The sequence below is a fragment of the Spea bombifrons genome, chromosome 4 (assembly GCF_027358695.1).
Source record: "Spea bombifrons isolate aSpeBom1 chromosome 4, aSpeBom1.2.pri, whole genome shotgun sequence".
Taxonomy (NCBI): Eukaryota; Metazoa; Chordata; class Amphibia; order Anura; family Pelobatidae; genus Spea; species Spea bombifrons.
In genome coordinates this window covers 54,589,034-54,832,826 of record NC_071090.1, presented here as the reverse complement: position 1 = coordinate 54,832,826, position 243,793 = coordinate 54,589,034, and the positions used below count along the sequence as shown (strand labels likewise).

The 243,793-nt window shown below is 38.6% G+C and overlaps 1 protein-coding gene and 1 non-coding gene across 4 annotated transcripts; both read right to left on the bottom strand.

Annotated features, from left to right (window-relative positions):
- Nucleotides 1-1,928: 1,928 nt before the first annotated feature.
- Nucleotides 1,929-134,963, bottom strand: KCND2 (potassium voltage-gated channel subfamily D member 2). Of its 3 annotated transcripts, XM_053464328.1 has the most exons (8): nucleotides 133,779-134,963; nucleotides 14,518-14,680; nucleotides 13,541-13,636; nucleotides 11,760-11,765; nucleotides 11,273-11,368; nucleotides 10,178-10,237; nucleotides 3,949-4,199; nucleotides 1,929-3,253 (listed from the first exon to the last, which is right to left on the bottom strand). In XM_053464328.1, the coding sequence occupies exons 1-8, from the start codon at nucleotides 134,891-134,893 to the stop codon at nucleotides 3,076-3,078; spliced, it is 1,965 nt and encodes a 654-aa protein (XP_053320303.1). In that variant the 5' UTR covers nucleotides 134,894-134,963; the 3' UTR covers nucleotides 1,929-3,075. The 3 variants fall into 3 exon arrangements, with proteins under 3 accessions (XP_053320303.1, XP_053320305.1, XP_053320304.1); XM_053464330.1 differs by lacking the exon at nucleotides 10,178-10,237; XM_053464329.1 differs by lacking the exons at nucleotides 10,178-10,237; nucleotides 11,760-11,765 and having other exon boundaries at nucleotides 11,273-11,360; nucleotides 13,536-13,636.
- Nucleotides 134,964-217,538: 82,575 nt separating this feature from the next.
- Nucleotides 217,539-217,631, bottom strand: TRNAI-UAU (transfer RNA isoleucine (anticodon UAU)). Its single transcript is given in 2 exon segments — nucleotides 217,539-217,574; nucleotides 217,594-217,631. It is a non-coding gene; the product is annotated as a tRNA-Ile (tRNA).
- Between the last annotated feature and the right edge of the window lie 26,162 nt (nucleotides 217,632-243,793).

Here is a 243,793-nt window from a genome sequence, read left to right as displayed (position 1 = left end):
GACCTAGATTACACACAAACACAGGACTTGCCCAGATTGCATCCACAGGATTTGCCCACCACCCATATTGCACCCTCCTTTCAGAGTCTCATGTCTCCTCTCAGTCAGGGTCATGTGCATGGTTTATTCATTCTATACCTTTTAGGCCCAAAACAGGAACAGTACTGGATAGACTGTCAGAATATACACAAATGCACTACCCTTACAAATGCCTCCCCATGAACACATGCACATTCAATCTTGCCCCTACACAGAAACATCCTTTCACTTGCGATTGCAGCCTCACTTGTTTGCCTTTAGACAAACGTGCTCCAACATACACTGTCAAAACACACACTCTCTCTCCCCCTTTCTCATTATGTTACCCTTTTCTCATTATCTATACCCTTTCTACCCATCTCTCCCCTTTCACATTACCCTCCCTTTCTCTTTATCTCTACACTTCTTTGTTCCTTCCCTTTCTCTTTCTTTCTCCTTCTCTTTCTAGTTACTGCTCCATTTGTTCCTATTGCTTCCCTTTCTCTTTATTTCCCCTTCTATTCTCCCATTATCTTCTTTTTTGTTTTTTAAATATCCCCTTTTTATCTCTTTGTTCTCTTTATCTCCCCACCCTTCTCTTTATTTATCTCCCTTTTCTCCTCTTTCTCCTTATTTGTCCTTCTTTATCTTTACCTCACCCTGCTTCCAAGTCTCTCCTATGTCTATCTCCGGTCTCCTTTTTGTTTATCTCTCCTTTATCATTCTCTTTCTTTTTTTATATCTCATCCCTCCTATTTCACCATGTTTCTCCACCTCTCCTTATTCATTATTAATCCCCCTTTTTCAATATTGCTTCCTCCCTCTCTCTATCTCTCCCATATATATTTCTCTTTATCTCTCTCCATCACTTACCTTTCACCATTCTGAAGTCCTTCTTCCTACAGACCTCCATTATGGTGTGCTCAACCTCACCGCAGAGTGACAGAATATGACATCATATACTGGTGCTCTGCAGTGAGGCGCATCATGATTACTTGTTGGCAGCATTCCAAGTGAGCAATGAAAGGCAAAAAAAAATGTCTCAACGCTGCTAGGGAGTAATGCTGAGCCCCGGGATATGACAGCAGTGATGTTAAGCGCACTGACGGTTAGAGGGAGATAAATGATCTGCCCAGCAGGCACTGTTCCTCCAGCAGCTGATGGACCAGCCTGCTGCAAAGGCGGCACAAGCTATCTGCACTCTAGGCTGGCATCTACCTTGTCTATAGGTAGGGTTGTATCTGATGTTAAATTGGACATTTCTTTAGTCTGTTGTTTCAAAGCACAGCATTGTGACTGATGGCAATAAATGTGTTGTTCACAGGACAGAGCCACAATGATTTACTTGGAAATCCATGTCTTATAACAGGGAAACAGCTTGTGGAGGGCTAGCACCTTCTGGCAAGTTAAGCCAAGCATAATTGACATATCATAGATCATATTACAAAAAGTAAGGAAAATTATCAGTTTCTAATACCATACCTACAAGCACATACTTTACATAAATCTGAGACTTTAGGACTGTAGTGTAGCTAAAGAACAAAAGCTCACCTGATGTGTCACAATACCTCATAGTATGTGACGGAAAAGCAGCAGTATGACTGAACAAAAAGAACACGGTTGGGTATCTAGCCCAATTTAGCATGGTTATACTGAGGATGCAGGCTTTGTATTTATTTATTGGGACTGCTAGCACATTTGCACACCCACAATTCCTGAATCAGGCACTGCAAAAAGGGATGGAAGGGAGGAAGGAGGCCTTGCAACGTCTCATGCTTGTGCATATAATATGACAGGGTGACACAAAGAAGACTAAGGAAGTTGGTAATTCGGGCCCTAGGGAAACAATGCATTGTTTTGCTCTGCAGCCCTATCTACACATTCGTTATTGATATTGTCAGTTTGAGATTTGCCCTTTTATTTGACGTTTGACTTGGTGGAGTCACATATACACACATATATACACAACAAAACTGACACTATTAGCACTACAAAATAATTAACAATGAAACAAAGCATTTTTTGCAAGCATTCAGGACCGATCACAAACAATTGTCATGCAGTTTTCCAAAAAAAGAAAGAAAAAACAAAGACCCCGAGTAGTTTAAAATTCTTTCATGTAAAAATACCAGGCAGCTAATATAGCTCTCATCTTTGCTCAAATGACTGTTTTCCTTTTAATAAACGCAAAAGACCTGAAAAAGTAAAAAAGTAAACCCTAGGCAATTTTTCATTGCAGTTTTCTGTAACGCGTGTGGAGTATATGTAAATAAATATTGAATGTCCTGATGAAGCCAACATACAATTCATTATTGCAGCTGTTACAGAAACAAGGTAGCTCAACAACAGCAACAAAAAAAAAATCTATGTTATGTACAATATATAATCTAACTCACGGGTGATACACTAATAAATATTGTTCCATTCCCAAAATGATTTTTTTTTTTTTGTCTTCGTTTAGCTAGTGTAAACATTATTCATCCAGTTGCTGTTAATGAGCCCGAAAAGCCTTCCTGTAAAATAATGCTTCATGGAAACAGTTTCAATTATTTCGGATGTCTGCTCCAAACAATATCTGCATGCGTTACAGCTGTCATTTAAATAAGTACAAATATACTGGCAATGCCTGTACTTTCATATTCATTACTTTGTGTAATGTTCATTGTATCCTCTCGGGATATGGTAATCAAAATGTTTCCATTGCTGTAATGCTTTTTCTAATGTTCGGAAAAGTGTTCCACTTTATTTATCATTTTTTTTTTTTATTTGTTGATTTCCCTTTCCTTATAAAAATTTTGCATTGAAGGAAAAAAGTCATCAATGGGAGATCTTTCATTGTGCTCATGTATGTAGTCCCACAATTACCCTGTTGTATGGTTTGGAAGATCTGATGTATCGCCCCATTGTGTTGTTCCAACATGTTTATGTTATTAATATTCAAATCAGTTGCTGCTTGAAAACATCAGACGGGTAGGGAAGTTTTCATCATTTCCCTTTGAGCTATCTGCAGATGTCATGGTATTTATTTATTTAAAAAAAAGACTTTTGTGGAGTGAGTTATAGAGCAGACACTCGTACAATGTTCCGTTGTGTGTAGTCAGGAGTTCCTGATCTTCCATCCTCCTCTCTCGTTGTCCCTTGTGGCGTTGGGATACTTATTATTGCTGTGGTGACATAAGGCGGCTCACAGTTGAGTTTAACATTCTCTTCCACTTTGGCATTTAAACTGGATCTGCTGTTCATGAAAAACGACAAGTGAAGGTTAGATGTGACTAGCAGGTATCCCGTGCAATGTGTGTAGTTGTACCATCATAGAAAATTCATTTTTGACTAACCCTCCTCAGTACACAAATTTTTTTGTAAACAATTTTTTTTCTACAAATGCAACTATATCCAACTTAATTTTATATGTTCCCTTTAATTCGTTTTAATTTACATTAGGATCATTAGAATATTTTAATTTACATTTTAGCAGTCAATCTAACTCATCTGCTAGAGGTGTGTCAGTAAGGCAATTTTCTATGATACCAGAACTTTCTAGGGTTTTCCCTAAATGCTCTAGGTTTAGCAGGTCCCAAGTCCCTTATTCACCATCTGACATTTTATAAAGTATGACCTACTCCTAGACTGAAATTCAAACCTATTCATTGCCTACTTAGCACATACACCTCTCATATCTTATTGTAAATATGCTTTCTTAGCCTGTGTTCTACTGCATACAGAAAAACAAGCGTGAAAGACCACTTACCAATCTACAGTAGTGAATGTTTTAAGGGTTCCACAGGTCCACTAGTATGTTATGTGTTTGTTGATTTTAGTATTTTACTTATTATTACACGTAACAGCATGCCAACGTTTCACAAAAAGGGGACATCAGAAATATATTTAACCATTCTATAATTTTATCACTAATAAAATAAAATACTGTACCTGTTCGACAACGGGGCTCTTTCCATACATTGGATCTGTATGGCGCTGAGCTCCTGAAGACTCTCATGGTGACTGCATTTTTGAACATTTGCATTTGGGATCCTTGTGTTCTTTTTAGTCCGTCGAGAACAGCAGAAATGGCTAACACTGTGTTGTGATGACAGAGAAGGACTATGGTTTGTAGGTTTGTTTATTGTAGATACTTCCATACAGCTGTCTTCATATGTTTGTTCATCTACAAACTCATGATTCTGGGCCACAAGTGAAATTAATAAAAGACAAAAACAAACAACAACACACATGTTATTCAGAATTGACAGACGAGTTATTAATTTGTTATCATGAATTGTGTAACAAAGTTAGATTATGTTTATAGTGAAGTCCTTTCTTCCTCCATTGGACTGTACAGCGTCAGTGACTGGGATGCACTATAGTGGGATACAGGAAGAAATCAAGCTCTCGAGCTTTCATAGTAACTGGTGATCTCTGACTTGTGAATGCTAGAAAACATCGCTATTTAAAGAAATCCATACCATTTGCCTACTGTTCCATACATGTAACCCCACCAACCAAGTATGGCATTATATTTACAATTCATTTACCATTAGCTACAGGACAGTCTGTAGCAAGTGATACCCAGAAGTATTTAAATTCACCCACTAGCATAAAAAAGTTAAATGCGTGTATAAATTCTACCTACCGCTGCCCTGCAGCATGCAGAACTCACAGGTGTCCAACTTTAAATGCTAATATGGCAACCCTTCTCAACTTTTCTACCTGATTTCCTCTGCTTTGTCCTATATAGTGATATAAATAGCAGTTTCTTTCTAGACTATTGCAACTAAATGACTGCAAGACAGAGATCCCGCTGGTTTAAACTCCAACATAAAGTCACTGGGCACTAAAGTTTCAATTATAAAGAACCCAGTAGACTCACAAAAAGTCAGCAGAGTTTTCTACCAAGCAATAGTATAAACAGTATAGGTTACAGCAGTATACCCAATATGAAACATCTAAATAAGGGGATGAAATAAAAAATAATACTTCCATTTGTCTGATTTCATAATAAAAATATACTATGCTATGCCTTGTCTCTTTACACTTAAAAATTATGGTTGCTTTCTTAAAGTCTGTCTAGGCCAAGACATCTTCTTGGTATTTACATGGTTTTCAATGTCTTTTTAATGGCACTTTGAAATTAGTAGTCACCTTTCTCATTTTACATCATAACCATGAGCATTATTAATATTCTTTAATGTAGTAAGATAGTTACAAAGCTCTCAGGGACTGTTTTCTTCTAGCTTGTAATACTTACATCCTTGACATCAACATTAATCTTACAAAATAAAAAAAACTGAATGTAATCTTAGAACATTCAGCTTCTTTTTCCGAATAGAAAGCATGGGCAGAAACATATTAAGCTGGTTTAAACTCCATTTAGAGCATCATCATATACTTCTTGTCCAATTGGTTTTAAAGTACATATATAACTCATGCTGCAAATATGTTGGAAGCCAAACTACATGAGAACATTATGGCATTGTGAAAACCTTTATCTAAATCATCAGCAGAAACCATGGCATTTGCAAGTCTTTATTTCTGAGCACATAAGTGCCCACAACAAATGTAATTTCATATACAAAGTGATTTTTATCAAAGTAAAAATTATATCGACTCCATGCTCCATTTAGTGCCATTTGATGGCTGTGAGCGCATTTGTCAGCAGTGCGTAAGACAGAGACATCAGAATCATTATAATACTACAGCACGCTAATAAACTGGGGGTAAAACATATATATATAGCCTCTGGTGTGCTGTTGGGTACAACAAAAATCTACCAACAGCTGTGAATGCACTGCCATCAACTGAGACAAATGCCATTAGACGTAATTACAAAACGGCGGCACGAAAAAAAAAGGGCAGAAAAATATGCCTGTAAAAAAGTAAATTGGTTTTAAAGCATAAGGGTGTCACACATGTGTAATGGTAATGACAGCATAAGTACGCACACAGCACACTGAAAATTTTTAGGTACTTTTTAATTTGTTTGTAATAATTATGTTGATAATCATTTCCGTCTCAGTTTTCAAAAAAAACACAGTCAATTGAAAAATTAAGTGACTACCAAGGGAATACGTTTAATTTTCTCTTTCTCAGTTTAATATTATGTAAGACTGATATAAAAAGTGTTGCATTTCTAACAGAGACTGGTCACATTTTCATTCTACTGTATTAAAACCACATCCAGACAACAGCACATCCTTCAGTTAAATTCATGATATATTTCAAGGGAAACTGCCAACAATATGTATGTAGATAAACACAAGATTTTAGCATTTTGACCAAATCAGAACAAATAAGAGGTGAGAAAAAAATTGCGTTACTAAGTTAACATCAAATGGTTGGACTTTTTGACCAAGTGAATATGGACTACCTTGACATGGCAGGTGATGTGTGATTGCATCCTGCTTAGGCCCAGATTGGCCATCTGGCACACTGGCCGGCATTCTACAAGAACAGAAAAAAGTAGCGTGTTGCCAAGCATAACCACCTGTTGGCCGCATTTATGTCATCAGACAAGCGCCAGCTTAAATCACTAGGGTTGCCTGGCCATTGCCGGTCCGGTCCTGATCTTACTTGTTTTGAATTATGAATGTAACAATCCTGTTCAATGTCAAAGAGTAGCTTGTGTCAGCTGTCTGCAACATGGAAGCTTTAAAGTCAATACACTGCTATGGCTTACATGCCATGCTGTTTTATTGTCCCTTTAAACTAATGCTTGTTATCATAACTACATTTATATATTAAATACCTATACTTTTGTTTGCCAATCAGTGTAACTGTTTAGAGATATTTAGTATAAAAGTTTGCATCATGGAGATTGATGACAGGCTATGTTACAGCTAGCATTTTGTAACCAATTTCATGACATTACATTTCTTTTTATTACCCTCGCAGAGGCTGTCCAAATTAAACAATGAATCAACAACTTAATAGTGCAAAGAGTAATGTAATGGAGAATAAAAATAATAACACAGATACTGATATTAAGATGAGAGTTCCATAGTATACATGTAAGGTAGGTTTCTCATACATATATTGTTTAGTTTAACCTATAAATACCATTACATAGGTTTAGTTAATGTCCTGAACTGTACATTCTGGGCATTGTCAGATCTATTGGAAATCCTCAGAGGTATTTGTACAGCTAGTACAGGCACTAAGAAATCTAGAGAGCTCCAAGATCTATCTATCGTAATTAGGTTTGGTCGGAGAAATAAACAATATGGGCAATGAATCAATATGCAGCTCTGTGTTAATTAAACTTTTTGTATGTATTATAAATTCATTGTAATATGACTATGTAACTGGTTCCAAACTAATTTCCTGAATTATAGAGCAGATCTGGAAACTGTAGTTAATTGAGATTGAAATTAGTTTATAAACCCATTTCCAGCCAATACTGGGTAAAATGAATGATGCACTAAAAGCTGCACAATGAAGGCTGGTCGTATGCTATAGTTATAGAAAAACATGTTAAAATGCCCTTTATTGTCACTTATAATACGTAAACGCATATTAACGTTCATTTTGTCTTCAGCATTCTATTTTAACGTCATTATATTTAGGGAATGAAAAAAGGCTTTCGAGCTCCATAGGCAAGGATGTCTATGTTACCCTCATTGCAGCCCAAACTGCCACACATGTGCCTCATTAATGGTGTCCAGAGAAGGCTTAACTTGCAAGAGGGTCTCATTGGGTTAAAATGCAATGCACTCCTACTGATTCAGCTCCTTTGTCAGCAATATAGCTATAATAAATTAGACGGGACAAAATTGGGGTACTTTGACGTAGTGGTTGGCTAAGCAATTTATGGCCACATAGTGTGACAGAATCCCCAATACTTATGCCACTTTAATGCCAATGGTCATGCATTACATTTATACTCATGCAGCATATGGCCACGTGTATCTAGCCAGTGGCCCTACATCGCTGGACCCAATCTGCTGCTAGAGCAGCAGTAAGGGTAACTATGTGGTCCTATCAGCCACTGGCCCACTGGGCATTTCACTGGTGTTCCAAATAGCCTGCCCAGATCATTGGTCATTCTTCCACAGTGAGTCATACACAATATACAGTATTACTCTGTAAAGATTATGCGTTTAAAATCCGATTCTTATGCAAGGAACACGTAGTTAGCTTAAAAAAATGGTTAAGTGTAGCATTACCAAACATCTAATGGTAAATGAATGAAATGACTGACAGCTTCCCTTTAAAACTAATGAGATCTAATGACTGACTCAATTATTTAGAGTGATTAGAAATCATAAACTGATACTAATTTTAACAAGACTGATTAAAAGATCATGAACGTATGGATAATTGCAAACGGAAAAGAGATTTAGTGGTAAGCGTTAGAGTCCGTACTCCATGCATGTAAAATGAATAATGTAGTTTAAAACATGTGAAAGGTTTGGTGATTTATGGAATACAGTAATAATAAAGAGGGTTGTTGCAGAGGTCCAGGACATCAACGTGTTGCTCCATTTATACCTGTATTGAACCTCTTAATCAATACTCTCCACGGAACTGTTCTTCCCATCTACAACCCATGACTACCCATAAAATGTGAATTTATAGGAACACTCCTGCCATCATATGCAACAATGCATATGATAGCTGAGCGTTATCTGTAAATTAACCGTTTCTTTCAGGCAAACGCATGGAAATAGATGTTTGGCTTACATTTAATTTAGTTTTGACATAACATTTACACTTACACATAGAGACTCTGAGAATCTAATGATGTAACTTTTTCAAATAACAAAAATGCCACAGATAGCAAATCATGCCATCTGTGTCATGGAACAGATATTTCTAATAATTAAAATGATGCATTGCTTGTATTAGTTTATAGTTACTTCCTTGTCCTTAACCCCTGTGTGTGATCTTTTTAGCAATAATTATTGATACGACTACTTGTCAATGATTTCCAGTCAGGCCCCGACTAGCCATCAGGCACCCATGGCAAATGCCCGGTGGGCCACTGTCTGACAGTGCCACACACTCAGCAGCAGATCAGGTGCTGCAGTGTCCAGCCACCGGCTGCATATGCCCGGCCGCACGCTTTTTACCTTTTGCGCTGCCCTAGGCCCGACCTAGCGCAGCTCCACCAACTGCCCTCTCCTCGGTCAGCGTCTGCACCGCATTTAAAAGTACGCTGTACCTTTAAGAATGCAGCACTGCGGTAAGACGTCATTTCTCAGCACTCCATGTCTTAAAGGCACACATCTCCTACTAATATAGTCTATGGAGGCTGTACCAAGTCAGCACAGCCTCTATAGAGTAAATGGGCCAGTTGGGGACCCCGGCAACCAGCCCATTGAGCAGTGGCACATTGAGGGTGCTGCCACCCCCTGGACCTGCTGTCTTAGGCAGGGTACATTACTGGCTGTTGGCTGCCATTAAAAAGTCAGCGCTGCCTCAGTGTGATAAAATATTGGTTTTACCTATTTTGTCTCATTAATATCCCTAACAGTATGGCCAGTAAGGCCTTGTTTCCAGTTTAAGTTTTGGCAATGTAAATCAGGCTCTCCAGGGTCTCTGGGTTACTCTGGCCGGTGTTAATTGATCGGTTTGGGAGATCGTTGATCTCCCTATTAGCTGAACAATAGAACATTGCCACTGTTATGCAGCAGCATAACTAGGCCAGGAGCAGTAGTCTAGGGCAGAATATGCCACTGATAACAAGGATCCCACAAAAAAAGGCTTTTCTTTGGCCACCTAAAATGTTGAGAGTTGTGAACCTGTTATTATAAAAGTCTATTTCTCACTGCATAATGGTGCTATTTGACCTTCAATGCACATTAGACACCAAATTTAATATATATATATATATATTTTATCTGCTATGTTGACCTTTTAGTGAGATCATCCAATTAATAATGAAAGTAAGTATTAATAATGAAAAAAACATAACAGCAGTGATAATATGCAACTGTGATATGGAATACAATGTTAAAACAAGTGAAACAAACATTTTCACATGCACACAAAATGACTGATTTTTTCAGACATAGATCACCTTCAAAATATCAGCAACTTAAACACATTTGAATGTCTTGTTCCATTAATCAGCGAGATACTTTGTTGATTACAGATATTGGGGTCACACTGAAGGAAGGTGAATCTAAATCTTCCAAAATCACAAGCAAAGTTGAAATGGTACCTTAATGATTGGTGAACTGCTTATTGGTAAGATGGGATCATCCAAAACATGAGATAACCCCTATATGGTAATGCAGTGACAAGGAAAATAAGGGAACAGGGATTATATAGATGACAGACAAAGAGAAAACAAAGACAAAAGAAAGATAATTACACACTTGAGAATAAAAGGAATTTGAGCCATCTTAAAAGTACAGTTAAAATGTACCTCCATCTCATTGATTATTCTTGGAAATAATAATTGACGAATATAAATGGAGTAACACACACTCCTGTTTTTTTGTATTTATTTAATGTTTAACACATATTGTGCTCTATTTAAATTTATGGTAAGGACGACATCTAAAAAGGTGTCAGAGAGTCATATATTTAGCATTTTGGGAACCACCGTCGCCTGTTAACTCTGTCAATTTATCTGGTGGTTTACTGCCTATGTTGGCATTTTGATCTACTTAGGTTTGATGGTTCCTTGGGGCTGCACAGATTTATATAGAATTTAGGAGCCAGGTTCTTTTATAGAAGCCAGGAAATAATATTTTCCACAGAGAGATAATAGAACATGTAGGTGCCAGGAGTTACATTTGAGTAGCAAGTGGCCAGTTTGCTCCTGGGATTTACCTAGCCCAGCTTAAAATAATTCAGGTTAGAAGTGTGCCTCATTACGCTTGTGTCTGCATTTTACTTGTATAGTTTTAATGCCAATCATCAAAAAAATATCTGGGCCCCCCGAGGACCTGTAATGTAAGAAAATGATTATGCACGTAGCTTTTTAATCACCGGTCCTTTCTTCCTGCAGTTCAGTGAATAAACACATAGAGATTTATTGGCTCAATCACTTTTGTGTATATCGATAAACAAGCATATGCTTTTTTTTTTTTTTTTTTTTTTTTTTTAAACTAAGTGAATTTATATTTTAAGTAAAAGTATCAGAGTGCATTCTTAATACCCTAAACATGGCCTTGGAAAGATAAACCCCCCCTTCATTTCACAGTATAAGAAAATACAAACACGTGATTAAGGCATATCACAAAAACAAACACTTTTAAATATCATACAAGAATAATAAATAAAATGTGATCTCCCAGTTTGTCCTTACCGTGGTTTTTTCAAGGCAATGAAGCAAGTGATAGTGCTGTGTGGCAAATGTAGAGCCACATTTGTTAACAATTGCTTGCTCCTCTTCTCTGGAACCCTACAAATCAAAATAATGCATGATTTTCATTAAGCAGTTTAAACATATTAAAACAGATACACTAATTGCATGCTCATTGCCCTACAAATTGGCCCTAACATTTAAAAATAACAGAATATGAGCCCTGTTTTAGCTTGACCTGGTGTATACAAATGTTATATCCTCTGGCATGTCTTTCATATTGAATCTTATTAAAATAAATAATTTTATTTGGTAAGTGTACAGTAGTGCATTGAAAAGATACTTTCTAGAGGAATTATGATCCATGTAATACGGCCAGACACAAGAGCTTTCTGAAATGTCACTCATTTGCATATATATATATATATATATATATATATATATATATATATATATATAAATATATATATATATATATAAAACTGCACACAGATAACTTTAAAAGGCTACTGCAACTAAAATGCTTTATTACAAGTATTACGTTAATTTTTTTTTTTTTCAAACCTGAAAATCGACTACACTACATTCGCAGCTTCAACCAAATTTTTTAATCAAAGTTTGTTTTTTTTAAAAAATAAGAAAAAAAATGTACATCATTCAAATTTTGAACCACAATGTGCTTCCATATAGAAAAGTTAATTACGTTACACTGTGTAGCCAGGCAGAATAGATACGCAGGTGTGCTATGGACAGATGTTGGCAACCTGGGATGAGGTAGTCACAGAACATACAATTCTCTTCTCGGTCTGACTATCTGCTCCGCAGGAAAAAATCTCACAAGCAGTGGCAGCTTTGAGTTGTCAAAAGACATTCTCCAGAGCTAAACATGCAGGTGTGATAGATACAGCATTTCAGCGCACACACTTACTGTGACTTTATTCTTGCAATGACAACGTCTCCTACTGTTTGAGAGGGGTATGCAACTCAAGATACTGTTTTGAGTACTTAGTGTCTGAAATGTACAGTACTCTCATATGTAAGACATTTAGATGTCACAAACTACAGGGAACAGTTTTTTAACTGAGTAACTTTACCTTGCATTACAAGGGGCCAAGGTTAGTACATTTCACCTGCATAAAAAGCTGGGGCGGCCTATGCAAAATCCATGGTTTAAACGCGAATGTAACTTTGGGTTTGTGTATAATATTGATTGGACCCCCGTCATCACCCCCAGAGTCCCTTTTTCCAATACATGGAAACACAGCATTATAGGTATAAATCAATTGTATAAGCCCTGTATTTGATTCAGCACCAAGATTGCATCCACAGGACAGCATGTCTGTCCCATCTTTGCCCCCAAACAGCATGTATGTGCCATGCTTTCAAGAAAACAGTGCCTGTGGCATTGTTGCACCCAAATAACCTGCCTGTGCCATCTTTGCACCCAAGCATCCTGTCTGTGCCATTGTTGTACCCAAACATCCTGTCTGTGCCATTGTTGTACCCAAACATCCTGTCTGTGCCAGTGTTTTACCCAAACAGCCTGCCTGTGCCAGCATTGCCCCCAAACAGCCTGTCTGTGCCAGCATTGCCCCCAAACAGCCTGCCCACACCATCTTTGCACCAAAACAGCATGACTGTGCCATCGTTGACCCCAAACAGAATGTCTGTGGCCCCTAATAGCCTGCCTGAGCCATCTTTGCCCCAAACACTTATAAATTCACATCTATTCTAACACACACTTATATATACTCATTCACACATACTCATTCATTCACACATAATCATTCATACATAGTGATTCACAAAGTCATTAATTTATTTGTTCATTCATTTTCTGTTCTATTACCCTTGCCTCATCTGTAGCTTTCTACTTGCGACAACATTGGCACGCACTGGTCCACTGGGCTGTGCACAACCTCTCTTTTACCGCCCAGGGGAAACAAGAACACAGCGGGGTCACATGGCATATGTGCATTTATTCTCCCCCCAGAACACTATCGAGTAAGCCCCTACTTGGCACATACAAATCTGGAAGGCCCTCACCCCCAGCACATAATACTAGCCGGTTTCAGCAAACACATAGCAAAGGTTCAAGGTACACAGATATACACATACTCACATAATATTTTATTATTATTAAATAAAGTGGTTAGAAAAAAAAAACCGTTTCACTAGAATTCTTCAGATATTAATAAGAAAGCTTCTTTTGATGTTCTAGAAAGCTGGCAAATGCTATACAGAATCAAAAGTATGAACACGATACTTTACCTGCACCATTTTGCTTAATAAACCATTGCGTTTACTCTGTAAAAAGGCATTTGCACTTCCACTCTTTGCCACACGAATCCTTGCAAGCCTTGCTTTCTGCAAAAATAAAGAAATAACACATATAAATATAACAAAAAGCGTCTTGGTGTAACACATTTATCACGCACATGTCTAAAAGGAAAATACATGTACACGTGGGATGTTCAATAAGAAAATTCTACACTGCTCTAATATTTCATTTGGATTTTATTCTAGGGACGTGTTGTTTCTGTAAAATAAATTGATTTTTTTAAATTAATTATCAAGGTATTCCCATGAAAATTTGAGTTAATGCAATGTCTACTTGATGTTCAATTCTTTACCTATGTCTTTAATTTAAACTGAGACTGCCTTGCTACCATTTTGACATCTGGTTTAGCAGAAAGGCAAATTGCTATGTTCGTAAATAATTCCTTTGTGGCTTATACGGCTGATGTATTAGCTCAATGTTGGGCTACATAGTTAAAAATGAGAAAGTAATTGTTAATTTTATAATAGTTACAGTCAAATCTTAGCACTATATCAATACTATATGCACAAGAATCTATGCAGTTTTTGCCAAACCTATCCCTGTAGTAAACTAGTTTCCACAAAATGCCAGGTGGCAATGTCCTACTGCAATTTTTGGAATACAAAATCCACCAAAATTGCACAAATAAGAGTATAAAAAAATTGAACTGTTGGTTTATATTTAGAATATAAAGGCAGACACTATTGGGGGTGGGGTACTTTATCTCTTAAGAGGTGAATAATATATTATAGGAAATACTGTAATATGATGCTTATGTTCTAATGTGTTTTTTACCATTATTTTTTTTCTGCAGCAATCTGATTTTGTAAAAGATTACTAAATTACCGTATTAAAACTGACAGGACACAGGGATATAAATCTTTCTTACAAACTGTGGCATCGGATGTATGCAATTAATATGTATTACCTTTTGCGCTCGTCTTTTATCTGCTCGTTGATTCTGGTGGTAAATCCGACTGAAGTTGGAAACGATTACAGGGACGGGCAAGGCAATGACCAACACTCCACTCAGGGAACATATGGAACCAAAAATCTTTCCAGCAATGGTCTTTGGAACCATATCACCATACCTGTGGGGGAAGGAATGGGCACATTAAACCAATTCACCGTATACATAGGTTTAGCCACTTCATTATTTACTAACATTAAAACAAGACCCTACATATAACATAGAGAAATTGTAAACGGAAACACATTTTCAGAAATGGATATATTTTTATTTCAAGTGAATGCTATTATAGTAGGTTTTGCAGGTGGAAAGCTTGATAACAGGAATTTTTTACCACTACCAAACACATGAATTAATTAAAATTAAATGTTCAATTTTAGTTCTTTTTTCCCCCAAGTATAAGTCACTTTTATCTTAACTTTATATTGAATCTGTAACATTGCATTGATTATTGTGCTTTACCCCAATAACTGTGCATGATTCAGTTCTTTCCAGATAAGTACATTCAAAGCATTATCCTATATCAAATCTTCCCAGCCAATAGAGTAAAAAGTTATTTCCTTTGGACTCATTTTACTAAAAAGTAATGTAATGTCTCATATAACAAAAATGCAAGACAGCATTTTGTTAATATAATATTTCTTTATAATATACCGATAATATTTCATATTGAGATCATTTTTTTAATTTTTGTTATAAGTATGGAAAAAATATTCAAAAAAAATAAATAAATCCACCAGGTGGCACAAGGCACCAATGTTTTAAGCATAAAATACCCTTAGAGTGGTAATTACTACTTTGAATTGTACTCTCTTTTATATTTAAATTATATCTACCAGTCAGACTAGGGAACCCAGATTTTAATTTCTATATTACAATGGATAAAGTTTACAAGAATAATTAAATTATGAAAAAGAAGCAGTGTATTTGAAAAGACATTTCTACTTTTAAATTAGTATCACAATTTTAATTCACCTTAGAATCTAATTTTAACACAGCGTAATAAAACACAAAGTGCGCATTGTAATTTCTGTGGATCCTGATTCATGCATGTTCAAATTAAACACTCTTTTCCTTAGAGAGAACTTTTTGTCAGTGGTGAGATTACCTAAATGATAATTCCCTTATCTCTTCAAGCAGATTGATAGCAATAATTAATGAAGTGTGCTTAAAAAGATGAACAAATTAAAGCCACTAATCTAGATTTTTTTTCTTAAGGGCATAATGGGTATAACACGTGTCTTGTTTATTTGTATTTTGAATGGTATCGATAAGCTAAAACTGTTTAATAAATAGCCATAATGCACTACAACTGTAGTAGAGGCTAAGAGGAATTCTGTATAAATATGCACCAGGGAAAAGGAAAATAAAGAAGAGAAATAAATCAAAGAAACTGAATATTGTATAAGTACAATAGCTGCTACCAACTCCAAAGAGCAATTCTCGAATGCTAAGAAAGAATGTGCAATATTGATGTGTTGGAGTGAGCAAATATATATAAAAAAAGAACATTATATAATAAAAAAGCAAGTATATAAAATAAAAAATTGTACAATTTTGTTAAAATGTGTGACACTTTCTTTAGATCTGCATTTATGGATTATCACCAAAAAAAAACCTGCTTTTTAGTTTTAACTAATTAAGAGGTATTACTTCTTAATTAATTGAGCTCTTGGTATGCATTATTTTCTATTGGCTATTTAGAAAATTGGCCTTAGCCTAGTTAGCACAATTTGCATCTGTGACTAATGGTGTATACAGGTTAGGCACTGCCTTAGGCCTAAACCAAGGCGGTGGCTCGAGTCGCTCCTTAGCACATACCTAAGAAGCATCGGCCTTCTCTGCTGAGCAACAGGATATGATATAATATCCTGCCACTTTGCCTCATAAAGTCTTAAAGAGTTCAACGTACTAGGGAGGCCTAGTCAGCCAACTTTGAGGGAAGATAATCATGTTATATGACTAAAATCACTATAAAATAACAACATAACATAAGAGAAACTTGCAATATGTTAAGTGGTTAAATAATGCCTAAGGCACATTTTTTTATGTTAAAAGGAACACTAGAACAAGTATATGTAAATGATTGTCATAACTTCCCATGGTAGAATGCTAGACTACAAGTTTATATGGGAAAGTATTAGTACTACAAAATGATTAGGAAGAATTTTGAGAATGTTTAGGCTTTTCATAAATTATGATTAACATATCAGTAAAACAATTGAAAGGTTTATAACTGGGCAATTTTCATGGTCCATTTGCATTCTACATTTAAAAATGTCATTAGTGGTAGAAAACAAAAAGTTAATCCTTGTTCCTTTTTTCCCCAACAATAAATGCAAGACCTGGTCTACTATGCATTCATTACACTGGCCCTAAACAAGCAAACCAAAAAAATAGAAAAACAATAAATAGGAATCCTTCATCAGGGAATAATAGGTTTAAATAGTTGAAATAGATACAATTATACACGAATGCCTAAACAAAGTAAAGCATTTCTCAATACATTATAAAATGTGCGCTAGTAATTTTTACATGGCTACAGGATCGTGGACACGGATATGTTTAATTCAAGGGTGCAAACACATTTCCAGCACCAATGTTTCCATGTAGGACAATAAAACCACATTCAATCCTGAGGAAGTCTTAATGGTAACAAGGGAGTTGGCTCATTGGTAAGAAACCTTTTCTTATGAAGTGATATAGCACACAATTTGATCTTCAGTCCTTGATACTTTTATTGCTAGCAAACAGAAAATGCTGGTAGTCTAGTCATTAAAATGGGTATTCATTGAAAAACACCCACAGATGGGTTTTCTATATATTTTATTGTGTTCTCTTATGTCAAATAAAAGAATATTCATCTTCTGACCAGTTTTATAATGTTACACGAGAGGCACTTAAACTATAAAATGACTTCCGCTTTCCCGTTATGAAACAAACTCTATAAAGGTTTCAGTCAGGTGGTGATTAAGTGCCTTCAACAACATATCTAAACACTTGCAACAAGAAAGTTTCTTCGAAATCTTCAATATCACTGTGTATTACCACATATAAAAATCTTGAAGAAGTTAATATTAATTAAGAAAACTCACGAAAGGCTCTTTTCCATAGAATGTCTTACTTTCAGGCATGCTATTTTATTTTGTTTTTTGTAAAAAAGTAGGCTGAATGGGATTTAATGAAAGGCTCTTTTTTGTTACTCTTTCCTCAATTAATCTTGAAAGTTCAGTTGTTTTAATTAACACCATTCATTGACACAAATACATTTATGAGTGGGTGTTGTGCGCGGTACAAAACATAAAGTCCCTGCACCCATCTCTTCTAGAAGCATTGTACCTTGACTGAAAAGAGATCATAAACAAAACGTCACATAAGGCTAATAGATGGCCCTTTTACCTAGGGAAGATACACTAACTATAATATACAGCCATAATAAAATCATCATGCAGGGCAACAATAACATCGCCTGTAAACATTTATGACTTAAGACAAGCTTATAAGGACATTTACTTGGGGTTTGTAGTTGTTTTCGCCAATTGCTACAGTAAGGTAAACTGCATGAGAAAGAAAGGATACTAATTGTAAACACGAAACCCATTTCTAACAATCATATCTATCATGGGTGTCAGAGAGATAGTCGTACACAAACTATAATATTGCCTTATTTACCCCAATGCCAAAAGCACCATTGGTAATGGTTTATACCAACTCCAACAGCTCATCTGAATCTTGTACAGAGTGTTTATTCACTAGAGTTTATCAAAGAGCTATAGTTTCATCTGACTGGCTTTATTTAACATTATGAAGTAGCAACTCCAAGAATAGCTTTGGCCCTGTGCAAAGCATATTTAAATCAGCAGGATTTCTTGAAAGTCACCTCACCGACTGAACTTTGCATTGTGCAGGGATACTGTAGTTCAGTTTTTCTGCAGTGAAATTTCACAGGTTATGGTCCTTTATAATACAGAGAGCTGAAACTACAGCTCCCCTGCTAGCTCCAACTCTTGTACATTAACTGTCAAACCTAGCTGACAATATGGGTTCAAAATGTAAACTATCACATGTGTCCCTTTGCTGTAAACCAATACAAAAATAAAGAAAGAAGACTACTCAGACGCACAATTGTATATTAATAAGTGTATTTTTACATCCATAACTACAAAGTTATATCATTTTATATGTGTTTGACACACACTTTAGTAATACTCAATTGGTTTTACTTTGTGCTCTGTTTTGTAATACTGCATACTGTAATTATTCTCATCACTTAGACAAAATGATTACCCAAGTGGCATCTTGTGTGGGATTGCAAAAAATGCAATAGATTAAAGGTAAATATTTAACCCATTATTAAATTCAGTGATACTGATAACTATTTAAATAGGTACAGTAAAAGTGATATTAAAAAAGTGTTCTCATGCTACATTCTGCCTGTAGAATTATGTATTACATACATATTTTACAAAAAGTAAAAAAAAGTGGGTTGGGTATTTTTGATGCATCAAAATATGAAGTAGACAGCAGTGTGGCTCCACTTGTAGATAACAAATGCGCTTGGAAGCAACATTTAAAATCGGGCTGAGAAATAAAGAGTTCCTATTAGATTTGGAAGCAGTGTTTCAGAGTGATGGTAGGTGCCTGATAAGTGTTCCCAAATGGAGCTTGGTTGAAATGGATACCTGCTGAACAACCTGTCAGAAAGACACACTGCTTTACACAAGCCAGGGCCGTCTACCCAACTAAGTTTCATATAAGATAACACAAAAAGTAGCTTTTAAATGATGTTTTCATTTATTGAAGGTAAAGAGTTTATCAAAACCTTTATCACCCATGTGAAAATGCTGTTGCCCCATTAATCGTAATCACACCCTTGGCGGCAACAACTGCAATCAAATGGTTACGATGTCGAGTTAATTTGGTCCACACTTTACCAAATTTAATATAGGAATGAATAGAAGTGCAGAACTCATTTGACATATGTTTTTACTTCACAAAAAATGAGAATATACATTGTCTGACTTAATTTGGTTATTTACTACTAACATTGGGTCAGCCATTCTAATGCTGGTGTTTCCTCAAGCAGTTTAACCACATGCAACTTTGATTGAAGGCCTAGGAAGTTAGAATTGGGAGAGGGGAGTTCCACGAATGTTCTCTAGAGATGTATAAATAGAGTTTTGCAATATCTACGATGCAAATCTTTAGACAGCCTAGTCATGTAGAACATAGCCTAGGGCCTGGCTGGATCCTAACCCTATGTTCCTGGCTGGTACAAGGTGCAGTAGGCTCCCAGCTAAATCTCAATGAATTCTGTGCCACCACGAGGACAAGTAAACTTAATTTTTTGTGTTTAAGAGATCTCCTGTTGTTTAATGCTCTTTCTCCTTAAACCCTCATGCATGAACATTATCTAAAACCTAGAAGGTTTTAATGGAATCTCAGAGTGAGAGGGAAAAATCTCCCCTGGTTAGCGTAAAAAGCTGAAGCCTGATGAGGATCCATACTACCTGGCATAAATCCTGGCCTAACATTGCTCTGGGGGATTAAACTGTTATACTATGCATGTGTACCCTAATTTCTTTCACATAATGAGTCATACTAGTCTCCCAACTGGGAAATGATGTGTCCCAACAATGAAGGCAAATAATTAATTTCCTAATGTTTTATTACAATTCTTAGTATAACTAAAACTAAGCATCAATTATGGAATGTTACACTTGCAGCTTCCACAGCTACATGTATATGGCAATCATAAGGAAATCAGAAGAAAAGCAGCTACACTTATATCACCCTGGGTATTAGTAGTACTAAGTCATAAAATAACCTTAGTTGTATTCACATTGCGCTGGGGTTTTGTGAAACATGCAGCCCAATATGTTTTAACACTATGTGTTAACATATCATTGTGGACAATTTGCTTTTAAATTAGATACTCAACTAAAAAATCCGATGAGGAAAAGTCTTGCTATTACCAGTCTTCTTACCATGTAGTGCTTCTACTGAACACACTATAAAATTGCTTGCAGTGTAACAATTTCTGAATGTTCATCTTTCTTAAACCAACTGTATAACAAGGTACAATGTTGCCATGCAACATTTAGCATTTAATTTGAGCCGCAGTGTTTTTCCAAGTCCTAAAATGCAACTGCTTACTTGTGTTTTGGTGGTCTTGATAAATAAGCCCTAATGACAAAGACTGAATCTAAACTGCTGACAAAAACAACAAGAATCTACAAGCAATTAAGCAAGTATTAGCTTCTGTGCTTCACATGGATGGCAGAAGTTCTATATCAACTTAAATGCTGATGTCAACAGGCAACACATAAGCATCTACTTGCAGCTCACAATGCAAACACTGTCAGACATATGTCAATCCACCCAAATGTCACTTTCATTGGAGAGACAAGCAAATGTTTAAAGTTAAGGCTAGAACCCTGTGTGTTAAGGGTAGTGAAGTTGCACACACACACACACACACACACTACTCTCAGCCACACAAACCAAGGTCAACCACACAGATCACATTCAGCCAAACACACCACTCCAACAGTGTGTACTGTGTTAATGGGCAGTGAAATTACACACACACACAAACCACTCTCAAGACACACAAATCACTCTCAACCACAGACACCACTTATGCCTCTCAGCCACACAGATCACACTGTCATACACAGTCCACATAGATCACACTGTCATACACAGTCCACATAGATCACACTGTCATACACAGTCCACATAGATCACACTGTCATACACAGTCCACATAGATCACACTGTCATACACAGTCCACACAGATCACACTGTCATACACAGTCCACATAGATCACACTGTCATACACAGTCCACACAGATCACAATCTAGCTGCATGACCTTAATCCATGTACCTTGCATACAAAATAACAGGGTTAACAGTATGTTTAAAATTAAGTAGTATGCAAATCATCTCCAGTGTCACATAAATTGGCAAATAATCTTTACTGCTGGGGAGTTACTTAAATATCAGAAAGCTTCAGAAAATTGACACTGTTTTATCAAGGAGTTTCCTTCAAGGTGATAAACATGCTAACAGTCACAAGTTACCAGTGATTAAAAAAATAGTGTGTTTGTTTTTTATACACCCATAGCTATAAGTAGTCCATTGGTCCAACACTGATTTTATGTGTAATGTTGCCAAGTAGTTACTATTGGGAGAATAACTTTCAAAATAAAAGTGACAAAAGTCATACGAGGCAGCTCATAACACTGTGGTATATTGGCAATGAGAATGACCCAAATAAACAATGTATAGAAGCTGGGAAGATATAACAGCCAACATGTAAGTAAAAGATACATATTGTTTAGAATATACTTTAGAAGTAATATTTATATTGTTAGATGAACGTCTTTCACAAGCAATTATTTCCACCATTCTGCAGACAAAAGTGTCAACCCAGATCAAAAGATGAGTTATTCCAGAGAATGAGAAAAAGCAACAATCAGAGAAAAATTAGAGTGCACATTATGGTTTAATTTGTGTGCGTTAAATGCAGGCCATCATTTAAGCCAGAGATGGGTTGTAAAAAGTAATTTAAACAGTGACACCCCATTCTCAATTGTCCTGGATGCAATGTGAGAAGAAGACATAGAGCTGCCTAAGTCTGAGACATTAGAGGTGCTGTTCTTTCCACTACACTAGGATAGGTAGGATACAAAATAAGTATGCAAAATGCCTCAGATGCTTTGAAAAGAAAGCACCTTCTGGGAACATTCCAGAAGCTTTATTGACAGGGAATGCTCTATAAAGAAATCAAAGAGCAGGGCTCAAGACTGCATAAAACAAGGGATTAATAGGTGACACACCTTTGCAGGTCAATAGATAAGATTAAAATAATGGTCTACAGGGTAAAACCAGATTACCATTTTCTTTCCATTTATATTACATTTTAAGTCCAATATTGCAAAAGTTAAAACTTTCACAAAAATGTTTAGCGCCATTTGGATGATTATGTAATTTTTCATGCTTCTTCGGTGCTCTGTTACTATAAAAAAAGTCATTATTTTGAGTGTCGAGAGACCAAGAGGTATATGTTCATGCATTTTGTTATATCATAGTGATTTTCTTATTTTAACAGAAGCGCATATTTAAATAAACATCCGAAAAATACAGATAGCAGAAAATTACATATACAGCAATTTTAAAAGTGTAAGGGATTATCACAATCATAAATACAATCCCAATGAATACCGCACAATTACTTTAAAGTTAGATGAGGCACAATTTGCGATCATTAAAAATATTTTGTAACCAAAGTGTAAGTGCTGATGTTTTGGACGGCTCACTGATGTTTTGTGTTATGAACACAAGGCAGGGGAGTGTATTAAAATGTCCAAGTGTTATTTGGTGCAATATTTATCAGCCAAGGGGGGCAGAGACGCCTGTAAGTCTAGGAATGTTTAGGACAGCTACCTAGGAGATGGAAGTAATATGACCACCAGGAACCAATCGGGATTGAGAACTCAACTCCTTCCATCAGCGTTTGTGTTTTTCAAACAGTGACACATACCAGGAGCTGTAAATGCATACCTACAGTAGAATGTGTGTGAAAACACAAAAAAGACTACTGCAAATTTTGACAAAGAGTAGAGGTAAAAGTTGTGCATGAAAAGAGTTTAAATACTAGCATTTGACATACCCCGGGGTGTCTAGTTTTCAAACATATATGATTTGATGAGGGTAAACAGAACTGATGGGCTTCAAAGATGGCTCAAATAGGACATGTGGGCAGAATGACCAGATTTACTTTTTTTTTTAAATAGTAATTTGCTATGCCTATACTTTTTGCAGTATAACTTGCATAAAAACAAAAACATTGGCTATTTTAAACTCAGGGCAAATATTAATATTTAGAAGTTTTGAATCAGCTTTTGAAGGTGGGTAAAAAAAAATTCCAAATAACATTTTGATTTTTTTCACCATATTTAATTTCTTTATAGCAAATTAGATGATCAAAATAACAGTATCTAAATAAATCCCTTCTTGTCCTAAAAATATATATCATTTGTGTGGGTATAGTAAATGAGAAAATTGCAGCTAAACTGCAACACAATAGTAGTAGCAATAATTGTATTTATAGATCAATATACAGTATGTCTAAGGGCAACTATTTAGCTATATATGAATCCATCAAATATCAAGTACACTGACATTAATTTTAAACTTCTCCCCAATTCCACTATAGTATCTATGAATAAAGGGTATAATATATAACTATTAAGGTTAATATACAATAATACAAACACGACCAGACTTGGTTTCATTTTTTTTTTATTATACGTACCAAAGCACCATAAATATATCTTTTGCTTTTTTTATCACAGATTATCCCACAACATTTGATGGTAGTTTTAATAAAGGTTACGTTTTAAACAAGGAAGGAATAACATATTTTCCTCTGACATAATATAACATTTTTGGGTTATATTCCTTAATTGCTGAAGCTCTAAATATACTTACCATATTTGCTTGATTATAAGACAACCCTGATTATAAGACGACCCCCCAAAATTTGAATATTAATTTAGAAAAAAAGAAAAAGCCTGAATATAAGACTACCCTATAAGAAAAAAGTTTTACTAGTAAATATTAATTCACATGTAAACTATTTTTTTCATATTTAATAAAAACTATATTTGAAAAAAATGCATTTTTGTTTTTATTTCCTTTTATTTGCCAACCTTCCCCCAGTTATGCACATCTGCCTCCCAGATATGCCTTATACTCCCTTAGATGCTACTCTGCTCCCCAGAAATGCCTTATACCCCCTATATGCCACTCTGCTTTCCTGATATGCCACTCTGCTGCTAGATATGCCTTATACCCCCTATATGCCACTCTGCCTCCTAGATATGCCTCGTGACACCCATTTTGCCACTCTGCCCCCCAGATATGCCTTATACCCTCTATATGCCACTCTGCCTCCCAGATATGCCTTTTAACCCCCTATATGCCACTCTGCCTCCAGAAAGCCCTTATACCCCCCGTATGCCACTCTTACCCTCCCTTGACTTACCAGTGCATCCCTAGACTTGTTCCCCATGCTTCAGATTCCTTGGTGTCTAGTGGGGCAGCCAGTGGAGTTCTGCAAGATGCGCGCAGACATCCTCCGCTGCTGCCAGCACTGCTACCGGGGCTTCTATGAATGAGCACCGGAAGGTCATGTGATGCCGGTGCTCCATCACAGAAGCCCCAGAGGAAGTGCCGGCAGCAGCGGAGGCTGTCTGCATGCATTGCACAGACGTCTACCGGCTGCCAGAGAGAGGAATTCAGGTCCCCTTCGGCGCTGGGGGGGATCAGGATCTTAGTCCTATAGTCAGACCTCTATTTGAGGTCTGATTACAAGACAACCTTGAATATAAGACTATGGTTATTTTTAAGAACATGTCCTCTGAAAAAAACCTTGTCTAATAATCAAGAAAATACGGTAATAACATATGTAGCCGAAATCTTAAACAAAAAATGATTGCGTTACCAAGTGTCCATTTTGGGACTTATGCTTAGAGCAAGCTGGCATGAGAATTATTATGAGAAGTTTACCCGAAGCAAAGTTTACATGGAAATGCATGTCTAATTTCATTGTGGCATGTACTTTGAAAACAGCATATTTCCCTGTGGATACTGTTAAGTGCTAATTATGGTTTGCCACTGTTGATGTGCACCTATTAAACTCATGCTTGAAAAACTTGCCGGTTTGATTTGTTCATTAACCATATAAGGCATCCACAGTACAATGGAACAACTATGGATATAACCGAGCATTCAATAAAAGTGACTGGACACCATTATTAATTGCACGTACTCTGGAAATAAGAAAATAACATTACAGCTTAGAACCTGAGTTTATTTGGCACCTTGCTGGAATGCCTCTCTGTCTGATGAAGGTATAAGGGAATGCACAATGGATATTGTAGAATATGCTTAAGAGCAGTACAAGGAACATGGTATTTGTATTAGTAAGGACCTGTATCAGCATTCAGTGGTGATAAATAAAGCTTCAGGATATATTTTGATATTTACAAAGATTATATCACTGATTCAAGAAATGTCTGATTTTTTTGGGGGGGTAATTCATTAACTATACCATTAAGTAGTGATGGGCACACACAATCTGACCTGTTCCAAAAGTCCTAATGATCCAGGTTAGTCTTTTGCTTACTACCAGCCATTTTGAACTTGCGCACTGCAGCCTCAAGTTCTCTCCATTTCAGCAATGTTGGAGAGGTGGTGGAATCCTAGATGTTGAAATCTGCTTCTGCAAGTGAGCAAGTTTTTTTACTAGGTACGTGTAAGAGGTTTTGGCCTGGAGGGTTACATAGTTACATGGTTCATAGGGTTGAAAAAAGACCTAAGCCCATCAAGTTCAACCCTTCTACCTAACCTTCCTATTCTTGATCCAAAAGAAGGCAAAAAAACCTAAATAAGCTACTAAGAATTCTGCCATCAGAGGACAAAAATTCCTTCTTAACTCCAAGAGGCAATCGGATTTCTCCTTGGATCAAGAAGCTCTAAAATATTAATGTTACTCTATTTATAGCCTTGTATGCCTTTCTAAAAAAAATATCCAGACCCCTTTTGAAGGCTTCTAAAGTATTTGATAACACCACCTCCCTTGGCATTTTAACTTTTTTAGTTTCTCTTCATAACTAGTATCTCCCAATCCCCTTGGGGAGCCCTCCTTTGCACTTTTTCTAGGTGCCAAGGAGGAAAGACATCAGTGATGATCATAGAGAAGCAATTGTTGCTACCCATCAATCTGGGAAGGGTAATAAGGCCACAGTCCCAAGACCTGGGAACCTTGCCGTCATTGAGTCCACCATAAACTCCTCTGTATACCAAATTATTATAGAGTCCAATGTGAGGCCGACATCTGTCTGACAGCTTTCTATTGGGTCATGCAAAAGGAAAATGATTCCAAGCACATGAGCAAATCTACAATAGAATGGCTGATGAAGAAACAAATCAAGGTTTTGCGATGGTCCAGTCAAAGTCCAGACCTCAACCCGATTGAAATGCTGTAGCTGGACCTTAACAGAACTGTGCATTTACAAATGACCACAAACCTCAATAAACTGAGGCAACATTGTTAAGAAGAGCGGGTCAAAATTCCTACACAATGATGTGAGTCTCATACAGAAAACAGAGCGATTGTTACCGCAAATGCCACCATGTTGTCCGAGTTCAAGTGAGGGCAAAATGATGGTGCTTTATGTGACGTCCTCTCCCCCGATTTTGTTCCTGCTAGGTATGAAAATTCTGAGCTTTTTGCTTCATTTTCATCCAATTTGCATTTTCGGGCTTCGTATGTATCACCAAATTTACCAAAATTCTGTAAATTTGCAATTCATACTAAACCGAATGCAAGTCTAGTAAATATTGCTTTAACTTTGCAGTGCCTGACAAAGTAATATTACACTACAGTATATTCATAGGGCACTAGCATGTTCCGTAGCACTATTACCATAGTAGAGAATAAAAAATAATAATATAATTAATAATATAAAAAAGGCAATATAAGAAATTGCCAACAACATTAACATTTGTTTAAGAAATACAGAAGAAGAGGGCCCTGACCTTGAAAGCTTACAACCTATTTTCATATGCAAAATACATAATATATTTTACAATAAAAACATCTGTGCTTCAGTACAGACACAATATGGCAAAATGATTCTACTCTTTTAATTTACTGATTTATTTGTCACAATAGAAATATATGGATTTAAAAAGATTTCAATATGAATTTTTGCTCAGCGTTGAAACACAAGGGATAAGTAAAGAATTGCTCCATGCCTGTCTATCTTAGTAAAAATGTTATATTGCTATTCTATGAATAATTATTTACAATAACAATTGATTAATCCACACATTGTAATTATATTCACAGTTTCAGCAACAACCATATGTAGATTACATGTGTAGGAGACAGTTACAATTGAATCAGTGTACAATAGATCCCTTAACACAGTATTCTCTCCCTTTTATATTAAAGTGGCTCCACCAGCAACAGTGGCAAACACTTATACCAGGGACCAGTGCTTACAGTTTCAAGTGGCATTAAAGAATGATGAATAATGTTCCTGTTGCCATGGGTTTCACCAAGCTGAAATAATTGCTACTTCTTTACAATTGAAGTGCATGAAAGCTTAGGCAGCTATTCAACAGTTGTAAAACATCAGTGTACTCCACCTCAATGTTAACAAATACAGTAGCATTCATATAATAGCCATTAACTTTAATGTTAATAAATAATTTATTTTTAGTTAACAATAATATATGCCTATTTATTGATAACAACTTTTGTGAGACTATTGTAAATTATGTTACAAGGTGAGATGTTTTTTGATTTGGGGTGGCAGGTGGAGGCAGGGAGCAGAGGAGACAGAGGGGCGCCGAGCGGTTGCTGAAAACGACTGCTCGGCACCCCTTGGGCCCCCATGACTGGCAGAACTCCAGGGCCCGGTCGCAGTCGCGACCCCTGCCACCCTGGATGTTTCGCCACTAGACATAGCCATTTGTTAAGAGCCTCCTTTATTGCACCAAATGGGGAAAAAAGCCACTGTAAGACACGACATGAATAAATAAAATCACAAGTAGACAGAAAAGTATATGGGTTTGTAACAGAGCCTCAGTAATACGAGTCAAAAGTCCCCAAAATAGGTGGGTTACTAGGAAGTGTTGCTAAGATTACAAAAGAGGTACACACTGGGATCCTTTAGGGAATCGTTATCAAAATTGAAAAAAGATATCCCTGTTATAATTTTAGTACATCTATTTCATAGTATATTTAAACAAAATCATTTCTATAATTAACACTAAATGTCACAGGATATGTACAACATATTAACTGGTAGATTTCAAGACTGAATGAATAAGCCTGCAGTTTTGGGGCATTGACTTTATTACCCACGCTTCCCTCTCCAACAACATTTCTGCAGCAACTTCTTGTTAAGACTCTGACCTGGAAGTGACGTTGCGGCAAACCATGACATGAAATATACACATAAAAATGTATCTATTCAGGAAGGGCTGGTCCTAATTGCCTTGGAGGCAGGTGCTCAGTGAAGTTATAGCTGCTTGAAAAGTGTGTGAGCAACTATGAGGATAGTTCACAGACAATATTAATATGTGTGTTAGAGTGTTAGGATGTGTTGCTACTTGCCCCCTGGACTAGAAGGTGCTGGCCCAGACCTGTGTCTATTTAAGTCACGCTATAACTCTGCACACTTTATTGAATCAATTAGCAGACGTTGTTTTCTGTTAAATTCAGTGTAGCTTTTTTTAGTGCCTAGAATCCACAACTGCTATTTGTGCTTTAGTGAACGAGATTGAAAACTATGCATTTTCAACCACCGTTTGTACAAATTAAGGTTAAAATGGGTCACTGAATTAAGATCATTTTATTTAAAATATATGCCGTTAATTTCCACCAAACTAGCAAGATGTATGAATAATACATAAATAATTTAGAAAAATGCTTAGTTTTCAAATTCAGCTTCCATAGCTTTATCTTGCAGAATTAGAATAAAGAAAAGAACAATAAAGAAAAGAGAAACAGGTTACTATGCAGGTGATTTATGGCATACAGGGGAATGTTTACCAAAATCGTGTTATGATGCTGCATGATATAATATAACTTAAGTAGGGTAAAAATGTTAGAAATAGAATAAAGTGGATCAGAGACATTTTGGATTTAACTCCTGCTAAGCCCAAAGGTACTTTAGATACAGTTGAAATAGTGAATCCTGCAGAGATATGGATAATTATTGTTTTGTATGATAGGATAGCTCTGTGCTTTTATTTGGCAGGTTTTCCCCCTTTCTTGGCGAGTGATCAGGTAACAGTGTGTGTTTTAGCTGCATCTGGATTAATGATACAGAAGCTTACTTGCCCTGAAAGGAGATTGCTGGTGTCACAACGATTATGTTCAAGGAGAATACTCCAGTACAATAAAAGGAAAAAACACTATTGGCAAATAGATTTTATAGATCTTTGAATATGCTATAAAGTACAGTGTACATAGAAAACCAATGCATTCGTGCTCACTTTGAATAAAGAAGTTGACACCATAAAATCTATTTACATATGAAATCTAGATAACCAACTTACAGCTTTTAGAAATAGCCCCAGATTTATACTACTATATAGTTTTTGCTTCCACGCCATTATTAACTTTACTACTTCTTCTTGTCTCTTAATGGATTTGCACATCTTCTTCTTACTCATCTATCTAACAAACTTTCTTCCCACATGCAATCAGATGTTTCCCTTACAATCATAGTAAATACCTAAAACCCCTTTGCCTTCCATGACTTCTCCATACTTTATTCTCATTCTTCACTCAATGCACCTCTCCTTACTTCAGCTCTTCTACTATATGTGTGTGTATATATATATATATATATATATATATATATATATATATATGTATATATATATTATTTCAGACTATAAGCTATATGGAGCAAGGACCTCCTCTCCTACTGTATTCATACCTATTATGCCCCAATCAAAATGTATACCTCTGTACTTATATTCTGAACTTATTGTACCACCATTTTATTACACAGTCTACTGTTAAGTGTTAAGAACATTTGTTAGAGCTTAATAAATAAAAAAACTGTGCATAAGGTTTCACTTTCTCATCTCCCCATATCATTATTTGCCTTGTCACTTAGACATATATTTGCTCCTCATTCCTCAATAACCATTACTGATCTTCCAAATTCCATCTTTTTCATTTTATAATTATTATTACCATTATCATCATGCTATTCTGTGGCATCAGAAGGCGCAATGCAACCTGATTGTCCAACTAGATATCTAAACTAAGAGTATATCAATTACATGTATGTATCATTATATGTACTTTTCATTATCCTTTCCTTTTCTTTTTACCTCTCCTGCTCCTGTTCTTTATCTCTGCATTTTCTCCCCATCTCTCCCTTTACTCATTGTTTCTCTTCTGTTTCATTATCTATACCATTTCTCTTTATCTCTCCTCTTTATTGTGTTGCACGCTTTCTCACTCCCTCTTTTCTTTCTCTTTGTCTCTCCTTTCCATCTCTCTTCCTTCTCATTATCTCTTCCAATGTCTTCCTCTCCCTCCTTATTTCCCATGTCCCCTTTTTCTCACTATTTCTCCTTATCTCTACCCTTTCACTTTATCTTTACACTTTCTCACTATTCCTCCCTCGCTCACTCTTTCTTTATCTCCATCTCTACCCTTTCTCAGTCTCAATCTCTCCCCATATCTTACCATTGTCCCTCTCCTTTTCTTTCTTCTAAATGTAGCAGTCCTTTGGTGGAAGTGCTAAGTGCTACTTAGTGCACAGCTTCGGTGCTGACATCATATCCCGGTGGTCAGCATCAATTGGTAGCAGGCATTGCTAGGGAGCTCACTTTATTTTGGGCCAGTTAGAGGGAGATCCATGATCTCCCCAACCCGCCCTGCTGCTCCAGCGTTGGGATGTCCAGTCTGCCTCTGGAGAGAGCCAGCAGGGTGGTGGACACCACCAATTGTGGTGGCAGACACTGGGTTGGCTTACTGACACCTTGCCAACATCTGTATTGAAGTTATATATCCACGTAATTAAAGTCATGTAATATAATTCTACCAACTGAAAAACTATTTCAATCCACATTATCTCCATGTGCACCTGTACTTGCTGATATCAGTGAGTTTATCTACAAAGTACTCAAAGAATTGAGTCCTGCATTAGGTTAATAAAAAGCTCTAAATATTGTTTTTATGCTGCTTACATTAGTAGTGTAAAAACAAGTAAAGTACCTAACATAACTCATTAAAGATACCATTCAGGCATTATTCATTACACTTAAATGCATCCAGTTGAAGCCTGACATTCACATTTTCAGAAGCCTAGAGAATAAGTGGCTGAAATAGATTGATGTTGCTGTTTGATACATATTCACTTGCTTTTAGCTTGCATTGTTCATTGTTGACACAACACATTTAAGTGCACTTTATATATAATGATGTGAAATATTTTGTTCTTCTGCACAAAATGACCCCAAAGTGTTGGTATCATATTAAGGACACGGAGTGTAAATAATGCGTTTAGATGGTATATATTATACATAGTGCACTTTTGTTCTGCCACTAAATGATTTTATCAAAAATATTTTCTCATCTCCATCTAGCTAAATGGACTATATTTATGCCAGTTGATACGACAGAGAGAAATCAATGCCTCATCAGCAACAAATCTTCAATATGAGTTAGTACATCTCAAACCCAGGGAAGGAATGTAATTGCTACAATGAAGTATAACTAAAACGAGAAAATGGTAAATATGGCTTACATGCTCAGGGGAGTGATGGGCCCTCAAGGAGATGACATTCTAGACATCTACTTGAAGGCAGCTTCAGGTAGTGATTGGCCCTCAAGAAGGTGCTTGGGTACATCAACCCCCTGAGCTGCTGTCACCCCCTGTAGATTTACCCCTTCACTGCAGACTGAGTCCCCAAGGGGGTGATGGCAGCTTAGGGCAGGGATGGGCCTTTAAGGGGGTGTCTGGATTGAAACCTGCTGGCGCTGAGACTGCTTGTTCACTGTCTTATGTTCAATTTTCTCAGTCCTGAGTCCAGGGCCTTCATCCAGATGAGTTTGCCTTACCAGTGCTTCCCTGCTTGTCACAAGTAGGAGGAGATTGTGTGAGGGAAGTGCCTAGTAGCAGAAAGCCCACGTGACTGTTGGCCACCTATGCAGTGTAGTGGTGGAACATATGCCACTTGTGCACGCTGTGTAAGAGTATGGGTATATACTGAGCCTGCATAACTCACATCACTTTATACTAAGCCAGGCACTGACCGTGGTACAGCATAACTCCAATCACTATGTACTGAGCCAGGCACCGATGGTGGTACACATAATGCCCATCACTTAAAACCGTGCCAAACAATGATTGTGACATAACATAATTCTCATCACTTTATACTGAGCCAGGCACTGATGGTGGTACACCATAACGCAAATGATACTCACACTTTTTCACACACTTACTCATGCTTTCTCACATTCTCACAATGTCTCCCTGTGACATCATATCCCAGCACTCAGCATCAGTAGCCAGTGTGCATCGCAAGACCTCCTGCTTCCTTGATTTTGGGCTGGTTAGAAGGAAGATGTTCTCTGGCCCTCAGTCAGTGCCTTAGTGCCTATCAGACTACAGGACATTCCAAACAATAATGTAATCTGAAGGAACTCTAACATCCAGAATGTATCTGATGAAGTTGTTTACTGATGGTCATGTAGTGCCTCTACAAACTTCCCAAAGAAGTCTAAGTTGTGGCTGCCCAAGAAGGACAAATTGCCTTTGTTCAATGAGCTTTGAGACCTCCTGGAAATGGAATAGCTATGGGCTGATATACTTTAGAGATGTCAGTTAAAATCTATTTATTAAAAGTCAGTACAACTGTAGCCTGACTTTTACAAGATCCTGTAAAAGCACAAGTAGCTTATAGGAAGGCCACAAGGTTGCCATAGAGATAAACAATGAAAAGCACTGACTAACGTCTACATTGTGCTAATGCGTGTATTTCTCTGAAAGGAAAAATAAATGCCCCACCAACTCCCAATTCCAATTAAAAAGCTATTTTAGGAAACCACTTATGGACTGATCAAAGCATCATTTTTGTATAATAAATCTTTTAGTCATCTGAAGTTAAGGCCAACCAAAGCTAAGTTCTACAACATAAGAGAAGCTTAGATATTTCATCAAAGGGCACAAACGGAGATGTCCTACAAAAGTGCAAATGACTTAACCCTCCTAACTGCTGACAAAAAAACATGCCAACATTGGATCCAAGAACCACCAACCTCCTGGGAAAGACTAACAGGCCGAAATGTAAACTTCCAGACTGCACAGCATCTCAAATCCTAGTGAGAGTCTCTGTGACCAATCCTAAGGCTGCAACAACAAAGAGTTACCAAGGCATTAAGTTCTTCTTTTGTCTAATTCAGAGCGCATGTTACAGTAGAAACCTTTAGAGACTAGAGATTGGTACTCATTTTGCATTAAACAGAGCCAATGAGGACCTAGGTGACACATTGGGCCTTGATAACTAAAAGATGGGACTTAAGGCAACTCCTAAGGGGGCTCCTTGAAGCGGACAAGAAGCAGAGCAAAACATTATCTCTTGCCCCAGGATGGAAGGGTGGCAATTACCTCTACTGTTTCCTTCCATATATTATTTAATTCTGCCACTATGAATGTAATTGGGGGAATATGTAGATCATGAAAACATTCCATAGGCTAGACAGAGCATTTAATGTCAGAACACGTGAACAGAATGTAGATATACTCTTAATAGATCTAACACACCAAAGTAAGTTGTCAACATGATTAAAGAAAAGTATAGTAAATCTTGACAAAGAATTATTATGAATAAACATTTCAGCTACTTGCTTACAAGTAATGTACTGAAGCTACTTTTTCTCAGTAAATGTTATCTATTTCACCAACTCCAAACCCTGGGGTGTCAAGGCAGGCCAGATCTTAAGTGCATCACTGCATGAGCCCAATTCAAATACACTCAAAGTCTAATTATGTTTAAACTGAAGTAATTTGATTTGGTTGTCCTGAAATCTGTCCTGTAGGGAGGCCGTGAGGACATGAGTTTAAAATGCTGTTCTAAATAGAAGGAGAAGGTAATGATTTTAGATTTTTGATTTAATGGATCATTAGAAGAGTTCAAAGAAAAGTTGATATGCAGATTAAGCATTAAAGGATTACTTATTTAGGTTAACTCCAAAGTATAGGTGATAAGACAAGAATATTTAATTGTTTCCAACCTTTAATAATAACTGGAAGCAAAATGTATTTAAAATGGTAATTTCTTGTAGGACCTGTGCAGAAAGGGCACAGACAAACTGTATGTAGTACAGAGTTAAAACATAAGAAAGAAAAGCCTTATTTGCCTTATGCAAATCCATTTATTAAACTACCACCACCACCACCACCACCACAAAAATGTAACGTAATTTACAAAATGCGCTAGTATCGCATTAAAATTTATATCAAGATTTACATATATAAACATTTTAGGAGCTGATTTCTATGTTTTAGTCTGCGGTAATGCTCTTTCATTTTTGGAGAGAATCCTGTTCATTCTCGTAAAACGAAATGATGTATTTTAAGAGCACAAATGTGCAAGTAATGATGCATTCCTTGTCTCTTAACATGGAGTAATGTGAAAGCAGCCTCAACCTCCATATTTCTTTAGTGGAACATTCTAGCTCATTATGATTTTTATTGGTACTGTCTTAAATTGTTGCATTTGCTACAATATTTTATTAATTACTTAGGCTCTCTAAATAAAACACGAGAGTAGAATTAAGAATGATAGAAATATCAATATGTCAAGATGTAATCATTATAAAACATATTATTTAGAAATACATGCACAAGCAATAAACAACCGGTGTACAGGTCTCTACCATTAAAACATGCACAATAAAATATTATATGAAATTAAAGATTGTTAAAATATCAGCGAGTCAAATTTTAATAAATCTCGAGTAATATTTGTAGAATGTGGACTGGGATATAGTATAAGGAAATAAAACTGCAAGAGTCAGAAAGAAGAAAAGGGAAAAAGACCTTGATAAAGGCAGGAAATCCAGAGAAGTGGTCCTTCCTGTATAATTTCGCAATCTAGCCTTGGCAATTAAAATCAGAGCCGTAGGTAGCTCCTTTTGCGCCTAAGGCAAGGATGGAAAATTGTGCCCCCAGCTATTGCATTTATACACACCTGTCCATAAACACACATACACACTGCCTTTACACACATCTGCCCATTTACACACGTATACACATACACTGCCCTTACACCCTGCCTTTACACACATATACACACACCAGTTTACAAACATACAAATACCTACACTGCTTTTTCACACACACTGCCCATACACACACCAGCTTACACACATGTATACACATACACTGCCCTTACACACTGCCCTTACACACACCTGCCCATACATACTGTCAGGCCCGGACTGGGACAAAAAATAGGCCCGGGCATTTAAGACTGAGCAGCCCATTTTTATTTTTTTTTATTTATTGTTAAAGCCCACCCTTCATGTACCATCTTTGCATTTCCCCAAATCACTTAAACATTCATGATAGACGCAAACACTTACTCACTCATTCACACAAATCATTAACACATATTCATTAATGCAGTCTCACAAATCATTCAAGCAATTCATCCACACATGAATTCATTCATTCTCATACGCATTCACACACTTCATCCACACATTTATTCATTCTAGTACACATTCACACTACCCCCTCTCCCCATCTACCCCTCCCCTTCTCACTATGTTCCCCCTTATCACTATGTACCCCCTTCCCCTAACCCCTCTCTCCCCTCTGCCCCTTCTCACTGCACCCCCTTCCCTCACCCTACTTACCTTGTTGCCGGAGTAAGCAGCAACTGCGACTGGGTCCGCCACTCTAGGAGGCCGGGCAGCCCCCACCAGGGACGGCCTTAGGGGTGTGCGGCCGCACAGGGTTTAAATTAAAACATCGGGGGGGTTTTGTTGTTTTTTTTTAACTTTATTTAACATCCTCCATGTTAAATAAAGTTAAAAAAACTTTATTTAACATGGAGGATGTTAAATAAAGTAAAAAAAAAACAAAAAAAACCAGATGTTTTAATTTAAGCCCGCACACCCCTAAGGCCGGCCCTGGTGGGGGCTGCCCGGCCTCCTAGAGTGGTGGACCCGGTCGCAGTTGCTGCGGGCTTAAGGGGCAGCTGCCCCTTATGCCCTTCGTTAATGAGGCCGTAGAGGCCGCATAGGCCCAGTCAGTCCGGTCCTGACTGGGCCTATTTTAAGGTAGGTGCCCGGAGCTGCAGCTCCATCAGCCCCTACGTCAATCCGGCCCTGGGCTGCCCGGCCCACCGGGTGCTCGATGGCCAGTCCGGGGCTGCATACTGTCCTTACACAAGCCTTTCCATACACATGTGCATACACACACACTGCCCTCACACTCCCCTGCCTTTACACACACATATACACACACACCAGCTTACAACAGCCAAATACCTACACTGCTCTTACACACACACACACACACACACACACACACATACATGACCTGGAGGAATTTTGTCATGAAAAATGGGCAGCTATACCACCTGCAAGAATTAGACAATTATTATAAAGGAGTGCATGCTGTAATTGATGCTAAAGGGGGAAATACATAGTATTAAGAACTAATGGTATGCAGACTTTTGAACAGGGGTCATTTAATTATTTTCGTTGCCATGTTTTTTTTTATGATTTTGTCATTATAACCTACAGTTCAATATGAATCCCATAAGAAATAAAAGAAATGTGTTTTGCCTGCTCACTTTTTTTTCTTTAAAAAGGGTACATATATTAAGAATTCTCCAAGGGTATGCAAACTTTTCAGCACAACTGTATAATAAAAGCTTAACATACTTTTTTAATGAAAAAGGACCCCCACAGACACTTTATTTTAAATTGCTAAAAATATTTATTTATTTATTTATTTATTTGAATTTTGTCAAGTAGGTTATTCCGTTTATGGGAACATATTAAGTATGGCCCTTATGGTAAAAACTGAAAATCTAAAGTATTGAAGTCATTTTAAAATTAATTATTTCCAGCTACAATTTTAAGTTAAATATGGCAATTGTCATTCTAAGCATTATTTCCTCAGCTAACATCAATACCAATAAATCTTTCTTGCTTGGATTGCAATTTTGTACACCGTCTCCTTCTGGCACTGCATTGGATGCGCTCTCAAAGTCTAATCTCCAAAACAGCAGACAGAGAAAAAAGGCCACAATTTGCTTCTAATTAGTTACTTCTTAGAAGGTCTCCAGGCATTTTGTGCTGGGAACACGCATACATAATTACCACAAGATATTCACCCATATTCAGTTGTTTCTTAGTTAAAAAAGAAACTAAATCAATGTACAGTACACTAATCAATGGGGCAAACATTTTTTTTATATACAAGTTCACTGCAATGTTCACCTTTTAATTCAGCTTTTCTGAAAAAACATGTTTGACCAAATATACAGTATTTCAAAAAATAAGCAAAAATACATACTTTTTACTAGTGGCATCTGAGTGGAGTACTTCTTAGGCAACCGCAGGGGAGGGCTGGTACCTTCTGGCTCAAGGGGCAGGTAAAGCCAAGTGGCCCCATCGGCCTCCCCCAGGTAACTAACATACACAATGGAACACATATTAACACACGCACACGTGTACACACTCATACTACACACACTAATGAACTCACGGGCAAGTGGACCCAGGGCCGCTCAGGCCCCTTAGAGTGGCGGCCCCGGCCGCACCTAGCTGCAGGTCTGTGCCAGTGTGGAATCCACCTAAAAAGTGGCAACCAAGGTGGACCTTCCCCTTCAAGTACACCACTGTGCGGAAGGCATTTTTCCATCCTTAACTACCAGCATTCAAGACCAGACTGGGGATAAAAAGTGGCCCTATAACCGTATGTACGGTAGGATGGATACACACAGCCACACATTATGTTTGTATGTTTTCACAGTGTTTGTCTGTGTGTATCGAGCCAGTAGCTACACACTGTAGGACCTGATCTGCTGCTGGAACAGCAGTAAAGGTATGTATGGGGTAATATAAATAACTGGTCTGTTTTATTATCCTTTTCATCAGAATTTTTGCAAATAACCAGTAGCACTAAAGTTCTATGCTAAAATATAAATGTCAGTTTGAAGAGGGATGTTTTGTAGTCAACAAAAAAAATCATCCATCTACTCCAGTTAAACAATATTACAGCCATTAGTCAATATCTCAAATTTTTCTTTAATTATTTTTATTGATTTTTCATAGTATCTCTGTCAGTAATATTCATCGTACTGCAGATTCACATAATTTATTGAGCGTTTTGGCCATTATCGAGAAAAATGAAGGAAATCAAAGGAACATTTATTCAGAAAAAGCAAAACTGTGTATGTTAAATGTGCAGACAGCATGGAGGCTAGTTTTAATAAAGAATAATGACCTTTCCTTTTCTAATCAACAATTTAATATTTAAAAGAATTTGTGGTTTTTCATCAACAAATGGTTGAGAACCCCAATGACTAATCACTGTCATTAGCTCCAACAAAAACTCTACTGGTAGATAAATATTCATGTTATTTCAATGTTTTTCTACGATAATCAATTTTTCCACTTAAGATGCAAAAATTATATTTTTTCTTTGCTTTTGAATTGAAAAAAAATAATAAATACCAAGTCAGTAATCCTGAAATATTATTATTCTATATGATAAAAAATACTTATCCTTGTATTTTCTTACCTGCTAAGTATTTATAACCAAATTGTAATCATAACCTTTTCTTTTTTTTTTTTTAATTAAATGTGATTGTCTTCAGATAAATAAAAGCCTGTCAACTTATCACGGTTAATATAATAAAACATAAGAATAAAACGGGGGTTAAAGTGGAAATCTAGCTTCTGTTTCATTTATCTTTTTTTTTAACTGTGCTGTTTAGTTAATAGTTTGAAGATTAATAGTTGAAGGTAAACTATCCATTGTCACAGACCCGTATCTCTCAACATTTCTATGAACCAATTAATGCCTAGTTATGTACTTGAGTAAGTAATTTAGAAAAATTAGTGTAGTTTATTTACACGTAATGCTGCTATTTCAATATTCATCAACATGACTTAGGGCTGTAGTACACTGATACACTCATTAACAGCAAACATTTTGAGCTCCTACAAAAGAGGAATGGGAGGAAAGAGATACAGAGGGATTTGGGCCCAAAAGAGTTACTGTCCTGCAAAAAAAGGGACACTTGGGATATTTACAGATCAAATGCCCATCACTCTCTCCTGAGACCATATTTAATGACCTTACTAAAACAATGAACAGTTAATGATGATTTTTAACCTTTTCAACTTTAACCAGATACTCAATGGCTGCCAGTTGGAAGAGTTACCATGTGGGAAGTAAACACAAGGGGTTTTCTTCACTAAAGAGGGAATCTGGATGACAATTGCCATTTTATCACACTTACTTCCCCTTACATTATGAGGGACCAACCCCAGTGAACTTCGGCTCCAATAGCAGCCATCCAAGGATGGTCCTGTACAATGTATAGCTAAACTACATAGTTCATAAGGTTGAAAAAAGTCCTAAGTCCAACAAGTTCAACCTTTCTACCTAACCTTCCTATTCTTGATCAAAAAGAAGGCAAAAAAGCCCAATGAAGCTACTTCAAATTCTGCCATCAGGGAGAAAAAATTCCTTCTTGCATCCAAGAGGCCTTGGAATAAGAAGCTCTAAAATATTAATGTTATTCTATTTATAGCCCTGTATGTCATGCCTTTCTAAAACAAATATCCAGACCCCTTTTGAAGGCATCTAGTGTATTTGATAACACCACCTCCCTTGGCAGTGAATTCCATAACTTTATTGTCTTCACTGTAAAGAATCCCTTCCTTTGACATCTATGAAACCTGCGCTCTTCCAGTCTCATAGGGTGACCTCTTGTTCTTTGTATATTTCTGTTAATGAACAGGTCACTGAAAAGCTCTTTATATTGGCCCTACATATATTTAAATAATGTTATCATATCCCCTCTGAGACAATGTTTTTCTAGCGTATATAATTTTCACTTTTTTAGTCTCTCTTCATAACTAGTATCTCCCAATCCCCTTATTAATTTCATAGCCCTCCTTTGCACTTTTTCTAATTCTATTACGGGTTACCTCAGTGAGTGAACTATGCATTAGTGGGGGGCCAGTTCATCCCTTCCTGCAAACTCTCTTGCTGATGCCTACTTTAGTGAATAAACCCAAGGGAACATGCAAATCATTAATGGAGGATTCACTCCTCTGGAAGAGAATCTATCAACCCTATATATCTCTATTAAAATCAACACAACTCCTAACATAGAGTACTATTTATGCATTTGCAAGCTACCTAAATACATGATGTCCAGTGCACTGGGACAGCAATGTAAGACATATGGGGGTGCAGTGTTGATGGTGGCATAATACTTAGGGGGAGCTTCTCTACCCATACAAAAAAGTAAACTGTGTAAAGTTACTTTCTACACCTAAGATATCACTTGCAAACATATAAAGGTAAGTAAAGCATTAATATATTCTGCTTTGTCAATGCAGCAATGTAATGTAATTGATATTTGACATACGACATAAGTGACATATAATTGTGCATGTTATAATTTACCGGAACACCAGGGGTGCATATCTGGTTGCAAAGCGTTTCAGCCCAAAAAAAGAGCTGTTCTATTCATGTACCACAAGGCAGTTAAATAAAACTAAGTGAGTTAAAGTGATTTTGATTCTAATATGTGTGAATCATTATAAAATATACAGTAAAATGCATTACACACATACTTTGCACATCAATTGTTTTATGAAGAGTCTAATTATTTTGACAAGTGATTCTATCTTTGAAACATATATTCATTTTTCATAAAAGTAATTTGCCATCATTACCTTCATTTTCTGCCTAATTTGTTTTATAGTGATTTACAACATTGATACAAGATTCTGGCAGTTTTTTACTTAATACATTCACAACAGTTCACATAGATTAGTTTGTAGACCCTAACTATAATGTGAATATATATAGAGATACAGTAAAATAATTTTTTATTGTATGGGATAGGAATATTCCTATCCTGAATTTAATGTAAGACCAAAGACTGATTCAGTTTTTAGTCTTTGCCACAAGACAAACATGGGAAAACTAGATGGGTTAAATGGTTCTTATCTGTCATCACATTCTATGTTTCTACACTGATCTCATATTTATTTAGGAATACATATTTCCTAAGTGTCTTGTTTTTCTCAGGAAGTCCAGTTTCTCAGACACTGTCCAAAAGAGTTGACTCACTGCCCACAAGGCAGTGTGGAACATGGGCTGGTCCAAACAGCTATACAATCAGAAACATCTGCAAATTCTGCAGTGCTATCAAGAAATCACAATTTATACTGTCCAGACATAATGGTACCATTCAAGACATCCACCTACAACACAGAGCTGTTAGTAGCACAATTTTGGGTATTTCACCCTAGACTTTTATTGAGCTGACATAAACATTCCACTTTGCTTGTTTCAAGCCAACAGGGATCTCCACAAGCATGTCCACCCATTCCATGCTGGTGCATCCCTACCTTCTCAGCTGGTCAGCCACCCTTGATTAACAGGAGGTCTGTACCATCTGTGAGATGTTTCAAACACAACAGCATCAATTAAGAAAGAACACAATCCATTGTGTCTATAGGAGTCTTTAAATACAACTCCTGAGAACATCTAAATGTAAATACATTAGTAAAACATTGCTCATCGTGGTTATTACATCAACTGCAAGTTTGATATTAAAATAAATTCAGTTGTTTTATTGCTATGTTACCTGGTGTCCAGAAAAAAAGGTAATGCTTAGAATACTAGAAAAGAATTCTTAAGATGTGCCATCTCACAAGCATTTACAGCCCAATTAGACTCCATTATATTCTATAAAATATAAACCAACATAAAAAGGTATATTCATTATTACTGTGTTTATTTGTATTAAAATTTGAATTTCAAATTAGTTTCTGGCCTTTTCAAAAAAGATAAGGCTGGTATAAGAAACAGGAAAAATGTGTTAAAAATATTTATAGGTTAGCTATGATTATAAGCAGGGTAGCTGCGACTGTGAAGAATGATGCATCCATACTTTTGATCACGTTTAGGGTTAGCAGGTTGCATAATGGAAGCTAGCATAAATGTATCCTTGGTAACAGTTTCTATTCTCACATAGATGGCAAAAGAAAAAAATAGTGATAAAAAACTTTCATAAAGTTTGTCAGGAATTAGACTGAAAGCCAAGGATGCAGCTTTTTGGGGCGTTGGAGGAAGTAATGATTACAATGTAATAGTAGCAAGATCTACCATCCCTATTGACTATATTTTCCACAGTTTTGTCTACTCACGTTTTAGTCTCCACCGTGCTTGGGAACTTTCCAGGATAGGCTCCCCTGAGCTCTCCTTCTTCTGAGGGAATGGCATGCTAGCCATGAAATGGCTGGGGGTGGAAGAGGATTTGAGCAGTGAGTCTGCATGGTCACAGCACCCCCTGCCCCACGGAAAGAGGATAGTGACCCAAAGACACAGACAAGAAGCATTTCAGTTGGAGACTTCGGGTCAGACCAAGAGAGTTGCCAGGTATACACACACACCCTGCCTACAAATCATATATATGATGAGGTGTTTGTGATGGAAGGTGCCTGTGGATCCCTGTAAATGAACTGTTACTTGATAAATCCAAAACCACCAACATCCAAACAAATCACAATATTGATCCAACTATTAGAGACCAACAGAAAATAGTACGACACTCCTCAGGCAAAATACATATAAAATAAAAGAGTTGTATTTAACCCCTTCAAGTTTGATATTAAAATAAATTCAGTTGTTTTATTGCTATGTTACCTGGTGTCCAGAAAAAAAGGTAATGCTTAGAATACTAGAAAAGAATTCTTAAGATGTGCCATCTCACAAGCATTTACAGCCCAATTAGACTCCATTATATTCTATAAAATATAAACCAACATAAAAAGGTATATTCATTATTACTGTGTTTATTTGTATTAAAATTTGAATTTCAAATTAGTTTCTGGCCTTTTCAAAAAAGCCAGACGTACCGGGACGTCCAAAAAACGCCCACAAAGAAACCCATATGGACGTCCCGGTACGTCCAGCCCTTCGTACAGCCTCAGGGACACATCCCTGCGGCTGCACGGGAGACCAGGTTATCGTTTGACAGCCTGGACTCCCCACTGACAGCAGAAGCCGGCTTTGCCGGCTTTCTGCTGTCCGATCGCCTGTAACAGCTTCCGGCATGAAAGCCGGTAAGCTGTTACCGGTAAACTGCCCGATTGCGCGATCGCGCAGTTTCAAACGCGCGATCGGGCATTCCCTTCCGGGTTGTGTCACTGCTGACGTAACCCGGAAGGTCATCGGAGGACAGGATATCCCCTGCGGGGATATCCTGCCCTCCGATGAGGCACAGAGACGCTGCGATCTCTATGCAGGTCACAGTGTGATCGGTGCAGGGGGATCGCGGGAAGGGGAGTGAGAAACCATGTCTCTCACTCCCCCTCCCGTCCTGTAACAGAAAAGCTGAAAAAAAAAAAAACGTTAGTCATTTAAAAATAATATTAAATAAATCATTAAAATAATAATATAAATAATACTAAAAAAAATTATAATGTGAGCTGTGATGTCACTGTGACATCACTGGCATGTTCAGGAGGTCCCTAGGAGGACCTCTAACCATTACTGTGTAAAAAAAAAATATAAAAAATACAAAAAATGTAAAAAAAATTAAAATAAAAATATATAAAAAAAGATAATAAAAAAATTCTTAAAAAAACCTTACATCCCATTGCCCTAGCATAACATCTAGCCAGTATAACCCTCCTGCCTCCGTTCACAACCCCCAAACCCGTTAAGCCATAGGCATAAAAATTATACAAAATTGTACACCTTATAGTATGCTCCCTGGTGCTGGGAAAGTCTGGAAAATCTATATAAATAAGGTATTTCTGAAATCAGGAAACCTGAATTGATAAACTTGGAGGGGATTTTCCATCAATTTAGCTAATTTTGTGAGGATTCAGAGGGAAAATGTAAAAAAAAATTAGTTTATTTTTCTAATCTTCGCTAGTTTTTACTAAATTTCTCATTCTAAATTTTTAGCTAATCATCCAACTATGGTATCAAACGAAAGCTCTATCTCTCCTTGAAAAAACAATATATAGTTTACATGAGTACACTATTCACAGGAAAAGAGAATCATCGCTAAACCGACATACCCCAAAAATGCCAAAATTGCTCTGGGCTTTGAGGTACCAAAAACCCCTGGGATTGAAGGGGTTAAAAGGGTTTCCAAAATAATAAGAACAATTATTAGGGTGATATGTTTACCCTACAATATGTCAAGCTGATGATACAAGTATACCTAGAAGAATCCTAAATTAGTAGCTGAGTTTAAAATATGAACTTTTTCATAGACCACCACAGTTATTTTACTGACGTGTCTCACTACTAATAATGGTCCTTATGACAACCAGTACTTCTTAGTTTGTAATAATGTTTTGAATTATGTTGCATGCATTCAGGGTAGAGTTTCAATTGTAATATATCAATAATGAAGGCTCCAACTATGTTTCTCAGATATCATTATATGAAATAATACGAAATAATTTCATCCAGACTATGATAATTATGGTATATTACGCTGTATGTATCAATAATAAATGGGATATTGTGTACAACCACAGCAACACTTGGACATATTGATGCATTCTTAACACTTGAACCACTGGAAGATGAGCTAACTCACTCTCCTACTAAACTTGTTGTATAGGAACAATAGTAAATTAGGTACAGCTGTATGTTGCCTGTTTATCTAAAACCCAACCTCTGAGGCAAGCGACAGAACGTTGAACCCATCAAGCCAACAATATACAAACCATTGGCATGGTTTAAATAGTTTGAAGTCGAACCAAGCTATAAGGTGCAGTAAATATTTTTTTAGCTGTTAGAAGCAGGGCTTAGATCTAACTTTACAGATAAACAATATGCATACATATTCAAATATAATAAAACATCTGGCAACATATATCATTCTCTTTATTCCCACATGTAATTTAAGGAAAGAAGTAATATTATATGTTTAACTAAAAAAATTCTAAGCACAATGGAGTATAACGATTTACACATAAACCAGATTACCCTTTGTGGAAAAAAATGCTGACTTGAGACTTTTTACTAGACTTGGGCACCAGGGGGCTCTTCGTGTTCGTCTTCGTGCTCGTCTTCGGCAAAAAAAAAAACTTCGTATTCCGCGAATATTCGCCTGGTCCTGTCTTCTCTTCGGGCGAATATTCGCGGACATTCTTCGTGCTCGGGTTTTCTTCGTTTTCCCCGGTTAAGGGGTTAAAACGGAGTTAAAGCCGCTCTGGCGCCAGGAGTTTAAATGTCCGTATGAGCAACTCTATTGGTCGTCAGCAGGGGGCTCGTCTGCCATTGGTTGATGGCAGACGAGCCCCCTGCTGGCGACCAATAGGGTCGCTCGTACAGACTGTTATACTCCTGGTGCCGTAATTGTTCGGCAGATCCCGCTGGTCTCCCTGTTCTATCATTTATTAACTGATAGAACAGGGAGACCAGCGGGATCTGCTGGGTAAGTTGCAGCATTGGGATTTTAAAAGTCTGCACGAGCGACTCTGTTGGTCGCTCGTGCAGACTTTTAAAACCCCAATGCTACAATTTACCCGGCACATCCCACTGGTCTCCCTCCCTGTTCAATTAATTAAATGTCCGTACGAGCGACCAATAAAGTCCCCCGTACGGACATTTAACTATCTGAACAGGGAGGGAGACCAGTGGCATCGGCGTGGTAAGTTGCAGCATTGAGGTTTTAAAACCCCAATGCTGCAACTTGCCCTGCCGATGCCACTGGTCTTTAACTAATTGAACAGGGAGGGAGACCGATGCCACTGGTCTCCCTCCCTGTTCAATTAGTTAGTCCGTGCGGGGTTAAATGTCCGTACGAGCGACCAATAAAGTCGCTCGTACGGACATTTAACTCTGTACAGGGAGGGAGACCAGTGGCATCGGCAGGGTAAGTTGCAGCTGCAACTTGCCCTGCCGATGCCACTGGTCTTTAACTAATTGAACAGGGAGGGAGACCGATGCCACTGGTCTCCCTCCCTGTTCAATTAGTTAGTCCGTGCGGGGTTAAATGTCCGTACGAGCGACCAATAAAGTCGCTCGTACGGACATTTAACTCTGTACAGGGAGGGAGACCAGTGGCATCGGCAGGGTGAGTTGCAGCTGCAACTTGCCCTGCCGATGCCACTGGTCTTTAACTAATTGAACAGGGAGGGAGACCGATGTCACTGGTCTCCCTCCCTGTTCAATTAGTTAGTCCGTGCGGGGTTAAATGTCCGTACGAGCGACCAATAAAGTCGCTCGTACGGACATTTAACTCTGTACAGAGAGGGAGACCAGTGGCATCGGCAGGGTGAGTTGCAGCTGCAACTTACCCTGCCGATGCCACTGGTCTTTAACTAATTGAACAGGGAGGGAGACCGATGTCACTGGTCTCCCTCCCTGTTCAATTAGTTAGTCCGTGCGGGGTTAAATGTCCGTACGAGCGACCAATAAAGTCGCTCGTACGGACATTTAACTAATTGAACAGGGAGGGAGACCAGTGACATCGGCACTGCCGATGCCACTGGTCTCCCTCCCTGTTCAATTAGTTAGGGGTTAACTTTATTTTAAAGGGTTAAAGGGCCGTGCAAGTGAGCCTATTGGTCGCTTGCACGGCCCTTTAACCTATGGATTTCCGCTCCCGTTAACCCCTTCGATGCTGTGTTAGATAACGCAGCATCGAAGGGGTTAACGGGAGCGGAAATCCATAGGTTCGCTGTCAGGGGCTAGAAAGACCGTGCGAGTGAGCCTATTGGTCACCTGCAGGGTCTTTCTCTGGCATCAACCAATTGGTTGATGCCAGAGGAGGTCCCTGTAGGCGACCAATAGGCTCATTCGCACTGCCCTGTAACCCGTGACGGCGAACCTGCGGATTTCCACTTCCGGGAACTGCCGCGATGCCGCGAAGCCGCGATGCCGCCAAGACAAGGTAAGATGAAGGGGGGGAATGGTAGACGAAGACGAAGACAATCACGAAGATCTTCGTGGTGTGTGTCTTCGTCTTCGCCTACGTTTTACCGCCGCCGTCTTCTCTTCGGCGTGTCTTCGGAACGAACACGAAAACGCACTCTTCGTGTTCGTTTCCATGTTCGCCCGAAGACGAATGCACAAGTCTACTTTTTACCATGTAACCTTAAATGATAGTGTCTGACAGCCAGTTATGATGTATTCTGAAAGCACTTCATGAAAAGCATTATACAGAATTGAGGGCCACTACCTGGAATAAAACACTATAAACAACTTGTACTCAAGCAATTGGTTGTGATATGTGATTTCTTGGTTTTGAAGAAGTAAGAAGTGTAGCTGAGAACCAAGTGTTATATATTGCTTACGATAAAAGATAAAAACAACTTAACCAATAAAACATAGACACTATGTAGGTCTTAAATCATTTGGAACAAAGCAATAAAGGTGATGGAAGTGTGCACACGAAATGTAAGGTTCAAAAAAAGAGAACTAAATGCATCAACAAAGTATATACTAAACTAAGTAGAAAAGAAAAATATCCTGGTACTATTTGAAATATAGCTGATAAAAGATTTATATCCAATGTTATTTAGTTTTCTTTTTTTTTAATAATTCTTTATCAATGTATGGAGAACATAGAATGTAAACTATACTACTAACAACTGCATGTGAATTTCTCTGTGCTGGTTTGTTTTTCATTTATTGGCATAATAGAGGAAGAACAACAAAGACAATTTGAACAGGGAGCAAGTGAATGTTTGTTCAAGCAAAATAATAAAAAAAGAAAACAGCAATGGTGCCCTTGAGCTAGTTATGGAGACCAGGGGATCTCCTATGATTGGCCCACCAATCGGAATCAATAAAAGGTTGTTGATCACAGCTCCCACATGATTGGCTTTCAACACGTTAACAATATAGCATCACATCCTGGCATTCTGCTTCAACATTTCACAGGGCCGCTATATGGGTAAAGTAGGAAGATTTTCCTGCACTGGCCCGCCTTTAACTACAACCACCATTGCGTGACATCTAAAACGTTGAGGGGTAAACAACAGTAGCATATATATGTGTAGGGTTTAAATAAGTCAAGGTAATCATGCTTGTATTTTGGGTTATGTTGAAATAACATTTACTTTAGATTTCTGAAACAGAAAACCCTTCTCATGTCAACAAATCTTGATATATAAATGACTCGGATGGTTGGTAATGCCATTATGTATCCTGATTCTGATTAGTGGCTTCATTGCATGAACTTGAATTTAACGTTATTTAAATTTATTGTTAAACATATTATTTCATTAGGTAGTTTTAATACTTAATGAATTTCGGTACTTTTTTGGATTTATTGTTTTTACAAAACTGTGTGTAGAATGATTTTAGTTGTGATGGTTCTATGTAGCACCTAGCCTAATTTGACCATTATGGCTCTCCATAACTCTAAGGATCTATACATATATCATATCCATATCATATGAGTAAGTGGCTCATACTCATACGGACATGCAAGTGCCTCCATATTTTTGTTTTGCCGATATAAACCACTAGCTGATTTCTTATGAAAGATGTATACTAATTTAGATTTTGAATCTTTGAATTCTTTTGTGAAGCCTACTACTTTGTTCATGGTGTCTCCAAAATAGCCAAATCCTTCTCAACAATTTTAAAAAAAACATTTGACATCAGTATATAAATACAGTGAATTTTCTATGTTTTCAACATTAATACACATGGCTCCATTTATTAAACACATTCAACACAACCTATAACATTTCATATGTTCCTTTTTACAGTGAACTAAAACCTTTTACATTTTTAAAGGAAACTGTCAAAAAAAACATAACCTAGATAACACTTGCAAGCATTTGTCATTATAGCTTATTCATCCGGTTTGTGTCACTATTAAAAAAAAGTTCACCCTACATTTAATTTCTTTTTCAATTATATTTCTGTGTGACTTATGTGAGTAAAATGTCACTTTTAAGTAGTAGATAGGGGTTATAATTTTCTAAAACATTAATGTGGTCATAAAAACCTAACTTGCTGTTCCAACATCTATTACGATGAATACGCTGATGGCAAGAACACTTTGCATGTTAACATGCCACAAGATTAAAATATCATTTAAAGGCTGCAGTGTTGAATTTAAAATTAATTTTCTTTTATCATTGTAAGTTGTTACTTGACATATATTACTTGACAGTTTGAAAACAGGATTTCCAGGGTGAGGTTCCATCAGCCTCATAACACCCTCTTTTACCATTCACCATCCTATCCTTCCATCGTCCCACCTTCTCCCCAGAACACACCAGACAAGTCCTTCTTTGGACAGAATGGCCGCAACCTTATTCAGGATCTGTAAAGTAAGCATTGATAATTACAAGGAGCCTGCCGAACCTACAACCTTACGCACCCAGCCACTAGCCGCAAAACACCAGCTCAGTGGCCACACACTGTGTCCAAGCAATCAATCCTTTTGAGCAGAACACTAACCACTCATCACTATTACAGCTTTATTTTATTAACCTTAACTACTTAATTGTCATGGCTGCCATGACCCAGGAGTGTTCACCGCAGGATTTCTTCACCCTGAAACACATAGCAAAGGGTTGAGTCCAAGATCCAGGGACTTCGATGATCCCAACTGTAAAGAGGCTCAGGTAAAGACAGGTATAGATAGGCATGGGTAGCAAAGCACTGCTGGAATTGCCAGATACCTGTACTGATAATGCAGCAGGTAGATGTCGAGACAGATGCTACGTGATACCAGATCAGGTAGTAGCCAATGTCTTGTTCGGTTGACCAAAGTGGTCATTTTCAAACAGTAAAGAGCTAACCTCAATGGCATTTTGTCCACAAAAATATGGTTTAATCACTAGAATAATATATATCGACTTTATAGTGTGCCAGAATTTGTGACCAAGTTTTGTTGACAGGATTGTGGAGTAGGCAAAATATGCAGAACCTACAGTATATTTGTTGCTCATAATTCTCTCTAAAAAGAGCATTAAAAAACTTTGTGGAGAAAGAAATTAAGCAGAGAGTGATGAGGTAATTTATGAAAAAGAATATATTTAGGAAAAATACTTTCATATTAAAGAAAGTGCTAAGCAGAGACATTCTAACTTTCCCCCTAAGCACTACTGAGTTCCATAGGGGACTGTAAACATGATGTGCTTGGCATCAATCAGGAAACAGCTTAGTATTTTCATAGGCTTTATGACAGGAAAATAACCAAAGCTAGGAGAGCAGAGCAGGTGCAGGGAAGGGATGGCTGAGCAACTATTGCCGACTTAGGAAAGAGTTAATATATTTATTAAATTTGTGCAACACTACAGTCTGCCTTGATTAACCCATGTTGGCACAATTAGGTCTTTCTAAATATCTTCGAATTTCATTGTTCTGGCTACTTTTGACATATTTCATCATAAAATATACAAAAACATAGGTGCAAAAGTTGCATTTTTTAGTGGAGTTTTCACTTTATTTTTTCCAAAGCCATTCTACTATTTTCCTTAAGCCTTTTGTTGCAATAGATTTCACCAACCTACGTTATTACTGGAGTGTCACCTGTCCTGACAGATAACCCTGAAATAATACTGAAATCAAAGGCTTTTGATCCAAATCACATTTCAGAATTTTGCGGGGTCTTATTAGGAATCGTAAAATAAAGTGATGGGACTGATTCCCATTACTTCAAGAAGATGAAATGACAGTCATTTTCAAAGTGGTAAATGCTACTCAATTTACAAGCCCATATCACAGGACTGAAAATAGAAGGTAAAGAATCATATTTTCACTTTAACATTAGAGTCTTCCGACAAGGTTTCAAAAATAAATAGGGAAAAAGTAATTTGAAATCTTTCATTATCTATGTGAATGTAATGCATAACAACAATTAAATAAATCAAACCTGCATAAAATACAAGATAGCATTACCAAACAAAATCTACCTCTGGAACAACAGTCAGTCTATGTTCTGTTCACGACATCAGCCAGTAATGGTATAAAAATGTATGATGTAGACCGAGGTCAGCAGATAGAGTTGTTAAGGATCCACTATCTTGTTGAATCTATAATTGAGGCCATCTGCTAGTCAGCAACATTGATCAATGGTTGGAGACTTTCATTGCTGCGGAACAGTAGCTGAGCCTTAACCATTTCAGCAACAGGGGAAAGCGACAGTTTGCAGTATTTGAAACAGATTAGTGAAAAGAAAAAAGCGTTCTCAAATATATATATATATATATATATATATATATATATATATATATACACTTTTTATGTTATTGATCTGATGGCTGTACAGATCCATGCTAGTTTTATATTATGATTTTTGATCATTTTCAATTATTTGAGGACAAAGAGATTTCCTGTAATCTTGCAGCCAAACAGTCAGCTATTGGATACCAGATGAGATTATATTATTTCTCAGAAAACGATCATAAAATAGTGTTTGGTTTTTTGAAGAAAAAAAAAAAGCTACCTTGTTTGTTAAGGGATAATTAGAGTCATGACTGCTACTCACCTTTAAGCACATTGGATTTCATGAATCTTCATGGGATTAAATGTAAAACCCTTTAGTGTCAATGGGGTAAAGTGTATTCCTCGAGCATATATCGCCCAGTAAAACTCATTAACAGGAACTGAGGTTGCCTTGTGAGCTCTGGATGATGCATAAGCATGGTTTTCCCCTTTTTCAAATAACTCACGTAGTGATCTAACAGCAGTCAAGCCCTTTATCCATCGAAAGAAAGTCAACACAAGATAAAAGCTCACTTAACCCTGTTTTTAGCAAGTGAAGTGTTGATCTTATTAACTATATTTTTATTTTGTTTTATATTTTTGTGTTTTTTTTTACTGTACCTTTATATTATCAATTTAAAGCAGCATACACATATTACCAATGTGTCTTTAGTGTTCCAGTGCCAAAAAATAGCACAAAAAGCAAGTCTGCAATATACAATATGCTAATTTGTATATAGCTAGTGTTAAAAGTATGCTTAATTTTGTATTCTCCTTTCATTGGAATAGAGCTACGGAATCTGCTGGCACTCTATAGTGTAAGTGTAATAATGGTAAAAATAAAATGCGTTAATAACTGCATCCAGTGTTCACTGTCTAGAACCAATTGTTGGGTGTGATATGTGGGGTTATTGCTTCTATGTACAGATATTATTATTATTATGATTTGTTTTATATAGCGCCAAATTCTGTAGCGCTGTACAATGGGTTGACAGGACACAACAAGTAGTATGTAACATAAAAATTTGACTTACAGATACAACAGGTGAGGAGGGCCCTGCTCAAACAAGCTTATAAACCAAATGATGTATGTTTCTTTAAAATATGTCAGTCTCCTGGCATCTAGCAATTAAGATTTGGGAGTACACAGTGAGGGGAAAAATTATACTTGGGTCCCATAAATGTCCCAGGCTGTATCACTAAAGAAGAATGCACTTCATAAGTACTTTGTATTTTAGAAATGATACGGCAGATCCTTTTCACTTATATATTTTAAATGCATCTCATCTATTTGCAATCCAAATGTTTATTATTGTATTTGATCACTGGTTTTGGACTGAGAACAGCTCATCACACTCAATGAGCTCCAGGGTTATCATGAGCATGGTGAAGTTGGGCTTCCTAAAACAGTGGTTGTACCCTTATTAATTTGCTTTTGTAAGTTAATTCCATATGTCACCATGCTGGGTCAATATCCTCTAAATACTCTATTACTTGAATATTTGGCAAACTACTAAATGTTCGTTATTACCTGATCCAGAGAGGTATCTTTACTTGTTGGTGCCTCTACTAATTGAGACATGAAGTGGCCATTTAGCAGGTTCAAAACATGCCCCTTTGCTGAACTACTTGCGCTATTTCAATCAATGTTTGTGTAATTAAGATCCCCCATGATCACGACCTGACTGAGCTTTATCAGTTTATGTTAAAAGCTATTCTTTTGTAGGTTTGCATCATATGCCTACAATTAATGTACTGCCCATCTTACCACCTTATGCCCTTTCACAGCCCAACTGTGTAATGACCTTGGACTGTTTTTGGTTATATGTTGTACGAGAAGGCCTGGCTTGCAATCTCTGTTCCAGTTATTCACAAAGATATTTGATGGCATTGAGGTCAGGGCTCGGTTTGGGCCGGTCAAGTCCTTCCATACCAAACTCATCCGACCGTGTCTTTATGGACCTTGCTTTGTGCACCACTATACGAACAAAATTATTGGGACACATCTCTTAATTATTGAAATCATGTTTGGACTAGGTCCAGTGAAGGGAACTCTTAATGGTTCAGCATACCAAGACATTTTGGACAATGCTATGCTTTCAACTTTGTGGGAACAGTTTGGGGAAGGCCCTTTTCTATTCCAGCATACCTGTGCCCCAGTGCACAAAGCAAGGTCCAAAAAGATGACAAAAGTATTGGGACACCTGACCATTACAACACCAGGGACTTTGATGACATCGCCTTCTAAATACATTTGCTCGCAATCTCAGTTCCAGTTCATCCCATAACAAGGTCTATAAAGACATGGTTGGATGAGTTTAGTAAGGAAGAACTTGACTGGCCCGCACAGAGCCCTGACCTCAACCCCATCGAACAGCTTTTGGATGAACTGGAACAGAGATGTATATAATTCCACTAGGCCATATCCATCTTTGGTAACCCAGAATCCACCTTTTTATCTACTTATCAACTACATTGTGCATTTTAATTTACTTTAGACTCAGACATTAGATGAGTGACTTGGTAACCATATATAGTCTGTATAGTCCCTAGAAATACAGTTGTACCAGTCATACATTATCCTCTTTACTATAAATATGGCAAGTTACTACCTCCATCTACCTATTTTTAAATAAAATTAGATTTAACAATATGTCGTATTGTCATCTGTAGGGTTGTGAATACATTATATTTTATAAAGGATATGCATAATGGTAAAAGAAAAAAGCAGATCAATAAGGAATTTTGTACATAAAAATTTGGTATGTTAAAAATTCTGTCTATATCCTGTTACACATTTTAATAACACACATACACAATATATGACAGACATGTAGTTATTCCTCTCAAACTTTGTTACAAAGCATTTTTGCATTTTTTCCACTACATTAAAAAAATCACTTTGTTACTTTCTTTGAGTAATTATACCGTGGCCATTTCTTTTATCTAAATGTGTTGACATAAATCTGAAGTATGATGGAATAAACAGACAAAAGCCAATGTAGTCTAAACATTACAAGATCTTAGGTTACTATGGAAGCATAATATATTAACAATAACTTATGTCAGTGTGGAATTTCTTCCAAAGGCATTAACAATAAAGTGTGACAACATACAATGCGTCTAGCATTTTTAAACAAATTCACTTTTAGTGAAACTGGCATCTGTAGTAGATAAAATAATGGAGGTTCTGCCAAGCAAAAGATTTGTCATCCATTAATAATTCATATAATTTAGACAGATTCTGAAAATAAAATCCGAAAGAAGTTTATCTGACTTCGTGTTCTACGTTCACTAAAGTTTTAGACCAAGCAGTATTCTGGATAGGCCAAGGAGGTGCATAAAAAGGTGACAGCACTGTTGTGAACGGTAGACAATGATGGCTGATGACCAAGAAAATAGTTAAAAAATACTGCTTGTCAAAATCAAGAACAGCTACAAGTGTCTCAAAATTCAACTTTTATAATTCTTCAATTTTCCAGCTCAGTATGGCGACTAGAAACCACTTCTTGGCACACAGGGGTTTGCAGGGCTGCCATCATGAATCTGATGTAGAGGATGCCGTGAAATGCCCAGCAGGGCATGTTTGTATGTATGTTTCCATAGTATTAGAGTGTATATTTGTATATTTGAGTATTTGAGTATTAACCAGTGTGCGTGTGTGTGCATGTATAACAGTGTGGTGCTAGAGTCTTGTTTATGTTACAGTATAACATTAGCATGGGTGTATATGTCAGCATAAGATGTTAACCTGTGTCTGTTATTGTATGGCAAGGCTCGACAAACCTCGGGTGACAGGTTGGGCAATATATAAAAACCTGGCTCGCAACTTTGTTGGTTGGCTCCTAGATAGAAACCAGTATACATATATATATATATATATATATATATATATATATATATATATATATATATATGTCACAAATACTTTTTATGTAAATGGGAACTGGGAGTTTTGGGTCACTTAGACTTAGTGATCGATCAAACTACACTGAGATTGCATGTGCTTGCATGCTAACACTTGCAAATCAACTCGCTGATCCATTAATATGCACTTGTAGTTTCTTACCTGAAAATAGAAGCAGGGGACCCTCTATGAACCAAGGGGAGGCAAGGTTGACACCCCCACCCTATGCATGGTTGGATTATAAAAGAAACCTTGGGCATATATTGCTATATATACTGCCCTCTCACTCATCTCATGCTTAAGGATTCCAAGCTCCTCACACCACACCCCATTCCCAGTGGGACTGGTGGTTTAAAATAATGAAATATCCTTGGGTACTGGTCAGCATAGTCCGCCATAGTCAGCATCTGGTGGAACGCAAAGTATAGTTCATACGGATTTCTCTGACTACAAAATTACTTTTCTGACCAGTATTATTTGCCCACTTGTTGCAAACTCCTGAATGTAGGGTAGTGTAGGTTAATGTAGGGTAGTGTAGGTTAATGTAGGGTAGTGGGGTAATGTAGGGTAGTGATCATTCCTTGCAAAAGCTCTTTACCAGTCTTTAGCTACCCTCAGGTAATGATTAGACTCCAGTACAAGATAAAAAAGCAACTTTGTATGCTTTGTGGACTGATGACCGAGCAACCAGCAACAGAAAACTTAGGAGAAAAAAAACAAGACACTTCACTTTTATATATGAACTAATGTCTCTAAGCATTATTTCGCGACAATGCATTGATTTGGTAACCTCCATGATTTAAGTGCATGTCGTACCATGATATGGCTTCCAGTTTGTTTTCTGGAATTGAGAATTAAGATTGAATACAGGCTGTTATTTTGTGCTACAGTCATAATAACATTATCAATAAAGACAAAGGAAATTCAAGGGAGATGAACACTCTGCGTGAATGGATACCTCAAATCTCTTTTATTTCTGGCATTGACCTCGGAGCGACCTCAAATGAAAAAGCAGATACCTTCAATCATCAGAATACAGCTATTCTGCAGTACAAGAAGAATAGCCTACCAAGATCAAGTAAAAATATCTTAACATTATGAAAAGCGTCAACAAGTCCACAAAAACATAACAGAGAGACTAGATTAATCTAATACATTTTACTTTATATTTTTAGGGTAAGCGCTGGTGCAAATCTGCCCATATCAATTGTTATAAGGTCAATCTGTTTCTCCACTTTACAGGTGAACAGGTACATTCCATAATATACCCAAGCCCATTTCTAAAAGTTATATGCAACATATAAATCATTTTTTAATTTCCATTTAAAAGGCTACAATGTTGCTGCTGTATCACATATAATTTGACAGGAGATAAGAACCATTCAGCCTGTTTTTCCTGCTGTAAAAAACTCAAACCTTAACCCATTCAGTTTTTGGTAACTTATACCCCAGAGCTGTTGTGCCATGTTTCCTCTTTTCTGTGTTTCATGTACCCACATACATTATACATCCTTTATTTTCAGAACAAATAGGGCTTTAATTTCAAACCATAGAAACATGCAAAAAATAATAGTTGTAAGTGCTAGTATATATAAAAAACTAAGTGCTAGTATAAAATACATTTTCTTAGAATTTCTCCCTGACTTTAAACATTTTTACCAGACAATGCTCCTCCTAAGGATAGTGGAGTGGTTGCTGAACCAAATTTCGGTCCTGACAGTGAGGCACTGGCTCTCCAAGGTGGAAGAAATTAGACAATTAGAGAATTTATCATCCACTTCATCAAAGGGCAAGGAGAGATACACAAACCCATCGTACCACTGGCTGGAGTTCACGACTAAACATACCCCATAAGGACCCACTAAATGCCTTGACAGGATTTACCGAAAGGCACTTACAACCCTCTTTACTTTGCGCCCCATGCACACCTACTTTCAGATGCCCAGTCTCTTTGATCTACCTTTATATATCTAATTTATGTACCAATGCTTTATGAAAGTGATGTCTTTCTTTTATAAATGCAGATATGTGTTGATATTCCCTCAGGTTTCGCATTCCGAACCTTTTCTGTACGCTAAGACTATATAAATTTGGAGTCCTTGACCTGTTGTTACAGCAAATTACCATAATGTCTGTAATGATTAGAGTTGTCCTTCCCTCTTTCCCCACTTTAATATGCCTAAAATAAAATAAAAATCTTTGATTCTGAAAAAAGAAACATGAACAGCCCATGAGCTCACCAAAAACATTATAAGAAAGTTCCATATTGTGTTAAATGCTTTATAACAATATTTATAAAGTGATTTTTTTTGCTCTATTGATTTTTTTCTTCTAGAACATTCGCTGCTTAGCTATAACTGATCCCACACTAATTAACTAAGAAAACTGCCTTTTAACTTCTCTGCTAATCTTAGGAAAAAAACACAATTGGCAAATTACTACCACACAGTCTTTTAGTTTTGTTTGAGTGTACATTTATGGGATTATCTAAAATTAAAACAGCTAATAATGTTCACGGGCCATAAAGAAATTACTAACGTTCAAACGGTAGATGTTTGGTTACTAATGTGAAAATGTTCCAGATGAAAGAGAATTTACAATTAAATTGCAACGCGTTTTCTTAGGCCGTGTAGCAGCCCCAGATTAGAGATCTATCATTTACACAGCTGCCAGAGAATTATGTACATTACTCTAAGGAAAAGCCATGCTGTGTTCTGTGTGGATCAGGTGAATGCTTAGAAGAAATAAATCAAGTTAACATTATAACTCTTTCTGATAAGGTTAAGAATTTCCTGGAAATACATGGATTTCTGTGTTTGTTCAGTTAAGAAATAATCATTATATTAAATGATTTATATGACTGCTGCATAAACCATTTATGTATTTTTTTCTCTTTTGGATCTCCCTCTTCCAAAAAGGATTAGAATACCCACAGGACAACATGGGGAGATGCCTGGGACAAACAGAAGCCCAATTTGTCAACTATGCTCATAAACATGGACTGGGCATCATCACTTGGGCACAGTGGCGTCGCTAAAGGGGGGCAATGGGGGGGCAATTGGGTGTCATTGGCAGAGCCTGTCCTGGAGGGTGTGTGTGTTTGGGGTGTTGGTGTGGCAGAGCCTGTCTTGGTGTGTGTGTTTGGGTGTCAGTGTGGCAGAGCCTGTCCTAGTGTGTGTGTTTGGTTGTCAGTGTGGCAGAGCCTGTCCTGGCGTGTGTTTGGTTTGTCAGTGTGGCAGAGCCTGTCCTGGTGAGTGTGTCTGGGTGTCAGTGTGGCAGAGGCTGTCCTGATGTGTGTGTCTGGGTGTCGGTGTGGCAGAGCCTGTCCTGGTGTGTGTGCTTGCGTGTCAGTGTGGCAAAGCATGTCCTAGCATGTGTGTGTTTGGGTGTTGGTGTGGCAGAGCCTGTCCTGGTGTGTGTTTGGTCATCTGTTTCCTGGCAATTAACTTACAGTAGGAACTATTTCATTTTTACTTATCCAGAGATAAAACACCCTCCTGAATTTGTAGTGACTTCAGGGGACAAAACTTTCAAAGCCCATAAATCATTTAGTGGAAAAGTTAAGGTATTGTGTTATTTACTCTATAATATTTATTTCAAGGATTAGTAGCACTAAATTGTGGATTCAGGCTTCCCATGTTGAATGACCAAGTATTACGTTAGTAATAACAAAACACATTACCTTTGACAATATATATGCTGCATATGTATGTGTGTGTATATATATGTATATATATCTATATATATATATATATATATATATATAGATATATATACATATATACACACATATATATATATATACATATATACACACACACATATACATATATACACCGTATATATGTTTTTTTTCAGTGGTATGATTTAATGGTGGAAATTATTAATGCTCCCCCAGTTTTGACTGTGGTATCTAATGTGCCCCCCTATATATTGTTTCTAGAGTCGCCACTGCTTGGGCATCCTTTCCACACAACATGGGCTAATTCTCAGTCCATGATCTATAGAAGACCATTTACTATATTAAAAGCAAATACTAATATAAATCTACTGTGTATTTTTTCGGATAGAGTTATGGTAAATATTTACAAATAATGATAATTTATAGTAACAATACTAATGTTAGTTTGTTAATTTGTAGCCACTATTTGTAGTTTTACATACACAATATAGTGCATATAATGACTAAATACACCTTTAGGGGGCAGAAATGCCTAGTACTATTAAAAATAGAAAGACACTCACGATGAAGTAAATTATTCTCAAAGAGTATTGATCCTTTGACCCCCGCAGAGACACAAGTACGTTTCTACTTGTTATTTCTTTCTTGCTTCCTTTCTACAAATGAAAGCACCAAATGTTATTGATTGATGTACAAAGCAGTCACTGGAATATTTTAAATTACACTGTCTAATTTGATGTCCGATGGAATTCTGCAAGCGCTAGACAATGTCACCTCTTAGCCAACACTTCAGCTCTAGTAACATGCATTGAATACATCTGACATGTAGGGATGGCTGAATGTTTACTACAGCTGATTAATTTATGTTCAATTAAACCAATCTTTCAGTATATTTGTCTGTGCATGGAGCAATATGTCACTGGAAAATTTGAAATGTGAATTATTTATGAAAGGCTTCTTGGCTGTTAATAAATTCCAACCAACATCTTATTTTGTTTTTAATGTAAAGCTCTTTAACAATGAAAAAAACACATTTTCATTATTTTTTTTAATATTCAATGTAACTTACTGAAGTAGGAGGCCATGATTTAAAGTTTGATAGACACTCATTGTTGATTTTATTTTTTTACTGTGCAAAAGGAACAAAATGTTTTTTTTGCCATTTAGCAGAAGATATTCTGCTACCATACCTACTAAATTGGAAGAAACAATGATGAATAGGTTGTAGGCTCACAAAAGCAGGTCCCTCTTTTCCTTCTGTACAATTATGTCTTAATGTGTGTTAATTATTATGGGCAACTTTAATGTTATTGTAAAATTTTACTCTCCCTTATTGTAACAGAGCTTCACAATCAGCTGGTGCTATTTAAGTATAATGTAATGCCCGAAATAATAATAATAGCTGAGTTCTGCTATTCTGCTAACTATGACTGTTTGTGCACTTAAAGTTTATCACCATGAGAAAAAAGCCTTTGTTTCTCCTCTATAATGGTTAACAGAATTCTTTGTTAAATGTTCATAATTGGGTCAAACACTTCCTCAGGTAAGGAGTTAAAAGTAATACTATACATATTTTTAGAAATGAATAAGCACAGTAAATATATATATATATATATATATTTCTTGTCTTTTATACATGTCGTTTCTCTTGGGCAAGGAAAATATTAAAATTAGCTTACAACTTTTTAGGGACATTTGTTATAATGATAAATGCTGGAAAGCTTTCAAAAACTAAAAAGCTATTCCAACTGTTTAGAACAGCTACAGGGGAAACATTTGAGAGATTTATGGTGCTAGTTACAAAAGATGAGCAGGTATATCTGACCATACATTTTCCAATATGTATAACTGCTGTTGGCTTTGCAGCATATGGCTACGATATGTCTGTCTACACAGTCCTAGCTCTGCTGAGAGACTGGCTTTGCTAATTGTAAAAGCCAGAGGTTCTCAAAACTGTGGTCAATGAACCACATGTCACAGATGACAATTCAAATGAGTCCTTGGAATAATACCACAATTTGGATAGAAGGTATAAATCTTTAAAATAAAACTTGCACCCTCAGGAAAGACATTGGGAGCTGAGGAAACCGGTTGGAATCTAGAACTTTATTAATTTATAGTTCTGTTCTTCTTCAGATAAATGAAATATTTGCACATCCATCTATAAATGTTTATATAGTTTATGTCATGATCAACTAGATATAGTCTAACTAAAATGACAGTACCATAGATGTAAATTTTACAGTTCTATTCGCTAAGTAAAGATAATAGTTTTATGCAATTATACGTTTACAGACATACACATTGAACGATACTCCTTCTCAAGCACGCACTCATGTGAAGGAGCAGACCTTGGTTGATTCTGAGAGTCAAACAAAGAGATGCAATCCTAGATAAGCTAAAAAAAACTAGCATAACGTACAGTGTTGTACCTCATGCTATTCTCCAAATCAAATATACTCCAAATCAAATATACTCTTTTAAAACTGAATCGTAGATCTGGCAAAAAAATCCAATATCTTGCAAAGAGCTGTAAATTTAAAATTCAAAAATGTCAACTGTAGACAGAATAACACTGCATGGCTTAAGGATTGTATGCACATATGTTAGAAAGATTTCCAGAAAAATGTATTTCAATAGATACATATTTTTCCTAAACAAAAGGAGACTTAAATAAAGCCATAAAGTAAATCCACCAAAAACCACAAAGAACACAATAACCATTTATCCAAAAATCCTATGAGATTTTACATTGTGACTGCATCCTGGTTTTTAAACACCTCTGGGAATTCCTATAATTATTCCACGGATTTAGCTCTTTGCCAAGGAAAAAAGTAAGAATCAATAAAACCTTAGCTATGGAATGTTCAGTCAGCTTAACCTCATGATTGGAAGTACTGCACTGGAAGTTTATGTGCATGCACACACTTGATTATTTACTTACTGAACCAAATCAGATTGGGCGAGTGGAGATAATTTAGAGGTATTAGGTATGATTTACTGAACAGGGAGTTCTAGGTAACATATATATATATATATATATATATATATATATATATATATATATATATCTTATAAAAAGCCAGCCTGGCTCATATTGCAGGTTGTTTCTTCTTCATACTTTATTTGATACTTTTTCAGCTAAAGTTAAATTATTAGTATCACTTATCCACTTGAAAACGAGGTAATATCCTGCAAAGATTTAACTTCTTAAACCTCAAAGCAAAACTGTCACCTTCAAAGCTTTTATCAAGGGAAATGATTTGAGTAAAAGTAGCTATAGCTTATACCTTTTGTATTGTAAACTAAGTAATAGTTTCGTAGGTATTTTGTTTAAAAAAAAACGGAGATTATTTTATTTTATAAAAACTGAGATCTATGGTAAAAGGAAACAACCTTAATTTATTAATTGGTTTCGTGTTCTGAAATACTCTCTTTACCCCCCACTTACCTCTTGGAAAGACTCTTGAACCAGCCACCACCAGCAGTTTACTTTACAACTGGAATAACTTAATGGGACAAAATCATGTAGATTCTGCTGCCATGGCGTACACTTATAGTGAGCTTTAAATACATATATACTTCTTATTTAATCTGAGAAAAAAATATTACAATAATTTGTGCATTGAACTATAATATGTAGGATTTATCCAGGGCAAACATCAAGTTATTTCAGTTAACAGAATAACACACAGTCTCAAAAAATTTATTAAAAGAGGCCAGATACAAATTATAAAGGAATAGGCAAACCACGCATTCTAAACCATCACCGTGTCCAAAGAGGATATCTGAAAAAGACAAAATAATTCTGCTCTGTATCCGGAAGACGTCCATCAACTAAAGCTTAAGTCTAACTGGGTCATGCAGCAAGACAATGATCCAAAATATGCAAGCCATTCTGCACCAGAAGAGGTAAAGATGTTGCATACCTCAAACTGGTTGATAGCATTATATGCTAGAAACATTATATGCTATAAACAGAGAATTACCAAACTGGGTTGCGTTCTGTAATAACTCCTGTCCAATAATATGTCATCATGCATCACTTATATTTAATAATCCATACTCTTGGTGAATTCAACACATTTCAAACTAATTCCATTGATTATTCTGTAGTAACAAAAGCACATATATCTTTCCAGCATTTGCATCAATACCCTAAGTGTATCGACAGTTGCTGTTGACCTAAGATTCATAAAGCATGTTTCAAGGTGCTGTACATGAAGAATACAACTAACGTGTAGTAACAATGTTACAGGGATCACTCGTACAGAAGCAATATCTGAATTATTTATGCTCTAGGGGGACACTGGTCTGGTCGATATGAAAGAATAAGCTATTTCAAACCTTTAGATGGAAAGGTTGTTTGATAATTTTAAAAGAATATCATGGCAACCATAGACCAGATTTTCTATCAAACATTTATTTTTCATATTAATGACTTTTTACTTTAATCTGCCCTTTTACTGGGCAGAAATACTCATAGAGGTGTCGAATGGTTGTAAGGATTGAAGACACCAGAAGTTCCACCTTCATCTGTAATATTGTAGCCGGTTTAGCATTTCCCAGCTATTTATCACTTTTATGCATGTATTTTTACGTAGCTACAACCACTTTATAATAGCAAGTCAAATCCTTAAGAGATATTTAAATAATGTTGGCATAGTTCATGCTGCCGAAAAAGCTTTTTGTATGACCTTTAAAAATTAATGTAAGGTGAAATTTAATCCTCATTTTTATTCTGCTGAACTTATACGGAATCTGAAATCATTTATTTTTTTCTGATACATTCAACCTATAAAGTGCACTTCAAATATGAATGCTTTCCTTAGAACATAATCCTGCCATTGTTGAAGATCAAAGGCTTGTCATTTACAAACACAAACAGCATCAATTCTAAAGCACCTTGTGTTTCTGTGATACATATGGGAGGCCCGGAAGATTCCAACATTTTGTGCTAAAATGTCACCATTTCATATTTTGTCAGTAACCTTTTATGCCGACTGCAGATTGTATTTAAATGACCAGATATTGATTGTACCATGAAGAAAGGTTACTCGCGTTTTCCAAGTTTCATAATTCAAAATGCACTGTATGTAGATAAAAGCTGAATATCAGAAACAAATTGAATTTAACCAGTGACTCATTGGGCTTAATGATCCTGAATGTTACCATGCATAAATCCCTGTTAAAGTGTAAAAGAAATGTTATATATATATATATATATATATATATATATATATATATATATATATATATATATATATATAGAAAGGTCATGATCAAAATAATGATGTGATGGAAACAACAATTTAAAGGTATACTCACACAAGACAAAGGTTGACTCATTAAAGCAGTCCTGTTACTAAAGGGTTGTGTGAAGTACCAAATGTCAACTGCTGTCTTGATCTAAGACTGAAGGCACCTTACAGTTATTATTTCAGAGAACGAAAGTCATGTCACATACTATTAATGAACAAGCTAAAGTTTCCGACTGTTCATGTTGATGCTGAGAACCTACAGCATGACTTGCATAAGAGCTTTGCTAATTTGTCAATCGACTTTCAAACCTCACATTGTATTTGATCCTTGTCCTTGTTTTATGTTTAGATTGGCCTTATGCCTATCTCTTGCACATATGCATAAATACTAATCTAAAAGTGGGGCAATTAAAACACCGAACACACTTTTGAGAAGTCAGTATTGTGGAAGGGCTTGTAACATGACAGGAAACAGAATGACAGGAAACAGAATGACAGGAAACAGAATGAAACTGCAGATGTCTTGGACACCCTCAAAAAAACCAACACAGGCAGGTGATCTGTGTCTTTGATCATCGTGACCTTGCACCCTAAGTGTAGGTTTCAAATTATAAGAAAATGGAGAAACAACGTGTCTGTATCTTACATACTGAATAATCACCATGCTGTAAGGAGCTGTGTAAATCCCAACAATATGCTGGTGGAATGTGCAGACATTTAATGGATGACTTGTTATATAAACATTTGAACTGATTCACTAAAGTGGGAGCTGGTAGAAAAATCTGCTGGAAAGTGGTGGTCCCCGCATTCACTTTGTATTATAGAGGGCAAACCCAGCTAATTTCTTTCCTAAAGCTGAGCCTGCATAATAATGCATAATTTGATCTTTGGCGTGCTTTCAGGAATTCTCACTTATTTTAATATGCTGGATACTTGGTGCAGCGACTGAATGACGTTGACCCTTCATACTGTAAAGGGAAGCCAGTGAGATGAAACTGCAATGCTTATGTCCCTTTTTCAGAGAAACTTCACTGAACTGGTAGTTTTGATAGCAGACATTTATACAAATCATATTTTACTATGGTTTGGAGCTGATGGTGAAGGTACAACAAAATATGGCTGCCACCAGGGGCTTTAGCCAGCCAATCATGTACCAAGCAAGCGCTGGAGCCGATTGGTGATTTGTATGTAACATGCATGGACATGTGCTTTTCTGAACACATATTCTGCATAGAAAATAGCTGGAGGGTGGGAAAAGGGGCAAATAAATGAGGGGACATTTGTAGAAGTCTCTGATGCATTTGCAAGGGGGACACCCTTAAAATTTAAAGTGACCATTTTAATGCATGTGATCGCTGGATTATCCCTTTAAGTTACAAATGAAGCCAAATTATGGTTTACTTTTTATTATTTATTGACATGCTGTAAAAGGTGGCTGAAGACAGAATATGTAAGATAGAGGCAGATATGCTTTAGCTACTTGTTTGTTTGATTATATTTATTATGTATAATCAGATTGAGTGGCCATTGGGATGCTCCACAGATGTAAGTCTTAAAGTGCCAAGGCCACCTTTTTCTTCAAGGCCAACCCTGTGTTTTTTCCAGTGAATTGTATATCCGTTCTAAACAATCTGATACCTGAGCATATGGATGAGATGAGAAGGAAAAACAGAGTATAAAAGGACACACACGGTAAAGAATAGGCAATGAATGAATGATTCACCCAGAAATAACATCTAAAAGCCAATGTAGTAATTTTCCCATCACTCTCTTGGACATCACCCACCGTGAGTTTAATGGAAAAATGTCAAAGAATGAGCACAAGAGAGTAATAAAGTGCAGTTACAGAGAGTCACTTTCCAAAAGCCGCTGACACCGATATAGTGATGTACTGCTCTGGAGTTTAGTAAACTTTAGCGCTGTAGAAAACACAGTATAAAAGATTATTCCTCTAGAAATATAGTGATAAGCTGGTGGTGTTATTAATGCTTACGGTTGCTTTGAGTATAGTTTTTATGGTACTCAGATGGATAAAATTAGCACCTAAGGGTTTGTCAGTGCCTAGTAAAGCCACTGTTTTTAAACGCTGCCTGGACTGGTGTGTAATGAGGCTTTCATGAGGAACGGAAGGGGGAATAATATGTTATCAATATTAGGCATCAAAAAGAACCATTTAATCTGTCTCTACAGATGTTTGTATGTAGAGAACGTATTAAATAAACAAAAAGAAAACCTACCAGCATGATACCAAACCTACAGATTAATAAATATGAGGTTTTAATATTGTATTACACTACAAAGTATAAAAAACTAAAAACTATAGCTTTGAGCCCTCATAGTATAGTTGCTTAAATGCACAAAAGTAAAATGTATCAACAGAATGAGACATCCTTTCATTCCCTAAATGGGCTCAAAGGAAATAACCAATCCACAGTATTTAGGGCACATACCTTTTTGTACTGCTCACTAGCAGATGTGAGCATAATGCAGTTCTGGCTAATACATTAATATATACAATAAAAAAGAGACAGGTTTTCCTATGTATGATATGAAACTAGTTGCTTTTTTATACTTTCAATTGTAGCTAATCTGTATATATAATTATAAGATTAAATGCTAATCTGTATATAAAATATAACATTAAATGCATGTATGTGCACACAAATGCACCTTAACAAGTATACAAGTAATTATCTTTATGAATATTATAGTGAAAGTCTGATTTAGCAGGAGAATGTTACTAGACGTGTTAAAACAACTGGCTTTAAGTATTTACCTAATTACTGTATTTGCTCGATTATAAGACAAGGTTTTGTTCAGAGTAAATATTCAGAAAAATACCCATTGTCTTATATTTGAGGCCGTTTTATAATCTGACCTCAAATAGAGGTCTGACTATAAGACTAAGATCCAGATCCCCCCGCAGCGCAGCAGGGGACCTGGATCTTCCTCTCTGGCAACATCCGCTGCTGTCGGCACTTCCTCTGGGGCTTTTAAGACAGAGTGCTAGCATCACATGACCTTCCGGTGTTCTATCATAGAAGCCCCGGTGGAAGTGCCGACAGCAGCGGAGGTTGTCTGCGCAGGTTTTCACCGGCTGCCAGAGAGGGGGTCCTCCGCAGCGCTGCAGAGAACCACAGAGGACAAGCCTAGGGATGCACTGGTAAGTCGAGTGGGGGCAAAGTGGCATATGTGGGGTATAAGGCATATCAGGGGGTCAGAGTGAAATATATGGCGGGGCAGAGTGACATATCAGGGAGGCAGAGTGGCATATAGCGAGGAATAAGGCATTTCTTGGGGCAGAGTGGCATATAAGGGGGTATTAGGCATTTCTGGGGGGTAGAGTGGCAAGCCTGGGGGCAGATGTGCATAACTGGGGGCAGGTTGGCAAATAAAAGAAAATAAAAACAAAAACATCATTTTTCTCAATTGTCATTTTTATTAAATATGAAAAAATTATGTAAAAAGCTCTTATTAGTCGTTTTTGCTGACTGACTATATTAGTATACAGTATATAAATGACGATTATGACGATAATGTGTGATGTACAAGCACCAGTGTGTTTTACATTGATAATATACACAGACAATACCCTAAAGCACATGCATAGCATGATATTTTTTGTTTAGAAATTGCATTTTCTTTTAGACCACAGCTAGAATGGTAAGGGATGTCTAGCCATGTGTCAGCAGCTGCTTGCAGGGGCAGTATCCCACAGGGTTAATGCACTTATCTAGATACTGGCAGTATTTAGCTTAAAGCTTCAAGCTCCTTGGTGAACACTTTTCACTTGATTCTGTATTCCCCTGCAAAGGAAACCAACTTATTTTTTTTTACTTAAACTATTATGTCTCCACTCTGCACAGCTTCTTCACTGCTCAGTCCCCTGCTCCCTGCAGCCCACTCTCCTCACCACCTTCCTGGCTCGCACAAACACACTCTAACACCACACTAAAACCCACACAATAGCAACCCTTCAGTCTAACACCACACGGTAATACACACTCAATCTAATATTTACTTGTAACGCTTTTTTTCCTATAGGGTAGTCTTATATTCAGGCTTTTTCTATATAAAACAATAAATAATAATAAAATAATCAGGGTTGTCTTATAAATGAGCAAATACAGTACTTAGTTGTGGGGGAAAAAAAATCAAACAATACCAGGATATATAGTATCTCCAGAAAGTAGGGAACGTTTCAGATGTGTAAAGTATGAAGCCACATTCTATGTCCTTACCTATTTAAAATTATTGTTAGAATCACCCTATTTTTAATTGCAGTAGTATCAAATGTACTTTGGTGTGGCACGATGCCTGGAAACTGTTTCAGTAAATTACACAACAAGATGATCCAATCTCTGGAACTTCTCCAGAACAAAGGCTGTGATGTATAATTAAAACCAACCAACAATTAATTCCAATCAAAGTGTAACATGATAAACAAGCACTGTAAATTCCTTAATCTACATTGACCCTTCCAAATGAAATTTAAATAATGTTTACCATATATCATATAGGTACAGACATAATACATAATTTATATAATAGTCACAAGAAACACGATTACTACTAATAAAAGAAACTTCCCTATTTCTCTGTAGCTATGTCAGCATGTGAAATGAATTTCTAAATGATGCTCCTCATTTTATAGGTTTACTGTAGACAGTTCATTTTAAATGCTCAATCCTAGATAATATTAATATTTGAACACACATTTAAAATGTATACAAGGGCAATCTTTATTTATAGTACTATACATATTTAAACATACTTATAATGAGATTCATATCATAGTATCACAACAGCAAACACAAAATATAAATATTCATTGAAAAACAAACACAGATTATTCAAAATCCAGAATATGAAATAGCTTTTCCTTGAAGAAAAAACTAATTCCATTCATGGTGTAAATTAGTAGCAACAAAATGTATGTAATCAATTATGCAAGTGTTATAATAACACAAATCTTCAGATCCCAGGAAAAGATGAGTTTTATAACTGTTTATTTTATTATGGAAACATATTATTTATATTAAGGTACCTCATGTAGCTGAATTAATTTTTACCTTTGGTTGTTTTGTTAGAATTCTTTATGAAGTTGTGTTGGTTTATGAAGAGGGGGAGCAAAATACTAGCCAAGTTCAAGGGGTAGAGCACAAGCAGAATGCAGAACCTGATATAATACCCAACACATTATATAGGAAATACATGCCAAAGCAGTTTTTTGTTTTCAGCAAAAAATCAAATAGCGGCTACACATTAAGTCACTACACCTAGCAAAACAAAATCCACGTGAGAATAATCTAATGGCAGTCAATGCCTGCTACCCAAGCTCCATTACATTTGCAAGTATGCATACACACATGTACATACACATATATCATACATCAAAACACTCTGTTAACATTTGCGGTATAACCTCTTTAACTTGAGGGTAGCTCTAGAAAATATGATATACAATAGTCCATGACAAGTACAGGTTCCAAGTTACCATACATTAAATCGGGGCAGGACAGTATCCAAGTCCAGAATAAGGCAGGTGCCCCTTTAGGTGCAGGGTCACGTGGCTCCATGCATGTTACGTAGTGTGTGTTTGTCAGTGTGCATGGTGTTAGAGTGAGCGTGTTAGTATACAGCATTGGTCAAGGTATGGTCCTGGCATGTGTGTGGTAACCATACCTGGTAACTCTCGGGTCAACATCCAAATCCTCCAGGTTGCAGGAGAGGGGTCTTGACATGCCCCGCTCGCCGCCCATTTCCCCTTTAAATTAGGGTGTTTCCCACTATGTCAGCAGGAACACCCACTAACATCAGTGAGAACGCCACCAGTGTCAGCAGGGCCGCCTACCGTCAGCAGGGCCATCCACTGATGTCAGTGGACAGTCTTGGCCACGTCCCGCAGGGGTAGGCTCAGGTAACATACGGCATTAGGTTGAGTGTGTATTACCGTATGGTGTTAGACTGAAGGGGTGCTATTGTGTGGGTTTTAGTGTGGTGTTAGAGTGTGTTTGTGCGAGCCAGGAAGGTGGTGAGGAGAGTGGGCTGCAGGGAGCAGAGGACTGAGCAGTGAAGAAGCTGTGCAGAGTGGAGACATAATAGTTTGTTAAGTAAAAAAATAAGTTGGTTTCCTTTGCAGGGGAATACAGAATCAAGTGAAAAGTGTTCACCAAGGAGCTTGAAGCTTTAAGCTAAATACTGCCAGTATCTAGGTAAGTGCATTAACCCTGTGGGATACTGCCCCTGCAAGCAGCTGCTGCCACAAGGCTAGACATCCCTTTCCTTAGCATTCTAGCTGTGGTCTAAAAGAAAAATGCAATTGCTAGACAAAAAAATCTCTTGCTATGCATGTGCTTTAGGGTATTGTCTGTGTATATTATCAATGTAAAACACACTGGTGCTTGTACATCACACATTATATTCATACTCAGAAAGGGGAGTTTCATAATCATTTATATACTGTATCCTTCTATAGTCAGTCAGCAAAAACGACTAATAAGAGCTTTTTCAGAACTTCCGTTGTAAGGTCACAGTGAATAAGATGAATAGTACCTCAGCATCCCATGCTCCTAAGAATTTCCACATTTACTAACTACCTTAAGAGCACACAATGAAGAGGCACAAGGGGGGTGGGATATAATTCTACAGATGCATAAACTGGACCCCAGAAATAAATGGAACTTTATACATTTTCCAGCTTAGTCATACTTTTAGGATAAACTCGGCAGTAACACAATTCACTGTTTAGTAAAACACTCAATACCCTTTTTATTTGCACTATTACTTTGTATTGCTGAAGAAAAGCTATTCAAAATAAAGATGTAAAGTGTTGAATTGTTGAGTTTAATGTTTAAAATTACGCAAATATTATTTATGGATACAATGTTTGTTATCTTCCCCAAGGCCATCTTCTCACTTCCCCTAATTCCAATCTATTTGCATACACACCATATGCTGCGTGGTATATATTTCTATGGTTACATTTGCTTTGGTCAAAGCAAGATATAATGTATACATAGTATATATATATATATATATATATATATATATATATATATATATATATATATTATCTTGAGTTTGATTTCTGTTTCCCTATAAGTATGCAGAAATAACAAAAAAAAAACAGTTCTATGCAATATTACAGATTTATATAGACTTGCAAAAAATATTAATAGTATCATATGAAGCCGTCAGGAGTGAGATAATAGCTGGAAGGAAAAATTCATGAACAGGTGTTTGAAGTCTGTTAAATTAATACAACATATGCGTCTGGTTGCCAATAGAAATGTATAATTGGAAATTGTGTTCTATTTCCATAATCCTATTTTCTCACCTTCTTTTATGGTTATATTTCTGCAAAAAAAAATGCCAGAAGTAAAACAGAAAGAAATGCTAATAATGCAGTTTCTACAACTAGCACTATTAAAACGACAGTAACCGTGCGCAGAAGGTATCCATTAAGAAAGCAATGACAAAATATATTGTAAAGCAATTTTATATTTTCGCAGCTTAGTATCTTATGGTTTCTTAGCACCGCAGCTACGCTGGTCTTCAAGCACATACCCAGTGGGCCAGAGGCTCACATCACAAACTTTTGAGGACTCAGGAACAGCAGATATAATACTGTTACCTGCTAATGTTACCTCCTATTACGAATTAAATGTGTGATGACTGCCCACTTTCTTATAAAAAATATCTGGTGGAGAAGCCTATCCATTTTGGTGTTTATTTGCTAAAGGAAAAGGTGGAAGGAAGGTTGTTGTTTTTACTACCTGACATAATTATTTTTTTGCGAAGAGCCAACGCTAATGGTTCCTCCAAGCAGGAATAGCTGAGCTGGGCCTGCATAATTCAATAAGTACGCAGACTTAGAAGAAATCTCCCTGATTTAACCATATACTGTATTATACAGGGCCAGCAAAGATCTTCCTACAACAGGAGCTCCCAATGGTAAACCCACAATGCTTAGTGAAACATGACTTTCCCTCTAACTCTCCTGTCAACTCTCCTTTTAGTGAATAAACCCTGTTGTGTTTGTTTAGTAGAACTCACCTGCCATAGGGTGCCTTGATGTCACAGCTGAGCTTATGTACTTTGGCCAAAATGCAGTTCCAAAGCCTCATGTTTATTGAATCTATTTTGTAAGTTTGTTTTTTAGCAGAAGCAATTTGTTATTCTTTGGTCATAAAAACGGGCCTGTCAGAGTACATATTAGTTATGATGAAAAGTGAGTAAATGTGATGCCTAGACACAAAAGCCAATAAAACCAGAGCAGGCCAGCTGCATCACTTCAAATTGGTTTGTTAATTAAAGTAGTGCCCCTAACTGTGTACATCTTACTACTGCCTAAAAGTAGAAATTGCTTGTCCAGCCAAGCAGAAAACAGCACATTCCACATAAAATACCACGTTATCCTGTTACTTTATCTGTAATATGAAAATCATTTTAAAAAGGAATTTATGCATTTCAGTCTCCATGTTGTGCATAAGCATGTTTAAGCTTGTTACAGACCTTGGTATCTTCTACAAAGAGTTAGACCTACCTTTTAAAGGCATTTAGTAATACAAATATTAAAAATAATGGTTCCCAGTACAGTTTGAAGGTACACTAGAAACAAAATTCCTCTGATTATTCCACACTAACTGCGGTCTTCTGTCTCTTTTCATTGTCTCGTCTCTTTTCTTAAAAGCAGTTCTCAATGTCGTTTACTCACTAAAGGGTTTTACATGTAGCAAGTAGTTATAGATTTAAGTTCTATGTGGCCAAGTGATTTTTTTCCGCCACACTGTTAATCCAGACACTTAATAATTGGAGGGACATAGTTAATAAAATAATGTATGCCTATTTTCAGTACACAGAGACAATTCTTTCTATAATTCCCCACTCCTACATGCAATAAAAAAAAATCTCACCAGTTTGGCACCCTAGGCAGCTGCATGGATCATCAATATCGTAACCCTGATCCGATACTAATACTATGCTATCCAATTTTGTTTTTATTAAACTTTATCAGGTTCCCTTTTTTTTTGTCTAAAGAAAATTTGCTGTTGTGGATGCTGTAACCAAATTCACCGCTTCTAGCTTATTAAACGTCCCACACTTTTTTTGCATTACACAGAAGAGAAACGTTTAAATTTGATTAGCATTTACTAGCGGGTAGAAGTATTTACAATATACACAGTGCCAACAGTAAACACTAATACACATTTGGAAAACATTCAGCCTATGAATGGTATATTGCAGGGCTATCTGACTCAGTGTTCAAGAGTCATTATCCTGCAGGAGTTTAAGAATTCCTCTAATTGCCACGTAATTGACCAATTAACTTTAAGCGTCAATAAGCACCGTGTTAAGTGTTTTAATGCATCCTGCTTAATAGGAAATCAGGCCACTACTGTAACCAGGTCCAAATTTTCCACTAAGTATTGTAGGAATTTAGCCATATGGCTTATACTGCCTGCAGCCAAACTTTAGTAACGCATCATTGTTATTCAAACTTGCTTAAATACATATTTGCTGGTTTTAATTCCATAAATAATGAGGATTTTACTTAGCTTAGTATGTTTTACTTCAATGCACAAAGCACTGACAATGGATAAGAAGACGTAGTATAAGATGGAGGTTTCCTGGAAGCATGCTCATTGAGGTACATTTAATGTCCATACTGCAACTTTAAATACAGTTATGGAAGCTGGGACAGTCAATTGATCTACAAGTGGTTCTTCAATTGCCCAACTGGATGAGTCTCTTTCGCCACTCACCTGCAGATAGACCGACCATTGACTCCTACATTTGAGAGCCATACTACTAACTAAAATATACAGTATAAATCAGTTTTGTGCTCTAGGGCATTGACAATTTAGTAAAAGTGTGTGAACAATTGATGTAATAATCACATTTAAAAAAAATTTATAATATGGATACAAAAACATCACCACCAAAACATTCGGTAGATTTTTCTTTAAATTGTATAATACTCTCCTGCTTATGCTTTTCAAATCCATGTTTAAATTTCCTAACTGTATTAACCTCTACCACTGATGTAAGGCTATTCCATTTATACAGTATACTACCGTCTTACTTTGAGACTATGACACAGTCCCCATAAAATATACCTCCTTTTGTAATTTGCTCAACCCCTGTGTGTATTCTATCCTATCTCTTCTCTCTTTTATCTCCAAGCTATTCATGTTGAGATCCTTTAGCCTTTCCCTATAAGCTTTATCCTGCAAAGTATTCACCATTTTAGTAGACCTTCTATGAATTCTCTACAGAATATCTCTATCCTTGACAATCCCTTACAACTAGGGTTGCAGCATTTCCTACTTTGGTCAAATCATCCTATTAAGCAATCGGGCTTCCTAGATAACAGTAGCTCTTAACCGGTCAGTTAATGGGAATGTCTATCTCTTTCCTCATCGCAGAAATCTTTCACTGGAGGATGAAGTCAGGAACACATGGGGAGTGGGACAGCAAGGTGGGTCTTAAGGGTGCTGCCCTTCTCTCGTGTATGGGGTTTCCAGATTTGACCATCTCCAAATACTTCTAAATTCCTAACTTGGTGCAAACCTCGGTATTGTCTACAAAAAGCTACACATTCCTTTTGCGACATTTAGTAATACAATTATTAAAAATAATAGGTCCCAGTACATTTTGTAGGGTACAAAAATTCACTCAACAAAATTTCCTTACTGTGTAAATATTTTGCGTGGTACCTTTAAAGTTATTTGGGTTTATACTTACAAGATGAGTATTTCAAACTTCATCCAATTCATTTTGCTGTACCACAATGTTTTATCAATTGAACTCTTCTAAGTTATCGTATACATGTAAATTAAAAGATTTGGTGTTAACTTTCGTCCTAAAACAGTAAATAGGTTGAATAAAGAAACCATTGTGGAAAAAAAATGAATAAAAAGGAGTAGGTACATAAACATGCAAATAAGTATAAAATGCTAAGCGCCACTGGTGAAATCACCGTTAAAGTGCAGAAAGCCTATAAGCCTATAGTCCATATAGCCAAACATTTCATTTCCCATTTGAATTCTCCTCTTTGAGGAATATTGATTTATTTTTTTTAAATAATTAACTCTATCTCTGTGTTATGGAGATTTCCACAGTATTCAACACCAAACACCTAGTTATCTAATATAATACATGTTCTATTGTTTTGTATTTCAAACCGACATGTTTGATAATGTTTCTTGTACACAGTTTCCTAAAGGCATTATTCTACATGCACAATATTAAATAAGCAGCAAGATATAAAAAAGATAAAAAGGTATTTGTGTTCTTGTGGGTTACAAAAGTAATTTATAGTAATCCTTCCAAGTGCAGGCTGTTAAAATAATATATTACTAAAATAAAAGTAAGCTTAATACAAAGTTCTTTGATTAACATAACTGCACTGATCATCAAAATCCTGAAATATGGTTTATGTTTCAAGAGGGATGGCTTATTTTCTCTAAATCCATCACAGATATTTCTGCTGATGGATTAAAAAAAAAATGAGAATAATGAGGAAAAAGCACTTGAAACACTTGATTTTTTGTGTGTGTAGTATTTACAAATGAATGGAACATGATATTGGTTTAGTAGGCGTTACTGCCTTTATAAACCATTTTGGAAATTCCTCTAGTCCAAGAAAAAGGAATGCAGAGCTAATCCGATTCAAATTAGTACGAAATTCCTTTTCCAACTACCTATAGCAAGTGTATAGCATGTTGTCTCACAATCTCTATATTTACTTGGATATGATTAGTTTACATGTTATTATGGATGCTGACAATTGTAGCAGGGCCAGCATTTTCTAATCAATATCCTATCCTTATGTGTCCCCCTTCTTCACCCCTTCACTGTTACAAAGGCTGGCCTAAACAAATGAACATCAATCAGTAACCTTACAATATACGAGAGATAAGATGAAAATATAATTGGGAGGCATAATAAGATACCTTTCCAATGGTATACACATTTGGGTACACTTTCTCCAAATTAAAACTGTATCTTCATTTTAAACAAAAAAAATGCCAAAATAATTACATTGATTGACAAACAAAAAGAAAAATCTATGAGTAATGTTAGTAAATGATTTTAGGTATACTAAAACCTATAAAGCTAACAGTTTCATCTAAAATAAAGCGTTACATATGCCGTAATATGTACTAAAAACATGACAAAATGCTCTCTACGTTTGAGTGGTATTGAAACCTCATTGGAATTGTTTTTTCACAAATATGGTTTAGAGTATAAATGTAATATAAATGATTATTATTTACAAATAGTAACAGTATTCTTATTTTAAGTATTATATAGATCTATATTGTATTCTCTATAAAAGCACTGGGAACTTTTGGACATGCAATCTATTTTACACTTCAAGAAAAGTCATAGGATGTGCAATGAAACAATAACTCTATAAAATAAGGTACTCATTAGATATTATTATGCATTTCATAGTGTATCCTTTTGTCTCTACCGCAGCAATCACACAAATTCTGTTTTTAATGGTCAAACTATAAACTTTTATTATTTTTTCCAAGTAATACAAGACCTACATTTTGCCTAAACACAATCCATTTGATTAGAATGAAAAGTCAATTACTAATGGCTTGTTTTATAATCAGATCCCATTCAAATTCATTAACTCAAAATTTTGCTAAGTACATTACATGCAATATAAAAAAACTTTGGTATATTCTATGATGTTTTTTAAAGGCATTGTAGAGTTAGCCTTAGATTCATATTTTTATTAAACAAGATGCAACCTTTCAAGGACTATACATGTTATTACTAGCCTTAAACTTAATATTTAAAAGAGGATAAAGAACAGAATAAAACAGAAAGATAATTATATATGTATATTTGAATAGAAGTGCAGGGAAAGGTAGTACAAGTAGATTTAGCAATGCTCTGGTTGTCAAAGTACTATAGCCACATGACTATTGGTCAGATAAAAATAGAAGTCTGAAATATATGTTATGAAATGTAAATACACTATATGGACAAAAGTATTGGGACACCTGACCATTACACCAACCGGGACTTTTATGACATTGTATTCTAAATTCATAATCATTAATATCTAGTCGGTCCCCCCTTCGCAGCTATAACACACTCCCACTTTTCTGGGAAGGCTTTCTCTAAGATGTTGGAGTATTTATGTGGGGGTTTTTGCCCATTCATCCAGTAGCACATTTGTGAGGTCAGGCACGGATGTTGGACCAGAAGGGCTGGCCCACAATCTCCGTTCCAGTTCATCTCAAAGGTGTTCGATGGGGTTGAGGTCAGGACTTGGTGTCCCAATACTTTTGTCACTATAATCTAATTTTTATGGATGTACTAGACAGGTTGTTAAAGTTTATTTTACTTGGTAATACAGTACATTTGTGCTCTTGCCTCTGTACTCTGTGTATACTGTTAACTGGCAGTTTATGGGCTCAGATTGAAAATGCTTATTTAAATCTATATTATTTCACCCAGTTGTTGTGGCTTCTTAAGAGTTCCACTAAAGATTCAGTGTATTTACGAGAGTCTTACTTGATACAAATTTTTATGATTGCAAACACAAGAATATTCAACTTACTTCAAAATCACTCTGTTAAACAGTTCCCAGAATTGCTGAGTTCTTGAAGCCGTCAAGTGTCTGATATTTTTAGTTAAGAGTAAAGCATGTTCTATAATCCCTTTTATCTGAGGTATCCTCCAATGAGCAATGCAATCCATTACTGTGCTGATATGAGGCATTGGTATCCACCAAAGGATTGAAGTCTAAAACGTTTAGGCTATTATTACAAAGTGAAGACAACTCTCCAAATTATTCCATGTGTTACAACAGCATATGTATTTACTAGCTACTATAAATAACTGAATAAGTTATCAATGGTACAGAAGTACAGTATATATACATTATCTGCATAGGAGGTGCAAGATGGTCTTTTGTTTGACTTTATGAATACTAAAAAGCAAAGGTATTTTCTCTCTTCTCATATTTACCCCAAAGCATTTTTTCTCAGCTGTTTTAGCGCAGCCCCACTGGTAGACTACAGTAATCACATTACACTTGACTAGATGGATACTCATTAATGGCATAATTTTGTGTAAAACGTCAGTAGGAACTTTCACAAGATTTGTGAAAGATGGCAAATGCAACATTAGTCTGGCAGATTGTAATGTTCTCCTGGTAACTATGTTAATTTAATTTTTAGACAGGTTGGCTGACACTTTCTCTACTCAGAATTCACAGCCATCTTCTAATCATTCATGCTGATGTCTATTGAAATAAATAGGACAATTAGCCTGTTTTCATTTGGTGCTAATGAAACGTGATTATGTTTTGTAATTTGATTGTGAATTTGGAAATTAATACAAAATAGCAGCCAATTTCCGTTTTCATTTGAGATGAACGAAACAGCTAAAATATGGCTGCCAGCTATTTCACCTTTTTAATGAACGGTCCTCAATTTATCCAAAAAGAGTTCTTCTGCTTTAAGTAGTTTCCAGCCAACATGATAAATGGAGATCAGTGGATCTCATAATTCATGGTTCATTACTCCCTTTACCCATACAACTCACATTAAGATTTTGCATTGGCGCAGGCAACAGTTTCCAATGTGCCCTTATTTCCATGAAACAATGAAACTTTGCACTACCTACAAATCATAGGCTAAGCAATTAGATCATAGAAGGAATCATGCAAAATGGACAGTGTTTTCACAGCTCTTCCTCTGTGACTTAAAATATTGTGACATACATTTAATGATTTGGTAACATTTCATATAATGCCTGTCACGATGCTCTTTTCTGTGTAACAAATGGGAATGGTAATGAAAAATGAGTCAATTTATTGCTTTGTGGCTTCCGAGATGTTTTAGATTTACTGTTGGACATCATGGCGCAAAAACAGGAAGCTGGCGATTTCTAGTACTCAATTCCGCAAGTATACATTAGTGGGAGAGATAGGCATTTATTATATATCACACGACCTTCATTCATCTTCTATAGTTAAATGCATTTATATTTGCAAAGTAAATATTAGCTGTTAATAAAGCACTTAAAGCAAAATATAAGATTTTGTCCCATTTCCCATTCCTTTAGGAACATTACAAAAATTGTATTTATTCAATACTGTGTATATACATATTTTTTTTTTCTCTTCATAAAGAAGGAGCTGATATATCCTGTACCACTTCAGCAGGAGAGTGGAGATAGGTATAGTGCTATAAGAGGCTGTGCTAAAGGAGGCTATATAGGATGTCTGCATAGCACTGGCACAACCGTACCCAGTACTTTGAAATGATCTCCTTTAGTGAATTTCCACCCAATTAACATTAAATGTGGAAAATTACACGTAAAGCTTTCTTCTTGTTTGTCTTGCATGGTTCTGTTATCCTAATAACTAATTACAGCAAATGTTATGTTTGTATGATTTATAAACACATTCACAACACCATTATCCTTCATTGTTACCAGTAAGTGAAAGATTCATAGCCTGACTATGAGAATCTCCATCTGCATGGAGGTGTCCTATATTAGAATACTTTGCCTCTAACATGAGACATAGATAGTAGGAATGGATTGAGCTCATCCTGAAACCATTATTGTCCATTATATTTGAGCAGATACCTGCTATTATACATGAATATGGGTTATTATGTTGATAAAAAGCCTATAACATTCAAAATGAACATGCATCTGTATAACATATACAGAATGTAAGTGATAATGGAATACAAAATGTACTTCTGAGATCATAATGTTTTGCCTGCACTACAGGCAGGTTCCTACACTTGGATCGGTCTTGCCAGTCTTGGTTTATTTGTTGTTTGAGCCCCAGGGGCACTACCAGGCATATACACAGGATGCACCATGCCAGATGTTAAAGCATCCTTATTATGTCTTAAAGACTACTAATAAAATGGTATAACTTGCTCTGCTACCAGGTTCTATGGTAACCTACTCTGGTTCATGGCATTACAACTAGAAAACACAGTGTTTGCTCAGCTATGAGCCTTATTCAAATACATATTTTAATTATATTAGCCTGGAAACAAATTTACGTAGATTCAGTGTAAAATGAATCCAAACAAGCACTGAATCCTTTCATCCATAAAGTAAAGAAAATGTGATCAATATATCATTAATTATGTCAACTGATAATTCTGTTTGAAACGCTGTACTGAGTTGCTATCTTTCCTGCCATCCTGTCACACATCCCACCAAGCCCTACTTTGTTATTTTCATTTTATGTTTATTTAGAAACTGTTAAATGTTTTATTAGTTGTCAAAGCTACTGGAACAAAAAAAGCAGGCTATATATTCCCTGGTGTTACAGGCCTGTCACAATATCCTCTCCACAGCATAGGACCGATTTATTAATGGAGAATAACAAGGCAGGTGTTCAAAGTATTCTTAAAAAAAATAACTATGCTGTTTAAAGACAATTCATTTATTTTACAAAACTGAAACTAAAACAGTACAAACAATACAGTAATCTGTTTGCAAGACATTATTACCCTTTGCATATTTTCAGCTTTTGGATATCTGAATGACTTACTGTTGTGCTATGAATACCAAGCAGCATATAACCTTCTCATAGACCCAAGAAGATTCCCATACCGGACAGATCTATGCACAATGTAATTAGGACATGTTGCCCTATGTCAAATCGTTTGTTCTTTAGTTTTGTACTTGGCAGGAAATTATTGATATATAAATTCAACTGTTGAAATGTCACTATATGCAAGAATTAAATCAAATCTAAGTAGGAAATAAGGCATTTTCCCAAACCAATTAAAATAGAATACCCAGTTTTTATAGTAATTTCAAGTATATAGATGTATATTCAGGGGTCATACATTAACACATTTTACATTGTATCAACTATGCTACTTCTCCTTTTCAAAGATGACATATGCTTTGGCGTATTTAATTTGAAGTGTTGTAAAAAGAGATTAAACTTCTACTGTTAATAACATTTTCTGCAGTATTACCTAAATGACCATCCTGGGAATAATGAACATGACATGTTAATCAGACCATCTCGTGCATGCATTATAATTAATGTCAAGGTTCTAGGGCAAAGTAATGACCAGTGGCACAGGTAAAATTCTATCACCATAATTCCTCACACATTAGTTTACCAAATCTAAATATAGAAGAGTAAAAGGTATTATTTAAAACTGAAAAGTTAATTTTTGTAACCCAAGTTACTTTTTGTAACCCAAAGTGCATGCGACATGTACACTATACGGACAAAAGTATTGAGACACCTGACCATTACACCAACAGGGACATTTATGACATTGCATTCTCATGACATTAATATGAAGTTGGTCTCCCTTATGCAGCTATAAGCTTCAGGGCTTCTGGGCAGGTTTTTCCCAAGATTTTGGAGTGTTTATGGATGAATTTTGTCCATTCATCCAGAAGAGCATTTGTGAGGTTAGGCACTTATGTTGAACCAGAAGGTGTGCCTTGCAGTCTCCATTCCAGTTCCTCCCAAAGATGTTTGATGGGGTTGAAGTCAGGGCTCTGTGCGGACCAGTCAAACTCATCCGACAATGGACCTTGCTTTGTGCACCACTATATGGACAAAAGTATTGGGGGACACTTCTTGATTATTGGGCAAGGCTCAGTGAAGGAAAATCTTCAGCATACCAAGACATTTTGGACAATACTATGCTTCCAACTTTGTGGGAAGGGTTTCGGGAAGACCCTTTTCTATTCCTGCATGACTGTGCAGGATGAATGGGCAAAATTTTCCACAGAAACACCCCAAAATCTTGTGGAAAAAAGAATAAAGCTATATACCTGCAAAGGGGGCGGGGCAACTTCATATTAATGTCTGTCGATTTAGAATGCAATGTCATCAAATTCTCTGTTGGTCACAATACTTTTGTCCATACAGTATATCTATTTAACAAGTAAACAAAAAAAGATCTATGCTGTATGTGTGCTGGTTGGATTTACGTCATCCCTCTCTACAAGGGGCACTTGTGAGATGAGACACGTGTGAAAGTTAAAATGGCACTCTGATCAGCATTTGTGATTCCACAACTAAATTAAGTGTGAGTGTAACACCTAATGGATAAAGAGGCATTGACAATATTACACATATATGTTTTTCTTATTTTCTTTATTGTCACAAGCACTGAAATATTACAAAAACGTAATAATCACAATTCTCTTATTTATTATAAATTTACAAATGCCTTAAATAACTTGATTTGGTTCATAAATTCATGTATAAAAATAAAGCATTTAGGTAACATTTCTATGCTGATGAAATGGCACACTCTGCATGAAACCTAGTTCACTCATTTTAATTACAAATTTATTGGACGAAGAGGCAACAATGCCTTTTTCAGCAAAGCTGGCATGCTTCCGCACATGCACTGCAATCACAGGACACAAAGTCCTTAATTGTAACATTTAACATGCCAATTGATTTGCATTCTTCAGAAGACTCATGGTATCAATCGCGATGAATGTTATTTTCACTATAAATAAACATTTAAAAAAATAGTACGCAGTCGACAGTTATCAATTCAGAATTTTATTTTGTTCACTAAAGATTACGTTTAATGGCTGGTAAAGTTATACATTTGAAAGTTCATAAAATCATATTTATTTATTATTTGTGCCATGGATGTAAACTTACATACAGTATATCAGGGGAGTCCAACCTGCGGCCCTCTAGCTGCTGCAGGACTACATCTCTGATAATGCTCTTTCAGCTAAGGGGTTGGCTGAGGAGGATGGGAGATATAGTCCTGCAGCAGCTGGATGGCCGCAGGTTGGACTCCCCTTATATATATATCTATTGTGACCGAAAGCAGGGCATTGTTATTGATGATGATATATTTCACCAAAAGTGCTGCAGTGCCATTGATGGTGTGATGGCCCCAGGGAGAATGTTTTGTTTCAGGCAAACCAAAGTAAATTCTGTAATTTAATTTGGGTCCCTGGGCTGGAGCATTTGGAGAGAAGGGAGGAGGATCACTCAGGTTTCTCACCTGTTAGCAATGAGCAGCATGTGGCTTTTTCTAAATTTCCCTGTGAGAGGACACAAGCAGTGAATGAGACTGCTGAGAAGAAAAGGGACTGCGCTTTTGTTTGCTTTGGTTTTGTTTGCAGCGGATATGCCGAACTCAAGTTAGTGCTCAAAACGAGCAAGACTTTTTTCTTTATTTAAAATGCTTTGTTTGCCAGACCTATTAATAAAAGATGAGTTCATCAGCAATACAAACTTGTGTGGTGTTTCAAACATAAGATTATGGGGTTATATAGCCCCAGATCACAATATATAATAGAAGTTAAACAACCTGCTATCCAGCCAGCTATTAATCTAACAGCATATGTCGTATTCCATGGTGAAGAACACACTCCATGGAATTGCTCAGACAACAATGAATAACAAATCAGCAGGCATGACAATTTAGACTATAGAATACATTCTGTAGACAAAGTATTCCCAGCACAGGGAACAAGGTGATGTTACAATTCTAATTATGTAATTTGTAAGTTTATAGTCTCGTGTACAGTTTCTTATGACCCTGTTTACTCGTATATAGGGATAATGAAACTGGGTAGAGCATATGTTAGGAGCCTTCTCATGTGACAATACAAATAATGTGAATTTTCTGAAACCAATGCAAGTTTTGCTACACTTAAACAGTTGTAAATGTATGAAGAAATATTCCTAGTGGATGTAATATATCTGATAAATTTAAGACAATCTGTGGCTTGACACTTGGGAAGCACAACCATGCTTAAAATGTAAATGATCACGACTGATTTCTGTTTGCTGTTCTTTTGTAAGAGGAAATCTAATTCTGGTAAATCATTTAGTGGTGTCTTGTACTGTAACCAACAGTTCAGAAAATAAAAAATTTCAATTATTGTATTAAATAATGTCCAAATATAAAACCTCCAGCTCATGCTTGGAGCAACTGGAAATCATTACTGTTTTGCATAGAAAACATTCTTACAATCCACCCAAGCAAAAATACATAAATAAAAATATAAAATTCTTTTTTTTTAAGACAACCCTGATATTATCCTCAATATTTAAGAAACGTTAATACACCTTTACGGTGGAGAGGTTCTGCCAATAATTTGGGGGGCATTTCACTCTTACTCACTCTCTCACACTGTCATTCTTGTTCACTCTCACGCTCCCTAAATGTTTCCCTACCTTCTCTGCCGACGACTTCCGCTTCTGCTTCTTCTTCATCTTCCTTCTTCTATCTTTTCCCTTCTATTCTTCTATTCTATCTTCTTTTTTCGTCTCCATCTCCGCAAACGTAGCCCGGTAACTTCCGCCAAACTGATGGTTCTTTCAGTGACGTCTTCTTCCTCAATTGCAGGCAACACCAAATTGCCCTCAGTTGACCTGAGGCCCAAATGACGGTGCTTGAAGTGACATCCTCTTCCCCGGAAAATGTAAAAAAAATTAGTAAATTTGCAGTTTGTACGAATCATAATCAAATCCTGCTTGCTCAAGCACTCTCTCGCCTTCTGCCTCATTCCCACTCAATCTCCTAATAAGTTGTAAGTTTACAAAAGCAAGGTCCTCTTTTATATCGATATGTCTCATTTTTTAATATCTTCAGTTTTTATGGTAAGTTTTAGTATTCCCTATTGTAATATCGCTGAGGAATCGTTTGGCTCTCTATCCATAAAATGTAATGTAATTTCCTACTGGATGATTTGGCCATGTCTACCTTTCAAAGTGGATCATGTCTGGTGACAAATAAGAAGGGGGCCCCTGAAAACAAGAGCATTCATCTATAACTATAATTAGTCATGTTAAATTATGTTTTAAAATATTAAATGTAGTTATCAAAAATTTGAGGATTTTAATTTGCATTGTAGTTCAGTAACATCAACCAAGATCTGTAAAATGCAGGATGAATTCTATATTACCAGTAAGTATATCTAAATGATAGGTATTTACTTGTAAGCCACTTCACTTAACAAACCTCTGAACAAGTAAAATATACCTGTGAATAAAACTGATCAAATTTAGCAATTAACTTTTCAGAATCTGCATGTCATTTATTAAATTAGCAAACCTGAGTATTGAGTAGCCATTTTGTTCATTTTAATAATTAAGAATATCGTTTTGATTAATGATAAAGAGTAAGAAGGGGACAGACAAAGAGATTTTCCAACATATTTTGTAATTGTTCTATTGAACCACGTCGCTGCTAAACGAGAAAACCATTAGAGATTAGCTGTAAAAGGCATTTAGATTATTCAAGGTTGCACATTGCAGCCTATGAAATGTTGGAAACAGTGCATGAGGTCAATGAGGAGGTATGCACATACTGTACATTTACACAAACAATCAGTAACTTTCTGACAAACGCAGCACTACAATCAAAATGCTAACAGGATATTCGGGGTTAGATATACTTCTGCATATTGATCTTTACTGGTTATGTATATTAGCTGGATTTCCTGGCTACATCTCTGCTTTTTAATTCTATGCAGAAGAAAAATAGTCTTCATATCAGCCTCAGCTGTGTATTTTGGCCAAAGCCAGCTAGGGACAGGGGCAGTCTCTCTGTTTCAAATTGTGGGGCAGATCCCTCTTAACAACTAATTTACACTATGGAGGACTGTTGAGTTGGTACAGGTTACGTAATATGCAGCTGGGAGGGCTCCTCTGAGCTAGTTCTGGTGCGGCTAATATATGATTGATTAGCCCAGCAAGATTTGTTTTTCCTGTGTCACCATGATAATATTTAATCACGTGTAAACAATTTCACCTGATTTGTTATTTATGCAATCGTTTATACCATGGGAATTGCACTCATTATATCTATACATAGGTAATAATCATGCCTGTGATAGGTGGTAGGGTTCCACCTACCTGGAGCCTACCCTTGCGGGAAGCGGCCAGGACTGACGTTGATGGGCGGTCCCACTGATGGCGGTCCTGCCAACAATGCAGGAAACACCCCCATTTAAAGGGGAAATTGGTGGGACGTGCCTAGACCTCGCTTCCGCAACCTGGAGGATTCAGGTGGTGACCCAGAGGAGCGATGCTCCACAGGTATGGCAATAATGAACAGAAAATGTGGCTATAAATTTAACCAGATAGTATACAAAAGTGCTTTTATAATTGTCAAGCAGCCTCTCAGTTTGTATACATAATCAGTGCACACTTATTGTACATACTGCAAATCCTATTATCAAAATTACATATGTGGCTATAATGTATCCCAAGGTGGTTTTTATTTATGCTGTACCCTGTTAATGCCTGGCATAGTACATAGTGATGGCAGTTATGTCATAGTAAACATATTTACTTTTAAAGAAGGGGCATGACCACAGGGGTGTTGCCCGGGGCCCTGGATGGTCTCAGTCCACTCCTGGACCCAGAAGGCCATACTGGCGGCGGCACAGACTGCAATTGTTTGCAAATCATACTGATGGTCTGATGCAGGAAGATTTTAGATCTCCTCAAAGGGGTCTAGGCACTAAAAGCAGAGATGGCAGGAGAGTTTGCATTTCAACGCTCTCAGCTAGACAAATAAGGCATACATCTAGAGACACCATTATTTTTCCATGTTGCTGTGCCATGGAAGGCAAAATACGTGCGGCTTAACAGTAGCCATACATATCTAATCCAAGCCCCAACTCTTTAGCAAAACTCTATCTTCTATCTACATTCTCCCACCCTGAACAGGATGAATGGAATGTAAGTAGGGCTCTGAATCTCACACCATGTGTACTTTTTATCGTCAATTCTGAAATTGCATTACGCACAATATTCATTTTTCAGCATGAAAGAAAAGTGTCTGTTTCGCCACTATACAGAATCCAGATCATTGCAGGGCATAAGTAATTAATTGACTGGAACAATCTATTTTAAGAGCACTCAGAGAGGTATCTCAGCTTTGAACGCAAGATTTTTTATTCCCAGTCTTGTCCTGTATATATCTCTGAAATATATTTTTCATATTGTAAAATGTTCATTAATATTTGAAAATTGATTGTAAGCAAGATTATGCAGACCTGGATTCCTGATCACAGTATGTTTGATCAGATGGCAGTGGGGTCATCAGAGTCTCCAGCATGGTGTACAGAGTGTCACAGGGGTCCCTACTCCAGGCACCAATGTTTCCACCAGGGTCAGCACTAACACCTCCAGAAGGGAATGCCCAAACCTCTCTTTGGGCATTCAAACACTTTAAGAGTACTGCTGCTGTAATCTATAACCCTTGTGTATTAGCAGATCTCCTGTTTTTAACTACATAGCTACCTGAAGACCCCTTGCGGGATGAAGGTGGGACGTTTATGGGTTGTCCCGTTGATGTTGCGAGCGGTTCCACTAACACACCATTGTTGGAGGGGAAGCGGGCAGGGAGTGGGACGTGCGGCAATGCCGCTCCCACAACCCAGAGTTTCCCCATACTGATTTGGAGAAGCGGGGCTTAAAAAGGAGTCTCCAAGTGAAACCTGGAGACTTCTGAGGTATGGTTTAGACCCACATTCCTTTTTCTCATCTTTTCTCCAATGTTTCCGGTCACTTAACTAACATCATTTAGGAAAATGATTCCTATCTTGTGCCTTTTCATTTTCAGTATAAATCTGTTTATATTATTGTGGTTTCAAAATAAACTGTTAACTGTCTCTGCAGATTTTGGTTTTGTGGTATTTCTGAAAAACATATGCAGAACTTCTTCCGTGTTCTGAACTCTGATACCTTGACATACAGCTCCCACCAAAAGGGAGGCATAATTGTTCAAACAGAGAAACACATAGATGGCTGGTAACACACAGTGTGTATAGCAACTACTATTGCTTTTATTGAAGTATATACAGTGATTAAAGTACCTTTACAAATGAACAACAATGTAAAAAATGTTATTATATTTTGTTTGCAGATTTTAGTAGATTGGAAACAATATTCCCTTTCCTTACCTTCGCTTAAGGTTCTGAAGGAAGCCAGGGAAAAAAAAGTATAACCTTTAGGAGCTTGTTTCTGAATAACATTCACAGAAGTGTATTTTCCTCCTAAATGTCCTATGTTTCATAGCTGCAAAATTACAAAAATAATACACCTCTACGCAAGGTTACACACCTAGCGTCATACTGATTTTCTGCCAAATGCAAATCATTAATTTAACATTTCTTGGATCTAGAGGCAGATAGCCAAATGATAAGCACCCCTACACAAAACTGTTTGCAAGGGGTGGTGAAAATGTAACAGTTCACATACAATCACCAAACACACCTACTTAAGCTTGTGTTTAAAGATAAATAGCTTTATACATTTTTAATGATAGATTCTCATCAATATTTAAGTACTGTTTATGTGTGCCGTGAACTGAGTATGTATCTAATATTTTCACATACAAAGCAGTCAAACTAGAAAATTTGTCCTCAACCATTTCAAATAATGCGTTTCTTCTGACCATCTTTACAATAATTAAATCTAGCATTTTTTTTAACTGAATAGGGGTTCTGCTTGAAAACTGCTTGTCATCATTTTGTAATACAGAAATGATTAAAAGTCAATTTCATGGTAATTCATTTGTTTTTCAATTGCCTGCTACCTTACACCGTTAGCTTCAATTTTTTTGTGCAGTGGTATGAAAAAACTATTATTTACATTAAACCATTTCAAGACTAAATGTCTGGTCTGCAATAATATATACTGTATATTTATATATATATAATATAATGTGTGTGTGATATATATATATATACACACATTATATTAAAATACATAAAAAATTATATGTGACCAAGTACCAGACCTCTATGGGTTAAAAAATTGAAGACAGCACCTGTCAACTAAGCATATTCTGTGGAAACATGTCATTGTACTATTCATAAAAGCTGATCCTCTGCTGAACTTGTTTTACGTTTCATATTCTATTCTTCTATTCCAGCATATATACTATATTATTTGTAATTGTTTCTTTTTGTTTGCTTTTTTCATAGGACTGAGCAATATATTTTCCAATAAGCACATTAGCCTCTGTATTTTGTTGCACCTGTCCATTGCTTCTAATGAGAAAATATCATATGAGATTCTTTTTAAGTTCACATTTTCAAAGATAAACTACCTTTGTACTTTTAATGAGAGGGTAGGGAGAGGAAGGGTAGATAATGAGTGTGTGTGGGGGGGCGGCATTTCAAACTGCAGTCCCAGGCTGAATTATGTCTTGGGCCGGACCTGGCTGTTGAGGGTAACAATCAGGTAAGTTCACAGTGGCAGTCTATGGGGACAATTATTACTGAAGACAAGCTGGATTTACATTCCAGATATGTGTAAACCAGTGGACATAACACTGGACATAGACATAAAATAGGTGGGACAAAGGTAGAAAATGGGTAGAAAATGGGTAGGAGTTTGGTGACGATCAGTCAAAGTGAGCAGAGTGTCAGTATAGCAATAAACCCAACTGCTTTTGTTCCAGCAGAGGCCCTAAAGAACATTGGACACTTAGGCTCAGTGGGAAATCCAGCACTGAATGGAGGAGTGATATGCCACTATAACTATAGAATATGTTGCTTTTCATCAAATGAGGCCAAATAAGGATTTTGTTTTCATTTAAATAAAAACATATTTTTAAGAAAAAGAAAGCCTTGGCATCCATAACATTGGCAGAAATCTTTCACTGCAAGGTTATTTCCGTCTCTCTCTCTCTCTCTTCTAGTTATAGTATGATGATAGACGAAAGTGAAAACCAATAGTTATATGTTATCTTTTGGTAGTTTTGTCTTTAAACGTCACAATTCAGGAATAAGAGTTGTTATCAAGAATAAACAAGCCCAATACAAAAGAGCTACCTTCACAGAGGCAAATCTGTTTTAAAAAAAAAAAAAAAAAAAAAACGTTCAGCCTGATCAGTCTCCATAGGGGTTTCTTCTTTCATTTCCCCACTTGGTAAAACTATTGATTTTCCAATCATCTCTTTTTGGAATATTTTTTCACGAGACTTCAAATTCTGTATCGCTTTTAGAAACCAGTTACGGTGACTGCCCTAGTTTTACACCAAAGAGACATTGTGAGCACACATCTGGGTTCTTTTCAAATGCAAATAAATGCAGATTAATATGTTATAGATAGTGTATTTTCTAAAGTTGAAAAGAAAAAAAAATTATACAATGCCTGAAATAATGAATACTTCTAACAGCGCTAGAGGTCGTGTAGGAACCATGAATAGAGGCTTAAACAATCACAGAAAATAAAGAAGTATTTCAAAGTAATTAACGACTAGGAAGTTTCAATTTCTTCTTTAGGTTAAAATAATGAATTATTTAATTGAATATCTTTTCAGGGATGCCGAGATTAAACTCATTTGATGGATTCACATGTTTATTAACTATAGGGACAGGGAAAACAGACATAGGGAGACCTTTATAAAATTTGATGTGTAGGTGAAAGTGACATCTGGGTTTAATTGTGGTTTGTTAGGTACATGGGAGTATGGCTGCTGTACGTTGGAGGAACGTATATATGTTTCATATGCTGCTGACCAGCACATATTAAGTGCTGACCTTCAATATGTTGGATGTATAAACACACTGAAAAGATCAGTGATTGGGTTTTTTTGTTTTTTTTTGACAGGGAACGCTTGAAGGCTGAAAGTGAGATGGAGGATTATGTAAAATACAGTTGGGTTGTGCAAACCCTAGTACTAGCAGGGCTTTGTACGAGAGGGGTATGGGGGACATAATATCCTTTGGTTACCCGGGTGGTGTATGTCTAACTCTTTATAGCAGATCCTTTGCACCATGCCTAGTGTGATGCATTGTGGCATAACAAAGCCAGGATCTGTGATGGATAGGGTCATGTTTAGGAGGCCTCCTTAGTTCTGCTGCTTATCACTCTTGGACCCTATAGTTTTGAGTGATGCACAGTGCTATGTGGTATTGTATCCTAGCATGCCGCTTCTTTTAGACCCGCGCAGACTATGAGCAGGAGCCGAACATACTCCTTCCTAAGGGAAAACGGGCCACCAAATCCCAAAGCAGAAGCTTTGGAGGGAGCTGTTATGTGGATGGTTGTCCTAGCAGAAGCATAGGCAATCACTGGATCAGATATAACAACAACTCATGGAAACAGAGTTAAGCACTTTAGCCTTAAAATGTGAGGGTAATTATATCTGAGGGGTATTTTTCCAGTAAATATAAAAGACTAAGCAATAACTATTTAAGGTTACCAGAAGCACATAACCTTCGGTGCTTGTATGTTTCACTTATCTCTGAAATGCAAATGATGGGTATGACTACCTCTTTCATGTTAAATACAACACTAAATATCAGTTTTATTTTTCACAATTTACCACTCTTTAAATAATAACATTCAATAATACAATTGCATGTTTACCTAACAATTACTTATACCACCCATATTTAGTGGATCTTCATCTGCATATAATTTCACATCACTAACAATATAGGATGAATGATGTTGGAGGACCCAGGATTAACAGCTTTGAGCAACTAATCAGTGTTTACCAGCCTTAGTGCTGCCATTAAAGTGCTGCCATGCACCTGCACTCAACAGTAGTTCAGTTCTTTAAAGGAAATATTAAAATGATGATAGTCACTCATGCTGGGACCATTATATGTCCTGGGATGAAATTGGGCTAAAACAAGCTCCACAGCTTGTGTGGGGTATAAGGGCCAGGGTAGAGCTAACAAGCTGTGAAATAAGTCGATAATTACAGCGACCACTTCTGTCAGGGCCAGCACTTTAATAAATTGGTGAACTGCTACAAAGAGATAGCAACCAGCTTAGAGTCTCCAGGAGTGGAGCTGCCATTTAAATATATGGGGAAGGGAGGCACAATTTTGTGGGCTGATGTGAGAGTAATACCATTACACATCTTGCTTCACACAACTCAGCTTTTCTTCTCTGTACAGTCTTCGAAAATGCCTCCCCCTCTATATCCCACACAAAATTACAATACTGAGCTAGAGCTCATCTCGCTTTTTTAGAGCAGGTTTTTAGAGTCTGTCACTGCCCAGTCAGCTTCAGTTTGGGGAATAGTCAATAAATCCATTTAAACTAACATAAATAAACTCACAGGCTTCAAGCACTCAGTTTAATACAGTACTGAGCCACCTGCTTCTCCATATGCTGGATATTTATAAGAGCCAGCTGAGAACTAATATTGTTAAATAGGGTGCTGGAATTAATGGCCTTAGGTTGTATGTTATAAGGACTCTGTGCTAGATGACCTATATGACGAAACAGTACATCCTAAAGACCCCTTTGAATCTCCCCTGTCAACAGGAGCCAGAATCACTGGCTCCATGCAAACCGATTAGGTGCAATGGCTAGATGAGTGTAACAGTTACACTGAATTAACAATTGGAAACAATTTTGTGAGTGAGCTCCCATATGGTTTATCCAGAACCTTCTAGGTCCTCTGATGGCCCCAACAGACTGATCACCGGGGTGGGGGGTGACTGGTCACTGTGGAAGCTGGCTGCTTGAAAGCTGAGCTCCTTCACCTTCCCTTTCAATCTACAGCAATCCTGCACAATTGCTCACCATGGGCAGAAATAAAAGAACAGCTTTTCCCAACTCCAGGAAGCAAGAGAACACTAATCTTGTCCTTCCTACAAGAGTTTTTTGAAACTCCAGTGGACCTGGCATCACAGCCAGAGAAAAATCACAAGGCCTATTGCCAGCTAGCTCCCAATCAGCAGATATCAATCTTGAGACAACGCGATCACAGCACCTTTCCAGGCGACCATACAATAAATATTCTTGTCGACCCCAATGGCGTAAAGTCCTTGGTAAACATATCATAAGCTGAGGCTAATGGTACACAAAGAGATAGCTACACTAAGGTCAGATGTAGCAAAATTGGAGCACTGTGTAGTTTGAAATATCTTGCCACATGCCCTGTACCTGGCCAAGTACAACTGCCATCTGGAGGATCTGGAGAGAGGCACAATGTGAGGGGACTCTCGGAGCCTCAACCACCAGCAGGTGATACCAGCTTTTCTATGGATACAGCACACACTTTGTGCCCTATGGGTCCCACACTGGCCACCTACAGACATCATATGTTGTATCACAGACTTCCTGCTTGTGGAAGAAATTATGAAACAAAAGTCATCCCTCAAGCTCTCAACTATTCAAATTCAATACTCCCTGAGTCTTCCCAACGCCGGGCAGGGAATCAGGCAGCTTCACCCCAACGCTCTACGTCTAGACCTGGCTTGCACAAGCAGGGATCTATGGGTCACTCCTTGCCAACAGAGCATTTAACACAAGACAGAATTCATCGTCGAGGTGGATAAATAACTCTCACTACAAAGTGTGGTCACTTTGTGTAGCCCCTCTCTGGGGCTATTAAAATCACACTGTACCATAACAGTGTTTCCCATGACTGAAAGGCCGCATCAACTGTTCCTACTCATGTGGCAACAGGAGAAGATTCCCCAGTTCATGCCTTCAGCGTACACTTGAGCAAGAGAAAAGGGAATCGGAAGGCCTGAGACAACCACAGAGGTATGTCCATACTCCATCACAGGAAAGATATTTGCTAGGATCCTGCTGAACTACTTAATAGCACACCTTGAGCAGGGACTTACAAAGAGCATAGGACCATTGACATGGTGTTTGCTGTAAGACAACTGCAAGAGAAGTGTCAGAAGCGGAACTCTGACCCGTTTTCCATCTTTGTTGACCTAACCAACATAGGTATTGGATGTGATCTATCATACCCTGTTGTGTAAAACTTTACCGTCTTTTGCCTTCTGCTCCCTCCAATTACTTTGTACTCAAAAATTGTATAACTGATTTAAGGAAAATAAATACATGTAGTACAGAACTTTTTCGTCTCCAAAGAAATTAAAACAAAATATAAGTAAATGTCAATAATATTAAAAATAATAAAACAGATGCTAGGGATTTATCTATAAAGGCCCTAAATGGATCTCCACAGTATAAAGGGTAAAATAATAATAACAACAAGGTGAAGAAAGGTTAGAAATAATTAGAAAATGTAAAGATACAGAAACTCATCTTACCATTCATATTAAAATAGTTAAAAAAAAGCCTTCATGGTGCCCCAACCCAAATAACAAAAAATAGTGGATTATGTAGGGAAGCATTTTGCAGAACATAATTCAGTGGGGGTTTTTGCACCTAACTTGTGGAGCAAAAATTAAATTCCATTTTTTTTTCTCCTATTTTAACCAAGGCCTCTCTGGGATTAAGGCCAGAATTCAATGAATAACATAAGATATAATTCTACCTCTGTACAGGAACAGCAAAGAAAGCAGAACTGTTCATGTGGGAGGTTCCTTATATGGTCTATTCTGAGTTCGAAACATCAACCCTCTGTTTATATAATAAGGGCATGGAATAACAAAGAGTCATAAAATGAATCATTGAGTACATAATAAACAACAAGAATAGCTGTAATCTATTAACACATAAGAATGTGCGTCCTACACCTACATTTTTTTAATCTGTTTTATAAATGTTGTGCTGTATATAGTGTGACAAAGATCCATATTCCGGCTGAATAGCTCCGCCGTAGAGATCTACCTTTTTGGGCCACTACAGAAAAAATGATTTTGTATTTGCAATTCAAAAAGTTTGATATCTAATATAACTAAGTTTAAACAGCATTTACACCATGACTGGATTTTTTTGGTGTATTTCTTCTGATGAAGATGTGGCAATTAATATTTTGTCTACCAAATCTGTCTGGCCCACATGGATGATTTGCCACCCAGGCTAAATTTTGCCAACCCTCCCCAAATAAAGAAGTGCAATGGTTAAGGGAAAAAAAGCAAATGTATTCAAAACTGGCACTAATATGAGACAGAAAATGTTATTACTCTACTTAACGGTTTGTTAAAACATATCCATGGTTATAGAAAATGGTGATGATAGATTCCTTTCCACACATAATAAGTGGATGGGGCTAAGTGGGATACTACTACCAGTATTGCTGAGAGACAACATACTAGCAAACAGCTGGTAAATTCAATTTGATTCACCTTCAATGAAAGGATGGATGTTATGATTTCAAATGACAACAAAGGTTGATATAGCAACATCTTATGTAGCATAATGAATTCAAGGAATGGAAAATTAAAATGTAACATTGCTGACATAATAGATTTGCTTTTTTCCATATAATACTGTAGTATAAACAAAAGGCAATAGATTGATAGCAGGACACTGCAAAATATGACTGACTTTATTTAAATATAGCATGGAGTAATAATATTTACTTAAATGGATGTAGATAAATAGAATGACATATAAACACAAAATACACACCCATTTTTTTATAATATTAAATATAATAATAAAATTGTAGAAAAGCAACAGTAACAATATTATTATTACTATTGTTGTTATTGTTCTAATAACACTTATATAGTGGATCTGAATGCCAAAGAAGTGAACTACAAAGCAGTATGTAAAGTTAGGGTGTCTGTCTTAGTGGCTTTGGCTAACAAAAGAGGTCCACAGCTCACAAACAGTACTACTATATGGCAGTATATGAACATTATTATTATGAACAGTTTTGTGCTTTACAAAGTAGAAAACATCTAACAAAGAAAACAAAAATGGAAAACCTCCATGTCGCACAGTGCTGCTTTAAATCTTTACTTGGAAGTGATGATGTCTAATAAAAAAAAACTGTTGTAGCCACAAGGTGGGGGACTCCATATGAATTCCCATGGTTTTAGAATGGGATGTCCAACAAGCTCATGGTCAGGTGATGGTCAGGTGTTCACATATGTTTGGTCATAGAGAGTGCACATGGGTCTACATCCACTGTGGCTTAGTAGACAAAATATATGCAAAAGAAAGATAGAAGCACTTTGTGAGCTAAATATATCACTTCATATATCAATCTCTCATTTATATTATGTTTATATATTTGTTGCCAACTTTATTAGGGTAAGAATGTTTTTTGTATACATTTTAAGCCAATACACTGTTTTGCTGCATGCTTACACCTGTTTGGTAGGCCTCATATTATACATTTGTATTATTTGAGCCTGTGACTGGCTTAGCGCACCGACATTTTTTCTTTTCTCTAAATATATCACTGTCTATAAAACATTTTTTGTGACGCACACTAAAACATTTTGCCTAATTTTCTCAAAATGTATTGTAATGGTCACATCTGCTGACAAGTACTTATTGCAGAAGTTCTTCAGCCCTAAAACAACTAACAAGGGTTTGAGCTCAGGTGTAGGGAGGTAAAGTTCGGCACTGAGTGTATAGTCAAAGCACATACGGAGAAGGATACCTGTACATGTAAACTGCAGGAGGAGTTTCTAAGTAGGTGACACAGGATGTTAGGTCTTAATGCAGGATGGATGGTCAGACACAACCAGATATAGTTCATGGAGCAGGTAGTCAGACAAGCCAGGCACCTTACACAGATAGGGCAATACAGGAATAGAATCACTAGACAGAAGAGTAGTCAGGCAAACCAATGGTCCATGACAGCAAAACACAATCTGCAACTCAGAAAACGCGATAGCAGGGCCAGAACAGGGTAACACAACTGGGAGTTTCCAGGTTTTTAACTGCACGTCATGGGTCTTGCTGTGCATCATAGGCGGGCCCCCAGTGTTCCCTTGATGGCGGGATCACACAGCCGACAGGGAACGGGTAAGTATCCTCATTTATACAAATAGTGTGATATTTCTATAACTGTAATGATTATTGTTTTAAAAATAGGACTTATTATGACACTATTTTCAATACTGTTTATACTGTAAATTTTGTAAACACACTGTGGCCCAGTAGACTGCATATGTCTTAAGAAGTATGGCGTGTCTTGAATTCCTCATTTACAAGAACTGCCTCGACTCTTGTGATATACGTATCTCCCTCCCGTATCCTAATTCCACTGGCCACTCCAATTGATTATGTCTCTTATTTTATATTGGCTATGCTGGGAAATATTTGAGAATTCTCTTTTATGTTTATGATTATATAGCCAATCTGGCCTTTACACACATTAGCTTTTTTGGAAATGTGATCACATTTTATTTGACCTTCACCAAGCTAATGCGGTTTTATCAAAGCTTAAGGTGATTGTCATTCTTCTAATTTATAATTAAGTCTTCACACTAATTTGTCTTCTTGTAATACATTTATTCAGAGGAAAATATATTATTTGAATATTTGAACTGCAATTATTTAAAGCTGTAGAAAATATGTAATAAGTTTGCTTCCCAGGCACTGTGGGTACATTAGTTTCCCTTTGTAGCAGTTGTGATGTTCCAGGTACAATGTTCACAAATGTCCCTTCATATGGGCAAGCCAGGGACACTAACAAAAAATACCACTGTTTTTATGACACTTTAACTGCAGATTTATGTTAACTAAACAGAAAGCAGAATTATGAGTCATTTTATTGTTTTAATTTTTTACTGAATGGAAATATTCTACTGGTCAATAATGAAACTCTATGAAAAGGGGGGGGGATTTGCTGAACATCTCCTGTTTAACGGAATGGCCATTCCTACATTTACAGCATTGACACTTAATGTTGATGACGCTTTCATTTTTTGTCTCATTTGTATAGTTTTTATGTTGCTCCACTGAAAGCACAGAAAGGGAATGGCTGTCTCACACGGAGAACAGACAAATTTAATTGTCTCTATGCTATCAGTCCTTTTGGGAGGAAAGGTGTAAATATAAATATATGGGTCACACATTATTATATGGTCTGCCTTTTACATTACATTTATTTATACAGCGTTAGCAGATTACAAACTATTTGGGCGATGAGGGGGTAGTGAAACTGTAGGAGAGGACTGCTTGGATAGGGATGAGTTGATTGAGTCAGGATGATTTGTAGAGGCTGTTGATCATTCAGATGAGTTTCCAAAGAGCTTTTCAGGAGGGAGGGAGAAAGTCTGATGGAAGAGGGTAGGGAATTACAGAAGAGTACAGCACCTGTGAAATCCTAAATATGGGAGTGGGAAGAGGTAATGACAGTAGAGGAGAGAAGCAAGAGGGCAGTTCGGGGTTATGTGGATAAGAGGGTAAAGATGCAGGGGGTACAGAGTTATTAAAGGCTCTGTAGGACAGGGTCAGAAGTTTGCATTTGCCACAGTGTTGATGATGATGATGATGGATTGAAGTGGGGGAAGATGGGTTAAGGGGAGACCAATTAGTAGGATATCTCAAGAGAGTGAATTAACATTTGGGTTGTGTCTTGTGGGAGGAATGGACAGATATGTTGGGATATGTTTTTCAGTCAAGTTACCAAACAAAGATACCAGTTGTAACGGCCAGGGTAACGGCCTAATAGCTGAGTCCGGAGGAACACTGACAGATAGCAGTAGGGGAAAGGATCAATTTCCAGCAAAGGAGACACTAAAGGTATGGTCAGATAGGTATGACTTGAGTCAGGAAAGAACAATGTCACGGATTACATGAGCATGAATGGTTTGTATAAGGAGGGGATGGTCGACTGTGTCAGGGGAAAGGTTCAAGAATATTAGCACCAAGAAGTGACCCCTGGATTTGGAATTTGGATGGTAGCTTGATGGGAATGTGGGATTAAGGGAAAGTTTCTTAAATGATGATGGGAATACACCAATGCAATGAGACAGACTAAATAGATTGGTTATGTTTAGGGTAAGGGAAGAGGTGATAGGAAATGTGAGAGTGCATGGTCGAGGGGGCAGGGGGTGAGGTGAGAGGATGTGAAAACATCAGAAACCTCGGTAAGGGTGACTGGACTGAAGCAGTTGAGGGTGGCTTGTGGCAAGGAAGGGGGTTGATGTACCATATGATAAACACTTTGAGGTAATATCCCTGATATTGTCTATTTTGTTTGTAAAATTGGTAGCAAGGTCTTGGTAAGAGACTTTAGAAGGTGAGTGAAAAGGGTGTTAAAAGTTGAAAACAGACTTTAGGTTTAATGAAGAGGAAAGAAATAAAATGAAATAAAATAGATTTATTTGGCGAGATTGGAGGGTCAATGAAAAGGAATGGAGCATGAGTCTGTAATGTGTAAGGTAGAGATCTTTGAGTGAAGTGACAGAAGTGTTCTTATAAGCTGTAGAGTGTTGAGGTCAGTTTGTTGTGTTTTTGTGGGGGCTAGAGGAGGTGAGGGATTAAATGTTTACAGTCTGTGCTAAAACAGTTAGGTGGGACAAATCATCAATTTGGTGGCAATCACAGTGCATGGGAGAGGTGGTCCATTGTGACAGACCAAAAGAGCAGGAGAATAAAAGTAGTTTAGAAGTAGTAGCTAAGGATTGGTGTATTTTCAAAATGAGTTCAATATTGGGCCATCAGGCTTAGTTAGGACATTGAAACTCTGCCCTTGTTGTTGCTTTGTGTGCTTCACGTATACAATGGCAGCCATCACATTTAATAGCATGTAAACTTTGTATCTTGACACTGAAAACATTATGTAAATAATTACTGCATCAGTGTTATTCATATGCATTCCAAGCACAAAGTCCCACTGTTTACTCTTAAATTAGTAGCCGGGTAACAGGAAAGTGAAAAAATAATCTGTGTGACACTTGGTCACTACAAAAAGGTTAATCTGAATTTATTTGATAACATCTTGTCTTAAAGAAGCATATTTTTTTAAATATATCTGGGAAGCTTTAAAAGTGAATATACTAGTAGCAAAATGTTAAACAATGACAGTTTGACCATGTCTACTTCCTGTTTCCCGTCCTACTAATTAAGGCTATCTGGGCATAGCCCCTCCTCCACTAGCATGGCTAGACCTGCCTCTATGTATTGCTAGCCCTGCCTCTATGTATTGCTAGCCCTGTTCCTCATGCGGCCATTTCAAAGAGCTCCAGGTTAGTTCGCATGTATGATGATACGGTATTATTCTCATTACTCAGATATTCACTTGGCCTCGGTTTCTAGTCATATGTCCTCGCTAACATATTTTTCCTCATCCTATTTAGGGTGTATCTGATATGGAATGTTCAGCCAAAAACCCCATCAGATCACCATATCATCTAGTAGTTTTAGTAACAGTTATATTTCCAATGTCTTTCCATTTCATTACTTTTTAGTTATTACAGTCCCAGAATGTCTTAATGTTTTCTTATGTTAATTGTTTTGTATGTTGTGAATGCTGATTACCGGTTACTTTTTTATTATGTCCTATTGTCATAGTGCCAAGTAAAATTAGTGTTAACATGGTAAAGCACCTTTTTGGTCTTGAGTAGATTACGAAAGCTGATTTAGCTAGCAAAAATATAGGGCCTTTAATGAGATCTTTGCATCATCTATATTGTTTTCAACGTAATTTTCAACTACACGCACCCATATAAAAAGCCTATAGATTCCAACGTGAATCAATATGTGAAACAATATTTTTAGTAGTTTGAATTCTAAGCTATTAGTACATTTAGTGATGATTTGGGGTTATAAGTCCCATGCTAATTTAACTCCACATCATGTTCTTTGTTGTAAAAACAAAAACAAGGGTTACATACTTTATAATAATGACAAATAAACATTGCTTTACTATGCTTTCAGTTGGAAACAAGCATTTTTTGAAAGCACGGTTGGATGTAAAATTCGATTTTTGTACATTTGTATTCTTATGCATTGTATTTCATAGCTTTTCCCTGCTGCTTAAGTGGAACCTTTTCTGAAAGTGTAAAAGCAATGAAAAGGTTTTATTTGTCATTTCTAGCAGGATACAGTACTTAAGATAGATTTCATTCTTTCTTTTTTTAGTCATACTACCAAAAATAAATTGGTCAGGAAAAGCAGTCATTTAAAAATCTATTGTAGATGGAAAAAGTTACATTCTATTTTTATGCAGGGCTGTTTTCGCATATGTAAGCATTTTTCTTTCTACTTTTATTAGTAATGCTAATCCATGCAACAGATGTACATTTAAAATGTGTGTATATATAAATTATATGGACAAAAGTATTGGGGTACCTCATAATTACACAAACTGGGACGTTGCTGACATCACATTCTAAATATATAGACATTAATACGTAGTTGCTCTCCCTTTTGCAGCTTCCACTCTTCTGAGAAGGCTTTCCACAAGATTGTGGAGTGTATCTGTGGGAATTTTCACCAATTCATCCAGTAGCGCATTTGTGAGGTCAGGCACTGATGTTGGATGAGAAGGCCTGGCTCCCAACCTTCATTCCAGTTAATCTCAAAGGTGTTCGATGGGGTTGAGGACAGGGTTCTGTGCGGACCAGTCAAGTTCTTTCACACCAAGCTCATCCAACCATGTCTTTATGGACCTTGCTTTGTGTGCAGGGGCACAGTCATGCTGGAATAGAAAAGGGCCTTCCCCAAACAGTTACAACAAAGTTGGAAGCATAGCATTGTCCAAAATGTCTTGGTATGCTGAAGCATTAAGATTTTTGTTCACCGGAATTAACACGGCCTAGCCCAACCCCCGAAAAGCAGCCCAATACCATTATTCCTCCTCCACCAAACTTTACAGTTGGCACAATGCAGTCAATCAGATAACACTTGCCCATCACTTGGTCACTCCACAGGACATGTTTTCACTGCTCCTTGCATGCAGTTGCTTGGCCATGAAAATCCATTTCATTAAGCTCCCACTGCACAGTTTTTGTGCTGATATTAATGCTAGTTTGGAACTTTTTAGCTTTGGAATCAGCAGAGTGCTGGTGACTTTTGCGCACCATGCGTCTCAGCATTCGTTGACCCTGCTCTGTGACTTTATGTGGTCTTAAGCTACATGGCTGAGTTACTGCTGTTCATAAACGCTTCAGCTTTCCAATAGTACGACTTACATGAACTGACATATTGGAAAGGTGTCATCCCATCACAGTACCACACTCACTTTCACTGAGCTCTTCAGAATGACCCATTTTTTCACAAATGTTTGTAAATATAACACACATTACGCTTAATAAAGGGTGAAAGAGTACAATAACCTAATTTTTTAATTATTAATTATGCATTTTTTCCTTTTAAACAAATTTAGATTTACAAATGCACATACTGAACTACATTTGACCCCAGTCTGATCCCTTTTATTATACAAATATTATAAATATATATTTTTAAGAATTAATAAGTACACTATATATATTGCACAGTAGCAGGAAGCTATAACTCTTTAAAGACTTAATCAGCATATGAACTTTAAAATATTTTGTCTTATATGTGACACACTGTTTTTTAGCAACATTAATGGAAACAAATTAAATAATGTCATTAAATGTTATGTTTGTCAAAGCAGAATAAAGTGCCCATGCATGAAAAATGAAAGTTTAAACTAGAATGGTCCATTTGAAACAATCTACACTGAATATGGGTTTTGGGAGTATTGATTTGTAGAGCAACATGAACAATGCCAAAATGTTAATAAGGTCTTGTTGGGATGTTAACAAGGTCTTGTTGGGGATTTAATTCAGTAAGACCTCGATGTCAGACGGTCAATATTCTGGAGTAAAGAAAGAACACAGAATCATTATACAAGTATCTGGAATGTGAACAGCATCTTCTCTATAGCAAAGTAGCATATAAATATCACATATAATTGCCATTATCAAGATTAAATATAGTGGATGGCGGTAACTGTCCACTTGAGCTTGGGTATAAAGAACAGACTTACTTTTCTTATTACAGCCTTACTTTCATGTGAAATAGCCAGCACCCATTTTATGGGTGCCATATCAGACAGTGTCATAATTTCCTTCTGCGTCAAGACTGTTTTTTTAATTAAGCAGGCAATCTTCTCCCCAGTTTTGTACCACGGGGACTGCAACCCCCCTTGGCCTATCAACCTAGGTCTAGTTGGCAAAGACCAAGATAAGTCACAGGTTCTTGTGCTATTTCCCTCACATTAAACAGACATGCAAAATGTAATAATCGAATTTGATTCATTTTATTTTTGTTTTGTACCTTTACCTTTTTTACTGGCAACTTAGTGCACATAACTGAGTTTGTAGCAACTCTAAATACATCACATGAATAATAGAATAGACATTCATCCTATGTTTCATATTTGCAATACTTCAAATAAATGTTATTCTAATTAATAAAAGCATCTAAAGTGTCTCACTGTTCAGTGACATCTCTCTGGTATCGTCTCTCATGTGAGACAAACATGGGCCGTTGAATAGACCCCATCTAATGGTTGTTTTGTAATAGATTATATGTAATTGTTACAATATTGAGAGCTGAATGATATGTTAAAATCTGTTTGAGGAAGTGGAGTGTAGTGATATAATATATTCTGTTCGCTTGCTTCAATTATCCCACAATGAAAGCAAATAATTGTGCTTGCAGAACAATTTGTCTTTATATAGAATGTTCTGAACCACATATGGGAAGGTTTTGTGCCGAATAATATTCCCTGTTACCAAGGTAACAGGGAATGGTGTACACTCTTGGAGATCTTTCGTGGATGGTTCGTATCAATTTATTAAATGCTAAGACACTTAAAATAAATATCTATTTAATAAAAACTCATATAAAAGTAACAAAGAAAACCATCTCAATTTCCTTAAAGATTTATCAATAGTATGAAGAGCCATTATAATCCCTTGTCATAACATGTTTCGTTTGATATAGATCATAATGGACCTATCAGTATTAGTAGATATTATGTATGGGAAAATAACACATAGATAATATTATATAAACATTTGTAAACATTTCTATATGCATCAAGACTTGTACTCCAACTTTATAGTTACATGTAAAAAGATGTATATCAAGTTCAGCCTTTCCTACATCTGTTAATTGCTGTTGACCCCAAAGAAGGCAAAAACAACTCCAGTTTGTAGGTCTTTCCAATTTTGCAACAAACTAGGAAAAAAATTCCTCCTTGACCCCAGAATGGCAGTCAGATCTCTCCTTGGATCAAGAAGCTGTTCCCCATAATTTAACAATTATATCCCTGAATCAGTGGTGAAACTACCGCTCGGCGCCCTTCTGCCTCCTCTGCTACCTGCCACTGCCTCAGCGCTGCCCCGACTGCAACGGTGGGAGCATGAGGCGTCTGTCTCGGGTGCCGGCGCTTTACGCTGAGTGCCGGCATATGACGTCATATGCCGGCACTCAGCAGTGAAGCCATGCGCACCGCGGCATGGAATCAAGACAGAGGCCTCGCGCCCCCACGATAGGACAGTACGGTAAGTGACCTACAAAGGGGGACAGGGTAGATAGTGAGAAGGGGGGTAGGGAGAGGGTAGATAGTGAGAAGGGGGTAGGGTGAGGGTAGATAGTGAAACAAGAGGGTTGATAGTGAGAAGGGGGGAGGGTAGATAGTGAGAATGGGGGGTAAGGAGAGGGTAGATAGCCTGAGAAGGGGGTATATAGTGTGAGAAGGGGGTAGATTGGGTTGGGGTGGTACCCGTTTTATTTTATGTCGCCTGCAGAAAAAAAAAAAAAAAAAAGATTGGGTTGGGGTGGTGCCTTAACCTATTCTCGCACCGGGGCCCTGAGGCTTCTCGTTACGCTATGTACTATGCTATGAAACATGTAAAAATATTTAAAATAATACTGGTTGCATTTGGCCCAGTTAAAAAGCAGCCTAAGACATATTTTTCAGACCACACACTATATACATACCTGCAGTGGTGATTCTAGGAACAATATATAGGGGAGGGGGCACATAAGATACCACAGTCAAAACTGGGGGGGCACTAATAAGTTCCACCACAAAATCATGCCACTGAAAAAACTAAATATATATAAATAAGATGCCAAAATGCCAGAGTATTGCAGTATGCAATGATACATTTTTATGGGATTAACATAATACTTAAAAAAAACACAAGCTTTCAAAAGTTTCCCACTCTTCCTCAGGTATTGCTTCAGACCAAAGAAAGAGAGGAAAACTCTCAAAAGCTTTTCTTTATAGTTTACAAATAAGTGCACTCGCGCTGCCTAATTGTTGTGAGGAGAACTGTAGCTCCTTTTATGCCCGAGGCAAGAATGGAATATTGTGCCTCAGCTACTGTGTTACAGAGGCCTTTCACGTAACTGTCCATACATGCTGCTTTTACACATACATATACACTGGCCTTACACACACACACACTACCTTTACACACACATGCCCATAAACACACATATACACATAATTTTCCCTTACACGCACCTGTCCACACACACATATACACAATCACTGTCCTTATACAAGCCTGTCCATACACACACACACACCCCTGCCTTACACACAGACACACTGCTCTTTCTTCCCATCTCTTACTTTTTTCATCTTCCATCATATTTCATCTTCCGTCTTCTATCCAGTTGTGGGAGCATGAGGTCTGTCACACCAGGCCCCTGCTTTAGTGCTCCCTAATCATTACAAGCCGGCTATTGATGCAGATCACCGAAATTAGACATCATATCCCGACGCTTGGCATCAATTGTCGTCGTCTAGTGATTAGGGAGCATGGAAGCCAAGGTCTGGAGTGACAGGCCTTGCTCTCCGTAATGTTGGGCCTGTTAGAGTGGGGATTGTGAGCTCTGCAACCAGCCCTTCTCATCGGACACCCGCTGAGCAGGGCTGGTTAGGGAGATCACACTCTTGCAGCTGCCTCGGCGCAGCCCTGAAGACCGGCCCAGGGGAGGCAGCTTCTCCCCCTATAGATATGCTACTATTTTAGAGGCTTCATGGTGAATCACTTTGCTGGCAGCAATGTGATGTTCCCCTAAATTTAGATGGCACTGTACCATTTGGTGCTGCAGCTGAAGGAGGGTTTTCCAAATTCAATAGGGGGGCAAGAAATAATCTAGGGGGGCCCCTGTAGCGAAACCTATGCATACCAGGCACATGCCACACCCGCCCACTTCCCCATTAACAATAACATGTGTCCCGCAACATCAGCAGGACCGCCCACTGATGTCAGTGGAGCCACCCGCAACGTTAGCAGGATCAGGCTCTGGGTGTGTATGTATGTATGTGTGTGTGTATGTGTAAACTACACCCTCTGTGAATTCTATGTTTTTACATCAAGTCCTGCCTGGCTCTTTGTACTACTTGTGGGGGCACAATACTCACAGGATCCACTTCCTCTGGAGCACACTGCTGAGCATGGTCAAAGAGTTCTCATTAGGCCTGCTCCAGGACCCATTCTTGGTAAACCAAATAATCCAAATCAGCCCACAGATCAGACAGGTAACAGGGTACATCTGCAAGAATCCCTTCCCTGAACTCACGGACCTCCTCGCACTGAAACTTCCATGGGCTCCCAAATTCTCGGTCCTCCTGTAGGCTTTCCATTATTAATCCCATAGCGCCCATAGAGAGTGAATAAGCATTTTAGACAGAACGTGGGAGTGGATGAGGGTGAGTGAAAAAAACAACAAAATTCAGAGCTCTTCGCTTTGTTTTCGGTTGTTTCTGTGGAGGTCCCTCCTTTTCAAAGATTTGTGCAAATTGTCAAATTTTGTTAAAACTGAGAATGCACAAGTCTAATGGTTAGTTCTCCAAGATTTTTTGGTACAACCTACCTGCTGAGTTCTTAAAAAAAAAACTGTGTGCATGTGTACCTATAAGAATTGATGCTGTTTTGGAGCCAAAGAGTGGTCACAACAAGTATCATGTTGATTTAGATTTTCCTTCTTTTCACCCACGTTTGTTAAATGATAAAAATTAAACTATTAAAAACATGCAATATATTTATATTTCAACACTCCTTTTAAGATACAGATGCATTTGAATGGTTTTGTGTTTTTTACACAACTGACTAAATATAGATGTCAATAAAAAGGAAAATTATTTTTATATAATAAGGCCAGGTATGTACAAAATTAAGCAAAAGCAATTCCACAAATCCATTGCACATTGTCAAAGTCCATTAGCTCGGTAATTGTGTACTGAAATTTTGCAGACATTGAGATCATACCAGTTGGCCTTAGAGCTACCAGATAATATTTACATCACAGAAAATACAGATTTAGTGTTCCCAGTGCAATTCTCTTGACAATGTTTATTACAAATTGTTTATAAATGTATAAATTGTTTATAAATTTGAAGTCCATTAAAAATTATAAGGAAACTATGGTGAAGTGTCATGCCATTTATAAGGACAAATGCAGTCTCTACCTGCAAGATACAAGGACCATTGCTGAATCATTTTTTAAATGTACATTATTTAAAGAAGCAGTTAATCTAAATGAGCTTTTTTTGAACTCATGATCTCATTTGAACTTTATACATTAATATATAAAGAAAGCTGTGATTATCCCATTTCTTATTCTTATTACATTCTTCTTATTGATACATCATTGTGTTTGGTGTGCTGTCTTTTCTCTTATTTTTGATGGTATTAAGCATGACAGCTGTGTCATGTGCTAGAGGTCTTCTGCCTGGAGATATTATGTACAATTGAGTTTCAACTCATGTATACTATCATGTTTACAGGTCATAAAACATCTTTGAATGTTTGCCAAAGAGTATTAACCCATTACTATGAGGCAGATGCAGAAAATGTATATGAATTGCAGTATAACATTTTAGGAGAAACTGAAATGAAATAATGGCACACAAACTTCTTATTATTTGCTATTACTAAAATGTATCTTTCAGTGACTTATATTACCATATGCCCATGGTCTAAGAATGAAGAAATGGCATTGAATAGTAGCCAGTTGGAATAACAGAGATTGGATCACTGACATCTGCATGTCACAGCTAGAAGAGAAAAACATACGAGAATGACAAATGAAGCTTCACATCTTTCAGCTCATCTTTGCCTCAACAAGATATCTAAGCTGCGACTAAGGAATAAAAAAATCTTATTACTCTTAGCATAACGTTGCTGTTATTCAGTCAGTTCAATATTTGCTAATCTATCCTTTGGAAAGATGCTGTGACTGGAAGTACGTTTAATTCATTGGCACTTAAGCAGAGCACTGTTATGCATATATGATCAGGAATTTTTAATCAAACAAGTGTCTTCTGCAACCTAGATAATGTATTCATTGTATAATTCTGGTAGTGAAAGAAAATCATATTTATTTTCTGTAATATGAGGATGGGAAAATGACAATATATTAAAAAATGTAGAAGAAAAAAAAAAAAGATAGGCCTACTGTCTTAAGAATCACTATAAATAATAACTCCCCATACTCCCTAGCAGCATAGATGGATGGACAAGGCTTGCTTGCTTGCACATGGTATGTAACTGATCACCCAAGCGTGTGCCACTTGCTCAACCAAACTTCTGAAGGCAAGTATTTATGTGATATTAAAACATTATGAGACTGGGAGCACTGTATGTATGACGGGGGCGCACAAGGCAGAGGTCACATGTATTTGCCGCATTGATTCTACATATTAGGAGGAGACTATCTTCCCAGCTCCTGACCCTAGCTTGATTCTACATGAGATGCCCACACATGAGTGGGGCAGGGGAGGAGCACCATATACTAAATGACTGATGCAAGTGACCCAAAATGCAAATGCAAGACATTGCGCTGCCAGGGTCCGAGGATAAAAGTAAATATGTAATCATCAAAGTCATGCAAATAAACAGTTTTTTAAATCTAATTTCCCCTCTTTATCTCTCTATTTTCTCCCTGTTTCTCCCTCTTCTCCATATTTCTTCCCTTTCTCTCCAGCTCTCTAATTTCTTTCGATCTTATCTTTCCATTTTCTCTTAATCTCTCTCCTCTCTCTCTCTATCTCTCCTCCTCTGTATCTTTATCTCAATCTCTTATTTCTCTTTAACTCTCCTCTTTCTCTCTCTTTTATTCATTATCTTCCTCCTTTCTTCCTCTGGTAATGTCATGGAGCATGAAAGAGAAAAATCCCCAACACATTTTACCATAAGCCGTTTTATCTGTACACCATGTTCAATTAATCTTATTTTCTCTGTCTCTCTTTTTATCGTTTTTGGATATTACCTTCACCGACAGGTCGATATGGATAATGAAATCTTTAATTTCTCTTTTCACCACAAAGTTTATTTTTGTATTGATCTTTTTATCACATATAGTAAATCATTCTTAATTGTACTGATTTTAAAAATCTTCATACCATTTAGACCATGTATTTCTGTGTAGTAGGCCCCTTTCTATACCATTATGGGGAAAATCAACATTCATAGCTTTTCATGCAAATATTGTTATTATGAAAAGTACAGAAAGTTAAATTTTCTAACCCCGCCAGATATTTAAGTAGGTATCAAAAAATAGATTTTCAAAAAGTGATAGCTTAACCCAAAATTATTAATTTACTACCCATAGCCAATGAGCATTAAGACCAATCAGGAAGATCCTCAATTTATGTGCAGGAGGATGACTGCTTTATTTGAGACTGATGAAGCTGTGGAAACAGTGGTGATATAGTAACACAGAGGGCTGTTCGGGATCGGAGCCCAAAATGAAAAAAAAAAAAAAAAAAAAAAAGCAAAAAAAGTATGCTGTACCAAGGGGCAAAACAAAATGGTAGTCAGAAAGGCAATGGGTCAGGGCTGGCAGCAAGGTTTGTAAACGGTTAGAGAGCAGAATATAGGTGATCAATCTACCTGAATGTTTAGATACACACAGCTACAATGTTACTCTACAAATGAGCAAGGAGTTGGAGGCAAGCTGCTTTTCATAGTGGAGGTCCTTTTAGAACATCATGTGATTATGCAGAGGCCCCTCCCACAGCGGAAACAACTAGGATGGAACTGTCTGAAAGGCGGTGTGACTGTTACTTGTGCATTCCCTAAAGTAAGTGTGAGCAGCATGTCACAAGATGCCAGGTGCGTGAGGTGGAAAGAGATGCTGTCAGTGTGTAGTGCAAGCTATATAGAGTTAGGTGAGTCTGACTTGTGCATTCAGACTAGACTTGGGCACCAGGGGGCTCTTCGTGTTCGTCTTCGTGCTCGTCTTCGGCAAAAAAAAAAACTTCGTATTCCGTGAATATTCGCCTGGTCCTGTCTTCTCTTCGGGCGAATATTCGCGGACATTCTTCGTGCTTGGGTTTTCTTCGTTTTCCCCGGTTAAGGGGTTAAAACGGAGTTAAAGCCGCTCTGGCGCCAGGAGTTTAAATGTCCGTATGAGCAACTCTATTGGTCATCAGCAGGGGGCTCGTCTGCCATTGGTTGATGGCAGACGAGCCCCCTGCTGGCGACCAATAGGGTCGCTCGTACAGACTGTTATACTCCTGGTGCCGTAATTGTTCGGCAGATCCCGCTGGTCTCCCTGTTCTATCATTTATTAACTGATAGAACAGGGAGACCAGCGGGATCTGCCGGGTAAGTTGCAGCATTGGGATTTTAAAAGTCTGCACGAGCGACTCTGTTGGTCGCTCGTGCAGACTTTTAAAACCCCAATGCTAGAACTTACCCGGCACGTCCCACTGGTTTCCCTCCCTGTTCAATTAATTAAATGTCCGTACGAGCGACCAATAAAGTCGCCTGTACGGACATTTAACTATCTGAACAGGGAGGGAGACCAGTGGCATCGGCAGGGTAAGTTGCAGCATTGGGGTTTTAAAACCCCAATGCTGCAACTTGCCCTGCCGATGCCACTGGTCTTTAACTAATTGAACAGGGAGGGAGACCGATGCCACTGGTCTCCCTCCCTGTTCAATTAGTTAGTCCGTACCGGGTTAAATGTCCGTACAAGCGACCAATAAAGTCGCTCGTACGGACATTTAAATCTGTACAGGGAGGGAGACCAGTGGCATCGGCAGGGTAAGTTGCAGCTGCAACTTGCCCTGCCGATGCCACTGGTCTTTAACTAATTGAACAGGGAGGGAGACCGATGCCACTGGTCTCCCTCCCTGTTCAATTAGTTAGTCTGTGCGGGGTTAAATGTCCGTACGAGCGACCAATAAAGTGCCGATGCCACTGGTCTCCCTCCCTGTTCAATTAGTTAGGGGTTAACTTTATTTTAAAGGGTTAAGGGGCCGTGCAAGTGAGCCTATTGGTCGCTTGCACGGCCCTTTAACCTATGGATTTCCGCTCCCGTTAACCCCTTCGATGCTGTGTTAGATAACGCAGCATCGAAGGGGTTAACGGGAGCGGAAATCCATAGGTTCGCTGTCAGGGGCTACAAAGACCGTGCGAGTGAGCCTATTGGTCACCTGCAGGGTCTTTCTCTGGCATCAACCAATTGGCGACCAATAGGCGACCAATAGGCTCATTCGCACTGCCCTGTAACCCGTGACGGCAAACCTGCGGATTTCCACTTCCGGGAACTGCCGCGATGCCGCGAAGACAAGGTAAGATGAAGGGGGGGAATGGTAGACGAAGACGAAGACAATCACGAAGATCTTCGTGGTGTGTGTCTTCGTCTTCGCCTACGTTTTACCGCCGCCGTCTTCTCTTCGGCGTGTCTTCGGAACGAACACGAAAACGCACTCTTCGTGTTCGTTTCCATGTTCGCCCGAAGACGAATGCACAAGTCTAATTCAGACTCATATGAATTTAATAAATGTATGCATTTGTACAAATCTCCAAAAAAAGAGAAGACACCCTCACGAAAATGAGTGAGAATCACTTGGAACCTGGACCAGATTTTCTGGGATCTCATCCAACAGTTAATTACTTCTTGTTACATTTTATTTGAGTCATAACCAGTTGTATTTGACTGTTGGATGAACCCCAGAAAATAAGAGTCAGAAATGATTAAGTTAAGGAAAGGAACGGTGAAATTAGGAAAATACATTACCTACATCCCTCTAATAATGTACGTTGTATAGTTTCATGTGAATAGGGTACATTGACAATAGGTAGTGTACATAGTAGTATGCTCATATATAAGGTAGGGTCATTTTGCATTGCTTAGTATGCTTGTGCCTACAGTAGTATGATTGCATTGTGTAGTTTTCATATGAAAATGAAAATAGGGTAGGGTAATTTAATATGGTTTAGAATGCATTTGCACAAGGTATTGTGACTTTTTATTGCATAATATGTATGTGTATAGCGTGCTGTGATTTTATACTGTGTAGCATGCATAGTGTCACTGTGAATTGTTTGTGATGCATTTGTAAGGTAGTGTGACTGTATATATAATGTAATATGCATGTGTATAAGGTAGGGTAGGGTCATTGTATTGTTTAGTATGCATGTGTATGAGATAGAGAGACATGAATCTCTTTTTGAAACCTTTCGAATTTTAACCTCTTAAGGACCAGGCTGTTATTTTTCAAATTTTGTGTACCTTTTGTGACGACGGCTGTTTTAACACTAAACACAAGTGCTTGTGTTTAGCTGTAATTTTCTTCTCTCCCATTTAGTACCCACACGCTATATATTGTTTTTTTCAATATACCACTTTTGACCATATCATCTAATCTCCTATGAAAAAAAGAACAAAATCATAAAAAAAGTACTCTCATTTTTTTTCAAAAATCTTTTACTCACCTAAAAAAGGTAAAAAAAACCTGCTAAATAGAATCTACTATTTGCCCTGAGTTTAGAAATGCCCAATGTTTTTATTGTAAGTTATAGGGCAATAAGTACAAGTCACTTTTTGCTGTTTTAAAACCTTTTTGTTCCCAAATCTTACCATTCTGCCCCCATGTGCTCTTTAGGACGTCTTTGAAGTCAACCAATGCAATTTACTCAAATCACATATTTTTGAAAATTAGACACACCAAGGTATTTCAAACGCTGGTATTTTAACCCTTTCCACTACTACCACCCTTTGTCAAACATAGTGGTAGATATTTTATTTTGTGTTTTTTTTAATCACACATATTGTACTTCAGGTATGAATTGACAGCTCCTGGTATAAGTCACTGCCAAACAACACTCCAATATATGTTCAGCAACATCTCCTGAGTAGAGTGATACCCCATAAGCATGGGTTTGTCGGGTTGTTTGGGAGGTAAAATGCCACATTTGGGAAGTGCACATTTTTCAACTTGGAACATTAACATCTGGTCCTACTGCCCCATATCCTAATTGGGCCATCTTTAAAGCCGGCTAATTCAATTTACCCCATAAAACCATATATTTTGAAAACTAGACACCCCAAGTTATTGCTGCAATTTTAACCCTTTCCATGCATGAGATTCTGGCACAGTCGAAAGTTTGTGGTAGTAGCTTGTTTTGTATTTTTTATGAATTTATGGCTCCTGGTATACATCACTGTCAAACAACACCCGATATGTGTTCAGCAACATATCTTGCGTACAGTGATACCGCCCATGCATGGGTTTGACAGGTTGTTTGGGAGGTAAAACGCCACATTTGGGAAGTGTGCATTTTTTTACTTGGAACTGGTCCCTCTGCCACCATGTCCTATTTGGGACATCTTTGAAGCTAGTCAGTTCAAGTTAGCCCATCAAATCATATATTTTTGAAAACTAGACACCCCAGGGTATTTCAAATGTCTGTGTTTTAACCATTTCCATGCACAAGATTCTACCATCAGCCTTTGCCAAAGTGTGTGGTAGTAATTGTTTTTACACACATATGTAACTGTCAAACAGCACCCCAATAGTGTTCAACAACATCTCTATGTTGTATCTCTCAGTGATACCACCGATGCATGGGGGCTAAAAAGCCACATTTCTGTAGTGCACTTTTTTACCCATTCTGGTCAGTCTGTGCCTATGCCCTATTTGGGATATCTTTGAACCCGGTCACTCCAATTTACCCCTTGGGTATTTGAAATGCTAGTATTTTAACCTTTTCCACGTCAGGATGTTTGTGAAGATACAGCACTAATTTTAGTACTTGCTTATAAATAATATTTTTTATATTTGTTTACATTTTGTTAGAACTGGATGGTTCCCCTGATGGTGATGACATCATTGCATAATTATTTTTAAATTTTACCATATTTTTATTTTATTTTTGTGGCTATTTTTAGTTTTTCCATTTTTTTAAGTTAGTTTTTTTTAAATATTTTACTAATCACATTGTGATTAGAAAGCTCTATTGACTTTAATGGGCAGTCACAATGAGTCCTGGGGTTAGTTTTTGGTGTCGCTGAATGCCTTGCTATCGATTGTAGATTGATTTCTAAATGTGTTTAATATGCCATGACATGCCAGGCATGTCAGTGGTCATTAACTGACTGTTTTTGTATGACGTGCGTGGCACTGTTGGTTAAGGGGTTAAATGTGATATAATAGAATCAGCCTACATCTTGCTATGTTTTTTCCTTTTGTTGAATAGAGATAAATGTTTTTAAAACATTACATGTGAACTCAATTTTACAATCAAAGGACTATTTCTGTACACCGTTTATGCATAAGATTTATGATCTATTTTCCTTCTTTTTAAAAACCTGATGAAAACGTCTGAAAGACTAAAAGAGAGATAATGTACATACCAGAGTTATAAGATAAATATCTAGAATGTACCTGGAACCAACTCTACAAAGAGACTTCATTAGAAGTTGACTGTTAGCGCATATGGATATTTTGGCAACCAAAAGAACAATAATTTATCATCTCTTCTCTCCCTTCTTTCCCCAAAGCTATACATATAGAGTCCTCCTAGTCTATCCTGATCATTTGTATCATGCAAACCATTCACCATTTTATTAGCCATCCTTTGAACACTCCAGAACGCCAGCACTCTTCTAAAGAGGGGTCTCCAGAAATATACACAATACTCTCAATGAGCACTGACCAAAGATCTATACTTAATGTCCTCAGTGACTAAAGAAGAGGGGGAATTGAGCGCAATTATTTCCCACAGAACAGTGTCCAAATGTGTTATACTTTCTATGAGGGAACATATCATATGCCTTACTAACATCTAGATAGGCTAGATCAACAGCTCCTCTCTGGTCTATTATTTGTTACCCAGTGACAAAAAACGTTAGTTTGACATGATTTCTCTGCAGTAAACCTGTGCTGAGTCCGTCTGATCTTCCAAACCATTTACATCCAGATATTTAACAATCATTTTCTTTAGCAAGGATTCATTTGATTTTCCAACTACTGGCTTAAGGGTCTGTAGTTTTTTTCTGCTACTCTTCTTTGTAATTATTAGCCAAAATAATATAATCGTGATTCACTTACCATATAAGCACAACTGTGAATGTTTTTTGCAGAGATGAGACAAATATGTTGTTTGAAAAGTAACTAGGATTGTCATATTATTGGTTGATTTTTATTGCTCATTTAAAATTAACCATTATTATTGTTGGTTTTGCAAGCAGGAAGGTCAACTGTTAGCTTTCCTATTTATCAAGTGGATAAATGTTGCTGGCTCCGGTAAAAGTCTCAGTCCAATGCATTATAAATGATCGCACTTAACAAAAAAAATCACACTTATTTAACAAAAGCAACTCAATGATGCTTTTAATCAGCTTGAGCTTTCATTTTATGACATTAGCTTTAAGTATAGGGTTGCAGTAGTTAAATTAAAACTCTGTTTTTGAAAGAGACAGTTCTACCTTCTACGTTCAAGGCTTCGGAAAAAGAGCTACACATTGCTTTTTTTCTCACAATTTAATTGTATATTTCTATTGACAACTCTCCAATACTGTTTATTAGTTTAAAGATCAGAACAACGCTCATAAAAGTGCTATTTAATTAAAGTTCCAACTAAAGAGCTTGAATTTAAAGACCAAGTGAATAAAAGTCTTCATTTTCCATGAAGGTTGAATTAATATGATGTCTAACAGCATCAATGTGCAATGATGTGCCAGGTGTCCACAAGCACAGCAGTATTTTTAACTGTGACATAAGCCAATGAAACATTAATTAATGATACTGCATTTCAAAGGCCATATTCAATTTGGAAGAGTGCTCTTTTCAGGTATCAGGTGAGGAAGCCTAAGTGACACCTGGGAGCAGGTGCTGCAGTCAAAACAAACTGCAGTTTCAAGTGGAAACTTTGCACCACGGAATATGCAGACAGATGAAGCAACATTCATTATGTCAAATGTTACTGTTTGACAAATCTGTAATATATTTGCAACATTTCTAGGAATACTAAAGATCTCTGTTCAACACAAACTTATATTTTTATCAACATCTATTTATTATGAATACCGTATTGGCTCGAATATAGGCCGCACTTTTTTCCCCCACTTTAAGTTTTTAAAGTGGGGGTGCGGCCTATATTCGGGCTCTAGCGCCCGACGCCCGGGACATGCAGTCCCGGGCGCCGGGCAGGCAGCGGGGTTAAGATACAGATCCCCCGCAGCGGTGCAGGGGACCTGCATCCTTCTCCCCGATACGCTCAGACAGCCTCCCCTGCCAGCACTTCCCACGGGGGGGGGGGTGCCGGCACGGGAGGTTATCTAAGCGTTTTACCTCTGCCCACCCCCGACTTACCGGAGCAGACTCCCGGGTGTCTTGCGGGGCCGGCGGGAGACATTTACGCAATACGCGCATGCAACTTCCGGTACCGGAAGTTGCATACGCGTATTGCGTAGATGTCCCTCGCCGGCCCCGCAAGACACCCGGGAGTCTGCTCCGGTAAGTCGAGGAGGGGGGGGCAGAGGAGGACAGCGGCAGCGGATCGCGGGGAGGGAGGACAGCGGCAGCGGATCGCGGGGAGGGAGGACAGCGGCAGCGGATCGCGGGGAGGGAGGACAGTGGCAGCGGATCGCGGGGAGGGAGGACAGCGGCAGCGGATCTCGGGGAGGGAGGACAGCGGCAGCGGATCTCGGGGAGGGAGGACAGCGGCAGCGGATCTCGGGGAGGGAGGACAGCGGCAGCGGATCTCGGGGAGGGAGGACAGCGGCAGCGTATCTCGGGGAGGGAGGACAGTGGCAGCGTATCTCGGGGAGGGAGGACAGTGGCAGCATATCTCGGGGGGGGGACAGAGTGGCAGCATGTTTTTTTTGGTGCTTTTTTAAAGAAAAAAAACTTTTTCTTTAAAAAAGCACCAAACTTTTAGGGTGCGGCCTATATACGGGGGCGGCCTATATCCGAGCCAATACGGTATTTGGCTGTTATCTTATTCAAACATTTTTTGATGTAAAAAGGCATGAAACTTCATTGTTGGAGGGTGATCACTTATCCTCATTTAGTTACAGCGCCAGACAATGACATTATAGGAGAAATCAGAGTATTACTAAATTTGAATATTTATAGTTCTTCCACAGGTGGTGAAAAACCAAAGATTCCCGATTTGAGTGAATGTATCTAGGGGAGAGCGCATTCATCTGTTGATGTGAGTATTTCCATTTCAACAGTTAAAAATGAGGATTATCCTGATTTGTAGCATGCTGCAATGCTGTATCGAGCTGAAGCACAGATGTGCTAAGCTTCTAGTGCCCCACTGCAACCACAGAACTATACATTAGAAGTGCCAAAGTAAATTTGAGACAGCCTGTGATTTTTTTTCATAGAATTAATTTAGACAATTCTTTTTAGTATAAATAATCTTTAGTAGGGCTGCAACAACTAATCAATAAAGTCGATAATAATTGATAATGAAAATCGTTGACAACGATTTTCATTATCGATTAGTCGAATCGATTTTTATCGATTATAAAAAGAGGTTTTTTTCCAGAAAACCTCCAATGTTTATATAATCCGACCTCAAACAGAGATCGGATTATAACACTAGAATCCAGATCCCCCGCAACACTGCAGGGGACCTGGATTCCCCTTACTGTCAGCCGGTGGGTGTCCGTGCGATGTGCAAAGACATCTTCCGCCTCTCCCCTCCACTTCCGCTGGGGCTCCTATGATGCAGCGGCAGCATCACATGATGTAGAAGCCCCAGCGTAAGTGAAGGGGAGTAACGGAGGCTGTCTGTACATATTGTGCAGACCCCCCACTGGCTGACAGAGAATCGAGGTCTCCTGCAGAGGATCATCCTCTCTGTCAGCTGGTGGGGTCTGCGCGATGCGCACAGATCGCCTCCGTTACTCCCCTTCATTTACGCTGAGGCTTCTATGACAGTGCCTGTCAGCAACGGAGGTTCACAAGACACCAGGGAGTCGGGAGAGAGGCAGATCGGGGTATGGGAGGGGGAGGAGGCAGAGTGGTGTATGGGAGGGGGAGGAGGCAGAGTGGTGTATGGGTGAGTTATAGTGGTGTATGGGGGGGTATTATGAATTTCAGGGCATATAGGGGGTACAAGGCATATCGATATTAGGCATATCAGGGGGGCATAAGACATATCTGGGGGTAAAAGGTATATCAGGGGGCTCAGCTGCATATCACTGGCATATAAGGAGTATAAGGCATATCGGGGGCACAGTGGCATATCAGGGGGCACAGTGGAATCTCTGACATATAGGAGGTATAAGGCATATTTGGGGGCACAGTGGCAAGCTGGGGTTCAGATGTGCATAACTGGGGGCAGTTTGGTAAATGAAAGAAAATATAAACAAGGCTTTTTTCTCATAGTTTTTATTAAATATGAAAAATAGTTAACATATGAATTAATATTTACTAATAACTTTGTATTAAAACCTAGTTTGAGAAACACTGGGTTTGGGTTCTTGTAGCTTTTATTATAATGTCAGTAAAATAAGGGGAATAGAGAATAAATAGGGAATAAATGCCATTGTGATAAAGAGATGAAAGTGTAAATTGTAAGTTTATTACATTATTTTAGAATAAAAAAATTGCATTTTTTTATCCGATTAATCGAAAAAATAATCGGCCAACTAATCGATTATTAAAATAATCGTTAGTTGCAGCCCTAATCTTTAGCATTACAATTATTTGAATTAAAACAAATGATATATACATTACATATAGTTATTAATCATAATTACTGCACTTTAAAGGTCAAAGGGACATCCTATTCCAAAAATTTATTTTTTAAGGGAACGCTCTAATATTATTTTGACTTAACTTTTAATTGTCTCCAAAATCCTTTCAGTCCTGCTATAATTACTAGACTTAGAAAATGTGACTCAGTGACTCATTTAACTCCTCCATCCGCTGTCTCTACTAGGACCATGGACCATACCTTAGTATCCTTCTTGCTAAATCTGTGAAGAAGTCATGTTGTAGTCAACAGGAGTCCTTCGGTGGTAGTGAAAATGCAGCCTATCAGTTTCAGATCAATCAGTGGTTTATAAACTAAATCAAACTAATAATGTAAAATTATGTCCATGGAGCAGGCAGCCTAATATGGAGACACTAAACAAACATTGGAGGGGTGGAGGAAATCAGCTGGCTGGTATGGTTGTATAAAAGCTGATCCCTGCTACATGGTAAAATAAAAACTCAAAAGCTTAAAATGTTTTAATAAAAAAGGGATCAATGACCACTTTTACTACAACTCACATTACTCTCAGCCAGAGTTATCATGAAGATGATGCACACAAAAGTAGGCGAACCAACCACAAACACAGTGCCATACCAATGGACTTTGGTATTGGTATTTATCATACTTTTGTCATTTAACCTCTTGTAATGTCTTTACCCTGCAAAAAACCGTTGCAATATTATATGCATTGGCTCCATGTGTAATCTACATATTTGCACTACTATCCAATAGGGGGCGAGGACATCACTGGACATGCTGCCATATTGCCCTCAGTTCATGTAAGGGCAAAATGACGGCGTTTTGGTGATGTCCTCTTCCCGATTGGAGGGTCGGGGAGAGGATGTCACCACAAGCTCTGCCATTTTGGTGGAAGTTCCTGACTATTTATTTCCACAGAGATGCAGATGAAGATAGAAGATTGAGGAGAGAAGAGAAGTGAGAAGATGAAGAAGATGCAGGGAAGGTAGGAAAACATTTAGAGAGCGTGAGCGAATGAAAGTGTGAGAGAGTGTGAGTAAATATGGGATCACAAATTTCCAGATGAGAATTCTGAACTATTTGCTTTATCATCCAAAATTAGGTAAATTTGCAATTTATACAATTAATTTTTACACACCTATATATCATGCATCTGTATATGTTTGCCTTGAACTAGGTATAGCTTAACTTTTAACTTCTCTTACATTATAAAAAATATTTAGATTTTCCTTGGTGAAGTATAAACTGTTTATATTGCTGCCACTAAAATCTATATATATAATAAAACTATACCAAAATTAAGTAAAATGGACCAGTCTCCTACAAGTAAAATTGTCCCTTGACCTTCAAAGGGTTCGCATGGGCCCAAATTAATTTTACTGCATGCAAACTGATGCATACATTTTTCAGTTATTGGCATTAGAAAATGACTCTTCTGTCCTCCTCTAGCTGCCTCTACCGAAGCCAGGAAGCATTATTATGTAAACTTCTTATATATGTCCACTAACACTCCACTGAAGTAAGTAAAACAACAATTAATTGTATGTATGGTACCAAACATCAGTATTGAGATAACATACATGTGATTAGTATACCTGGGAACATCCTGGGAAGTTGCAGCATTAACTGCTGCAACTTCCATTGATTTCAGTGAAAATTTGACTAGAATGGGAGTTGTAATGAGCATGTCCATGAAACTTACTATGGTATACTCCTTGCGATCAGCATAGACAGCCAGGGCAAGAATTACATGAGACAGAGGTAAATAACTAAAGACTGCTTAAAAACTTAAAATGCAGGATTACATGGGAAGAGGTGTACACAATGTGAATATCTCAATTCACACTCGTCGGAATACAGTGACATTCAGTTTCTTTTAAAATGGAACTTTCTTTTCTCTAATCATAACCTGCTTTCTCTAAATTTGCAATTACAGATCAGACAGTGAGCATGTAAAACAAACACCTGAGGCTAAGCGCATCATAACGTTTCACTACTCTCATCTCTAATGGATAATGGCTTGGAAACAACATTTGCCAAAACATATTTCTGTAAAGTAACGCATTGCATGCAGACCACAGAAACTTTAATTTTCTTTATCTCTGTATGCACAAGTGATGGGAGAAGTGATGGGAAACCCCACAAATCTAAAAAAAAACAAAAAAAAAACCACAAATCTCATAATTTCACAGTAGATTGCAGGAATAGGAATCAACGCCAATGGGTTCTAGTGTAATACCAAAAAGGCAGAAAGCCATCTTATCTCAGGCCTTTTTACAAAAAAAACCCTCTAGGTTCAGTCAATTATGATAAATAACTTGTTTAATTTAATTAAATAATTGATCTTCAAACCAAAACTCCATGGCATTAAATGTTGTGTATCTAGTTTTGATCATTGTTCATCATAAACTCAGCCTTCATTTGAGGTTGTGCACTTTCTTGTACAAGTAGGACCATTTAAAATAGCCATTGCCAAATTGCCACCTCACAATGCTAGTGTCACAACGAAGCTTCGTGAAACCTACAATGGTGGTCTTTAATCACAAAGTCACAAAAAAAGTATCTTAGACACACGTCCTGCTCCCCGCCCATTGCTTTTTTTAAATGGGGGTGTTTCCTGCGATGTCAGTGGGAACGCCCACTGACATCAGCAGGAACGCCCCCAACATCAGGGGCCAGTCTTGGCTGCATCCCGCAAGGGAAGGCTCCAGGTAGCAGGAGCTCAGAAGTTCCCAGGTATGGGCCTATGTTTCATTTGGCCTGGTTTAGTTTTTTTGTTTTTTTATTACCAAACGTTCAGTGTTTCTAAGATTGTTTGCATATGCAAGTGCCGAGAAATACACAAAAAATGTATTCAACTGCATCCTGGTTATGGAAATTCATGCAAAAAAAATTTCATATAGAATTTTTGGAAGTTACCGGGCTCAAAATGGAATATCACATACCCTTTTCTGTTAATTTTTCAAATTTTATTTTGTGAGGCATATGTCTCTTTTGGAGCTTCTTAGCAGCAAGTATATATTTTTGGATAGAAGATTGTCCAGGGCATTTCACTAGTAGCATTGGAACACTTTGGCAACCATTTGGTCACAATCCCTGGGAGCCATAATGTTAATTTCATTGCTTTTTTCTCCAACCTTTTTGTGTTTCTTAGGGTTGTTTGCACAGATTACACGAAACTGCAGATAAACACACTAAAATGTATTTAGTTGCATCTTCAGATAACAGAAATCCCCACGTGCATATTTTTTTGCATTACTTCTAAAATCGACAGAGCACACTCATTTCACTGCACAGAATAGGCCAGGATAGGCACACAGAAAATATTTACAAAACATATTTAGATAAAAATGACTCCTTGGATGTGGGTGATAGGAGTTGTAATGTAGAAATCAGCCCATTTCTAAAAAATTTAACTATTTATAAAATGTGAGTGTAGGGTGTTGTGATCTATTATATTGGGGGTTTTTTGCAGGTCGGTTGTGTGGCTTAATGTCTGCTCCCCTGCTGCATGACAGCGGGGATCAGATTATTTCTCCTGTGTACCAGCTATCTGATCAATCTATAGAATATATATATATATATATATATATATATATATATATATATATATATAATCAACTGGCAATCTGTTGTTTTAACGTTTTATTATTTCTTTTTTACTTTTTTATGGCGGGTACTTTATTCAAGATGTTATGTCGTCAATATAGTTGGGTTAAATATTACAGCGTATGATCATATGTTTTGTATATATGTAATTTGGGTGGCAACACTACAGCCAGAAATTTCACTTTATGGACACAAGGGCAGAAAACAGTTCCACTGGGTCCTAAAACTACCTACAAATGCTTTCATGTGTTAGCATTATACTGTGCAACCCAGTATAATATTTTGTTTATAGTAACAAGGCACCCTCATATAACATCATATGTCAGCACTCCACACTAGTAGATGATGTGAGCACAAGGAAATATGCATTTGAGGAGACATCTGTACCAGTAATCTATGGGAAAATATAGTCCAACCACAAAAGTTATGTGTGTATATATATATATATATATATATATATATATATATATATATATATATATATATATATATATATATATATATATATATATATACATACACACACACATATACACACAGAGTCAACACCATGTGTTGTTAACAATATTATTTGCATTTCAGTCTCCCATGCTTGAAGTAGGCTGAATCAGTAAGAATACTAATTATGCACAGCTGTGCATTACATGGTAAACTACAAAGCCAAAAATACATTTTGGTGCAATTAATGTTTTACTTTAACATAATTAGTTCATATATTTAGCATGTATTAAAACAACTTTGGAGAGATAAACACAAAACATGCTAATTTGATCAAGCTAGAATTAAATTGTAATTTCAGTATATGATTCATTCAGGACCAGGGTTTTTTTTATATACCTTAAACCCAAGAGTCTTTTTGTGATTTTTAATGTATGTTTGCTAAATCACGATTCTCCTTTTAAAAATGTGATGTACCAAAACAAATTATTTATCGCTTTGCTCAGGACAGGTAGAGTATTCTTTTAGAATAAAAATACATAAATGTAGTTATTATATTTTTTATATGTTCAACAGGGCCACCCCCATACTTTACATTGTACCCCATAATATACATTCATTAATCACTCCTGTGTTGCAATGGCACGGTGTTGGCTAATCCAAGTTTACATTTAAAACTCTTTTGCAGTTATGTAAGCACATCTAGAAATGTCCTTGATTTCCATGAAAACAGCTAAATGACCCCAAACTGTTGAACGGTAGTAAATTTATTATCTTGATAAAGGACTATGGTATCATCTGTATCATACCGTATTTGCTCTGAAAAATACCCCTCGTCTTATAATCGGGGTCGTCTTATAACTCAACTAGGTCTCACTATGAGACTAAGATTCACATCCCCCGCAGCGATGCAGGGGACCCGGATCCTCCTGCCCCCCCCCTAATTTACTGGTACTTCTGAGACCCCGGTGCTTAGTCCGGGAAGCGTGTAGAGCTCTTCTCGATTCGTGTAGAGCTCTACACGTTGCCCGGTGCTTAGAGCTCTACGCGATTCGCGTACACAACTTCCGCTGCAGCCGGGAGGAGGTGTGGTTAGCAACGGGAGTTGTCTGCGTCCATCGTACAGACCTTCCCCGGCTGTCAGAGATATTCCTTGTAGTGGTAAGGCTGAGGGATGTCGGGGCACATTTTTGGGGATCTTGCTTATACATTTTGGATGCCAGTGATACATCACCGGGCTCCGTATGAATTTTTAAATATTTACTTTATTCTATCAAAATGTTCCCTTACATTTTTTATGGGCTCCGTACGAATTTTTTTATATTTACTTTATTCTATCAAAATTTTCCCTTACATTTTTTATTTTTATTTCATGTTTTTTTCTCCCTCTCCCTGATCTGTCTATACTGATCAGGTCTCTATTGCCCTGAATTGCTAATCGCAATATGTGCGATCAGCCAGCAGGGGGAATTTCTCATGTAGCAGAAGGGAGATGTCCCTGCCGCTAACAAATTCAGGGGATTCAAAGATATGCTAATATGGCACAAAAGCTCATGCCACTTAGGGGGTAAACCCCCTGTCAATAAGGGGTTAATATACAGGGCTGTATAGGACATTAGGTTGCCCCTTTAACTTAAAGAGATTACATTTTTCATCACACAGTTTAGTAAATTTACTGGGAATCAAGCTGTAAAACAAGGCAATTGTACTCAACTATATAGCTACAATTTCCCTACAGTACTAATAAAACAATTAGTAGAAACACTGGATGAAAGCATAGGTTAACTAAATAACTAAAGAAAAAAAAACAGAACCCGAAGAGCATAATTAAAATCGTATTTGTACAGCTCATTTGATTATTTTGTATACTGATTTATTTCTGGTTCATTTTTCTAAACAGCATATATTTAGTGGATGATGTATCATAGGGTAATACTTATAATGCCTCATTTGCTAAATTATATCAATAAACCAATCTTCCCTCTGCAAACATTTTCACTAACCCTAGCCACGTCTACAAAATCCTGCATTCACATACATTTACATGTAAGCATTTCACGAAGAATACAAATTTCAATCATGAAGCACCAAACCCCATAAGTTTTAACTTTCCTTTCACATCTCAGTAGATTTAATATCCTCTTGCCCTATTATTTATGAGTTCACAAAGAAACCTGTTATTTCCTGTTATCTCCTCAATAAATAAGTGAAGCAGTGCATGATGCAAAGCTACAAGTCATTAATGAAATGGCCTACGAAATGGTCACAGTGTCTAGTCCTTGGAGCTTGCACAGCAGCTATTTGATGGAAGCTGCATCAGCACAGAAGAGTAATTGCATTCTGCATATTGATATATCCCACTTTCCTACACACACTACATGGTTTTTGAAGTGGTTTACATAAAACATGAGTAATCATGAAGAAAGCAGAAACACATAAAAAATGGAAAAAAAAGCCAACAAAGTAAATACCCAAGATTGATATTTTTATTAGCGGAAATAATGCAGCTTCTTCCAGATGGATACAAATTTAATTATTTAAAGAATATTATGCCTTCTATTGGCTACTTACTAAAGCAGACGTGTTGCCACTTTTTATTTTATACATATTGAGAAGTACAAAAGGCTAAGCATGGTTAGGTTTCCAGGTGAATTGAAGTTTTCAACCAGTATAAACCTCTCATGCAAGCAGAGGTAAGTTTAACCCTTAGATTGGCCCTTTATAGTGAAACGATCAAAAGTCAACTACAAACTTCCTTTTTTGGCAAATGCATCTGAAAGAAACAGATACCACAGATCCCAATCTAAAACCATGAAAAGACAAAGTCTTAACATTTTTTCATAATTTAACTTAATGCTTGGATTCTTACAGACATCCAAACCATGCAAGCACAAAAATGTTAGGATGGCATTTTTTTTTTAATTGAGATACAGTGCCATGAAAACAATCTGAGTTAATTATGGCTAAAATATTAGCAGAAATTAAGTTTACTAACATGACTTTTCTAAAGCTATATTATTGTATACACTCCTGAAAAGCTATTTCCTAACCTGAATTGAAAGGAGAAAAAAAAAAAACGAGCTAAATATGTTAGTATATATCAAAGCTTTAATAAATTAGACATCACTGACGAGAACATGTCAATTTCACATCTGTTTTTAACGCAAGTAGTTAATTAGTATACAGTGGAACTGCTACACTAGGCTAAAAAAATTACTCACGGCAGCTCAATTTATGGAAGCACAATTCTAGTGAATTTGATCTTAACTCAGCAGATATAACTCTGATAGTTTATTATACGCCAAGCTGCTCAAAGCTCCCATGATTTCTTGCCGACTTCAGTGAACTCGGTGTTAAATTGCTGCAAACTGATTCACGGCTATGTGTGATAAAAGCCCTTAACCTTACAACAACCAAAAAGTGAAAATAAAAGATGAACCTTTGTAATATTAGACTTTCGTTCTACGTTTATGAATATACATTATCATCCACACTAGCAGAGATTATTTTAAATTCTTCTGAACAATTAATTAAACAACAGTCATATCTTGGGAGCCATAATTAACATGAATACTGTTCAGCAGTGATTAATATATTTTAATATCAAATGCCTGCATGAATAGGACCTCTTTTCGTGTATATATATATATATATAGGCTTTTCACAAGATTTCTGTGTTTCTGTGGGAATTCTGCCAATCAATCCAGTAGAATTGAGCAGAGCATATGTAAGGTCAGGCATTGATGTTGGACAAGAAGCTGGAAGCATGGCATAGTCCAAAATATCTTGGTATGCTCGTATGGGAACGTACCAAGACATTTTGGACAATGCTATGCTTCCAACTTTATGGGAACCATTTGGGGTCTATTCCAGTATCACTGTGCTCCAGTCCACAAAGCAAGGTCCATAAAGCCATGGTTGGATGAGTTTGTTGTTGAAGATCTTGACTGGCCCACCGAGAGCCCTGACCTCAACCCCATCAAACACCTTTGGGATGAACTGAAGCAGAGATTGTGAGCCAAACCTTCTCATCCAACATCAGTGCCTGACCTCATAAATGCTGTACTGGATAAATGGGCAAAAACGTCCACAGAAATTCACCAAAATCTTCCCAGAAGAGTCAAAGCTGTTCTAAGGTGGGGGCAACTTCATATTAATGTCTATGTATTTAGAATGCAATGTCATTAGAATGCAGTGTCGCCAGCCTGTTGGTATAATGGTCAGGTGTCTGAACACTTTTGTCCATATAGTGTATATAATATTGAGGACTTATGAGTTAAATGTAACACATATTAGTGTGTATACCAATTTATTTCTTCCGGTACTGGAGCTTATTTTTAGCTCTGGTTTATAATAATATGAACATTTTCAGTAAAGTGAAAGTTTAAAGTTTGTTTTTTTATAGTGTCAAGTGTTGGAGTCCTGCCAAGAATCTTGGTCATGACAAACTGTCACCACATACACAGTAATACGTCGGTAAAAGAGCTTGCAGACAGATGCTGACTTGCATTGTGAGACATATCATTTTCTTCAACGGATTGTTCTAATATGGGATATAATTGGCTCTTAAGATGATACATGTGCAAAACGTGTGGTTTTGCTTTTGGGGTTTTAGATCCTAAAAATTTAGAAAATGCCAGAAAGTACTAGAGAAAATACTTAAAGATTAATACTGCAGAATAGACCTCTGTTTTTGTTTTTTGTTTTTTAAATAAACAAATACTTACAAGTTAAGTATTCAATAAAATCATGTAAATGTATTATTTGAACTACCTAAAATACCTTTTCAGACACTTGGGGCTAAATGTAGGTTTAGACATTTCCATCCCAATGTGCAATGTTGAAACATGTCCCAAAAATAATTAATCATATAAAAACTTGGTTCACTTGTAATGTTTCAGGGATTGAATAGCCCAGTGACACAAAAGTAGACACTAATTGGCTGTTGCCATAGAAATTAAAAAATGTTCTCTTTTGTCTTTATGTCTGTAAACATTCACAGAAAAGAATACAATGACAAAGGCTTACTTGCTTAATATGCTGCATAAGGAAAGTAATGTTTTTCTTAATGGAACAGCACCTTTAACGTGGAACTCCTATGGATGTACCTCTTCTGTGAATATTAGAAAGTCTGATTGCTGGCTGGATAAATCTGTACTGAACCTAAATGATTAAAGAACTTTCATACCTAGGAACCAAGTATTGGTTGCTCAAAGTTCATTCTTTTCTATTCCTCAAAGGAGGTAAGAAGGTTGTGTGGTTATCACAAAGGAGCAGGGCTAGCCATGGATATTGGTGGGACGATCTCTGGTTAGACCTTAAAGGAGTGGGAAGTGAGGGGACAGTAATGACGACAGGGTAGAAGGGCTCATTGCCCAGGTGGCACTAGGAAAATGGATGGGCACAGCCAAACAGCCTTTTCCTGCCTCAAGATTGAAGACGATAAGCCAGGCCCTCATGGAAGCAGTGTTTCACCAACAAACTGCAGTTTTCATCTCTTGTCAACTAAATGGTTATGTAGAGCCTTGATATAAGCCTAGGTTACAAAGAAATAAAGAGTCCCTGAGCTGGACTGTCATAAGAGACAAGTGTGTGAGCTATAAATAATAATATATAATACATCAGTTAAATTCAAAAAAAGGAAATTATCTGTACTAAATCATTAAATCAAACTATATATTTAGACATAGTAAAACTATGTGTTTTAAGTCAACACTCCACAACTGCTAAGATCACCACTGGCAATGTCAGTGGAAGAATAAAGTATTACATGGTGTTTGCATGTGCCAAACATCATTTAAGGTGCCCTACGAGTACTATAATACTCATTCTTCCAGAATGAAAATAGATAAATAAATAAAGCCCCTATGTGACATAAAAGCTGCAATTCCTCATCTGTGATCCAGATATACTTGCCTTTGATTGGCTACTTATTTTCAATGTGATATTGTCCATGCTTGTGCACAAGGGTCTAAACAGCGCTGGTGCGGTAAGTATATCACATGCAAGTGTGAACACTTCTCATACACCGAAACTAGCTGGGAGGTAGGCGAAGGGGCAAATACATTTGGTGGGGTTCTCTAGAACCCCCCCATACATATGCAAGGGGGGAAACCACATAAAAATTAAAGGGACCATGCAGCTATCATAGTAAAGTGTATATGATGGCAGGAGTGTCAAGTTGATCTGTTACTTTTATCTATTACCTATGTGTTGACTAGTATTCCTTACACTAACACCTAAATACTATTATTTTTTTTCTTACCATAAGCAGGTGTTAATCACAATTATCATGAACAGGCCAGTCAATTACACATTAAAACAAAAGAAATTCAGAGCTGTACCTCTCATAACACAGTTTCTTTTGAATAACAGTAATCAATGTATGGATTGGCTTGAGTTTCTGTAGATTGGACACATCTAAGCACTTCTTGTTATAAGCTTGCACAATAATTGTCAGATACAGTGAGCCAAAAGAGCAAGAGTATACACTCTGGAAATAATGTCAAGCACTGTATAAAATATTTTTATACCCACCCAAAGTCTTTTATTCTCTAGATTTAATTATATATTAAGCATTACTGATAATTTACAATATTTTTGATTAGAGCTGTCATTTATTTCTACTGGGCACCTACATTACACAAGACACGTTATTTCTAGCAGTTTAAGTTAAATAGGAATAATTAGTGTCAATAGATACTCAAGCATATAGGTACCCCTTGCAGCCTGAAGCCCTGATAGGGGCTGCTACAAAAATTCCTGGAGCCATATTGTCATTTTGTCTGCGCAAGTCACGGAGTTAATTTTCACTTGTATCAGAGGATACTGATGCTGGGAACAGAGCCGGCCTTAGGCGTTGTGGCGCCCTGTGCGGACTACTCCTCTGGCGCCCCCCCTCACTACCCCCCCTCTCTGCCCCTTCAAACTACCCGCCCTCTCTGCCCCTTTAAACTACCCCCCCTCAAACTACCCCTCCCCTCTGCCCCTTCAAACTACCCCTCCCCTCTGCCCCTTCAAACTACCCCCCCCCTCTGCCCCTTCAAACTACCCCCCCTCTGCCCCTTCAAACTACCCCCCCCCCACACTTACCTTGTTGCCGGAGTCCTGCGGTAAGAGTGGGAGGCATCCGTCTTCTCGCTCTGCCGGCATTTCATGTTGAGCGCCGGTATAGTCCGGCGCTCAACATGAGATGCTGGCACCGCGACGGAGTCACGGAGAGTAAGGGGCGCCGAGCGGTTGCCGAGAACTTCACGAGCAACCGCTCGGCGCCCCTGACCGGGACTTAGATTAAAGCATCGTTTTTTTTTTTAAACTTTATTTAACATCAATGATGTTAAATAAAGTTTAAAAAAACAAACAAAAAAAAAAAAACGATGCTTTAATCTAAGTCCCGGTCAGGCGCCCCTGCAACCATGGCGCCCTGTGCGGTCGCACAGGTCGCACACCCCTAAGGCCGGCCCTGGCTGGGAATAACTATTGGTCCCTTAGTAGTAGTTCCTGGACAGCTGACTTGAATGATGCTTGAAGGTTGCTGAACTTAGGCACTTTTAAGGGGAAAAAAAAACTGAACAACATTTACACGTGCTATGTTTAAAAATAAAATCTAACAACTTTGATCAACTAACTTTTTACATACAAAAGGGACATTTAAAAATAGGAGAAATTAATACCCCCACCGCAATGGCAAGTAATGTTTTTATATACTTACCTTTCAAACCTTAAGTTGTGTTCAGTAACAAAAAACACACAGGGCTCACAAACTTTTTACCCATAGATGTATTTCATACTATAGGCTTGCCTAAACAACACGCCTATATAGTCTTACACATTCTCTAAATTAATCTATTAAGGCACTTACAATTTCATATTAAAGCACCATCAAGCACCTACTCTGTCAACATAAAAAAAATCTGTATATCTGAATCAAGGTCTTGGAACCATTAATAACAGTACAATTACAAGCCTATTTTCTTGTGAAACCTTCATGAACATTGCATTTGTGTTAGTGTCACTGGTCACCACTTGGGAATTAATTTTGAGCAGAATGTAATACAGACAAGGTAGCGGTTGGCTTCAATGACACAGAAGCCAACAATAAATACCTGATCACGGCTTCCTCGTCCCAACAGTGCGTGACTGTTCTGGCATGTATCCTCTGAGGGATAAACTAGCTCTATAGGTGGTAAACTGAGATAAGTAACTTTAAAATTCTTTTTGCAGAAGCTTTATTGCACTAAATCTGTATGCTACTAAAAAAAAAAAAAATCAAAGAAATGTGATTGTGGGTTTTGTTCATCCTAAGTGCATTAATTTACCCAATATCTACTCTCTATCCTATAACTATTTTCTAAAAGCATGGCCTAAGTGCATTGCTATGTTCACAACAATTGTATTATTTAAGCGTACATCATATAAATTTTGAGCCCAACAAACAACTGTGTTTATGTAAAAGGATCAATTAAAAAACATAACAGTATTACTTTATAATCAAAAACCAGAAACAACAGTAAACCATGTTTTGTCTTTTTTTTTTAAGATTCAGCACCATGGATAGAGCCTATGTACATTACAACAAAAAAGCGTATGACCCGTGAAACCAACATGATTGTTACGGTAACCACAAAGGTTTGTAACTTATCCGACTTAGTTGTGTATAATGCATAACATGACATTTGAGAAACGGGAGAATTAGTGACCCATCTCTTACTTAATTTTCATCAGCTTCTATGCTTTGGCTTCAAGTTCATGATGACACAATGAGATACCTATCTTCTGGAATGTGGTAAATGCTTAAAGCTGTTACTACTTGAATACTAATGAATAGAAGATATAAATAACATTAATGGCACATATATCATTAAAGTTCAATTACTTTAAAATATAAACTTTTAATCTCAATACAAAAAACACATCTAAAAAAATATAAAAACTAAAGCTACATCTAGTCTCTTAAAATATTATTTGTAAACTATTTCAGTGGGAATCGAAACACAAATTTGCAAAAAATAAAATAAAGAAACAATAAAGAAGGCTGCTGCATTTATTTTTTAAGACTTTTAAAGGGCTGCAGACTGTCTGGATATAATAAATGCCTATTGGGTTCAACTGGGTATTTAGCCTTATCTAATCGATCTCTCCAACCGGGTCTGTTACTGTTACCTTAACAAGGAATATGGTTTGCATCTTCTGCTATATTTAAACACACTCATATGATTCACATAATCTGATTTCCTTATTTAAGGTTTGAATTCTGAAGCTAACTGGATCAGTTGCAAAAGGACTCCTTGGAAATTAGAGCTGTAAAACCATTCCCCCAATCACAAAACAACATTCTGGTTTACTATTAATATATCTTTGACAGTGGAACACCAAATAGCAGAGATGCAATGCATCCCAGTGGAATAAAGTTGTGGAGATTACAGTCTTAGATCTGAAAAATTCCCAATGTGTGCTGCAAAGTTAAAGTGAATTTCCAATCATGGAAAATATATGTTTTGTGCACACATTGCATTCAATACCTACATCATAAGTCACTGAAAAATCACACAAACGGATACAAGGATCAATATTGTGCTCTATAAAATGGAACTACAGGTTTTAATTATTATGAATATTGTTGTTTAAACAGGAACAGTTATAAATCATGGCACTTAAAGGTTAAAATATAATGCATACTGTAGTATCATATATTAAATAAATAAGCCAGCTAAAAATCACCAGGAGAGTTTGGTAACTGCTCTGCAATGAGGACGGGCATCCATGAAGCAATGAACTCAGTCAACCTTTGCCTCTGGACCACTATTGCAAAGAACAAAGCAACAGAGGTGACAATCTTATAGAGCATAAGCTCTGATTTGGAGACAAACCCTCATGCAAAATTCTCAGCAGACATATCCTTATCAATAACCACACTGTAAAAGATAAAAATATTTATATTGTAGATTTAACTTACTTTGATGAGTTACTTGAAAGGCAACCTGGTCAACAATCTGAACTAATGCTGCATCGGAATTCTCCTACAACCATCACCACCATTGAAGCATAAATTGATTGCCCAATATTGTACACACAGTTTGAATAAATGTTGATTGACAGATGCCTAAAAACCCCTCTTCAATTGGCATTAGGCCTTCCCAATTAAAGTGCCACTTACTGTGCCACCAAATTTCAAAACTGATACTTCACAATGACGTTTAACCACTGTATCTTCCATGGCATCATTGTTTCACAACTAATACTAACTAGTTGTTATACGTTGTATGTAAGGATTCTGGTTTTTTTTTTTTTTTGTTCTCTAAGTAACATTTAAACAATCAATGTTGTGCATCACTGAACACAAATGTGTCTATCTTCCAACTGGTAGATCAGATTAATTAAGACAAAGTCTCTCTGTTTTAAAGGCCTATGTGCATAAGAGCAAAGAACACAGCATTTAGACCTAACTCAGTTCACAAGTTTTGCAACCATTATAAAAACTAAATAATGAAAACTAAAGTTTCATTTGAAAACTGCTTTTAAGTGATTTAAGGAGATTTTGTTCCAGGATACTACACAAGCACTTGCCACAGGAAATCGAATGTTTATGTGTCACACTTCAGTCAAGCTTGAAGGACACACATTATTGATAGCCATCAGCTAAGGACTGTTGCATATTATTTTCAACTGTCTCCTTGTAGCCATTTTTCACTTACTACACAGACATGACTTACCCCAGGGTTGTCATGGTAACTATGGTGTACCAGAATGCGGCGGGAATGCTAGTGAACTTGCTGTTCATTGATCCTTTTTCTGCGTAAAACATGACGGTGGCAAAGATGATGATGGCCATGGTTAGAGAGAAAAGCAGAAAGCCCAGCTCAGAAGCACAGCTCTTTAGGGTGTAACCTAAAATCCGAAGGCCCTGGGAGTGGCGAGAGAACTTAAAGATCCGGAAAACTCTGAATACCCTCAATGTGACAAATGCGCCACTAACGTCCTCGTTGTTTGTCATCACCAGGGCAATGTAATATGGCATAATGGCCACCACATCAATGATACTCATCACACTTCGTACAAAGCGATATCGGCTCGGAGCTGCCACTAAACGTAACAGGTACTCTACGGTAAAGATCATTACACATGCTGTATCCAAGCAGAAGAAGGCCATGACATAACGCTCCCCACAGGGCAATTCACGCATGGAACCAGGCATTGTGCCACATGGTACTGTCTCCACTACGTTGGCGATAACAGAGACTGCAATAAAGAATCCAGTTACGTAGTAAAAGACCAAGGCTAATGTACTTGTGTGTGGATTCTCAAAGGCTCGCCACATTTTCTGGCGAACTGACATTGGGGGTAGTGGTCCCTCTGCCTTATTGTCATTTTCCGCATCATCTAATATTCTCTCTGCATTTTCCCTCCGGCGGTCCTTATACTCCTCATAGCAGCAGTCACCAACAATCTCAGGTATAATGCCAAAAAAGGAAAGTTCCTCATCATATGCTGCAATGCATTCATGGCGTGGATAATGCAATCGACCTGTGCGATAAAAGTTAAGAATGTGGCGAAAAATGTCTGGGTCCCTATCAAAGAAATATTCTCCCGTATCCTGATTGAGAAAGAAATCACGCTCAGTGCTGCCGAGCAAAGTGTCCGGGTAACGCTCTAGTGTGTTTCGCCATGTCTGAAAGCGGGTGCCGCTCACGTTTAGCACGATCAAGGTGTCCTGGGACCTCTTTCTCTCCCCATGGGGAGGAGGTGGCATAGGACCTGTGGCCACCGGCATCCAACCAATGGCAGCTGCCCTGGCGAAGGGAAGCCATGCTGCTACTCCAGCTGCCATACTCACAGTCCTGAGTTTTATTCCTTTGTCTGGAAAGTAGCAGAATAAACCAGCCTACCGAACAGGTCCTGGTTTGGAATTTCAGCTTTACTATTACAAAAATATATGAATCATTGAAAAAGACAGAATTAAAAAACAAGCAGCTGGCTCTTGCAGATGCTCTCAGTTGAGTGTTGTTGTGTCTCCAGGTCACAAATCCACATGTCCCAACCAGGAGCTGTCCATAGCAGTGTTCACTCTGGGTAGTTCATGGAGGATCCCATGTGTTGCCGGTTTACTTGTAGCCCGTTTGGAGCTTTCTCAGCAGCAGGGAAACACCAGCTCTATCTCTTTCCCGTTTTCATTCCTCTGTCTCCTGTCTCCCCGTCTGACACCGTCAGTCACACCAGATGCCTTTTTTCTTTGCTGTACTACAGCTGATCCATCAAATCCTTGCATGTCTCGCGGAATCACCACCGGCTTTTTCCCTTGAAACGGTTCCCTTTCGCACAATGTTCATGAATTAAAACAAAATCCTGACTTTGTCAGGAGCCATGTGCGCGTTACACACAGGCACCAGATCCATCCCCTACCTCCGCGTTCCTTTCGGGAAAGCGTCCTCACATACCTTTTCAGCGTGGCTGCGGTGGGCTGTCGGTGTCACGGAACCGGGGCAGAGAATCGCTACTCCGATAAATAACCTCCGCAACCCGTGCGAGCGGCATACGGGCGCAGCAACAAGTCCGAATAATCCGCAGCAGGTGCACAGCTCCAAGCAAGTTAGCAGCAGCGCCTCTTTCTAAGAAGAGACAGCGCGGGGAGGCGCTCTGCTCCGGGGATAAGCAGTTTAGTGCACTCGGAAGGGATCAGCTCCTGGAAGAGGCTGCGGGCGCAGACGGACTTCTCGCTCCTTCCACTTCACCATAAGGAGCAGGGAGAGCTGGGGGAGTCCGCCTCCCGGCACCCGTAACAGAATACGGCGTTAGGTTATTCACTAATAGAGTGAGCCTTCTACGAACGGAACGCGTGAAGTATTAAAGCCCGTTGTTTTAGCGCGTGCAGAGGCAGGTTACTTTCACTCCAGCATGACTATCACAAAGTTGGTTCAACAAGTCCAATAAAAAAAAGCTACAAGCAGGACAGAACAAAGGTCTGGGTTTCCCGTAGCAGACCGGATTGTTTATGCTGCCTATGCGGGTTCAAGCGTTGCGTTTCCCACCAAATCGTGTCTCAAAACACAGAATGCTAACGCGGAATCCGTGCGCTGGGAAAACCCGCCGCTAGATGGCGCAAGGAGGCAAAATAACGAAGACTACAGCAATCGACTGCTTTCCATTGACCCCCCCGCCTCTGTAGTAACTGGTGGTGAATGAGAGAAGGGGATATAACTATTGTATTAATATTCTGCGCTGCAGGGCCTTAATTCTATTCATTTATTGCATGTGAATGATCAATAATCTTATCAATTTGTCAACCACACTAAGTCAAAATAAATTATGAATTAATCATTATGTTGTGTGTCAACTCATATTTTAATGATATTTATGCAAGGCATTACATGTAAACAATTATTTACACATGCCTGCTTGATATGACAATGTGACGAGTACCCCATTCTCTGTGCAACGCGCTCATGTATTTCTATAGGGATAATTTTATTTTATGGTAATGGTATATGAGTTCTACCACTGTATAATTTATAAATATAAAAAAAAATTATGGTGAAGTAAACCAAAGACAACTTTTAGAGTAAACTCACGCAATTTACATTTTATGTTATTCATCATTGCTCTATTAGAAATCATTTACAGTACTATCTTAAATTCAAAAGGCAACTACTGAAAGATAAAAAAAGGGTAATTGACCATTTAAATTGGGGGAAAATAATACCCTAAACTTGATGAATACCTAAAAATGAACTTTACCACAGTCAATCATTTTGGAAATTTTTGGAGACTTTAGTTTAGTAAACTTTTCAAGCAAAGATCATTTAGATGTCCCCATCTGGAACTGGATTTGTACAGCATTTATGTGATAACTGTTCTTGTACCAGATCCATCTTGGGTAGATGTGTCATATGACATATAATGCAGAGAATGTTAGTGCTAATAGAAGAGAACACAACAATAAAACACAAAGGTTTTGAAAATATATGTACATATAGAAAATGACCGGATAAGACATTAAAATGTGTGCACTTATTGGCAATCCAGATGTTTAATATTTGAACATAGACAAACAAATGTACCTTGGTAGATGAGCATCAGATATTGTTTTTTTAAATAAACCCCGATTCAGCGGGGGCTCCAGCAAAAAAACAAAAACATGCAGTACTTTAAAGAGAAGGTACCATGAAAAAGAAATATTTTTCTCTTTGATCATAAAATGCAGTGCTGTATACGTTAATGTAGGTTAACATTAACAAAAACATCTCATTTTGTTCTGATAAACATCCTTTAACTGCACACCTGGAGGCTGCCATTGCTGTCAGTCATATGATATTTTGGATGACTCCTCCTACTCAAACGTCAAACTAAGCTTTACGGCCATGTTAATGAAGTCCACTTCTCCATAGTCTTTCCGTGTCCAGTTGGATGAGCCACTGTATTGTTTACAACAGACAGTATGATAAAGAGCCGGGATGTTTGTCTAGTAGATTGAACACATACTATAACAAAGCTAGTACACAAATGGCTAATATACAGGTGCCTGAAAAGATCATATTATGCAAAAACTGGAAGTGTTTAAAAAAAAAGAGAGAGAACAGCACAATATTCTTGAAACCATATTGTATACTGACACTAGTAATAAGGAAAATGATGGTAGTTCCCCTAGTTTTACTACAAGAAGTAGTTAAAAATGCCATTACTCAATGTTTTAATCAATGTAAATGTGTAACCTGCATTGTATTTTTGGAGGACTTGTATCAAGGCATGTACCCTTTCGTATAAGTACAGATTTTCCAAGTAAATAAAAAACAGCAGTGTTAAAACAAACATGAAAATGAATTACTGGTACGAAATAATCAACATATACAGCAGATTTACTTTACTATGTTAAAGGAAGGGTCTACTGAAATGAAGTCCTTCCTTTGTGCACTTCTTCAAGTATTTACTTTTATTGAAATAAAAAATAGTAAAAATTTTAGACACAGAGGGATCCTTGGTGATCTGCCATCTTGTGAAATACAAAGATTCTTTATAACAGGGCAGCGAAAAGCCCATTAGGGCAAACTGGAACAAATTCAAGCCTGTGCAAAAGAACTAATGAGCTTTGGTTGTTCGCAGATTGGAGTGTCACTCTCAGCTGAATCATGGTGAGCCCTGGAAAGCTTCCAGGCAAGCACGATGGGGTTGTTATGAGTAAACTTTAATTAAGTCATTTGCTGTTTTGAAATATTTTGTTTGTTCAGATTAAATATGTCACTCGGTTCCCAATAAGAGTGTATGAGTTGGTCGCATGCCACCTGATTATATAATTTGGTACTTCAGACCAGATGTCATTAAAGATGCTGAGCCCCCTATTACTAATAAAACAGTTTCATAAGTATATGTAGCTTTAGGAACATCATTCCAATTAGGGCCGGATATAGCCACTGCTTATCATGTTAGTTTATGTACTTAAGTGTAGGCACTTAAGTTGGGCACGGCAGTATCTAGAAAGGGACACTTCCACTAATTTAATTCCAAGGAGTAATAAAGCAAATAGAGTTTACGTTTCCCTGTCTTTCAACTAAATAAGCGGTTAATTTATTTTACAGGAGGCTGCACAGGTATTAGAAACAACCCTTTGAGTATCAGGAGTCCTGGGACATTTTCCCTTTGTTTGCAGTTTCGTGCTTCAAATAATAAAACTATAAAAGAATAAACTAAATCTTTCTCTGGAAAACCCTGACCTTCTTTAGTAAATTTATCAAATAGATGTGCTCTGCACGCGGATTGCTTACAAAGTCCATGTAGGTGACAATGCACAACATATTGCACTGTAGTACATACATAATAGGGGTTATAAACCATTGTTTTATGAATCCTTTCATCACTGAGGGTTTTTCTACTCAAAAGGGTTTTTTTTTCCCTTTTTTCCATATGTTTGCTATACCACGATGTTTGAAGTACTCACACAAGTGATAAATAGTATTTTTAGGGCAAATAGGGCTTCTTTGAAACCATAGAAATGCATATAATGCGATAATTGTTAAAAAAAAACCCACAAGAAACACCCCCATTCTAAAATATAAAACACATTGTTAGCCATTGTGCCAGGACTTGCTAGGGCTTATACAGAGAAGGTTTCATTGCTGAGCATTACAATAACTTAATTCACGTTCGGCAACATTTCTGTTTTGTAGTAATAACTCACATACAGTACATATGTTTTGTGTTTTGGAGGGCCATTGGGATCCCTTACATATATTCTATCCTTTTATACTAATGTGTTTGAGGGTAGCCAATTCGGTTACTACTTCTAGTACAGGATATTGTGGTAAATTTGTATTGATTTCCTAAACCTTCAAGAATTAGCCTTCATCCTTTTTCTTTCTGTGTCTGTGTTTAAACATGCAAGATTTTAGAATGGTGTAAGGGTGATCAGCTTAGTAGTCAGTTGGTGTCCCTACCACATAGAAAACGCCTTAAAAGCAATCGTGGATTGGGTCCTTAGACTGGTACTATGTATGGTACAGTATATGTGACCAACTTGGCCAACCATGTATCCCATACGTTGATGGCATTTAAATGGTTAATAATTTTTAATACAATAATGTATTCACATTCAAATCTGAATCTTGAGAAACGTATGTTTAATTTAAGTGATGGCCGAGATATAGTCCATTTTTCCATTTTTTTGCATTTGTTGACGAGTCGCAGAAATTGCAGCAAACTTTGTTAAAGAAGCATCTGGGTTTTTTAACATCCCTATGTGACAGACAAATGCTACACTAGCCTCGAGCACTAAATGAATCGTGATATGCCCATCATAATAAAATGCAAAACAAAGATACAATGCACTAAAAATATACAGTAAGCTACTTATAATGCTTCAGTTTTAGATTGCTGGTTAGCGAGGATACCAGGTGCAGCTTTCAAGTTGTACGTTCCATTGTGTGCAGGGAAAACGTAATATAAATGAAGATTGTAACAATGAAATTAATGGTTTTATCTACTGCTACACATACACATATTTCACGTTATATGGCCTGGTTTTGCAATTTGCAGAACACAGAATATGCCATATTGCATATTAGAGTATATAGAGTAGAGTTGGTTGTTAAAAGAACATATACCTTGTATACAATGTTTTTATTCAGTGTAGAGGTAGAAGTGGAGGATGTCTCAATTATGTTTCTGACATAGCTATGGTGACTTGCATGTAGCAGGAGTCCCAATTTAATTTACCTTGGAAAAATACAGCTTTCATCCAGAGAAGCCAGAAATCCCAGCCAAGAAGAGTGGGTTTAATCCTACCAACATCTGCTCCTCTCTTAAAGGGTGCCCCAGCTATTATTCACTTAAACGCTTTTGACAGCTTGGAGGTCCTTTACATTTACATGTTACCCCTCGCAGGTGCATTGGGAGATTCTGCAGAATTCCCCTACATACACTTTCGTCTTTCTCTGCCCTACTATTTTCTGCCAGACACATCTTGCTGCACATGACATATTTACCTCCAGTCGGCTCCACCACTGACTCAGTGAACAGTGCAAGTGAGGATCTGTACACTCGTCCTTACGCATGTGTGGAAATCACTACCATTGTTTTCAGTGGGAGAACTTTCCTGCCACTGATTGGCTGCCTCAAGAAACCAATCAGTGGTCATAACGGCCGCACCAAGGGGAAGGCAGGGAGCTGCAGCTACAGAGTGTCTTCTTTTATTGCTTTAACCTTACCAAACTTACAAAGTACTTTAATATGCATTTTTAGGTCTACTCGGGCTTACCCTGACTTTTAAATTGGTCACAGACCTTCTTCCCTCTCGTAAGAAACAGATGAGGGAGATGTTTGGTTGACCAATATTATAGTGAAGCACGATACTTGTTTTGAATGTTCAGCAAAAGTATAGTACACTGTGGAGACTATCACCAATATTTACGTACTGTGTTTGGTATTGTACCTTGGATGTAATAGGGCAGTGATATCGCTAAGTTATCATATAGCTGAGATAAGGCATGGTTCTGGGTATTCAATGAATGCGGCACCATAGAAACATAGTGTGGCATTTCCATGCTAGATAGAAAAATGTACTTTCAAAGTCAAAAATAGTTTATTAGATGCTTTTGACATTCTCTTTACTACTATACAAACATGTTCACTTCAAATGCTGTGGATAATACTAAGCCATACTGGCGAATCTGGTATGATAGAGGTATTTTGTCTGTAGATAAGACTGTGTGAAATGTTTAAAGAAACATGACAAATATGAAAGTTGAAGTATAACAGTGCATAGTTATTACTATACTTTATTACTGGGAGTGGATTTTGTCCTCTGTGCTCTACTATGAAGGTTATTGGCAATAGTGATCTCAACAGAATTTATTCTCGCTGATTTATGCATCTTCTTTTAATATATTTCTTATTATAGTTTTATTTTGACACATATAGGATACATTTCCCTTTTTATCTGCACAAAATGAAATCATCTGGTATTATAAATTATACCAAATGGTCCCAGAATGACTTTTGCTCCAGTAAAACCCAGTTATGATCATTACTTTGGAAGACATGTAGGGAAATATCATCATAGCTACTAGATTAATTATATTTATAAGTGACTTTAAGTCGGTTTTTTGTAGAGTGTCTGAATTGTTGGAGAATAAATCCCTAAACCTTTAAAATCTTAAATGAAGAAGATCGGGTAGCATAAGTGGACCAGCAATGCATCTCCATAGCAACGTACTGTATTCCTATAAATAAGTCTGAAGGGGGTGAGCGCACAGTCCATCCTTATCCCTGCAAAAGGGAAATGCTAACTTACTTTCTTAAAGTTCTCCATCCCTTTTGGATAATTATATATGTCCAACAAGCATGCAGAACAGAGCTTTATCTACCTAAAATAATATAGGGCTAGAAAGAGAAAATGAACAACTGAATGACTTATATGTTGTTATTTCCACTAGTACTCAGTGGGTTAAAATACTAGTATTGTGGTTGTGAATGTGGTTTAAGAGAAATTGCATCAGTCTGAAAGTATTAAAATATTCTGGATTATGCTGAGCTTTTTGACAGGGCTTCAGTTTAAAACCGCAACGCGTGTAGTCTACTGATGAGCTAGAAGCAGACACTGAATGGTCTTTTGATGCTGCAATAGGTATAGAAGTGTTTATCACTGAATTCTTAGATCAGCATTGTATTCTATTATGTGCAATACAGGCTAAAAAATATTACACATATTAAAATTCAAGGATTTGAGGTACAAAGTTCACTGACATAGTAAAGTGAGTTTTATTATTAGTGGGCACAAGGAGAAATCCAGCATAGGTCTCTGAGGTGGGGCTCTCCCACACTTGATATGTTTCTTAGTCCTATCAACTAACATATTTCTCAGGGGTGTAGACCTTTTTACAAAATCTACTTGTGCAAGGAACTAAAATGTTAGCCCAATCTACGTGTCCCTCATGACAATCTATTTGTCCTGAGCCAGAAACAAACAGGGCTGCGTTGAGGGCTTGGACATCGCGTCGGACCTAAAATGACATTGTATCCGGCGCAACCATAACACAGCGTGGGGGAAGAGGCTTTAGTGGCGACCTGACACAAATTGGAGGATATCCGTAGGGCTGCCACTAACGATTATTTTCATAATCGATTAGTTGGCCAATTGTTTTTTTTTATTCATCGATTAATTCGATAAAAAATAATATGAAAATTATTTGTTTATTTAATGAACAAACTGGTTAAAAACAAACAGCAGAAAAAAATGTTAAATTTACATTAACACATGTCATTGTACTCTGTCCACACAGCACTTTTATCTCTTTATCGCAATGGTATTACTCTAATTGCCTTCTTATTTTACTATTAAATAATAATAAAAGCTATATTTTAAAAGTACAAGAATCCAAACACAATATTTCTCAAACTAGGTTTTAATGCCTAAAAAAGTTTCACTTGTAAATATTAATTCACAACTATTTTTTCATATTTAATAAAAACCATGATTGAGAAAAATGCATTTCTTGTTTTTATTTCCTTTTATTTGCCAACCTGCCCCCAGTTATGTACATCTGAACCCAGGCTTGCCACTCTGCCCACAGATATGCCTTATACCCCCCTAGATGCCATTCTGCCCCCCCCCAAATATGCCTTATACCCACCCATTGGCTCCAAGCAACATATTAAATGCAATTGTGAATGCTTAATTTAAGGTTATCATCACTATAGTTAGAATTTACCAGATCTTTGTACATTTTGTGTCTAATAATTACCTAGATTCTTTATTGTACTAGATAATTTGCCAACTGGCATACAGATCTAAATATTAGAAGCATGCTATATGCCAAAATGCTGAATCAAAACTGATTCACGAAGGAAAAGAACAAAATGCAATAACATAATTTAACGTAGGTGTTTGCTATTTTTAATATGATTTTAGCCCTAGGCAATGCACTAATGTCCTGCTGTTTTCTCTGTAGTATAATAGCCTAAGAATTAACCTATTGTCTGAATGAAACAACCGTGAAATACAGTTCTGTCTAACTTGCTCAAGAAATCTGAAACATTGAGATTGATATTTGAGCTCATCAAATCATTTTAAAACTGAATCATCTCACGGTGCATACACACAAACACACACTGCCCTCACACATACCTGCCCATACACACACATAGACACTATATACTGTCCTTACAAATGCCTGTCCATACACACACATATACACTGCCCTTACACAGGCCTGCCCATACACATACATATACACTTTTAAACATACACTGCCTTAACAAATGCCTGCCCACACACACATCTGCCCATGCACACAAACATACTGGCTCACACTTACCCTTACTCCCCATCTCCTAGTCCCCTTTTGTCCCTATCTCTTTCTTTTCTCCTCTCCTCTTTCATTTTCTATCTTCCATCCTAGGATAAGGATTGTGAGATCGGTCACTCCAGACCACTGCTTTAGTGCTCCCTAATCACTATGCTCTGGCAATTGATGCAAAGTGCCAGGATACAATGTCATATGCCAGAACTCTACATCAATTGCCGGCACATAGTGATAAGGGCGCACGGAAGCCGAGGTCCGAAGTGACAGACCTCGCGCTCCCTTAATGTTGGAGCAGGTCGTCTTTCTCGGAGCAGCCCCATCGCTCGCCCCCCATATACATATGCTACTGCTCCATGGTGAATTACATTGCTGGCCAATTCAATGGGGATACTCAATATCTGAGACCCTATGATGGTTCTGAACCTATTGTGCACCTGTGTCAGACTCCATTTCATTAACAGTGAATTCAACAAGCATGCTGATCTGGGTTGAATCTGGGTATACTTGGCAGTGCTCTTGGCTTCCACCGTATTTACAATACTTAACCTTAAAAGTTGAGCCTACAAATAGAAATTGGCCCTCCCCTGTATACACACCGCCACACAATGCTTATGAAGCCAGTATGTAATTTGATGGCCAATATTTATATTGGCAATATAAATGTTATAAAGGCAATCTTTAAAATAAATTGTAGAAGCATTATTATACACTCATCTACAGATACCAGACAAGCCAGAAGGCTTGTTTTCCCCTCAGAAATCTCATGGTGCTGCCACAACCACCAGGGATTCTGGGTAGGCACATGCAAATTAATTTTAAGTGGAAGGGTTTCCCATCACCTTTACCCACCATAACTTATGTAATGGTTTAAAATAATAATAATCAGAATAATAGGAAATACGAGTAGAATGCATAGAGTATTATTATGTCTAGCAGAGCGCACATTACAAGAGCAGTCTCAATAAAGTTAGGGTGAAGAGAAAATTAGGATACTAATTTCAATTTAATTAAAAGTAATTTAGTACATATTTCATCATGTATTATGCATGCTTCTACAACAGTAAATGTGTTTAGTACTTTTCTAATGTACAACTTACCAATACCTCTTGCGGTCTTGCAAGTTGTCTGTTTTGTTCAAAAGCAGTGTATGTAACCCCTTTTTCTTATTTTTTTTATAATTGCTTCCATTTTTCTAATCTATTCTCGCTCGTACTCACACTTGCAGCCAATGACTTGGCTGGCTGGCTGGCTGGTCTGGAACATGTTACTTTAATTAAAACCGTGTATGTTTCTTTTCGCCATGAGGTATATACTTGTATTAGAAATATTAACTTCATTATCAAGAGAAAGGAAAAAATATATACATAACGGTTTATTAACCTGCTATAGCAATTATATATATATATATATATCTATATATATATATATATATATCTATATATATATATATATATATAGATATATATATATATATATAGATATATATATATATATATATATATAGATATATATATCCAAGTAACCAGTCAATATTGATTCATCTTAAATTACAACATTGCTTTGATGAGATTTATGGGTGAACATTACTGTTCAGCTCTGCCCTGAGGAGTTAGCTCTATCAGTGTGGCATTTACAGAGAATGGTGAAAATTATATTTAAAAAATGATTGTACAAATTTATGGTTTTTAAAAAATACCTACAGGGCAAAACAGAAGATGCATCAAGGGTACATTAAATCAATGTACATATAATACCAACTGTACATGTGCAAAAAAAAAAGTCAAGAACAAAAAATGCAAAGGCATGTCTCATATGAATTAAATCCGTGCAAAATAGTGAATAGGCGCTTTTTTGAGAAAATACCTCAAAACAAGCTTATTCACAATACTAGTACATATACGTTTAAGGCACAAAAAGGGGCATGCAGCAAACACCCAATTCTGTGTCACTTCCCTAATACCACTGAACATATACAATATCAATGTGCAATATCAGCAATATTATAATATATGCTTACAATGGCTCTCTATGTCTTTCAGTGTACCCCTACAATGCATAACATAGTGTGACAACTTAAATGAAGTAAAAGTTTATTTGAACAACAATAATTTCGGTATATGCCTTAATAATGTACAAATTAAAAAAAGAGAATTTTTTTTCAGATCTTGAAATATATATATATACAGATAAGACTATACAGACCAGAACACCCTTTAAAAGTGTGAATTTGAAAAAGTACGTACACGTTAAGAGTGAACACTTTAGCCCCTGGCTAAATAACATCCAGTATGGACAATTCCTTAAAATTCAACATAATTGTACACATTTTTGTGAATATAAGGAACAAGGAGAAAAGCAAGTAAAAGATTTAAAGCAAAAGGAATATCCTGTCGATAGAGTAAAGGAGTCACCAAATAGGACATGAATGGTTGAAAGAGAGATATTGTTAAATCCGAGAGAAGGAGAATGGTGATAAGATCCCCTTTATACCCAACTACAGAAATAGTATAGGTAAACATTGGTCACTATTACGGAAAGACCCCCTCAACTGAGTGAAGTTATCTTTAGGGTAGCACCAAACTCAAAATGTCAATAAAATCAGAAGCCACTAAACATTTTAAAATCAATGCAAAGGGTTCTATAAATGTAATCTTTGCCCAGCCTGCAAAGCCACCAAAGTGACTATAACCAAAAAAGTGGAATGCTTCCAGTCTACTTAAATATGTTTTAAAAGTTTTACTAAAGATCTAGTTACCTGCCACACAAAAAATGTGATATACGTTAGAATGTCTGTGTAAATTGCAAGGTAAAGGTAGGACCACTTGATCCCTCCAAAAATGGATTTGAAGCCCATAGTATGTCAGCTCATTTTAAAATTCATCATAATTGGGATCCAACAAGACTAAAACAAAATTTAGGTATAATAAAAATGGGAAAAAACTGCAGAGGAGGTGGAAATGCAGCAGACACATACATTATAGACCATTGAACCAATAGGATGTTGATTTATTTAACCCCTTCACGACATGTACAGCGTAACGATGCACCGCATTGGTGACAAAGCCCGTAATAGCTGCAATGCCGCGATCGCAGCCAAAAAGGCTGCTTTGCTGGATCCACAGAGGCTGGCTTTGATGATCAGTTTGGCGGCGGCCATTTTTTTGGGGGGAGGGCTTTCCTCCCATGATCCACGGCTGGCTAAACAGTGCTTAGGAATCGGGGTGTTATAACCCAAATAACCCAACAAACCCATGCATGGGTATCACTGTACTCAGGAGATGTTGCTGAACACATGTTGGGGTGTTGCATGACAGTGACATATACCAGGAGCAGTAAATTCACACCAAAAGTACAATGTTTGTGAATTAAAAAAAAAAAAAAAATACTATCAGAAAGTTTGACAAAGGCTGATGGTAGAAGAAGTTTGTTAAAAGTATTCACACTATTGAATACATTGTATATTTTTTTGGTAGGGGTACACTGAAATACATTAAAGCCCTGTGAGCATATATAATAATAATGGGTGTTGCTTTTGTGAAGACACTTCTTTGGAGTTTTTTTGTATGTGCCAAATTAATCACTTATTTTTATACTTCATTTATTTTGATTTTTTTTATGTAATATAACCAGGAAACCATATCATAGCAGACAACATATTCGTATGGAATAAATACAAGATAATCTATTAAGGCATCCAAGGCAACTAGTACAACTAGATATTAAACTATAGCATAGTGGATAAAAATGACATAAGTAAGAAATAAAAGTCAAGGTTGTGTCCCAACATGCATGTCATCATCCAGATAGGTCAAGGGAAGCAAGAAGCAAATGAAGAACCATTCAATTTTTATGGATGCATACACCATGGAGAATATACAGATTATTTTTGGCATACAATAAAGAGTTAACAAGTGATACAAGTATGGGCTATAAATAAACCATGGCGAGAAGTTTCTATAGCCTAAGGGCTTATTTTTTCTTCTAAGACAATGCTTTATTTGCATTTAGATAAAATCATCTAGAATACCAGAAGCAGCAGCAAAAGAAAACAAATAATGGAAACTTTATATATAGTTTCTTTTTATTTCCTTATGATAAGGTTATGATTTAATTTAAAATTGCAATGATTTTGAAACTATACGATTATATTTCATTTTCTTTCAATAATTTACCTTTTGCAAGCACCCATTTTACTATGTATTAAATCACCCCTTTTCTTCTCCTAGTACTGAGATTTTGGGGTATGGTTAACAAGCATTTCCGGGGGAAAAATAAGCAATCTGGGGAGCATATCATTGATTTCTATGGTGATTCCAGCATAAGCCCTAATTGGCAAATGTCAGGTGGGCCATTGGCTGACAGCACCCCTTTCTTACCAGATCTGTTGCTCCAGTGTTAAATCTGGTGGTAAAGTGTGTGACCACTGGATGGATATGCATGGTGGCACACTCTATAAAAACCTAAAATGCAGCCCTGCGTATCCAGCCGGCACCTGCATGTACATCATTTGGCGGCCACTGGTCGTTCTCCACTAATCTTCATTGACTGGACGTACTTAGCCTTGAAAAGTTTAAGGCGTATGATTAAAACTGGTACGTTGCTGTCTTTACAGTATTTCAAAAATTAAATCTACAAAAGAACAAGGCAAATAAAATAAATCCCGCATGCTTTGGTTTTAATAATTACTTCAATTTGCTCTGGGTATCAGATTGATTCTCTTCATAGCCCTTTTGTAAACTCAATAAGTCACTTTGAATTTCCTAATTAAAATTGAAATTGGTAATTCTTATGCACAGAAGGGACATATCCAATATACAAAATATATTTGATTTCTCCTTTGCTGTTCCTCATCTGAAATATTTAACAGGTTTTGCCTAATTTAATAAAAAAAATTAGCTGCGTGTGCAGTTCACTCAAAGTAACTCAAAAGTAACTTGTTAAACTCAAAAGATAAAAAAAGAAGAATTCAATACTGGGGGATTCAAAGGTAAATAGAACTTCAAATGTTACACAGTACTACACACTCAACAACATCATATACATGTGTATGGCTGTACATACACAGACTCAGAATGCTCACGGTGCAAAGAAATTGACAAAAACTCTAATAACAAGTACAGCTGTTCAACGATCAACGATCGCCTCCTAAACTTAAATGGTGTCGCTGGAATGCCTCGATCAGGAGGCATCCAGCGACACCAAACACTTACCTTGGGATGGACTGTGACCGCTCCGGAGAGCGGTCACAGCCGCCGCTGCAGGTGATCTTCGCCATCAAGCAAGATGGCGGCCGCCCTGTAAAAAAAACAATAAAGACTAAAAAGTTCGCTAGACGGTCTCCAGACCCTCTAGAGAACTCTGGCTCCACTTGCAGGTTGAATACAAGTACTGCATTCAACCATGCAAGTCAATGGAGCTCAGCTTTCTAATCACAGTGTGATTAGTAAAAATAAATTAAAAATAAAATAAAATTAATAATAATTAGAAAAAATTTGGAAAGGATGGCCACACATCTAATTTCCAATTTAAAAAAATGCACACGTACCAAATGTGGCCTTTTAGTTCCCCAATAAAATGACAAACCCATGCATGTGGGGTATCACTGTACTCAGGAGATGTTGCTGAACACATATTGGGGTGTCGTGTGACAGTGGCATATACCAGGAGCTGTAAATTCATACATAAAGTAGGTGTGTGTGGGAAAAATACACACATAAGAATACTACTGCAAACTTTGAAACAATGCTGGTGGTAAAATGTGTGCATGCAAAGAGTTAAAATACCAGCATTTAAAATACACTGTGGTGTGTAATTTTCAAAAATATATGGTTTTGTTGGGCACACTGAAATGGCCCAGCTCAAAGATGTACCAAATAGGGCATGGGCAGTGGATCCATTGAAAAATGTGCATGCCCCAAATGTGGCCCTTTTGCCCCCAAACAGCCAAGCAAAATCATTCATGTGGGGTATCGCTGCGCTCAGGAGATGTTGCTGAACACATATTGGGGTGTTTTGTGACATATACCAGAACCTGTTTATTCATACCTGAAGTAAAATGTGTGTGAAAAAACAAATGCAAAAAAATGACTACCATAAAGTTTGACAAAGGCTGATGGTAGAATAAGTGCTTGGAAAGAGTTAAAATACTAGCATTTGGAATACCCTGGGCTGTCTAGTTTTCAAAAATATATGACTTGATGGGGTAAATTGCATTGGCCGGCTTCAAAGATACCCGAAATGGCACATGGGGGAAGAATTACCAGATTTGGAAAAAATGGCTTTGAAATAGCAAAACGCTACCTGTACTTATTGCCCCATAATGTGTAGAAAAAAGCAAAAAAACATAAAAACATTGGGTATTTCTAAACTCAGGACAAATAGTAGAATCTATTTAGCAGGTTTTTTTATTACCTTTTAAAGATGAGTAAAAGATTTTTCAACTAAAAGTTAGAAACAGTCATTTTTTTCTAAATGTTTCACCATATTTTATACTTTTTTTAATAGTAAATAATACGATACAATCAAAACAATGTCATCTAAAGAAAGCCCTTCTTGTCCTGAAAAAAACAATATATAATGTGTGTGGGTTCAGTAAACGGGAAAGAAGAAAATTACAGCTAAACACGAGCAGCGCAGAAATGTTAAAACGGCCATTGTCACGAAGGGGAGCATAAGGCATTCTAGTACAAATGTGGGAAAATTTTGGATTCAGAACATGGCATGTATGTATTTCACTTTGCTGGTTACACATACATATATATACATGCTTAAGAGCGTCCCAGAGGTGGCTTTGTGAGGGAGTGGCCAAGCTTGGGATAGTGCTAGTCTATCGTAGCGTAACTTAAATAAAACATAATAACTTGGAAACTTATATAACCTAAATACCTCGGCTTTTGAGTAGCTTAATTGTGCCACACATATATTTCAATTTGTTTTGGATACACCTGTGTCGTGTTTGCAATGGTTTGATATCCACGAGAGCAGAGTATTTTTGTATATTTTTTCAAGAAAATATAGACGGGTTAAACAGTAAAGATAATATTTCACAGTCTGCTTTGCTCATATTTATCAAGGCTGCCAATATTAGCGGAGGGCACTGTAACAATATGTACAAAATGTCATACATATTGGTGAACATATGTATGTTTTTTATTTCTTTGCTGAAGTAGCTGTCTTTTTTTTATTTAACCATTTTAAACTAATTTATGGCCTTGTTAACCTTAAGCAGACTTTGAGGAATTTCTCCTTAAGTGTTGTGCGTTGCATGTCAGAGTAAGGGATTTTTATCTTGCAATCATGATCACACTGACTGGACTAAGACTGCTGACATATAAGCAAGTCATTGTTCATTCCACAGGAAGTTCAATGGTAACATCTGCCTGCTCTGTAATGAAAATACAGTGTCACTGGCTGTTTGTTTATCTGCACAGACATCATTTGGAATGATTGATGAAACACGCCAGGAATGCTAACTTACCAAAGGCTATACCCAATCAAGTTCCCATAAATACTTTAGCACTTCATTATGTACATTAAATACACTTAACTCTTTTTTTTAAATCAAATTATGAATCAATACATCAATATTTAATAAAGAAAAAGCTGAAATAAAAAGCAATAATGAAAGTAAGTAATTATTCCATAGGAACTGGCATTTCATTTACCATCAGGAGTATTTTATCTAACCAAATAAATCTAGGAATCAAGGGACTTGATTCTGTGAATCATTTAAACCTTAATTAATGCTATGTTTTCTACTAGACTTGTGCACGGCGAGCAAGTTTGATGTGGCAGAATTATTCGTTTTTGGTACAGTTTTTTGCCTGTCCTTTCAGTTCTGACAAATAAATGGATAACAAATATTCCAAGGTTTTGCTTCATTTTTGTTTGTTTTGTTGTCTGCATCCCTCCATGTTTTCAGACATTCCTATGACTGCAAGAATTATGCAAAATCCATTAAAAAATAAGGATGTCTAGTGTCTACATTAACCACAACCTCTAAAAGCAAGCTAATTTTAAAATAAAAAAAATAATTTAGTGGTGTGCTAACAGCATTAACATTCCTTAAACATATTTTGCATGCACATTCCATATCTTCAGAATATGACACATGCCACCTCAGGGGTAACTATGATATGGTTTCCCACCTGACCATAAGCTACAAAACAATATACCGGTATGTCCATTCTTGCTTACTTGAGCAGGCTGTGTCATGACACCCAGGCATGTCATGTGGTGGGCATCTACATTGCAAGTTGTGGTTTAGATGTCTGATGGTGTCTGATGGTGGTATGGCCATCCAACTGCAATGTAGCTCTTTTCTGGCAGATGTGAATTCCTTAGAAAAGAAATTTCTGATTCCTGATTTTTTGTAAAAAAAATTAAAATATAGCTCAAAGACAAAAATAAGTGGCTCTCCATTAGTGTAAAATTACAAAGATAAGGCATAGAAAAAAGGCTTGGAATGACTAGGCGGAGCTAAGAATGGGAATGTTCTACCTAATGGGAAATCTAGTTGTGTACAATGTTTCCTCTAATTTTTAGTAGTTGTGTGCAAAAAATGCATTTTGTGAATTGTGGGCACTATATTTGCAGGTATAGATTAAATAAACAACCCATGGAAACACAGCATTTCATGAATAGAGCTACTTAATAACACATAAACCCAGCCTTGCAGGTATAGATCAACTGCAGAATTGCATGTAAACTCAGCATTGAAAGTACAGATCAAATAAATAATGCATGGAAACCCTACATTTCAGACATGGATCACATGTCGCATGTCCCAAAGGCCAGCCCATGTACCCAGATTGCACCCACAGGACTTGCCTCAGCACCCAGACTACATCCATAGGATTTAACCCAGCACCCAGAACGCACCAACAGGACTTTTCCGCAGCACCCAGATTGCACCAACAAGACTTGCACCAGCACCTAAAGTGCACCCACAGGGCTTGCCCCAGCACCGGGATTGTAATCATAGTGGACTTCTCTTAGAGTTTCTGGTCTTCTCTTAGTCTAGACTAGGCACACCCTAGACCCTAAATGCTTAACGTTTATTTTTCCTCCTCTTTCTCTTTCCTCCTAACCCTACTCTTTCTCTTTTATCTCTTCTCCTCATTATCTTTCTTATTTTGCTTTTTCTCATCTCTCCAATTTCTCTTTATCCCTCCTCTTATTTCACTTTATATCTCTTTAGCTCTCCCTTTTCTCCCTACCACTCATAACATTACATACATTACATTATATTTATTTATAAAGTGCCGGCCAGTTCCACAGCGTTGTTACATTAATTGGAACAAATTTTATAGCAAGACAGGAGGCTTCGTATTTTGCATTAACCTTCTTTACTGTTAACCTCCAGCAGCAAAACAGTTAACAGAGAAACAATAAAACAACCAATAGGAACACAGGAAACAGTCTATAAAAGTCTGCAGCACTAGAAACTCCTCCTCTTTCTTTGCTGCTTAACCTCCAGGTGAGAACATTCCATTATATTCTATATAGTGTCTCTAGGTACTATTTGATATTTGACATTTAATTTATTTTCATTGTAAAGAGTGTATTTTATTTTGGTACCTGTGCAGCTGTGGGTTACCTTTTCCCCCTCTGCTGCCTTTCCCTTCCCTGCGGGTATCTCGGTGCCCTCTCTTGTTTTTTCCCCCTTACCCCGGGTCTGCCTGTCTGTCAGGCCTTGTGGGCTCCCCCCCTTTGGGGTTTTCCTCGGCCGTCATCTGGCGATTATTTTTCGTTTCCCTTCCTTTACGCGGCGGCTTTGCCGCGTGTTTTCCGTTCAGCGGATGCGCGGTGGTTTGCCGCGTTGATGCACGGCGGCCTGCCGTTTTAACGTGCGGCGACCCACCGCGTGTTTACTTTCTCTGCCGCGTTCGCTCGCGGCGGCCTGCCGTCTTCCGAGCGGCGGTCTCCCTCGGCCCGTCTCCCTCGGCCCGTTTTTTCCCGCGCGGCGGTTGGGTCCGCGTCCACGTGGCGCCTGTGTTTGTGGCCGCGTTGCGGCCTGTATCTTACCGCTCGACGGCCCGTTTGTTGCCTTGTCCGCAGGGTTTCGTTTCTCGTCGTCCGCGGCGTGGTGGTGGTCCCGGCCTTTTTCCGGCGGCCTTCACCACGCGGCGCACCGTCATTCGTGGTTTTGGGCCTTATCGGCCGAATTGCTTGTTTTTTCCTTTAGGTTGTTTTCTTTGTTTTTAGGTGACTTTGCCTCTATATGTCTAGAATTCGCCAGGCTCTGCATATGAGTTTCTGTTTCCCCATTCACACAAAGGCTAACAAAACATTGTGCATATGTGCTCACCTCATCAAGTTGGGATCTGATTCCAGGGTAACCCCCTGCTGCCCTCCCCATGGGTGAACCCCTACTGCCTATCACTGTTATGGCCTTGCCTCTGAGTGCCTCTGGATGAACCCCTTTCAGTCCTTTTCTCTGGGGTGACCCCCTTGCTAAGTTTGGCTCACAGGGTGACCCCTTCTTATCTCTGCTCGGGTAGCCCCCCTGCAGTTATCAGGCGTGGTAACCCCACTCCTCCGGGCACGTTATTGGGGATACGGCACCTACCTTGCGTTGCATTTTACCGTACGGGTGAACCCCGGTTATTTGGCCTGTGTCTGGATTTTGCCCCTACTCACTATGGCTGAAGATTTGCAAAACCAACTTCCGGCGGCCGTTCAGGCCTGGCTCCGTTCCGCACTGGCTGCGTCGCTACCTGCCGCCCTCGAGGAGCTCCAATCTGCGCGCCCAGCTCCCCCTATCGTTTCCCCTACCGGGGTTGAGGAGTCAGACGCGGGCGGTTCATTTTCCCCCGCGGGCACTGCGGCTTCACAGAAGCATACCTGGAGCGAGTTGCCTTCAACATCGGCTAAAGGGAAGGCTCCTTTGAAAAAGATCCGCAGTTCGGTCCTTCCCATGATTTCCCCAACTGAGGACCTCACAGACTATGAGGTTTTGGATGAGTACTGCGCTGGCTCTTCTGGTGGCCTCCCCTGCCCGGGAACAGGACTTCGCTCCCGATCCTCCCAAGATTCCGCTCAACCCGTCCAGCGCTCCCGACCAACCGTTTGAAGTTACGGATGACCTCGGCACTCCGTTGTTTGATCCCAGAGCCCTTCGCCACCCTCGTTCTTCAGAGTGGACTCCTTCGGCGCACATTGCCGAGTTCTTGCGGTTCTGGATCCGCCGTCCTCTAGACAAGGACGTACGTCAACGACTCCGCTCAGAGTTCCCTCGTCCTACCGTCAAGGATAAGGTCCTTAATACCCCCGAGTTCGACCAGACTTTCGTGACTTTCCTTACAAAGAACGGTAAAGACCCTCGTAAGGGCATTGAGCTGGGTTTGCGCTCAGCACAAGACAAACTTTTAGACGTCTCGGGCCCTTTGACGCAAGTCTTCCAAATGGCTGACGAAGCCATAACTGACGGCACTCCTCTGGACCCCCAGTTGGTTCGCGACTGGACTCAGCGAGCCTTACGTCTTCTGGACAACGCCAATTGCGCTATCTCCTCCGAACGACGCAAGGCGGCGTTATTTAACTGGACGCCAAGTTGGCCGAATTAGTCCCTAAGGAGCTGGGGGCTGAAGCCAAAGGTCTACTCTTTGGCGAGAAATTTATTAAAGATTTGAGCCAACACATGAACTTGTTCACCTCCCTCACCAAGGCCCAGACTAACATGAGGCGTGTTTTCCAGTCAGGGAATCGTTTTTTCCTCCAGAGCTGGCCGGCAGAGGGGTCGTGCCGCCAGCAGAACAGCCTCATTTGGCTCAAGACCCCGGTTTCCGGACGCCTCCACCGCCTACCGCTCCCACTTCCGGCTTCCTTTCTCCAGAGGTGGTCCCAGGGGCAGAAGATTTTCATCCACCAGGGGAAGATCGGCCTCAGGTAAGACTGTTTCCTATTCTTCCTCACATTCCTGTCGGGGGTCGGCTCGCCCGTTTTTTCCAGGTTTGGTCTCGCCTTACGTCCGATCCTTGGGTCCTTCAGACTGTGGAGGGCTTCCGTCTCGAGTTTCTCTCCCCTGCCAGGGGAGTCGTGTACCGTCACTTCAAAATGGAGGGTATACATCTCCTCTGCGACCTTCTCAGGGAGAACGATTGGTTCTCTCGCCTCGACCTCAAGGACACTTACCTCACCGTCCCTGTCCATTGCAACGATCGGAGGTTTCTGCAGTTTTGCTGGCGCGGCCACCTTTGGCAGTTCACCTGCCTCCCTTTCGGCCTCAGCTCCGCTCCGTGGTGCTTCACCAAGCTGTTGAAGCCGGTCATGGAGTTCCTTCGGGCTCGTGGTATTTGCTCCATCATTTATTTGGACGATATCCTCCTCATGGCCCAGGATATAGAGTCCCTGCGTCGCGATACTTACCTCGCGGTCCACCTGCTTCAGGACTTGGGTTTTGTCATCAACTAAGGCCAAATCGGTTTTAGTCCCAACACAGACCGTTCAGTTCCTCGGTTTCTCGGTGGATTCGGTGGCGTCCGTCCTCAGACTTCCCCGCGACAAGGTCTTGGTGATCAAGAAGGAGATCCGGAGGCTCCTTCGCGGTGGCTTGGATCTGCTTCGGGATCCGGAGGGGAACCCTCATCCTCTTATCCTCCAGGATCGTCTGACGCTGGTGGCTTGGTCGGTTTCCGGGGTTCCTGGCATGTGCCCGGCTTATCGGAGTCAGCTAGAGACCTGCTCTGGGGCTTGTGGGCCCCAGGCACCAGGAGATCTTACCTCCAGGCTTGGAACGCCTGGAGTCGCTGGTGTCTGGTTCGACACCTTGATCCCCTTACTGCACCTGTGACGGCGGTCCTTAACTTTTTGGCCCATCTTTTCTCCATGGGCAAGTCCTACCACACCATTAATTTGTTCCGTTCGGCCATTTTGGCTGCTCACGTTCCGGTGCAGGGTTTGGGTGTCGGTAAGGATCCGGCGGTCTGTCGTCTCCTTCGAGGTGTTAGGCTCTCTAGACCCCCGAAGGCTCGTTATCAGTCCTTCTGGGATGTCTCTCAGGTTCTCCATTTTTTGGAAACTTGGCCGGATAACGATGGCCTGTCTTTCCGTCAGCTTTCCGCCAAGACGGCTCTTCTCCTGTGTCTCGTTTCCTTTCGACGGGTGTCTGATGTTTGGGCTTTTGACGTGTCCTCTTTTTCCTTTTCCCCCGAGGGTGTCTCGGTCTCCGTGTCTCATAAGAGGAAGTCCTACTCCTCTTCGGTGTCTTACCCTTACTTTCCTGAGCGGCCACTCCTTTGTGTGGCCCGTTGTGTCCATTCTTATCTAGCCAGGTCGGCTCCGTTCCGGTCGCCCCTCTCAGGTCCGCTCTTCATCTCTTACGTGCGTCCCTTTTGCCCGGTCTCTGTCCCCACTCTTTCCAGGTGGATTCTTTGGCTTCTCCTTTTGGCTGGCGTTGAGGGCTCCTTTGGGGCACACTCGGTTCGTGGCGCGGCCGCCTCCGCGGCGTTGTCGGCCGGCTGTTCCCTCTCAGACCTGTTGTCGGCAGCGGATTGGTCCAGGGAATCTACTTTCCGGACCATTTATTTCCGGGCCCCGGCTCACGCTGCCTTGGCATTGATTTAGGTGCGTTAAAATTGCAAAATACGAAGCCTCCTGTCTTGCTATAAAATTAGGGATTAATCTAGCCTTGGTGCAGTATTAATCTAAATTTTATTAAAGACAGGAGGCGATAATTTCCCCCCCCTTTCTCTTTGTTCTGTCCCTCCCTTCTTTGTTTTACTATGGTTGCATGTTTGGGAGGTTATCGGGAGGTTGTCTGTTATTGCTTTGTGACTGTGGATTTTGTGTCATGCTTTGCATGTCTTTTGCATGGTACTGTCACGTTCTCTGTCTTTCAGGTCGTCCTCCGGTGGTGTGAGGTGTTCGTGCCATGGTGCTCCTTTTTTCTGCTCTGTTCCTGATGGGATGTTGTTGCTGTCGTTTTCAGCTTCGCAAAGAAAGAGGAGGAGTTTCTAGTGCTGCAGACTTTTATAGACTGTTTCCTGTGTTCCTATTGGTTGTTTTATTGTTTCTCTGTTAACTGTTTTGCTGCTGGAGGTTAACAGTAAAGAAGGTCAATGCAAAATACTCGCCTCCTGTCTTTAATAAAATTTAGATTAATACTGCACCAAGGCTAGATTGATCCCTAATTATAAACACATACAATGACAAACTGGGGCAAAAGGAAATGAGTGCCCTGCTCTTGCGAGCTTACAATCTAGTTGGTGGTTGAGGGGAGTGAGATAATAGGAGAGGACTGCTGAGAGGAGCGAAGAGGGTGGGTGGGGGTGCACTTGGATAGGAGGATAGAGATGTAAGGTGGTGCCGAGTTGTTGAGGGCTCTATAGGTCAGGGTCAAATTTGATTCTGAAGGGTATGGGGAGCCAATGAAGTGATTGGCATAGTGGAGCAGTGGATGAGAAGTGGCGGCAGAGAAAAATTAATCTAGCTGCAGTGTTGAGGATGGATTGAAGCGGTCAAAGGCGGGAGAGGGGGAGACCGGTTAGTAGGGATTTGCAATAATCCAGACGGGATATCACAAGGGAGTGGATTAGTACTGCTCCCAATTATCCTATATCTCTCCTCTACAGTTTGACCCCCCCTTTCTCATTATCTCTCACATTTCTTTTTATCTCATATCTCTTGTTTTTTTTATCTCTCCTCCTTTTTCTCTTAATCTCTCCCATTGCTCTTTATCTTTCCCTTTTCTCTATATTTCTCAATTCCTCCCCACTACTCCCATTTTTCTTGTATCTTTCCTATTTACCTCTCTCTTTTCTCATTATCCCCTTCTCATATCTACCCTTCTCTCTCACCCTCATTATCTCAGTTCTGTGTTTGTCTCTCCTTTTTTTTTACTATCTATCTCTCTACATTCGCCCAATATCTTACCTTGGTCCAGTGGTGAGAGCCAAATGTCAGTTCTCCTCCCGCCGCTGGAGGAGGAACAGGGCCAGTTAAGGATATCATGGATCTCCTTACAACAGGCCCCCATAAAAGGGAGTACAAGGTCTGTTTATACTTTTCACTTGTCTCTCTCAATGCTGCTAGCAATTGATGCTCAGCACTGGATATGACATCATATGCCAGCATTCAGCATCAATTGCCAGCTGCATCAAAAGTATGTAGTGAAATGTGAGGTGTGTATGGACAGACCTTGAGATCCATGATCTCCCCAACCGGCCCTGCTCTTCCATTTTAAACTTTAAAGATGTTTCTTAAAACTGTTCAGATATCATGGGCTTCTCATACAGATGTTTCTGTGCTATTCTGAAAGCTTGTATAATATCAAACATATTTATCCTACATTATGGATGAATCCCAACTGAACTGAGTTAAGTTGTCTAAGAAGAAATCAAATACTTTTGGGAGTACAAGAGTTGTAGTATAAGTGTCAGCTTTCAAAGGAATTTAATCACTGATTTGGTGAAATAAAGTGACAATCTAATTAGATCTTTTGCACTTTAGTATTTTTGTGAAGGAACATGGATTATAATTTATAGCAATAATTCACACACTGTTGAGTGATTCATAGACCAAATTAAAAATCTGGAAATGAGTACTGAACTGTAAAAGAAAACAGTAACATTATAATTAGAATCAAGTACCATATTATTGACTATAGCCTTATAATTATGAGACTCAGCACAGCTTGAAGTAGACATATTTAGTAAGCACATGGGAATCATTAATACTTACAAGGTTATGTGACGATGCATTCAATTAATTTACAGGTCGACTTTAATTTGTATTTTAATAAGTGACATACAGCATTGCATTAATAAAGCAAATAATGCAATTTTTGTTCATTGGTTGAACTGAGGGTTCACATTAGTTTGATCAGTGTCTCTTCAAGGGTCAATGCTATGCATATGCACAATCTAATGTAAACATAGTATAACTATGGCTAGGAAAAAAATGAAGATATTGTTTCTGTGAGAGCTACCACGAATATCAATTTAGCCCCAGCATAAACTCTGGCTTCTCAATGAAGAGTATATGGGAACAAATGTTTCATGAAAACTTTGGCTGAATTATCTGCTGGGACCTACAGACTTTCTACACTAAAGCAACACATTTATGGGCAGTTTGATCTGAGAATATGCAAGTTCACTGAGAACTCTCATGCCCTTGCTTGTAACTTGACTAACCACTTGACTTTTTGAATAGACTCCAGGGAAGAGTTTTTTTATGTTTTTGTGACTTGGAATTCAGGGGTATGTAACATTTGCATTTATAAAGAGTAGGACAACTACTTTCTGATGTATTATCGATGTGCCCTCATCCCCTGAACCTTTAGAGTTTGAGAACAGATCATCCATCCAAAACCAAAATCCACAGAGCATCATGTTTTTCTAAGACCTTACAATTTTTAAGACCTAGGAGGGATTGTTTTCCCTTACCATTTTCATTTGTCATATTATTATTATTATTTTTATTAATATATAAGTGAACATTTAGTAAACAGTTCATTCAGGACTACCTGGACCTGTAGTGGAGAAGCATCTACTTAAAAACAAGATACTTTCACCATTAGATAACTGAATTATAGAATTTTTACTGTTCATTTTTGAACTTGTACTTCTGTGTGTGTGTGTGTGTGAGAGCACGCATGTGTAATTGTGTGTGTGTGAGCATGCATATGTAATTGTGTGTGTATGAACATGGATGTGTAATGTGTGTGTGAGAATGAATGTGTGCGTGTGTGTTAGTGAGTAAGTGTGTATAATTTGTGTAGGTGTGTTTACATATGTGTGCCAGAGTGTTGGAAGGAGGGGAGGACAAGGGGCAAAGAAAGTATGTCACGTCGGGACCTAGACAACACAGGTAATGGACCCACTATGCAGAGACGTATGCACGGCACGGAGCGTACAGGCAGAAAGTCCAAGGCGGAGGAACGATACAGGGCCAGAGGCAGTAAACCGTGGTCAGGAGATATCGAGATCGGGTCAGGCAGCACGGGAGCGAGATCCAGAAACAATCCGAGGTCGGGGCAGGCAGCACAGGAGCGAGGCCAAGAAACAATCCAAGGTCGGGGCAGGCAGCACGGGAGCGAGGTCAAGAAGCAATCCGAGGTCTGGTACACAATGATGGCAAACAAGTAATATAGCAGAGAGCACAAACACCCAGAGTAACAGAGAGTACCGCGAGTCTAGCACCCATCAACAGAGGTAGAGCGTCGCGAGCGTGCCGCAGCACCTCGCTTATGAGTACTTTGCCGTCGTGGGTGGCTCACGGCGGTTCTCATAGACGAATGCGACCGCCATGAGCACGCCGCGTCTACACGCACGCCCCTCCGTGTACATGCAGTATGCACGTCACTCGGAGAGGGCGTGCGCGCGTACTCGCGAGCGCGCCGCCCACCCGCGGCCGACCGACGTGGGACCGCGGCGGAACCGGTAAGCACAACAAGGTACAGACAAGTTGTTTAGAGGCATCGATGGCACAGGCCAGCTGTAAAATTGGGGGCCCCGGGGTAATTTTCACACCAGGGTCCTGTGATTTCTAGTTATGCCTCTGGTACTTAGTATTTGTACTGGGTTCCCTCGAGCTCAATGCTGCCCTCCGTTAGGCGGTTACACTCTTTTATCTCTTTTATCCCAGTATCCAGGAAATGTCGGTGGGTATACATGATACATAATGAAAAAATAGACATTTTACCTATACAGTTAGGTAAACTTGTTTATTTCAGTTTACACTATGGATTATATTTTAAACATGGCCTTTTGTTACAAGAACAGTTTTTTTTCCCTTTTACATGCGGTGTGGGTGGAGAAATCTTTCCCTGCTGCGCAGTTAATTCACGGAATAAACAATAAGTTCATGTTTTTGCTGCAGAGACCTGCACAGCAAAACCACAAATATGTCTTTTCCAACCACAAATAATTCCAAATGGATTAACTTATTTATTTTAGAGGCATCCTCAGCAATGAATACTCTGAAATCCAAGAAATATGCGGTTCACATGTTAATCCAATCAGTGCAAGACAAATCAGTGGAATGTATATAAATTAATTACTTGCTAGAAGAAAAGATCCTGCCTAGCAGATGAAATAATTATTTAAAAGCTAATGAATCCTATGTGGAATAATGTCTTACAAATGTGATAATCACAACAAATGTTAGATTCAGTTCAGAAGTAGCCTGTGTAAATTCTTTCCAATCAGGCAGACGTCTCATTTTCTAACTTGGAAAAATGAAGAGTGTGTGTTCTGGCTTCCATGCAGTAAAATGCTTTAGAGTCCAAGCAATTGGCCAATTTCTCACATAGGCATGCCTGGGAACTCTCTAGACTTGACCCAGAGTCTACAGGTGAACCCCTGTTTACTTGGGTCTATGAGTCAGTTTCCTTTTTTCTGAAAAAAAGTGGCAAGGTCAGCACTAACAAAAATGGAAACAAATAATCACAATATAGATATCTCTCAAATAATAACAATATTTTAAAATAATAGCAATATAAAATATAATCCCTAATTGAACACAAACAAAAATAATATGATGCTGGTGTTGGGTGTTGATGTATCCCATCAAATCTTTTTCACACTTTTATCTGTTGCTCTGAATTTCTATACAGAGCACTGTTTGTGAGTACTGTTTTATTGTATATTGATAATAAATATATTGATATATTCTTTACTATTATGGATATCCCTTTTTTCTATGCCCTTTACAACATTTCAGCAAACGAAAGGAAGTTGCTATTGGATGATGATACTTTGTTGCCATTGCTGCCGATAAACTGTTATGAGCTTCGAACGGAAGGGGGATGTTATTCGATGATTATAGTCTATTGTCGATTATATTTTGTTACCAATGATCTGTTTGCTTCTAATGAAACACCATTTGTCGCTTATGATCTTCACATAAGGACCCTATCAAGTTTTCACTTTACAATTCTGTCTTGAGTTCCATTGTAGGTAAGTTAAGTGGCACAACTGCTCTTGGCTCCAGTGTTCCAAAGAGGACACCATTCTGCCCACTGCCTAAATTTGGTTGTTACTAGTATATGGATAATACTGTATTCTGCTCTCTGTCTTTAAACACCTCAAGCAAACTTTTAAAGTGTTAAAGTGGCGACGACCATGTTTTATCTTAACCAATTTTCTATATCCCTTCAATCTTATCTCTTGTTACCCTTTATTTTATTTCAGCCTGCTTAGTATTATCATATGCATTCTCTCATCCTTTTTTAAAAGTGTATCAATCACTTTCTCAAATCTTACATTTTACAGTTCTTTACACATACGTAATGGTGCTTGCAATAACATAAACAGTATCAGCCCATTAAAACCAGACCCTATACATATAGTATGTGATAATGTGTATCTTAACTTTCTTCTTTCAGGATCTGCTTGATTATTATTCTTCATTAGGTTATCTTTCCCTTGAGGAGAAGGATGATAACTTTAATGAGGTGCACATTTAATCTAATTATCTCCAGGCTGGTTGAAAAACAAAAAACACAATCTATAGGTACTATTGTGAATATTTAAAGCTGTCATGGTCACAGTTCCTCTTTAACCCTTTTTTCTAGTTCATCTGTCCGGCATCAGGTTGCTCCCTGAGGCCATTCACGTTAAAACATTGCATTTTGCAAGCTCTAGGCAAAGAGTGGAACATTGTAGGATGATAGCTTCTGGTAATAATCAAAAAAAATCAATAGTGCTTAGTGCCACATCATTGGGATCTTTGTTGTAAGCTAATCTTTTTCTTTCTTCACTTTACTACACAACATCTCGTTAATAACAAACAGACAGTTCTGTTTGAAAATGCAAATTATTATAGGTATACTTATTTATTAGCATTTTATTACACATATAATGTCATATGTGCTGGAGATATGACTTTGAAATGCATAATAACCCCCACCGGCAATCAAAGGCTAAGGAGACAACACTTTCTTTTGACAAACAATATTACAGAGAAAGGTTTCTGTTTACTTACATTTTGCTGTTGGAAGTTTATACATGTTTACAGATAATTAATTTCATTCTGCCAATACCAAGATGTGTTTATTGATTGAAGATGCTAATCTAAGGTTTTTAAGGGTTAGCCTTTTTTCATTCATCTTGAATCATAAAGGTGCTATAAAGAAAATACATTGCAGACACAAATCTAATGCGGGCCTGTAGCTCACTGTTGTGGCGCCCGTGCACTGTGTGAGGAAACTCTTTCCCGCCCAGGGGAAGCAGGAACCTGGGCGTGGAAAGAGATTCCTCACAGTGAAATCTGCAATAGTGGTAAAGGGGTGCAGGAGAGTGAGTGAGTGAGTGAGTGAATGAATGAATGAAGTGAGTGAGTGAGTGTTTGGGGGCAGAAATTGGACAGGCAGACTGTTTAGGGGGCAGAAATGGGACAGACAGGCTGTTTAGAGGGGCAGAGGTGGCACAGGCAGTCTGCTTCAGGGGCAGAAGTGTTACAAGCAGGCATCTCCAGGGGCAGAGGTGGCACAACCAGACTGCTTTAAGGCAGAGGTGACACAACCAGGCTGTTTTAGGGGCAGAGGTGGCACAGGCAGGCTGTTTTTAGAGGCAACAATGGCACAGGCAGGCTGTTTTAGGGGCAGCTGTGGCAAGGGGAGGCTGTTTTAGGGGCAGTGGCCTACCACTTCAAAGTCTGGCTTACCCTATAGTGATAGGGGTTATTCTGCACTACCGTCAATGTCTGGCTCAGTATATAGTAATAGGAGTTATGCTGTACCATATCTGTTCAGGTTTCTAGTTTTTTCCAGTTGACATACAGTTTACAAATTTGTGAAAAAATATTTTGCCAAAATTTATTTTTCTTGTGTGTGGGGGTGCCACATACAGGATCTGCTCCGGGTGCCAAATACTCTAGGTACACCCCTGTACATCTAAAATATATGTAGACAATGCACTTATTTTGACACAATTGCTAGGGGATTTTATATGTATTCATATGGGGAACCATACAACTTATTTAACATCTCCGATAAATGATTTATGTTTCAGCTCCTAAGTCATGACAAGTTAGAATATATGGGGGGAAATTCTGGAATTCAAGACGAAACCCGAAAAGAGAAACAGGGTACAAAAAACCCCAAAAAACTAGTGTACCCGTATTATGATTTCAACTCTGTTCTAAAATGGGATGAGTAAATGCATTTATTTGAAATAATTACAGTTTTAAACATATTGTAAGTTTTAAAAGGTTGTTTCAGCAAAAAATATGAGAAACTAATTGTACATGTATTTTTAGTGTCTCAACAAAATGTAAAATAAATGTCTGAAGATAAAAATTAGACTTGTGCATTCGTCTTCGGGCGAACATGAAAACGAGCACGAAGAGGCCGTTTTTTTGTTCGTTCCGAAGGAACGTAGAACAGAATACAGTGCCGGCAAACCGTAGGCGAAGACGAAGACTCACAATCACGAAGAATCGAAGATCGTCTTCGTTTTTGCCGCGCAACCGCCAAAATTTCAAACAGGAGTGAGCTGATCCTCGTCTGTCCAATCAGCTCACTCTTGTGACGTAACGCTAAGGGTCTCGTCCAATGCCTGTGCTGCTGTTTTTTGAATTCTGAAGGCGCCTTTATAAGACCAGAGCTTGCCTGAGAGATCCATTCATTTTTCGCTGTGACTGCTTTGGCAACACTGCTGTGCTGCATCCGAGCGTTACAGAGAGAGATTGTTCTGTTCTGTGTGAGACTGGTAAGCCTTAGCCTGCCATTTCTCACTGTGTACTTCATCCTCACTTCAGTGCTACTTAATTAATATATTTAATAATAATAATTTGATTAATTTAATTTTTTTAAAATTAATTTGTCATCAACTTTAGTGTAAGTGCTGTTGAGTTGACAGTGCACCCAGTGCCTCAGTGGCACTGGGGTGCCCTTGCCCTGGGCTGGCACTAGTGCCTATTGCCTGTCCTGCTTAAATAAATTAAATAGAATTTATAAATTACAATTTAATAGAATCTATAATTTAATAGTTCATTATAATATTATATATATATATATATTTGTCAGTCATATATATATATATACTATAGTATACTAGTGTAGAGTGTACTGTAGACATTCATCTACTAGTGTCTAATTTAAAATCAGTAATATTAATTAATATAATTAATAATTGAATTCATTATAAAATATATATATTTGTCAGTTATAGTTAGTAATAGTATACTAGTGTAGAGTGTACTGTAGACATTCAGAACATCTACTAGTGTCTAATCTAAAATCAGTAATATCAATAATTCTCTAATTCTTTCTTATCTTAATAGTTAATTAAATTAGCTATAAATAAAAGTAATAATATTAATTAATTACTACTAGCGTATAGTTCAGCTAATCTTATTAGTACTGGTGCTGCAGCTCTATAGTTTGTGCTTTGTTTTAGCAACAGTAAGAGACCAAGTCAATTTTTCTTAATTAATCTTTCATTTTATTTCATTTGTTTTGCTCACCTCAGTCCATCAGTGAAGTGAACTTGTTGGGCTAGTGAGTGCAGCCGCATAAGTGCTGTGTTTTTTTTTGATCAGCAAGCAGTGACGTTAACTGTTTTGCAAAGATTTTCTCATTTATTTTACATTTTATTTCAATTTTATTAAAAGTACCCTTAGTGTTTTGCTCACCTCAGTCCATCAGTGAAGTGAACTTGTTGGGCTAGTGAGTGCAGCAAGCAGTGAAGATAACTGTTTTGCTGTGACATTTTATTTTATTTCTAATTCTTTTCAAGAAAAATTGACTGTGACGAGCTGTACTAAGCAAAGCTTCAAGCTACTAGCTGTAGTACTAAAATAATTCTAATCTTCTTTAATCTTAATCTATAATATATTATAAATAATAATATTCTAATTCATAATCTATAATATAAGTAATTCTAATTCTAAATTCTAATTCATAATCTATATTCTTCTATCTATAATACATAATATATAAGTAAATTAGTTCTAATCTATTAATATTATATAACTTAATATTAATTAATAAATCATATACTGAATCTGATTTAACCTCACTTTAGCTTAGTGGGTTTGAGAGCGTCTGCCTAGAGGTAGACTTATAGTAAGGAAATATAGCTTTAGGCTAGCATAGTAGTAGGCTAAGCTCTTAGGCCCGTGTAAATTCAAATTAAAAATAAAATACTGCTAGTTATTAAATAGTTAATCTTGAGTTAATAATTTAAATAACTTTAGGATTTTGGCAGATTGCACACAGCACAGTGCAGTAGTGCATAGTTTTACTTTTTAAGCAGTAGCACTGAAGAGAACTTCCTCTAATTTTTTTGTCTTTAATTCGTTTTTCCTTTTTTTTATTTTTATTTTTTTATTTTTTTTTTAGAGTTTTTTAAACACTACACTACACTACACTACACTACACTACACACACAACACAAAATTTGAAATGGATCCTCCTTTTGGGACTAAGGAGGGACAAGCTCCATCTACCACCACCACCACCAGCACCACCACCAGCACCACCACCAGTTCTAAGATGCAGCCTTTGCGTCAGTCTAGTCGGCCAAGTAGGCCAAGCTCTCGCTTATCATTTGGGGAAGCATTGCTTGAAGGATCATCAAGTAAAGGAAAGGCACCAAAAGCAGGCAGTAGTAGTGCGGCTAGGCCCACAAGCTCTATGGTTTTTTACGGAAAGCCTAAAGCACCAGAAGCACGTTCAAAGTTAAAGGGTAGCACAAGTAGTACCAGCCCAGTGACTAAAAAGAAGTGCCTTTTGCCCCAAGCAGCATCTTCCCCATCCACCAGCAGCATGCAAGGTACCAAGCAGAGCCAAATTAGCAGCAAGACTCAGAGGGGTCCCAAACCAAAGCGATCTCATTCCTTTGTAGGGAAAACCACCACCACCACCCCCACCTCTACCGCCTCTACCACCACTAGTGCTGCGCCTACTGTTCCCACTGGTACCGCCACGCCATGTCCTCCTAGTACCTCTAGCAAGCCACCAAGTCCTTACAAAATTTTTGTAAAGACAGTTAGAGAGAGGGCTACACATAGTGGAACTCCACCTAGCGAGGTAGCAGAGGAGCCTGAGACTGAGAGGCCAAGTGCAGAGTCTATTCTTCCTGCTCGCACTACTACTAGTCACGAGTCTCACGACGATATCAGTCTTAGCTCCAGCCTAGCAGGAATTCCATTCGATCTGGCTAATGAAGAGCTAGACTATGAGCCAGAGGAAGTAGAGGAGATGAGTGGTCAGGAATCAGATTCCTCAGGGAGCAGTGTCCAAATGACTAGTGCACAATTTTCCCCTGAGCCTCCACCTTCTCCGCTACGATCATCACCATCACCACCACCAGCAGCAGCAGCAAAACCTAGCAAATCTAAAGCAATTAGCAGTCCCACTATGGCCAGTACTGTTACCACCAGTCCCACCACCACTAGTTCTGCCTCTGTTCATCCACCCCGAGCAGTAAGAGCAGCACCCAAGGCACACTCCAAGGCTATGCGCGCCCCAATTTGGGAGCACTTTGAAAATGTTGAAGAAGGGCGCTATGGAAAGTGCAAACATTGTGGGAAGCTAATAAGCAGAGGGAAAGTGTCTGGCCATTTTACCAGTGCTAGCATGAAGCATCACCTCAGCACTCAACACAACGCTGTGCTATTGGGGAAAGATGCAGAGGTAAAACTTAGTGCAGGCAGCATAGCTGGTGGCCGTGGAAAAACCCCAACAGCTTCTTCTTCTGAGCCAATAGCAGCAGCAGCAGCAGCAGCAGCAACTAGTGCTGGCAGCCAGAGACCAAGGCAGGTTGGAGCACTGCATGCCCAGCCCACCCTGGAAGAATTTGGGGCATTCCACTCCAAGAGAACGATGCCCAAACAGCAGGCCAATAAAGTAACGCGACTTATTGGTCAGTTCATTGCTGTTGGAGGGGCATCCTTCTCCATGATTGAAGGGGAGCCTTTCAAACAATTGATGGCGGCTGTGGCTCCACAATACACAGTTCCGTCACGTTCCACTTTCAGCAGGAACATTGTCCCCTCGCTGTATCGGTCCTGTGTTGCAGCAGTGAAAGAGGAGCTTTCCAAGGCTGCTGGTCAGTGTGTTCATTTCACTACAGATTTGTGGAGTGCACCTAGCGCCCAGCATGCCTTTCTTTCTTTGACAGCACACTGGTGGCAGCCCGGTGTGTCTAAGGAAGTTGCTGCAGCAGGCTACCGATCATTCCTTCTCCATGCAGAAGTGATGGATGAAAAGCACACTTCCCAAAATATTCTGCATGCGATTAGGAAAATGTTTAGCCTTTGGGTGGGAGCAGAGGCGGGCACCAATGTTGAAGTTGGTTTTGTGGTAACTGACGGAGGTGCCAATATGGTGAAAGCGCTGCGAGATGGTCATATTGTTGGTGTGCGCTGTGCAGCCCACATCATCCATCTTGTAGTGAAGGCAGCAATGTCAGAAGGAACTAATGTGGCAGCAGTAGTTCTGTCCCGCTGCAGAAAGATCGCTGGGCACTTTCACCATAGTGTTAAGGCTAGCCAACTTTTGAGGGAAGAGCAAGAGAGGTCAGGTCTTCCCGTACACTGCCTACGTCAGGATGTCAGTACACGGTGGAACTCCACGTTAGACATGCTAGAGAGGATTTTGGAGCAGCAGAGGGCAATCCATAATCTTGCCTCAGAGCACAATATAGGGATTACCTCTCCATTGAATAGGGAGGATTGGACAGTGATCGCCCAGCTAGTGGCAGTCCTTAAACCATTCAGGGATGCCACAGAAAATTTAAGCTCAAACACTGCCAGTCTGGCCCAGGTAATCCCAGTGTTCTCCCATCTAGGCAGCAAGATGGATGTGTTCCTTGGAAACCGTGAGGCTGTTCAAGGTGGCACTCTACATCCTGACGTAGCAGCCATAGTCAGGAAGCTGAAGGATCTGCTAAAAGTACACCTTCGCAAGCGAATGGAAGAGAGTCCCGAAATGATGCTAGCGTGCCTTTGTGATCCAAGAATTAAGGGAAAGCTAGCTTTGAAATTCAATGTTCTCAGTAGCTACCGGGAGCAATTGGTCAACAAGGTGCGTGACTGGCAGCGTAAAATGGGAATGCTGTCCGAGGAGGGTGAGGTGCAGGAGGAGGAAGAGATGATGTGGTCTGCTACCCCTAGCAGCAGCATCAGCAGCAGTGCCACAAGCAGCACAACACAGCTGAGTGGAGCAGCTGCGTTTTGGGAAGAGGCACTTGGCAGTATAGTTGGACCATCTGACAGAGCTAGCAGCAGAAAGGAGAGTAGTGCTGCTGAAATGGTCAAACTTTACCTCTGTGAAGTTCCTTCTGCTCCTAATGTTGATCCTCTTAGCTACTGGGATGAAAAGAAGAGTGTGTGGCCTGCACTCTCATGGGTTGCGCAGCAGCTTCTATCATGTCCGCCAACCACTGTTCAAAGTGAGCGCGTGTTTTCTATGACTGGAAACATACTGAGTCCACAGCGCTCACGCATGGCACCTCATCTGATGGAGCAGATTGCCTTTCTTAAATTCAATCTGCCCAAATTGGGTTACCCAGCTCTTAGCTTGGAAAGTTAAATTTTTTCTCTCTAATGTTTAAGGTAGTTTCTCCCCCTGGTTGCACTTGCTGCGGTGTGGCAATGCCTGCTACCTCCGCTGGCGTAGCCAATTTACGCTAGGGCCTAGTGTCTGAGCTCTGTAAGTCCGCTCCCAAACGCCTAGGACTGACAGTCTTTGGATGCTTTGCCCTGGGGTGAAACAGGTGAGTGGGTCGTCAATTGCCCACTCATTCACCTTTTTCCGTTTCCAACGCTGCTGCTGGTGGTGGTGCCAGTATCTTTTGCCAGTTCGCTTCCTGGCTGAAATCATGCCTCAGATGTCCCTAATGGAAAGGGTAGTTTCTCCCCCCTGGTTGCACTTGCTGCGGTGTGGCAACGCCTGCTACCTCCGCCGGTGTAGCTAGCTTATGCTAGGGCCTTGTGTCTGAGTTCTGTAGGTCTGCTCCCAAACGCCAAGGACTGACAGTGCTTGGATGCTTTGCCCTGGGGTGAAACAGGTGAGCGGGTCCTCAATTGCCCACTCATTCGCCTTTCCCAATTCTGCTGCTGCTGGTGGTGGTGCCAGTGTCTCTCTTCAATGCCAGTTCGCTTCCTGGCTAGTGTCATGCCTCGAATGTCCCTGATGGTGAGGGTAGTTTCTCCCCCCTGGTTGCACTTGCTGCGGTGTGGCAACGCCTGCTACCTCCGCCAGTGTAGCCAGCTTACGCTAGGGCCTTGTGTCTGAGTTCTGTAGGTCTGCTCCCAAACGCCAAGGACTGACAGTGCTTGGATGCTTTGCCCTGGGGTGAAACAGGTGAGCGGGTCGTCAATTGCCCACTCATTCGCCTTTCCCAATTCTGCTGCTGCTGGTGGTGGTGCCAGTGTCTCTCTTCAATGCCAGTTCGCTTCCTGGCTAGTGTCATGCCTCGAATGTCCCTGATGGTGAGGGTAGTTTCTCCCCCCTGGTTGCACTTGCTGCGGTGTGGCAACGCCTGCTACCTCCGCCGGTGTAGCCAGCTTACGCTAGGGCCTTGTGTCTGAGTTCTGGAAGTCCGCTCCCAAACGCCAAGGACTGACAGTCTTTGGATGCTTTGCCCTGGGGTGAAACAGGTGAGCGGGTCGTCAATTGCCCACTCATTCGCCTTTTCCAATGCTGCTGCTGGTGGTGGTGCCAGTGTCTCTTCTCTGCCAGTTCGCTTCCTGGCTAGTGTCATGCCTCAAATGTCCCTTATGGTAAGGGCAGTTTCTCCCCCCTGGTTGCACTTGCTGCGGTGTGGCAACGCCTGCTACCTCCGCCGGTGTAGCCAGCTTACGCTAGGGCCTTGTGTCTGAGTTCTGGAAGTCCGCTCCCAAACGCCAAGGACTGACAGTCTTTGGATGCTTTGCCCTGGGGTGAAACAGGTGAGCGGGTCGTCAATTGCCCACTCATTCGCCTTTTCCAATGCTGCTGCTGGTGGTGGTGCCAGTGTCTCTTCTCTGCCAGTTCGCTTCCTGGCTAGTGTCATGCCTCAAATGTCCCTTATGGTAAGGGCAGTTTCTCCCCCCTGGTTGCACTTGCTGCGGTGTGGCAACGCCTGCTACCTCCGCCAATGTAGCCAGCTTACGCTAGGGCCTTGTGTCTGAGTTCTGGAAGTCCGCTCCCAAACGCCAAGGACTGACAGTCTTTGGATGCTTTGCCCTGGGGTGAAACAGGTGAGCGGGTCGTCAATTGCCCACTCATTTGCCTTTTCCAATGCTGCTGCTGCTGCTGCTGCTGCTGCTGCTGGTGGTGCCAGCATCTCTTCTCTGCCAGTTCGCTTCCTGGCTAGTGTCATGCCTTAATTGTCCCTTATGGTAAGGGCAGTTTCTCCCCCCTGGTTGCACTTGCTGCGGTGTGGCAACGCCTGCTACCTCCGCCAATGTAGCCAGCTTACGCTAGGGCCTTGTGTCTGAGCTCTGGAAGTCCGCTCCCAAACGCCAAGGACTGACAGTGTTTGGATGCTTTGCCCTGGGGTGAAACAGGTGAGCGGGTCGTCAATTGCCCACTCATTCGCCTTTCCCAATTCTGCTGCTGCTGGTGGTGGTGCCAGTGTCTCTCTTCAATGCCAGTTCGCTTCCTGGCTAGTGTCATGCCTCGAATGTCCCTGATGGTGAGGGCAGTTTCTCCCCCCTGGTTGCACTTGCTGCGGTGTGGCAACGCCTGCTACCTCCGCCAATGTAGCCAGCTTACGCTAGGGCCTTGTGTCTGAGCTCTGGAAGTCCGCTCCCAAACGCCAAGGACTGACAGTGTTTGGATGCTTTGCCCTGGGGTGAAACAGGTGAGTGGGTCGCCAATTGCCCACTCATTCGCCTTTTCAATGCTGCTGCTGGTGGTGGTGCCAGCATCTCTTCTCTGCCAGTTCGCTTCCTGGCTAGAGTCATGCCCAAAATGTCCCTAGTGGTAAGGGCAGTTTCTCCCCTCTGGCTGCGTCTGTCTGCGGTGTGGCAACGCCTGCTACCTCCGCCGGAGTGGCCAGCTTACGCTAGGGCCTAGTGTCTGAGCTCTGGAAGTCTGCTGCCAAACGTCTAAGACTGACAGTGTTTGGGTGCTTTGCCCTGGGGTGAAACAGGTGAGTGGGTCGCCAATTGCCCACTCATTCGCCTTTCCCAATTCTGCTGCTGCTGCTGCTGCTGGTGGTGCCAGTGTCTCTTCGATGCCAGTTCGCTTCCTGGCTAGTGTCATGAATCAAATGTCCCTAATGGTAAGGGCAGTTTCTCCCCCCTGGCTGCCTCTGTCTGCGGTGTGGCAACGCCTGCTACCTCCGCCGGAGTGGCCAGCTTACGCTAGGGCCTAGTGTCTGAGCTCTGGAAGTCTGCTGCCAAACGTCTAAGACTGACAGTGTTTGGGTGCTTTGCCCTGGGGTGAAACAGGTGAGTGGGTTGCCAATTGCCCACTCATTCGCCTTTCCCAATTCTGCTGCTGCTGCTGCTGCTGGTGGTGCCAGTGTCTCTTCGATGCCAGTTCGCTTCCTGGCTAGTGTCATGAATCAAATGTCCCTAATGGTAAGGGCAGTTTCTCCCCCCTGGCTGCCTCTGTCTGCGGTGTGGCAACGCCTGCTACCTCCGCCGGAGTGGCCAGCTTACGCTAGGGCCTAGTGTCTGAGCTCTGGAAGTCTGCTGCCAAACGTCTAAGACTGACAGTGTTTGGGTGCTTTGCCCTGGGGTGAAACAGGTGAGTGGGTCGCCAATTGCCCACTCATTCGCCTTTCCAATTTTTCAATGCTGCTGGTGGTGGTGGTGGTGGTGCCAGCATCTCTTCTCTGCCAGTTCGCTTCCTGGCTAGAGTCATGCCCAAAATGTCCCTAATTGTAAGGGCAGTTTCTCCCCCCTGGCTGCCTCTGTCTGCGGTGTGGCAACGCCTGCTACCTCCGCCGGAGTGGCCAGCTTACGCTAGGGCCTTGTGTCTGAGCTCTGGAAGTCTGCTGCCAAACGTCTAAGACTGACAGTGTTTGGGTGCTTTGCCCTGGGGTGAAACAGGTGAGTGGGTCGCCAATTGCCCACTCATTCGCCTTTCCCAATTCTGCTGCTGCTGCTGGTGGTGGTGCCAGTGTCTCTTCTCTGCCAGTTCGCTTCCTGGCTAGTGTCATGAATCAAATGTCCCTAATGGTAAGGGCAGTTTCTCCCCCCTGGCTGCCTCTGTCTGCGGTGTGGCAACGCCTGCTACCTCCGCCGGAGTGGCCAGCTTACGCTAGGGCCTTGTGTCTGAGCTCTGGAAGTCTGCTGCCAAACGTTTAAGACTGACAGTGTTTGGGTGCTTTGCCCTGGGGTGAAACAGGTGAGTGGGTCGCCAATTGCCCACTCATTCGCCTTTCCCAATTCTGCTGCTGCTGCTGCTGCTGCTGGTGGTGCCAGTGTCTCTTCGATGCCAGTTCGCTTCCTGGCTAGTGTCATGAATCAAATGTCCCTAATGGTAAGGGCAGTTTCTCCCCCCTGGCTGCCTCTGTCTGCGGTGTGGCAACGCCTGCTACCTCCGCCGGAGTGGCCAGCTTACGCTAGGGCCTTGTGTCTGAGCTCTGGAAGTCTGCTGCCAAACGTTTAAGACTGACAGTGTTTGGGTGCTTTGCCCTGGGGTGAAACAGGTGAGTGGGTCGCCAATTGCCCACTCATTCGCCTTTCCCAATTCTGCTGCTGCTGCTGCTGGTGGTGCCAGTGTCTCTTCGATGCCAGTTCGCTTCCTGGCTAGTGTCATGAATCAAATGTCCCTAATGGTAAGGGCAGTTTCTCCCCCCTGGCTGCCTCTGTCTGCGGTGTGGCAACGCCTGCTACCTCCGCCGGAGTGGCCAGCTTACGCTAGGGCCTTGTGTCTGAGCTCTGGAAGTCTGCTGCCAAACGTTTAAGACTGACAGTGTTTGGGTGCTTTGCCCTGGGGTGAAACAGGTGAGTGGGTCGCCAATTGCCCACTCATTCGCCTTTTCAATGCTGCTGCTGGTGGTGGTGCCAGCATCTCTTCTCTGCCAGTTCGCTTCCTGGCTAGAGTCATGCCCAAAATGTCCCTAATGGTAAGGGCAGTTTCTCCCCCCTGGCTGCCTCTGTTTGCGGTGTGGCAACGCCTGCTACCTCCGCCGGAGTGGCCAGCTTACGCTAGGGCCTAGTGTCTGAGCTCTGGAAGTCTGCTGCCAAACGTCTAAGACTGACAGTGTTTGGGTGCTTTGCCCTGGGGTGAAACAGGTGAGCGGGTCGCCAATTGCCCACTCATTTGCCTTTCCCATTTCCTTTTCCATTTCATTATTTTCCTTCTGATACACAACCAACCAAACATAACACACACAATAACACATATAACACATATAACACACAGTGACATCACACATAACACACATACACACACACTTACAATGCACAAAACACAAGGACGTTTTCCTTGTTATTTGCCCTGGCCTTCACTCACTAATAGCATTACATTAACACTATAACTCACACTTCACCCTATAACATTTTTCCATCCACATACCTGCCAACAGACCCAACTTTTTCAGGGACAGTCCTGCTTTTTTCCAGTCCTGTCCCATCTAATTTAGCTAAACTAGGTATGCAAAATGCAAATACACATAGGTAGTTATAGCTTGGTAGGTAACGCTACTATAAACATTTAATAAATATAATCAAGTACTAAATAATAAATCTAACTTTAAAATACATTTAAATAAACCCCTATTTTTTTTTTAAAAAAAAACATTAAAATTAAATTATTATTATTTAGACATAATCCATCTTTAACCAAACCAGTGCACTGCTACTAATCTTAAACATAACCGTACATTAACCCTAAGCTATTTTTTAGTTCTTGTCCAACATTTTTCCATCAGCATACCTGCCAACACACCCAAGATTTTGGTGGACAGTCCTGCTATTTTCCAGTCCTGTCCAATAAGTAAGTTGGGTTGTTGCAAAGTATGCCATTGTAAATAGGTAGCAAATGTTAGGCATGTAAAGTGGTCCAAAATCAATTTAAAAATGTAAAATATTCCCTATTCTTTTATTAAACATCTATGGACAGTACACCTCGGTATGTGTGTGCAACTCTATTGGTCGTTTCGGCAGGGGGCTCGCCTGCCATCAACGAATGAAGTGCATTCTGCAGTTCTGCAATTCACTCGTTGATGCCAGACCAGCCCCCTGCCGAAACGACCAATAGAGCTGCACACACGTACCTTCACGGCAGCTGCTGCTGCTGTGATGTGTTATTAACCCCGTATTAACCCCTGCTAGGCAACCAGGAGGAAAACGAAGATTAAACGAGCACGAAGAATGTCCGCGAATATTCGCCCGAAGAGAAGACAGGAACGGGCGAATATTCGCGGAATACGAAGATTTTTTTTCCCCCGAAGACGAGCACGAAGACGAACACGAAGAGCCCCCTGGTGCCCAAGTCTAATAAAAATAGATTGAAATCTGGAGTTACCAGAAAATAAAGTATGGATCTTTAAAGTCATTTTTGTAATCTGCTCATTATATTCAAGACTGTGCAAAATAAAATAGGATCATGGAGTGAGAAGAAAAGAAAGGTTATTATGTCCTAAGGGATGCATTGTTTGGAGTTGCTACATCTGAAATGCTACCTTTTTGAAGGTCTTTTCTCATCAATTCTCTGCTGTGCAATTCAGTTTAGCTATTATTTGGAACCGCTGTTCTTGAGAAATTTCTAGCTGAAAACATGTGTTCCATCTTAGATCAACCTCAGTGATGAAATTGTTTCATTTCCAAAAGGACAGGAAGAAATAAGTAGTTCTTCAGTAGTTTTGTCTTGAGTGAAGTTGCCACAGACACAAATGCAGGTTTTTTGGACAATGATCTGTTTTCCTGCACAAGATGTTCAATTTTAAAAGTGTGGAATGTTGCATACATGACCTCTGTAAATCTCATATGGGGTTTTATTACTCCATTGACAGAAATGTCTTGAGCAATAAAGCCACTTAGATTCTATGTATAAGGCAGTCTGACAGTGTTACATCTGCCACTAGTCAATATATTTATATATTTAAAAAAAACATTCTAACGCATTCCTTTCAGTTTGCTTCTATATGACACACAATAATGTACTGTAATGTATATGTATACTTTTGATGTATAGGTCACATACATATTGTTGTAGAAAATCAAAAGATGTGATGACCATAAGAATGTACAAAAGTTTATTCTGCATATAAGAAGCTGCAGGGAGACCTACACAAAAGTAGGCAGGTCTGGCAGTTTTACAAAATCACTATATATATAGTCTTCTCGCTCCAGGAGTTAAAGGTCCGTACGAGCGACCAATAAAGTCGCTCATACAGACCTTTAACTCTTGACGGCTAAACTCCGCCTCTCCCTGCTCCGGGAGTTAAAGGTCCGTATGAGCGACCAATAGAGTCACTCAAACAGACCTTTAACTCCTGACTCCTAACTTGTCCTGGGGAGGTTCCAGGAGTCAAAGGTCCATGCAAGCGACTCTATTGGTCGCTGGTATCATTTGGACCCAGAAACATAGGATGATGTTAGATTAAATGTAAAGTGCCCACAAACTTTTACTCTTATATGGTATCACTAACCTCACTAACCATTCACTTCTCAGTGGTGAAAGACAAAACCAGTGCAATTTAACATGCTGCTCTCCCCCACAGTCCAACATATAAAGGCTGCAAGACCAATTTTAGTTTTCAACCAACCCATTCCAAAATGCTATCATAATGGAAACTTCATAATAACACAATACACCGTAAATCATACAGTATCCCTAAAAATATTTTCAGGCAAATTAACTGTTACATTGCGTAGTGTTTATTAGCAACTTTAAAGCCTGCAATTACATTTTAAGTCTTATTCAGCAGCTAAACCAGCAGTGCAGAATGCAATGCATAAACTCTAAAATATGCAAAATTAATTATCTCTAATACAAAGGCAGTGAGTTTTCTACAGTAATCTTTTTATGCTACAAATATTTCAGAAGTGAACTGTATCCATATCAAAATCTCATAAGCTCTAAATGCATTACTATAATGAAATGGTATGCCTTCTGTTTTATGAAATTACCCACATTTCTCCAAAAATGCACAACATATATTTATTTTCTATTGTTCTTCTCTAACTTCTCTAAAAAAATGCATGGAGGACAGAGCAATAAAGTGTTTCAAGTGGAAAGAAAAACCCAGACCCAGTGAGAGTTCTCAGGTGCATGGTACCGCCAGAAACCCAGTATACAATATAATTAAAAATATGAAAAAAGGTAACAGACAGGGCTGACTTTGTAGGCATGTGCCTTTTTGGTGCACCATGTACCTGTTGCTTGTTTTTGAGATTGGTGAGATTGGGGCACTAGTAACACACTGCCTAAGGCTTACTAATGTCTGGAATCGGCCCAGGGAGCAGATACGTTTAGGTTGTGGTCTAGTTGGCACAGCCTCCATAGCATGCTTTACCTAAATATGACATCATATCCTGGAGCTCAGCAGTTATGCAACACTATCACATTTTAACATCCAGCGGTGGTGTTTTTCTGTGTGCAAAGAGAGATAATGGTTGCTCCAAAATTTGACAAAATAAGGAAAGCTTTTTTACGAGGTTCATATCCATTAAGGCAGTAAAACTCAGTATGTATTTCTCAAACTATTGCAAAGACAGCAACTTAGAACTCTATAACATGGGGTTGATTAAAACTTGACCCTTCCATCTCCTTTCATAAAAAAGGGCATTTTGTAGCTTCTCATGTACCTCTACGATAAACATTGTTTTATCAAGGAATCATTGGCATTAAATGAATGTAATTGTTGTAACTGCTACAATCTGTTACAATGACAATTAATTGTTAATGTCACCAAAGTGGAAATGACAGAAAAGTTTGCAATATTGGTTTGGTTTTACCCCCACTTAACTATTTATTGGTAGGTTTCTCCAGCAAGAAAGACTGAGATGGCTCTGTATAATGCATAATTCAATGGATGAGGAACAAAATCTCACTGATTCAAAAATGCTTTATATAGGGACAGTCAAGTTCTTCTTTTAGCATAAACTAATCTGGGTCAGCCTTTCATAGTGTATAGTGAAGTCAAGTTGAAAACACAACGCTAATGCAAATTCTTCTGTCACAGATCAAGTTATCATTACCAATCTCGGGCACAACCACAACCCTACATTCCTGGCTAATTATGTAAGGTTACCCAATGCATAAAAAGTTATAAAGTATATTGATTTCTATGTGTTTGCTTTTTTACACTCTAAGAATTATAAGCATGAAACATATAGTAAAATAATTTGTATTAATGTTCATAAATCTAAAAATATCAGCTATGTTTCTGTGTAAATCCTTACGTTGCTGAAAACAACAGCTGGTTACATTTAAAAAACATTTGAATTTTTTCTGACCTTTAAAAACATTCCTATACTGCTTGATGATATTAATGGAAAAAATGTGATATAAATCCTATGAATAGTGACTGTGATGCTGCACAAGCAATCAGATTGTTTTTAGCCCTGTCTGATATTGTATGGTAATCATTTGTTCAATTACATTTAGTTTACAAAACGTAAACAAACAAAACTCATATTTATGAAGCACAATTATTTTGTAAAAGTGCTTATGGGGCAATCAACAGGAGCAATCCAAAGGTTGCCATAAGGATTGTTCAAGATTTATGACATTGCCCCGGAATAAAAATGGCCCAGTATGGATCTTCAGTGTTAAACAATGGCGGCTTATCTCCTACAGTGCATAATATTTAGATTGTAATATATATATATATATATGACAAAGTGAAATATAATATTGCTTTTTGATCAATCTGATATAACCTATATATAACCTTATAACGATTGCATAGCCCCCATGAGCAAGCCATTAACGTTCATGGTATTCTCAAATGTTTCATATTAGCATTATATAAATAATGATATCAAGCCATACTACTCAATCACTCTTCAAGATTCTATATTCTTTACAATATGGAAGCTCTAAACCCCTAAATGTTAAACATATGGAACATATATCGTGTGACGTATAAGATATTATTTACTGTAGGGCCCATTTAACCCCTTATTTTATGTACTATATTTCTATTGTTTATCACCATTGGCTAATTCAAACAGTGTTGATGCTAATAAGGCCTTTGTTAAGGGGCCCTAGTTGCTTGTTACGTCACCTGTTCTTCCGTCTACTATACTATTTTCTTTATATAAGGGTATATTGGAGTCAGAGCTTATTAAATCAATATCACAATGCAGAGACAGGTCTCTGGATTCTCAGTTTGGGTGTCATAGATAAACCTTGTTGTCCACATCAAGTCCTTGGACTCCTACTTGAAAATTACTAACATATTTCACTAGAATAGAAAAAAAAATGATCATTTCTATTACATTTCCATAGAAAGCTATGCAAATAGATGCTAATCAAGGGGAAGATTTCACATTTTCTCTGCACTATTATCATTCCTATGCATATGTTAATTTCAAAAGCTCAGTTTAATAGCTGGAGAACAGCTTTATGTGTCTCCTAATCTAATCTAATTTTAGGAGGTAAGAATGTAATATCTGTGTAGTGTCTAACATGAATAAGCAATCCAATATCAATGTTTATTTTAAATATAAAACCACTCCACTCAGAGTATAACATTATTTTCTCAGTATGATAGAAAAAAAGTAGAAAAAAAGTAGAAACCTTAGCAGTATATTAAATCCTGTCTGTTTTTAAAGAAACATGAACATTGATGTATAAAACAGTTAAAAGAAAATGTATATTATTAAAGAAATTAAAGATGAATTTGAAAAATGCATATAAATGACTTTTATATTATATAAAATGATTAAAATAAGCGATAGACACAAAATATGGAACGGATGCTATTAACGTTACATTAAAGCAGGAAATGTGTGAGCGTGTATCAAATAATAGATTTGAATGATAATCCGCATGAACTGTGTGCTTTTAAAGATATTTAAGTCACTTATATAATTTGGGAAATTATTAAGGCAATACATTTCCAATGAAATATCTGCTCCTGTTCTACATAGATTGATAGATGAGTTAACCCTGAGTTACCATAAGCTACACTTTAGACTTTAGACCAGCTAAATTGTACCCAAGCTGTGAATAATAGTGCATTATATCCGAACCAAATTTATCTTAAGAAATTATGGAACCACCACAAAGAGTGTTAAAGTTTTTGTTAGAATTTGGTCCAAGAAAACCAGCTAGAACTCGTGTTCTTGAATACAATGTTATATACTGTTAATTTAAGACATAAAGTGATAAATGACTGTGTGTGTCTTGCACCATTTTCTACAGACACACTTCTCTCATTAAAGACAGATACACACAGTGTAGTGTATATCCAGAATGATTTATCCTTATCCCATCTTAATGTCACTTGAAGTAGAAAAGAAGAAAGCTAATTGTATTTTTCTCTTTGATTTTTCCTTGCACTAAAACTGCTTAGACACATTCATTGAATGAAGGAAAATTGTATTCTAGCTGCAAATTTGTTTTAAACCAATAGATTGTGTGATGCCTTATTTTCTTTATAAACACATAATGTGTAAACAAAGGCAAAGATTTATTTTATTTATTTCATGTCTGGGGTATAAATAAACATACACGCATAGCTAATTGGATAGAATAAAGGTTTTTGTCATACTCTATCTATTTTGCTTTCTCACAGCGTCAAGGCTTCCTAGCTTTGGTTGCAAAATGTAACTTAATCTGTTCTTTGACTTTAGTTTCTGATGTGCTCATGATTCTGTTGCAGATACATTGGTGCAAGATGAAAGGCATGCAATGATGCAAAAAATGTTAGAAGCACATACATAATACAATAACAACAACAACAAACTTGCTTATGATCATTTTGTAGTGACAATGTATATATAGATACAGTATTATACCTAGTTGGAGATTGTTCACATGGTTTTAGCTTTTAGATATCATCTAAAAATGTTAACATAGGTGTATAAGGGTAAATATGCTTCAAACTGTATGCCAGCTGGAAAAAAACAATACTGAAAGAAATTACTCTCCAACAGGGCCAGCCTGGGTATAACTAGGCAACCCTGGCACATATTTTTGTCATTTAAAAAAAAGTGACGTGAGTAAATTCTAAATCAAATCAAAATTTGGTATGACCACACTTTGCCTTAAGAACAGCATCAATTCTTTTATGTAAACCTGTGTAAAAGTCAGAGATTTTGTAGATATATGGTTAGATGTATGATTAAAAAATTGTAGCAAACAGGTGCTTATGATCATCAATTCACTACATAGGTTCAAACACAATCATTAACTGAAACAGAAACAGCTGTGTAGGAGAAATAAAACTGTGAGGAACAGCTAAACTCACTAACTAGGGGAGGTTGCTGAAGACAGTTCACTGTCAAAGGTCATACATCATGGCAAGACTGAGCACAGCAACATGACACAAGATAGGCATACTGCATCAGTAAGGTCTCTCCCAGGCAGAAATTTCAAGGCAGACCAGATATTCTATTCAAACTCTTTTGAAGAAGTACCAAGAAACTGGCCGAAGACGAATTGGTTGGCTAAGGAAATTTAGTGCAGCAGATGAAAGACACATCATGCTCACTTCCTTTCACAATTGAAAAATGTCCAGCAGTGCCATCAGCTCAGCATTGGCAGAAAACAATGGGACCCTGGTACACCGATCTACTGTCTGGAGAAGTCTGGTCAGAAGTGGTCTTAATGGAAGACTTGCAATACATCCGTTGTGGAAACAAGGCCAAGTGACTCAACTATTTAAGAAAACACAGAAATAGTGGTGCAGAAAAATGCCAGCAGGTGCTCTGGACAGGTGAGTAAACATTTTAAATATTTAAATGTAGCAGAAGGCAGTTTGTTTGCCGACGAGGTAGAGAGTGGTACAAGAATAAGTGTTTGCCAGCAACAGTAAAGCATGATAGCATTTCTGCAAATTGAATTGGGGATTTGGTCATAAATGTTTGCTCAATGCTAAGAAGTATGGGAAGATACATTTTCATCATGCATCAGGGATGCATCTATTTGGCCACAAATGTATTCTGCAGCTCCTAAACACACAGCCAAAAGTATTAAGAACAAGGAGTCCTGGAAGTGATGGTCTCAACATCTTTGAGTCTGTTTGGATTACACGAAGAGAAAGAAGCAACTGAAGCTGCCTAAATCCACAGAAGAACTGTGGTTAGTCCTCCAAAATGTTTGGAACAACCTACCTGCCAACTTCCTTATAAACTGTGTGTAAGTGTACTTAGAAGAATTGATGCTGTTTTGAGACAAAAGGTGGTCACAACAAATATTCATTTGATTTAGGTTTTTGTTTTGTTCACTTAATTTGCATTTTGTTAAATGATAAAAAAAACTATTAATATGTCTATTTTTTTTTCCCACCTGCCTAAAACATTTGCACAGTACTGTATATGGTTAATCAAAACACATACCATATGACTCAATACTGAATACTAAATAGAAATATTTCCATTATACACCCTGTATAAAAGGAACTAATCAGGGATTTAATGTACACTGTATGATAACGCTACATGCTGTTTGTTTTAACAAATATATTATATATATATATAAATATATAAAACGTGATTTATAGCTTTCCTGCCACACCCTGCGCCCCTTATAATTGTGTTGTTGTATTTCTATATGCCATTTATATCTCTGAAATCATATTTAACATAACAATCACTTATAACTGTAAAGTCTCAACTATTTTTTTAATGTTATTCTCTATTTGATGAAGTCAAAATAATGCTTTATTGAAGGTGAAATGGGGCTAGGTCTATATTGATTTCTTGCTGGTACGTTCTCTGTTAAGTTGAACAAGCAATTTCCCTGTATAAGTCATATAGGCATTGATCCAAAGATAATGCATTATTAACATTAGTATTGTTGTAACATGGTACACTTGCCCTGTCTAGACTCTAGAAATGTGAGACTAAACAAAGGTAATCCTTCTATCACCCAAATCCATTGTGTAGGAAACAGCTAATTTTTCAGTCCACGCATGACTGCCATCAGGCAATGAATCAAATTAAGATAAGAAATAAACCCAGGGCTGATGGCACTCAGTGGAAAATATATCTCTGAATGACAGTGCTGATAATTTAAAGCCCATTGTTACAACTGAACCTCAGGTTACTAAGTTGTGCTGCCAATAGCTACTGCACTGCTTATTAGCATGGAAATTGCATAGTGCACTATACCTAATGTTTATAATATATGTTCTAAGCATATTATGGAACGTTAAGGAGAATCATTAGCTATTTGCTTTGAATATGCACAACCAGGAATTGACTCAAGTGGAATGTATGGCTTGGCCGAGCTTGTGCGTGGGAAGGCTAGCTCAAACTCTTCCTCTGCTGCGGCCCTTGTGAGGGGCTGTACAGGCACTTGTAAGGAAATGGCAGGCCAGTCTGTCTTTGCTTATGTGCAATTGAACAAGTGATTGGTACTCTTGCCAGGAGACACCTCTAGCTTGATATGAAAGGAAGCAGAGTTATGCTAAAATCAGTTATTGGACGTTATGTGTAAAAAGGTGCAAATATGAGATTGTGCCAATGTGTAAACCGATTTACAGATTGCGACAATCACGTAAAGATTCAATCCTATACATATGTACAAACATTTGCCATTTCCCCATACAAAAAAGAAATATATATGAAATGAAGTACCACATTTGAACTGGAAATATTACATCCTTTTGTATAGAGGCTGGTTTTAGATACTACCCTTGTGACACCTTCATACATAACGACACAGCAAATGCTCTTGGTGAAATTTAAAGATAGTGGAAACTTCCTAAGACTGGTGAACTTGTGGTACATATTGACCAGATCCAGACCTGCCAAATGTAAGGCGTATTGAGTGTCATCAAGTTTTAGGTGCCTGGAACTCACTTCTATAGCTAAATCTCATCAGTTTTTTTGTAGGTAACATAATAATAATAATAATAATAATAATAATAATAATAAAAAACAGAAGTGAAATTGCTTTCTAGCATATGTGATATGATACACTTTCAAAAGAGTAATAGTTTCATTTTCTACCGGTAAAATATATTTTTATCACCATAGGTCTCAGCAAGACTAGTTCTTGTTTCTTCTATGTTCTCCTAGTTCACACACTGCTGCTTTGCTCTCATGCAGTGTTTGCAGTTAATTATGCCTTTTTTTTTAGTTTTCATTGATTTCAGTTGCATCGTAATACAATAATGATACTCGTAATAAAATTACAAAGGCTTATGAAAAGTACTTCTTAGGGACATTTCATTTTTATCCAACCTTTAAAAGCATCAAGGGAGGTGAAAAATATAATATACTTGGCTTCTAGCTTCTTCCAGTTCTGTATTTATAATTAAATGACAATATTAACACAATCAGAACACAGTTTAGAGAATAATTTTAGTATTATTAAAAATACTTATTATTTATAATGTATTATTAAAAACAATCCTTACGATAATAAAAACTTGGGTTATTTGCATAAAATAATATATTTTCCAGGAAACCCGAAGTTAATATGTGCACCAAAAACATATAAATGCTAGTATTACCGCTAACAAACCTTCGTTTGATTAGCTTATTTTTCCGCTCTGTTGATTTGGAACATGTCCCCCACTTCTGTCGTAAGTAAATAAAAAATAGTAACTATCCATCCACTTAATTCTAAATAAGCAGAACAATTACCAAATATTTACGAGAATCAAGTAGCTATTACTGTATTAAGGATATTTATTATTTCATTAATATCATGGATGAAGGAATAATGATAGTTACTCTGATCAATTTTACAAATCCAAACTATTAACCACACATGGAAAATAGGGTATTATCCTTGAGGTTCTGTAACCAGCTGTGATACGGAAAGCAATTTAAAGAACGACTCTTGCTAAGGTCAAACATATTTAGTTTTCAAATGGTGTATTAATTGCGTATGCGTCTCAATGAGAATAATTATATTTATTTGACTTTAATGTAGATGTAACAGCAATAAATTCTGGCCTAGGCCGACTAGGCAGGTCCATGGAGGCAGATTATCGTCTTGGGTGATAAGGGTCCCCCTTGTAGTAGGGGGATTTCCTGAACATATGTACCGGAAACTGCAGGGCTGTTGGTGGTTTCCAAATAGAGGAGAAGGCGGGCTTCAGCAGGGTCATTGTAATGTTGTGTTTTGTGACCCTATGGTAGTAGTTCAGCAGTTGTGTGCGAGCTGCATAGACGATTTCTGGATATGTGAGAAGAGTTGTGTCTAGGTGCGTGTGTTAGTGTGATTAGGTCTGTGTGAGTTAGTGTCTCACTTATCTCTCCCTGTGAGCCTTTATGTCACAGAGTGCTGGCATATGATGTCATATCCCGTTGCTCCACAGTGAGGATGCTGGCCATGGCTGGGGCACTGCCCTCCGTCAGGCCTAGGATTAGTCTTAACAAATACTTTCATTTAAATACCTTAGATCAGTAGTGTACCTAGCGGGGGGCGGGGGGGCGGTCCGCACCGGGTGCCGCTCATCAGGGGGGTGCCAACTTGCCGGCACCCGGCACCCCTCCAGAGACGGACAGTAATGTCCGCCGCTGGAGGAGCAGGCTCGCAAGAGAGGGGTATCGGAGGTCTTTAACAGACCTCCGGCTCCCTTGAGTGATTTTAAGCCGGTTCCCTTGAACCGGCTTAAAATCACTCAAGGGAGCCGGAGGTCTGTTAAAGACCTCCGATTCTGCTCCCTTGTGATCCGCGCGGCAACTGCTGCTGTGCAGAGGGCACTGTGGGCGCGGCTTCAGTGCCGCCGGGATCTGACAACAAACCCCGGCGGCACTGAAGCCGCGCCCACAGTGCCCTCTGACCCGGAAGAAGACAGAAGAAGAGGAGCGAAGAGGAAGACTGCTGTAAAAAGAAAAGACTGCTGTAAGAAGAAAAGAAGTAGAAAAGAAGGTAGGAAATCATTCATTAAGACTGAGTGACAGTGAGAGTGGATTGGTATGTGTGGAATCTGTGGATTGGTATATGTGTGGATTGGTTTATGTGTGGATTAGTATGTGTGGAATCTGTGGATTAGTATGTGTGGAATCTGTGGATTGGTATGTGTGGAATCTGTGGATTGGTATGTGTGGATTGGTATGTGTGGAATCTGTGGATTGGTATGTGTGGTATGTGTGGAATCTGTGGATTGGTATGTGTGGTATGTGTGGTATGTGTGGAATCTGTGGATTGGTATGTGTGGAATCTGTGGATTGGTAAGTGTTGATTGGTAAATGTGTGAGAGTGATGGGTGTTATGCTGTACCATTTCCAATGTCTTTTTCATTATAATTATGCTCTAAAGTACATCATAACTCCCATCACTCTATACTGTTCCATACAGTGGCAGAGCTGGGAGACAGAGGCCTTGCACCCCCACCGCAGGGTGCTGGTCAGGTTCTATGTGGGCAATGTGGACGCTGGCTTTGGGGTGTGCAATCTGTGATCTATGCCTGTAATTTAGGGTGTTTTATCTATAACTTTAATGCTGAGTTTTTATGTGAATTCCAATTGATCAATACCTGAAAAGCTGGGTTTGTGTGTTAATGTGTTGGTCTATATCTGCTATGCTATGTTTCTATACATTATTTATGTTTACCAGCAAATACAGGATTTGTATGTCTTATTCAGTTGATCAATACCTGGGGTGCTGTTTTCATGTGTTGTTTATTTGATCTATACCTTCAGTGCTGAGTGATTTCCAGTTGATCTATACCTGCAATGCTGGGTTTGTGTGTTCTGTTGATTTATACCTGCAATGCTATGTTTCCATACATTATTTATGTATACCTGTAAATACAGGATATTTATGTCTTATTCAGTTGCACGTGCTGTTTCCATGTGTTGTTTATTTGATCTATACCTGAACTACAGGGAGTAATTAAAAGAGAGTTGTGGTTTAGTGACGTAGGGGACAAATGGACTTTGGGGATGATTACGGGGAGAGGACCTCCCAATGTCACGGTGCATTCAGAAAAAGGGAAGGCTGTACTGACTCTCACAGTCTTCCCCTGATCTGCAGTTGAGGGCAGTACAACATAATCCCTATCACTATACATCGATCTAGACATTTACAATAATGCAGCATAACCCCTACCACTATATACTAAGCCAGACACTGAAGTGGTAGGCCTACACCACATCAATGGCTTTGTATATAGTGATATGGGTTATGCTGCATTATTGTAAATGTCAGGCTCAATGTATAGTGATATGGATTACGCTGCCCCACCGTCAATGTGTGCTCAGTATAAAATGATAGGTGTTATCCTGTATCGCCGGCAATGTGGGCCTCAGTATATATTAACAGTTATGTTGTACCACCGTCAGCACGTGCCTCAGTATATAATGGAAACAGTTATGTTGTACTACTGTCAGCGCGTGTCTCAGTATATAATGATAGCAGTTGTGCTGCACAACTGTCAATGTCTGCCTCAGTGTATAATGATAGTTATGTTGTACTACTATAAGTGTCTAGCTCAGTATATAAAGATAGCGGTTATGCTGTACCACCATCAATATCTGGCTCAGTTATAGTGATAGGTGTTATGCTGTTCCACTGTAGTATCTGGCTCAGTGTATAGTGATAGGAGTTATGCTGTTTCACTGTAATGTTTGCCTCAATATATAATGAAATTACTTAAGCTGCACCACCGTCAATGTCTGTCTCAGTATAGAGTGATAGGCATTATGCTGTACCACCGTCACTGCCTGGCTCAGTATATAGTGATAGGTGTCATGCTATACCACAGTCAGTGTCTGGTTCATATGGTATATATAATCATGAGTCGACATGGCAACACCACTATATATGCAAATGCTTAAATAAAAAGAGAACAATGTTATGGTGACTCCTGATTATAATATCAGAATTTTTTTTTAGTTTATAGTGTCTTTAGCTGCTTAGCCAGTACTTAATTTGTAATGTTTGTCACTCATTTGTTAGGGCTTCTTAGAAACTTGTTGTGTTTGTTGTTTTTTTTGGGGGGGTTATTAAAGAAAGCACTATTATATGTTCAGTAAATGTTATTTAAACATATTTATTTTACTTATAAGTAATTAATTTATTTTTTCAGATTTCTTGTTGTTTACAGTTGACATACAGTTTACAAATTGGTGCAATAAATATTCTTGCCAACATAATTTTGTAGATGTCTTTACATTTGGGGGGGGGTGCCACTTACAGGATCCGCCACGGGTGCCAAATACTCTAGGTACGCCCCTGCCTTAGATATTTAATTGGGTAGACACTGGTTAAAATATCACTACAATTTCTGAATATTTGTTCTAAAAGCAACTTGTACCTAAAGTTATAAACTGCTTTATATGACCAGCCAGTGTTGCCCACATATGTAAAGTAATCAATTTGAATGCATATCGCTCCTACAATCATATGCGTGCTTTCCTGCCATATTACTTGAAGGGATATTAACTAATTTCCATCTACCTGTTTCAGGTGAAATTATGTTTCCCAAAACTCACAGCAGCAGCAGAAGACTGTATATGCGGTTCTGCTTTTAGAGACAGATCAATGTTATGGAGAGACTGTACTTTAAAAAACTGTGACTGCGCCTTAGAATAATGCTAGCTTTTCCCAAGATGCTTGAGATATTTCTTGAAATGTATACATTATTACTTGGCTATAACAGAAAATATCTTACAGTTAACAAAACATGGGAAATCATAAAATAGGCTGTAATGATGTTTTATTGAGGAGGCTGTTGCAGTATATTAAAGTTTGAAAAACAAAAGTACTGTCAAGGGGATTTATTCAATTTGAAGTGTGATAACATTTTTTGTTAAAATCTAGCAAGAGAGGTGAGATTCAGTTAGCCTACATCTGAAAACCCATAACTTAATTAAATGTAACCTTTAGGACACCCCTTTGAGAGCATGTAAAATAACTATTCAGTCCCTAAGTGTGATGAATACAAACATATTTACAATTAAATGGTTTTGAGAATACTCAATTGGGATAAACCTGGATATATTAATTGCATTAAAACACTACATGCTTAATAAGTTAGGTATTAACATACTATTGAACATACTATTGAAACACAGGAATGATGGTTGCTGATAAAGTGCCTTTGTAGGCCTATGGAGGCCATTTTCAGCAATAGTCATTTACAGCATTAGCAATGTCTACGCTGTATTTCTGATCCACTTGATGTTATTTTAATGGACAAAATGTGCTCTTCTTTCAAAAACAAGAAAAGCGACCCCGAACCTTTTGTAAGGTACACACACATATACGCATACAAAATGAATACACATACATATAGACACTGTGACAACTGCTTCAGCTGATATAGGTTTATCTGGGATATTTGTCACTGCCCAGTCACTCATGGTAACGCAAAGTAATCTTCAGAAACAAAATATGTGATACAATACAATACGTGTGAGTATTTGGGCACTTATATCTAGAATTACAGCTTTCTTTACTTGTCTTAAGCATAAGTAATAATAGGGGATAACCATATAGTCTTGAAAATGTGTCTTTGCAAATCAGTATTTATCTATACTGATAATTATATATCTATTCAATGTGTTGTTTGTAGCAGTACCATTTTTTTAAGTGAGTAAAATTCATTGTATCCTCGTAAGGGCCTAGGAGTTTAAGTGTTTATTTTATTTTAATTATGTACAATTTTTAATTACTTGTTTTGAGACAAGGATGATATCCAAGCTTAAGAACTTCTAGAATGCTAATGCTATAGAGCAGGGTAATGTTTCACAAAGATTTTGTTTATAGATTGATTTAGCATGAAAACATAAAGGTATCTTTTCAATATAGCTAAATTAATTATCAGGTTCACATGGTCAAGTGTTCCAACAATTGTGAGTGCCAGGTTTATTGTTATTAACAATAATTATTGATTTTGTGTTCATAGGAAGGGTCCCTTTTTGTTCCAACAAAAGGGATGCTTATTCTTAATTGTATTCTGTCTTTTACTTTTCTGTAGATTCCATGGATGGTTCAGTGAGCTTTATAAAGATTGTAGCTTGCTCTGTATGCAAAATTTGTGTAGGTTTATATTTCTACCAGTTTCAGTCAGTATTGGCATTGAGGGATAGAATACTGGAATCTAAAATAAAGGAACAGTTGTTTGATATCAGTGGGATCTCAACCATTTTTTGCTTAAGCCAGAAATGTAAATTGTTAATTCTCCCATTCATCTATTTCCGGCCAAAGCAGAGTTGGCTCTTCATAAAAACTATGGTATACCACATGGAGCAGATGGACCTACCACGCTTACTGCCAAATGCAAGTGATATATCTTCTGAGGTGGAAAATTACAGAAGATATCAATAAAGATGATATATCAAGAGACAAGTATGAACATTCCAATTTGCATTAGCTGACAAACATAATGAAGGGTATGGACAGAACAGAATTTATTATCACGGCATATACAAACATCCACCTGTTGTCATTCACACGGAGATCATTTATTTCCTCACTGTTTATTTTTCTAGGGGCCTATCTGATACTTCTTCTTAATCTTATCAGAAATCTCTTTTGCAGATGAGTCAGTTTTGTACTTATTGATACAGGATGCACATATATACAAAAATATACAAAATAGCGGCGCTCACAACTTAAAAAGCATAAAATGCATACCCAGGTTGCTTCTAGAATAATAACGACCAATTCAGTGCATACCCGTCGAATACCTTTCAAACAACACATAACATCTAAGGCATAAATACTGGGGATTCTGTTACGCTATATAGCCATAAAAGGTTAGACAGGACTTGTCAAACTTGGAGTACATTAATGTGTTGGTGGACTAAGTGGTATATGGCCATATAATGTGACAGAATCACAATATTTATGCCATAGATAGGTGTTTTATGAAAGATATTTGATGGGAATGCACTGAATTGGTCATTTTTATTCAAGCAGCAACCTGGGAATCTGGTGCGTGCTGGTTATGGGCTGAATTCTTGCTTTGCTTTGTGTACATGTTCTGGATGCAGACACAAACTGTCATGTTTAGTTGCTACCAAGCAGACTAACCTACACGCACGTGAGGACTTCCACAGCCCACGTGGAAAACATTAAATATACTTTTTTTCACCTCTGTAAGTTATTATATTATCTGAGAGCATCACAGACATGAATAACAAATTGAGATATTTAATGCTGCAAAGCCTCGACAAATTGAAACAATAACAGATTTCTATCAATTTCATCCATCGCATAAAGCAATGTTTGTACAAAAGCTACATGAGACTATGAACACTATGACTCCACTCTTATTTTGCCTTTATTTTATGATTATAGATGTATATTGCAGGATGTTACATCTCATGAATTACATTTCTCCCATAGCTGTCCTATAGGGAACATGAGATTAAAGGTTTAATTGAAAGCACAAGTCAAAATCCAAATCCCAGGTGGATAATAGACGAGATTTGTTCTTGGATCACTAACCAGTAAAAAGGATAAAGCAAGGGCTTCTGTGTGTATCCTAGTCACACAAGCACTGGGTGATACTGAAACTTGCAGCTTACAATTTCCCGCTTTAACTATGCAGGGTAAAACTGCAACAAGGTCAGCTGATTAGTAAAGCTATAATAGCCACTATCATTTTTTATGGGTTTTTTTAATCAGCTCATAAATTTTTATAGCCTCTCTAATCTTGCCCGCAATATTGTGTTGTGATTGTGTATAGATGCACCTAAGCCAAAACCAATTTCTATGTTCGTGAAAGTATACTGAAAAATGTGGCACTTTGGCTTGTCTGTGGGGGCCATTTTTCATGTTTTATTGAAATATGGAAGCCTGCACCAATTATTTCAAAACAAAGTCTGAAGGTTTGCTTAATAGTCTTGGAAGGATTCAGAGTATGTTTTGGTATATTTGTCTATATAATTTTATAATTTAAGTCCGGTTTAATTTAACTGTTTAGGAGTCAGAGATATGTGGCATGAATTGCTAACTATGGCTAGTATCATTGGGGTTAATTACAATGAATCTAGTCCGGGACACTTATGATGGTCCCTTGTTACATCAGATCTTTGTGGCTGGCCTAGCGGTGATTATTGTTTCCACACATTTCTTACTGGATACTTAAAAAGTGGAGCCCTGTTTACTTCCTGTATGCAGTGTCGATAATGAATGGGGACTTAACTCATACCAACTAGTGGAATGTAAATGTTGCTCAGTGCATGTGGAAATTCCCTGGCACTCTCATATTTGGTTCTTTTGAGTTTTCACAAGTGTGCCATCCATTAGCTGAGGTTTAACCAGTCCTTCATGTAAAAGCATGCTCTCTTTGAGCTATTGCTCTCCAAGAAGCGTGTTTTTATTAGCGTGTTTTTATTTACCGCACACCAGGCTTTGTCTTCCTGAATAAGGTTAATTTTCACCATTTCTTTGTGTATATATATATATATATATATATACACACAATCACAATGATATATACTACTACATTTAACTTCAAGTGGTTCATATATAGCAAATTATTTATTCTGGTGAAGGTGTATTGTGTTTTCTTTTTTTTGAGCTTTTCTTATCATTTAATAAACATATGAACATCAATAATTTAGCCAGTCATGCAAATCACAATTTATTTATTTTACGTTTTGGCAATTTTCACATTGATTCTTTGTATTTTGCAAATTAATATAGGCCTCAAGGGGTAGGTGTGATTAATAGTTAATTAGAACATGCAAATCACTTGTAGAATTTATAATTGTCTTACAAGCTAATGTCATGAGAGACTTAAAAGAACTGAGGCTATTATGCAAGTATGATTTATTATATTACATTAGTGGAGGTACAACAGTGATAAAGTTATGCCTTAAGATCACATTGAATTAAGGCTTTCCAATCAAGTAAAATGTAAAAAATAGAGGTTGGCGAGCTGAGCTGGGAAGGAGTCAGACCCCAGCCTTGTCCAAACAAAAGCTCAGTTGGATTCAAGGGTTAGCCTAAAGTTAGTTGCACCTGGATGCAGTATTTCCACACACCCCTTCACAATTAAAACACATACTAACATGCAAATCTCTAAAAAGGAACACTACACACATATACCCTATGATGTACCCTTAGCTGTAACAAGGACATTTCTAGCTATGTAACAGACTTACAAAATGGTTGTCTTAAGATCACTTAGCCTTTTAAACATAAATGTAAATTAACTATCACAATGTGCCATTGGAACACAGGAGTGATGTTGCTGATAAAGGGTCGCTGTACACCTATGATAAGATTCCATTAAAAATCAGCCATTTCCAGCTACAATAGTCATTTACAACTTACCCACCTATTTAATCTTTCTCTATCATCTGGAACTGTACCAACAGCCTTCAAGCATGCGCTAATCACACCAATTCTAAAAAATCTTTCCTCAGATCCCATCTGTCCGACTAACTACTGCCCTATCTCTCTGCTTTTACCTCTGAGTCGCTTGAATGGATTGTGTACAATCACCTCACTAACTTCCTTTCCTCTAATTCCCTCCTTGACCCTCTAGAGTCTGGTTTCAAACCCTTCACTCTAGGGAAACGGCTCTAACAAAAGTCTCCAATGACTTGCTCTCTGCCAAAGGAAAAGGTCACTACTCTATTCTAATATTACTGGATCTCTCTGCTGCTTTTGATACTGTACACCACCACCTTCTTCTTGACTCACTTGCTTCTACAGGTATTGGAGATACAGCTCTCTACTGGATCGCCTCATATCTGTCTACCTGTTCGTTCTCTGTCAGCTTCTCAGGCAAGACATCATCATCATCAATTCTCGTCTTGTCGTACCCCTTGAATATATGTATTGTATTAAGCGCTGCGTACATTGTTGGCGCTATATAAATAAATGATAATAATAATAATAATTTACAACATTAATAATCTCTACACTGAATTTCCAATCCATTTCATGTTATGTTAATGGTCAAAATTAGCTATTCTTTCAAAAACAAGAAAGTTTGTACTGTACATGTGTATATATTGTGACAGAATGTATGGGATGATAATGGAGTGCAAATTTGCAGGATGGCTACCGTGAGTTTTGAAGATACTTGCCCCAGTTTGAGGTTATAAACATTTGGAGGCATGGGCAGGCCAGTGCCCCACTCCACAGTTTACATGCAGCTGACAGCAGGTAAGGAATCTAGTCATGGGGTCCCAACACTCTCTCATTTGGCTCACTTCCATCTCTTAATGAATGAGGGAGGCAGTTAAATATCCTTTTGATCTAAAGAGAAGATATAATTTTGTTCCCTGGGTGAAGGGAAAGAGCTGCTGAACTGTGAATATCTTGTTTTCTTGTCAGCAAACCGATAAACCACCGCAGTTAAATTGGAGATTCCTGTATAGTTAGTGCTTATTAGAACTAGGATTTTGTTTTGTCTTTTTGTGCCTGACTTGAACAAATTATAAAATCATCTTTATGTCTGAGCTGTGTCTGCAACCTGGAGGACTTTGTATTTATAGAGCTTTCTGGACAAAATTATCAAGCGAAGAGGTATTTTTTCACTGTATTTTTGATCTCTTAGCCATTCCAGATAACTTTTATCTTGCAAACCAGTCACCATTTTAGTAGCACTCCTCTGAACTTATTCCAAAATATCTATTTACTTCTAAAGATGAATTCTCCAAAACTGTACACAATAACAGTAACAGTAGTACCGGTGTTTATATAGTGCTTTGAAACATGTTTACTAATTTGCACCTCCTGCAGACCCTCTGAGAAGAGCTGGTCTCCTTTCCACACTACAAGAATTATTTTACAAGAAGGTTCTTATTCCGGTCCCCAACCAAGAAATAGGAGAAGGTACCTACTCCCACATTTTTGTGGTACCAAAACCATCCGGGAAATTGATCGTCAACCTGCGTTCAGTCAACAACTGCATAAGATACAGCAGGTTCGAAGGAGTCCCTGAGATCCACCACAGAGATCATATCTTCAGGGGACTTCATGGTCTCCATAGACCTTCAGGATATCTACTTGTACGTTCTCATCAGGAGAGACCATCAGAGATACCTACCATTGGCCATCCTTTCCTCTCACGTAAACCGCATTTCCATACTTCTGTTTGAAGTAGCTTCAGCACCCCGAGTCTTCACAAAGATTATGTCGGTGATCACTGCCTTCTTGAGACAGAGGGGCATAAAAGTAGTCCCCCCAATACCTCTTATCTCCAGAGTCCTCCGAAAGAAAAAGGAAAGCCTGTTCACATGTTCATCATGATCGCTCTTTTCTGGCCAAGAAGGTTCTTCCTCAGGTGAATGACATTCTCCTCTAATGTCTTTTTCTCCACCCAGATCCTTCCCATCTTAACCTTTCGGCCTGGCTTCTGAGAGGGAAATCCTGATCTCTAGAGGTCTGTCTACATCAGTGATAGAGACTATCCTCTCCAGTAGAAAGACTTCCACTACAGCTAAATACGAGAAGGTCTGGAAAACAACTCACCTATCAGCACTTTGAGCCTCTAGGAGAGACTTCTCTAATCCTACTCACCTACAAGGTTGTCCTCCTAGTGGTCATCACTTCTGCTCAGATCAGGATATCGTACTACCAGACTTCTCTCCGGTCCCCAAGAATCCCAAAGAAAAAGAACTCCGCACTCTAGACCTGCAGAGATGTATCCAGATCTATTTGTCCCATACTCACCCATGGAAGAAGTCCAGTTCCCTTTTCCTATCTTTTTCTGGTGTCCGCAAGTATCCAAGGCTTCCATAGCCCGTTGGATCAAAGACACTATCACTGAATGTTATATCTCTGCAGGACAGGATTCTCCCTCTGGCCAGAGGGTGCATTCGACTAGATCTGTCTCTACTTCATGGGCAGAACTCTCCTGTATCAACCCATCTCTTATCTGTAAGGCAGCGACTTGAAAGTCCATCAGTACGTTTGTAAGGCACTACAGGCTCAATCTCCAAGCCTCTGAGGACTCGCAGTTTGGTTGGTATGTCCTTCAGGCCAGAATCTTTCCCTCCCTATCTCACTAATTCTCCGTCTGTGCCACCTGAAATGGCAAAGGAATATGGGAATTCTTACCTCTTTCATTGTCCATTAAATTATCCTTTTGTTGCACAATTTGTATCTGAGTATGTCTTTATAACCACACTGGGTAGGAAGGGGGAGGTCCACTTTTTTTATAGGGTGGAACCATCTCTCCATCTGTGCCACCGTGGAAATGGACAAAAAAAGAGAATTCCCAGGTGAGAATTCCCATTTTGCAACGAATAATTATTTTAGAGAATATATAATATGGTAAGGAAGATATTGATGATTTATTGCTAATCTGGGCAGATGATCAAAGTTTTATGTTTACTTTATGTTAATGATAATAATCTTAATTTAATGTTTACTATGAATTACTATATTTCCTTTTTTGATGTAATATTGATTGGAGACACTAAAACTAGCAAAGTGATTACAGATAATTACAGAAAACCAACTGCTGGTAATACTAAACATACTTTCAAAACCATACCAGTAGGAGAGTTTAGCAGGTTATGTTGTAGCTATTGAAATAAATAATGTGTAGATTTACAGAACAGACTTAAAGAAAGAGATTACTCTTCCTTTAATATAGAAAGAGGCTATAAAATAGCAACAACAAAAAAACAAAAAAAGATGTGACCGTGTAAAAAAATAACATTAAATCTAAAATGAAAAAGGATTGGGAGCAAGCTCATGAAAAATCTTTCTGTACCACCTATAGTGTGGATTTTGAGGTGGTTAATCATATTATAAATACACATATTACTGTACTATGCTTGGATCAAATATAAAATTTAAAGAACAAAATCAAAAGTTAAATCTAAAGTTAAAGCTAAATCTTTTGGTAATAAACTATCCCCTAGTTACTTATTGGCTAAGTAAAACGTAATCTACAAAACATGGCTTAATGTGAAAGGAATGCTGCTAAATATTGTAAGTGCTGCAGCCACATCTTGAAGAGTACTATATTAAAATCACCAGTAACCAGTAAAACATACACTATTAATTAGTTTTTTTAATTGTAACACCAATTATGCTTTATCTTTTACCATGTGGCTGCTGCAGTTTTTAATGTATTGGCCATACTATATGTCTGCTATAGTACTAACTCTGAGTCTAATATACCTATTATTAGACTTTTTTTTAGAAATTTTGTAATTCAAATTCTTAATTATAGAAAAGATAAAAACACCACCACGCAAAGGAGATACTTTGCTTTGCTTTATAGACGGGAAGTGTTTTACATTTTCCTTCCTTTGCATTTATAAACTTGCACTACAGAAAGTATGATATAAATTATTTTTTTTCATAAATAATATTAATTTATGTAATATCATGCTAATTAGATTTGTAATAAATTTGGTAAATTCATACAAACAATCATGATATTATGCTCTGCTTCTAATTGATCTGTAAAAATAAGATTAAATTCATTATTTTATCAGTTTATTCTTTTTCTTCTTAATGACGTTCAGAAAATATAACACTATTGTAATTGATAAAATAAATTCATGTTTACATATTAACTTATTGATTTGTGGAAATTACACTGTCAGTTATTATTTATTACAATATTTTAAGTTAATTTATAGACCTTAAATACCCTGAGTGATAACTAATCATGTTACATTTATTTATATAGCGTCAGCAGATTCTGTAGCGCTGTGACAACAGAGTCAGTAAAATATTTTAAAATCACACACAATAGAGAACTGGTACATAAGGAGAAGAGGGCCTTGCTCTTGTAAGGTTAGAATGAGTTGATTGAGCCAGGGTGATCTGTAGAGGTTGTTGCTCGTTTAGGTAGGATGAATAGGATGCTGGTTGAGTGTTAGGAAGAAAGGCTGCAGGCTTCTTGAAAAAAGGTGAATTTTCAGAGAGCTTTTGACATTTGCATACAAGTCTGACAGAACGGAGTAGGGAATTCCAGGGAAGGTGTACAGAATGTGTAAATCCTGAATACGGGAGTGGGAGAGGTAATGATGGTAGAAGAGAGATGCAGTTCATGAGAGGGAACGAAGAGGTTGATTAAGGGCATATTTGGATAAGAGAAAAGAGATGTAGGGGGCTGTAAAGTTGTTAAAGGCTATGTAGGTCAGGAGAAGAAGTTTGAATAATCTATGTTTCCTCTCCCGTCCTTTCAGAAGATATTAGTTGTCCAAGGCGTAAATGGTTATTGTGTTGTCCTTATACTTTTCTATCAATTAGGTCTCAAATTGAAATTGAATCTGTATGACTGCAATATTGTACTATAATATGATCTGCTATATAGGTTGCCTCAGACCACTAGCGAAAGTCCTGTGAAGGAAGTACTCCACTTTAGTGTCAGGTTGAGGTCAAACCAAATAGTAAATATATAGATAAAACCAAAGATCACCAAAAATAAGCCTCAGTACATGCACAATGGAATTGAAATTCATTCAACTAAATACATCTCCTGAGATGTTGTATACCCACTGCCAATCAGCTCCAACGCTAGCTTGGAAGCTTTCTGAGGGAGGTCTAACAAGACCCCCTGGGTGCATGCTTCCAATCATTGGCATGAATTGTCAGACAAGCTTTACGGTTCTGGAGCTATGGCATCTACTAAAGGTAAATCATTTTTATTTTTATTTCAAGTATAATGAATGCATATTGGAATACTTACAAAGTACTTTTGCATAATTGTTCATAATTGCATTCATTGTTCAGAAGGATGCCTGGAATATGGATGTATCGTTTTCATAAAAAATATATATACATACATAAAAACAGTGAAAGGTAATGTGAACTGTAACATTTGTGCTGCTAAGGCTAACAAATTACTGGCATTCCTTTGAAAATGTAATTATGCCTCTGTACAAAGCATTAGTTAAGCCTTATGATATAAAGTTCAACTTTTGGGCACCAATTCATAAAAAGGATGGATATTATTTGGAAATGGTATAAAAAAGAGCTACATAATTATTAATTGTAAGCTCGTTTGAGCAGAGCCCTCCTCACCTGTTGTCTCTGCAAGTCAAATTGTTATGTTACATACCACTTGTGTCCTGTCCACCCATTGTACAGCGCTACGGAATTTGATGACGCTATACAAAACAATAAATAATAATAATAATAAGAGGGATAGGTAACTATAGTGATAAAAAGTTTTTAGATCCATTGAATTAATTTACTCTTAAGAAGAGAAACATTGTGACCTCATCACAATGTACACATACAATAGATGTCCATTTGAGGCCTTTGCCTAGGCAATCTTTGTCACGATAACCCCTGAGGCTGAAGACACATCGTGGAAGGTTTGAGTTTGGGAGGGGGTCATTACGGATTCATCCACGGACTAGCCAGCTATGGGGGCTCTACATGGCCAGAGACATTCCATGCGCCTGATCACAAGGAAGATCTCTCTACGGCGGAGCTACTCAGTCGGAGTACAGGACTCTGTCACAATCTTTACCTTAGAGAAAAAAAGGCAAGAGGCTACTTATTAAGATTAGCAGAGCCACATTTCCATCTTAAATAAAGAAGGTCATTCTTCATAATTATTACCATGGAGCTCTTGAATGCATTACCTATGGAGGTGGTAACCTCAAGTACAATGTAGGGTCTTAAGAGTAAGAATAAACTGAACTGATTTTTTTTCACAAAACAGGTATAGAGGCATACCGTTAATAAAAGCTGTTGATCTACGGTATAATCTTGCTGCCATGGAGTCTTGGGGTATTGTCTTCTCCTTTGTGAGCAAACCTGGCATGCACAGTTAGGGATTTCTAGGAAAGACTGAACGTGATGGAGTTGTGTGTTTTATCAACCCTCTTTATTATATTAACCTGGTGACATTTGAATTGGAGATTCTTTTTTAATAAGTATATCTAATTGTATCCAATATTTTATATCCAACAAGAAGTTTGACAATATGTGCAATATTGATTTAAATTCACCATTTGTTTTCTATAACCCATTATAGCTTCTTTTTAAATAAGTGTTATGGAGCAATGTATCAACACCATTGCTTTTTGGGACCAATTATAAACATTCATTTTTTAATCTTGTAGCTATTTTTGGACATGTCCAATGTTTTTTGTTACTAATAACACTGTAAACATTTTTTTACTTGTTAGTACATTGTTAATGAAGTCTCATGTTGAATGGATATTAACCTCAAGCCCTAACCCCATCTTTGTGTCTTGCACATGAAATTGTAAGGTATATAATTGCACTGAAAATAAGAGAGAAGGTGCTGTTATTACAAGACAGGCAGTAAAACTTTGCCTTCTTGTCAGCATTCTACACGCTGTAATGCCACCTTTGTACAGATCAAGGTTACTGCAGGTTTCAGTCATATGCTGCTTTTGCAATAAAGCTCACGTATACAACTTCAATACAATAATTATCCCCTCTCGAAGACCTAAGGCTGCTGTCTTCATTGCGACTCTGATCCTGAATAAGTGCGTAGCAAAATCCTTTGAATTCAAACCCAACCTCACTAGTATCTTACGAAAAACTGAAACTGCAACAACGCATATCCATCACCATGGATCAACACACCCAACAATTTCAGATTCAGCTGCAAAAAGTGCTGCAGCAATTGAATAGGAAAAAATTCCCCACCTACCACTGCGATCTGAGCCACTCTGCCCCTACCCACCTGTTCCATCTTAGATTACATGACTCTAGCTCACCTAAAATAAAAGCACCATAAAATGCTATAGCAAAGTCAGTGTAAAACAGAGTTAATTCATAATAAGATAAGCAAACAAGAGCCAACTCCTGCGCCAAGTGTTCCTGAAAGCTATGGCAGATTTAGGTTCAGTGAAAGGCTTGGCAATATATGGTTATATAGTGTGACTATATCACTGTATTTTTATTTGTGATGGACGTCATCAACTTTCTACAATTGCAATTTCTACTCTTCCTTGAAATCTATGCCTTCTAGCACAGTGACAATGATACATACTGCACCAAATTAACTTTCAGGTATATCCAAAGAACACATCAAATTAACTTACTACCAAACATAATTGTGTTGTAACTATCACCAACCTAATCTGAGACCTTACATTCTCATTTAAATGTAATCAGACCCAGAGCTGATGCTACATATAGGCAACGTAGAGCGCAGATCTACTGCCGGCACCCGTACCTTCTCTACGAGGACTCCCTTTAACCAGCCCAAATAAATGGAGCGCAAGGTCTATTCACACAGATCTCACGTTTCACTACTCCCTTGCGATGCTCCCCGCAACCGATGAAGACGGGGGGGGATATGACATCATATCCTGGCACTCAGCAGTGAAGTTACGTACACCACAATGATGCCCGAAACAGAGTGAGAAAGGGGAGAGGTAGACAATATAGAATGGCTAGTAAAGAAAATGAAGAGAGAGAAATATTTAGGGAAGCAATGAGGAAGAGAGAGAGAAGGGGAAAAAGGGGAGAGATAATGAATGATGGGGAGATATAGGGAGAAAAGAGAGAGAGAATGTAGAGGATGACAAAGGGAAGAGATAAAGAAGAGAGATAAAGAGAAAAATAAAGAGAAAGGAGAGACATGAGGAGAAAGGGAGAAAGGATAGAGAAAATAAGAAGGGGAGATAAAGGGAAAGGTAAAGAGAAGATGAGATTAAGAAAAAAAATTGAAATTAGAATTATCTTGGCCCGTCAATCTCATATAAAATGTATTTATAATATATATTTATAATAAAAGAAGCCCATTATTTTTTTAAATATGTTTTACAAAAAGTAACAGCGATCAGGGTTTTTTTTAATGTAAAAGACTGATGTATATAGGAAAAAAATCCTAAAATTCCTTAATGTAAGACACATGTTTTAATTTTGCTGGTTGCCACAAATGAAGGGCATAAATAATAATAGTCTACAAATGATAATGATAATAGTCTGTTCCGACAGATAATCCTATACACATATATAACTGAAAATGTATTGTTAATATGTTTGGAATAATCATTTTAAATGAATAAAATTAAGTATAATTGGGTATAATTTTGTTAAATGCCACTACATGTTTTAATAATGCAGATATCCAGATGACAATGAATACCTGTTCAAATATATTTTTAAAATTGAGTAATTCCCTATTAGAATTAATCCTAAAAAATCAAATATATATATTGTGGCAGAATTTTAGTTGAAAAAAACAATATTTCACTTAATGTAGCTAATTATTATTTTATGAAATATTGAGATTATTAACCTGCAGCTTTAACCTGTAACGTATTGCTTTCCTAAATCTAGTTATAGTAGTTGTTATTGTAATAATTGTTTCCCTTTTCAGTACTTCATTTTGGCTGTACTTCATTTTTGGATGTAACACAATGACACTTTAGTGTCAATCTTTCCTTTTCCTTTTAATTTGTTAATTTTTCTTAGCAGAGTAGATAAAGATTTCCATTAATTTTATACCTTCTTGGCATCATGCTCTTTTAATTTCTTCAAGTAGTTGTGATCTTTGCCCCTTTGTAAATTTTGTGTCCAGTACAGTTTCTTTAAATTAGATGATATCTCCCTTTGATACCACTAATTGCATCTCTATTGATTTCACATCATTATTTTTGTGGTGTCTACCTATTTTTTCAGCAAATGATAAAGTGAGAAATTAATACATTATCCAAATGAAACTACACAACATTTTAATCATGTCGATGGGACATTCTACCTCATAAAAGAACCTTGTATGCAGTGAAGAAAAAAACAACCCAAATGAATGAAATCTGTAATTTTTATTATTATTAGCTTTCATATTCTGTCAGTAGGATAAGCAACATGTGCAGGGAATACAAGAGACATAAGGTTTAAATCATCACACAATAATGCAACTCCCTTCCTTAAGCAAGCTAAAACAACCTTTTCCCCCTGGCTCCATCATTCTCCTTCTCCTCATTAAAGGTTCATGTTATCCGACTAGTTAATCTCATCTCTTTTCTCATTGCTGTTGTATACCTTCCCACCTGCTCTGCTAATATCTTTCTTGACCACTTCTCACACAGCATACTAACTCCCCTACCTAGTATGATGGCCACACCCTGGACCTAGCATGTACTCATTCAATAACTTCTTTAATTCCCCCCTTCCACCTCTCTGACCACCACTTTATATCCTGCTCTTTTACCTTGCCTCTTACTCATTTCCTTTCCTCCTAACCAGAGACCTTAGCTCTCTCAATTTTCTTCTCTCTCATCTCAAACATGTTGTGCCCTAACCTAGCTACCTCTCTCTATAACTCCATCCTCACATCTGCTCTTGTGGATGTAGCCCCAGATACTTGCTCTTGCTCTTGCTCTTCACGAAGCTCAAGTTTGCATTCCTGTCATACGGCACCTTTGGCGTAGTTGGCTGAAGCCTCACTCTATGTTCCTGCACTATAAATTGATTATCTCTCTTTTGTCCCTAAAAATTAGGTTTGTGCTTTTCTTCTTTCCTCTTGTCCCGCTGATCCTATCCTCTCTCTCATCTACTCTTGTCCCTATACTAGCTCATATCTCTAATCTCTTTCTCTCTTCTGGATCTGTCCCATGCTCCTTCAAGCATCGTACCATAACTTCAATCTTGTAAGAACGCCCTCTATTTACCCGACCGATCTATCCAACCACCATCCCATCTCTCTACTTTCGCTCACCTCCATGCTTCTTGAATGAATTGTTTATGGCCATTTTTCTTTCTTGAAGCCAAGTCTTCACTACACTCTCTTCAATCTGGTGGTTGCTATAGTAGTCTGTGTGGAAGATGGTAAACACAGGTGGTTACCTGACTTCTGGCTGGAACCAGTTTAAAAAGGCTGGATATAAGTTCTTGGTGCAAATACATTGCCATAGAGGTTTCTGTCCTGTAAGTCCTGACCAGATGGAAAGTAAAATCCCACACATAAAACCACCTGCCAAAAATGCAAAAATACCCCACATCTGTATCTGAGCTCCACAGTCTAGAGTCTCTGCTAATTGGTTAAACATGGCACTGTGTACAAGGGAAAGAGGTAGTCAAAATGGACCCCTTGTACCCACCTCCCCAAAAACAGAACCCTTTTCAAGGCCAGGGTCCATAGCCTGTAGGGAGGAGGCTTGCCAGGAGTGCGGTGCTGGGGAATATAATAGCACTATATACAAATGACAATAATACTAATAATTGAAAAGAATATATTAAAATATCTAAATAGCTACAAAATGTCTATCTACAGCCAATATTCCTCTATTGGAGGTGTTTTACTTATAAGCATCTATATCTTAATCAGAAACAGATCTAAAAACCATAGAAACTGAAAGGTGACAATAAAGGATTTAGTGCTAATTTTAAAAAGTAGCTTCTTTACTCTTTGTTCATTTTGCATACTTTTTTAATTACTACAATATCTTTGTAATAACATTTATTTTACTCATATAGAAAGAAAGTGAATACCGCAAAATCTCCAACACAGAGTATGATATAATGAAAACAAGAAGCAATACTTTTTGGCTTTGCTCTATCTAGTTTAGAAGCCACTGTTTTTTTACAGATAGAAAGTGAAAATCAAACTAGGGATGAGACAGACAATTGAATGATTATTTGTAATACTGTCAACCCTATTTTGTGTTGTATGCTTCTTTTCCCTTTTTCCAAATATATTTAATTTTAGAATATATTGTTTTGTATTTTATTTGTGAAATACAATCATCACGTTTTTAATAACAACTGTACTATATGAAAATGTATATCAAATCATTTTATCACTAGAAAGTGATAGATAGTCATAAATATTTTTGCTTGTAGCCAAACTTTGTGCAGTAATTGTGTGTTCTATATAAAATGGAATTTCCGTATGTATGTGTTACTCACCTGTCCTCGGCTCCCACGTTGCCGCAACAGCCGCCGCGAAGGAGACCCCCCTCCAACACACGGCCACCTCCACTGCAGCCGCCACGGAGGAGAGGGAGATCCCCCTCCAACGCACGGCCACCTCCACTGCAGCCGCCACGAGGGAGACCCCCCTCCAACGCACGGCCACCCCCACTGCAGCCGCCACGAGGGAGAGGGAGACCCCCCTTCAACGCACGGCCACCTCCACTGCAGCCACCACAGAGGAGAGGGAGACCCACCTCCACCGCCCGGCCACCTCCGCAGCAGCCGCCACGAAGTAGAGGGAGACCCCCCTCCGCCGCCGTCCCCTGAAGTGCCGCGCAGGAGAGGCAGACCTCCTGGTACACGGCGCCCTGGTTCTGCGCTCGCGCGCGCCCTCTGGTGGCGAACTCCCAAACTGCAGGGCTATATGAAGGGAGGTTACGCCACACTCATGATGGCCGCGAGTCCTGGACACCGGTAGTGACGTCATGAGGTTTTGGCGGGAGATTCACACTTCCCCTGTGGTTCACTATTTAATACAATACAGTTGTAACTGTGTTCTACAAGAATGAAAAAATATAAAAACAGGGTACTTAGCTTTTTAACCCTCTATTCATTCCTCGGAACACATATGTGGTAGCTTCCCCAAGGACCCTTCCTTCAAAAAGCCCCTTATAACAGGTATATGGATAAAACAGAACAAATTCTGGGGATACAGCTTTAAAAATACTCTGTAAAGAGAATAAAAACCACAAATGGTGCAATAACGTTTAAAAGGTTTAAAACAGCCCCCACTAGTTGTGCCACACTCACAAGATTGTAGTAGGAACTGCGCCTTAAAGATAGCCTGTATCTTAGGAATCCTGAAGATTTACTGGAACTTTTTAAAACCACCTCAAGGTTTTAAAAACCGGTCATCTGCTGGATACAAACGGATGATAGGCAGGCAGGGTATCTTCCAAAAGTTCTTTATTTAAAATAGCCCATTAAAAATGCTTAATGTTTTAAGAAACTAAGTCCAACGCGTTTCGTCATATGTTGACTTCATCAGGGACTAGTTATAATACATCAAGAAGCATGAGCTAATTAAGTCAACATATGACGAAACGCGTTGGACTTAGTTTCTTAAAACATTAAGCATTTTTAATGGGCTATTTTAAATAAAGAACTTTTATTCTTTATTAACTTTTATGTTTGATCCTGGCTCGTCTGACTTCGTTATTTTCCTGAATCCTGACCTCGGCTACGTTATATGACTATCCTGCTCTCCGGAATCCTGACCTCGGCTACGTTATATGACTATCCTGCTCTCCGGAATCCTGACCTCGGCTACGTTATATGACTATCCTGCTCTCCGGAATCCTGCTCTCCGGAATCCTGACCTCAGCTTATATGAACTGTTCTGTCCTGGAGTCCTACCTGACCACAGTGTCTCCTATTACTTGTACGTGACAGTATGACTGTTATGTTTGATGCCTTCTTATGACGTCACTTCTGCAAACTTGGGCCTTCTGAGAATCCAGCATCAGCTTTGCAGGGGAACTGGGACTTGTTGCCATGCTAACCATTGCCGGATTGGGGGAGGATGGACTTTAGCAGTGGGTATGACAGATGTTAGGTACGTAGGGAGAAAATAAATTAAAATAAAATACAAAATACAATGGCTAAATTGTTTAAAGCCGAGCAGGCAAATACTTTATTGGCAGAATCTTACGCATCCAATGAAGAAGTCAGTCCACCACAGGATGATGAGCCCCAGGTGCTTGCCAACATGGCTGTACCCATTTTGCCCCCGTTAACACCTGGCATAAATAGACAAATATCATTTGCGAGCCACAAATGTTTTTTAAAGCTGTTTCTAATAGACAGCTTGTTGGATCTCATGGCCCAGAAAACCAATCTGTATGCCAGGTAGTTTTAAGCTTGGCTTAAAAAAAAAGCATAGCCCTAAACTGGCTGATGGACATTAAAAAAAACTTAATTTCCTCTTATTGGGGTAAATCCCTTGCCCTAGCTACCCCTAGTTTCCAGCGCTGATGACCAGGGATAGATTTTTTAATTTTAAATTGTTTTATTACATTTTTTATCATACCATCATAGAACCGACCCATCATATGACAGTCTTCATAAGATAGCTTGTCTTACACTTAACAGATTTAGGGAAGTCAACACCCAACAGCAGAACATCTGCATGAATGAAAGGAAGGCTGGTTGATATATACCTTTCAAGAGAACAAGGTATGGGGTTAAGCTGTTCAAGTTTTGTGAAAGTGAGACATGGCACACTTTTTTTTCCTTTGGCAGGCAGGCTGCCTTGACTCTGTAGGGAAAAGTGGTAAAATTGTCTGGGAATTCATCCCACCCGTTCTTATTTATGGATATCATATTACATGGGCAATTATTATAACGGTATCTCTTTATGTGAAAATCTTTTTTTGTTTGAGACGTGGCCTGTGGGACCGTACAGAAGTGTTGTAAAGAGTCTCCTAAAGGTTTCCTGTGATGGCTTTCCACCATAATGAATTGTTGGGATGTGTGTGTTGGCCACAATACACAATGAGCGCATTATGACATGTGCTATAGGGAAAAATTGTCACTAAACCAAAGTGCATTCCAGACTACAATAAGCACATGGGTTGTGCTGACTTGGCTGACCAGTGCCTGAAACCGTATTTGGTTAACCGTCAGGCCAAAATTAGTACAAGAAAGTTGCCATTTATTTAATACAAATGTCAGTGTTCAGTTCATTTGTTTTATATAAAAAGACAGGTACAAGGAAGGAATATACCTCCCTGTTGGACCCACCTCGGCACGGCCCTGCTTTTGCACATCTGAAATAAGGTGTGCCTGCTAGGTAATACCCAAACAATATATATAAAAAAACCTATGGGTTTGGGTAATTAGCGGTGCAAGCAATCACAGAGATGTTTGTGAAAAACACACCCAAAATTAATGTTTGTTAGGTGACAGTGACACCTAACAAAATACCATGGGTTGCTGGGCTGCTGGTATTTTGTGCTGGTGGGCTGGGCTGCTAAACAGTCTCAAATGAGACATAGGCTTCTAAAAATAACTTGAGAATGTCCATGTAATGCCTGTAACTTCCAAAACCCATGAAGAAATTAGTTGCATCTGAGATGTATCTTAATATATTTTAGCGGGTTGTGCTACAGTTCCATATAATATGTGCAAACAATACTAAAAATCATGGAAAAGTTGGTGAAAAAAGCAATGAAAATTAATGTTATGGATCCCTTTGTCAGGGATTTGTGTCCAAATGGTTACATAATAAGTATCCAAATGTTCCTAGAAAAGTACCCTGTGTTGTCTTTCCCAAAATGTATACTTTTGTCGGGTATTTTAAGCTGATGGGATGATGAACAGTTCCAAATAAGACTCAGACCTCACAAAATAAAAAAAGTAGGGTATTTCTGTAATCTGGAGATGCAGCTGAACACATTTTGGCGGCTTGCACAGATTTTGGGTACAAACTACTCTCAGTAAAAAAATAAGTTACATTTTCCAAGGTCCAAAAAAATAAAAAGATGTGTGTATTTCCTATTGTCATTTTCAGTTTTGAGATTGCATGAGAGGAAAAAAGAAGACACTGAAAGAAGAGACTGGTGTGAAATATATTATTAACCAAGAATGTTGACGTAAGAATACTGAGCGTGGCAATTCTTCAGTTTCACTGTTTCCATGTACAGGATACATTAAACTTGTTGTGAAAATATTGTCAATATTGAGTTTAGCACATGTATACTTTAATATACTATGTTGTCATAGATGTAGAAGAAACTAATTTTGAGCAAACAATAAAAACAAGCCCAGATACAGTGACTATTGCTTTGAACTTTTATTGTTTCGTGAAATAAAAGCCATAAGCTTGATGGACTATTAGGACAATGTACAGAAACCTTTACAAGAAAGAGCACAGTTGTCCCGTCAACCAGCAGACCGCAGGGGTCAAGGTTAAAGATTTGGACAGCCATATGCCTGAGACTGAAATAGACATAGGAAAGAGAGGAAGAAGTCAGATTCAGGACCATGGAGAGTGAAGGGTAAATATGCTTGACATAAGATGCAGTGTAGAGATCCTGAATTAGAAAACTGAATTAGAACAAACCACAGTGGAGAAACATGAAACTCATCCTATTGTTTGAGTGATGGAAAAAAGCATGCATTCTGTTGATAGCGAATTTCGTTACCGATAAGGCTAAATAATAGTAGAAGGCCAGCTCCTCTAGACAGTATTACAACCAAATATTTATGTATAATTAACTTGCATGGAGCATGTGCTCCTGTGGTTGGCAGCAGACTCCAATAACAAACTATAAAAGTGAAGCAGAAACAGGACAGTGTATTGGGAATGCCATAGTATGGTGTGGACATGGCCGAGAAATACATAATATTATGTAATTAACAATAAAGAAAATAGATTATTTTGTCCTGAAAACTAGAACTCGATCTTAACAAAGAAGTTATTTTGCTGTCTACATCAACTATATCTATTTTTTTTATTTTTTATTTCCAGAATGTACCATTTATCTCAGAGCTACACATAAAAGAAGAAATAAGAGTGTTCTCAGGGAGCATTCAGTTTATATGTTAAGCAAACAACAATAAGTTTAGTATTTGAATGTTGCTAAATACTGGCAACATACACTGCAATTAAAAATGATGAGACATGACCTACACAAAGAAAAATCCCGTAAATCAGAAAACCAAAAACTTTGGGTAGCGGGAGTTGTACTACTCAAAGGGAATAGTCATTGAACGTCAAATGTCTTCTTGTCTGCTTTGAGTATGACTTATTTATTTTTTTAAAAAATCAATGGGCAACTAGTCAAAGATACAGAGACCTCCCTGCTTAAAGGTAAGCAGACAAGGACAAAATACCTTAGGTCAACAAACTAGTGCCGATCCTGAAATAAGCAGTGCATACTTCTCTGAATGGATAGTGGTCCAAGATCCAGCAAGCACCATGCATTATGTCTGTGGCACTATGGCCATGTGCCAAGAAACAAGTTTATCACAGAAAAAGATGAGAAGGAACACCAAGAAGAAAGAACAGCAGCATGAGCTCCAAAGAGACATACAACAAAAACCAACTCCCATCACAAGAAGTGGTAGATGTTAATACAGTAAGCGCCTATTCTGAATCTAAGACAAGACCAAGGACTAAAGTTATACATCAGGAAATACAGGATAACCAAATGACCTCAATGGTTCTTTTCTGCTTTGAAATTCTATGTTTCCATCCAAATTCCTCTGCATTTTACCGATACAGTTCTTACTGGTTCTTGTACCATTATTTCTATTGCCACATTATCCTATACCCTACTGCAATTCTCACAAGTGGTTAAGTACTGAATATTCAAGAACTTCCCTGACTTTCAACAAAAATCCAGATATTATCAAGGATGCACTAAAAACTAAGCATTATTATATAACATTTTACCATACCACGTTTTGGTTACATAAACATTTACATCATAATATTTAGTATCAGTTTGCTTTTTTATGCAGCTTTTCTGCAGCAATGTTTCATTTTACCATTTCAAAATCTATCCTTTCCTTCTAAGCTTAAAACCTACAGCTGCATTATGAATGAGACTTAAAAGAGAAGAATGGCACCATGGTGATGTTTTATTACTAATAATAGTTACACATTTTGTGCTATTTTCTCTTTATTTAAGTTCAAGTTTTCACATCATATAATGATTTGGGGCAGTTGCGTATTAGCCATTTGTATGTGTTTTAGCTGTATTACTTTAGCCCAATCTACTAGACAAACTTCCTAACTTCTTACCATACTTGTCTGGGATAAACAATACAATAGCTCATTGTTAGTGACCCAGCTGTACACCCTGACTAATGAAAAATGAATTTAGGAAGGGACTTGAGGAAAACCCACCCAAAATATCACATCACAGGGGCCAATGGCAGCCTCCAGGTCTTCAGATAAAGCGTTTTATGTTGAGTGTGTTTATGATATTATTATTATTATTATTATTATTATTATTATTATTATTATTATTATTATTGGAACAAGATGAGCCTTGTGTGTGTTTTATAAATCTGCTTGCTTAAAACTAAATAAAATAAAAATAGTACCTAACACTATTTTAATGATATGGACAAATGACTCATCAACTATGGCCAAACTTATGTAATAAAACTATGTATAATTTTTCCAACATCTGTTGCTGGATCTATCATTTAACTTTTTTAAAAACTTTTATATTGGATTGCTATAAATAATCTATACTTTTTTTAATTAACCCAACAAGTACAGAAATGCCCAACTGGACATAAGTCAAAAAGTGAGTAATATAAGATATTGAACTGCTACACTTAAACTGCTGTGGATCGTAACGCTTGCCAAATTCAGTATCTGGGCATGAGTATTACAATGGTGTATGTTGTCATTAATCAGCTCATATTTTAAAGCCTGCTGACCAGTCTTCTTAGACATCTCCTTTGAAAGGGCTCCCTCTCTGATGTCAGTTTAAGGACTCCAAACCCTAGGTGAATACTAACCTCACACAAGGGTAAGCATATCCCATTTTGTTATTTATGCATACATTAATACTTAATGTACTTGTATGTTCCTGGTACTATAAAGAATAGCAATCACCCATGTTTGATAAACAAATCATGTGCATGTGCATACATGTGTAATTACATTTTTTTCAAATTGAACTTTTATTACTCTTTTATGATTGTATTAAGACATGAATGAAAATGCAATATATAGCCCCCTTGAAAGAACTTGAATAATTACATTATGTCTATTGATTAAATAAAGAACATAAATATTGTTATATGAGAAACTATAAAATGACCGTATGATCTTGTGATATTTCCATACTGTGTTATCCTTTGGCGAGGTTAAACAACGCTGTAGGGGGAATTCTGGGTCATGTCATGATGCCAGTAGCCCATCTGCTCAGCTGGCACAGATAACATATTCTAAACACTCTGCATAACCGGTGTCAAGCAAATTGTCCTATCAGAAAAGGCAGCATTCCTTAAAAATCTTTAGTTTCATAAGCAAAGAAGGAATGTATTTGTGAACTCTGTGTACAGACCATCGTGAAACTCTTGCATGTTTGTTTAGGAATCATATAAAATGTGTCATCCTGGAGGCATCATGGATGAAGTGGAGTATTTGTCTGAGCATTGTCATAGAGCTTGTCAGTGCCAGACTGGCCTACAGAGATACCGGGAAAATTCCCAGTAGGCCACAACAACAGGGTCTGGTTTTGAGGCTGGCCATTCAATTACTGGCCACGTCAAATGTGTGGACGTGACTACGTATGCTACACATAGAAAAGTGTTAGTGGGCGGGCCATAAGTGCCACCATATGGGACATATACCTTTGGTCAACCAAGTTATTCACATGAGGTTTGCCTTTTAATGTTTCAACAAAAAACTTCTAATTTAGGCAAAATCAATAAACATTACAGTGTGCTAAACATTAGTCATTTTATTTGGGACAAGTGAATAGTTGCTTTTTTCCTTTAGAACTATCTACATTGATGAAGCTATATCCCTAAGTCTTCATCTTTATTCAGGATAACAACTAAATGATAAAGATGGCAAAAATGGAGTATATATGGGACAGCATCAGCGAATAATCTTAGTCATTATTCGTATAGAAAAGATTTGGCTTCACTTTACTTAAAATTAAATTGAAAGTCGCATGAGAATTGCTGAGAACAGGACATATGTGCATCCTAATGAGAAGCTTCAGGACACCGGGTCATCCTGTTTGAAATGTAGAATTACAGAACAGCAGGGACATCTGGTCACTTCATACAAAGGTTAACTATCACTGGTAAAGGTGAACTTTTTGATTTTTTTAAATAAGGTTAGATATGTTTATTTGTTTATTAACTCTTAGGTAACAGGATTATAACATGATGCCATTATACTATTGCTCCCAGCTCTTCCCAGGCACATTTTTATTTTATGCATATGACTATTTTATGACCAAAATGTAATAGACCTATGTGATATAAAATATATATCACATTGATGGTATTGATGCAAAATTATATACTGTACATTTCTAATTAACACCATTTAAACCATTTAGTACTGGCCTCTACATTATGCAATATGTGAAGTCCATTCTCTTTACCAAAGCATCTTTCATATTACACTATATTTTGGGGCTTAATCCCTTGCTGACTTCAGCACCATAGAGCAGCAGAGGATGCAAATAACCAAGCAGTTTCACACTGAAACACTGCTTGGATTGCAAAAGGGCAGACACAGTAAAGCACATGTAGTTTAATTTGCCGATCCTTGAAATAAAATGGTCATGAATGCCCCTTTAAATATATTCTTATACCGTTTGTATCACTGTGAGGCAGTGGGGTAACTACAGGGGTCGCAACTGTGACAGGGCCTGTACCTCTAGGGCACCCGGTCGTCCCGTTTGACCCCTTGTTCCTGTCTCCCTGTGCCAGTTCAAAATCGTTTAGAAAGGGCTCTTCCGACATGGACCAGAACAGTTCAAGTAGGAAAGGCCCTTGCTAAACTATTTTGAACTGGCACAGGTAGACAGGAGTGTATTTGGGTTGCATTATGTCACGTGACCCCACGGTGAAACCGAGGCTGTAAGCTGAAATGCAGTGGAAATGTTTTTTGGGGATTAAGTTCATTTTCATGGCAAAGAGGGTCTTTGCAATTGATTGCAATTCATATGATCACTCTTCATAACATTCTGGAGTATATGCAAATTGTCATCATCTAAACTGACGCAGCAGACTTTGTGAAAATTAGGGATTACTCTAGCCTTGGTGTAGAGCTAATCTAAATTTTATTAAAGACAGGAGGCGAATATTTGCATAACTTCTTTACTTCAAGACCTCCAGCAGCAAAGAAACAGTTAAAAAAACATAGAAACAAAAGGACCAATCAGAACATAATAGAGTCCATAAATAACAGTCCGAAACCTCCAACTTCCTCTTCTTTGATGTGCAAACAGGTAGCACTAAATAACGTCTCCGGAACTACTTCAGAGGAAAACGCGTAGACCGCCAAAGGTAGAGATCAGGAACTTCAATCGAACAGCACCAGCCTCAACGGAATCAAGCTGTAAATGGAACAAAAATATGTGAAAGTACACGGCATACACAGTATACATAGTATACAAGAAGTAAAAACAGATAAGTATGATCAAAACACTAAGTCATAGTAATCATAATATAAAACATCCAACTAGGAAAAAACGCAATAAAATAGAACAGTAACCCAGGGAGGGAAACACAGGGTGGGAAATATTCGCCTCCTGTCTTTAATAAAATTTAGATTAGCTCTACACCAAGGCTAGAGTAATCCCTAATTTTATGGCAAGACAGGAGGCTTCATATTTGCAATTTTAAAGCGTCCCCACAACAGCAAGAGACGGATGAATACGGGGACGATAATAAAACGTACGAAAGGTAGACTCCCTAGACCAATCGGCTGCGGAAAGGATGTCAGACAGAGAGCCACCCAAATCAAAAGCAGCGGAAGCAGCTGCTCCCCTAACCGAGTGAGCCCCAAAGGAACCGTCCACTCCTGCCAACCGCAGGATCCACTTAATCCATCTGGCAACCGTAGGAGATGACACCGGTTTAAAGGGAGAGACATAAGAGATCAACAGAGGGCCCGAAGAGACTGCCCTAAGAGACGCTGTGGAAAACAGATAAACACGAACACACCTAGCCACACACAGCCTAGGCCTGTCAGGAAAATAAGGATAAGACACCGAGGAAGAAAGACCTTTGGTCCTACGAGAAACGGACACAGAAACACCATCTGGGGTAAAGGAAAAAGAGTCAGTGTTAAACGCTCGAATGTCAGAAACCCTCCGGAAAGACACCAAACACAGGAGAAGGGCCAATTTCGCCGAGAGCTGACGTAATGATAGGCCCTCGTTATCCGGCCACGCTTCTAGGAACCGTAGAGCAATGGATACATCCCAAAACGCAACATACCTGGAAGGAGGGGGTCGAGCAAGACGAATCCCTCGAAGGAGACGACAAACAGTCGGATCCTTCCCGATACTAACCCCCGCGACAGGAACGTGAGCGGCCGAAATGGCCGACCGAAACAAATTTATCGTCCGATAAGACTTCCCCGACGCGAACAGATGAGCGAGAAAATTCAAGACGAACACCACAGGTGCTGTAAAGGGATCCGCCTGTTGTTCCATACACCAGCTATACCAGGATCCCCACGCCTGAAGATAGGAGCGTCTGGTGCCCGGAGCCCAGGAATCCCAGAGGAGATCTCTAGCTGCGTCTGATAAGCCTGCCGTAGTCCAGGATCCCCTGAAATCGTCCAGGCCACCAATGACAACTGGTCTAGAAGCACCAGCGGATGAGGATTGCCCTCCGGATCCAGTAGGAGATCCTGAGACGAGGGAAGGAGTAGGGGATCGTCGCACGACAATTCCAACAGCAGGGGAAACCAGGGTTGTGTCTTCCAATAAGGGGCAATCAGCAGGATCGTGACCCGTTGCCTGTTCACCAGATGGAGTGTCCGGAGGATCATGGAGAAGGGTGGGAAGGCATACGCCCCTGACGTCGGCCACGTCTGAAGGAAGGCATCCACAGCCAGAGACAGGGGATCCGGGAGCCAGCTGAAGAACTCCGGTGTCTGCCGGTTCGTCCGGGATGCGAACAGATCCAAGGTGAACGGACCCCGAACCTGATCCAGAACTCTGAAAACGGTCGGTAGTAAACGCCAATCGCTGGCATCCCTCCAATGTCTGGAGAAATAGTCCGCCACGAGGTTCTCTTTCCCTGGAATGTACTCTGCCCTGATGGAGAGGTGGTTGTCCAGGCAATATTGATACAGATCTCTGGTGAGATCCGACAGAAGCTTGGATCTTGAGCCGCCTAGCCGATTGATATAACGAACGGCGGACACATTGTCCATCCTCAGGACCAGGGAACAATGGGTGACGTCCTTGGTAAAACTTCGTATGGCGAAGGATCCGGCGATTAGTTCCAAACAATTTATGTGGAAACCTCGTTCCTCTTCCGTCCAGAGTCCGCCCGTGGCTAAATCTCCGCAAGCTGCCCCCCAGCCAAGAAGGCTGGCATCCGACTCCAGATAGAAGTCCGGGGCCTGACCGAAAATGGCACGGCCATTCCAAGCTTCCATGTGCCGAAGCCACCAGTGAAGCTCCACGCGCACCTCGTCGGTCAACCGGATGGGTTGGTCGTAAGAAGTAGACCTTCGCAGGTAGGACGTCTTGAGACGTTGCATGGCGCGGTAATGCAGCGGACCCGGAAACACCGCCTGAATGGATGCGGACAGTAACCCCAGCATGCGAGCCAAATCCCTCAGGGAGACAACGTTGGACTGTAGGAGGCGACGGATGTTCTTTTTGATAGCTACTATCTTGGACGTCGGTAGTTTCAAGACCGCCTCCACCGAGTCCACGAGGAATCCAAGGAACTGGATCGATTGAGTAGGAGAAAGCTCTGACTTGGCCTCGTTGACAATGAATCCCAGGGACTGGAACAGATGAACGGTAAGCTGGGTGTCCTTCATCAGGGTTCCCCGATCCTGGGCCATCAGGAGCACGTCGTCCAGATAGATGATGGACCTCACTCCGCGTTCGCGCAGAAACTCCATAACCGGTTTGAGGAGTTTGGTGAAACACCACGGAGCCGAACTGAGGCCAAAGGGAAGGCAGGTGAACTGCCAGAGCTCGTCGTGCCACCAGAATTGGAGGAAACGTCTGTCTGCCGCGTGAATTGGTACCGTAAGGTAGGCATCCTTCAGGTCCAGGCGAGTGAACCAATCCCCGTCTCTCAGTAGATCCCGCAGAAGATGGATCCCTTCCATCTTGAAGTGATGGTAAGCAACGTGGGCGTTCAGCGCACGTAAATTGATCACCGGACGGAAATCTCCAGTCTTTTTCTTGACGAGGAAGATGTTGCTGACGAAGACCGGCACTTTTTAAGACTGCTCCAGGTGAGGCACGAACTCACAACCTCGGCATTGCTCATCAGTTACTGTCATATAAGTACCGCGCGCTAACCGATTGCGCCACTGGAGCAGTTTGTAAGAAGGGCCGGCCGTTGGGGAGGACGGTCTAGATGTTACAGCTGGACACTCGTCCACCGTCTCATAATCCCCCGTCAGATCCTCGGCTTCCACCGGATGTGACGACGGTTGGGAGTGGTCAGGAAGTGGGGCTTTAGACCTCTTCAGGGGAGCCTTGCCCTTGCGGGACACCTCACCCTCGGCCCACTGGCGTTTGCGTGGGCGACTTGGCTCAACTGCAGACTGCGACTCCTCAGAGTCCGATATTCCTTCTCTTGAAGGCCGACTGATAGAAGGCGGCGCCGCCTGGGAAGGGGTTGTACGATCCAAGGCAGCCAGGGCTGTTGGAAGGGATTCCTGTAATGCCGCCTTCAGCCATGCTTGAAGGGCCGATGACATGGGAAGGTCTGACTCAGACATGATGTGATCGTGTAACTCGTATCTGTAATCGTATAGAAAAATAGATCAGTGAGACCAGACACAATCGCGGGGGTCATCCGCTGGCACCAAAGAGGGTCACTCAAAGGGCTGGGAATCAGGGCAAAGCCTGTCCCTTATAATAAGGGGGGTTTCCCCTACATAAAGCGGCGACCAGGCACCGCACAAGGCTGGAGCAACAGCTCCTATATGTGTTGTCAGCTAGTGACAGATTCAGTGGCACATAAGTATAATCCAACCTCAAGTAGTACACAATATTGTGTTTCAGTGCCTTTAAATTTTTTTTTTTTTTTTTTTTTTTTTTTAATATAATCTCATTTATTTAGGATAACAAGGTATGTGTCACTGTCTGGGTTAGAACCCAGGACCAAAGAATCCATTCAGAGCACTGCACCAACAGGGTGAGCCACAGGGTGGTGCTGTATGAGCAGACAGCAATCATATATATAAGGCAATGTGCATCAATGCAATGAATAATTTTTTTTTTTTTTTTTTTTTTTTTTATGAAACTTTAATGACCGCGTAATTACTTAAAGACAGCACGGTAGCGGTCCAGGCTGTATGGCGCGGCGGCCGCAGCACACGTGGTGGAGAAGCACTCTCACCAGCAGAGGGGGTCACCCTCTCCAACGCGGAACGGCAACCAGTAGCCGAAACGCGGGAACAAAGGAAAGGTAAGTTCTCACTTATGGTGGCGGCCCGGGGAGCCGGGTAAAATCGGAATACCGCACCTGGAAGCAAAAACGAGACCCCCGATAACCGGGACAAAGCGGAGGTCCACTGATGGACTGTATTTCAGTTTGATTTATTATAATTTAATAGAAATATTTATTATGAGGAGTGAACCGCGGGGAAAGGTTAGGCCAGCCGCGGCGCGGGCTGCGCGGCGCAGAAGAAAAGCCGCAGATACGCAGTAAAGGCCTGTAGTACGCAGTAAGAAAAAGAAGGATACAGGGAAAGAGTGAAAACCTAAAAGCAATCCCTGTGGAGAGAAACCATAGCAAACCCCGAAAAACAAGGCTATACAGTACAAGAAAATAATGAGACAAGGCAAAATAATGAAAAAATATGAAATATTGGAAAAGAACAATAAATCAGTGTAGCACACTAGCATGGAGGGTGCTCACCTGGAGGTCAGCAGCAAAGAAGAGGAAGTTGGAGGTTTCGGACTGTTATTTATGGACTCTATTATGTTCTGATTGGTCCTTTTGTTTCTATGTTTTTTTAACTGTTTCTTTGCTGCTGGAGGTCTTGAAGTAAAGAAGTTATGCAAATATGAAGCCTCCTGTCTTGCCATAAAATTAATATTTGTGTAATTCTCAAAACTTTTGGTCATGACTGTAGATGAATTTGTACATTGATTGTTCTAATAGCATACCCAGGTGTTTTGGTTTTATGAATTTTACATGATTTAATCAGTTATATAATATATATATAATGGACTTGTCTATGTGTGTCAGGAGCTCAGTGTCATGCAAACTTAGGAAAGAGGAAGTAGAAATTTGGAAAGAAGCACAGCTAACAAAGAGTTGAGGAAAAAAGAGTGGAATGTAGTGCCCTGATGGAAGGAACCCTAAGGGGGACTATAAGTACTTTCTGTGAGCCCTCCCACAAATACAGGATGAGTACAGCCTTCACACTGTTGTAGGGGTCTCAACTGTGCGAGAATGGTGTGCCTAGATCTAGAAAACGCCACCTAGGTAGGGATACAGGACAAATTGGAGTGTAATGTAATATAATTCCAGGTTCCCTCAATACCTTCTGGAACTTCTGACACCATCTTGTCATACAGAGTTGTCTATACAGATTCTTTCTAGTATTGCATATTTGTAACACTTAAATTCAGATCTTGACTTTCTTTAGAAATTTGATGAACAGATGAGAAACAAAGCTGTTGACATCAATCAGTCTGAAAAGGGTTACAAAGTCATTTCTAAGCTCTGGGACTCCAACGAACCCTGATGAGAGCTATACATACCGTATTTGCTCGATTATAAGACGACCCTGATTATAAGACGACCCCCCAAAATCTAAATATTAATTTAGGAAAAAAACAAAAAGCCTGAATATAAGACTACCCTATAGGAAAAAAAGTTTTACTAGTAAATATTAATTCATGTAAACAATATTTTCATATTTAATAAAAGCTATGATTGAGAAAAATATATATTTTTTTATTTCCTTTTATTTTGCCAACCTGCCCCCCCAGTTATGCACATCTGCCCCCAGGGTTTCCACTCTGCCCCCAGAAATGCCTTATACCCCCTATTTGCCACTCTGCCCCATGATATGCCTTTTAATCCCCTATATGCCAGAGTGGCATATAGGGGGTTAAAAGGCATATCATGGGGCAGAGTGGCATATAGGGGGTTAAAAGGCATTTCTGGAGATATATATATAACTGCTAACAGCAATCACACCCCTATCAAGCCAAGGCAGCCAGTACATGCTGGAACCTAGGATGATAGGAGTGTGAGTACAGCCTCCCTATGCCATGCTACCACCACCACCCTTACACATCCATACTAACACACACTCATTCACAAACATTTAAATACTCATTCATTCCATTAATCACATATACACACACACGCTCAAACCCCCCAGCCCCCCACCCCCTTACCTGAACTGCTGATCTCTCACTCGAAGACTTCTGCAGGGGCCCGCTGTGCGTGCAACTTCTCTGGCCCCGCCCCCAGAGGAAGGAGGGGGGAGGCAGAGTTTTGTGACACGCTGCTAGCTTCTTGTTCTCCTGCTGCTCGCGACCAAAGCCCGGTAAGTAGCATGGCCCCATTTTGAGGTCTGATTAGAAGACGACCTCGATTATAAGACGAGGGGTATTTTTCAGAGCATTTGCTCTGAAAAAAACCTCGTCTTATAATCGAGCAAATACGGTATATATGCGTACAAACACACAAACATACATATATACACAGTACTTACTGCATTATTACTACTGCCTCAATTCATATGTTTGTTCAGTTTTTACAGACATAAAGATAGGGACCTAAGAAAAAAAGAGCTTAGCGGTGTACTACCAAAACCGTAAACAGATTTATTTAATCTACCATTGTTAACGGGAGTAGTCTAAAAGATTATCGAAGTAAGTCTTACATCAATAGTGGGGAAATTAATGGAAACTATGCTAAAGAACAGGATTGTTCAACCTTTTAAAATCACACGGATTTCAAGATCAGAAACAACATGAGCTTACTTCATGGAGATCATACCAACCTAATTGCATTGATTTTTTTATTATGTGACTAAAATAATAGAGCATGGTGGTGCGGTAGATATTGCTTATCTAGGTTTGAGTAAGGCTTTTGACTTTGTCCCACATATCTACAAAAGGGTTGATGTTCCTGGGGGGATAAGTCAAATGACAAATTATTTAGTTAAGCTAGAAAAAACGTTCTGCTGTACCACCGTCAATGTCTGGCTCGGTAAATAAAGTGATAGGAGTTAAGCTGTACCACCGTCCACTAGATTGTATGCTCGCATGCACAGGGGTCTCTTCTTCTTTTTTGTCAGTTTGTTATTTTGTGATTTTTAATTTTACCTGTACTCTCCTTGCATTAAACCCATGCAATTCTGATTTTGAAATTATTCAGCATTTTAAACACAATGCCCACTTGTATATATATATGCCTTTTTAACTTCACAAAAATGTTCTCTGGATCGGATTATGAAGCAGTTTATAAAATTAGTTAAAAGAAAACATATATATGATCTCTCAGTGGACTGGACAAACAAATGAATCCAAGCAGTAAAAGTCATTGATCTTTGTGACATGAAAACAAAAGCATAAAATGAGGAGTTCTTAAGAAGCTGTTCAAAAAATAAAAGCGTTGAGTTCAAAAAGACTTTACCAGTATAATTCAGAGAATCAACTCACACCGAGAGGATAATAATCCTCATCTGGAGGGCCAGAAGTTTCTTTCTTTTAAAATATAAAAATAGAAAAAATGAGTTGAATCAAATTAAGAAAGGCTTAGAATAATATATAAATTAAACATCAATTAACGTTAAAAAAATATGGAGAATTACTAAACTTTGAACAAAAACCAAATATGATATTGCTCTACAGGATATTATATGAATGCACACAGGAATACAAGTTTGAGATTTCTTTCAAAATGATTACTGTGACTACACACAGAAGCACTAAATTGTTTTAAAGTCTGGAATCGTGTGAAAGTACATCTGCTCAAAACAATTGTATATTTAATATCAATATCTCAAAGAAACCATTTTTTTTTACCTCCCCCAATAAAAATAGTGGCCCCTATTCCGCATAGTAAAAACACATATATTCCATTCCCCACAATAATGAATGTTAGACGGCAGCTTATGGGTAGCTGAACAATGGTTCTCTGTGAGCCTCTGCTTAGATCATGCTGCACCTACCGTGACCGCACGGGTCCGGGTGCCGCGACAGGATGGCGTGCACATCGACTCTGCACGTCATCCCGTGAGTGTTGCGAGCCTCGCTCGTGATGGCGTCATACTTCGCCTTTATCCTCCTATTGGCTTTTGTCTGTAGTTTCCCGCCCTTGCTCCTATTTAAACCCTTACTGTTGTTTGCACTGGGTATTTGTTTTTTCCAGTTTATTAGGTGTCTTCAGTGTCTACCATGTACTGAACCTTGGCTTGTCTACTGACCTCAATCCTGTGCCGCCAGCCCCGACCTTGGTTTTCCTTGACCTTGCATCTGTGCCCCCTGCCCCGACTTTCTTATACGACATTGGCTTACTTTTACTCCACCACCTTATGAGCTGTTACGTGGGTCCAGCTTTCCTGTGTTGCCCAGGGCTCTGCATAACAGATTACAGTGGGAAAGAGGGACAATTAATTTCTCTGAAAACAGACATAGCTATGACTTCCCTTTTAATGTATCATAAATTAATTTATACAATTGATCTCTTCATTAAATTGAAAAAATTGCACAGTTTACCCAAGCATTCTAACAACGGAAAACAATTTCAATTGTCATCCAATATGAACTAGAATATTTTGGTACAGAAAGCTGTGATACAAGCACATCTGTTAACCTCTTTTTTAACATCTTGTCCATCTTGGATTATGTTACATTTTTCAACATTAAACTTCAGCTGCCACAATCTCAGCCATATATCTAATTTACAAGCCAGTTGGCTTGTACTCCCAGGGATGTCTACCCTGTTGCAGGCCTTATCATCTGTATCATCTGCAAAGAGACATAACTTGCCGTTAACACATTTTGTAATATCACTGATATTAAAAAGTATGGGTCCCGATACTGATCCCTAAGGTACCCCACTAGAGACAAGGCCTTCCAATGAATATACACCATTAACTACAACCTTTTGTACAAGTCATTTATAGAGAACAGTATATAACACCAATGTCTACTACTCCTCTCTATTTATTATTTTCAGTGAAAATTAATCCCATGCAGTTATGATTTTGCAAACCCTTTTCATATTGATATTTAACAATCCTTTCCTTTTGCATTTTTTCTATTAATTTACCAACTAATGACGTAAGTTTTGGGGGAAAGTGGTACTGCAATCACCCACTTCCAATCCTTTAGAACTTCTCCTAGTAAGTTTAGTAAAATAAGTCTGCTGATGGTTTTGACAGGAGACTCTGAAGTCTGTAATATCTCTTAATAAATTTGGATGTATTCCATAAGATCCCATGGATTTGTCTGTTTTCACCTTGGAGAGTTCAAGCAGAACTTCATCCTCTTAAACTGCACGTGTTATACTGAGGTCCTTTCCTTTACATTCCTCTGTAAACCTTTATCCCCTACCTTGAAATTCTGAAATCTGAGCTAGACTTTTTAAGTTCTAAAAAATGCTGACACTCTCCTAAATCAGAACTTTTAATGTTTGGAAAATAAAGTGTTTCTGTTTCTATACAATGTGATTTTTTATTACTTTTATTATTTCATATTTTGCTTTATTGAAGTGGTTGAGATTACTTTTGTATTTTTTTATAAACAGGGCAGATTGAGTAGGAATTGTCACAAATACACTGCTTATTAACTACAAATAATGAGAGCATATTTTACAATGAGCACATTCTGCATTAGCTGTAAATTCACAGAAACCATAAATATTATTCCCTTGTTCATAAGAGCATTGAGGTATGACAGCCAAATTATTATATAAGCGCCAATGGGAATACGCTAATAATATAAAAATGTGCATATAAGCAGTGAAGTTTTCATGTGTGTTATATCAATAGCAGATGTGACACAAAATGCAGAGAACTGAAACATATTTTAATTGATATCAACGGAGCAGATCTAGAAAAAGAAATCCTCAAGAAATATCTGTGGCCACCACTGAAATCATAGTACTGTATCCAAACGTTGGGGTTATTTTGTTTGGGTATATACACAGTATAAAACTCTCAGAGAAAGGTAAAACCTATTTATGACTTAACTCTTTTAACTCACATAGAAACCTAAACAGTCTAGTAGACTTGTGCATGGTGACCAAAATTGACTTGGAAACATTTTTCTTTTAGTTTGTGAACAAATTTCTTTCCTGGGCTTTCAGTTTGGAACGAAATTCAGAGTTTGTTTTTTTGAAATTTGGTGCAGTAAAATCTCTCTCTTTCTCAACACTTTACTGCACTGTAAAACCACAGCAAATTTTATGACACGGATACAAATATTATAGAACCTTAATGGACAACAACATAACCATACCCCTGGAATACACCTGCAACACAAATTAACCAATCTCTCTTTCCCTCTGTGGGCCTCAGCACAGCCAGGTACAGGTTGTCCTCTGAGCTGTTTCTCTGTGGGAAGGAGCCATCCTGATAAGACGACAGAGCTATATTGCTGTGGCATCTATTATGTATATGCTTGCTACCATATACAGTTAATTACCACTTTTATGACTCAAATCAAATGTAGCAAGTGGTAAATAACTGCTGGAAGAGTACCTAGCAGTTACGATAGGGCGAGGAAGGAATAATTAGGCCAAAACCAATGAATGAACACAGTTATTCAGAGGTTTCTTATGTGTTTTCATTTGTTTGATCGTGGTCCCTCCTCATTTTCAGATGTTGGTATGAATGCACAAATCTGTTAAAATTACATTTTTCACAAACCCAAATATACAAGCCTACTATCTAGTGTGCTCATTTTTCTGCTGTGAAGACCTCAAAATGTATTTGATATTTAGTCTTGTTTAAAGACTAAGCAACAAATAGATTTAAAGCATCCAAGATCATCCAGTAACAGTATGCATGTGTTAATGTTATTGTCATTTTAATTGTCTTGTTAGATTGTTAAATATTTTGTCTGTCCTCAGAAACAGCTGTACAGAATCTGCCAGCACTATATAAATAAACCTGGATGGGCAAGTCAGGTTTATGCTGGTGATGCTGGAGTTTCCAATGTGTTATTGTTTTATTAAAATCAAAAACATTAAAAATGGGTATATACAAATATATATATATATATATATATATATATATATATATATATAGCATTTTATCAGAAAATAGGACTGAATAATACAAAATAGTTTTGGAATGGTTCTTTTACAAACAAAAAAACAAGAAGATGCAAAAGTGGTCATCAGAAGCGAAAGTGGTTGTAAGAAACAGAAGTGGTTGGCAAAGAATGTAGGGAATGTAGGGAAACATTTAGAAAGCGTGAGTGAGAGAGTAAACAACAATGAGAGTGTGCGATAGTGTGAGTAAAAGGGCCTGCAAATTTCAGACAAATAATCTGAGCTTTTTGCTTGACTTTGGTCATGGGGGGTGGTTTGGCATCGACTTCATTGCTTCGAAGAAATTGTTGAATTTGCCAAAATTCCATAAATTTGCAATTTTTACAAATCAGAATGTACAAGTCTATTTAATATTAGTCTTAATTGGGATTGAGCCCTTTGCTAGCCACCATCTTGACACAAGATCTAACACACCCTCCTCCCTCTGTTCATTGTATTTATACATTTTCTGCATTTCTGCATTTTCTGCACAATTCTATGTGATATTTTTTCACCCTCAGTCTTCACAGTATGTTGTGCATATATGAGCAGCAGATTTTTCTTATACTGATCTTAAAAAAAAAAATTGTGTGCTTTGTCATCATGCTTAAAGTACTCATATTGTTATTAACACCGCCATAAGCCATTTCACTATAACCTTAGATACCTGTGTTTAGCTGAAGGTTCCATATGAATTATGTTACTGAAGCGATATTATTTGATATAATAATAAATGACATAAAGCATATTGTAGATGGAATTCTCAAAATAATAAAAATAAAAAAATAGATTACAAGAGTCCAAAATTATGGCAGTGAAGCATACACAATTTGTCACACTACAAGAAATCTGGAAAAACATTCTCATTTATAGACCAGATGGCTCTAGAGAGCACTTTTGTTTTTCTTTGTGACCCGCATAGCTGCTAAAACATAGTAGGATTAAAACACAACTTTTATTTATTTAAATTTAAAAATGGAAAAAAAATCAATTTCAAACATTAAGATTTAGAGAAATAATTAAAATTGGATGACGCCTAGAATGCTATTATTCAATCTCCTGCTGCTCGTAGCAGATAATTTGTATGTAAGACTTCCTCAAAATAAAAGATGCAAAATAGTTGGAAATTATCCCATAATTGCAAATTCAGTTTAATTATTTCTAGAAACTGACTAAGAAATGGCTCCCTGAAACACAGTTTCAATACCACAATTTGCTTGTGGCCTTTTTAAACACTAAACATGAGGCATGCTCATGCCAGGATTTTAAAGTCTAGTAAAAATGGCATCAGGTATTTATCCTTATTGGAGGAGTTATCCTATGAGTTAAACCGAAGAAACTGAATAATCATAGAGCAAAAAAACAACAATTATGGTACATATAACACACATTCCTAGATTATGCCTACATTACCATAAATCACTGTACACTTATTTTCAAAATGTAAAATCCATTAAAATATTTGCGCTTATTTAGGATTTGCACCGCTAAAAATGTTACATAAGTCCTAGCTAGGAATAAACACATCATGTACCAACACTTAGAATAGATGCAGGGCATTGTGAATTATTTGTGTTCCCGTGTAATGGTTTACCTCATATGGAAGGCAAAGAATCTCAAAATCCATAAATATCCACTTAGCATTATGGATTTTAATGTTAGAAACAATCATTAACAGAAAAACAGAAATGAGCAAATCTAATGTTTTAGTAAAGACAGTCTAGCACCGCAGGAATATAAAATAAGATTTGTAATTCATAAGATATGCTACCTATTATAATGAGGCCTTACAAAACAATCATGGGATTTAAAATATGAAATGTAAATGTCAGATCAATAAAGTTTGCTATACAATCCAGTTGATCGACATATTGGCATATCCAGTGTCGATAGAATGATCCAAGCATCATGTTGTCAAAATCTACTAGGATTTCTCTAGACCATTAATTTATGCACTAATGTTAGATAACACATTGTTGTTCGCATACTGCCACCAAGCAAGCTCCCATGACGTTTACTATAAAAAAATGTGCTGATTGACAAACAAAATGCACAAACTATAGGTGATTTTAATTAACAAATTTAGTTATGCTAAAACTGTAAAAATGACAGTTCTCCTTTTTTTTCCTTTTTTGTTATTTGCAGTATGTACATAAAAAATATTGGAAAACATTCCAGGACACTCCTATTATGCTTTAAAGAATATTGCTGTAATCAAATCCCACACTGGGCGAAGCTAATGAACATAATTAGTGATAAGATACTGCTGTAGTTTGCAGCTCTTCCCCAACAGTTACATGAAGCCAATATATTTTAATTATTCTAAATGTTACATTTTAAACATATGAGAATTGAAGCAAAATGGAAATCAATTAATTCTAGCCAACAATGAGTTTAACATGGAAATGAACGAAGCCCAATAAAATGAAGCTGTTTCTTAAATTAATGATAATGAGCATGCCAGTGAAGGCTTACTTCATCAAATAAATAATCTCTCTGCACAGCAGTAAACATCTTTCAGGAATTAGAACATCGTACTAATGAATTTCTCAGCCTTTGATCTTTTTCTTCTGTGTTTATACATTCTTAATAACTATAACATATTTTTGAAAAACATCCGCAGATTGTGTTTCTTGTTGCATCAAATCTATGTTATTGTGTAACTATATTAGTATAATAACTAATTATGGAACATGTGTTTTAAATTTTATAGTCTTCAGGCACCTGTAACAAAAGGGTATAAACAAGGGAGTGATTACTTTATATATGTGTAAAAGGGTGAAGCCGTATTAGTCCAGTAGACACAATGTCAAAAAATAGAGTATTGCAGAGTATGCGGTGATACTTTTTTTATTGGACTAACATAATATTATGTTAGTCCAATAAAAAAGGTATCACCGCATACTCTGCAATACTCTATTTTTTGACATTGTATACATATATATATATATATATATATATATATATATATATATATATGGATATTGCTCAACAGTAGGCATGTTTTAAGAGTCTGTTAGGATACAGACATTAGGTTATGTTTGGGCCATACATATCTAACTTCCTCCTTTGACAATTTGTGTTCATTTTTGTATTGGGGCAGTGGTTGTAACATGCAAAATGCGTTTTGGGCACTGAAAGCACATGCATAAGATAGGGGCTTTATTTATAGGTTGTATTACACACTAAATGTTGCTAACTTAAGGTTCACAGATGTCCCATGGCAGTCACACACAAACATTAAGCAAATGTATTCCATACTACATAGGAGAGTGTCTTATGACCCCTCTGTGAGAACATACATGACTGGGCCCCCCTGGACCAATAGAGAAGGGGGATACGACAGAAATCCTATGGCCTATGCAGAAATGGTTTGTGTCTTCTTCATCGTCATGTTAACCCGGAATGGATTGCAAAGAAGACTAATTGGTATCCACAACAGAAGAAATTGGGAGATACCAAGCCAGTGTTGGTCAATTAAATTGGTTTGGACCTCTTGGTTAATATGCTGGGTGTACCTGCCTGATGTGCTGACTTGGCTGGCAGCTGGCAGTGGCTAACTAACTAACATAAATGGCTCTGAAATTTTGGGTACTATTATTATTATTGTTCTCTCCCTCCAAGGATTGGGAAGAGTACACCACAGCAAGTGAAGGCAAAATGATAGCACTTGTGATGACGTCCTCTCCCCCAATTTGAGGATTAAAGAGTAGACGTCACCGGTCACCATTATTTTGCCCTCACTTGAACTCTGGGCAATACAACAGCGTGTTTGTGGTGCCCGATTAGAGGATTTCGTAGAGAACGTCACTGCACCGCCATTTTTGCGGAAGTTCATGCCAGGTTATGTCCACAGAGATGCGGACGAAGATAGAAGAAGAAGAAAAATAATAATAATAAAAAGAAAATGCAGAAGGAGAGAAGGTAGGGAAACAGAGAGAGTGAGCGTGAACAAGAATGTGAAAGAGTGAGATTGTGAGGGAGTAAGTGAGAGTGAATGTGGGCACCAGGCAACAAATGTAGTTCCCAAATTAAAAATGCCCTAGAATTTTCGGCCAAACCAAATGGGCAGTGAATGAAATTTGTTGCCCGAAAAGCAATGGGCCAAAAACAAACCCAAAAAACTGTCCAAAAAGTTTGTGGCCCATTTGCACATGTCTTAAGACAATATATATGACAAACCCTACCGAATGTGTATCTCATGCATACGGTTCTGCATACTTATTCCTCTCAAATAAGATGTCTCTCCTTGCTTTGAGACCCTAAGTACATATTATTACATCCACAAAAAAGGGCTTAAGATAGACTTTTCCCTGTTAGAAAGAGCCAGTATCACTCAGTGCTGCCAGCTATAGTTTAATCTCTGTAATTATCTTCCAACTAACACTGCTAACATCGCTAAATTGACTTATTGCAATAGAGCATTGCTTCTTGATCACTGTGTGAGAAAAAGAAATTAATGCAAATAATATTTTTTTAAAATGTATGAGCACCCCAATAATGTCCCCATTACACCATTGGTTTCCTGAAACTACAGTCATGTGAAAAAGAAAGTACACTCTCTTTGAATTCAATGGTTTGACATATCAGGACATAATAACAATCGTCTGTTCCTTAGCAGGTCTAAAATTTGGTAATTACCTCAGATGAACAATAACACATTACATATGTGTCATGATTTATTCAACAAAAATAAAGCCAGAGTGGAGAAGCCATGAGTGAAAAATTAAGTATTCCCTTACTGTTTCCATAGAAATTAAGATGCTAGGAATTAAATGCCCTTAATTAATTGATCATCAGCAAGTGTGATGACCTCTATAAAAGTGAATGTTTTAGCAGTTTGAGACTGTCAAACGCAGTGGTGAAAGGGTGATGATTTGAGCTTGTTTTGCAGCCACAAGACCTGGGAACAGTCATTGAGTCGACCATGAACTCCTCTGTACACCAAAGTATTGTAGGGTCAAATGTGAGGCTGTCTGTCCAACAGCTAAAGCTTGGTAGAGAATTGGGCCATGCAACAGGAAAATGATCCCAAGCACAGCAGCAAATCTAAAATAGAATGGCTAAAAAAGTATCAAGTTGTTACAATGGCCCAGTCAGAATGGCCAAGTAGAGCTGTGCATAAACAAATGCCTGCAAACCTCAATGAACTCAAGCAACGTTGTGAAGAAGAGTGGGATAAAATTCATCCACAACGATGTAAGAGACTGATAAAGTCATATAGAAAATGATTACTTCAAGTTATTACTGCTAAAGGTGGTTCTACAAACTATTGAAGCATAAAGTGTATTTCATTTTTCACACATATCTTCTCCATTTTGGCTTTACTTTTCTTGAATAAATCAAGACATGGTGTAATATGTCATGGTGTCATGAAAACATGCTTTGTAATCAGAAATCTGGTATAAAATCTATAAATCTAAGTTTAATAGTATTTTTTATGTTTCATGTAGTGTTATCCATTCTCTATATCACACCATTCCTTGGTGTATTTCAAAAATGCATCTTATTTTGTGATTACTGTAAACCTGTGAATGACCTGTTCATAACAGAGTGAAAAAAATATTTTAAATGGTTGTACTGTAGTATGATAGCCTTGGCGGAGAACTGTTTAAATATCCTGCTGACTTCTGATAACACAATAATCCCTCAGTACACTGAAGTGATTTACAAGGTACAAAAACATACTGTGTTAGGGAACGAGAGAAAAGAAATGAGTTATAGCAAAAATACTTTAACATAGTGAGATAAGTAAGGTGAAAACAAACATGTAAGTGATGTACAGATGTCATGCACAGATGCTGGAAACGGCAATAATAATAATATATGAACAGAAATTGCACCTGACATTTATCCAACAGCGTTGTATTGTCATTCCGAGATATGTTACATTAAAATAGAAGCATTTACAATGCAAAACACATAAAAATTGTATCCAGGATTTACAATTTGATTCAGATCTGGAAAAATAGTGAAATTTCATCCACATGAGTTACAGCAAAAAGCTGGGATTTTGGACTTCTAGAATCACATCATAAAACATGTATGAAGGTAGTGGGGATGTGTGCTGATCTCTAAACAAAATATTACCCCCCCTCAATGCCCGAAACCCACCAATAAAAACACACCACACCATCTTGGATTAAAATAGGCCATAGCATTATTAAACATAAGTATGCTCTGTGTTAGCCTATACTTTTTATATTTACAACCTTTATAAACAATCAAACAATACATAAATAATAAATAAATAACAACAAATATACATACAGTAAAGACGAAACACATTTCAGGTAATACAAACTCACCTAACACAGTGCAAAACTAGCATTGTCCTTGCCGGCCCCTTCTAATACTGGTCACCACCACACAAAAACACCTCCCTTTGTCCAACAATACTGACAGCTCTGTCCGCTGCCCCAATCATGCTAACCACCAGCCGACCTTAAGCTCAGTGGGCACCTCCAAGATCATTGACCACACCATACAAGAGGTCAGGGAAGGATTGAGCCCAAATTACAACCATTCTTTTACCGGCATGGACACACTAACCACCCACCTGCTGTGACAAGGAAAGAACAGACAAAAGTGTTAAATCCCTAAACAAAAAGGGAGGGCAGGCGGGTGTAAGTGCTGGCTATGTCAAAAAGTGCCGCTGACCGGGGTCACCGAAGGGTCAACTGACCCCCACCCCCCCAATTTACATACACCAATCACACAGCACTCACCCACACTCATACATGCTCCCTGTCTATTCAGCTATGCTAATTTTCAGGTGCTTTTGTATGCACTAATTATATATAGGTGGAAACTCTGCTAGTATAGCTGCTCAATTAAAATAACCCAGTTCAAAATGGATAAGATCATCGGACTTCTGCCAAGATATGTAAAATGTTTACATCTGTAGCATAAAGTTCAATGTAATAAAGTTGTTGTGGTTATTTTAATTAAGCAGCGGTAATTTTCTGATACATGTCCAGAAAAATATCAAAACATTCTGGTTTCACTTACAGCGCTACTTAAAAAGGATGCATATTAAAGTACTCAAGGAGTAAGAGATGGGGAAAAAAACTTACACCTGGTTGGCAAGTGTAAATATTTACACAAACAGTGTCTTTTTGCTCCAGATCTAATTGGGTTTATCATTGTATCGAGCAAATTGTAAAATATATGAAGTGTTCATCCATGGATATATATGCAATTAAAGATGTTTAGGGATAATTATCCAATTATCCCCTTCCAATCACAAAGTACTTTCGGTTCAACCTTGAAAATTTGAGATTCTAAGTATCAGTATAACTGATCTGCTGCATATGCCTCAAATACAGTAATCATATATAAATGTGCAAATTGGCCAAAAAACAATTCAGACAAATTTTTTATTTCTTTTTTGGCCCATTCATTTTAGGGCAACACAAAATGGGTTCCTTGCCCATTCGGTTTGGCCGAATATTCAGGGGCATTTTTAATTCATGATCAAAATTCATTGCCTGGGGCCCAACTTCACTTTCACTCTATGACACTCTCATTCACTTACGCTTTCTAAATGTTTCCCTACCTTCTTTCCCGACTACTTCCGCTTCTGCTAACCACTTCTTCCACATTGTCTTCATTTTCTATCTTCTCCCTTCTCTTCTCTCTTCTATCTTCAATCTGCTATCTTCTATCTTTATATGCACCTCCCCAGATACTCAAATTAGGGAAGAGGACATCACAGAAAGCACCAAGGGCAATATGGTGTTGCTTGGGCAGTCGTTCTCTCCCTGAAGTGTTGCTTCTTGCACCTGTCCCCATATTTGTTAATTAATTGTAAAATTGTGTCTCTCCTTCAGTGCTAAATAAATGAATTGGCACTGCTACAGAAAACATTTTCTGCTTCTTTTCTGTCTGAGAGAAATAAAAGGCTATTAGAATGAACAGTATATCAATATTTTTCATAACATATTTGTTAATTATAGCACTGCATCCTCCGCAGCGTGATTCATAATGCTGTGAGAACTTTTGACAAATGAATACTGGGAATGTCAGTACTGGTCAATTGAATCTCCTTTCCAACATTGAAAACCGTTATGTATAATAAGAGTGATAAAATGCAAGTAGTTATCAGAACAAACAATATTCATTTTTGAAACAAAGAATCTAAGTACCACACTGTCCACTGTTTTTATTTTATTGCAATTTATGCATATTGAATCCTGGATATTTTTAAGAGGTAAAAAGGAAGATGTGGCATTATTAAAATTGAATATAATTACTTTATGAAAGATGGGATTTTTCATATATTTTGTTTTAAAAGATCACATTCCCTACTAACTAGTCAGACTACAATAAATGACCAGTGCATGAAACAAATGCCATATAATAATTAATGTCTCCAGGCAGTTGATGAATGTTAGAAATGCCATGACCCTCTCAACAGCAGTGAGGGATCCTGTGGTTAGTCACGGTAAATCCAGAATACACAGCTGAAAGCCTCTCACATTTCCAGCTGGGAAGTAAATTAAACAATAATCTTAATTACTTTATTAGTACTGAAAGGAAATTATCACAAATATGTTGGAGTGGGGATCTTGAATATTAACCAAAATATGTAACGGATCCCTCCCTATTAAAATTACTGTGTTCTCTTGCATATGTATAAAGGAAGGATTCAGGAGATGCTAGACAGGGGCTTAGTGTACACTCTTGCACTACTGTTGGTATTGGGAGGGGTACGTTTTAAGTGACCATGCTTGGTTACCAGGGGCTTGAGGGTTGTACGCCCCTGTTGGAGGCAGGCTACAGAGTTTTGTGTTACTCTACTAATGTTCGGGGTATTCTCTTACTTGTTGCATTTTTTACCCATCTATGTTATGTATTCTGTTCACATTTGTTTACATTACCATATTAATCTGTATGTACATTGACTGACCTTAAAATCATCAGTGAACGTTGTGTACTTGTTAATGAAAATCTATAACCCACACCTTTAGTTTTATTAATTTATTTATTATATAGTATTACTCATATATTGCAATGTTTCTACTATTTGTTAGACACCCCTCACACTCCCTCATGGGAATCCTCTCGCCTAATGCAAGTGTTATCCCCAAGTATATGAATGAATGAATGAATGAATGATGTATGAATGTACAACTTTAATATTATATGTAAAGTTGGTTATTGAGATTATATTGGTACTTATACCTTCCTGTAAAATGTTGAAACGATGAAAAGTCCTTGTTATTGCTAACTATGGAAAGAGTTGATTAATATGTATAATATGGAAAATTTTAATAAACAAAGAAATAAAAAATAAAAAAAACCCCACCAAATCTGCTAATTTAAGCTTGTTCATTTATTCCACTAATTTTATTATATGTAGGGCATAGTGCACTGTGGTAATGTCAGTACACAATTAGTTGGGTTCCAGCAAATTGTAGCTTGGAAGCAATAGATCTAGAAATGAATATTACTGCAATAATGCAGTAATCAAACAAAAAGCAGAGCGAGGACCGATCTTCTGGTGTTCATCCAATTAGGCCTCATTCAGACAAAAAAACAACATAACAATTTTGCAAAATATGAAACCCATTTGCTAGCTTGTACACTTATTACACTTATTGAGCTATGACCTTCATTTTTATCATATTTAAAATACTCAGATTCATATTTCATACACCACGTTTTGTGTTTAATTCAATATATCTTGACATTTCAGAAAATTAACTCTTATTTCTTAAATTAAAATTTTATTTCACTCACTTGATTTTGTTTTTATTTTACTTAAGCTTGAGGGCTTAATATAAATATATAATATATATTTACATATGGATATAAATGTATATATTGCATACATACACACACTATATATTGCGCCGATTGGAGGAATAGCACATTACAGTATAATAAGCTTAGAAGGAAAATCACAGAGGAGGGCATACTGAGACTGGCCAGAGAAGGTACCCGTGGGTATACCATATGATGGTTGAATCAAAAAGATCAAAAAAAAATTTAAATGAAGTTTTTTAATGCACAAGTCTATTAACAATGCTGTATTAGTGGTTGTAGTTCTGTGTAATTGAGATACAGCTGAATACATTACATTAGATATTGCAATATATAATCGCTCAATCAAATATAGTTTCTTTATGAAATTGTGATGATGATCACCTGTGATTAACTGCATTACTTCTAATATATACATTTTTTTACTGTAATCTACAAACTGGGGTTGTAGACAAACAACTAAATAAATATATAACATTAGATCAAAAGTATTTAACCACAAATGTGTAAAAAGTTGTTTTTTTAACTATTCAATTTCTTGGTGTTTGTCCCATAGTGCCAGGATGATTTTTTTAATGAGAAAGTAAGGAGACAGAATATGGCAATGATAAAAGACACATTATCAGCTCTGATGATTTCTAACTCAAGGGAATGTGCCAAAATGGTGCTAAAATATAAAAATTCCACCCCACACTTTCATCTTTCAGAATAAAAGCAACAACTGTGTATATCACCTGGAAATATAAAACAATAAGGAGCTTTGCAAGACATAATTGTCTGTGCACTGAGATGATGGAAGTAAATGACTGTGCTTCCAGATGTCATCCCTAGGTATGAGAACAGCTTATCTAGGCTAAAACATGTATCTGTACAGAATTACAAATATATATATATATATATATCTCTATCTCTCTCTCTCTATATATATATATATATATATCAAGATTGTAAGCTTGCGAGCAGGGCTCTCTCCACCTAATGTATCGGTTTGTCTTAGTCTGTCAATTCTCGTCTTGTCATACCGCTTGAATATATGTATTGTATTAAGTGCTGCATAAGTTGTTGGAGCTATATAAATAAAAGATAATAATAATTATATATATATATATATATATATATATATATATATATATATATACTATATGACCAAAAGTATGTGGACACCTGACCATCACACCTATGAGCTTGTTGGATATCTGATACATAAAATTATGCTTTAATATAAAGTTGCCCTCCGCCCTTTGTGGCTATTCTGGAAGGCTTTCCACAAGGTTTTGGTGTCTGTGGGAATTTGTGACTATACAGCCTAAAGAGCATTTGTGAAGAATTATCCTGGCATCTACCAAACCCAAGTTCATCTATCCGACTTCCAGATGATTCATCACTCCAGAAAACATGTTTCTAGATTCCAGTGGTGGTGTGCTTTCAACTGCTCAAGCCAATGCTTGTCAGTGCACATACTAGTAATCTTCTGCTTTTATGCAGCTGCACGGCCATGAAAATCCACTTCATTAATCTATGAAGGCACAGTGCTTGTGGTGATATTGCTTCCAGGGGCAGATTGGAACTCTGAAGTGAGTGGTGCTACAGAGGACTGGCAACTTTTACTTGCTATGTGCTTCAGCACTCAACAGCCCCTGTGAGTGTGCATGATCTACCACTTCATGGCTGAGCTATTGCTACTTCACTTTCACTTCATAATAATAGCACTTACAACGTACATGGGCAGATCCACCATGCCACTCTGTCCCATGATATGCCTTTTAACCCTTTATATGCCAAAGGGGACTTTGCATTGTTTGGCTTTTATCCTTGTTATCCTGCTAGCAGCTTTCTGTTTTTCCTCTTTGGTAAGTGGCTCTCGCTTGAAACTCTTCCTAGATGCTGTCTTACTTTTGGTCCCAGTTTTAGCCTTTTTGTCATCAGACTTACATATCTGGAGAACACGTTCAGCCAGTAATTCCAAAACTGCTGTTATCCCTGTGGACTCCTTGGAGTGGCCTTTGCATTCTGTCAGGGCGCGGGTAAGCAGTTCAGGCAGGAACCCAGTTGCAGGAGATATCAGAGTTTTAGTTTGTACCCCACGATGCATCATTACCAGAAGGACAGTATCAAAGCCAAATCGGAATACAGGAGGAGAGTCAGATGCAAGCCAGGTCACAACGGGTAATCCAAAACAGAATGCTGCTAGCAGGAGAACAAGGACCAAAGCCAAACAATGTAAAGGCCCCGTTTGCAGGAAGCTACAGGCCTTTGTACTGCAGGGCTGCAGGTAAAGAGGCCAGATGACAACAATAGGAGAAGAGCAGAAATAGAGGCAGGGCGGCCACTAGGTGACAGGGAACCAAGGCAGTGTATCACAGAACTTATTGGGATGTTGTTTGACAGTGACATATACTAGGAGCTGTAAATTCATACCTGAAGTAAAATGTGTGCAGAAAAAAACATCCAAAAAATTACTACCACAAGGTAGAATTAGTGCATGGAAAGAGTTTAAATACTAGCGTTTTAAACGCCCCAGGTTATCTAGTTTTCAAAAATGCATGTTTTGGTGGGGTCCATTGCATTGACCAGCTTCTTAGATGTCCCAAATAGTACATAAGGGTAGAATTACCTGATTCGGGAAAAAAAATGGTTTTGAAATAGCAAAAGGCTATTTGTAATTATTGCAGAAAAAAAGCCAAAAACATAAAACATGGTGTATTTCTAAAATCAGGACAAATAGTAGAAATTATTCTGCAGGTTTTTTTTCATTAGCTTTTATAGATGGGTAAAATAAAAATTCTGAACTTGTGTAGGTTCAGTAAACGAGACGAGAAGAAAATTACAGCTAAACATGAGCACCGAAGAAATGTTAACGAAAGGTACAAAAAATAAAACCAGCCATTGTCAGGAAGGGGTTAAATACACTTACTATCTTTCATGAGCTTGGCTTAAGAGGGTAGTAAGCAGGCTGTTTGTTATGATGCAGGAAGGCTACAAAGAGGAAAAGAATAAAAAAAAGAAGTTTAAAGTAAAAGGGGAAGGTGTTATAGCTGTAGAAGGCCAGAGATAGACGGGGTAAGGACAAAGAAATGTGCGGTTAAAAAGGTAAATACCAAAATTTGGCCAAAAAAGAAACTATGTCTCCAAAATACATATTTAGTACACATACAGGAAAACATGCATAATTGCATTTGAATTGCTTGCAGATCTGGCATAGTGGTCCAAATGAGTTTAAATAACTTTCCTATTTTGCAAGAGTTTGGCTTGAGATGGTAGTAAGCATTAGCAGCCTATTTGTTATGACGCAGGAAGACTCAATATTGACTTCTTTGTGTTTAATATACTGGGGAAAAATCTGAAGATATTTCACTGTTATTGAAGAAAACATAATTCATCGCTATAGGTAAATTAAATGAGGTGGCAGTTCCACGTGAAAAAATGGATCCTATAATACTGTGCAAAATGAACACACAGGGCTGTAATTTATCTTTCACAATATTACACTGGATTGATTTTTGTATGCGATGCAATCTCAAGTTATAAAATTTGGATCTTTCTAACAAACATTTTCACTTATCTCATTGAGGCACACAGTTTATGCACACACTATATCAATGAATAGGGTGGTTGACAAGTAGGTTTTTACAGGTTATACAAGCAATATGTAAGTAGTAAGGAAAAAGTGAGTGCAGCTATCCACCTTATGTACTAAGTGACATTATGTCCCCTATATGTAATTGCTACAAAGGATGAAGCCTTCAGGCATCATTAGGTCACAAGCATCTCCTAAAACCTGCACCTCCAATAAAGAATAAACATATGTTTTTTATACCAAAACATTCACTTATGAGCTTCAGTTTACTTTGAATCCTCTCAACCAGAATAGTGATGCAGGTGGCAGACGTTGTTGTCCTCTAAATCCGGTTCACCAGAGGTAGAAAAGGGTTGACATACTTGCGGGAATATGCATTTGTTTGTGTCTTTAGCTTTAAATTTAGGGTAAATCAATGTTTATTGAAATTTTTCAAATATGTGGGATACAGAAAAGAAAGGGGAGGGGAGCAAACAAACCGTGACATCCCAGTTGGTACACATCAGAACAATATCACTCCAACAGCCCACCCCCCGACAGTGGCCCGCATAGCGACAAGATAACAGCAGGAGACCCTTGACCGACACATGTCTTAAGCAGCACGCCTAAGAGAGGGAGTGCGGAGCCTCAAAGGTTGCTAACTTCAGCTCTGAATGGCCTCGGTGGCCTTAAGCGCTAGATGAGCGCAACTACCGGCGTAGAGGCGCCAGGGATGAAGCAGCCTGTCAAGGGGAAACCCTGCACGGGCATACTGCCCACGTAACAGCAGAGAAGAGAACGGGGGGTCGAGCGGGTAGAGTCAAGAGCGGCACGCGATGGAAGTCAGGCGCAGGGGAAGAGGGAGAAGAAGAAAAAAAAAAAAAAAAAAAAAAACAGAAAAAAAAAAAAAAAAAAAAAAAAAGGGGGGAACAAAGGGGGGGGGGGCAAGAGGAGGGGAGAGGACTGGGGATGTGGACCAGAGCGCTACAATATCGTCGGGCAGAGGGCCAAGACAGAAGGGCTATAGATTAGTCCGCAGACACCTGGGACAGCAAGGAACGGGCGCGGGGACCAGAGGCATAGGCCAGCCAGTGGAACCAAGTGCGTTGGTATCTCTCAACCGCATTTGAAGCCGACAGGGCCAGTTCCTCCAAGGAGCGCTTATTGTCCACCCGGAGGAACCATTCCCTAAAAGAGGGAGGGGAGGGATCACCCCAGTGTAGAGGTATGAGGGCCTTAGCGGCCGTGATCAGGTGCCTAACAACTGTCTTTTTGTACCAGGAGAAGGAGAACGTCATATGTTGTAGGAGGTAAAACTCCGGGGTGAAGGGGAGGACCTTGTCAGTGAGGGACTGTGCGCAGTCGTGCACGGCGGACCAGAAGGGAGCGATACGGGGGCAGTTCCACCAGAGATGGAGGAGAGAGCACGGGGACTCCCCGCACCTCCAGCACTCGTCCGTCGACCCAGGCCGGTAGCGAGACAACACCGAAGGCGGGCGGTACCAAAGAGCTAGCAGTTTATAAGACATCTCCTGGTCTTTAGCGCTGAGAGAGCAGCGATGTGCAAAGATGCACATCTTGCTCCATTGTTCCTCAGTAAGGACGACCTGCAGCGCCGTCTCCCACCTCCCCATGAATGCAGGGGGTGAGGGGGTCAGGGCGGACAGGAGGAGGCTGTAAAGTTTGGAGATACCGTGGGATAGAGGGGCATCCATCACACACAGGGACTCAAAAGGGGAGAGGTCACGCAGCACGTTATGCTTCCGAGCCAAGGAGCGATAAAAGCTTTGCAGTTGCAGGTAATGAAGCCTAGCCAACAGAGAGGTCGTCCCCTGGCCGACAAGGTGTTCCAAGGGCTTAAGCCCCGCAGGGGTCACGAAAGATCGTAATCTCGGGACACCCTCCGGAGTCGCTGCAGGGAAAAGATTGAGTCCCAGCCCAGGCGGAAAGTCGGGATTATCCCTGAGCGGAGTGAGTGGGGAAGGGACTGAAGAAAGCCGCGTAATGCGGAGCAAGGAGTGCCAGACCCGTAGCGTAGCACACATGAAGGGATGAGGGGAGGCAAGACGACGCGCCGTATCCACAGCTAGCCAGGGGAGGGAGGAGATCGGGAGGCCCAGCAGCGCGCTCTCCACTCCCACCCACTGTTTGTGGGCCGGGGAGCGGGTCCACTCCACAATACGCAGCAAATGACAGGCGCGATAATACGTCCGCGGGCAGGGCAGGGCGAGGCCACCCCTAGACTTGGGGAGGATCAGCGTAGCGAAACCGATGCGTCGCGATCGAGGGCCCCACAAGAAACTGATAAAGGCGGAACGGACAGAGGAGAAGAAAGAGGGTGGGATGGAGATTGGCAAGGTTTGAAACAGGTAGAGGAGGCGAGGCATAACATTCATTTTGATGGTGTTAACCCTACCCAACCAGGATACCATAAGTCTCGACCACCTGAGCAGGTCAAATCGAATCGATTGCAAGAGGGGGGGGAAGTTAAGGCTAAAGAGGCGAGAGAAATCATCTGACAGCCAAACACCCAGGTATTTCAGCTGGGAAGGGCACCACTTAAAAGAAAAGGAAGCAGCCAGGGAGTCCCTGTCCGCTGGGGATAGGTTGACATTGAGAATCTCCGACTTGGACATGTTTATTTTAAAATTAGAAAGTTTCCCGTAATCAGAAAGCTCCTTCAGGACGACCGGCAAGGATAGACGAGGCCGGGTGATGGTGAACAGAAGGTCATCGGCATAGCCCAAGACCTTGTGGCTTGACCCCCCTGCCGTCAGACCCTGAATGTCCGGGTTTAACCGAACGGCCTGGAGCAGGGGTTCCAAGGAGAGCACAAACAGCAGGGGCGACAGGGGGCACCCCTGCCTCGTGCCGTTAGATATAGGAAAAGGGTCCGAGAGAGATCCGTTGATACAGAGGCGAGCCGTAGGAGATGCATAGAGTGACTGGATCCAAGTCAGCAGGCCGGGGCCAAAGCCCATGCGCCGGAGAGTAGCTAACATGAAGGTCCAGTCGACCCTATCAAAGGCCTTCTCGGCATCCGTAGAAAGGAGGATAGTGGGGAGGTTGGAACGCTTGGCCAAATGAAGGAGGTTCACAGCGCGGATGGTGCTGTCCCTAGCCTCGCGACCCGGAACGAACCCCGTCTGGTCAGGGTGCACAAGTTTCGGCATGAAAGGGTTGAGTCGGGTGGCGAGAATTTTGGCAAAAAGCTTGAGGTCCGAGTTAAGGAGGGAGATCGGCCGGTAGCTGCCACAATTCTCGGGGTCCTTACCGGCTTTGGGGATAAGAGTGACAGAGGCGGATAGGGTGTGGGCGTGGATGTGACCACCCCGTAGCAGAGAGTTAAAGGCCTCAACATACCGTGGGCCCAGTTGGTCGCGGAACCGCGAATAATACTTAAGGGGAAACCCATCAGGGCCGGGGCATTTCCCGGTCGGGGACGACCGGATGGCGAAGAGTAACTCCGGGAGGGTAATAGGGGCGTCTAGCCCGGCCGCATCATCAGCAGAAATGCGCACACGGATCGTGCGTTGCAGATAATCCGCAATTTGTGATTCCCGATCCCCAGTGGAGCGGGGGCCCAACGGAGGAGCGATGTTATACAGTTTTGTGAAGAACTGAACAAAACTCTCCGAGATATCAGAGTGAAGAAGACACACCCTGCCAGCAGCGGAGCGGATTTTAGGGATGTAGGTCAGAGTACGAGAGGCCCGGAGGGCCCTCGCCAAGTATCTCCCAGGCTTATCTCCATGTTCATGGAACAACGCCCTAGAGCGTTGGTAGGCTCGCTGGTGCCTGGCGTTCAAGATCGAAGCCAGTTCCCCCCGCAACGACACAAGCAGCTGCAGGTCGTCCCCCGAGAGAGAGTCCTTGTGGGCCCTCTCCGCGTCCGCAATGCGCAGACAGAGAGAGGCTATCTTTTCCGCATCAAGTTTCTTGCGCTGCGAGCAGATGTGGATAAAGTGACCCCGAAGCACACTCTTGTGGGCCTCCCATACCGTAAGGCTGGGGACATCACCCGTGAGATTCTCGTCAAAATAACTGGTGATAGCCTGGATCGTATCGGCACATACCGAATCATCAGATAACAGAGATTCATTGAGGCGCCAAGAGCGCCGAGAAGGCCGAACGAGAGGTGAGTCAATCGAGAGGAGCACCGGGGCATGGTCCGACCAAGTGGTGATGCCGATGCGGGCACGACGGACGAGCGCTGCATAGTGGTAGGGGAGGAAAAAATAGTCGATACGGGAGTAGGAGCTGTGCGGCGTCGAGTAGAAAGTGTAGTCTCTAGTCGTGGGGTGGAGGGCTCGCCAGCAGTCTACCAGGCGATGGGAGGTCAGCAAGGAAGAGACCTTTCCCAGTACATGTCGAGGGATATGAGAAAGACCCGTAGAGGTGTCGAGAGCAGGGTGTAGAGGGACGTTAAAGTCTCCGCCTAGGACCAGGACGCCCTCCTGAAAGTCTCGTAGTTTAGTAAGCACCTGTCGGAGGAGAACGTGTTGTCGCCTGTTGGGGAGGTATATGTTAGCGAAAGTGTATTTTTGATTGGCGATAACCCCTTTTAACAGAAGGTAACGCCCCTCGGGGTCGGAGCAGACGCCAACCTCCGAGAAGGGAAGACACTTGGAGAGGAGAATAGCCACGCCTCTAGTTTTGGTGGAGGGATTGCTGCTGAAATAGCCGGTAGGGTAGAAGCGATCTGAGAGCCTAGGGGACCTGTCAGAGAGGAAGTGCGTCTCCTGAAGGAACGCTACGTCCACTCTGTCGCGACGTAGATCCCGGAGCAGGTGAGAGCGCTTCTCGGGAATATTAAGTCCACGGGCGTTAAGGGACAGGAAGGTAAGGGGGGAAGCATGTAGAGGGGGTGACATAGCCGAGTGGAGGAAGGGGGAGGAGAGAGAGAAAAAAAAAAAA

Coding starts and splice junctions, on each gene's coding strand:
- KCND2 (XM_053464328.1), bottom strand. CDS start 134,893: ATGGCAGCTGGAGTAGCAGCATGGCTTCCCTTCGCCAGGGCAGCTGCC. Junction 4,200..10,177: donor GCAGTTCACCAATCATTAAG/GTACCATTTCAA, acceptor CTTGTGGCCCAG/AATCATGAGTTTGTAGATGA. Junction 3,254..3,948: donor AGAGCCCCGTTGTCGAACAG/GTACAGTATTTT, acceptor TTTCATGAACAG/CAGATCCAGTTTAAATGCCA.